This window comes from Mya arenaria, chromosome 1 (assembly GCF_026914265.1).
Source record: "Mya arenaria isolate MELC-2E11 chromosome 1, ASM2691426v1".
Classification (NCBI taxonomy): Eukaryota; Metazoa; Mollusca; class Bivalvia; order Myida; family Myidae; genus Mya; species Mya arenaria.
Window position 1 is genome coordinate 23,475,119 of NC_069122.1, and position 243,531 is coordinate 23,718,649.

The window sequence follows — 243,531 nt, forward strand, 5'->3', positions numbered from 1 at the left end:
AACAATTGTCGAAAACTGACATAAACTTGGTATTAATGTGTACAATGCATTGAATCTTACTAACTGAAGTACCACATAGTTTACAATTTATTTTAGCTAAGCAGTGATTTTGTATTTTTCCATTAAAAATATTACTGGGTATGTCTACGAAGGTATATAGCTTAAATATACCACCCGTTTGGAGTAAGCCTTCGTAGCACAGTGGATACCACACTGGACTTCTATTTTTTTACATTTTGGTCCTTTCTCTATAATTATGATTCAAAGCATAACACATTAAATAATTGTCCTGAGTTGCGTTACAGGAAAAAAAATTGGTGCCAATCTGGTGTACAGTCCCTTTAAAGTAACCCGAGAACAACAATGATGAATTGTTTTCCAAACATAGCAACATTTTATTGCAGAGGCCACAAAAATAAAAAAGTAAGTGAAAATGTCACAATCATGGTTAGCCAAACACAACATTTATAATTATTCTTAAAGCAGTACATTTTGTCCAATCTGAAAACATATGAAAGAGGGTCAAAAGGTCACAGTAAAGAAGATCTGAGGACAACATTGATAATTGTTTTGCAAAACTTACTGAACTTTCGTTGCAGTACCTTAGAATAGAAAAGATGGTCAAACGGTAATTATCAAGGTTATCCATGTACAATATTGATATTTGTTTTAAAAGTTATACACATGGTCTAAATTTCTTTGCTGTTGCTTCAAAAATAGAATGTATGTCAAAAAATCATATTCTATGTCATCAAAGCACAACATTGCTTTTTGTTTTGAAAACTATACTAAAAAACTTTCATTGAAGTAGCTTAAAAATAGGAAAGTTTGTCGAAAGGACAACGTTATCCAAGCACAATTTTGATTTTTGATTTCGAATAAATGGTCTTAATTTCATGGCTGAAGCTTCAAATTTAAATATGTGTCAAAGGCCACAATCTAGGTCATCAAAAGACAACATTAAATATTGTTTTCAAAACTGTCTAAAATGCTATAGCTCTAAAAAATAATTAGGTCAAAAAGGTCCCAGTCAGGGTCATCCGAGAACGACAGATATATATATGTTTGTTTTCAAAACAGTACAGATGTCGAGTTTTCATTGATGTAGCTTTAAAAAACATATTCAACAACTTCAGGAAATGTGTAAATAACTTAGCCTTTGCCGATCTTACTAACATATTTGTTTGACGAGTTGTATAATACAGTCTATTATGTGATGACGAGTCCAAGTATCTTTTTATCAAAATATTCTTTAATTAGAGACAGCAAAAACAACTAACCTGTTTTACTTCTCTATTAAACAAGAGCTGTCAACGAGACTGCGCGCTCGACTATTTTGCCGCTGTTCAGTGTAAGGATTAAAAAGTTTTGGCGAAACATGGATCACTGTAAAATTAGATTAGATTTCAATGCAATACATTATGTATTTGTTGCAAAATATAGTTATCTAACTTGGTTATTCAAGTAGGTTGGGTGGTTGAGTACCATTGTCTAAAGTCTCAATGCAATACATGAGTAATTGCTGAGATTTTAACCATGTGTGCTAACATGCAAAACCTTAACCAGTATTTCTAAGTTGCATAATAAAGGGGCAAAAATGATAAAATATCAAAGATTGAGTTATCTTTCCTGATTAATTAAGAAGGTTGAATAGTTGGGAGCCTGTGTATAAAGTTTGAATGCAATACATGATGTATTTGAATTTATATGTCAAATAATAAAGCAAAACCTTAACCAGAATGTTTAAGTCGAATAATAAAGGGTCATTATTTGCATTAAATGCAAACTAGAGTTATCTTACTTGGTTAATTAGGAAGGTTGGATGGTTGAGTACCATTGTATAAAATCTTAATGCAATACATCAAGTAGTTGCTGAGATATTAACCTATGTGTGCTTACATGCAAAACCTTGACCAGAATTTCTTAGTCAAATAATAAAGGCCCATTATTTGCATTAAATTCAAATAAGTGTTATCTAACTTCATTACTTTAGTAGGTTAGATAGTTGGGAATACATATCTAAAGTTTCAATGCAATACATGATGTATTTGCTGAGATATTGACTTAAAGGTGCTTACATGCAAAACCTTAACCAAGGTGTGACGTCTACGCCGACGCTTGGGTGAGTAATATAGCTCTCCATATTCTTCGAATGGTCGAGCTAAAAACAGGATACCATTAAAGCGATGCTATTCTCTGCACTACAAGCTTGCATTGCAAAAAAATGTATCAGAAAAATTTCAAACCAAAGAATCATGCGATAATTCTCACAATGTTTGTAAGAAGAATACATATAAAGGTGATATCAAGTACAGCAGAAAGGAATAACAACAAAAACCTAAACTCTTTTTAATTGTGACATCATAATGGTCACCAGTAAGATGAAGTCAAAGATTACTTTGTGTTCATGACGTCATTTCCTATTTAAACCAATATAGTACCCCATTCAGTACCCACCGTGATTGAAAGTTTTTATCAGGAGATAAGATAAATATCACATTTTCCTCTTAAGAATTGGTTGGAAATTTAATTTTACATTTTTTCATCACAATGAATACAAAATGACAAATTGTCATTTGAAATAACCATTCTTGTCTATAAATTTGTTTAAAAACATGTGGAAGGATACTATAAGTTCCATGGTCAGTAGGTAACCCGCGATATGGGATATTCAATGTACAGGAAACCATATTGCGGTGGAGTGAAGCTCGAACCTAAATATGGATTCTTGCCCCCAATGTTTCCAATACTATGTCACCTACTATAACCCTGTAATGTAAGTATAACGTTGACAACCTGTTACCCTGTTTAAATGTTTTATTTAGTCATTGAAATATTCATCGAATCCGAATAAAGACGCCATTTTGGTGTAATTTAAATTTGGAAAATGGATAAATGTGGTGTCACCGCGTGACCTGTCCTTGACCAACAGCGGTGTTTCAAAAATATTGGAGTCGTGGTATTTTTTTTTACCAATATAAATAGACCAATGTTATATTGATATCCCTATGTGTATTTAGGAGAGAAAAAATGTGTGATAGCTGTATTTAACTGGATATAAAGTATACAAGTAAATAAAAAAACATGAAAAAAAAATCTTTATGAAAAAACATTATTCATAATGGGTGGAGTGATTGATGATAATGAGCCCTTCTTAATCATTAAGCTAGTTACTTTAGGTCATTTAATTGACTTAGAATACAACCTCATTGTCTAATTCATTGTCGACGTAAAATCTTATGCAGGGATTGTGCATCAGGTGAGTGACAGTAGGCTGATGAAAAACCAAACTTGAAGAATGAAATTTTAATGATTAAGGATAGCACTTCATTTATGCCTATCTGAAATTTCATTTGCTTAATTGTAGGTTTATTCTATTTTTGTTGTTAAAGCTGCACTCACACAGATTGAAAGTATTGACCATTTTTGCGAAAATCCATGGAAAACAGTAATATAAGACTGCTGACAAAAAATCAGATTAAGTTCAAAAATTGATGTTTTATGCATTTTTTCTTAAACCGTTAGTATCAGTTTAAGCCATTAAGCATCAATTTTTGAACATAAATATGAAAATCTAAGATCTGGTATTTTGTCAGATATCTTATTATTGGTTTGCACATATTTACGCAATAATTTGCTCTTTCCAAAACAAAAAATAAAAGAAGCTGTTAAAATAGTCAATCTGTGGGAGTGCAGCTTTAAGGGCTCATTATTTCTTAAGTCTTAACAAGTTGATGTTCAAAATTAATTAAGAGTCTTCTTATCCATAAACATCTATTAAAACAAGTTTTTAAAAAAGAGGGTGTTTCGAAAATATCAAAATTGAATTAAGGAAAAGAATTTCATATTTGTCAGGTTTGAACTGACATTTCCAAATGCTTTACCCTTTGGAACAGGCCATGCGGTAACTAAGAAATATGTCAAGTCCAAGATATACGCATAAGCACAAAATTAACCAAGCACAATTTTGATCACAATTCACACACTGTGCAAGCATGTCAAAACATGGCCATGTTAAAATTGCAAAATTTCCTTCTGATTGAAAAAAAAATCACAGGCTGTCAGACTAAATTACTGACACTCCTTTTCTATAAAAGTTCATGCTGTCTTTAGAAATAAATTAAAATAACGAATAAGGGTAATGTAACATTCTGCCAAAGGGGGAAGTGCATTCATAGTATGTGGATGTAATGGATTAAATATATGCAAATTAACATACCAGGTCTCTGTTTGGAGGGAGAATATATTATGTATATAAAAGGGTTATGCATGATTTTCTCTGAAGGGATCTGTTGGCCTTGAACATTTCAGTAATATGGCTTGTTTTTATTGATCTTTTTTAGACATACATGTTTAATGCTTGATAGGCATACCAATGAGAACGATTTGCCCAAAATTGCAACAGGCAATTCAGGGGCGTAGCCAGCGTTACACACTTACGCACATGCGTAACATCAATTTGAAAAATGAAAAAAATGGCCAAACATGGCACCAAAGTCGAGGGTTACGCTATGTTTTGACATCAGAATAAAACCTTAAAGGGAAGATCAGCTATAGAAAGCATTGTTTCTCTGTGCTAGATAGCTAACACAGCCTTAAAAATCACTTGGTGACTACAGTCGTCGGCCTCGAACCTATAAATCCCGACAAATACAAATCAATGCTAAACATATTAGTTCCATTTTTCAGTGGGGAGCAGCCCCCCCCCTTAACCTCCTACGGTTACAGGGATTCCCCATCCCATAGCCTCTCACATTTAGTACAGCCTGGCTAAGCCCTTGAATTTAATTAATTGCCAAAAAATGTCAAAATCCTGTCTACATTCTAGTATTTTGATTATTTTTTTCATTGAGTAAGACCCTTTTGGGCTATTTAAACACTGTAAATATCCGTAAAGCTATATACATGTATACAATATTGATATCCCCAGCATGCACAATTAAGTTATGCATTATCTTTTACCATTGTTAATTTTAACATACAAGAAAATACTGTAATTTACACTTACCTGAAAAATGTGTAGTCAATGATAGAGAATAATAAGTGGCAGATTTCAAATCAAGGCATTTAAGGCTCACCAGGGGCTTAGCACCATCCAGTTAATACAGACAGGCTAGCTCTGTGTCCTAATGCCAGGATCATTTATAGTAACTTTATCTTGTTGAAAAGTTTAATACTTGACTAGTCCAAATAAACAGCAACTTCAGAGTCTTTGACAAGTTTTGTTTTGGTGAGTCTTCATGTCCACATCCAACTTTTTCTCCTAGCCAAGAGTGACATTTCAAGCACTAAGTTTATTTAGTTCAAATAATTGTACATCGAATGATTTTTTACCATTTTTGATATGGCACTAGTGAACACATCTATAATTTTCGACTTGATGTATATTGAGCTTCAAGATGACGCGCATAAGCTAGATAGTTCCAAAAAAAATGGCAATGCTATGTTGACAGAAGCTGATCGGAATTTAAGTGTTTAATGAAATACTTGTGTAATTATACACACTTGTGTGATTAAACAATGATATTGGCTCAAGATAAATTATGTGAAACTTTCGTGTTTCTATTTTGCAATGCAGTGTTATTGAAGTGTTGTTACAGTTGAAGAAAATATTTTACTATGGTATGAATCAAATCAACATGGCATAAAGGGAACCAAATTATGCACTGGTCAGTCAATTGTAGCCACGCCCACCCCCCCAGTACTTGGGAATAGCGGGGACTTGGACTTTCAGTACAGCCAACGCCAGCTAAATTCCATGCCATGCGGAGACGAACAGTTGGGAAAATCCCCACCAAAGTCCCTGCACCCCGGGGACTCTAGGTAAGGCCAATTACCCGCTATGTTTAAAACAGACAAAACCACCGCATTCACCCGGCAATGCAGTAGCTACAATAATGAGCAAACAAGGATACTTTTTTTTTTATTATTTTGACATTTCTTATGTATCCCTGTAACGCTACAACTCTCTACCATTTAACAAAGGGCGAAATGATATACTGAAATAATATGCATTGATGTTGAAAAATAATGACAAACTTGTTCAATTTTTATCCGACAGTGATCTGAACTGGATTAAATTTGTCATTAGAGTTGTTATTTTCACATAATATATTATGGGTCACAAATACCGTTATACATGTACACAACCAGTCAGATTTGTCCCAGATTTACCGATATCGGGATACTTGATAAACAATCGACACTTGTAAGTGTTTTATGATAACTTAACATGTTTTTTGGGCATACTGACATAACTTAATATGTGTTTAATAGTAGGCAATAATATTTTCGTAGAAATTTGAATTTATAACGGAGATAATTTCAAAATTGTGGCCGCGAGGATTCTCTGCGCAAGGACCGCTTGCTACTTTTTGCTGGGATGGTGGACGTCACGAGTCTGCCATATTAAAAAAATCGTCAAAAGACTCGTTGACGGCCATTTAGGTGGACTAGGCAATGCCGGGCCACCTGAAAAGCATAAACACGACCCATTTCACCGGCTATTCCCCGTATATCCCCCGACCTGGGGTGGCCATGGTTACAATTGACTGGTGCATTTATATCACAATTTTAAAGAAAATCTGAAATACCCTACTGTACTGTAATATATGTTTTATGCAGAAAGATGACAACTGTGATGCAGATGCAAGTTGTTTCGAGTTATTTTCATTATTTTTCACATCAATATTTGCAACAATTATTAACATCTACTAATGGCACGAAGCAAAACGACATCATTGTTTTTTGGATTTTCACTAAGTTTGTATTTCCGTGTTTTACTGCAACTTACTTTTAGTAGTGGGTGACCTTTCACCAGATGTATTTCAGTCATTAATTTTATTGCGTTAAACTCAGCCAATACCACAAGATGGTGATGTTATTCAATTAATTAATTTTAATTCTCCTTTTTAGCACTAACAATCCATTGTAAAACTCTAGTGTGATGCCTTAAATCCCATTTGACATCGGAAATTCGATTTGTTGATTCGTCCGCCATCTTGGATAAACCGGGTACTATACTAAACTGCTGACCGATTAGCTGACCATATAGAAATAAAAGAGAGTTGCTGACCAATTGCTGACCATACAGACAAAGAAGGAAAACACATGAAAAAACACGTTTTGATATTTAAGATTTTTCAAGACATATTATGTTAAATTTATTTTATATTCTCCTTATAGTGTAAGAATAAACGGATTTTTGGTGTGTTTTTTTGGTTGTTTTTTTGTTGGGGGGGGGGGGGGGGAATTGCATTTCAATGAAATGAATTGAGTTGTTTTTTACTGGTTTGTTGAAAATATGTGAAATATATCACGGTTTTAATTACGATGTACAGTACAATTATTTGAAAGCAATATTTTTAATTGTTAATGTAGCTTTAAATGTTAGCTTCATTACCTGTGAAAAACTATCTGCACTACATCAAAGAACGATCAAAAGAATGGTGTTTGCCAAATCGCCATCGGTCATTTTAATTAAGAAATTATTTCTCTTTAATCTGTTGTATGTTCTAAGTTATTTTGTGAATAATAAGTCAATCATAGGCAAACTGTTGCTAATGAATAAAGTTTGATAAGTATATATTTTATTTTCTTGATCAAGAACATCACTTTCATAGTCATTGCAAAATATACTCCGAAAGATTGCCGTATTTTTCATTATTTTTCTGTAATTAGTGTGATTCCATTTGTAAATTTAAAGGATTTTGTCTAGTGCAGTTTTGCGTTCTCATATAGTTTTATAAAGTGAAATATTGTTTTTAGCTGGACTTTGTGTTTTCTATTAGTTTCATTATGGCTTAATTGTTGGACATTCGCAGGCGAAATACTTAGGCAATTTAACCAAGTGTCCAGTGTTTTCATACTCTGGATTTAAAGCTCGTGATTTCCTGGATAAAAGTTTGGAATTTTATCCGTTGGTGCCAAATTAGTCGGTAAGTGAGAAAGAAGATTATATCATTTTACTCATATTATGCGTATAGGATAAATCGATATTGAAAAGTTACTGATCAATTTCTTAGCTGACCAATGTAACGTATAGGGAAACTCGATAATGCAAAGTTGTACTGTTTCTATATGGTCAGTCAACTTCACGGTTCACTGCATAGTGCTGACCAATGTAACGTATAGGAAAACTCGATATTGAAAAGTTACTGACCAAATTCTTAGCTGACCAATGTAACGTATAGGAAAACTCGATATTGGAAAGTTACTGACCAAATTCTTAGCTGACCCAACGTATAGGAAAACTCGATATTGAAAAGTTACTGAAAATGGACTATGATACATTTATCATGTATTATACACATATTAGGTGACTTTTATTCAGGCAATTGCGCTTGCACTTATTCACTAGCACACTCATTCAATCAATCACTCACTATCAATCACTCACTATCAATAACTCTTTCACTCACACAATCACTCAATCACTCAATCAATCACTACTCACTAGCTCATTCACTCAAAAAAATAGGCCATGGTAAGAGCGCCTCCACGTGGTGTGGCCTGGATGTAGACAGTTTTATTTCTATCTTTTACTGATAAAAAGACATCTACTGTATCTGCAACGAAACGCTCTTGGAATAACAAAAAAGAATATTCGTCAATTCAATTAATTATTTCATATGACATTATAACATTTAAAACACTGAAAACAAACATAACAAACAGAAAAAACTTAAAAAATAAAAATCATTCTTTGTTTATATTGTCAGCAATTCGTCAGCAAATCTCTTCTATTCCTATATGGTCAGCTAATCGGTCAGCAGTTTAGCACGACCCCCGGGTCATTTTGGGTCATGCCATTAACATATCATATTTTGATGGTTCTACTTAAAGAGTCTACAGTATGATATATATTTTAAAATATTTCGATAGTTCAAAGTATTGAATTAATTATGTTTAGCAACAATGTACTTCTGTATTCAGTTCGAAACATTTACGGATTTATTTTTATCGATACAGTAAAATGGCCGAGGAGTTCCGAATGCAGTTTTGTAGTAATGTAGTGGAACTATTTCCATGAAGTAGTCAATATTGGCGAAATGATTTATCAATATAAATATTTGATTTGAGTACCAATTGTCAATAAATTATACATGACCCACTTCTCACTATTCGCCCATATATTTTAGAAAAGAACTATGTAACAGCCACTTTAAATCAGCTGTGTATTCAAAACAATGATGGAACGAACCGACGAAACCGTCTCAGGAGGAGGTTTCGATAAGTTCAAAAACCAGTTTCGGTTTTTGTAAAACAAACGATAAATCTGGTTTTCATTTTATTTGAAAATGCACCAAGAAATACACAGTTCGTGGAACCGATGTTAAACCAAAATAGTTTATTACCAACCAACCCCTATATAAGTCAGAATTTTATCATAACCTTACTAAAACTAATAACCAATGATTTAACTGATCAGCCGTGTAAACTAACACACTGTATGAGTAGCCAGTTCATCACTTAAGTTAAAACAGGTAAACGAATCGTATAACGTTAACCAGTAAGTATATGTTACTTATTTAGTAGAATTCGCAAACCATAACTAGTTAACCTGTTAGTGTTGTACAGCTAAAAAGGTAATAGGTGGCAGTTCTGTGTACTTTCAAGTCTGTTTTTAGGTTTTAGATATTTATCTTACCAAACAAGTAACGAATATTAACTAGACAGCTAGATAATTGTCGCGAAAAAGAAATGGTTAACACGAAACAGTTCGCGAACGTTAACAGGTTATCTTACGGCAGTTATATGCCACCATATTTATAAAATAGTTTTGTTATAATCGCACTTATTTGGAAAATGGCGAACAAATTTACCAGTTGTTCGAGGTGGGTTTTTTGGTTCATGATAAATGTATTTATAGTTCCGTGAAACAAATCAAGTTCAGCAATAGGAGCAACTAAACATATCTTACTAAACGTTCTTTATTTCAGTTTCACGTTGACAGCTATAGAACACACTATTTTTTTTAATTCAAGGATGCTTGGATATAGAAGTGCGCGTCCGTTAGAAAATGCTGGCCGAAAAGTTAAAAAGCAATATGAACAATGAGAGAGATATGAACAAGGGTAGATAAATTTATTTTCATAAGTATAAAAGTGAATCATCACTTCGAGCATATTTACTAGTTATCGCCACAGATGATAATTGTATGTGATACATCATGCATTTTTCATTGTTTTTTTATAAAATAATTATGAGTAAATAAACAGTTCTGGCTACGATTTTATGAATATAGTCACACGATGCTATTATCCAGCTGTTTAGATTATTCCGATCGACTGTACGTATTGAATCATGAGAAGGCAAAAGTTTCAAAATGTCATCAGCATCAAGATTTGCGGTATGGATAACATTCCACCAGTTTCTAGACTCTAGGTGAAATAGCTTTCGGGTTTTAAAGCGACACAGAATCGTACAGAACCACACACTGCTGTACACACACATGCACAGTTGGACAAGGGCAAATTAATATGACAATTAACCATTTTTTGATTGCATAAAAATACATTATGATTGAAATTGATTAAACATTTTTTGTTTATTGTGTTAATGAAATACATATTGCTATTAAATCATTGAAGCGTAATAAATCTTCTGGGAGTGACATTCTGATAAATGAATATACTTTATAGAGACGTTCGATATTTTGCCTTTGCATGTATGTGATATTTTTAAGGGTATTTTAAACTCAAGATTTTTTCCCGATAAGTGGATGGAAGGTGTTATTATACCATTGCATAAAAAGGGAAATTTAGATGACGTTAATAATTATAGGGGAATTACACTCGTTAGTTGCCTGTCTAAGCTTTTTACAACTGTACTTAATAAACGCATCGATACATTTTGTAATGAACATAACCTAATTTCGGACGCTCAGTTCGGATTTCGGAAAGGGCGATCAACTGTAGATGCTATTTTTATTCTGACGTCATTAGTGCAAAAATATTTGAATGACAATAAAAGACTTTATGTTGTTTATGTTGATATGATGAAATGTTTGATTCTATTTATACAAATGCTTTATGGTTGAAACTGTACACATGCGGTATTCAAGGAAAACTACTTAGAATAGTACGAGATATGTATCAAAAAGTTAAATCTTGTGTTAAATCATGTTTTACATATTCTGATTACTTCGACTATGCTGTAGGCCTTCGTCAAGGGTAAGTTATGTCTCCTTTACTATTTTCTCTCTTTGTTGAAGACTTAGAATTATTTTTACAGAATGATGTAGATTCTGGACTTCTAATTGATGATATTGTCCTTATATTGTTGTTATTTGCAGATGACATGGCTATCGTTGGAAAATCACCTAAAGAAATACAACAACATTTGGATAGACTTTTAGAATACTGTAATAACTGGGGTTTATCTGTAAATATACTTAAAACAAAAATTATGTTTTTTCGTAAAAGGGGAGGGCTATTACCATCAGAACATAGGACCTACAATGGCCAGTCTATTAAAGTTGTGAATGATTTTAATTACTTAGGAACTGTTTTCAACTATACTGGTAATTATGCTTTAAACCAATAACATTTAACTGGTAAAGCTTTAAAAGCACTAAATGTATTATTATGTAAATGTGGGAATATGACCTGAAACCAAAGATTCTATGTCAACTATTTGATGCCTTTGTAGCCCCTGTTCTAAATTATGCTTAGGAAATATGGGGTTATACCAAGTCTAAAGAAATTGAAAGAATTCATTTAAAATTTTGTAAACGTCTATTAAATGTTAGAAAAAATACATGTACAGCAAGTGTTTACGGTGAGCTTGGCAAATATCCTCTTTATGTACATATTTTTGTTAGAATTATACAATATTGGCTTAAGGTTGTAAGAAGTGATAATATCATAATGCGCACTGTATATAGGTATGCATTATCAGACTGTGTAATAGGAAAGAATAATTGGGTATCAAATGTTAGAAAGCTTTTGAGCGAGTTTGGCTTTGGATATGTATTTGATAATGCCAGTGTACCAAATGAAAAGTATTTTTTGTGTGAGTTAAAAACTAGAATAATTGATTGTTTTAGGCAAGAGTGGTATCGCTCTCTTGATAGTCCAGTCTTGTTTTTGTATAAAGACTTTAAAACCACTTTTGGTTATGAACATTATTTAGACATTTTACCTAAAAGCTTACGCCTATTCTTTTGTAGACTTAGACTTTCTATTCACCCTTTAAGAATTCAAACGGGTAGATATAACCGTAATCGAATTCAACGTGATGAAAGATATTGTTTATGTTGTAATAGAAGAGATATAGAAGACGAGTTCCATTTTATTTTTATTTGTCCATGTTTTAATCTTATTAGAAAGAAATACATCAAACGTAATTATTATATACGTCCGTCTGTACTAAAATTTATTGAATTGTTAAATTCAACAAATAGACAAGAACTTATAAAACTATCTTTATTTGTCAAAGAAGCGTTATGTATAAGACGAACAACTCTTAATATTGAATTATAACAATGATTCATTTTTTGTTATATTTTTTGTTCATCCTCACCTCATTTGAATATGTCCATACATCTGTATTCTAATTTACTCATTATTGTATTACCTGTGTTCTCACCATGTGTTCAATTATTATATGTATATGGTTAAGAAGATGATGTACTTTGTACAAATCTTAATTAATTATCTGTTCTGTTCTGTTCTGTTAATTAACACTACATACATCATGTCACATTGTACCATTTTGATATTTTGCTCATTTTGGCATGTACATGGGTTTTGATTCGACAATAAACATGAAATTACAGTCTGATGTTCCCTGCTACAAATATTAAATTAAAATTACCATGAGAAAATAAGCATTTTTTTCACTGCACCTTGAATAAATGCCACACAAAAGAAATGTTATTACATCATTCAAAATAACACTTTTCTTTTCGTGATTTAAGCGCATTTCTGACTGCAGGTTTTCCCCATTCGCCACACAGTTTTTAGACTGTCGACTGCCGACAGTCTTTAGAGAGCGGTATTTCAGAAACGCGACTAGTCGCCTGACACGACATATTGAACATGAATATATTAATACACACCACCTGCGTAGCAACAGAACTACTTACGTAAATGCGGGCGTCAAGTACTTGCTGATGTGTATTTAACGCGTTATTGCATTTTTTCATGACAAAACATTGCGTGTTACTCTTTGTAAAGTTGTACTTGCAATTGTGTGCGTTTTATTCAACAAAGTAATGAAAATATAGCATTTACATACGAAGTCATTTTACCCTACAACCAATATAGTATAATAATAAGCTACGCCATATGTTTGCACCCCGTGTGACGTCACACATATCCCGGCATTCAAGACCGGCAAAGAACATAATTTATGAATGAAAGATTTTCTTTTTCTTTATTTCATCCAATTGCAAAGTTTTCATAAAAAATAATATTTTGTTTCCTTCAAGCAATTAAACCAATTTTAATGATTTGAAATGAGGTTCTTATCCCTATTCAAACATAATAAAAAGTTTGAAAAAAAAACACACAATCAATTATGTTTTAATTTTAAAAGCAAACTTCAAAAATAAAGTGAATAAACTATTTTTCACTTGACAAAATTCATAAACATAATAATTTATTGATTTAAACAATAAAATTTCAATGTCAATATTTTTGTTCTTATTCTATATTGTATGCATTTTTCAACATCCTTCTTTGTGTATGTTGTATGCAAATGTGAAAATCCTTCTGTTGTATGCATTTCATACCGACCCTGCCTAGATTGTTATTGGCGCCGCACTGAAGTGCGCGCCTATTATAGAATGGGAATTTATTTTAGTTACTGGTAGGAGCGGTTTTTAAGTTGGTTGACAGTTGGGTTTTACTGTAATTTTATAATGATTAAAAGTGCAAATTGGTGGCGATTGCATGGGTGTTAAAAATGCTTTTTTATGGTTGAATAGATAGTCTTCAATTCATCTTCAAAACATTATTTCGGAAGAACGACAAATAAGTTTAATAACTGTTCCCGATTCGTTTACGTTTTCCGATTGGTTACCTGAAATATCGAAATATCAAGTGCCGGAAATGTAAAATGTGTGGACCGGTAATTATGTGAATGGGAATAATTATGTTTTATGTTGTTATGTTTACTGCATTGATAAACCATGATTCTGTACTATAGGGTGTAGTTTTTAAAGTCATACAAAATGGCGGCGATTATGCGGAAATGAAATTGAATGTTACTTCGAACACGTTCCTCTACAAAATAACCGACCCGTATTTAGTGTTATTGCTTCAACATCGAAGCAAAAATGGCATCAATGTATGCGTCTGAAGATGTTCAATTTCGATGGAGACAATCCAGAAATGAGCTGCCAGGAAGTGATCGATTTCGGACACGAAGGTATCGATATATCTAGTTGATACCTCTTAGTCAAAATATGTGTACGTTGACGGACGTTTTTTATGATTAAAAAAATGATATGGCAAATCCTTCACTACAACGTCTTCATGATACTTTCAAGTCAGGGTTACTTTTTAACCTGAAATGTCTCAACCACCAAAAAAGAATATATCCCGGAACAACCTCTTTTCGACCACAACCTATTTGCGACCGCCCCCTAAAAATAGGAAAAACACTTCTATTTTGCATCACTTCTGGTAAAAATAAGCTCCAATTGTAAACCAAGACAGTAGAGCTGTCAGAAAACTTCATTTGAAAAAGATTGGAAATGCTAGTGTTAAAAAAACGTAAGTTTTACTTGAAACAACACCAATTAGTCATTTTTAATTAATGCCAAATTTAACCATTCATTTAGAATGATTTCACATGTAAATAAAAATTTTTTTAAATCGAGTTGTTTTTGTTTGTAAACCAGATTTAACAATTCAACCTGAGCCTAAAACCGATTTACGGAGCTTTCGGTAAATAACGAGTTCGGTAAATTGATTTTATCGTGTGAACGCAGCGGATGTTTCGGTAAAATGACAAAGAGTTGTGTTTAAACTAGTTAAAGCAATTACAATGTATCATAATTATATAGGATATATATTAATATGGAATTAAATACACTTTATATTTATAAGATTATTTCAATTTCAGTGTTGCTTACAGAAGCATCTTTTCATAACTAACTTTTGTTTAAATAATATACTTGAAACCAATCAAGAGAGATGAAACGAAGGTGTTAATATTTATCTTAATTGCAATCAAATATTAACATTAATTATCGATGCCCTTGTGTTTGTTCCTAGATTGGTAAGCTGAGGCCACTAATTAGTGACAACTTGTTCTGAAAGTGAACAGTGTCATTTAATTAATATGTATATAATGAATGGAAATGCTGTACTTCGTCAGTCAATTCAGACTACCATTTCACCATGGCAAATCAGTATCAACATCTGACATCCCTAAAACCTATAGTTTTCTAAGTATAGTGCACAACATCAAAAGCGCATCAAAATATGGTATATTGCTTATTCTAAATTCATGAAATTAAGCTAAAGGTAACTATATTGAATTAATATACTTGTTTTTATGACATTTTATAGTCGCAAGATGCCAGTCTGTACGAAAGTTTGTCGGACCTCGGCTCCCGCCGGTAATAAATGGCGAGGTCCGGCGATCGCATGTATATTGTAGGCCCACGTGTCCGGCAATAATTTTTGGCGAAAATTTGTTGTTTAATATTTCTGTGTCAAAAGTGTTTCTTGTTGATTTAATAAACTTAACTATATTTACTTGATCAAACCAACATAAATTTCAGGGCTTTCAATTGACCCCATTTTTGACGCACAGAAATCGTAAATGACCCGAAATTGACGCATCAATAATTTGGACTATGCGTCAGTTTTGACCCAGGAAATTGCAGTGCAAGAGGCGGTATCATTTGAAAGGAGCCGAAAGGAAAGCTCTAAATTTTTCAAAAAGTCAAAAGCAATTAACTGCCGAAGTAACAAGTGATTATCGATCTAGGATCTGACAGGTTACCAACTCAAACTCAATGACGTTATAACTCCGCCCATTAGGCAAATTAACAGATATCTTCAGCGTTTTTGCCAATACGATGGTTCAAAAACAATAAAGCTGAAATATATATATATATATATATATATATATATTCTGCATTATGCACCTGTCATTATTTTGCCCGCCCGGGGGGCGGCGGGCATACACGGGGCTTTAGACAGAACACCATTTCTGAAAGGCGGAAATTTTACAAAATTAATGAATCCAGGTCCCGGGAAATAGACTTTGGCCGGTTTTTACATCCGGGGAATCGGGAATTTCGCATTCGGAACTCCTCGGCCATTTTTTCAAAAACAACCTCGGATGTATATGGACGGTTTACATACTTAAAAAGTGATACGTTTAAGTCCGCTGCAAATAGATCGCGTAGTAATCTTATTTTGTAGTTAAAATTTATGACTTAACTCTTGGGAATCGTAATTATGTTTGCAATAATACACTTCACTGGCAATCAATTTAAACTGAGAGCAATGAATACAACTCTTAAACACTACATTTAATTAATGTTTTTATTCAAAAAAATACGGACTACTTCAACAGATGTACCGGCATACATCCGAGGTTGTTTTTGAAAAAATGACCGAGGAGCTCCGAATGGGAATTTCGACGCCACAAAATAAAAAAGGGGAGTAACCGCGAAAAATCGAAAGACGACGGCGATATTTTTATTCGTGTTTTTCTAGTAGCAGACAGCGCATGCATGATGGATGACCTATCGAATTTTTCTGTCGAGAAAATTGTGGGATTGGGCGAGAAGATTGCCCCAGAAATAGGAACAATATTCAAAGGTATACAGGGATTGTATTCTCCATTTATTTTCACCTATACCCAGACATAGTATGCATGGGGCCGAGCGTTTTTCATGTTTGTCATCTGTTTTCGCGAATTAGACCCATTTATTTTGCGAGTCTGAGAGGCGTCACATGAAACTCACGATGTGTCGTATTAATAATACTAAATCAAGCAGAAAACGTACATTATATAGTAAAAACGTACGGGGGGAATTTGGAGTGGCCCGTTAAGGCAGGTGGCCATTTAAAGCAGGTGACCGTTCAACCAGGTTTGACTGTACTTCGTATTCGTTTACTGACTTGGAAAGCAGATTATCTGAACGATTATTTTGTTTCTATCTCTAGTGTTGACGATCTCAATATTATTTTGCCGACGTTTAACCTAAAAACACGGAGCGAACTCAGTAATATATCTGTTACCGAAACCGAAATAAAAGATGTTATTGATAACCTCGATTCTAACAAAGCTAGTGGTCCAGACGAAATAAGCCACAAAATGCTAAAAGCAACCTCATCTTCAGTATGCACTCCTCTCTGTATTCTCTTCAATAGATCTCTAACTGAATGTTCTTACCACACAAAATGGAAACTCGCAAACGTTATGCCTCTATTCAAAAAAGGCGATAGTACCTGTTTATCCAATTATAGACCTATATCTCTGATTAGTTGCGTAGGAAAGATTTTGGAACGTATCGTTTTCAAACACGCATATAACTATATGCATCATAACAATCTTGTTTTCAAAAATAAGTCAGGATTTATACCTGGCCATTCTACAACATATCAGCTTATTGATATCTACAATCAAATAAGCAAGTCATTCGATGATAAACTAGCAACTACCGTAGTTTTCTGTGACATATCCAAGGCATTTGATAGAGTTTGGCACCGCAGACTAATTTTCAAACTTAAAGAGTATGGAATTACCGGTAATGTAATCAACTGGATATCCCATTACTTACAAAATCGAAGTCAACGAGTGTTCATTGGCACATCCTTTTCCCAGTTCAAACCCATTACAGCAGGTGTACCACAGGGCTCAGTATTGGGCCCTCTGCTCTTTCTCATATACGTAAATGACATAGCGGACGCACTACAAAGTACAACTAGACTTTTTGCAGATGATAGTTCCCTTGCTGTCTCGTCAGCTAGCACAGAATATATGGAGAACACTATAAATGCTGACATGCAAACCATTTCTGACTGGTCAAAACAATGGCTTGTTCAATTCAACCCATCAAAAACTCAAACAATGTTTTGCGCACTGTCAAATAAACCGCGCCCACATCTTTTATTTAATTCAACAACACTCACTTATTACGACACACACAAACACTTAGGGGTCACTCTAAGTTCTGACGGAACCTGGCATCAACATATTGAAAACATAATTGCTTCTGAAAAAAAGGTTCTTGGTTCAATGCAAGCTTGCAAATTTAAACTTCGTCAAAAATCTCTCAATCAAATTTATATTTCCTACTTAAGACCAATTCTTGAATATGCTTCAGTAGTATGGGATAATTGTACTGAATATGAAAAAGAAAAAGAAAAAGAAACACTCGAGAAACTTCAATATGAGGCAGCTAGAATTGTTACAGGTCTTACTCGGTCTGTGTCAATTGCAAACTTGATTAAATAAATTGGTTGGATTTCCTTATCGGATAGAAGAACAATGCAAAAACTCATCCTAGTCTATAAATATAAAAGTGGAAAACTACCATCTTATCTATCGCAGCTCTTCCCAATGACAGTAAACGACCCTAACCCTTATAATCTACGAAACAGTGAGAATTTAGTAACACTTAATAGGAGATTAGAAATCTACAGTTGTTCAACAATTCCTTCTGCCGTCTCATTGGGGAATAAACTCGATGTAGACACAAGACACTCGCCTTCACTCTCGTCTTTCAAGCGCAATTTACAACAAAGGTTTAAAGGGCCTGATGTTCCATCGTTATTTGTCTGTGGAGAACGCCGCTGGTCGCTTTATCATGCACGCATAAGAAATAACTGCAGTGATCTCAATTCAGACTTGTTTAATAATCACATTAGAGACTCTCCGTTATGTGGTCACTGTAATACTGAAGAAAATGCCGAACATTACTTCTTTAACTGCTCACTATTTATAGTCGAAAGGCAGAGACTTTTTCGTAGCACTAGACAATTTCATCCTCTGAGCACTAACAAACAAACTACTTCTCGGATCTTCTAACCTCTCTAATGATGATAATGTTGTAATATTTACGGAAGTGCACCACTATATAAAGTACAGTAATCGCTTCTTAGACACTCCACAGTAAGCACAAGGAGCACTCCACCTATCTCATCTTTCACTTTTTCTCTCTTGATATCTCTAGCTCTCTCTCTCTCTCTCTCTTCAATCTTATTTCTTACACTTAGCTAAATTTCTACTTTATCTGTTATCATTTATTGCATTATACGATTTATTAGTTAGAAATATTTTGTATCGTAGTTATTTGACACATTATTCTTATTTCTATGTATATGAACATTACATAAATGCATGAAATATTACATTTGGTTTCATAGTTTATGTGACAACGTAATCATTTTTGCTTTTCATGTGACATTTTGGGAAAGGGCCGTAACTCATGTTAGTAAAACTCGTGGCCCAATCCCTTTGCATGTCCTTTTTATATGAACGTAAGCTTTGTTACATTGCACTGTTTTTTGTTTTTTTGTTGTTGTTATCATCATCATATAATGTGTGAATGTATCGTCATGCAATAAAATATGTTTAAACTTAACTGGTGGCTACTGAAAGTCCTGTCAGTTACGCATACTCGGCATACTCTCAACAAAATACTTTCTGTTAAACAAAAGATATTGACAAAAATTCTCACATGGACACCTGAATCTGACAGATTATCAATTGCTGCGATACCATGTCATGTGGTCTCCATATCATGTGATTCCCCACCATGATTGCAAGATTAGTTTGATGGACTACTAGCAGATTTTTGAGAAAATAATGTGTTTTCAACAAAAAACAAAATTCAATACCATTTTTGTTCAAATAGAAATAAAAACAACCTATTGTTTTATTTATCAAAATATATGTTGGAACTCTTTGTTAAGTTGTGCTACCAAATTATTAATTATTAAACAATCCAGGCTCAAGCTCCTATCCAGGCTCAAGCTCCTATCCAGGCTCAAGGTCCTATCCAGGCTCCGGCTTCTATCCAGGCTCTTGAGGAGAGTGCACCAGATTGTGAGTTTTTTTTTGTAGCTTTGTGTTCATGGTGAGCTAAGATTGTCCAATATTCATGTAACTTGGTCAGAATGTATGGCGGAATTCTCGGCCAAGTTCAAAGCTGGGTCATGCGGGGTCAAGAACTATGTATCAAGGTCAAATGTTAGAAAAAGAATGTGAACACATTAGAGGCCACACTTTTGGCCAATTCTTCATGAAACGTAGTGTGAATGTTCATCTCTATGAAATCTAGATCATGTTCGAAATTGGGTCATGAGGGGTCAAAAGTCTCTAGGTCAAATCTTCGAACATTTTTGGTCCATTTTAAATGAAACTTAATCAAGTTTGAAACCTTAAAGATTATAAAATTCCCTCTATTGCAGGTATAAATGTGGAAGTGTCCAGGTTTAGCCGCAGGAGGAAGAATGTCATTTTTAGTGACTTTTTGTGTTAAATTTATTGTAAAAATAAAATAAGAAGTTTAAGTGTTGTAACTTTTTAGCTCACCTGAGCACGAAGCTATTGTGATCGGCCAATGTCTGTCTTCGCATGTCTGGTGTCTTCAACTTTTAGTGTTAGCACTCTAAGAGTCCACAGATATGGTTCAATCGTAATTAAACTTGGTCAGCATGCTTACCATCCTTATAGAAACTGGGTCATGTGGAGTCAGAAACTAGGTTACTGGGTTTATTTTGTAGCTAAACTATTCTAGGAAAATAAGAGCTTATACGATCAATTGTGCGTCCGTGTCCGCATTGGTGAAAGTTTTTTAAAAGTCTTATACATTCTATACTATCAAAGATATTCAACTGAAACTAGGTGCGGGTATTTAGTGGGACTACCAATACCATACTAAGAAGGCCCATAACCCTGGATGCATTTTTTCAGAATTATGCCCCCTATTTACTTGAAAATGCCCATTTTATAAGTCTAATTATTTGAATACTATCAAAGTTATTAAACTGAAATTGATACATATATATATATATATTCATTGGGACTATACCTACCTTACCTTACCTACCTTACTAGGCCCATTACTCTGGATTCATTATTTTCCTAATGATGTGCCTTTGTACTTATATTTTTTTCATTGTTTTTTCTGATAGCAGCTTTATTTATTGATTGATCTTTTAGATATTTACCCTCTCCCCTACCCCCGGGGCATTTGATGCACCAAGCAGGCTCAAGGGTGGGGATTTAGACAAAATTGGTTGTCTCTAGGGTGGGGATTTAGACTTCAAACATTTCAAGATGTCAAATTCCACTGGGTCAGTTTACTTCCGGAAAAAATGAAAAACTTCAAAGTGAAACTGAAAGTACAAGTGAGAAAAATGTCGTTGCAACTAAACAATCACTGGTGCATATAGGATTCTGAAAAAAATGCATAGGGTTACATAAGGCCTAAAAAAAAGTATGTCTGTTTCCTGTAACATGCTGAAAAAATGATGGGTCGGTAGGTAGGGATTTTTTTTTTGATTCTTGTTTTAAAATGTCAGAATGATCCAATTCAGGTCTCTTTCAGGTGAATTATTTTTTAATAAAAGAATTCAGTGTGATATATATAGTTTCAAACTTTCTGCCTTAAATAAGCTAAAACTGCTAGCTTGACAGCCATTGTACATGTATTTCAGTTGTAGAATGCATCCTTTTGAAGGGCAAGACCTGGGTTCGACTCCCAGCAGTGGCAACATTATGTGCAATTTTGAGCATTGTCAGTATGTTCACCAGGGAAGCAGTTCATCTTTACACTACCGGTATATTGCAACATTGTATTTTTCATTAATGGCATAACCATAACTGTTGTACAATACTGTTTTGTTATAGAACTGTTTGGTATTCCATTCATATAAAATGTTACCATGATTACTCAGAGCTGCTAATGATTTAGACTCCGCCTACTGTCTAATGTTATTCTTATTACTGCTGCAGGTTTTGTACATGGCAGAGGTGTGTTTACTATCATGAGATGTATATCGTTATTAAAGTATAAAACATTGAATTTTGTTTATATACACTGACCACCCAATTTCATAACAAGAACTTAACTGATACACTGACAACGATCTACGCAGTTCTCCTTTCACTTTCATTAAAATTGACAGGAAGTTAGCGTGCACCTGTTTCCCGCGCTTTTTAGACCATGTGCTACGAAAAAAGGTTATTTTTCTGTTAACTCATTAAAAACTTATAAGATTATTATTTTAATTAACCGGAGATTTAATAAAACAACTTAAAATAAATGAACAACATATATCTTAGCATTGTTGTTTTTCAATACCATCGCACTTAGCGAAAAAGTGGAAGGTATCTGTTAATTTGCATAATGGTCAGAGTTAATATTACGTCATTGAGTTTGAGTGCTGCTAATTGACACGGTTACCGATCAGATTCCAGATCGATAATTGGTCCGCGCCACAGCGCGGGCCATATTCATAAGGGTTTATTGGGAAGGCAATGGTGTCGGAAATGAGATTTGTATCCTTTCGAATTGAGTATGTTCAGTTTAAGTTTAAAAGACCGTAATGATGTTGAGATATTGGTTTATTTTAGGTAAATTTCACGTTCATTTGTACTTTGCGCATTAAATGAAGAAAAAATAATGTTTTCGGATATCAGTATACGTGCCTTTTGGACTACTAATTTATTACGCGCGTTGTTTTCTCACGTGATCTGAATTACCGAATCTGATTGGACGCCGCATTGTAGTTGACATAGATGAGGTTTCCGGTTGTTTTGTTTTGATTTCAACAGACGCAAATAGAATCAAAGCACTGAAAGTGCTGAGGGACGGTGCCTCTGGTGTATGTGCAGGAAAATATACAGGGAGAGCTGCCTGGTTTCAAAATCGTGTCGTTGTTATCAACTATTGACAGTTTGGTTATTTCAAGAGCCAACTTTCGTCATGCATGACTATTTTTTTATGAATGCATGTTAAGCAAGCGATCACTTCGTACGAATTTGCATACGAAGATTTCTGCGACAGTTTTATTAACGCTTTCGTACGTTATTACTCTTCAAAATGGGGAAGGATCGGACGAAAATGTAAACAAACCGTAGATGTGAGTATACTAAAAAAAATCGCAAATAGTGATTTGATCTGCTTCGCTTTTCGAATAATCAAAATAGACATTTACTATTTATTTTAATAAATATAGTGGGTGGTAACGTTTTGTCGACTACGGTTGCTACGGCATGGTTTGACCCGTTTAAACAGCTGTTTCCTGTGTCACATTGCAATGTTTTCAGGTTATGACACATTTCGATACCAACTATATTCATTTCTTATCGCTTGCATTGTGTATAATAATTGTTATGGCGTTAACATGTTAAATAATCACATCCCAAAAGGTAAATGTACTATTACGTTCGTTAATTCTTTGTTCTATTCGATTGAAAACTCCGGAAGTACAAATTTAAGAAAGAGTTTAGTTAGCGAATATTATTTGAACTGTTTCCTTAAGGTATGTAAGTTTACACACTCAAATATGTTTTAATATACAATTCTATATACTAACCAGTATACAAATGACATTTGTCATTACAAATAGGTAGACCTATTGTCAATTACAGTATCCTTTTTGTTTGTTATTGATATGATTTATTAAGTTTTTCATTGCAGGCAATCTTTTGAAAGAAAAGCTCAGTCATCTGAGATGCAGTGTTGCAGCACTGAAAAGCATTGGGTATGACTGTATATCTCAGTGTATGATTAAACCAACTATTGCAAAAACTATGCAAACAGTAATCGGGGAGTAACATTATTATTATATTTTTTAGTGTTATTAGACCCAGTCTTTCAAAAACAGATTTCGATTTCCGGTTTCATGGCGAAGTAGGGATATATTTTGTGTGGACAAAAGTTGATTAAACATGTAAATTAAAGTGAGAAAAGTGTTAAATGGTTCAAATTTGTATTTACGAATGGGATTACTATAAAAAAGGTGAATTGTAGAAACAATGTTATACTCTTTATACTGAACTTTATTATTGATTTGTTTCAATAACTCGCATTCACCTGTGCTGTTTACCTGCGTTTACCTGTGTCATGGTTCACTAGTTTCATTATACGGTCATTGTGGACAGTAAGCCACCCACGCTCAAATTTAGAACTAGTATACTCACAGGAAAAAATAGTACAGCAATGCGTACTGACAGTAAAACAAACCCATTGCAAATCCTTCGAAACCTAGTACTGGCAAGCGAGACCTTACATCACCTTTTGACCCTAACGATTCAAAGCGGGTCCGTGAACGCTCCGTCGACCTAGATTCGCCGCGCGAACTTACAGATATGTCGGTCTCCGGTGCCACCAGTAACTTCACAAGTGAGGACTTTTCTCAAATTAGTGCTCTTATCCAAAAGTCCTTTCAGGAGCAATTGCCCGTTATGGTAAAAACTATTGTAGATGGTGTACTACAAGGCATCAATGCTAAAGTGAGTGCACTAGAAAATGGAAATGCATCGCTTAAATCTAGGGTCTGTGAACTAGAAACCAAGCTTCGAAATGCTGATTCAAGGCAGGACCGCCTAGAGCAATACAGCCGACGAAACTGTCTGCGATTATCTGGGGTCACTGAGGCGGACGGTGAAAGTACCGACAAACTAGTAATGGAACTCGCTAGTGCTATTGGCTCTGGCCTGTCCTTAGACGATGTTGACCGCTGTCACAGGCTTGGAAAGCCTCCTCCTAAGGAAGTATCATTTAGCGATATTGTCTCTGGCATCACGGTCGCTGAAAATAGTGGGGCTAAATCTGTGCGCACTAAACCGCGCGATATCATCATTAAATTTGTCAGCTACAGGGCCCGCAACAAGATGTACTCATGCAAATCGAAACTCAAAAACACTGGTTATAAGGGTGTCTTTCTGAATGAGGACCTCACCAAATCTAGAAGTCAACTTTACTACCAGTCTAGAGTGCTAGCGCAAAGAAAGCTGATCAACAGCACTTGGACCTCAGACGGCACCATAATCATCAAAAGCCACGCCAACCGCTACTATCGAATTGAGTCTGAAAAGGACTTCACATCTTTCAAACAAGAAGAGGGAATCCGTGGCTAACTTTTGTTTGGCAGTGTAGTGTGCACTGGTAATCGAGTCATGTTTATACTGGTCTATCGAATCGGTCACCTTTACCTGTTCATATGACATTGTTACGCCGTATTGATTATTCTAGCTACGTTGTATAAACCCTATTTTCGTTTTAATTTATTCGCAACTTTCACAAATATATTTCCAAAGTTGTTTAGTATGTATGACGTACAATGCTTACTTGAATATTTTCATATATTGATAACTACGATACTTCAATTTGTCGTTTAATTCTAAATTTACATTAGATTAAGGTAAAGCCTGCATTATTATGAAACTATCTAATAATGTCATAAGGTTTTCAGATCGGCAATGTGGCCAATTGATATGCCTTTCAAGCGCGGTGCGCTCTTTCGTATGGGCGAATATGCATTATATTCAGTTTCATTACTCTGACCTAAGAAATAGGATAATGACACAAATACGTTATGTTACCTAACTATTATCATGTAGTTGATATGGCATTGTATTTTGTAAAGCCAATTTATACATGTAGTTTTACTCTATTAACATATGTTTGAGCTTTGTAAAATCACTAACATAATGTTTGTATCTTTGTATATTGTTCTACGTTTGTTTAGATTTACCATACACCACCAAGAATTTTAACGTTCCTGGTGTTTTTATATATTAGACTTATACTCACATTCAGTCTTACTTAAAGCGAGTATTTATCAACTAGTAATGATCGTAGGTCTATGCTCCTATATTAAGCTCTCTTTATGGTAATGTATACAATTTCTATTATATGATACACCAGAGCTTTCGATAATTAAAAACACCCCTTAAATTAAATATCTCACCTACCCTTTTGTAGAATGTGTCCACCAATATCAACCTTTTCGCATCATGCTATACTTCATAACTTGATAGCTTTCTATTTTAGAGCATTAATTCTCCATTTCATTTTCATGTGTTCCTTTGTCTCACTTCGATTATTATGCTCTTTTCTCCTCACTTCTATTTCATTCTCGCATTTTTGTTTCATAGGGTGGACTGAGTCAATCCATTTCTTTTTTGTCAATTTATCGATTCGCAAAGTTTCTAAGTTAAGCAGGTCAACTGAATACTGTTTCGTATTTTTTAACTCACGATTTCACGAAATTAAGTGTTGACCAAAAAGAGGTTGTCATGCCTCATTTCTGTATTTCTACTCGATTCCCTTTGTTATTAATGCTGTTCTTCGCATTACCAATACTTAATAACAACTGTAGTATACTTTCATTGAAATCAAACTTGCATAGTTCCTATAATGCCCATCTCCTCATCTCTTTTGGAACTTCGACGTATATTGTAGGCGAAACATATTGTAGAAACGCAAGATTTTCATATCAGTGTACCTGTAGCATACTTCTGTTTGTTGCACTTAGTTGGTTAGGATATCTTCTACTATTATCCGGTGACATTCACCCGAATCCTGGCCCAAGCTCAATAAACACCACTTCTTCTGACAGTTCGGTCGGGGACAACTCTTGTAACCTATCGAAGTTTTTAAGTAGTCCTAGCTATTTTTCTCTCTTGCATTACAATGTTCAAAGTCTAGTACCGAAATTGGACTTACTGTCCAGTGAACTTTGCTCTTTCGATATACTTACATTTTCTGAAACTTGGCTTTCTGACGTCATCTCTGATGATGACATCATCATAAATGGTTTTTCTAGACCAGTTCGTAGAGATCGGCATGGAGGTTCGTACGGTGGTATTGTCGCTTATATTAAAGATGGTATTAGTTATGTCCGAAGAAATGATCTTGAGTTAATTGATGTTGAATGTCTCTGGTTAGAAGTCAAGATCAGTAGAACAAAAAGTTTACTTGTTGGCGTTTTCTATCGCCCTCCCAATTCTAATAACAACTATTATAAACTCATTGAGGATTCAATCGGGCTTGCGAGAGAAAGCGGGATCGATGATATTATTATAACTGGCGACTTCAATCTCAACACACTTCATGATGTTTCTCGTCGTAAAATACAATCATTGTCTCAACAATTTGGACTTCAGCAAGTCATTTCGGAGCCAACGCATTTTAACGAACATTCATCGTCGATTATCGACCTTTTATTTGTATCCAATCAAAACTCTCTAGTTTATAGTGGTGTCAGTGATCCATTAATCGACCATAACATTCGTTTTCATTGTCCTATATTTGGAATATTCAGATATCATAAACCAGTTAAAAAAATAATTCGACGTCTTACATGGAAATACGACAATGGTGATTATGAATCATTACGACAGAAACTATCGGATGTTGATTGGTCAACTGTGAAGTGTAATAATGTTAATGACTTTACTTCAAAACTTACTAAAACCATCACTGATATTGCTATCTGTTGTATTCCAAGCAAGGTTGTTAATGTTAATCATAAAGATCCGCCATGGATGAATGCTGATATTAAATTAAAAATTCGAAAACGCAAAAGGGCGTTCAGAAAGGCTAGGTCCAGTAATAATCCAGTACACTGGTTAAAGTTCCGTGGTCTTAGAAATGAAGTTGTTGCTCTGATTCGTCGGTCCAAATCCTTGTATTTTGATAATCTTGCTTCCAAACTCAAATCCAGCGAAATTAGTTCGAAAGATTGGTGGAAAACTCTTAAATCCTTCATTAGTCCGGAAACATCCAAAGCTATTCCTCCACTCCTTAACCCAGCTGATGGAGAACTAAAGACAGACGAACAAGATAAGGCCGATATTCTGAACGATTTTTTTGTTCGTCAAACATACATTGACGACTCCAGTCAAACTTTGCCTCTGCTTGATTCAAATCCTACTCATGATATTCTTAATAACATCCACATTACGCCATCTGAAGTAAAAGATGCGATAAGTTGCCTGGTTGTGGCAGGGCTCGACATTAACCACTGCCCGATTGCCCGGGGCAAGTAATTTTTGCAGGCGGGCAGTAGTTTTTAGAATCTACCTGCCCGATCGGGCAGTAACAAAAAAACTCGTCATAGTGGCGACTTTTCTGGTAAAAAATAGTAGTCCGTAATCTCCTTCTTGGAGAGTATTTATCAAACCGAAACTAATGCACTCATTGGTTGTTGACTCGGAAAATCGGGTCAAACGGAGCTCCTCTGACATTTTCATTCGAAACTACGATGGCGAAGACTGCCGAATATTTTCCGATAGAGCTCGAGTAATTCCGTCTAGATCCGTTGGCCAATCGCGTGAGCTGCACCAAATCCATATAGCTAGCATTCCAGTTAATGCCCTCACAATGTACACAAATCGTCAAATGATGTTTTGACAGTCGACGCTGTCAAGTTTTTTTTAATGTTTCAAACGAAAAAAGGCTAAGTCATCCGAGAAAAAGACCAGCTATGAAAAGAAACGAAAACGACGCTGGGTCGAGTCTTGGGGAAACAATTTTCCTGGACTCAGACACAGCGAGAATGGTCATTTTGACTATTTTTCGGACTGCTCCAATTTTCGGATACTCGGTTTTTGGAACTTGAATGTATGTGCTATTAGTTACAAATTTCATGACAACTGATTTATTTCAAATACAGCAAGCCCTGATGTGCAGGTTGAATCTGGAAATGGGTTTTGATGTGAAGTATAACAACAAAATGAGCCCCAAAAAATTGGGCAAGTAAAAAATCCATTCGGGCAAGTGAAAATGGCTAGGTGGTTGCCCGAAGGGCAACCAAGTATTATAATAAGCGTCAAGCCCTGTGTGGGTAAAGCATCTGGTCCTGACGGAGTAAGCAATCGCATTCTTCTCGAAGCCTCTGCTCAACTCAGTCAGCCTTTGTGTGATCTGTTTAATGATTCATTAAATACTTCTATTATGCCGTCAAGTTGGAAGTGTTCAAATGTTTGTGCAATTTTCAAAAAGGGTGATCCTTCAGACCCATCAAATTATCGTCCAATATCACTCTTAAATACTATGGAAAAGGTCTTTGAACGGATTATATTTAAACATGTCTTTAACTTCCTCCGTGATACTCACTTCTTTACATGTTTTCAATCCGGTTTCATGCCCGGTGACTCTACCGTTAATCAACTAACATATATCTATAATAAGTTCTGCCATGCCCTAAACGAAGGTCTTGAAATAAGAGTTGTTTTCTTTGATATAAGTAAAGCTTTTGACAAGGTTTGGCACCGTGGCCTTTTGTACAAACTCGAACATGCAGGCATATGTGGTTCACTTCTTTCTTGGTTTTCAAATTACTTGGAATACCGTCGACAAAGAGTGGTTATTCCAGGAGCCTCTTCATCCTTTTCTGAGATTAAGGCTGGTGTACCCCAAGGCTCTATTTTAGGCCCCCTTTTGTTTCTTATATACATAAATGATATTGTAAATGATGTCAATTCTAACATCAATTTATTTGCTGATGATACTAGCCTATTTGTCTTAGTCGAAACACCCCAAGTTGCAGCTGAGCAACTACAGTCCGATATCAACAAGTTGTCTCATTGGGCTGACAAGTGGCTTGTGAAATTTAATCCATCTAAATCCGAATCTATGGTGCTAACCAAAAAAAGATTAAAGCCCCTTCATCCTCCTTTGCAAATGTTTGATACAGTGATACCCTCTGTTGAATCCCATAAACATCTCGGAATACATATATCTGAAGATTGTAGTTGGCATGTTCATATTGATTATATTAAAGATAAAGCTTGGGCTCGGATCAACGTGATGAAACGGCTAAGATTTCAATTAGACAGGCGATCTTTAGAAGTTATTTATTTATCTTTTGTCAGACCAATCCTTGAATATGCAGACGTTATTTGGAGTAATTGCACCCAACATGAAAAGAATGAATTAGATAAAATCCAGACCGAGTGTGCCAGAATTGTAACTGGTTGTACACGTTTGGTTTCCTTACGTCTTCTCGAACTTGAAACTGGCTGGGAAAGTCTACAAACTAGGCGCGAAAAGCACAAACTTCTCCTTTTCTTTAAAATGAAAAATGGGTTCACTCCTGATTATCTTTCAAACTTGGTCCCCCAACAGTAGGGCAAGTATCAACAAGATCTCTCAGAAATTCATCTAAAATTTCCATTCCTAGAACTCGCACATCATTGTATATGAACTCTTTCCTTCCTTCGGCTATCTCTTCCTGGAATAGTCTTCCAGCTGAGGCATCTTCTTTAGATACCGTGTCTGGTTTCAAAGAGTATCTCAAGTCAGTTAGTTCTAAATCTAGCAAGTTATTCTATTATGGGAAGCGTAAGCTTCAAGTCCTACATACTCGTTTACGAACGGAATGCAGCTCATTAAACCATCACCTTTATTCGAAAAACATCGTATCTTCTCCACTCTGTATTTGCGGACGCCAAGAAACAACATATCATTTTCTTCTTTTATGTCCACTCTACTCCGATCATAGACTTTCTCTGATCGACTCAGTGGAAGCACTGACTGAAGTAACTCTTCGTTCACTATTGTATGGTGCTGACACTCTGACTGAAGAACAGAATTTCAAACTGTTTGATGCAGTCCACCAATATATTCACTTAACACAAAGATTTGATTAATCGACTCCAGTTTAAATCCATCCTATGACTATTACTCTGCCTTTCTTCTTTCCTTCTCCTATCTCAACATAGCTTATCATTATCTTCTTTTGCTTTTTTTTCATTATCTGATATTAAATTCCTTTAAATTTGAAATTTTACCACTGTTCTATCTAAAATCATCTTACTACTCTGAGAGCTATCATATTAATCCTTTATTTAGTAAAACCTGTATTTAATACTATTGCAAATAACCATTCAAGGAAAGGAACTTTATTAGTTAATTCTACCGTTCCAATCCTTTATCTTATATGTTTGTAACAAATGCTGTATTTTTGTTTTTTGCATAATAAATATGTTTAAACTAAAAACAGATGCAATTGCATTATAATATAGTATGAAATAAGAAAATACTTGCTACTGCTTCTTGCAAACTACCGATTATTTACCAATATATGTAATCTTAATACAAGATATCACTGTCAAGGCATTTGAATATGAGATATGGCTTTTACAATACAAATTTGTACTGTAGTGTTTTTTTATCTGTATAAATGTGTACAAAAACATTTGAAAAAAAATGTTAGACCATTTTTTTATTTTTATTTTACTAACAACTTTCACGTTTTATGGATAAAAGTAAAGATTATGTATCTTCTATTTTACAGGTGCCCATCAAAGAGTGTTTCTCTTTGCCTGCAATCAGGATACATCAACTGACCTTTGAACTGTGTTTTCCAACTTGGGATTCAAACACATGCCCTCTTGGGTAGGAGAAAGTCAGACAAACACCTGTGGCTATATCACTATACTTCTTCAAGTCTTGCTCTATGAGTGATCATGATGTGAAATAAAACAAAATGCAGTCATCTTTTTGTTATATTAAATAAGTTATGAACAAATAAAATATTTCAAACATTTAATTAATTCGTTAATTTGAAAAACAGTATGAATAAACATACATGTATACCAATAGACAAACAAATAATTGGCAAAGAATGGGCACAAAAATATGAGAATATTGAAGTTGGAGATTTATTGTTAATATTGATTTTAATGTGACAGAAAATGCCCCAGTTTGCCAAAAAGCATTGAATATCAAATGACAATGCTTGGATTTACAAAATTCTGTCCAAATGAGTATAGATCTGTGAGTTGCTGTTTGGTTTGTGTCATGATATATAAATCAGTTTAAAAAAAAATGTTGCAAACATAAAACAGTGGAGGATCTGATGGTATGTTGAAATGATATACTTGTATAAGCTATTTAAACCGTATATGAGCAGATTCTGATGGAAATATGAGCTTTAAGTATTACTTTATTCCAAAATGGTGACCTTGAAGGTTTAGTTCCTTATATTGGTCAATGTTATATTGTTCACTTAACAGCTTGAGGTAAATGCAAGATATAATACAGTCAAGTTCAGAAACTGCCCAACAGTTATAATAATAAACCCTTCCTCTCAATATGGTGTACATTGGTGGGAAGTTCAAAGACATCAAATCCTTCAAGAGGTTAAAGAGACATGGACCAGACACAATTTGTTACAGACGGACAGACAGACAACTGGAGCTAAAAGAATTAGTCTATTTCAGGAGGAGACATACTTAGCCAAATGGTTCTTGACAAAAAGTCATTAAGAATAATTTATAAAAAGTACAATAAACAGGCAGTCATAAAAGTTAACATGAACACTAACTTAGGCTTAGATGGGCTGGATGAAAAATCTCTTAAACAAAATAATTGAGAAGTTGCCCGAAATGTTACAGCTACATGTAAGAAATGAGCCAAGTATCAACAAGAGATGTTTGTCAAACATTATGCCCCCACCTGAGCGCCATGTTGTCAGGATTATATGAACAATTGAATGAAATAAGCATGGACCGAAATGACAGCTGATTAGTCACTGACATTGGATGCCGTTGAGGCAGTTTTAAGATTATGACCATTCAAAGTGCGAGGATAGAGTGTGTTATGACCATGACCTTTGACTCTATGACCTCAAAATCCATATGAGTCATCAGCTGGTCTACAAAAATCTAAATGTCAACTTTTAGGGACATGGGTTCAGGCATTGACATGTTATCACACAGACAAGCTTTTTTCAATCAATGTCACTGTGACCTTGACGTTTGACCTGATGACCCCTAAAATGAAAGGGACTCATCTACAGGCCAGACACAACTCCAAGTCAGATTTGAGGGCCATGGGTACAGGCATTGTCAAGTTATCACTCGAAACATTTTCACATTCAACGTCACTGTGAACTTGACCTTTGACCCAATGACTCCTAAAATCAACTAGAGCTGTCACAGGAGTGACGAATACCCCCAAATGCCGCCTGGACACAGAAATGGCAAACCATTCCTTTGAAAAGAGGCCATAACTCCAAGGTTACTGCACACTGCATCTTCTTTAATCATGCATGTATTGTTTTATTTAAATCTGTTGGGTAATTTAGAAGTTACACTGCTGACAAGAAAAACTAGCCTTTCATGAGTTATCGTCCGGAAACCGTTTTTCTATTTTTAGTAGCAGTGACCTTGACCTTGGCCCCACCAGCCCCAATATCGAACTTGACCTGTATCTTCTGATGTTACACCTGTGTACCAAAAATTGTTCAAATCTGTCTAGCCTTTCATGAGTTATCGTCCGTAAACCGTTTTTCTATTTTAAGTAACAGTGACCTTGACCTTGGCCCCACCAGCCCCATATCGAACTTGCCCTGTATCTTCTGATGTTACACCTGTGTACCAAAATTGTTCAAATCTGTTAAGCCTTTCATGATTTATCGTCTGGAAACCGTTTTTCTATTTTTAGTAACAGTGACCTTGACTTTGGCCCCACCAGCCTCAATATCGAACTTGACCTGTATCTTCTGATGTTACACCAGTGTACCAAAAATTGTTCAAATCTGTTTAGCCTTTCATGAGTTATTGTCCGGAAACCGTTTTTCTATTTTTAGTAACAGTGACCTTGACCTTGGCCCCATCAGCCCCAAAATCGAACTTGACCTGTATCTTCTGATGTTACACCAGTGTACCAAAAATTGTTCAAATCTGTCAAGCTTTTCATGATTTATCGTCCGGAAACCGTTTTTCTATTATTAGTAACAGTGACATTGACCTTGGCCCCACCAGCCCCAATATCGAACTTGACCTATATCTTCTGATGTTACACCTGTGTACCAAACTGTATCTTCTGATGTTACACCTGTGTACCAAAAAGTGTTCAAATCTGTCTAGCCTTTCATAAGTTATCGTCCGGAAACTGTTTTTCTATTTTTAGTTACAGTGACCTTGACCCCACCAGCCCAAATATTGAACTTGACCTGTATCTTCTGATGTTACACCTGTGTACCAAAAATTGTTCAACCTGTCTAGCCTTTCATGAGTTATCGCCTGGAAACCGTTTTTCTATTATTAGTAACAGTGACCTTGACCTTGGCCCCACCAGTCCCAATATTGAACTTGACCTGTATCTTCTGATGTTACACCTGTGTACCAAAAATTGTCCAAATCTGTCAAGCCTTTCATGAGTTATCGTCCGGAAACCGTTTTTCTATTTTTAGTAACAGTGACTATGACCTTGGCCCCACCAGCCCCAATATCGAACTTGACCTGTATCTTCTGATGTTACACCTATGTACCAAAAATTGTTTTAATCTGTCAAGCCTTTCATGAGTTATCGTCCGGAAACCGTTTTTCTATTTTTAGTAACAGTGACCTTGACCCTGGCCCAACCAGCCCCAATATCGAACTTGACCTGTATCTTCTGATGTTACACCTGTGTACCAAATTTTTTTCAAATCTGTCTAGCCTTTCATGAGTTATCGTCCGGAAACCATGAAAACCGAAAGACCGAACGACCGACCGACAAGCTCACTCCTATATACCCCCTCAAACTTCGTTTGTGGTGGTATAATAAGCGTCATCGCCTTGTCAGGACCAACTTCTATGTCAAGTTTGATGATCATAGGTTCAGGCATGGTTGAGATATCCCTGAGAGAGGATTTGTTATTTTTTTTTGCATTAAAGGTTATTGTGACCTTGACCTTGGCTTGATGACCCTCAAAGTCAAGAGGGGTCATCTACTGGTCAGGCCCAACCTTTATGTCAAGTTTGATGACCATTCAGACTGAATGGCATGATCGGTCCAGAAATTGTCGAGTTTGCTTTCAAGATCACTTTGACCTTGACCTTTGACCCCTAAAATCAATAGGGGTCATCTACTGGTAAGGCCCAACCTCCGAGTCAAGTTTGAGGGCCAAGGGGGCAGGCATTGTTGATTTATCACTTGGACAACCTTTTACCATTCAAGGTCACTGTGACCTTGATCTTTGGCTCGATGATCCCCAAAACCAATAGGGGTCATCTACTGGTGAGGCCCAACTTCCATATCAAGTTTAATGACGAAAGGTCTAGGCATTGTTGAGTTATCACTCGGACAAGCTTTAAAATTAATTTACCATTCAAGGTCACTGTGACCTTGACCTTTGACCTGATGAGCCCTAAAATCATCTACTGGTCAGGCACAACCTTCATGTCAAGTTTGATGACCATACGTCCAGGAATTGTTGAGTTATCTCTTGGACAAGCTTTGGTCTACAGAAGGTAGACGGTACCGACCGACCGACCGACATGTGCAAAGCAATATACCCCTCTTCTTCGAAGGGGCGCATAATAAAAAAATGTCTTATTATGCACAGCAGTAATTACATTGACAGAGACATTTTTCCTTTGAAGTATTTATAAATTGAGTCAGTAGCTGAGTCCTTGGATGACATAACAGTGTAGTATGTTGGTTATAATATTTGTTTCCTTTTTTAAAGATATGCCAGCATGTATAAAGATGGTCTCTTCTTCCTGTATAGAGTCAACATCAAAGTCCACTGTAAATAGATTCATGTGAGTTGCACGAAGACAGAATTTTCAAGTTTAAACAATTTACAATGTTGAATTGATGTAAATAGTTGCTCAGATCACAGCAAGGGTAAACTGAATCAGAATGAATCCATTGAAGGTTTTGAAACAGTTTCTGTTTGAAGGCTGTTCAACTCAAGCACAATCCTTTGATATGAGATGGTGGCATAAACTGTTTTGTGAATTCTGTCCTTGAAAAGTCTTTGGTAGTCTCAAGTATCACCTTGAAAAACTGTTAAGATGAATTTTGTAGAGATTGGAAAGTCTATTGCTCTTTCGGTAATTTTCATTCTAGGTTCTGAAGTATTTGTGACATGGCGCTGAGTCTCTGAAACGAAAAACAAAAATTATTTCAGAGCAAAAAAAACAATGATAAAAAAAAATTGAGTACATATACAAAATATTTTAAATTTACACCATTTAACAGTCACAGAATATTTCAAAGAGCCACTTGTAAAATACGTATAATAAAACATCAGTTGTTTTCTCAGTTAAATAAAGGGCACAAGCCGGATTTATAGACCTAATAATTAGGACCTATACATCATATACAAATATAATACAATAACATTAGTGTATTGTCTCTGACACGACAGACGGCTATAATGATACCTTGAATTTGGTTCTTTGACAACAGACTTATCTGCTAGAAATCATTAAAAACCCTTATTATTTCATTTGTTTTCTTTAATGCCGCACTCTTACAGATTAACAGTTTTAATAATAGTTCATCTTTTGTCCAGGAATGAGCAAATTTTGTGTAAACATCTGAAAATCAGCGATACAAGAATGCTGACAAAAGATTTTATCGCAGTTTTTCATATTTCTGCCGCAAATTAATGTTTTTGAAAAATGCATAAAACATCAATTTTTGAAAATAAATATGAAAACTTGCAATATGATTTTTTCAGCAGTCTTATATCACTTGTTGCTATGCATTTTCACATGCAATGTTACATATATACAGTATCCAGTGATGTGGATCATTCCATATATATGCTGCACATCTTTAATATTATAATTATAGAATGTGCATCAAACTATATGCATGATAAGCTTAAAAGTTTGTATTAAATTGAGATTTGGTAAAAAAAAAAACTACAAACTGACTGCAAATACATACATAATGTATGATTTCCACTTGATTCGCTCTTGCGGTGTATTTACTTTTATCTTGCTTATAAATAACACAAGTAAACCGGAAATATGGGAATTTAGTTACCCATCCAGAAACCTGCAGTTCTGTGTAACAATCTGTCCCGACTAGTTACCAGCATCTTGGATCGATGTCAAGATCTGAAATAAAAAATGAATAATCTATTTATTTATAAACAGGCTGTTTTCTTTCTGAAGCTTAAAATATGGTTGACAATTTTCTTTAAATGCAAGGTGGTTTCTGTTTTAAGAAAGCCATTGCTTGAGCTCAAGTAGTCATCAGTCGTGGGGTTCAAGATCTGAACCTGTCCCACTTTTGCACCCAGGTTTACCGTACTAATATTATACCGTTCATGAGTTTGTCCTAGTCTAAAATATTAGACGTGTTATACGGGATTCTTCCAATCCCTAACGTCTAAACGGGAATGTGCAAAAAACGGGGGTGTTTTAAAAATATTGAAATTGTTTTAAGTGAAGTATTTTATGGTTGAAATTGATCATAAAGAGTTATATTCATATTTTACCATGTAAGTGAAATGCTATTTTGCACTAAACAAGCATTTAATGCATTAAAACAAGTTGTTTACCTTTCCAATAAAACGAAAGTTGACTGACACAGACAACAATTATGCGAAGGGGAACAACTCGATACAATCGTAATAACTCGGCCTCCTCCGACAAAGCTTCGAGATAGACCTCGTTATACAATCGTAACAACTCGGCCATGGCCGAAATGTTCCGAGCGATTTAAAACTGTGCCCTGAAGCCTTGCAGGTGCCCTTCATGTATATATCGTTATGTTTTGACATAATGAAATGAAGAAAAGCCGTCAAACTCGTAATTATAAGTTGGATATTTATTTTTTGTGTACGGAACTAATATAAAATAACATTATCTGGTAATATTTCTTGTTTTTATGATATTTTATAGACGCTATATGCTTTAACCGGGAATCCTGATCGGAACAACTACCCACTTTTGATACTAAACAATTTGTACGTGAAGAATTTGCCATATCAAAAATCTCAAAAAAATCCGTCAACGTACAATTATTTGGACTAGAGTTTGTCCAAGTACTAACCCACAAAGGTCAGATTGTTTGCAAATTAAGTTATCAGGAACAGTTTGTCGAGCTGGTTGAACAATTCAACTGCAAGCTTTAAGTTATTTTAAGTTCTAAGGGCCTGTGAGCCAAGTTGATAGAGCACAAACTTGCAAACAGGGAGTCCCCAGTCCCAAGTCCCATTACTAGCTGCAATGTTTTCAGAATCCCAAGAAAATTGAATAAAAAGTAGTTTGGGACAAACAAGTCTCCCAACTGTGACCAATAGAGCTTATGCTTACCTTCTGGCTGCTCTGGATATTTTAAAAAAATACTTTTTGACCCATCCCACTCCCGCATCCCCACCCCCAGGCAACTTTTAAATTTATAAGCTTCAATGTTGATTTAGAATTTCTGAACACTATTAGAGACATGATAATCTTGTAAATAAGTCAAAGCAAGTTATTGAAAAATGATAAAAACTTTGACAGATGAAATGACAAATCAGTGTAAACACCGTCATAAAATCAGTGGGTCACGGACACTACGGACCATGGACATTACGGACCAGACATTACGGACCAGATTTAGGGACACTACGGACCAGATGCAGGGACATTACGGATTAGATTTAGGGAAATTACGGACCAGATTGTTTCTTTCGTAATATACCGCCGATAATTACGGGTACAATTATAACTAATAAACACTAATTAAGGCAACAGAAATTGCCAGTTTTAAACATCAGTTTGCAAGAATTGCAACAAACACATATCGTTTATTTAATATAAAGTAAAAATTAAAGCAAGAGTTGCGGTTTACATCCTCACAATTTCCTCTGCCATAAAACTGAATAGATCTATAAGTATGCCGTGCGCTCGTTGTATCCCCAGTCCAGGCGCATGAAATACCGATTATGTGCAAGCTTGTTAAGGAAAGGAAGATGTGCCGCTACCAACGCAAGGCTTCAACCTTGACACAAGGCCGGCTCATGAAGCTTTTGGCGGAGTATTCTGCTTACGATTTGTCTACAAGCAGTCTGCTCAAAGCATGTGCGAGACTTTTTGGGCCTGTTTAAATATGAATGGTGGCTTTGGTGACATTCGCTGTATTGTTATTGTTGTATTGCATTCGCGATTCATGTATACACTGATATGTCCTTATATGTTCTCGAATTATTTTGGGAAATAAACTGTTTTGGAAAATATTTCTTCTGTTGCTTTTAATTGATTTAACTGCCAACCTTTCAAATTTCGTTGATTATTATTCACATAATTGTTATAAATACATAGGTCTTTAACACCTTTTAGAAATTCACAAGATTTTATATTGAATCATTGATCTATTCGAATACTCATATTCAAGTATTTATTAACAAATTAAAAACCTCGCGCAGGAAAAAATCAAGATAAAATAAATCATGCATTCTTAAGTAATGTATTTTAAACATATCCTTTGTGCTTTAGAATTATAGGTTTATTGCATAATTATTAATGTTCTTGTAAGCTGTTGAATATTACTGGTGTTTTAAGCATTGGTCGCACTCTTTCTTCGACCGAGGCAGGCGGTAAATCGGTTTGTAACTTTTCAGCCGATTGCCCCTACTATGAACAGATGAACGCTGCCCTGAGCGGGCACCGTCCAACCAGCATTGTGAGGTAAATATTGTTTATTGAATGTGTTTGTAACTAACGCATTGAATCTGATTTGTTGAGTGGCTATGATTGTGCTAAAGATGCATTTGTTGCGAAGCATGCTTTGCTTGATCACTCCATGGGAATGCATAATTCATTTCTGCAACAAGTAGAGGCTAGTATGCGAAGAATTCAACTTGCAGAGGCTGAGTTAAACCATGAGAGCCAAGATGATTGTGATGTAGACATTGATTTTAGACCATGTGATGTGCAGAGATATTTTGACCTGCATCAATACAGCTCTAATACTATTGACACTGAATCTACACATTACCACCAACTTTCAGCTTGTTCTATGAATGTGTCAACATTTGAGACATCTGTACAGACTCTTACTACATGCCAGAAGCGTGCAATTAACATTGTGCAACATCACTTCTCGCATAACATTCAAGAGCCGCTTCGGCTTTTTATAACAGGGGTAGCTACAATAATGAGCGATCAGGGATACTCTTTTTATTATTTAGACATTTCTTATGTATCCCTGTAACGCTACAACTCTCTACCATTTAACAACGGGCGAAATGATATACTGTAATAATATGCATTGATGTTGAATAATAATGACAAAGTTGTTCAATTTTTATCCGACAGTGATCTGAACTTGATTAAATTGGTCATTAGAGTTGTTATTTTTACATTACTATATTATGGGTCACGAATACCGTTATACATGTACCCAACCAGTCAGATTTGTCCCAGATTTACCGATATCGGGATACTTGATAAACAATCGACACTTGTACGTGTTTTATGATAACTTAACATGTTTTTTGGGCATACTGACATAACTTAATATGTGTTTAATAGTAGGCAATAATATTTTCGTAGAAATTTGAATTTATAACGGAGATAATTTAAAATTGTGGCCGCGAGGATTCTCTGCGCAAGGACCGCTTGCTACTTTTTGCTGGGATGGTAGACGTCACGAGTCTGCCATATTAAACAAATTGTCAAAAGACTCGTTGACGGCCATTTAGGTGGACTAATAACAGGGGGTGCTGGTGTTGGTAAATCATTCCTTTTGAAAATGATTGTTGCCTTCCTACAATTGTTTACTAGCCAACAGTGTGGACTGTCTCCTGTCAGGTGTTGTTCTCCCACAAGGACTGCAGCTAAACACATTTCTGGTCAAACTATTCATTCATTGTTTAACATTCCAGTTGACAAATACTTAAACTATGCATCTGTTAGTTGGAGACTTCTTTCAGATAAGACCCGTTTGTGGTTCATTTGTTTTCAAAAATAGAGTCCTTTGGGAGCTTTTCAAACCTGTCTTTCTGCGCACAAACGTTCGACAAAATAGTGATAGAGAGTTTGTTCAACTGTTGAATCGAGCTAGAGTAGGAATGTTGTCACAGTCAGATTTCACCCTTCTGAAATCCAGACTAACTGGACATGGAAAAAGCTTGCAAGGCTTATGTATTTTTCCAACACGTGCAGCAGTTTGTGAACATAACAATCAATGCCTTGATGAACAACAATCAAATGTTTACATTGTTCCTGCAGAACATGTATTTGGAGGTAATGATCAAGCTGCTGGTCAAAATTGTCCACCTAATTTCATTCCAACTGATGACCGCGATGCAGGGAACATGCCAAATGTACTCCGGTTCTCCATTGGTTCAAGGGTTATGTTATTGCGTAACCTTGATGTAACAGGTGGATTAGTTAATGGTGCAATTGGAACTGTTCATGCTGTAAGCTTGGATAATAGTGGGAATATATCAGGCATTTTTATACACTTTGATGATATACATTTATCTCAACATACACAAAATGAAAACCAAAATATTGTTGCTTTAAGTATGATAGAGCAACCATTCCCATTTGCTGGCAGGTCAAAAACAAGACGAACATTTCCATTAGCATTGTCTTGGGCTTGTACTATTCACAAAGTTCAGGGAATGACAATATCGGAATCATATGTTGACATTGGCTCATCAATTTTTCAACCTGGCATGGCATATGTTGCTTTGAGTAGAGTTACCACTTTACAAGGCTTACACCTTCTTCGACTTGATACAAAATCAATTTATGCTAATGATGAGGTTTTAGAAGAATATCAAAAACTTCGTGAGAATGCGGAATAACTGTAAATTTTGCTACATGGATTGGATGTTTATGCCTAGTATTTTGGTTTATACGTGGTTGCCATTCTTGTTCTAACATTACATGTTCATAAACTTTTTTTGTTATGAAATCCAGCAATATCAAATTTAACACACTTATTTTCAATACAACCATTTGTCAAATGACCAAGTTTCAAAAATATTTCGCATCAACTTCTTATGATCTTAACAACTTATTGCAACTTTTACATTGTCTATTAACTAATCTACTTTATTATTGACATACTCTCCATTGTTCATGATGAAACTTGTAGCAACATGAAATTTTTAACCATACGAATGCTTTCGCATCATTTGTTAAAATAATTATTATATGATAATATCATGCTGCATATATTTGTGCATAGGGGTTCAATGCATTACAATGCAGCTATGTTCAGCTACTCATTCATAAAACAAAAATAGAGTGAAATAGTACAAAAGCTCTATCATAAATTGTTTGCTACGTTTTATCCTAAGAGAACAGTAAATAAAAACAGTAGCCTACATTTAAGCACATGTTCATTGCCAAATTAGTTATTACTTCCATGGAACATTAAGCCAAAATTTACAAAATCACTCAGTTAAAATCTTCCAACATTACAAAATCAGTTTCTTCACATAAAATAAAACTTGGATAAAATCTTCAGCTGAAAGTTCATTTGTTTGACGATAAATACAATGCATTTCAGTTGATCACGTCACTGCTGTATAAATAGCTTTCAGTAAATCATGTCGCTGTTGTTGAAATAGCTTTCAGTTAATCATGTCGCTGTTGTTGAAATAGCTTTCAGTTAATCATGTCGCTGTTGTTGAAATAGCTTTCAGTAAATCATGTTGCTGTTGGTGAAATAGCTTTCAGTTAATCATGTCTATGTTGTTGAAATAGCTTTCAGTTTATCATGTCTATGTTGTTCCCGGCATCAGGTGTCAATGTTTCTTTGGCCGGATTAGTGGCAGATTTGTAACGCATAAGACTGTCGATCCAGAGGTTGTAGGTTCAAGCCCTGCCTCACTCTACCAAAATTATATTGTCTTTTGTTCCGTGTGCTGGTCTGAAAATCCTGGTGTAGACTCAGGATAGCTCCATAAGTGGGATATATCTGGCTGTGCACTATGCCTTGCAAAAATAACACAACTAACAGTCACACTCGAAAAATGGCCTACGTCAGAGTGCAAATGTAAATAAACATATCTACACTGTCAATAGTTCATACAGGCTAGGTGTCACCAAAAGTTGCTGAAAACTGTAGAAATAATAATTCATTTTAAAGCCAAATGCTACTACAACCTTAATATTATTTTCATTTCCATTTCAGGTGTCTCCTTTGAAGAGATTCCATGACAACACACTGAGTTCAAAGTTCCTGAGGCTGGTAGATGATACTCAACAACCCCCCTGTGAAAGTGGCCTTGTTTGGCAGAGAGGCTGAACAAGCATATTCTCCAGGAGATGTGATAAGGGTCACAGACACATACCCATACAAGAAAACAAATTCCTTATCAACGAAGAAATCAGCTAAAGTTGAGGTATGTTTTTATTTTGTAATATACACATAATTTCTGAACAATTCATAACATTAACCAAAAATATAATTATCTTCAGATTTTTGTTTGTCCTCATCAGGCTTAAATCAAATCTGCACTTTCCATACACCAAAATATCAACCTTAACATTTGAGGTTATGACCCAAAATGTAGTGATTTTTTAATGCCTGTTGAACCCATACTATTTTGGTATCATTTAAAAAAATATCATGAGTAAAGAAACAATTTTATAATAAATTATAACCAGAGTATTAAAATTATTTATTTTCAACTGCTATATTTTAGCTAAATAAAGAGCAAAACATTCAAACTGTTATAACTTTAATAACGAAAACTTGATTACACTACAAATTGTTATTCAGCAACAAAATTTAAAATTACGATTTATGAAAAAGTAAGCCTTCGGTGTCGGATACCTTTTAAAATAACAAATGATCTTGGCACAGGAAATTATTATTATTTGTCATGCTTATCATTTTACATAATGAAACTCTATTCATTTTACAGTTCCTCCCCCAGGAACATATCCCCATTGACGTGACAACAATCCCATCTACTGATGATGCTGACTTTAAAGCAGATGGCAGATGAAACAACCGTTGAGGCAATCACTGTCATTGCTGCCCAGAGTGCGTACTCATACCAGGCATGTGACAAGCCAAGTAAGTTCCATTTACAGAATTGAAACCATTTCCATATAAACTATCTTTGATTGATTTCCCTGAAATCAAATTCTTCCAGGCACTGGATTGCTGTAGCAAATAAAATGAAATAAAATTTCTTTGCACAATAAAAAAAATCAATAAGGTGCACAAACTTTAATATATTTGTTGCACGCACAACAAAATCTTTTAATTTGAAGCCAAAAAATGCTCCATCAAAGCTATTGAATACTTAATAGACAAAAATTTAAAAATAGTTTTAACACAGACTGTTGTCACTTTAAAAAAAATCATTCCACAATTTTACAAATAATGATGCCAAATTTACCTTCTTCTTGCCTGAAACTTGAAAGCAGCAAGAAAGGGAAGGTCCGCGCAAACACGAACGTGGTATTTAATAATGGAAGTCTGATGTGGGTTTGAGTGGTTTATTGCATGCACAGAACATAATGTTTATGTATGAACATACAAACACTAACAATAGTTTAAGTTTGACTCAATTTTCTTTATTATCCCTGGGATAATATCTGACACAAATACTTTCAGTAGTTTATTGTTAATCTTTCAAGAAAGTCATTGTCTCTCTGAACATGAACTGCTAAACTGTTTGATTTACTCCCTAATACTTGCAGTTATTTTGCAAGGCTCAGGTAAAGTACCTGCTCTAACAGAATATATATTTCTACATTACTGGAGGATAATTTCCTTGCATAATCTGATAAATCAACTTGTTTAAATAACTCAAATCATTGATGTCTGCCATTGCATTCTATCATGTAACCAAGACCATTGAACTATATAATGTATTAACCTGTATCAGCAATGTTTTGCCCCCAGCTAGTACACGTGGTCAGTTAATGATATGCAGAATCTATTTTTAGGTTATCTGAAATCCATCTAATAGTCGACGAACAATGCAAGAATTGCATACCATGCATGTCTGCATCACCACAAACGACGGTAGAACCGATCAAGCCAAGCCCATTACCAAAGAAACCGTGGGATGAAGTGTCAGTTGATTTTTGTGGGCCGTTTCCCACAGGAGAATATTTTATGGTAGTTATCTGTGACTACATTAGATACCCATTAGGCCACTACTTTTATATAAATTGGTTTACAAAACCGGCGAGTCTAATTTTCCGAAAAGTACAAATGAATTTCACTTTTTTTCAAAATTATTTTCCCGACCGTATTGATTTTGGTGCGAAACGAAAGAAAAACGAACAGATAAGAGTACGAATGCAGTAGATCTCGACTGGTTTGTTGTTTCGTAGCCGTATTCGCCAATTTATAGTGATAGCATGTGAGCCAGTCAACTGTTATGGCAGCGCCGTTGGCAATGGCGGAATTGACGATAGAAGTCATTCTGTGTTTGAAATAATTAATTAAAATATGCAGGAGTTGTTAAGATAACAATAGCAAAATACATTGGCAAATTTAACAGCCGACACAAACTGTCACGTGATTGTTGTTTTTCCGCGCCAGTTTAGGTCATGAAAATATTGTTATTTATAGATGAAAAATAGAAGTGTCTGCGGCTGCCATCGAATAAGAAGACACAAATATCTGTAATTATATTTGAGAAAAACATTTTATAACATTTTATGGTTAAATATCAAATAACAGTGCACTTAGTGTGAGTGGGGAAATCGAAAGTAAAATTTCTAAGTTGACACCGGTGACCTAGTTTCACAAGTTCGGTCGGTTGGGTTTATGGATTTTAAATCACAAAATGGTTTGGAAATACTTGTCATTGAGTCAATGTAAAGCTTGTGTTTATTCTAGATTACATGTTTATTCATGTTTGGGTTAATATTAGATGTAAAAACAATGAAAGAGTTGAACACATGTGTCAATGACATTTACTAATGCCAGGAGTTGTATGCTAAACATTTAGATACAACAACACGGAAAACTATTTTGAATAAGTCCATTTTAATTTGTAATGAACTTGATATTTCACTATAAATGAGATTTGCTGTTGTAACCAAGGAATACTCTTTAAAATTAAAAATAAACAGTCATTGAGTATAAATGCCCTGTGAACGCATGATACACAAAATGGCGGAGTTGGGAGAAGATGAAAATATCCGATAAATAATTATGGATTTCTCTGTTACTATCATTGGTACATAAAGTTAAGTCACATGCTAGATTTATTATTTTGCTATGTGCTTTTTATGTACTGATGTGGTAATTTGCTGCAATATTTGAATTTGAAATGGATTTGGTGAACATCCCATGGTAAATATCCTGGTCCGAAAATATCCGGACTTAGCATGGATTGGGTTACACACAACTAGGACCCCGCATGGTAAAGGTTATTAAAACTCAAATCTGGGTCTAGTTTGGTTTTTAGTTTTTCAGGAATTGTTTTCACAATATTAAAGCTCAAATGTCTTCATAAAATGTTACTTCCTTATTTACAAAATTGGAAATTATTTCACTTTATTGACATTTTCCAATATTGAAATAACTGAAATAATGTTTAGAAAATGTAATGTATTGTCTTAATACAGTACAATTTTTGTGTATTTTAAATAATGCATAAAATTCGCCTTCCCTTTTTTTTCAATTTAATATTTGTCAGTTTTTAAGTGTTCTGCATTCACTTTTGCTTTAGCATACCCTTAAAGCTAAACAAATGTCTTGCTGAGTAATATTCAATGTATCTTTAATAAAAAGTGTAGTTTATACATGTAAACATGTTTTATAGTCAATTTCATTAATGTTTTATATGCACAGTATGTAAGATATAACGGTGTGTTTAATTAGAACTTTGAAACTTTGAGTGTATTAAAACATGCATTAATAGCAGTTTAAAAATTTAAAATGTCAAGTAAATGATATAAATATTCAATGTTTTTATGTTGTTCTCTGATTTTCACCCTTTAAGAGTATGTTTTGTGACCCTTTTCCTTTTCTTTTTTTCGACCACCCGGTGGACATTTTTTCCAAAAATTCTTGTAAACCAAAAAATAAAAAAGGAGTGGCCTTAGTTGAAAAGTTAACAAGCCTGACTGCACAAAATGTCATATCGCACCTTGAAAGAATTTTTGGAATGTTCTCAATTCCAAGTGTGGTAAAATCCGACAACGGAGCCTCGTTCAATAGCCACGAATTTACGCAATTTGCTAACAGTATCGGGTTCAAACACCGGAAGGTAACCCCATTAGCCCCACAAGCCAACGGATTGGTAGAAGCATTTATGAAGCCACTAGTAATCAAAGTGCTGAAAGCACTGATGGACTAGGGCCTCATTCAGGGGAATGTTGACAACCATGTTCTAAGCATTGAAAAAATCGGCTCATATCACAAGGGGTCACTGTTTAATGGGCTAGCTTAAACTTAAGACTAAAACTGCTTGCAAGCTGCAAATGAAATTTGAAAGATCTAGTCAAGTGTGTGTAGAGTGAGGGGGGTGGGGGGCTAAAGCGTTAAATCAGATAAAGTCATAGTTCTTTTGAATTTCCCAAAGTCGTTAAATCAGACTTGTACAAATTAATTTACGTGGTTGGCACATATACTTCTTTAATTTGATCAATTCCTTTTAATCAAAGGACTGTTATTTGCAGTTTCAGAGAAGATTTTCAATGATGTAATTATATACTATATAGAAAACCTGTCGCCTCTTTTTCAGGGGAACTTTAAACCACAGAGCCATACTTTAAACAATCTTTGTAAAAGACATCTACATTGTACACCTATGTCATACTGCATACACACTGCTATTAGGAAGTAGTTTTTTATTTAAAAAGTGAATAATTATTTTCTCCCTCTTAGTTTGTGCTTGGTATTCAATTCATATAACATGTTACCATGATAACTTAGTTCTGTTGATAAATATTAGGCACTGCCTTCTGTCTAATGCTATTCATATAACTGCTGCAGACTTTTGTACATGGCAAAGCAAGTTGAGTAGACTAAGATGAGATGAATATCGTTTTTAAAGTATGAAATATTGAAATGTCTTTTAAATACTTTGACCATCAAATTTCATAACATGGCATCAGCAGTTCATCACACTGCTAGTGAGAATGGAATACCAAACATAATTTTATTCTTTATTTTATACCCATCATCAATCCATATGCAATACATATCACAAAATACTTTAACCCATATTCCGCTCCAGTGCAATACGGCCATATACCACTCTTATGACGTCGGTCCGCCGCTCTTCTATCTGCTGTTGTAGAACCGAGCGTTCACGACGTAAAGCATCCAGAGAGTCGTAAGAGGTCTCCTTCTTCGGAGTCAAATTCACAAGCTCCTCTTGTATTTCCTTGTTCTCCTCCACTAGAGACTCAATGGCCTCTTGAACTTTTCGCGAAGCCTTTGTCTTCGGTCGAGCGCCATTTTCTGATGCCGCAATTTGTTTAAGTCAAATACTGGACGGGACGAAATTAAACTGAACAATGACCAGATCGGATTAACACCTAAGCGACTATTGGTGACTGCGCATAAAAGTAGTTCCCATAATTATGACATTTTAGGCTAAAATGTGGTAACTGCGTTTTGATCCGGATATGGCGGAATGTCATATTTGATTCTGGTAGTTTTTTGTAGATTTTGATTTTACTCGGCTTGTGCCTTGTGGTTTCCGAATTTGCAAAAATCTACTTGAGTCGAATACAACCTACTGGATCAAAACGCAGTACTTATAACCCTATTATGTACAAAACCTGTTACCCCGTGGACAGAGCATCTTTAACCCACAGGGCCATTGTAACTTTGAACAATCATTGTAAAAGACAACTACATACATGTACAAGATGCTTAAGGAAGAAGTTTGGAAAAATTTAGAATTATTTTCTCCGTCTTAATTTGTATGCATTAGATAACTCAATAAATGCAGCAGTTGGCCATTCTTATATTGTCCTCTGTCACTGTCCTGATAGCTCCCTATCTCAATAGATGCAAAAGGTTGTAGGTTCATGATTCCCTGGTCCAATATGTCATACAGAAAGAAGATGTTGAATGTAGAATCAAGAAGCTTTCTTTTCAGACACTCCAAATTGAATAGTACTGTAACATAGTAATTTGTTGGATTCCTAGGCAACAGGTATCAGGTGTTGTAGTACATTTGGAAAATACTTTTCACCCGTCCTTGTAAATCTAAAATTGAATGATTAAGCTAGACTTACCTTTAAAGAAGGGAAGGCGAAGGTTGATCATAATTTCATCCAACACAAAAATCCCTCTGAGCTCACACAGATAACCGACGCAGCTTATCAGCACACCAAGGTGGTCATATTTTAGAGTATCTCTATGTTGCTTGCCAAAATTGCAAACATGTGGCTTTGTTGTTGAAACAAGTAAGCTGTCATCTTTCCTAAGATATTTCGTTCTGTCAATGTACTCATTCAAAGTCTTTACAATGCATATATTTTTTCTTCTGTCCTGTATAAATTTATCACAATTGGGTCCAAATGTATGCCTGGCCGACTCTGCTTGATCAGTTCCGAAACGTGTATAACAATGCCTTCGGCAGTTTGATGAACATCCGACAGTTTGATAACATGAAGTGTTTGACAACGTTGAGCTGTTATCAGAAGAAATAGCATGCACAGTTTGCAAGATAGGGACAATAATGACCCTGTATCTATTTGTTTCAAATATTGTAATACAGTCTTCACATCCCAAGTGGTTTTGTACTTTGGCAATGATGGTTTCTCATTGAATACTCCTTTCATAAACCTTCTTATCACTTCATCATCGTGAATATTTGTATTTCCAGTTAATCTAAGAAAACAACTTATAGCCGACCTTGCGGTATTTAATGTGGAGTAGCTTAATCCTTGTACAAACAAATGTGTAAGAAAGCTAACCACCACACTTATAGGTGCACTAAAGGGATTTGCCTTCCCTTCACAGAAACGTAACCATTTTGTAATATAAGTGTTATACTGGAGTTTTGTCCCTTGTCTCCAGGAGTTGAGAATGAGGTCTTGAGCTGTTCCCGAAATGCCTCGCCTTCCCAACGCTCGCCTGATATGCTGAAAACAGCTAAGCGCATCTTTTTTAATGGATGTTGTTTGTTTGGTTTGTGCACTAATTTCAAAACGTTCTGGGTGTTTGGTAACACTAATACATTGTTTTTTGTTAACTTCAAAAGATCTGGCCACCAACTTTGCGTTGGCCAAATTGGCGCGACAAGAATTGCCTGCGTTTTGTCTCCTTCCACCTTTTGAAGAATCCTCGCCAGTAGACTGAAAGGAGGGAACATATAAAATAAATGTCCTGACCATTGTAAAGTAAATGCGTCTACAGCAAATGATTTTGGTTCAGGATGTCTCGATACAAATTTCTTCAGTTTGGTGTTCAAACCTGAAGCAAATAAATCTATCTCCATCTGAGGGAAATGTAATTTCAATTTATTGAAGACCCCTTGGTCCAATGACCATTCAATATCATCATTAGTGGATCTACTGAGTTTGTCTGCTGTTTTATTTTCCTTGCCCGCTATGTGGGAAACTGATAATTGAATCTTTCTGTCAATGCACCAAAACCATATTCTTCTTGCAATACTATCTAATGATTCAAATTTCCCCCCATACTTTTTAATATACGCACAACTTGTTGTATTATCTGTATACAGGCGAATATGTTTATTTGTAACGGTTTTACATAATGTTATGAGTCCTATCTCGTAAGCTTTTAATTCCAAAACATTTATGTGAAATGTTTGATCAACTGGACTCCAATATCCACACGTTTTTGAACCAGTTGTTACATTGTATGCGCCATACATATCGTTGGATGCGTCTGTATAAATAACAATTTCTGGACTTTTTGATCCGATGTTTTTGTAACTGCTTTCAACATTATGTATCCACCACTGTAAAGAAACGTCTATGCTTCTCGGCACGTTCATAAAGCTATCAAAATTATCTCTATGCTTTTTCAATTGGATTTCTTTTATCTTTTCAAGAGGCCTAATGTATAAAGGAGCGTGTTGAACACCTGGTTCTGCCGCGATTAGTTTACCGATCAGTTTAGCGAAGTTTCTTATTGTTGCTCTACTGATAAAAATCATGTCTCTACATATTGCGATAATATCATGGCATTTCTCCTTCGTCAACCTTACTGTCATTGAGACTGAACACAATACAAAGCCTAAAAATATAATCTTTGTACATGGAATAAGAACGGACTTTTCTAAATTTACCGTTAAACCCAGGTTGTCCATTAATTTTACGGTATCAATTACATTCTGTGTACACGAATCGAAGTTATCCCCGGCCAAACAAGAATCATCGATAAAGTAAACACTACTGTGACCAATGGACCTGAGGTAAGCAAATACTGGTTGTCCAAATTCTAGGGCTGCATGAATATCCCATGACTAGCGCGGTAAACTGCCACTTTTGACCTTCGAAGATAAACCGGAAATATTTACGATCTTGTTCTCTGATTCGAATTGAATAGTAAGCGTCCGTTAAATCCACAGATGCAAGATAACAGTCTTTTCTGACCATGTTAATTGCCGCTCGTAAAGATTCCATCTTAAAATGTAATTTTTCAACATAATGTTCATTGAAGTACCTGAGGTTTAGTATTACGCGTACGCGTCCATCTTTTTTCGGTCTGATAAAAATGGTAGAAATAAATTCATTGTTTGTGGTTTCTGGTGCCTTTTCATTTATTTTACATTCCAAAAATCTATTTAGTTCATTGCGAATTTTAGTATTGTCATCGTCCGAAAATTTAATCGGTTTTGGAACATACTTTTGTTGCGGAATGTCGGGAAGCTCTATACTGCAACCTGTTATAGTATTAAGTACCCATTTGTCTCTAGTAATTGTTTCCCATACATTGATATTATCCCCAGTTTTTCCAGCTCGAAAATTTTCAGCTGTATTGCAAAAACGTACATTGATATCTTTACTTACAGATATTATTTTCGGTTTGTTTTTGTGTACTTTTGTTGTTGGCGTTTCCACGGACGTTGATGGTTCGTCTGTGCTTAATTGTTGCGAGGAGGGTAAGCAGTGAACTATCTGTTGTTGTATGGTCGGGGCCCCCCTCCTCTTTTCGATAAAAAAGGCTTGTGTTGTTGATCTGGTCTTAGTTTTGCCTTTGTTTCTTTCATTTTCTTAATATCTTCTTCCAGTTTGTCCCCAAATAGCATTGCTGCCGAGGGTGGGTTGTCACACAATTTTTTGTATGCCGGTAGTAAATTGTTTTAAATCTTTTGTCTCCGATTTTCGTTTGATGAGACAACTCCCTGCGCTAAGATTTTAAAAATGTCACCAACTAATTCTTTATTTTCCTTGTTACCGTCTGTTTTGATAGTTTGCATCAATTTCACAACTGGAACAAGAGCCTGACAAAGTACGGCTTGTTCATATAACTAAATTAAGGTTGCTAAATCAGAGTTTGAATAATTCTGAAAACTAGATGTGCCTTTAATTGCAGCAAATTGAACTCTAACTCATAATGTCAATTAAGCTGGTTATGCAATACTGCAGTTGCTTGGTGTTGGGATTGCTTTATTTACTTGAATAAACAAACAGTTCTTGTGTTGGAAAGTACAATGTATTAACATGCATTTTTCTTGCCCTGACTCCATCCAAGCCTTAAATCTTAGATCAACATGTACTTGGGGCTATGTGTAATATCAATGAGAACTATAAATTATGTTCAATTTAGTGCCACTTATGATATTTCATTCCACATACAAAAACACTAACATGTTCAAACCAATACCCTATGTTATGATAAAACCATTGCCAAGTTGGTAATTTGAAAAGACAAGAAATTATATCTGGTCAGGGTTTGACATAGTCTTTCTAGACAGCTGGACTTGTTTTGCAGTTACTTTGAAAATCTTCAAAAGTTAAACTGAACAAGACTTGAGCAAAAAACTCACAATACCAAAAGGGGTTTTAAAGATTTATGAGATCATTCTCACATCACCTATACCATTAGTTCTTATCTACAAACTTAAGTCAACATAATAATTGATGTTTTACATAAATATTGCAATGAATAAAACATATTGCAATAAGTGCCAATAACATAGCAATCAAGTATGATCACTATAGGCCTAAACATGAGATTTCAACATTTTCCTGATAAACAATAAATAATTTTACTAAACAATTTTCTCATTTTTTACACAAGCTGAAAAAATGGTCTCTTTTTGAATACTTCACATATTTCATGACTTTCATCATTCAAACTAACTTTTCGCTTGTTATTTCAACATTCATAAATGATGGTTAAAATTAACATTCATGCTAATCATTCCTACCAAAAGCACCTGACTGACCAATCAGTATCCAATTTTGGCAGGGCTTATTGGTGGTTCATTGAAATCAACCATGACCTCCCACAATCTGCACTGATCAACAGTAGTTAATGAATTGTTTCAATTGTTCTTATTTTCATAAACTTAGAAAACACAACTGCAGTGAATAAAATTTATTCCTCATCACTGAGAGAAAGTTAAGAAAAATGAACGAAGCCGAGATACATCTAGTAGGATATCAAATCCTACAAATGTATTCATCATTTTTTATAACCCTATTTAGTAAATGTTAAATTTTTGTATGTCTAAAAAGTTTCATTTTTTGATATATCAAAGAACATTTGTGTATATAAATTTGATGATATTTTGTGATTTATTTAATTTCATTCCTGTTTCATTTAGTGTTCAATCCCAAGCTTTCTTGTTCACATTTAAGTGCAAGAAAAGTCATTGATCTGAATAAATTCATTATAATGTAAGGTCACATAAAAGATATATTGTGCTTTTTAAAAATAACATTTTTTCTTCTGTTTAAAATTATGTCAACTGAAGTGCATTGACATTTTATTATGAGTTTAAAGCTGCACTCTCATTTTGACAACTTTTTAAATTTTTGTCTTGGAACGACAATACCTAGTAATCTATTTTAATGGAAAAAAACACGAAATAACTGCTATTAATAAATCATTTGTAAACTATGTGGATCATCAGTAGTAAGTTTCAATGCATTAATTGCACCCTCGAAACCTTCAAAGAAAAATGTGCAAGTCAAAGCTCGTGAAAATGACGCATATCAAAAAGCTAAAATGAAATCGTACGCGGACGCAAAACGGCATGCAAAGCCGGCAACATTTAACGTTGGCGACTCTGTACTTGTCAAACAACACAAAACAAACAAGTTCTCTACACCTTTCGACAGTCAGCCATATAAAATTACAAAGATAAACGGTTCGATGATAACAGCGAAAAGAGGAGACAAGTCAATCACCCGCAATTCGTCCTTTTTCAAGCTGATAAGGCTACAAGACTCCGACAGCGAGGACGACTTCGACGACTTCTACCGTCCTGGCACTGTACGTACGGACGAACAAGAGCCTTCACAACCGAGACGTTCATCGCGAAATCGAAACCCCCCAGAACGTTTCCAAGACTTTGTGCAAAAGTGAATTATTGTGAAAAGGGCATAATAATCCCTTTCTGGATTTAGATTAATTTACCAATATGTTTGCGCATTCTTTGTATGTTTAAGAAATGGAATATTTGTTTACTATGTTTATACTTGTGTACATATCATTTTAATTCAGGACATTTCGATGCTAGTACAAATTTCTTTATATGTGACCAGTCTAAATTTATTGAACAGACTCAACTTTCTATTGAAAACTGAGTTACCTGGAATTCTTTGGAATTTACAATCCTCCCAGAGACATGCTATTAATCTCAGAAAACGACCAGTGTAATAACAAACAGACAATTTGTTTTCAAAAACTTTGTGGTGAATCAAGCAATTAGTGCTCGCCGCTGCCATAAATCTGACACCGTTGGACATTAGCTCTATCTGACACTGGCCATAATGCCACAATTCGTAAACTGCCAGAACATTAACTACTCTCCTAATGAATTGACTATCATGTGGTTAAACAAATTTAATGATTGAAATTGTTTTAATATTAAACTAATCTTTGGCAGATGCTGAAAGTTTAAATCTGAGAAAAGATGGGATGTAATGTTGTGAGCATAGAAGCTCCGCCTCTATATGCAAATTAGTAACCGCCCTGCTAAGGCACCAAGGTGGAACCCCTAGAAGTATCAGAGAGGCAGTATGATTCAGACTTTTGATGTACTCACATGTTATATACTTGTAGAATAAATGTAGTAAATATTTAAGTGTCTTTATTACATACCTACATTAAAACACAACAATCGATACCAAGTTTATGTCAATTTTCTACAATTTTCTTTAAATTTTTGCTTTTTCATCATTAACTTAGTACAACCCCTTTAAACTGTACCTTATAATGTCTGCGACTTATCAAATATTTAATAGTAATGGTCTACAACCAAGATTTGTTTTAATTATTCAGGTTTCAAACTGCATTGTGTATGCGATTGGAAAGGTAATCTTGAAAGCTCACCTAGTATAATTTTTACAAATAACATTCATCCTGCAAGGTACTCATATTTGGATGATACAAAAAGATTTGCAGTCATTTATGTATATTTGCATGTATTGATAAAGGATACCTTTTTCAAATCTTTGAATTAGATTACAAAGTATAAGTTATATAAATAAATATTTATTCTTAACTTTATCTGAATACACAAGCTAATGCATCAGTCAATTGTAACCATCCCCCCCGCCCCCCGGTCCCGGTATAGCAGGGACTTTTACTTTCGGTCCAGCCAAACCCAGCTAAAGTCCCCGACCTGCGGAGATAATCTGATGGTAAAGTCCCCACCAAATGCCCCGCACCCAAGGGACATTAGGTTAAGCCCCATCCACACTGTATTTTCCGGGAAGACCTGGCACTGCGGGGCCACCCGAAAGGTAAAAACTTGGCCCATTTCGCCGGCTATCCCCGGTATACCCCCGGATGTGAGAGCCGTGGTTACAATTGACTGGTGGATAATGATACATAGTGATCCAAGCTCATGCCAAGATGATTTCTGGTCTGACATCGCGAGGTGAGATATTCCTAAGCATAAAAAAGCCTTGACAGCATTTGAGAAAGACTGTTGTGAGATTAAATCTTCATTACTTTACTATTCCACAACATATGGGATCTTTATTGAATATTTTGATTTTGTTTCCTAAACGCCACAAGTCAACTGATTAATTAATACAAATTGAATTATACCTCCATAATTTTCGACACTGCATTGTTAAATAAAACTCAAAAGTTACACTTGTAAATTATTTAACCAAATACCTTTCCCTCAAATACTTCACAAATTTATATTGATTTATCAACAACAATGCATCACCATACTGTATCTCTGACTGATTTTTGATTTTCATTCTTGGCTAGAAAACAAAAAGTGAGCACAAAGCGTCTTCAGGAAAAGAACTTGTAAAGTATGCACCAGACAATTGTAACCACGCCCCCCCCCCCGGATTTTCATCCAACCAATCCCCGGTAAAATCCCTGCCCTGCGAGAACGAACTGGTGGTAAAATCCCGTGAATAACCCCACACCCCGGGGATCTAAGGTAAGAGCAATTTCCTGATATATTTTGAGGGAAGACAAAACCACCGCAATCACCCAGCATTGCGAGGACACTAGTTCTGGCTTCCATAACTGTAATGTTGATATTTATATTTTTGATGTTTACAACACGTCCAGAAAGGTAATATATAATGTGTTCGCTGAAGTTCTTTAGCTACGAGGGCACCTGAAAGGTAAAAACACTGCCCTTTTCCCTGGTATATCCTCGAGGGGGCCGTGGTAACAATTGACTGGTGCATTATGTAAGAGAGGAAATCAAAATTGAGCATACAAGATTGTTTTATCAATGCCATGGCGATGGTTTATCACAATGTCATGTACTTACACTGAGAGTTGCTCCAAGATTTTTCTATGCACATAGGTAAACAATCATCTTATTCACAGATGCTGTGCACATATCCATATATTTGGCTTCATTTAGAATGAAACTTCATAAATAAGTATGCGCATATTTGATATTTTTTTATCTCCATTTTGCAAAATTGAAATCACATGAGTTTTTCAAACGAACTTGTATTGCTTGAAAATTAACGTGTCAAATTAAAAATGCTACCCTCGGTAAGATGAAAATAAATCCGTTTGATGGTGGTAAGCATTCAATGGCGGCTTTATTGATAAATTTCCTCAATAAAACACTATGAAATTCACATCATCAGCATCCGGAAGTAGTGATACAGGTACGCGGCATATGGTTTTTGGTTAACATTAATAGTATTTGAACAATTAATACCAAAAATCATGTTGTATTTAAAACATTGCTAAGTGCCATGCGATGATTAGTTAAAAAAACTTTGTATCGAAAAGAAAAAATCACGGAAACATGCAAATTATGTCGAAAAAAAGATCAGGGACCGACTTCGGAATACCAACATTGTATACAAAGGATAACACTACTTTTTTAAAACCAACTTTCCTGGTTGTTTTCTACTTAGACCGCACGCTTTATTCGCTTTTAATACGTATGAATTCACAAGACATTTCGAATGCGCGACGGGCACCACGGTTAGCTGATACTAATTTCTTTTCGGATAAAAGCGAAAGAGGGTACCAGTATATCAATACAGAGCATTGAACGGAAAAGCCTCGATGCGTACTTTTCCAATATGTTCATATTCTTATTGCATATAATCTGACCGTATGCAAGAACATTCATGTGGTTAACCCGATTAACTCACTCGCTACGTATGCATTTATTGTGCTTCATTAAAAGAACATACAGTAAGCTTGACTTGTTAGGAGAACTATTTTTATTGGATGTTGTGATTGTAATCAGTTCTGGTACTACTTTGATTATTCAAATTCGCTAACGGCAATCCAATCAAAATACAGCGTATGAATACATTACGTCAGTGAACCCTCAGATGCGGCTTGAAAATGCAGACATCGCGGTTATGGCTATGAACTAGGCCACAAGTGCCCTAGTCCAAAAACAATGAAAACTGCGACAGCGTCTGGAAAGAACTTTAAATCTGAACTTACTATTTTTCTTATGAATTACAGATCAACCCCACATCCAAGCACAGGACTTTCGCCATTTGAAATAATGTTCAATCGCAAAATGAAGACAAAGCTTCCAACATTTACCGTGCCGAGAAATGATATATATGTTCGCAAAAAGGACACTAAATCAAAGCAAAAGAACAAAAAGTACGCCGATGAGAAACGGAAGGCAAAACCGTGTACATTACAGCCAGGCGATCCGGTCCTTGTTAAACAACCCAAACAAAATAATTTAACAACGCCATTCAGTCATAAATGGGGATACGTCGTCAGACCAAAGGGATCCATGGTCACAGTACGCAATGATGGCCGTGAGATGACACGCGACGCCGCACACTTTAAGTTGGTACCTGTACCGCCCACACACAGCCAACAACATAAACAGCGTTCAGGACCGCGCGAGCAGCAAAACAACGAAAACGAACAACGGCGACCAGACAGACGTCGTCAGAAGCCGATACGTTATCGTGATTGAACGAGTGTTAATTGTATGTTGTGTTTTTATCCAGGCCATAATAATGCCTGCATAGTATAAATGAGTTTCTAGATAATAAAAGAGTGTTGATAAAAAAAAACTATTCCCATGCAAAATGCTAATAAACTTAATTCGTGAAGTGTGTTAACCAATTCCGTGGAGTAATAACAATTAACTTCAAAATTCTGGGAGCGTCCGATGGACCAGAACATTGCAGAGATCCGAAACTGATTTACAACCACTTCATGATAATTAAACAGACATTTGCTGGGAAATCGCTTTCCGGTCAAACCATTTACATAATATCATCTTAATGTTATAAAGACAAGCCAGATATCTAACATTCGAACTTAATGCTTGTTCTTAATGATCTATAATGTGTGTGCTATTAGACAGTTTATTACCTGACATTTTCTAAATTTGTGAGGAAAAAGGGTCAGAGGTTAATTTATAGACAGACAATAATCTTGTTTATTGAAATACATGGTTGCAAGTGATTTGATTATTGCAATGATATTTAAGAAAATGATGGTTTCTGTTAAAAAGAAATAATACAATGTTTTATGAATAATTCATGAAAATATGTCTATATGATTTATTAATCTTTTTTCATATAAGTAAAATCAAATCCATGTAAAAGAGGGATGTAGTGGCCAATCAGAGCCCAGTATTGATAAACCCGCCTCTGTGTATGATAAGCCCGCCTCTGGCTACAAGTTACATCTATGTTGATAGATCGTGTGCGTATGAGTATGAATGCAATAAAGCTATATTAAACCATCCCGTTTTGGGTCTGTTATATACATAACACTGACAACATTACAAGTGTTATCACTTTTCTCGCAATATAAATACGCCTACCCGGAGGCCACACATGTAAGCTTCTCTCAGTTTTTTAAACCCAACTTTCTAGAGGCATAAACAAAAAAATTATTAAATGTATAAGCTGAGCGATTAGTTTTTGACAAAATGAAAATAGAAAATTGCGTGACTTGAAACTGTTTTTTTTAGTCAAAGTGCACCTTTCTTGTACCTATTTTGGCTATTTTTCGTTAAATTTTTGCATATTCTTTATTTTCGACGGTAATTGCACTTGAAATGACGGCTTTTCTTCATTTCGTTCTGTCAAAACATAACGATATATACATGAAGGGCACCTGCAAGGCTTTAGGGCACAGTTTTAAATCGCTCGGAACATTCCGGCCATGGCCGAGTTGTTACGATTGTATAACGAGGTCTATCTCGAAGCTTTGTCGGAGGAGGCCGAGTTATTGCGATTGTATCGAGTTGTTCCCCTTCGCATAATTGTTGTCTGTGTCAGTCAACTTTCGTTTTATTGGAAAGGTAAACAACTTGTTTTAATGCATCAAATGCTTGTTCAGTGCAAAATAACATTTCACTTACATGGTAAAATATGAATATAACTCTTTATGATCAATTTCAACCATAAAATACTTCACTTAAAACAATTTCAATATTTTTAAAACACCCCCGTTTTTTGCACATTCCCGTTTAGACGTTAGGGATTGGAAGAATCCCGTATAACACGTCTATTATTTTAGACTAGTAAGTGGACTAACTTTTTGACCCCCCCCCCTCCCCCTCCCGCATCCCCACCCCCTGAGCGGGCACCGTCCAAAATTGCATAATAATTCCTCGCCCAACATAAAAGGTGTTTAAACATGGAACAATCGGCCGTATAGTGCCCATGCAAGTGCAATTACCGTCGAAAATAAAGAATATGCAAAAATTTAACGAAAAATAGCCAAAATAGGTACAAGAAAGGTGCACTTTGACTAAAAAAACAGTTTCAAGTCACGCAATTTTCTATTTTCATTTTGTCAAAAACTAATCGCTCAGCTTATACATTCAATAATTTTTTTGTTTATGCCTCTAGAAAGTTGGGTTTAAAAAACTGAGAGAAGCTTACATGTGTGGCCTCCGGGTAGGCGTATTTATATTGCGAGAAAAGTGATAACACTTGTAATGTTGTCAGTGTTATGTATATAACAGACCCAAAACGGGATGGTTTAATATAGCTTTATTGCATTCATACTCATACGCACACGATCTATCAACATAGATGTAACTGGTAGCCAGAGGCGGGCTTATCATACACAGAGGCGGGTTTATCAATACTGGGCTCTGATTGGCCACTACATCCCTCTTTTACATGGATTTGATTTTACTTATATGAAAAAAGATTAATAAATCATATAGACATATTTTCATGAATTATTCATAAAACATTGTATTATTTCTTTTTAACAGAAACCATCATTTACTTAAATATCATTGCAATAATCAAATCACTTGCAACCATGTATTTCAATAAACAAGATTATTGTCTGTCTATAAATTAACCTCTGACCCTTTTTCCTCACAAATTTAGAAAATGTCAGGCAATAAACTGTCTAATAGCACACACATTATAGATCATTAAGAACAAGCATTAAGTTCGAATGTTAGATATCTGGCTTGTCTTTATAACATTAAGATGATATCATGTAAATGGTTTGACCGGAAAGCGATTTCCCAGCAAATGTCTGTTTAATTATCATGAAGTGGTTGTAAATCAGTTTCGGATCTCTGCAATGTTCTGGTCCATCGGACGCTCCCAGAATTTTGAAGTTAATTGTTATTACTCCACGGAATTGGTTAACACACTTCACGAATTAAGTTTATTAGCATTTTGCATGGGAATAGTTTTTTTTTTATTAACACTCTTTTATTATCTAGAAACTCATTTATACTATGCAGGCATTATTATGGCCTGGATAAAAACACAACATACAATTAACACTCATTCAATCACGATAACGTATCGGCTTCTGACGACGTCTGTCTGGTCGCCGTTGTTCGTTTTCGTTGTTTTGCTGCTCGCGCGGTCCTGAACGCTGTTTATGTTGTTGGCTGTGTGTGGGCGGTACAGGTACCAACTTAAAGTGTGCGGCGTCGCGTGTCATCTCACGGCCATCATTGCGTACTGTGACCATGGATCCCTTTGGTCTGACGACGTATCCCCATTTATGACTGAATGGCGTTGTTAATTTATTTTGTTTGGGTTGTTTAACAAGGACCGGATCGCCTGGCTGTAATGTACACGGTTTTGCCTTCCGTTTCTCATCGGCGTACTTTTTGTTCTTTTGCTTTGATTTAGTGTCCCTTTTGCGTACATATATATCATTTCTCGGCACGGTAAATGTTGGAAGCTTTGTCTTCATTTTGCGATTGAACATTATTTCAAATGGCGAAAGTCCTGTGCTTTGATGTGGGGTTGATCTGTAATTCATAAGAAAAATAGTAAGTTCAGATTTAAAGTTCTTTCCAGACGCTGTCGCAGTTTTCATTGTTTTTGGACTAGGGCACTTGTGGCCTAGTTCATAGCCATAACCGCGATGTCTGCATTTTCAAGCCGCATCTGAGGGTTCACTGACGTAATGTATTCATACGCTGTATTTTGATTGGATTGCCGTTAGCGAATTTGAATAATCAAAGTAGTACCAGAACTGATTACAATCACAACATCCAATAAAAATAGTTCTCCTAACAAGTCAAGCTAACTGTATGTTCTTTTAATGAAGCACAATAAATGCATACGTAGCGAGTGAGTTAATCGGGTTAACCACATGAATGTTCTTGCATACGGTCAGATTATATGCAATAAGAATATGAACATATTGGAAAAGTACGCATCGAGGCTTTTCCGTTCAATGCTCTGTATTGATATACTGGTACCCTCTTTCGCTTTTATCCGAAAAGAAATTAGTATCAGCTAACCGTGGTGCCCGTCGCGCATTCGAAATGTCTTGTGAATTCATACGTATTAAAAGCGAATAAAGCGTGCGGTCTAAGTAGAAAACAACCAGGAAAGTTGGTTTTAAAAAAGTAGTGTTATCCTTTGTATACAATGTTGGTATTCCGAAGTCGGTCCCTGATCTTTTTTTCGACATAATTTGCATGTTTCCGTGATTTTTTCTTTTCGATACAAAGTTTTTTTAACTAATCATCGCATGGCATTTAGCAATTTTTTAAATACAACATGATGTTTGGTATTTATTGTTCAAATACTATTAATGTTAACCAAAAACCATATGCCGCGTACCTGTATCACTACTTCCGGATGCTGATGATGTGAATTTCATAGTGTTTTATTGAGGAAATTTATCAATAAAGCCGCCATTGAATGCTTACCACCATCAAACGGATTTATTTTCATCTTACCGAGGGTAGCATTTTTAATTTGACACGTTAATTTTCAAGCAATACAAGTTCGTTTGAAAAACTCATGTGATTTCAATTTTGCAAAATGGAGATAAAAAATATCAAATATGCGCATACTTATTTATGAAGTTTCATTCTAAATGAAGCCAAATATATGGATATGTGCACAGCATCTGTGAATAAGATGATTGTTTACCTATGTGCATAGAAAAATCTTGGAGCCACTCTCAGTGTAAGTACATGACATTGTGATAAACCATCGCCATGGCATTGATAAAACAATCTTGTATGCTCAATTTTGATTTCCTCTCTTACATAATGCACCAGTCAATTGTTACCACGGCCCCCTCGAGGATATACCAGGGAAAAGGGCAGTGTTTTTACGTTTCAGGTGCCCTCGTAGCTAAAGAACTTCAGCGAACACATTATATATTACCTTTTTGGACGTGTTGTAAACATCAAAAATATAAATATCAACATTACAGTTATGGAAGCCAGAACTAGTGTCCTCGCAATGCTGGGTGATTGCGGTGGTTTTGTCTTCCCTCAAAATATATCAGGAAATTGCTCTTACCTTAGATCCCCGGGGTGTGGGGTTATTCACGGGATTTTACCACCAGTTCGTTCTCGCAGGGCAGGGATTTTACCGGGGATTGGTTGGATGAAAATCCGGGGGGGGGCGTGGTTACAATTGGTGCATACTTTACAAGTTCTTTTCCTGAAGACGCTTTGTGCTCACTTTTTGTTTTCTAGCCAAGAATGAAAATCAAAAATCAGTCAGAGATACAGTATGGTGATGCATTGTTGTTGATAGATCAATATAAATTTGTGAAGTATTTGAGGGAAAGGTATTTGGTTAAATAATTTACAAGTGTAACTTTTGAGTTTTATTTAACAATGCAGTGTCGAAAATTATGGAGGTATAATTCAATTTGTATTAATTAATCAGTTGACTTGTGGCGTTTAGGAAACAAAATCAAAATATTCAATAAAGATCCCTTATGTTGTGGAATAGTAAAGTAATGAAGATTTAATCTCACAACAGTCTTTCTCAAATGCTGTCAAGGCTTTTTTTATGCTTAGGAATATCTAACCTCGCGATGTCAGACCAGAAATCATCTTGGCATGAGCTTGGATCACTATGTATCATTATCCACCAGTCAATTGTAACCACGGCTCTCACATCCGGGGGTATACCGGGGATAGCCGGCGAAATGGGCCAAGTTTTTACCTTTCGGGTGGCCCCGCAGTGCCAGGTCTTCCCGGAAAATACAGTGTGGATGGGGCTTAACCTAATGTCCCTTGGGTGCGGGGCATTTGGTGGGGACTTTACCATCAGATTATCTCCGCAGGTCGGGGACTTTAGCTGGGTTTGGCTGGACCGAAAGTAAAAGTCCCTGCTATACCGGGACCGGGGGGCGGGGGGGATGGTTACAATTGACTGATGCATTAGCTTGTGTATTCAGATAAAGTTAAGAATAAATATTTATTTATATAACTTATACTTTGTAATCTAATTCAAAGATTTGAAAAAGGTATCCTTTATCAATACATGCAAATATACATAAATGACTGCAAATCTTTTTGTATCATCCAAATATGAGTACCTTGCAGGGTGAATGTTATTTGTAAAAATTATACTAGGTGAGCTTTCAAGATTACCTTTCCAATCGCATACACAATGCAGTTTGAAACCTGAATAATTAAAACAAATCTTGGTTGCAGACCATTACTATTAAATATTTGATAAGTCGCAGACATTATAAGGTACAGTTTAAAGGGGTTGTACTAAGTTAATGATGAAAAAGCAAAAAATTAAAGAAAATTGTAGAAAATTGACATAAACTTGGTATCGATTGTTGTGTTTTAATGTAGGTATGTAATAAAGACACTTAAATATTTACTACATTTATTCTACAAGTATATAACATGTGAGTACATCAATAGTCTGAATCATACTGCCTCTCTGATACTTCTAGGGGTTCCACCTTGGTGCCTTAGCAGGGCGGTTACTAATTTGCAAATAGAGGCGGAGCTTCTATGCTCACAACATTACATCCCATCTTTTCTCAGATTTAAACTTTCAGCATCTGCTAAAGATTAGTTTAATATTAAAACAATTTCAATCATTAAATTTGTTTAACCACATGATAGTCAATTCATTAGGAGAGTAGTTAATGTTCTGGCAGTTTACGAATTGTGACATTATGGCCAGTGTCAGATAGAGCTAATGTCCAACGGTGTCAGATTTATGGCAGCGGCGAGCACTAATTGCTTGATTCACCACAAAGTTTTTGAAAACAAATTGTCTGTTTGTTATTACACTGGTCGTTTTCTGAGATTAATAGCATGTCTCTGGGAGGATTGTAAATTCCAAAGAATTCCAGGTAACTCAGTTTTCAATAGAAAGTTGAGTCTGTTCAATAAATTTAGACTGGTCACATATAAAGAAATTTGTACTAGCATCGAAATGTCCTGAATTAAAATGATATGTACACAAGTATAAACATAGTAAACAAATATTCCATTTCTTAAACATACAAAGAATGCGCAAACATATTGGTAAATTAATCTAAATCCAGAAAGGGATTATTATGCCCTTTTCACAATAATTCACTTTTGCACAAAGTCTTGGAAACGTTCTGGGGGGTTTCGATTTCGCGATGAACGTCTCGGTTGTGAAGGCTCTTGTTCGTCCGTACGTACAGTGCCAGGACGGTAGAAGTCGTCGAAGTCGTCCTCGCTGTCGGAGTCTTGTAGCCTTATCAGCTTGAAAAAGGACGAATTGCGGGTGATTGACTTGTCTCCTCTTTTCGCTGTTATCATCGAACCGTTTATCTTTGTAATTTTATATGGCTGACTGTCGAAAGGTGTAGAGAACTTGTTTGTTTTGTGTTGTTTGACAAGTACTGAGTCGCCAACGTTAAATGTTGCCGGCTTTGCATGCCGTTTTGCGTCCGCGTACGATTTCATTTTAGCTTTTTGATATGCGTCATTTTCACGAGCTTTGACTTGCACATTTTTCTTTGAAGGTTTCGATGGTGCAATTAATGCATTGAAACTTACTACTGATGATCCACATAGTTTACAAATGATTTATTAATAGTAGTTATTTCGTGTTTTTTCCATTAAAAAAGATTACTAGGTATTGTCGTTCCAAGACAAAAATTTAAAAAGTTGTCAAAATGAGAGTGCAGCTTTAAACTCATAATAAAATGTCAATGCACTCAGTTGACATAATTTTAAACAGAAGAAAAAATGTTATTTTTAAAAAGCACAATATATCTTTTATGTGACCTTACATTATAATGAATTTATTCAGATCAATGACTTTTCTTGCACTTAAATGTGAACAAGAAAGCTTGGGATTGAACACTAAATGAAACAGGAATGAAATTAAATAAATCACAAAATATCATCAAATTTATATACACAAATGTTCTTTGATATATCAAAAAATGAAACTTTTTAGACATTCAAAAATTTAACATTTACTAAATAGGGTTATAAAAAATGATGAATACATTTGTAGGATTTGATATCCTACTAGATGTATCTCGGCTTCGTTCATTTTTCTTAACTTTCTCTCAGTGATGAGGAATAAATTTTATTCACTGCAGTTGCGTTTTCTAAGTTTATGAAAATAAGAACAATTGAAACAATTCATTAACTACTGTTGATCAGTGCAGATTGTGGGAGGTCATGGTTGATTTTAATGAACCACCAATAAGCCCTGCCAAAATTGGATACTGATTGGTCAGTCAGGTGCTTTTGGTAGGAATGATTAGCATGAATGTTAATTTTAACCATCATTTATGAATGTTGAAATAACAAGCGAAAAGTTAGTTTGAATGATGAAAGTCATGAAATATGTGAAGTATTCAAAAAGAGACCATTTTTTCAGCTTGTGTAAAAAATGAGAAAATTGTTTAGTAAAATTATTTATTGTTTATCAGGAAAATGTTGAAATCTCATGTTTAGGCCTATAGTGATCATACTTGATTGCTATGTTATTGGCACTTATTGCAATATGTTTTATTCATTGCAATATTTATGTAAAACATCAATTATTATGTTGACTTAAGTTTGTAGATAAGAACTAATGGTATAGGTGATGTGAGAATGATCTCATAAATCTTTAAAACCCCTTTTGGTATTGTGAGTTTTTTGCTCAAGTCTTGTTCAGTTTAACTTTTGAAGATTTTCAAAGTAACTGCAAAACAAGTCCAGCTGTCTAGAAAGACTATGTCAAACCCTGACCAGATATAATTTCTTGTCTTTTCAAATTACCAACTTGGCAATGGTTTTATCATAACATAGGGTATTGGTTTGAACATGTTAGTGTTTTTGTATGTGGAATGAAATATCATAAGTGGCACTAAATTGAACATAATTTATAGTTCTCATTGATATTACACATAGCCCCAAGTACATGTTGATCTAAGATTTAAGGCTTGGATGGAGTCAGGGCAAGAAAAATGCATGTTAATACATTGTACTTTCCAACACAAGAACTGTTTGTTTATTCAAGTAAATAAAGCAATCCCAACACCAAGCAACTGCAGTATTGCATAACCAGCTTAATTGACATTATGAGTTAGAGTTCAATTTGCTGCAATTAAAGGCACATCAAGTTTTCTGAATTATTCAAACTCTGATTTAGCAACCTTAATTTAGTTATATGAACCAGCCGTACTTTGTCAGGCTCTTGTTCCAGTTGTGAAATTGATGCAAACTATCAAAACAGACGGTAACAAGGAAAATAAAGAATTAGTTGGTGACATTTTTAAAATCTTAGCGCAGGGAGTTGTCTCATCAAACGAAAATCGGAGACAAAAGATTAAAAACAATTTACTACCGGCATACAAAAAATTGTGTGACAACCCACCCTCGGCAGCAATGCTATTTGGGGACAAACTGGAAGAAGATATTAAGAAAATGAAAGAAACAAAGGCAAAACTAAGACCAGATCAACCACACAAGCCTTTTTTATCGAAAAGAGGAGGGGGGGCCCGACCATACAACAACAGAAAGTTCACTGCTTACCCTCCTCGCAACAATCAAGCACAGACGAACCATCAACGTCCGTGGAAACGCCAACAACAAAAGTACACAAAAACAAACCGAAAATAATATCTGTAAGTAAAGATATCAATGTACGTTTTTGCAATACAGCTGAAAATTTTCGAGCTGGAAAAACTGGGGATAATATCAATGTATGGGAAACAATTACTAGAGACAAATGGATACTTAATACTATAACAGGTTGCAGTATAGAGCTTCCTGACATTCCGCAACAAAAGTATGTTCCAAAACCGATTAAATTTTCGGACGATGACAATACTAAAATTCGCAATGAATTAAATAGATTTTTGGAATGTAAAATAATTGAAAAGGCACCAGAAACCACAAACAATGAATTTATTTCTACCATTTTTATCAGACCGAAAAAGATGGACGCGTACGCGTAATACTAAACCTCAGGTACTTCAATGAACATTATGTTGAAAAATTACATTTTAAGATGGAATCTTTACGAGCGGCAATTAACATGGTCAGAAAAGACTGTTATCTTGCATCTGTGGATTTAACGGACGCTTACTATTCAATTCGAATCAGAGAACAAGATCGTAAATATTTCCGGTTTATCTTCGAAGGTCAAAAGTGGCAGTTTACCGCGCTAGTCATGGGATATTCATGCAGCCCTAGAATTTGGACAAAATTGATGAAACCAGTATTTGCTTACCTCAGGTCCATTGGTCACAGTAGTGTTTACTTTATCGATGATTCTTGTTTGGCCGGGGATAACTTCGATTCGTGTACACAGAATGTAATTGATACCGTAAAATTAATGGACAACCTGGGTTTAACGGTAAATTTAGAAAAGTCCGTTCTTATTCCATGTACAAAGATTATATTTTTAGGCTTTGTATTGTGTTCAGTCTCAATGACAGTAAGGTTGACGAAGGAGAAATGCCATGATATTATCGCAATATGTAGAGACATGATTTTTATCAGTAGAACAACAATAAGAAACTTCGCTAAACTGATCGGTAAACTAATCGCGGCAGAACCAGGTGTTCAACACGCTCCTTTATACATTAGGCCTCTTGAAAAGATAAAAGAAATCCAATTGAAAAAGCATAGAGGTAATTTTGATAGCTTTATGAACGTGCCGAGAAGCATAGACGTTTCTTTACAGTGGTGGATACATAATGTTGAAAGCAGTTACAAAAACATCGGATCAAAAAGTCCAGAAATTGTTATTTATACAGACGCATCCAACGATATGTATGGCGCATACAATGAAACAACTGGTTCAAAAACGTGTGGATATTGGAGTCCAGTTGATCAAACATTTCACATAAATGTTTTGGAATTAAAAGCTTGCGAGATAGGACTCATAACATTATGTAAAACCGTTACAAATAAACATATTCGCCTGTATACAGATAATACAACAAGTTGTGCGTATATTAATAAGTATGGGGGGAAATTTGAATCATTAGATAGTATTGCAAGAAGAATATGGTTTTGGTGCATTGACAGAAAGATTCAATTATCAGTTTCCCACATAGCGGGCAAGGAAAATAAAACAGCAGACAAACTCAGTAGATCCACTAATGATGATATTGAATGGTCATTGGACCAAGGGGTCTTCAATAAATTGAAATTACATTTCCCTCAGATGGAGATAGATTTATTTGCTTCAGGTTTGAACACCAAACTGAAGAAATTTGTATCGAGACATCCTGAACCAAAATCATTTGCTGTAGACGCATTTACTTTACAATGGTCAGGACATTTATTTTATATGTTCCCTCCTTTCAGTCTACTGGCGAGGATTCTTCAAAAGGTGGAAGGAGACAAAACGCAGGCAATTCTTGTCGCGCCAATTTGGCCAATGCAAAGTTGGTGGCCAGATCTTTTGAAGTTAACAAAAAACAATGTATTAGTGTTACCAAACACCCAGAACGTTTTGAAATTAGTGCACAAACCAAACAAACAACATCCATTAAAAAAGATGCGCTTAGCTGTTTTCAGCATATCAGGCGAGCGTTGGGAAGGCGAGGCATTTCGGGAACAGCTCAAGACCTCATTCTCAACTCCTGGAGACAAGGGACAAAACTCCAGTATAACACTTATATTACAAAATGGTTACGTTTCTGTGAAGGGAAGGCAAATCCCTTTAGTGCACCTATAAGTGTGGTGGTTAGCTTTCTTACACATTTGTTTGTACAAGGATTAAGCTACTCCACATTAAATACCGCAAGGTCGGCTATAAGTTGTTTTCTTAGATTAACTGGAAATACAAATATTCACGATGATGAAGTGATAAGAAGGTTTATGAAAGGAGTATTCAATGAGAAACCATCATTGCCAAAGTACAAAACCACTTGGGATGTGAAGACTGTATTACAATATTTGAAACAAATAGATACAGGGTCATTATTGTCCCTATCTTGCAAACTTTGCATGCTATTTCTTCTGATAACAGCTCAACGTTGTCAAACACTTCATGTTATCAAACTGTCGGATGTTCATCAAACTGCCGAAGGCATTGTTATACACGTTTCGGAACTGATCAAGCAGAGTCGGCCAGGCATACATTTGGACCAAATTGTGATAAATTCATACAGGACAGAAGAAAAAATATATGCATTGTAAAGACTTTGAATGAGTACATTGACAGAACGAAATATCTTAGGAAAGATGACAGCTTACTTGTTTCAACAACAAAGCCACATGCCAAAGTATCCAAACAAACTATTACACGTTGGATAAAACTTATCTTATTGAAAGCGGGTGTTTCAACAAAATATAAGGCACATAGCACAAGAGCGGCAGCCACATCATTTGCATTTGAAAAAGGGGTTCCACTAACTGACATTATTAAAACAGCTGGTTGGAATAATGAAAAAACTTTTGCTAAATATTATAAAAAAACCAGTCATTTCAACAAAAACATTATTACAGAATGTGATACTTGACTGACTAATTATGCTATCATCATGTACTTTGACGGTAAACATATATACAAATATAATACAAAATAAAGATCTGTAAAGATTTTGGTATTTTGTTGGATACAATATTTTTCAGAAATTATCTCTGAATTATCTGTGGGGCTCAGAAGGGATTTTATGTGTTGGATGAAATTGAATGATTAAGCTAGACTTACCTTTAAAGAAGGGAAGGCGAAGGTTGATCATAATTTCATCCAACACAAAAATCCCTCTGAGCTCACACGCCCGCCTAAATTACCCAACCCCAAATTTGAATTTCTTTTAAAATATTGCAATTTTGGCAAGCAACATAGAGATACTCTAAAATATGACCACCTTGGTGTGCTGATAAGCTGCGTCGGTTATTTGTGTGAGCTCAGAGGGATTTTTGTGTTGGATGAAATTATGATCAACCTTCGCCTTCCCTTCTTTAAAGGTAAGTCTAGCTTAATCATTCAATTTTAGATTTACAAGGACGGGTGAAAAGTATTTTCCAAATGTACTGCAACACCTGATACCTGTTGCCTAGGAATCCAACAAATTACTATGTTACAGTACTATTCAATTTGGAGTGCCTGAAAAGAAAGCTTCTTGATTCTACATTCAACATCTTCTTTCTGTATGACATATTGGACCAGGGAATCATGAACCTACAACCTTTTGCATCTATTGAGATAGGGAGCTATCAGGAGAGTGACAGAGGACAATATAAGAATGGCCAACTGCTGCATTTATTGAGTTATCTAATGCATACAAATTAAGACGGAGAAAATAATTCTAAATTTTTCCAAACTTCTTCCTTAAGCATCTTGTACATGTATGTAGTTGTCTTTTACAATGATTGTTCAAAGTTACAATGGCCCTGTGGGTTAAAGATGCTCTGTCCGCGGGGTAACAGGTTTTGTACATAATAGGGTTATAAGTACTGCGTTTTGATCCAGTAGGTTGTATTCGACTCAAGTAGATTTTTGAAAATTCGGAAACCACAAGGCACAAGCCGAGTAAAATCAAAATCTACAAAAAACTACCAGAATCAAATATGACATTCCGCCATATCCGGATCAAAACGCAGTTACCACATTTTAGCCTAAAATGTCATAATTATGGGAACTACTTTTATGCGCAGTCACCAATAGTCGCTTAGGTGTTAATCCGATCTGGTCATTGTTCAGTTTAATTTCGTCCCGTCCAGTATTTGACTTAAACAAATTGCGGCATCAGAAAATGGCGCTCGACCGAAGACAAAGGCTTCGCGAAAAGTTCAAGAGGCCATTGAGTCTCTAGTGGAGGAGAACAAGGAAATACAAGAGGAGCTTGTGAATTTGACTCCGAAGAAGGAGACCTCTTACGACTCTCTGGATGCTTTACGTCGTGAACGCTCGGTTCTACAACAGCAGATAGAAGAGCGGCGTACCGACGTCACAAGAGTGGTATATGGCCGTATTGCACTGGAGCGGAATATGGGTTAAAGTATTTTGTGATATGTATTGCATGTGGATTGATGATGGGTATAAAATAAAGAATAAAATTATGTTTGATATTCCATTCTCACTAGCAGTGTGATGAACTGCTGATGCCATGTTATGAAATTTGATGGTCAAAGTATTTAAAAGACATTTCAATATTTCATACTTTAAAAACGATATTCATCTCATCTTAGTCTACTCAACTTGCTTTGCCATGTACAAAAGTCTGCAGCAGTTATATGAATAGCATTAGACAGAAGGCAGTGCCTAATATTTATCAACAGAACTAAGTTATCATGGTAACATGTTATATGAATTGAATACCAAGCACAAACTAAGAGGGAGAAAATAATTATTCACTTTTTAAATAAAAAACTACTTCCTAATAGCAGTGTGTATGCAGTATGAAATAGGTGTACAATGTAGATGTCTTTTACAAAGATTGTTTAAAGTATGGCTCTGTGGTTTAAAGTTCCCCTGAAAAAGAGGCGACAGGTTTTCTATATAGTATATAATTACATCATTGAAAATCTTCTCTGAAACTGCAAATAACAGTCCTTTGATTAAAAGGAATTGATCAAATTAAAGAAGTATATGTGCCAACCAGGTAAATTAATTTGTACAAGTCTGATTTAACGACTTTGGGAAATTCAAAAGAACTATGACTTTATCTGATTTAACGCTTTAGCCCCCCACCCCCCTCACTTTACACACACTTAACTAGATTTTTCAAATTTCATTTGCAGCTTGCAAGCAGTTTTAGTCTTAAGTTTAAGCTAGCCCATTAAACAGTGACCCCTTGTGATATGAGCCGATTTTTTCAATGCTTAGAACATGGTTGTCAACATTCCCCTGAATGAGGCCCTAGTCCATCAGTGCTTTCAGCACTTTGATTACTAGTGGCTTCATAAATGCTTCTACCAATCCAAACCAAATTCTTTCAAGGTGCGATATGACATTTTTTGCAGTCAGGCTTGTTAACTTTTCAACTAAGGCCACTCCTTTTTTATTTTTTGGTTTACAAGAATTTTTGGAAAAAATGTCCACCGGGTGGTCTAAAAAAGAAAAGGAAAAGGGTCACAAAACATACTCTTAAAGGGTGAAAAATCAGAGAACAACATAAAAACATTGAATATTTATATCATTTACTTGACATTTTAAATTTTTAAACTGCTATTAATGCATGTTTTAATACACTCAAAGTTTCAAAGTTCTAATTAAACACACCGTTATATCTTACATACTGTGCATATAAAACATTAATGAAATTGACTATAAAACATGTTTACATGTATAAACTACACTTTTTATTAAAGATACATTGAATATTACTCAGCAAGACATTTGTTTAGCTTTAAGGGTATGCTAAAGCAAAAGTGAATGCAGAACACTTAAAAACTGACAAATATTAAATTGAAAAAAAAGGGAAGGCGAATTTTATGCATTATTTAAAATACACAAAAATTGTACTGTATTAAGACAATACATTACATTTTCTAAACATTATTTCAGTTATTTCAATATTGGAAAATGTCAATAAAGTGAAATAATTTCCAATTTTGTAAATAAGGAAGTAACATTTTATGAAGACATTTGAGCTTTAATATTGTGAAAACAATTCCTGAAAAACTAAAAACCAAACTAGACCCAGATTTGAGTTTTAATAACCTTTACCATGCGGGGTCCTAGTTGTGTGTAACCCAATCCATGCTAAGTCCGGATATTTTCGGACCAGGATATTTACCATGGGATGTTCACCAAATCCATTTCAAATTCAAATATTGCAGCAAATTACCACATCAGTACATAAAAAGCACATAGCAAAATAATAAATCTAGCATGTGACTTAACTTTATGTACCAATGATAGTAACAGAGAAATCCATAATTATTTATCGGATATTTTCATCTTCTCCCAACTCCGCCATTTTGTGTATCATGCGTTCACAGGGCATTTATACTCAATGACTGTTTATTTTTGATTTTAAAGAGTATTCCTTGGTTACAACAGCAAATCTCATTTATAGTGAAATATCAAGTTCATTACAAATTAAAATGGACTTATTCAAAATAGTTTTCCGTGTTGTTGTATCTAAATGTTTAGCATACAACTCCTGGCATTAGTAAATGTCATTGACACATGTGTTCAACTCTTTCATTGTTTTTACATCTAATATTAACCCAAACATGAATAAACATGTAATCTAGAATAAACACAAGCTTTACATTGACTCAATGACAAGTATTTCCAAACCATTTTGTGATTTAAAATCCATAAACCCAACCGACCGAACTTGTGAAACTAGGTCACCGGTGTCTTTACTTTCGATTTCCCCACTCACACTAAGTGCACTGTTATTTGATATTTAACCATAAAATGTTATAAAATGTTTTTCTCAAATATAATTACAGATATTTGTGTCTTCTTATTCGATGGCAGCCGCAGACACTTCTATTTTTCATCTATAAATAACAATATTTTCATGACCTAAACTGGCGGGGAAAAACAACAATCACGTGACAGTTTGTGTCGGCTGTTAAATTTGCCAATGTATTTTGCTATTGTTATCTTAACAACTCCTGCATATTTTAATTAATTATTTCAAACACAGAATGACTTCTATCGTCAATTCCGCCATTGCCAACGGCACTGCCATAACAGTTGACTGGCTCACATGCTATCACTATAAATTGGCGAATACGGCTACGAAACAACAAACCAGTCGAGATCTACTGCATTCGTACTCTTATCTGTTCGTTTTTCTTTCGTTCCGCACCAAAATCAATACGGTCGGGAAAATAATTTTGAAAAAAAGTGAAATTCATTTGTACTTTTCGGAAAATTAGACCCGCCGGTTTTGTAAACCAATTTATATAAAAGTAGTGGCCTAATGGGTATCTAATGTAGTCACAGATAACTACCATAAAATATTCTCCTGTGGGAAACGGCCCACAAAAATCAACTGACACTTCATCCCACGGTTTCTTTGGTAATGGGCTTGGCTTGATCGGTTCTACCGTCGTTTGTGGTGATGCAGACATGCATGGTATGCAATTCTTGCATTGTTCGTCGACTATTAGATGGATTTCAGATAACCTAAAAATAGATTCTGCATATCATTAACTGACCACGTGTACTAGCTGGGGGCAAAACATTGCTGATACAGGTTAATACATTATATAGTTCAATGGTCTTGGTTACATGATAGAATGCAATGGCAGACATCAATGATTTGAGTTATTTAAACAAGTTGATTTATCAGATTATGCAAGGAAATTATCCTCCAGTAATGTAGAAATATATATTCTGTTAGAGCAGGTACTTTACCTGAGCCTTGCAAAATAACTGCAAGTATTAGGGAGTAAATCAAACAGTTTAGCAGTTCATGTTCAGAGAGACAATGACTTTCTTGAAAGATTAACAATAAACTACTGAAAGTATTTGTGTCAGATATTATCCCAGGGATAATAAAGAAAATTGAGTCAAACTTAAACTATTGTTAGTGTTTGTATGTTCATACAGTATATAAACAGAAAAGAGTGAAAATAAAAAATCGTAATTTTGGCAGTTTATAGCGATAAACATAAAATAAACCATTAAGACCACAAATATTTGCTTTGCGTTTCTTGTTAGATGTAAACACCTAGTTATATATAATGATTGAAGGCATCAAATTTTCATTCAATAAAGTAAGTTGATTAACAGGAATCCTTGAGTCCAGAATAAGAAACTCGAGCACATTCTCCCTATGACACGCTCAACACGTATTCTCACATGTGACAATTTTCTGGACGGTTCATTGTCAGAACCATCAAACGGATTTATTTTCATCTTACCGAGGGTAGCATTTTTAATTTGACACGTTAATTTTCAAGCAATACAAGTTCGTTTGAAAAACTCATGTGATTTCAATTTTGCAAAATGGAGATAAAAAAATATCAAATATGCGCATACTTATTTATGAAGTTTCATTCTAAATGAAGCCAAATATATGGATATGTGCACAGCATCTGTGAATAAGATGATTGTTTACCTATGTGCATAGAAAAATCTTGGAGCCACTCTCAGTGTAAGTACATGACATTGTGATAAACCATCGCCATGGCATTGATAAAACAATCTTGTATGCTCAATTTTGATTTCCTCTCTTACATAATGCACCAGTCAATTGTTACCACGGCCCCCTCGAGGATATACCAGGGAAAAGGGCAGTGTTTTTACGTTTTAGGTGCCCTCGTAGCTAAAGAACTTCAGCGAACACATTATATATTACCTTTTTGGACGTGTTGTAAACATCAAAAATATAAATATCAACATTACAGTTATGGAAGCCAGAACTAGTGTCCTCGCAATGCTGGGTGATTGCGGTGGTTTTGTCTTCCCTCAAAATATATCAGGAAATTGCTCTTACCTTAGATCCCCGGGGTGTGGGGTTATTCACGGGATTTTACCACCAGTTCGTTCTCGCAGGGCAGGGATTTTACCGGGGATTGGTTGGATGAAAATCCGGGGGGGGGGGGGCGTGGTTACAATTGTCTGGTGCATACTTTACAAGTTCTTTTCCTGAAGACGCTTTGTGCTCACTTTTTGTTTTCTAGCCAAGAATGAAAATCAAAAATCAGTCAGAGATACAGTATGGTGATGCATTGTTGTTGATAGATCAATATAAATTTGTGAAGTATTTGAGGGAAAGGTATTTGGTTAAATAATTTACAAGTGTAACTTTTGAGTTTTATTTAACAATGCAGTGTCGAAAATTATGGAGGTATAATTCAATTTGTATTAATTAATCAGTTGACTTGTGGCGTTTAGGAAACAAAATCAAAATATTCAATAAAGATCCCTTATGTTGTGGAATAGTAAAGTAATGAAGATTTAATCTCACAACAGTCTTTCTCAAATGCTGTCAAGGCTTTTTTTATGCTTAGGAATATCTAACCTCGCGATGTCAGACCAGAAATCATCTTGGCATGAGCTTGGATCACTATGTATCATTATCCACCAGTCAATTGTAACCACGGCTCTCACATCCGGGGGTATACCGGGGATAGCCGGCGAAATGGGCCAAGTTTTTACCTTTCGGGTGGCCCCGCAGTGCCAGGTCTTCCCGGAAAATACAGTGTGGATGGGGCTTAACCTAATGTCCCTTGGGTGCGGGGCATTTGGTGGGGACTTTACCATCAGATTATCTCCGCAGGTCGGGGACTTTAGCTGGGTTTGGCTGGACCGAAAGTAAAAGTCCCTGCTATACCGGGACCGGGGGGCGGGGGGGATGGTTACAATTGACTGATGCATTAGCTTGTGTATTTAGATAAAGTTAAGAATAAATATTTATTTATATAACTTATACTTTGTAATCTAATTCAAAGATTTGAAAAAGGTATCCTTTATCAATACATGCAAATATACATAAATGACTGCAAATCTTTTTGTATCATCCAAATATGAGTACCTTGCAGGGTGAATGTTATTTGTAAAAATTATACTAGGTGAGCTTTCAAGATTACCTTTCCAATCGCATACACAATGCAGTTTGAAACCTGAATAATTAAAACAAATCTTGGTTGCAGACCATTACTATTAAATATTTGATAAGTCGCAGACATTATAAGGTACAGTTTAAAGGGGTTGTACTAAGTTAATGATGAAAAAGCAAAAAATTAAAGAAAATTGTAGAAAATTGACATAAACTTGGTATCGATTGTTGTGTTTTAATGTAGGTATGTAATAAAGACACTTAAATATTTACTGCATTTATTCTACAAGTATATAACATGTGAGTACATCAATAGTCTGAATCATACTGCCTCTCTGATACTTCTAGGGGTTCCACCTTGGTGCCTTAGCAGGGCGGTTACTAATTTGCAAATAGAGGCGGAGCTTCTATGCTCACAACATTACATCCCATATTTTCTCAGATTTAAACTTTCAGCATCTGCTAAAGATTAGTTTAATATTAAAACAATTTCAATCATTAAATTTGTTTAACCACATGATAGTCAATTCATTAGGAGAGTAGTAAATGTTCTGGCAGTTTACGAATTGTGGCATTATGGCCAGTGTCAGATAGAGCTAATGTCCAACGGTGTCAGATTTATGGCAGCGGCGAGCACTAATTGCTTGATTCACCACAAAGTTTTTGAAAACAAATTGTCTGTTTGTTATTACACTGGTCGTTTTCTGAGATTAATAGCATGTCTCTGGGAGGATTGTAAATTCCAAAGAATTCCAGGTAACTCAGTTTTCAATAGAAAGTTGAGTCTGTTCAATAAATTTAGACTGGTCACATATAAAGAAATTTGTACTAGCATCGAAATGTCCTGAATTAAAATGATATGTACACAAGTGTAAACATAGTAAACAAATATTCCATTTCTTAAACATACAAAGAATGCGCAAACATATTGGTAAATTAATCTAAATCCATAAAGGGATTATTATGCCCTTTTCACAATAATTCACTTTTGCACAAAGTCTTGGAAACGTTCTGGGGGGTTTCGATTTCGCGATGAACGTCTCGGTTGTGAAGGCTCTTGTTCGTCCGTACGTACAGTGCCAGGACGGTAGAAGTCGTCGAAGTCGTCCTCGCTGTCGGAGTCTTGTAGCCTTATCAGCTTGAAAAAGGACGAATTGCGGGTGATTGACTTGTCTCCTCTTTTCGCTGTTATCATCGAACCGTTTATCTTTGTAATTTTATATGGCTGACTGTCGAAAGGTGTAGAGAACTTGTTTGTTTTGTGTTGTTTGACAAGTACAGAGTCGCCAACGTTAAATGTTGCCGGCTTTGCATGCCGTTTTGCGTCCGTGTACGATTTCATTTTAGCTTTTTGATATGCGTCATTTTCACGAGCTTTGACTTGCACATTTTTCTTTGAAGGTTTCGATGGTGCAATTAATGCATTGAAACTTACTACTGATGATCCACATAGTTTACAAATGATTTATTAATAGTAGTTATTTCGTGTTTTTTCCATTAAAAAAGATTACTAGGTATTGTCGTTCCAAGACAAAAATTTAAAAAGTTGTCAAAATGAGAGTGCAGCTTTAAAGCAGTCTCAATGACAGTAAGGTTGACGAAGGAGAAATGCCATGATATTATCGCAATATGTAGAGACATGATTTTTATCAGTAGAACAACAATAAGAAACTTCGCTAAACTGATCGGTAAACTAATCGCGGCAGAACCAGGTGTTCAACACGCTCCTTTATACATTAGGCCTCTTGAAAAGATAAAAGAAATCCAATTGAAAAAGCATAGAGGTAATTTTGATAGCTTTATGAACGTGCCGAGAAGCATAGACGTTTCTTTACAGTGGTGGATACATAATGTTGAAAGCAGTTACAAAAACATCGGATCAAAAAGTCCAGAAATTGTTATTTATACAGACGCATCCAACGATATGTATGGCGCATACAATGAAACAACTGGTTCAAAAACGTGTGGATATTGGAGTCCAGTTGATCAAACATTTCACATAAATGTTTTGGAATTAAAAGCTTGCGAGATAGGACTCATAACATTATGTAAAACCGTTACAAATAAACATATTCGCCTGTATACAGATAATACAACAAGTTGTGCGTATATTAATAAGTATGGGGGGAAATTTGAATCATTAGATAGTATTGCAAGAAGAATATGGTTTTGGTGCATTGACAGAAAGATTCAATTATCAGTTTCCCACATAGCGGGCAAGGAAAATAAAACAGCAGACAAACTCAGTAGATCCACTAATGATGATATTGAATGGTCATTGGACCAAGGGGTCTTCAATAAATTGAAATTACATTTCCCTCAGATGGAGATAGATTTATTTGCTTCAGGTTTGAACACCAAACTGAAGAAATTTGTATCGAGACATCCTGAACCAAAATCATTTGCTGTAGACGCATTTACTTTACAATGGTCAGGACATTTATTTTATATGTTCCCTCCTTTCAGTCTACTGGCGAGGATTCTTCAAAAGGTGGAAGGAGACAAAACGCAGGCAATTCTTGTCGCGCCAATTTGGCCAACGCAAAGTTGGTGGCCAGATCTTTTGAAGTTAACAAAAAACAATGTATTAGTGTTACCAAACACCCAGAACGTTTTGAAATTAGTGCACAAACCAAACAAACAACATCCATTAAAAAAGATGCGCTTAGCTGTTTTCAGCATATCAGGCGAGCGTTGGGAAGGCGAGGCATTTCGGGAACAGCTCAAGACCTCATTCTCAACTCCTGGAGACAAGGGACAAAACTCCAGTATAACACTTATATTACAAAATGGTTACGTTTCTGTGAAGGGAAGGCAAATCCCTTTAGTGCACCTATAAGTGTGGTGGTTAGCTTTCTTACACATTTGTTTGTACAAGGATTAAGCTACTCCACATTAAATACCGCAAGGTCGGCTATAAGTTGTTTTCTTAGATTAACTGGAAATACAAATATTCACGATGATGAAGTGATAAGAAGGTTTATGAAAGGAGTATTCAATGAGAAACCATCATTGCCAAAGTACAAAACCACTTGGGATGTGAAGACTGTATTACAATATTTGAAACAAATAGATACAGGGTCATTATTGTCCCTATCTTGCAAACTTTGCATGCTATTTCTTCTGATAACAGCTCAACGTTGTCAAACACTTCATGTTATCAAACTGTCGGATGTTCATCAAACTGCCGAAGGCATTGTTATACACGTTTCGGAACTGATCAAGCAGAGTCGGCCAGGCATACATTTGGACCAAATTGTGATAAATTCATACAGGACAGAAGAAAAAATATATGCATTGTAAAGACTTTGAATGAGTACATTGACAGAACGAAATATCTTAGGAAAGATGACAGCTTACTTGTTTCAACAACAAAGCCACATGCCAAAGTATCCAAACAAACTATTACACGTTGGATAAAACTTATCTTATTGAAAGCGGGTGTTTCAACAAAATATAAGGCACATAGCACAAGAGCGGCAGCCACATCATTTGCATTTGAAAAAGGGGTTCCACTAACTGACATTATTAAAACAGCTGGTTGGAATAATGAAAAAACTTTTGCTAAATATAATAAAAAACCAGTCATTTCAACAAAAACATTATTACAGAATGTGATACTTGACTGACTAATTATGCTATCATCATGTACTTTGACGGTAAACATATATACAAATATAATACAAAATAAAGATCTGTAAAGATTTTGGTATTTTGTTGGATACAATATTTTTCAGAAATTATCTCTGAATTATCTGTGGGGCTCAGAAGGGATTTTATGTGTTGGATGAAATTGAATGATTAAGCTAGACTTACCTTTAAAGAAGGGAAGGCGAAGGTTGATCATAATTTCATCCAACACAAAAATCCCTCTGAGCTCACACGCCCGCCTAAATTACCCAACCCCAAATTTGAATTTCTTTTAAAATATTGCAATTTTGGCAAGCAACATAGAGATACTCTAAAATATGACCACCTTGGTGTGCTGATAAGCTGCGTCGGTTATCTGTGTGAGCTCAGAGGGATTTTTGTGTTGGATGAAATTATGATCAACCTTCGCCTTCCCTTCTTTAAAGGTAAGTCTAGCTTAATCATTCAATTTTAGATTTACAAGGACGGGTGAAAAGTATTTTCCAAATGTACTGCAACACCTGATACCTGTTGCCTAGGAATCCAACAAATTACTATGTTACAGTACTATTCAATTTGGAGTGCCTGAAAAGAAAGCTTCTTGATTCTACATTCAACATCTTCTTTCTGTATGACATATTGGACCAGGGAATCATGAACCTACAACCTTTTGCATCTATTGAGATAGGGAGCTATCAGGAGAGTGACAGAGGACAATATAAGAATGGCCAACTGCTGCATTTATTGAGTTATCTAATGCATACAAATTAAGGCGGAGAAAATAATTCTAAATTTTTCCAAACTTCTTCCTTAAGCATCTTGTACATGTATGTAGTTGTCTTTTACAATGATTGTTCAAAGTTACAATGGCCCTGTGGGTTAAAGATGCTCTGTCCACGGGGTAACAGGTTTTGTACATAATAGGGTTATAAGTACTGCGTTTTGATCCAGTAGGTTGTATTCGACTCAAGTAGATTTTTGCAAATTCGGAAACCACAAGGCACAAGCCGAGTAAAATCAAAATCTACAAAAAACAACCAGAATCAAATATGACATTCCGCCATATCCGGATCAAAACGCAGTTACCACATTTTAGCCTAAAATGTCATAATTATGGGAACTACTTTTATGCGCAGTCACCAATAGTCGCTTAGGTGTTAATCCGATCTGGTCATTGTTCAGTTTAATTTCGTCCCGTCCAGTATTTGACTTAAACAAATTGCGGCATCAGAAAATGGCGCTCGACCGAAGACAAAGGCTTCGCGAAAAGTTCAAGAGGCCATTGAGTCTCTAGTGGAGGAGAACAAGGAAATACAAGAGGAGCTTGTGAATTTGACTCCGAAGAAGGAGACCTCTTACGACTCTCTGGATGCTTTACGTCGTGAACGCTCGGTTCTACAACAGCAGATAGAAGAGCGGCGTACCGACGTCACAAGAGTGGTATATGGCCGTATTGCACTGGAGCGGAATATGGGTTAAAGTATTTTGTGATATGTATTGCATGTGGATTGATGATGGGTATAAAATAAAGAATAAAATTATGTTTGATATTCCATTCTCACTAGCAGTGTGATGAACTGCTGATGCCATGTTATGAAATTTGATGGTCAAAGTATTTAAAAGACATTTCAATATTTCATACTTTAAAAACGATATTCATCTCATCTTAGTCTACTCAACTTGCTTTGCCATGTACAAAAGTCTGCAGCAGTTATATGAATAGCATTAGACAGAAGGCAGTGCCTAATATTTATCAACAGAACTAAGTTATCATGGTAACATGTTATATGAATTGAATACCAAGCACAAACTAAGAGGGAGAAAATAATTATTCACTTTTTAAATAAAAAACTACTTCCTAATAACAGTGTGTATGCAGTATGACATAGGTGTACAATGTAGATGTCTTTTACAAAGATTGTTTAAAGTATGGCTCTGTGGTTTAAAGTTCCCCTGAAAAAGAGGCGACAGGTTTTCTATATAGTATATAATTACATCATTGAAAATCTTCTCTGAAACTGCAAATAACAGTCCTTTGATTAAAAGGAATTGATCAAATTAAAGAAGTATATGTGCCAACCAGGTAAATTAATTTGTACAAGTCTGATTTAACGACTTTGGGAAATTCAAAAGAACTATGACTTTATCTGATTTAACGCTTTAGCCCCCCACCCCCCTCACTTTACACACACTTAACTAGATTTTTCAAATTTCATTTGCAGCTTGCAAGCAGTTTTAGTCTTAAGTTTAAGCTAGCCCATTAAACAGTGACCCCTTGTGATATGAGCCGATTTTTTCAATGCTTAGAACATGGTTGTCAACATTCCCCTGAATGAGGCCCTAGTCCATCAGTGCTTTCAGCACTTTGATTACTAGTGGCTTCATAAATGCTTCTACCAATCCAAACCAAATTCTTTCAAGGTGCGATATGACATTTTTTGCAGTCAGGCTTGTTAACTTTTCAACTAAGGCCACTCCTTTTTTATTTTTTGGTTTACAAGAATTTTTGGAAAAAATGTCCACCGGGTGGTCTAAAAAAGAAAAGGAAAAGGGTCACAAAACATACTCTTAAAGGGTGAAAAATCAGAGAACAACATAAAAACATTGAATATTTATATCATTTACTTGACATTTTAAATTTTTAAACTGCTATTAATGCATGTTTTAATACACTCAAAGTTTCAAAGTTCTAATTAAACACACCGTTATATCTTACATACTGTGCATATAAAACATTAATGAAATTGACTATAAAACATGTTTACATGTATAAACTACACTTTTTATTAAAGATACATTGAATATTACTCAGCAAGACATTTGTTTAGCTTTAAGGGTATGCTAAAGCAAAAGTGAATGCAGAACACTTAAAAACTGACAAATATTAAATTGAAAAAAAAGGGAAGGCGAATTTTATGCATTATTTAAAATACACAAAAATTGTACTGTATTAAGACAATACATTACATTTTCTAAACATTATTTCAGTTATTTCAATATTGGAAAATGTCAATAAAGTGAAATAATTTCCAATTTTGTAAATAAGGAAGTAACATTTTATGAAGACATTTGAGCTTTAATATTGTGAAAACAATTCCTGAAAAACTAAAAACCAAACTAGACCCAGATTTGAGTTTTAATAACCTTTACCATGCGGGGTCCTAGTTGTGTGTAACCCAATCCATGCTAAGTCCGGATATTTTCGGACCAAGATATTTACCATGGGATGTTCACCAAATCCATTTCAAATTCAAATATTGCAGCAAATTACCACATCAGTACATAAAAAGCACATAGCAAAATAATAAATCTAGCATGTGACTTAACTTTATGTACCAATGATAGTAACAGAGAAATCCATAATTATTTATCGGATATTTTCATCTTCTCCCAACTCCGCCATTTTGTGTATCATGCGTTCACAGGGCATTTATACTCAATGACTGTTTATTTTTGATTTTAAAGAGTATTCCTTGGTTACAACAGCAAATCTCATTTATAGTGAAATATCAAGTTCATTACAAATTAAAATGGACTTATTCAAAATAGTTTTCCGTGTTGTTGTATCTAAATGTTTAGCATACAACTCCTGGCATTAGTAAATGTCATTGACACATGTGTTCAACTCTTTCATTGTTTTTACATCTAATATTAACCCAAACATGAATAAACATGTAATCTAGAATAAACACAAGCTTTACATTGACTCAATGACAAGTATTTCCAAACCATTTTGTGATTTAAAATCCATAAACCCAACCGACCGAACTTGTGAAACTAGGTCACCGGTGTCTTTACTTTCGATTTCCCCACTCACACTAAGTGCACTGTTATTTGATATTTAACCATAAAATGTTATAAAATGTTTTTCTCAAATATAATTACAGATATTTGTGTCTTCTTATTCGATGGCAGCCGCAGACACTTCTATTTTTCATCTATAAATAACAATATTTTCATGACCTAAACTGGCGGGGAAAAACAACAATCACGTGACAGTTTGTGTCGGCTGTTAAATTTGCCAATGTATTTTGCTATTGTTATCTTAACAACTCCTGCATATTTTAATTAATTATTTCAAACACAGAATGACTTCTATCGTCAATTCCGCCATTGCCAACGGCACTGCCATAACAGTTGACTGGCTCACATGCTATCACTATAAATTGGCGAATACGGCTACGAAACAACAAACCAGTCGAGATCTACTGCATTCGTACTCTTATCTGTTCGTTTTTCTTTCGTTCCGCACCAAAATCAATACGGTCGGGAAAATAATTTTGAATTTTTTTTGTACTTTTCGGAAAATTAGACCCGCGGTTTTGTAAACCAATTTATATAAAAGTAGTGGCCTAATGGGTATCTAATGTAGTCACAGATAACTACCATAAAATATTCTCCTGTGGGAAACGGCCCACAAAAATCAACTGACACTTCATCCCACGGTTTCTTTGGTAATGGGCTTGGCTTGATCGGTTCTACCGTCGTTTGTGGTGATGCAGACATGCATGGTATGCAATTCTTGCATTGTTCGTCGACTATTAGATGGATTTCAGATAACCTAAAAATAGATTCTGCATATCATTAACTGACCACGTGTACTAGCTGGGGGCAAAACATTGCTGATACAGGTTAATACATTATATAGTTCAATGGTCTTGGTTACATGATAGAATGCAATGGCAGACATCAATGATTTGAGTTATTTAAACAAGTTGATTTATCAGATTATGCAAGGAAATTATCCTCCAGTAATGTAGAAATATATATTCTGTTAGAGCAGGTACTTTACCTGAGCCTTGCAAAATAACTGCAAGTATTAGGGAGTAAATCAAACAGTTTAGCAGTTCATGTTCAGAGAGACAATGACTTTCTTGAAAGATTAACAATAAACTACTGAAAGTATTTGTGTCAGATATTATCCCAGGGATAATAAAGAAAATTGAGTCAAACTTAAACTATTGTTAGTGTTTGTATGTTCATACAGTATATAAACAGAAAAGAGTGAAAATAAAAAATCGTAATTTTGGCAGTTTATAGCGATAAACATAAAATAAACCATTAAGACCACAAATATTTGCTTTGCGTTTCTTGTTAGATGTAAACACCTAGTTATATATAATGATTGAAGGCATCAAATTTTCATTCAATAAAGTAAGTTGATTAACAGGAATCCTTGAGTCCAGAATAAGAAACTCGAGCACATTCTCCCTATGACACGCTCAACACGTATTCTCACATGTGACAATTTTCTGGACGGTTCATTGTCAGAACCATCAAACGGATTTATTTTCATCTTACCGAGGGTAGCATTTTTAATTTGACACGTTAATTTTCAAGCAATACAAGTTCGTTTGAAAAACTCATGTGATTTCAATTTTGCAAAATGGAGATAAAAAAATATCAAATATGCGCATACTTATTTATGAAGTTTCATTCTAAATGAAGCCAAATATATGGATATGTGCACAGCATCTGTGAATAAGATGATTGTTTACCTATGTGCATAAAAAAATCTTGGAGCCACTCTCAGTGTAAGTACATGACATTGTGATAAACCATCGCCATGGCATTGATAAAACAATCTTGTATGCTCAATTTTGATTTCCTCTCTTACATAATGCACCAGTCAATTGTTACCACGGCCCCCTCGAGGATATACCAGGGAAAAGGGCAGTGTTTTTACGTTTCAGGTGCCCTCGTAGCTAAAGAACTTCAGCGAACACATTATATATTACCTTTTTGGACGTGTTGTAAACATCAAAAATATAAATATCAACATTACAGTTATGGAAGCCAGAACTAGTGTCCTCGCAATGCTGGGTGATTGCGGTGGTTTTGTCTTCCCTCAAAATATATCAGGAAATTGCTCTTACCTTAGATCCCCGGGGTGTGGGGTTATTCACGGGATTTTACCACCAGTTCGTTCTCGCAGGGCAGGGATTTTACCGGGGATTGGTTGGATGAAAATCCGGGGGGGGGGGGGGCGTGGTTACAATTGTCTGGTGCATACTTTACAAGTTCTTTTCCTGAAGACGCTTTGTGCTCACTTTTTGTTTTCTAGCCAAGAATGAAAATCAAAAATCAGTCAGAGATACAGTATGGTGATGCATTGTTGTTGATAGATCAATATAAATTTGTGAAGTATTTGAGGGAAAGGTATTTGGTTAAATAATTTACAAGTGTAACTTTTGAGTTTTATTTAACAATTCAGTGTCGAAAATTATGGAGGTATAATTCAATTTGTATTAATTAATCAGTTGACTTGTGGCGTTTAGGAAACAAAATCAAAATATTCAATAAAGATCCCTTATGTTGTGGAATAGTAAAGTAATGAAGATTTAATCTCACAACAGTCTTTCTCAAATGCTGTCAAGGCTTTTTTTATGCTTAGGAATATCTAACCTCGCGATGTCAGACCAGAAATCATCTTGGCATGAGCTTGGATCACTATGTATCATTATCCACCAGTCAATTGTAACCACGGCTCTCACATCCGGGGGTATACCGGGGATAGCCGGCGAAATGGGCCAAGTTTTTACCTTTCGGGTGGCCCCGCAGTGCCAGGTCTTCCCGGAAAATACAGTGTGGATGGGGCTTAACCTAATGTCCCTTGGGTGCGGGGCATTTGGTGGGGACTTTACCATCAGATTATCTCCGCAGGTCGGGGACTTTAGCTGGGTTTGGCTGGACCGAAAGTAAAAGTCCCTGCTATACCGGGACCGGGGGGCGGGGGGGATGGTTACAATTGACTGATGCATTAGCTTGTGTATTTAGATAAAGTTAAGAATAAATATTTATTTATATAACTTATACTTTGTAATCTAATTCAAAGATTTGAAAAAGGTATCCTTTATCAATACATGCAAATATACATAAATGACTGCAAATCTTTTTGTATCATCCAAATATGAGTACCTTGCAGGGTGAATGTTATTTGTAAAAATTATACTAGGTGAGCTTTCAAGATTACCTTTCCAATCGCATACACAATGCAGTTTGAAACCTGAATAATTAAAACAAATCTTGGTTGCAGACCATTACTATTAAATATTTGATAAGTCGCAGACATGATAAGGTACAGTTTAAAGGGGTTGTACTAAGTTAATGATGAAAAAGCAAAAAATTAAAGAAAATTGTAGAAAATTGACATAAACTTGGTATCGATTGTTGTGTTTTAATGTAGGTATGTAATAAAGACACTTAAATATTTACTACATTTATTCTACAAGTATATAACATGTGAGTACATCAATAGTCTGAATCATACTGCCTCTCTGATACTTCTAGGGGTTCCACCTTGGTGCCTTAGCAGGGCGGTTACTAATTTGCAAATAGAGGCGGAGCTTCTATGCTCACAACATTACATCCCATCTTTTCTCAGATTTAAACTTTCAGCATCTGCTAAAGATTAGTTTAATATTAAAACAATTTCAATCATTAAATTTAACCACATGATAGTCAATTCATTAGGAGAGTAGTTAATGTTCTGGCAGTTTACGAATTGTGGCATTATGGCCAGTGTCAGATAGAGCTAATGTCCAACGGTGTCAGATTTATGGCAGCGGCGAGCACTAATTGCTTGATTCACCACAAAGTTTTTGAAAACAAATTGTCTGTTTGTTATTACACTGGTCGTTTTCTGAGATTAATAGCATGTCTCTGGGAGGATTGTAAATTCCAAAGAATTCCAGGTAACTCAGTTTTCAATAGAAAGTTGAGTCTGTTCAATAAATTTAGACTGGTCACATATAAAGAAATTTGTACTAGCATCGAAATGTCCTGAATTAAAATGATATGTACACAAGTATAAACATAGTAAACAAATATTCCATTTCTTAAACATACAAAGAATGCGCAAACATATTGGTAAATTAATCTAAATCCATAAAGGGATTATTATGCCCTTTTCACAATAATTCACTTTTGCACAAAGTCTTGGAAACGTTCTGGGGGGTTTCGATTTCGCGATGAACGTCTCGGTTGTGAAGGCTCTTGTTCGTCCGTACGTACAGTGCCAGGACGGTAGAAGTCGTCGAAGTCGTCCTCGCTGTCGGAGTCTTGTAGCCTTATCAGCTTGAAAAAGGACGAATTGCGGGTGATTGACTTGTCTCCTCTTTTCGCTGTTATCATCGAACCGTTTATCTTTGTAATTTTATATGGCTGACTGTCGAAAGGTGTAGAGAACTTGTTTGTTTTGTGTTGTTTGACAAGTACAGAGTCGCCAACGTTAAATGTTGCCGGCTTTGAATGCCGTTTTGCGTCCGCGTACGATTTCATTTTAGCTTTTTGATATGCGTCATTTTCACGAGCTTTGACTTGCACATTTTTCTTTGAAGGTTTCGATGGTGCAATTAATGCATTGAAACTTACTACTGATGATCCACATAGTTTACAAATGATTTATTAATAGTAGTTATTTCGTGTTTTTTTCCATTAAAAAAGATTACTAGGTATTGTCGTTCCAAGACAAAAATTTAAAAAGTTGTCAAAATGAGAGTGCAGCTTTAAACTCATAATAAAATGTCAATGCACTTCAGTTGACATAATTTTAAACAGAAGAAAAAATGTTATTTTTAAAAAGCACAATATATCTTTTATGTGACCTTACATTATAATGAATTTATTCAGATCAATGACTTTTCTTGCACTTAAATGTGAACAAGAAAGCTTGGGATTGAACACTAAATGAAACAGGAATGAAATTAAATAAATCACAAAATATCATCAAATTTATATACACAAATGTTATTTGATATATCAAAAAATGAAACTTTTTAGACATTCAAAAATTTAACATTTACTAAATAGGGTTATAAAAAATGATGAATACATTTGTAGGATTTGATATCCTACTAGATGTATCTCGGCTTCGTTCATTTTTCTTAACTTTCTCTCAGTGATGAGGAATAAATTTTATTCACTGCAGTTGTGTTTTCTAAGTTTATGAAAATAAGAACAATTGAAACAATTCATTAACTACTGTTGATCAGTGCAGATTGTGGGAGGTCATGGTTGATTTCAATGAACCACCAATAAGCCCTGCCAAAATTGGATACTGATTGGTCAGTCAGGTGCTTTTGGTAGGAATGATTAGCATGAATGTTAATTTTAACCATCATTTATGAATGTTGAAATAACAAGCGAAAAGTTAGTTTGAATGATGAAAGTCATGAAATATGTGAAGTATTCAAAAAGAGACCATTTTTTCAGCTTGTGTAAAAAATGAGAAAATTGTTTAGTAAAATTATTTATTGTTTATCAGGAAAATGTTGAAATCTCATGTTTAGGCCTATAGTGATCATACTTGATTGCTATGTTATTGGCACTTATTGCAATATGTTTTATTCATTGCAATATTTATGTAAAACATCAATTATTATGTTGACTTAAGTTTGTAGATAAGAACTAATGGTATAGGTGATGTGAGAATGATCTCATAAATCTTTAAAACCCCTTTTGGTATTGTGAGTTTTTTGCTCAAGTCTTGTTCAGTTTAACTTTTGAAGATTTTCAAAGTAACTGCAAAACAAGTCCAGCTGTCTAGAAAGACTATGTCAAACCCTGACCAGATATAATTTCTTGTCTTTTCAAATTACCAACTTGGCAATGGTTTTATCATAACATAGGGTATTGGTTTGAACATGTTAGTGTTTTTGTATGTGGAATGAAATATAATAAGTGGCACTAAATTGAACATAATTTATAGTTCTCATTGATATTACACATAGCCCCAAGTACATGTTGATCTAAGATTTAAGGCTTGGATGGAGTCAGGGCAAGAAAAATGCATGTTAATACATTGTACTTTCCAACACAAGAACTGTTTGTTTATTCAAGTAAATAAAGCAATCCCAACACCAAGCAACTGCAGTATTGCATAACCAGCTTAATTGACATTATGAGTTAGAGTTCAATTTGCTGCAATTAAAGGCACATCTAGTTTTCAGAATTATTCAAACTCTGATTTAGCAACCTTAATTTAGTTATATGAACAAGCCGTACTTTGTCAGGCTCTTGTTCCAGTTGTGAAATTGATGCAAACTATCAAAACAGACGGTAACAAGGAAAATAAAGAATTAGTTGGTGACATTTTTAAAATCTTAGCGCAGGGAGTTGTCTCATCAAACGAAAATCGGAGACAAAAGATTAAAAACAATTTACTACCGGCATACAAAAATTGTGTGACAACCCACCCTCGGCAGCAATGCTATTTGGGGACAAACTGGAAGAAGATATTAAGAAAATGAAAGAAACAAAGGCAAAACTAAGACCAGATCAACCACACAAGCCTTTTTTATCGAAAAGAGGAGGGGGGGGGGGGGCCCGACCATACAACAACAGAAAGTTCACTGCTTACCCTCCTCGCAACAATCAAGCACAGACGAACCATCAACGTCCGTGGAAACGCCAACAACAAAAGTACACAAAAACAAACCGAAAATAATATCTGTAAGTAAAGATATCAATGTACGTTTTTGCAATACAGCTGAAAATTTTCGAGCTGGAAAAACTGGGGATAATATCAATGTATGGGAAACAATTACTAGAGACAAATGGATACTTAATACTATAACAGGTTGCAGTATAGAGCTTCCTGACATTCCGCAACAAAAGTATGTTCCAAAACCGATTAAATTTTCGGACGATGACAATACTAAAATTCGCAATGAATTAAATAGATTTTTGGAATGTAAAATAATTGAAAAGGCACCAGAAACCACAAACAATGAATTTATTTCTACCATTTTTATCAGACCGAAAAAAGATGGACGCGTACGCGTAATACTAAACCTCAGGTACTTTAATGAACATTATGTTGAAAAATTACATTTTAAGATGGAATCTTTACGAGCGGCAATTAACATGGTCAGAAAAGACTGTTATCTTGCATCTGTGGATTTAACGGACGCTTACTATTCAATTCGAATCAGAGAACAAGATCGTAAATATTTCCGGTTTATCTTCGAAGGTCAAAAGTGGCAGTTTACCGCGCTAGTCATGGGATATTCATGCAGCCCTAAAATTTGGACAAAATTGATGAAACCAGTATTTGCTTACCTCAGGTCCATTGGTCACAGTAGTGTTTACTTTATCGATGATTCTTGTTTGGCCGGGGATAACTTCGATTCGTGTACACAGAATGTAATTGATACCGTAAAATTAATGGACAACCTGGGTTTAACGGTAAATTTAGAAAAGTCCGTTCTTATTCCATCTACAAAGATTATATTTTTAGGCTTTGTATTGTGTTCAGTCTCAATGACAGTAAGGTTGACGAAGGAGATGATATTATCGCAATATGTAGAGACATGATTTTTATCAGTAGAACAACAATAAGAAACTTCGCTAAACTGATCGGTAAACTAATCGCGGCAGAACCAGGTGTTCAACACGCTCCTTTATACATTAGGCCTCTTGAAAAGATAAAAGAAATCCAATTGAAAAAGCATAGAGGTAATTTTGATAGCTTTATGAACGTGCCGAGAAGCATAGACGTTTCTTTACAGTGGTGGATACATAATGTTGAAAGCAGTTACAAAAACATCGGATCAAAAAGTCCAGAAATTGTTATTTATACAGACGCATCCAACGATATGTATGGCGCATACAATGTAACAACTGGTTCAAAAACGTGTGGATATTGGAGTCCAGTTGATCAAACATTTCACATAAATGTTTTGGAATTAAAAGCTTGCGAGATAGGACTCATAACATTATGTAAAACCGTTACAAATAAACATATTCGCCTGTATACAGATAATACAACAAGTTGTGCGTATATTAATAAGTATGGGGGGAAATTTGAATCATTAGATAGTATTGCAAGAAGAATATGGTTTTGGTGCATTGACAGAAAGATTCAATTATCAGTTTCCCACATAGCGGGCAAGGAAAATAAAACAGCAGACAAACTCAGTAGATCCACTAATGATGATATTGAATGGTCATTGGACCAAGGGGTCTTCAATAAATTGAAATTACATTTCCCTCAGATGGATATAGATTTATTTGCTTCAGGTTTGAACACCAAACTGAAGAAATTTGTATCGAGACATCCTGAACCAAAATCATTTGCTGTAGACGCATTTACTTTACAATGGTCAGGACATTTATTTTATATGTTCCCTCCTTTCAGTCTACTGGCGAGGATTCTTCAAAAGGTGGAAGGAGACAAAACGCAGGCAATTCTTGTCGCGCCAATTTGGCCAACGCAAAGTTGGTGGCCAGATCTTTTGAAGTTAACAAAAAACAATGTATTAGTGTTACCAAACACCCAGAACGTTTTGAAATTAGTGCACAAACCAAACAAACAACATCCATTAAAAAAGATGCGCTTAGCTGTTTTCAGCATATCAGGCGAGCGTTGGGAAGGCGAGGCATTTCGGGAACAGCTCAAGACCTCTTTCTCAACTCCTGGAGACAAGGGACAAAACTCCAGTATAACACTTATATTACAAAATGGTGTTAAAGAAGGGAAGGCGAAGGTTGATCATAATTTCATCCAACACAAAAATCCCTCTGAGCTCACACGCCCGCCCAAATTACCCAACCCTTTTAAAATATTGCAATTTTGGCAAGCAACATAGAGATACTCTAAAATATGACCACCTTGGTGTGCTGATAAGCTGCGTCGGTTATCTGTGTGAGCTCAGAGGGATTTTTGTGTTGATGAAATTATGATCAACCTTCGCCTTCCCTTCTTTAAAGGTAAGTCTAGCTTAATCATTCAATTTTAGATTTACAAGGACGGGTGAAAAGTATTTTCCAAATGTACTGCAACACCTGATACCTGTTGCCTAGGAATCCAACAATGTACTATATTACAGTACTATTCAATTTGGAGTGCCTGAAAAGAAAGCTTCTTGATTCTACATTCAACATCTTCTTTCTGTATGACATATTGGACCAGGGAATCATGAACCTACAACCTATTGCATCTATTGAGATAGGGAGCTATCAGGACAGTGACAGAGGACAATATAAGAATGGCCAACTGCTGCATTTATTGAGTTATCTAATGCATACAAATTAAGACGAAGAAAATAATTCTAAATTTTTCCAAACTTCTTCCTTAAGCATCTTGTACATGTATGTAGTTGTCTTTTAAAATGATTGTTCAAAGTTACAATGGCCCTGTGGGTTAAAGATGCTCTGTCCGCGGGGTAACAGGTTTTGTACATAATAGGGTTATAAGTACTGCGTTTTGATCCAGTAGGTTGTATTCGACTCAAGTAGATTTTTGCAAATTCGGAAACCACAAGGCACAAGCCGAGTAAAATCAAAATCTACAAAAAACTACCAGAATCAAATATGACATTCCGCTATATCCGGATCAAAACGCAGTTACCACATTTTAGCCTAAAATGTCATAATTATGGGAACTACTTTTATGCGCAGTCACCAATAGTCGCTTAGGTGTTAATCCGATCTGGTCATTGTTCAGTTTAATTTCGTCCCGTCCAGTATTTGACTTAAACAAATTGCGGCATCAGAAAATGGCGCTCGACCGAAGACAAAGGCTTCGCGAAAAGTTCAAGAGGCCATTGAGTCTCTAGTGGAGGAGAACAAGGAAATACAAGAGGAGCTTGTGAATTTGACTCCGAAGAAGGAGACCTCTTACGACTCTCTGGATGCTTTACGTCGTGAACGCTCGGTTCTACAACAGCAGATAGAAGAGCGGCGTACCGACGTCACAAGAGTGGTATATGGCCGTATTGCACTGGAGCGGAATATGGGTTAAAGTATTTTGTGATATGTATTGCATGTGGATTGATGATGGGTATAAAATAAAGAATAAAATTATGTTTGATATTCCATTCTCACTAGCAGTGTGATGAACTGCTGATGCCATGTTATGAAATTTGATGGTCAAAGTATTTAAAAGACATTTCAATATTTCATACTTTAAAAACGATATTCATCTCATCTTAGTCTACTCAACTTGCTTTGCCATGTACAAATGTCTGCAGCAGTTATATGAATAGCATTAGACAGAAGGCAGTGCCTAATATTTATCAACAGAACTAAGTTATCATGGTAACATGTTATATGAATTGAATACCAAGCACAAACTAAGAGGGAGAAAATAATTATTCACTTTTTAAATAAAAAACTACTTCCTAATAGCAGTGTGTATGCAGTATGACATAGGTGTACAATGTAGATGTCTTTTACAAAGATTGTTTAAAGTATGGCTCTGTGGTTTAAAGTTCCCCTGAAAAAGAGGCGACAGGTTTTCTATATAGTATATAATTACATCATTGAAAATCTTCTCTGAAACTGCAAATAACAGTCCTTTGATTAAAAGGAATTGATCAAATTAAAGAAGTATATGTGCCAACCACGTAAATTAATTTGTACAAGTCTGATTTAACGACTTTGGGAAATTCAAAAGAACTATGACTTTATCTGATTTAACGCTTTAGCCCCCCACCCCCCTCACTCTACACACACTTAACTAGATTTTTCAAATTTCATTTGCAGCTTGCAAGCAGTTTTAGTCTTAAGTTTAAGCTAGCCCATTAAACAGTGACCCCTTGTGATATGAGCCGATTTTTTCAATGCTTAGAACATGGTTGTCAACATTCCCCTGAATGAGGCCCTAGTCCATCAGTGCTTTCAGCACTTTGATTACTAGTGGCTTCATAAATGCTTCTACCAATCCGTTGGCTTGTGGGGCTAATGGGGTTACCTTCCGGTGTTTGAACCCGATACTGTTAGCAAATTGCGTAAATTCGTGGCTATTGAACGAGGCTCCGTTGTCGGATTTTACCACACTTGGAATTGAGAACATTCCAAAAATTCTTTCAAGGTGCGATATGACATTTTGTGCAGTCAGGCTTGTTAACTTTTCAACTAAGGCCACTCCTTTTTTATTTTTTGGTTTACAAGAATTTTTGGAAAAAATGTCCACCGGGTGGTCGAAAAAAAGAAAAGGAAAAGGGTCACAAAACATACTCTTAAAGGGTGAAAATCAGAGAACAACATAAAAACATTGAATATTTATATCATTTACTTGACATTTTAAATTTTTAAACTGCTATTAATGCATGTTTTAATACACTCAAAGTTTCAAAGTTCTAATTAAACACACCGTTATATCTTACATACTGTGCATATAAAACATTAATGAAATTGACTATAAAACATGTTTACATGTATAAACTACACTTTTTATTAAAGATACATTGAATATTACTCAGCAAGACATTTGTTTAGCTTTAATGGTATGCTAAAGCAAAAGTGAATGCAGAACACTTAAAAACTGACAAATATTAAATTGAAAAAAAATGGGAAGGCGAATTTTATGCATTATTTAAAATACACAAAAATTGTACTGTATTAAGACAATACATTACATTTTCTAAACATTATTTCAGTTATTTCAATATTGGAAAATGTCAATAAAGTGAAATAATTTCCAATTTTGTAAATAAGGAAGTAACATTTTATGAAGAAATTTGAGCTTTAATATTGTGAAAACAATTCCTGAAAAACTAAAAACCAAACTAGACCCAGATTTGAGTTTTAATAACCTTTACCATGCGGGGTCCTAGTTGTGTGTAACCCAATCCATGCTAAGTCCGGATATTTTCGGACCAGGATATTTACCATGGGATGTTCACCAAATCCATTTCAAATTCAAATATTGCAGCAAATTACCACATCAGTACATAAAAAGCACATAGCAAAATAATAAATCTAGCATGTGACTTAACTTTATGTACCAATGATAGTAACAGAGAAATCCATAATTATTTATCGGATATTTTCATCTTCTCCCAACTCCGCCATTTTGTGTATCATGCGTTCATAGGGCATTTATACTCAATGACTGTTTATTTTTGATTTTAAAGAGTATTCCTTGGTTACAACAGCAAATCTCATTTATAGTGAAATATCAAGTTCATTACAAATTAAAATGGACTTATTCAAAATAGTTTTCCGTGTTGTTGTATCTAAATGTTTAGCATACAACTCCTGGCATTAGTAAATGTCATTGACACATGTGTTCAACTCTTTCATTGTTTTTACATCTAATATTAACCCAAACATGAATAAACATGTAATCTAGAATAAACACAAGCTTTACATTGACTCAATGACAAGTATTTCCAAACCATTTTGTGATTTAAAATCCATAAACCCAACCGACCGAACTTGTGAAACTAGGTCACCGGTGTCAACTTAGAAATTTTACTTTCGATTTCCCCACTCACACTAAGTGCACTGTTATTTGATATTTAACCATAAAATGTTATAAAATGTTTTTCTCAAATATAATTACAGATATTTGTGTCTTCTTATTCGATGGCAGCCGCAGACACTTCTATTTTTCATCTATAAATAACAATATTTTCATGACCTAAACTGGCGGGGAAAAACAACAATCACGTGACAGTTTGTGTCGGCTGTTAAATTTGCCAATGTATTTTGCTATTGTTATCTTAACAACTCCTGCATATTTTAATTAATTATTTCAAACACAGAATGACTTCTACCGTCAATTCCGCCATTGCCAACGGCGCTGCCATAACAGTTGACTGGCTCACATTCTATCACTATAAATTGGCGAATACGGCTACGAAACAACAAACCAGTCGAGATCTACTGCATTCGTACTCTTATCTGTTCGTTTTTCTTTCGTTTCGCACCAAAATCAATACGGTCGGGAAAATAATTTTGAAAAAAAGTGAAATTCATTTGTACTTTTCGGAAAATTAGACCCGCCGGTTTTGTAAACCAATTTATATAAAAGTAGTGGCCTAATGGGTATCTAATGTAGTCACAGATAACTACCATAAAATATTCTCCTGTGGGAAACGGCCCACAAAAATCAACTGACATTTCATCCAACGGTTTCTTTGGTAATGGGCTTGGCTTGATCGGTTCTACCGTCGTTTGTGGTGATGCAGACATGCATGGTATGCAATTCTTGCATTGTTCGTCGACTATTAGATGGATTTCAGATAACCTAAAAATAGATTCTGCATATCATTAACTGACCACGTGTACTAGCTGGGGGCAAAACATTGCTGATACAGGTTAATACATTATATAGTTCAATGGTCTTGGTTACATGATAGAATGCAATGGCAGACATCAATGATTTGAGTTATTTAAACAAGTTGATTTATCAGATTATGCAAGGAAATTATCCTCCAGTAATGTAGAAATATATATTCTGTTAGAGCAGGTACTTTACCTGAGCCTTGCAAAATAACTGCAAGTATTAGGGAGTAAATCAAACAGTTTAGCAGTTCATGTTCAGAGAGACAATGACTTCCTTGAAAGATTAACAATAAACTACTGAAAGTATTTGTGTCAGATATTATCCCAGGGATAATAAAGAAAATTGAGTCAAACTTAAACTATTGTTAGTGTTTGTATGTTCATACAGTATATAAACAGAAAAGAGAGAAAATAAAAAATCGTAATTTTGGCAGTTTATAGCGATAAACATAAAATAAACCATTAAGACCACAAATATTTGCTTTGCGTTTCTTGTTAGATGTAAACACCTAGTTATATATAATGATTGAAGGCATCAAATTTTCATTCAATAAAGTAAGTTGATTAACAGGAATCCTTGAGTCCAGAATAAGAAACTCGAGCACATTCTCCCTATGACACGCTCAACACGTATTCTCACATGTGACAATTTTCTGGACGGTTCATTGTCAGAAAGTTTTTTGCCCGGTGAATAAATGAATCATAAGTACAGTGCCGGAGGCTGCCATTTCCTCGGCAACAAGGACCCCACTATCTGTCAACTGTTCACCACCGGGCAAAAGGATGGACATATATCCTGATTCCAAAGTTATTTGCTTGTCCGACACACGTCCACCCAATCCATCAGTAATCAAATTTACTGCCGGTGTAACGTTGTAAAGTGACCCCCATAGAATAATGACCCCCCGGTCATTATTTTATATAAAATAATGACCCCCGGTCATTATTTTATATAAAATATTGACCGGGGGGTCATTATATTATGACTGGGGGGTCATTATATTATGACTCCTCACACGTAGAAAAATGACCCCTCACGTAGAAATGTGACCCCCTATAGAATAAGGACCCCCCCCCCCAATCCAAACCTTGACCTAACCTATCTAAGGTACACTTGCACAACATAATTATCTTCATCCATAGACATCGGAGGAGAGATGGCACCCGTCCGTGCATGCGTCCATACTGCACGTTTTTTTTTGACCGCAGTTAGATGGAATTGATCCAAGCTTCAGGGATTACCACTACCGATGCCTATTTGTGTGGAAAGAAAAAATGGTTAAAGTCTCCGACCGAGAATCACTTGCCCCTCACCGTTGTGAGTTCGACGCCTACCAGGGTCGTGTATGGGTGACAGGCATACAAACTGTGCGCTGCTCAGTTTATCATTTAAAACATAGGCGATGGACTGCATAGGAACGTTCCATCAACAAAATACGCAACTACTTGTTGTAATTTACGGCCTGTTTGAATATCAACAATCAAAAATATTTATAATCACAGAACTAGCTAGTTTTCAGGGGGCGAGGGTGGCTGGATTTCAATCTAGTATCGTTGGACTTCTTACCAGAACTCGTCTAATCCTGATCTGATGTAACATACTTCGATAGCTTCCTCGCCTAAGAATCGAATCTGTGCAACTGGATTAGGAGTCAACTATATAAACCTCTCTGCGATTGAAATTAAATAATTATTAATTATACAAGCAGAATCACTGTAAGTGCACTGTAAGTGACAAGTGTTTGTTAGTGATTTGAATCATTTTCGTAGTCATCAAAGTTGTATAGTGATTAAACGTCCCACACAGATTAATGGAACTAGCAATGATGAATGACTTAAAAATATTATCCCTTTTTTCTTTTCATGACCATTCGAAAAGTGGTTTTAGAAATCATTTAGCACAAAAAGGATAAGCAATTCATGCAAAAGATCTGAGTTACAGGTTAATTACAGCAACCTCTTATTATCATAAATGTTCTTTCTTCCCCAGGACTGTGTACCATTGGAACAACCTACCACTTACTGTTGCCCTCCTCCCTACCCCTGAGCAGTTCAGTGCAGCTATATTTAAGAAATGAACGCCTTCTCGCGTCGGTTCACGATTATATGAATACAACAAGTCTCGTGCATAGTTCGTAAACCCCGAAGGGGTTTACGTTAACTATGCACGCTACTTGTTGTATTCATATACCCGTTGAACTATAGCGAGAAGGCGTTCATTTCTTATATTTATATTATCATTTATATTATTTCTACTTATATCAAAAGAATAATAGTCGATTTATTGGATTATCTTCTAAGAAAATCGATTGCATCTTATTAACACGACGATCGCGTCCGTTATTCGGAAGAGCGGTGGCCAGCCCATATGACGTCACGGAGACTTGTTTATTTCGTATGTGCCAATCAGATTGCGTGACGAAATATCTCGCTCATTTTTTGAAGGAATTTAACATTAACTTGAGATATATTTTAACCTTAATTAGAAGACGTGTCGCGCACACCACCCAGATCCGCTCGTCAAAGGTCAAGGTCACACTTGGAGTCGGCGCAAAATCCGTGTCCGGAGCATAACTTCTATATGGATGGAGGGATTTTAATATAATTTGGCATAAATGTTCTCCATGGCAAGGCGGTGTGTCGCGCGAAAAAATTATGTCTCTGTGGCAAAGGTCAAGGTCACACTTAGAGGTCAAATGTCAAATAACAAGTTCAAGGTTACATAGACCTTAAAACTGAAAACGGTTTCCGCTCAATAACTTAATTATTGTTCAACCTTCAGCTGCCAAACCTGATAGGATGATCACCCATATTGAGTAAATGACCCCTATTGTTTTTGGGGTCACAATATCAAAGGTCAAGGTCATTATCATTCTTTCATCTTCACAAATGTCCATTATGAATCTTTCTGTGAAAATTTAAACCTACAAAGCGGGCTCGACATCTGCCCGTGGGCATGCAGAATGTATTTCTAGTTAACCCTTTTAAACATTCTTTTAAATCTTTTTAAACTACTCTTTAAACCTTCTTGCGATTTTGACGCGCAACCATGTCTACGTCCCCGGGGGTGTTTGACATTACCGGAAGACAGACAGACAGACGGACGGACGGACAAACGGACAGACGGACGGACATACTTCTAATTTTGACCTAATATGACTCAGTTTTAAACTCACTCGAATTAACTAGCATTCTGACCAAATTTTATAAAGATTCATATAAAAATGTGGCCTCTAGAGTGTTTTTACTTTTGTGTGAATATAGATACGGGTCTTGGTAGCATTATCGTTGAATTTGCTAGATCTGATTTTATCACATGACATCGCTTGTTTTTCATGTAATATAATCATTACGAATTTCTTTATATTTAACACGTGTAATATAACTTTGACGTGACTCATTTCCGCCAATACATTCCATATAGAAAAAAGGCGTGAAAAGCGTGCGTACTCATAGCGTTAAAAAGGGTTTATTTTATATGTTTTATTTTTATGTTTTAAGTCATGTGATAAAACGAATCTCACATTCGTTGTCAAAAAATATAATATTTTATTAAACTCGTTCAAGAAAATGTTATAAAGCTCGCCCGAGGCTCGCTATGTAACATTTTCTTGAGCTCGTTTAATAAAATCTTATATCATATGACAACTCATGTGAGATCCTATATATCCGTGGTTCGGGAGTGTTGTTCGGTATATAATAAGGACAATTTCATAAACGAAAGGACTTTTTATTTAAAACTGTATGGAATATAGAGGCGAATCCAACAAAACGTCCCAGGGTGTTGACCTGTGCTTTGGTAAAACTACATGTCACATATGTTTATATCTTAAGCTATTATTTTAGTTAGTAAATCACACAAGGTATATTTAGCACGCATTGTTATGCTCATCAGATGCAATATGTTAAACCAAATTTAGCATAAATTGTATCGTTCTCCACTGAGTTGTTGATTTATTCTTGCACGTGTCACTTATCAATTAAGTATGTTTTCGACATCGCTCCAGTCACATACTATATTGAAAATATTTGCATCCACCTCGTCAGATAACCCACGCAGCCCTTCTACATTGTAAGGCGTGTTAGTAAAAGCCTTCACATATACAGTCTTTACACTTTTGTCAAGTTTTAATAGCAAGGCTTCGTCTGCGTAACAATTCACTAAAGCAGCATCTAATATGTCATCACTTATAAGGGCGTGGTATCTTTCTGGAATGTGGTTCCGAATTCGTTTGTATGGCTTTCTTGAGAACTCTTCGCCATCTACCTCTAGCACCGGGACAAAATGGTCGCTGGAATTCTGAATGTACACTGCTCGACCCCTTAAATTACCACCAATGAGGCCTAACGGTTTGTATTCTAACCAACGCCACTGTTCCTTACTGCCATACTGTGAATAAACATACACAACGCTTCTGGTGAGAGTTGCAAAAGCAAATATCTCCACTTCTGTTCCCCAAGTGTTTTCGGAGGCCATCATTGACGTGTCTAGATATCTGGAAACCGAATCACGTGTAATGCCTTTCATTAGAGTTTCGTTTTCTTTCATGAAGTCAACAATCGCTTGCCTTATCAAGCTATGGTGTGTTTGTACGCCAAAAACTAAATAACTGAATGTTCTAAACAAACAATTGCCATCCCCACGCATGTTTACAGTTTTAGTAGGTTTGGCGTCTCGTCGTATATATTTGTCTGGACCGGATGCATACGTGTTTTTGACTGCCGACTTAAATACACTCGAGATTTGTTCCTGCCATTCTTGATTAGATGGTCTGAATTGAAATGGTTGGGGTTCTTGATTAGTAGATTCTGTAGAATTGGTAGGTTGTGTTGCAACATCTTCTCGCGATACTCTTCTCTTTTTTGGAGGGAGATTGCAGTCGTCAGATTTATCGTTTCTTTTTGCAGGTCTTTCAAACGCTTTCTCGTTTGCTTGGGTTCCTGTTTCTTTGTTTATTAGACTGTGGTCATCTTTTGGACCTTCAGTTGGTCGCTTTTCTGTGTTATCTGTAGCAGCATCGTCATTACTCTGCCTATAGCGATTCAGTCTGTTCCCACTTACACTTGTTTTCATTCCTTCTAGGAAATAAGTGCCTTTTCCAGTTACTTTTGTTATTTTGAATGGTCCTTTCCATTTTAGACCCAATTTCCCTCCTTTTCTCGTCAATTTTCTGGTGTTATGAAGAAGGACTTGGTCGCCGACTTCAAAACCTGCTGTATCGTCTTTAGGTAGTGAAGAATCGTAATATTTCTTCTGCTTCGATTGTGCCGTTTTAATATTGGACGATGCTTCTTTTCTGTTGCACGACAGTTTAATGAACGAGTCTATTCTTTCCTTTAGTGACAATTCAGAGTCTTGGTTATCATCCGATTGCATTGCTAAGTCTAGTTCTATTGGTAAGCGTGCGTGCCTTCCAAACACAAGATAGAATGGTGTTTGTTTCGTCGACTCATGTTTAGACGTTCTATAGGCAAACAGTACGTATGGTAACTTAATGTCCCAATTTTTCTGCGACAAATCTACACTGTGCACAAGCATATCGCACAAAGTCCTGTTAAATCTTTCAGTATGTCCTCCTGTTTGTGGGTGATATGCTGATGCAATTCTATGTTCTATCCCAAACTGCTTGCAAAACTTTTCATTCAAGTCGTTGCAGAATTCTCTCCCCTGATCCGTTATTAATACGCTGGGGCAACCATGTGTCGTGACAAACTTTGTGAATACTGATAGTACAGTTTCAGATGACTTGTCTGGAATCCCTTCTGCCTCTACCCATTTTGTCAAATATTCTGTTATAACGACAATGTACTTGTTTCCTGAAATGTATAAATGTAAGCATTTTACAATACTTATTTTAATCAACGATGCATTGTCAAAGACAATACTAGTATATCCCCAGCCGATAGATGTTTCTTTTCAAGTTTGAGTTTGCATAGAAACTAGAATTTCATTCTGCATGTCTACGGGCCAGCATCGCAGTTTTAAGATGTTGCATAAAAATTCCCTCATGCATATAGGATATCCTCTAGAAAAGCACTTCTAATGACCTCTGTTATCTTTACCTTTAACTGGAGACCTGGTTGATGCGTGCGACACTAGATCTCATGGTAGTTAACATTTGTGTGAAGTTATAGTAAAAAAAATCTCTTCATGCAGTTACCAGATATGCCCTGCACAAGCATTTATCAGTGATCTCTAAGAAGACCTTTACCTTTGACCCATAAACCCAGTTCATGCGCGCAGAACTAGAACTCATGGAGGTGATCACTTGTGTGAAGTTTTTACAGAAATTCCTCCATTTTCATTCAAATTGGAGTTATGGTCCGTAAAAATCAGGACGGACACATGCACGCACATATAGCGAACATCAAAACCTGGCGACTAAGGGTCGAGTTCACCGAAGGTGGGCTCGACAAAAATGGAAGGAAAATAAAAAAGCACTACTCTGTTTCTTAATAATATCTTTCTCAAGTTTACAGTTGATATGTTCTATACAAACTACTTTAAGAAAAAAATCCCCCATTCATTTCGCTTGAAAATTGCAAATTGCTAGTCAAATGCTATAACTCTTAAAAAAAATAATTGAAATCTGGCCAATAGTCTTCAAGAAATAGCCCGGAAACAAAATTTGGACGGACGGACAGACGGGACAGACGGACGGAGGGCAATCCTATCTCGGTTACACCGGTAGGGGAGTTCCATAAAAAAATTCAATGTACTTTTGGAGATATAGTGGAATCCAGTTAGGTTAAAGATGTGTTGAATGTTTTTTAAAGCAGACAGACAGACGGACGCAAAAACGAAAAAAATAAATAAATAAAAAGACGTGCATAATCTCCATATTGCCCTTTATCACTATTCCAAGTTTCATGAATTTTTTTTAAGTATTTTGAAGATATCGCGGGATCCAGATTTTCGGACGGACGGACGGACAGACGGACGGACGGACAGACTGACGGAGGGCATTCCTATAGTCCTCGTAGGGGACTAATAAGCCTGATCATATTTGACTGACAGGTCATAAACAGCTGGTACATTGACATATCAGCTGGCAACCGTCGACGGCGTTTAAGTTACAGAACTATCAAAATTTAATTTAATAAACTATGGTTTTCCCGTAAAAATACAGAACTATCAAAATTTAATTTAATAAACTATGGTTTTCCCGTAAAAATACGACATATATTTACAGTGCTTAAAAAGAAATGCAGTTGCTTTCGCACATGGCCCTGTTTCACATGGGCGGTCGCTTTGCTTGTAACTAATCGTAAACTGCGTAAAATCTATTTCAGTTTACCACCACTCAACAGGTGCATTACCGATACGTCTCTACCGCTCCAGTAACTAAAAATCTCAAGTTAAACTGACTACAATGTATTACAACGTTTCAAATGAGTACGGTGGTACAGAGGTGAAATACCCAGTAGGTTGTTTTCCACCATCATTTAGCATTAACTTCACCGTCAAACCACGTGAAGACTGGACATGGTGATTTTATCAATATAAGTATATTGTAACTTAGCAAACTGATCCTTATAGAAATATGAGTCGCATCATTACTTTTATGCATAATAGTGACTAAAAATGAGCAGTGCAACCGTTGGTACTATGTGAAGGGCGTTTTCTATGTGTAGGGGAGATGTAAAATTATGACCCCCAGTCACAGTTTATGACCGGGGGCACAATATTATGACTCTGCCTCACACAGAAAATAACCCTCATATAGTGGTTTGTGTGAGACTCATTTTCCTATGTGTGGAGGAGTCGTAATATTATGACCCCCGGTCACAGTATTATGACCCCCCGGTCATAGTATTATGACCCCCGGTCACAGTATTATGACCCCCGGTCATAGTATTATGACCCCCGGTCATAGTATTATGACCCCCAGTCATAGTATTATTACGGGGGTCATAACATTATTATGCCCTGTGGTGCCGCATAGCGGTGTTGCCGCATAAAGGTGGTCGGACTCGTTTATGCGGTGATTTTCAACGCATATAGAGGGTGACCACCTTTATGCGGCGACATGCCACGCATAAAACAACTAGATATGTGTCCATAGGACACTGGTGCACCCCTACATGATGCTTAGTAACATGTTATATCATTTGATCTTTAGCGCATATTAAGTTTGTCTTAAAAAGGTTGTTGTGCTCAAGCATGAAGAAAACTAATAAATAAATAGCAAAGTTTTAGTCACTTTTGGGAAATTTCAAACTTTAAAGTCCCATAAGGCTTTTATTTTTATGTTAAAAATGGGTTTAACATTTGTCTAAATAGGGAATGTCAACAATAAAACGTAAAGAAACACTCACTTTTAATTATCCTACATGTAAACATATAGTAAAAAGAATTAAGGGAGGTAATAAAATATTTTGTTTTCCTTATAATGCTTATTGGATATACAAATCTGTTAAAAAGCTTTAAGAAAACAGTTATTTCTTATATAATTTAACTTGAAAAATATATAATTTCTTTAGTATACTTTAGTCACAAAAATAGTGGCAGCCACTCCAAACACAAAGGCCTTATGAGGCTTTAAATTTGAAGGTCAAGGTCATTCAGAGGCCAAGGTTATCTTCATATTAATTTTTTGAAGGTCCAGTTCAAAGCTTTGTTGTGTTCAAATATGAAATTAATAAGTATATTAATACCAAAATTATTACTTCACAAATATTTCCTTATATAATGTATAGTGAATAAAACAACAAAGGGCCATAATTCTGCTAAGACTAAACGCAGCAAAAATTCCTGTCTGTACGATCATCAACATATTAAGGTTGATCATCTGTGAAAGTTTGAACAAAATCCCCCAAGCGGTGTAGGAGGAGTTGCGTTCACAATTTTTTTTCCATATATAATGTATAGTGAATAAAACATCAAAAGGCCATAATTTTGCTAAAACCAATCACAGCCAAAATTCCTGTCTTTACGATCATCTACACATTAAGGTTGATCATCTGTGAAAGTTTGAACAAAATCCACCAAGCGGTGTAGGAGAAGTTGCGTTCACAATTTTTTTCCCTATATAATGTATAGTGAATAAAATATGCCCCCACTTAAGATGGAATGACCTTCGGAACTTAAGACTTTTTCAGAGGAAGAGAGAGTGAGTACATAAAACTAGATCCTGGTCTGGTTGAAACTTCATAGAAGTAACTAGTAATTATCGTTTATGTTTTAATGGGTTTCTTTATGCGGCGAAAGGGGGCCTTTCTGCCGCCTAAACATGCCCTCTGCATGCGTTGAAAATCGCCGCATAATTTTGTTTGACCATCTTTATGCAGCAACACCGCTATGCGGCACCACAATGCCCCGACATATATTGTCTACGAGTCAAAGTCACCAGGGTCTACCAAAGCAGCCCAACAAACCGACAGACAAAACTTACCCTGATAAGAGGTTTCTAGAGGACCTATAAGGTCCATGCCCACTTGCTTGAAAGCCTCGGCGGGAACTGTGATAGGTCGCAGTGGCTTCTTTGCTTTCTTCAGGTTCACCTTTCTTTGACAGTTGTCGCAGTTCTGTATAAACGTGTGTACATCTTCGAAACATCCTTTCCAGTAAAACCTAGTCGAAATCTTTTCCCATCTGAAACAAAGCAAACATAACTATTAGTCCAGATAAGTTACCAAAATACAGTCAACCTTGCCTTAGCGACTCACTGATTTAGACAACTTCCTGCCGTATACGACCCTGTTTACGACCGCCTGACGTAAAAAAATCTATATAAAGTCACTGACTGAATTAAAAGACTCCCTGTCTGACGCCACAAACGACCGTAATGTTTGCACCCCGTGATGATAATATGGCTTAATTAAACGAATTTCATGCATTTTTCAGTCATTAACATATAGCGCTTCGGATCTTGGATTTCTTACCAGCGTGTTAACTTTACTGTGTGCTATGGCAAAAATGTTTATTTTTCTCTTTTATTATCTGAGTTAAGTCAATTTAACCATAACTTCTAATATGTCCAAAATTGGACGATCTGTGGATGCACGAGTTCATTTTATATAATCCGTACGAACAACTTTTCTTGTGAGAAAATCGAATTGGAGCTACCAACCTAATTAAAATTTCGAAATTTCAAAATCCCTGCTCCTTTTAGTATTACCAAACAATAATAAAATATGATGGAAATATAATCTCATATAAACCTATCCATTACCCGATGAATAAACGCGGGATTTGAAAACTCAACCGATGTGCAGTAATATGATATCACGGCAGACAAAATGGCTTGCAAAACAAGTAAAAAGGAATTAGACAAATAATAATGCAAATACGTATACATATTCTAAATAGGGAATATCTTATATCAATTTAAATACCATAATCCAAGAAAAAGACAGGCATCAGGATTTACAAGAACAAATAATAAATTGAAACACTTGACGTTAGTGGACCTGAATTAAAAGACTCCCAGTCATACGTGACCTTTTTGTTAAGGTCTCACGGAAAGTCACCTATTACAAGTTTCACTGTAGTATCATTACTAAAAATAAAGCTAGCCATGGATGCACCTGAGACAAGTTGAAATCCAATACATGTTGTTCTAAATGTTCTAAATGACGATAGAATTATTAGAATTAGTTTTGAGTTTACATAAGCAACTTTCAATGACTGTGGCGTAGTGGTATAATGGAAGAATGCGGAACACTACACATGTTATGATCATGGGTTCGATCCTCATAAGTGCACAGATACAACCTTTTCCTTTTCGGCGGAATTCAAATACTTTCCTGGCATTCTTATAGTTTACTTGGAGGATACTGTCTACTTATTATGTGTACTCGGACCTTATTTGAATTATACATGCAAAATCGAGATAAGTGAGGTTCTCGTGATTTAGATTTTTACATAACATTACTAAATACAAACTATGTAATTCTTTCCAAAAATGAAATAACAAGAGCTGTCACTGTAAGAGACAAATGCCCCCCTAGCACATTGACCTTAATTTGACCTTTGACCTTGAAGGATGACCTTGACCTTGAAATGTTTGAACTCAAAATTTGCAATTCTGTGAAGTTTGATTCAAATCCATTCAATAGTAAAGAAGTTATGGCTGAGACACGAAAAAATTGAACTTTGACCTTTAAGTGTGACCTTGACCTTGGACCTGGGGGACCCGAGAGTTGGATGCGACACACCGTCTCATGGTGCTTTACAATTCTGTGAAGTTTGATTCAAATCCATTCAATAGTAAAGAAGTTATGGCCAAGACACGAAAGATTTGAACTTTGACCTTTAAGTGTGACCTTGACCTTGGACCTGGGGAACTGAGAGTTGGACGCGACACACCTTCTCATGGTGCTTTACAATTCTGTGAAGTTTGATTCGAATCCATTCAACAGTTAAGAAGTTATGACGAAGACACGAAACGGGACGGACGGACGGACGGACGAACGAACGAACGGACGAACGGACAGACAGTGCAATCACTATATGCCTCCCACTTTGTGGGGGGGGGGGGCATAAAAAAAACTTCCTCACTTGAGGTTCGAACCCACAACCGCTATCGTCATAGATCTGAACGATACCACTGGGCCAGCGACTCTATATGAGAAATTAATATCTGTAATTTCATTAAGTACAGAGCATTTTAGAGGACAATTAAATTAAAGTGAATATGCTAATGCATCAAGTAAATAAAATACTTATCAAAACAATAACATTTACCTGGAGTCATCCGATCATTACACCCCTATTTATTGACAATAAACTCGTATCTCATAATCAGCTTTTTTAAACGGACTATACTTTAATATTGCACACTGCATATCAAAATAAACCAGTATCATTTACTATTGGCATGAAAAGCGGACAATATATAGACAAAACACTTTATTTCAGTTTTATCTAATAATGGAATGATCCAAAGACCTGTTCACCTATATTATAAACTTTAAAATCAAGTACCGTTATATATTCTTTACCTTTTTCAGTATAATGGTTTTGTCAGCGAAAACCAAAATATTGCGTTCGGACTGTTCTCACAATATATTTACAGTTATTATAATCGAAAATTAATCATAACTGATACAAAGATCTAGAGCTTAATGTTAGTTTGTAAAACGACTCATCTGATACGCCTTATTTATACATACATGACTGTTTTAAAGCATGAAATAACTTTGAGAGTATCCCCTGCCTGTCGGTTGTTCGCTCTCAGTGTCCGTGTCCGTCATAATCCGTACAAGTCTAATAACAAGATAGTTGTCTCGTTATAACGAGATACTTAGTCGTTTTTACGAGATATTTATCTCGTTATTACGAGTTCAGTCACGTTTTGACGCTTTTGTTATTCAGCTTTCGTACTAATTTAAATAATCTTAAATGTCATATCTAACACAGGCTCACAGGAATCACAAGTTCCTTTTTGGTCATGATAATGAAATCATTATATCAAACTTACGTTTTTGAAACTCCCAAATGTCCTCCGTGATCTGATGCATGCATGCTCTGAATGATGTCATCTGTCTTCCCTTTCTTAACAACTTGCAAACGTTTTGATGAGCTGGTTTTCTTATAATACAACCCGTCATCAAAAATAAAAGGTTTGCACTTTCTACGAAAATTCCTCTTTTTGTTCTTGTCTTTTACAGAAACGGGATACTTCCCATTTTTTACAAACTCTACAACATCTGTGTAATCTTTCTCGTCCATGCTGCAAGGTTGGACTGACTGCTTACCACAGACCTTTATATATACACGCGTTTACGTAGAACTGCTTTCGGTGTCGCTGTCGTTTTCTTTGATGTTGAACGAGCGGCTTTTCTGAGGTAAATCAAAGGAACTATTTTTAGAAATGATGCAGTCTGCATAAAACATAAAAAACACCGCTCAGTGACATCATGGACTTTGATGTAAGTCATGGCACGAACAGTGACTGCTTAAATAGCTCCTCAAAGCCTTGCATTTTTAACACATTCGTTTTAAGCAATGCCTCCACGGTATGAACAAAGGCTATCTAACGTCAGATGAAGTAGAACAATGTTGTCTTTGAAGTTGAATCATATACAGCTACGTTAAAGCGACTTATGTATATTGTATTACATTGATGATAATTTAAATGAAATTCAAATGGAAGCAATTTTATATTTCATTTCAATAGATGTAGACACAGCAGCTTCTGCAGCAGTAACATGCAGCGGCTCCAGAAGCAAAAACAACAACAACAAATATAAAAGCCATAGAAACACGACAGTGACTTGAATTGATATAGATATGTTAGTAACAGGCTAAGTGGGGGGGGGGGGGTCAATATTTTACAGATAAAATCGGGGGGTCATTATTTTATAAGGGGAGTCAGTATTTTATAGAAAATGGTCATTATTTTATATAAAATAATGACCGGGGGGTCATTATTCTATGGGGGTCACTTTACAACGTTACACCGGCGAATTAGATACCAAATATTTTATTGAATTGTTATGTTTGTAGTTGCTCCATGTGTGTGCTCTTGTTTTAAGATTATGCGGGCTTTCAATAAAAAATACAAAATAATAGATTATTGAAATCACTTTGTTATCACCAAGTTCAAATGCTTCATGTATATTTGATCGTGCCACCTCCCTCTCTGGCCAAACAATTAATTGTTTCAAACATTTAGCTAAAATTGGTACCCATGTGTTCCAAATTCGAGGAACTGTTGCCCCCAAAAGTGTTAAGCTATATGATATGTCTTTGTTTGAAAGACCTAATCCAATTTTCATCAAGAACAATCAAGAGGTGGTCTTTAAGTGAAAGTCTTGCCAGTCTTTTTTTAAAGTGACACTCTGATTCAAAATCAATACATGCACATGTATAACAAACATACATTTTGAGTGATTAACCTTTAACTTCTTACTAAATGATGCATTTATGAAAATATTCATAACTGATAACAAGATTGTAACTGTGTATTTAATATCTGAAAACGCAAAAATAATAAATGATTGGTGAGTGCTAAAAGATTCACTGCGATCTTCTTTTGTCCTATTAGGTAGAAATCACGTGTTTTCTGCACCTTTCTTTCAAACTCAAATCGGTATCCTTCATAAAAATCATTGTTTTTGACATGTATTTATCTTTTTTTGGTATATCAAAACATTTATATTAATTGTGGTAAATCTGAATTGGGAGAGAGAGAGTGCTACTTTAAGTACATAGGGATCCATCTGAGTATATATCCACAAAAATAAATCGGGGGATACACCTGTAAAAAATATCACCTTGGTGTTGTCTATATTGTCATATGTTACTTCGGAATCTTTTTTTTCTGTATTGCCTGTTACAGCCTACACATGTATTCAATGTGTCTACCCAATGGGTATTTAGAAAATCTGTGCAAAGATATTCCCTTTTCTTTGTTTCTTTTCTTTATAAACCATTTCATCAATTTAACTTACAGAAAACATGTATAAACTGACCATACAAACACCAATGTATTGAATTTACAACTGTGGGCTTATCAGCAGCAGAGCATTCTTGCCCCCACTAAATAATTCATGAGCTGTTCAGTCAGCCATGGTCTTAGTGAAATCTATCTAATAGATAGGGGAACCAGCAGGTTTCTCGTAAGAGCGCTTTTGTTCTGTTTCTCCCTTGGTGATCTTCGTGTGCTAGGTTAATTACTTTTGATTGCAGGCTGTTTTGGATGCACAGCCTGATTCCTCGTAGGAGAACGTTTCCATGCTCTGATGACAGTTATAGCTGACATCACCGGCGCATGTTTGCTTAGTTCACGTGTTGTTTTGAAGCGCGGACATTATGCATGTCAACACACAATCTTGGGCTGTGGCACTTGCCACGTCTTGGAGATTTAATGACTTGGGCACTGCGGCATTGGCAATAAAATTCACATATTCCTCAGCTATGTTTTCGTGTGAGTTATTATTTATTGGATGTCGGGAACAGTAATCTGCTATCATTTTATTTCCATGCATGTGCTTGACTGTAAAATTTTAGGTGATAAGTCTCAATCGCCATCGTTCAAGTCTAGCTGACTGTATTTGTTTAGAGTTTGTGCATATTGAGAGCAGGGGTGTGCAGTCGGTTACTAGCTGGAATGCCTTTCCATACAAGAAAATGTGAAAATGTTTGCAGCCCCAAACACATGCAAGCATTTCTCGTTCTGTTTGTCTGTAACGCTTTTCCACTGGCGTCAATGACCGGCTTCCATATACGATCACTTTGTTTTCTTGTATAAATATCCCTGATATTCCATCGGGGCTTGCATCTACCCAGAGTTCTGTGTGTTTTTTCGGGTCAAAGTAGCTCATCACTGTATCGCTGCAAAGCGCTTGTTTCAGCTGGTCGAAAGCAGTCTGCTGCTGATTCATCCATTTAAAATCGCTCCTCTCTTTCAACAAATCGCGCAGGGGTGCCGTAATTGTAGAGTACTTGTCAATTAACTTTGAGAGGTAATTGGTCATACCTAAGAATGACCTTAATTGACCTGTAGTCTTCGGCTCGGCTATATTTTGAACTGCTGTGATTTTGGTCGGATCGGGACTTATGCCTTTGTCCGAAAAAACAAAGCCATAGAATTTGACAGAAGTTTTACCAAATTCGCACTTCTGCTTGTTGAGTGTCAGATTTTTGTCTTGCATTCGTTGCAGTGGTACGGCTTCGAGTCTCCGATCATGTTCGTCACGGTTTGGTGCGTGTATTATAATGTCATCCGATATGTTCAATGTTCCCTCGAGACCTGTTAGCACTTGTCGTATTTCATTCTGGAATATTTCTGGCGCTACGCTTACACCGAAATTCAGTCGTTTGTATCTGTATAATCCCACATGTGATGCAAACACTGTCATGTTGCGTGACTCCTCGGACAGCTCAAGCTGGTGAAATCCTTTATTAAAATAACACCTTTGATCCGTTTAAATTATGTCATCAGTTGTAGGCACTACATGACGCTCGCGTTTCAATGCTTGATTTTCTTTTCACATATCTACACAAAGCCTTATTTGGTCTGGAGCGTTTGGCTTTGGTGCTACAACAATGTTCGAAACCCAAGGTGTCGGCCCGTTCATCTTTTCAATGACATATTGCTGTTCTAGTCGTTTTATTTCCTGTTCCACTTTTTCTCGCACGTGGAATGGTATTCTTCTAGCTGGTTGTGCTATAGGCACGACGTTTTCGTCAACATTAAACTTGATTTGTTTGTCTTTTAATTTGCCTAGTCCAGTGAACACGGACTGATATTTGTCACATAATGAACCTGAGCCTTACGCGTTTGTTTTCTGCATACGCCAATAAAGTGGTTTGGTTTACGACAATAATTACATGTCGCTCCGTAGGCTGGGCACTTGGTCTTGTGTGGATATATTCCGCCACAGTTTCTGCACGTTTGTCTTGATTGTGACTGTTGTTGACGTTTTCTTTGTGCTGATGGTGGATAGCTATAATTTGCATGTTGCGATTTTGTGTGGCGCGGCGTGGCTTTAATTTTGTTTACGTCGCTGTGTTGCGGTTCCATTGCTTTGGCTTGTCTGTCCGCAATTTCCATTGTTTTTCCCATTGTTAAAATATCTTTAAGCGGCTTGTCTTCTTCCAGACATTTTAGTCGTAGTTTCTTTGACACGCAGCCTTGGCTGATTTGGCTCTTTATTTCACCGTCTTTGTCCGAGAATTCACAATTGTCTGCCTTTTGGCGGAGGCGAGTTGCAAATTGGTCTATTGTTTCGGCGTGATTCTGTTTTAGGTTCCTTAATTCGAACCGTTCGAACTCTGTTTTTTCTTCGGTTGGAAATAGCCTGTTAACCCTTGCTTGACGTCATCGTAGTTTGAATCGCTGTCTCCAATATTCAATGTTTCGTATTTTTCGAATACTTCATCTCCGGCATAGTGAAGTAATAGCGCTTTCCTCCGTTTATTGGAGTCAATGCTATGTCCTGTGAACAAATTTTCCAACTTTGTCACGTATTTAGTCCAACGTGTGCCAAGGGACGTTTTCTCCCCGTACACATCAAATTTCGGGAACGGCGCTAATCCAGTCATTGTGCGTTAATCCTGACACTGACGTATTTCATATGTTAATCTACTAGCACTTTAATCCTCAATCCTCGTCCCCAATGTAATGTTATCAGTGTTATGTATATAACAGACCCAAAACGGGATGGTTTAATATAGCTTTATTACATTCATACTCATACGCACACGATTATGAATCTAATCAATTACTGAACTATCAACATACATGCAACTGTTAGCCAGAGGCGGGCTTATCATACACAGAGGCGGGTTTATCAATACTGGGCTCTGATTGGCCACTACAACACTTACTTACCAGGTGAAAATATCCTCCCTAAACACCAAAATATCTTCGAACACGCCATTTTATTCCGCTTCACACAATTCTCTCACTTAAAATTCGGCAAACACAAAACACGTTGGACCCCTGTGGTATTAACGGCTTTTAAACATGTACTACAATGTACTTTAGTTTTTCAAATTGAAGGATGTTCACAGCTATTTTTACAGTTATGTATATGATTTAATGAAATCTTATACCAACTGCATTGTCTGCGGGTGGAACCTCTGTACTGTAAAACTGCCAAGAGGTTGTTAGTGTTTACTGAAAAGGGTTTGGTTATAAGATTTATTTTTAAATCCGTAAATTTACCATGTATGCTATGCAATCTAAGAAGTCATATTGATTTACAATTGTGTGATAGGATAAGAGCTTGAGCGTGAAGTAAAAGACAGAATTAATGAAAAATCGCGAATTTTTAATTAAATATCATTACATTTAAATAAATTTCAGAACATGAAATTAGGGTCTCGATTAAAAGATTAAAACGTAGAAAAGCACCCGATCCAGACTAGTTGTTAAATGAACACGTTGTATTCGTTTGGCAACCAGTTAGTATGGCCCTGAAGGTTCTGTTTAATAATATAGTACGCTGTGAAGATTACCCAGCGTCATGGAAACTTAGCTACACCATTCCTATTTACAAAGCAAATGGCAAACCACGGTCAAGTCCTAGTAGTTACAGGCCGATTTTACTTATTTCTACGTTTTGTAAAATATTCGAGTGTGTCATCGTAAATAGATTTGATATGAAGGACTGAGTTGTATAAATGCGATCTTTAATCTTCAGGAAGTAATGGTGATGTGGTCTGGTTCAACTTCCGACTCTATAATTGTAGATCTGTCATCTAAGGGGGCATATTATCAGGTTTTATTATTAAGTGCATATATACCTTACACTCGTTGCTTTGACGCCCTCTGTTCTTCAACATATGCCTGATATCGTTCAGGACTACGCAGTCCTTCCCAGATTTGAAATAAATATCTCAAAATCTTGTTGCTTGTCGTTATCCACAAAACGCTAGTCAGCACCATTATTAGTAACATTTGCCGGACAAATGCTTACATATGTCGACTCTTTCACTCATTTAGGGGTATTTGTTAACTCTAAATGTGTGATGCGGGCTACTACAACACGGTCGAACGGTGCAAAGCGGGCAAAAACTCATGCCATGCTATGAAAAGTTATGGACTACATGGCGTGGGTCTTAGTCTACTAACTTCCATAAGCACATATCGAAAAATCATTATTCTAACTATTTTGAATGGAAACCAATTGTGGAATAACCTCAAGGCATCGGATATTGTTATCATCAATATTACTCAACATAATGTTGTTTAAATGATCCAAGGCTTTAATAAACACTCTCGTTCCGGCATGTGCGGAGCTTAGTCGAGATCCGCAAACTATCTTTTCTGCAAAATCTTTTTTGCTTAATCGTCAAACAAAAATTCAAATGCTTTGCTTTATAGCTGGCATATGCACTTTGGTAAACAAATGCCACTTGCAAGACAGCCTAAACTATTTCATATTCAGGATTTGACTTTAGAGCGGGCGTAAATTAGGGGCGTAATCTTTTGACTTGCGGGGGAGGGGGTTAGTGGTTCTCACCCACAAACATTTCAACACTTTCTAGTCCTAAATGGTGCATTGTGGGCGTGTGTTTAATTTGTAAACGAGTTTTCTCAAAGTTATCTTTGTTTAAAGACTTCAATCGAAGAACAGTGTTGCCTTCCAACGTAATATTTATGACGTTATTTATCACACACTGATTACCATACATATATCATTTTGGAATATCCTATTTCATATTGAAAATCAATAAGACCAAGTAGTGTCTGTTCTTTGCTCTACTAACATATCAAAAACAATAGGGTAGGCATGGAGGTATAAGTTTTTTCTGTACCAAACCGAACTATATCAGGGTATATGACTATTGTAGAAAGTTTTAAATTTACACGCACTACGGCTGCAGAGTGATGCACTCTTATAAACATTGGATTTGAGACATGAATTTGTTTGCAAACTGTTAGAAAAAAAAGAAAATCGTATATAATGTAGCATTCAGATTTAACATAGTAGCCTCGATTTTGACCAGTTTCACATAGTAACCTAGATTTTGACCAGTTTCAAACAAACAAAAAAGGTATCACCAATACCAGATTAGAACAGAAATATTGCAAAAATGTAGCCTCTAGAATGCTTCCAGGGGTTTTCCAAAATTTGACATAGTGACCTATTTCTTTTACCTCAAATTACATAGTTTTAAACTAAGCCAATATTTCATCGAGGCAAATTCTGATTAAGTGTCATGAAGAATGGAGTGTCCTGTATGTTCACAAGTTTTCTTGAAGAGTTAACCTAATGACCTATTTTTTACCCCAAGTCTACCTTCAAAAAAGAGAACATTCTGAACGCAGTTTGGACAAAGTTTGATCAATCAATATCAATACATGAATTTGATTTCAGAAATGTTTTTTTAAATATTTCACCTAGTGACCTTAGTTCTGACCTCATGTCACCAAGTTTGAAACCTAAAGTCATTGGTTTTATCAAGGGAAACGTTCTGATTAAGTTTGATAAATATAAGACCAAACATATTGCCACTAGTATGTTCCTTACATTTTTTTTCTACGATTTGACCTTGTGACCTTGTTATTGACACCAGATGACTTAGTTTCAAATTAATCCTAGAGTTGATCAAGCAAAAGTCTAAAAATTTCATGAATATAAGACCAAACACAATGTCTCTAGTGTGCTCCAAACATAAAAATAACACCTTGATTATTTTTCCAAGATTTGACCTAGTTTTTGACATCACATGACCTAGTTTCAAATTAAAAGAGTTGATGAAGGAAAACGTTTTGATAAAGATATTGTGCCCATAAATTTTGTCACCAAGTTTAATGTTGATTGAATAAATATTTAAATTATTGCCAGCACCAGAGTTTTAGGCAACACAAAAATAGCACCCAATAAATAAAAAAATAACTTTGTGCACATAATTTAATCATAAGAAATGGACATGATATAATATAAAAGCAATTTTGTAATGTAACTTGCATACATGTACGAGTAGTTAAGCATTCAAACAAAACTTAACGTGCAGCATTTAATTAATATAACTTGGGCCACACCAAATGATGTTTCGTTTCGCGGATTTACTGCACCATTCTTTTTTAAATGGAAAAATAAAATAAAAAAAAGATTGAGCGACCGTACCTAAATTTTAATGGTCAACCAGATTTGTTTGTGGTAATAAAAAAATAAAACTGAAAAAAACAACAACAATCAATGATTATTTTTTTTACAATATATGTGTTTTGACCTTGCTCGAAGTGATTGTTCATCATTCCAGTCACTAAATAATCATTAATTGAATCATGAATTATTCAGTATAACATGTGTATCTGATACTGGTTGCTATAATATTGCATAATTAGTTATTCTTTTTGGATGAAAATCGGAATGATGAAAAATGACTCAATTAAGTATTATTTGATTCAAGTCATAATACACGTGACCAGAATTTGACCTTATGACGTCAATGCTGAAGGTACATGCTTAACTTAACAGGAACTTGTTTCATTGTTTGGTCCAAATTGATGTTTCAAAGTCATTTTTGAGCAAATTCTGACAAATACAACAGTTTCGAACAAATATCTTTACACAAATAGCGATATTAACACCGGATAGACCAAAAATAGGTACGCCCAACCTAAGTTTATTATCTTCATTTCTGGTTTCTTTTACAGCATAATCCACAGGGGTTTCTCTCGATTTTTTTCCACCCTACTGAGTGAGTACCTAAATCGGAACACTTTCATCACTATTTTTTTATTTATTTGTAGTTAGACTTGCACCACAACTACAAAATTTTCGATCAGCTTACTAATATTCAAGACCAATTGGTTGATATAAATGGTATTTTTCAAGATACTACCAATCTGCATGAAAAGTACTTTATTAACCGCACAGTCAAGGACTGCCATGTTTGTCCTCGGAGTACCTAAATATGGAACAGTTTTAACTCGCTATTTATTTTTAGGTATCATTTTAAAATTATTTCAAAATATTTTGTTTTAGTAAATTAATAATTTAGTTCATTTCCAGCTTGTCAAACATAAACAACTTTGAATGATAACAGCATTTGAAATACCGGAGTATTATGTTCTTTTACCTAAGGCAAGCGTCTTTATTGATTAAAATCGTATATAAACCAATCTTGATCGGAAAAACGCTTTTATAACGGGTGTCCCATATTTATGTACTGTTCCGATTTAGGTACTCTCCCAGTATATGTTATAATCTATTGACAATCGATTACATGTATATACTGTATAGGGTAAATAAATGAAGAGAAACCCCTGTGACATAATTTGGGATTATAAAAACAACTCCCTGACCATAAAAGTACTCTGAACATACCCGTGTACCTTTCATTTCGATAAACACATTGTCATTTCATTAACTGTGATATTCAAAACGAAATTAAGTCAAGAATTTAAAATGTATATGGAGTCTGATGTTTGATGCTGCCTGTGAAAAACATCCGAAATCAATGTCTTAATACAGTTATAAATGATGTTAAAGTGATTCAGGTAGATTTTTATTAGTAGATTCAAACTTTTTCCTAAAAGCAGGGTTATTTTATTATAAATAATTGTCAAACTCACAATATGTTTTAATCATGTTATGTTAGATTTGGATTATCCATATAATGTGTTTACTAAACACGAATGAATAAAAAGTGTGTATTCAAACATTTTCCCATTGCCTGTAGAGATTCAGTTCAAGATTGCATTCAAATGAGTGAAAGGGCAATTATATTGAACAATCTTTCTTATTGATATTGAATATAATAAAAAAAAATATTTTCGCTCTTTACCGATTCGGATTTTATTACTCTCACAGATTGAACGTTTTGACAACTTTTTTTTTTTTTTGTCTTGGAATGGAAATATGAAAATCTGCGATCTGATCTTTTGTCAACAATAAATTATCATTGGTTTGCAGATACTAACGCAAAACTTTGCTTTTTCCAAGACAACAAATAAAAAAGTTGTAAAAATCTGTGAGAGTGCAGCTTTGAAACTGACCACATTGAATTATTATTTTTTGCTTGCTCCCTCCATTTTTTTGGCAAAAATCCGAGGAACAAAACAGTAATTTGGTGTGGCCTAAAAAAAAATTTCTAAACAACAAAAGTCTAGATGTTTATGAAGAGCTAAATGAGCGATGTCCAGATGTTTATGAAGAGCAAGTGTGTGATGTCCAGTTGTTTCTGTACAGCTAATTGAGTGATGTCCAGTTGTTTATGCAGAGCTAAATAAGTGATGTCCTGTTGTTTATGCAGAGCTAAACCAGTGATGTCCAGTTGTTTATGCAGAGCCAATTGAGCGATGTTCAGTTGTTTATGCAAAGCTAATTGAATGATTTCCCTTTTTTGATGCAGAGTAAATAGAGTGATGTCCCTTTGTTTATGCAGAGCCAATTGAGTGATGTCCCTTTGCTTATGCAGAGCCAATTGAGTGATGTTTCTTTGTTTATGCAGAGTCAATTTAGTGATGTCCCTTTGCTTATGCAGAGCCAATATTGAGTGTTGTTCCTTTGTTTATGAAGAGCCAATTGAATGATGTCCAGTTGTTTATGCAGAGCCAATTGAGTGATGTCAATTTGTTGTTGCAGAGCTAATTGAATGACGTCCGTTTGTTTATGCAGAGCCAATTGAGTGATGTCCAGTTGTTTATGCAGAGCTAATTGAATGATGTCTCTTTGTTTATGCTATGCCAATTGAGTGGTGTCCCTTGGTTTATGCAGAGCCAATTGAGTGATGTCCCTTTGTTTATGCAGGGCCAATTGAGTAATGTCCAGTTGTTTATGCAGAGCTAATTGATTGATGTCAAGTTGTTTATGCAGAGCCAATTAAGTGATGTCAAGTTGTTTATGCAGAGCTGAGTCAGTGATTTCCAGTTGTTTATATAGAGCTATGTCAGTGATGTCCAGTTATTTGGTCAGAGTTAAATAAGTGATGTCCAGTAGTTTATGCTGAGCTAATTGAATGTTGTCCAGTTGTTTATAGAGAGCTAAGGCTGTGACGTCCATTTGTTAAGGCAGAGCTAATTGAGCTATGTCCAGTTGTTTCTGCAGAGCTAAATCAGTGATGTCCAGTTATGCACAGCTGAATGAGTGATGTCCAGTTTTTTTTATGCAGAGATAATTGAGTGATTTCCAGTTGTTTATGCAGAGCTTAATCAAAGAAGTAGAGTTATACAGCTAAATGAGTGCTGTCCAGTTATGCAGAGCTAAATGAGTGATGTCCGGTTGTTTCAGCTGAGCTAAATCAGTTATGTCCAGTTGCTTATGCAGAGTTAAATCAGTTATGTCCAGTTATGTATGCAAAGCTTATTGATTGATGTTCAGTTGTTCATGCAGAGCTAAATCAGGTATGTCCAGTTGTGTCTGCAAAGCTTATTGATTGATGTCCAGTTGTTTATGCAGAGCTAATAGAGTGAAGTCCAATTATGCAGCTATATCAGTGAAGTCCAGTTATGCAGAGCTAATTGAGTTATGTCAAGTTGTTTGTGCAGATGTCCAGTTGTTAATGCAGAGCTCTTTGGGTGATGTCCAGTTTTTTATCCAAAACTAAGTCAGTGATGTCCAGTTGTTTATGCAGAGCTAATTGAGTGGTGTCCAGTTGTTTATGCAGAGCTAAATGAGTAATGTCCAGTTGTTTATGCAGAGCTAATTGAGTGATGTCCAGTTGTTTATGCAGAGCTAAATGAGTGATGTCCAGTTGTTTATGCAGAGCTAAATGAGTGATGTCCAGTTGTTTATGCAGAGCTAATTGAGTAATGTCCAGTTGTTTATGCAGAGCTAAATCAGTGATGTCCAGTTGTTTGTGCAGAGCAAATTGAGTGATGTCCAGTTGTTTATGCAGAGCTAAATCAGTGATGTCCAGTTGTTTATGCAAAGCTAAATGAGTGTTGTCCAGGTGTTACTGCACAGTGGTGTCCACTTATGCGGCTAAATCAGTGATCTTCAGCTGATTATGCAGAGCTAAATCAGTGATGTCAAGCTATAGGGCTAAATCAGTGATGTCCAGCTATGGGGCTAAATCAGTGATGTCCAGTTGTTTCTGCACAACTAATTGAGTGATGTCCAGATGTTTATGCAGACCTAATTGAGTGATGTCCAGTTGTTTACGAAGAGCTAAACGAGTGATGTTCAGTTGTTTATGCAGAGCTAAATGAGTGATGTCTAGCTGTTTATGCAGAGCTAAATGAGTGATGTCCCTTTGTTTATGCAGAGCTAAACCAGTGATGTCCAGTTATGTAGCTCAACCAGTGATGTCAAGCTGTTTATGCAAAGCTAATTGAATGATGTCCAGTTGTTTATGCAAAGGTAAATCAGTGATGTCCAGTTGTTTAAGCAAATGGAATTGAATGATGTCCAGTTCTTTAAGCAGAGCCAAATCAATGATTTCCAGTTGTTTATGCAGAGCTAAATGAGTGATGTCCAGTTGTTTATGCAGAGCTTATTGAGTGATGACCAGTTGTTTATACAGAGCTAAATGAGTGATGCCCAGTGGATTATGCAGAGCTAATTGAGTGATGTCCAGTTGATTATGCAGAGCTAATTGAGTGATGCCCAGTGGATTATGCAGAGCTAATTGAGTGATGTCCAGTTGTTTCTGCAAAGCTAATTGAGTGATGTCCAGTTCGTTATGCAGAGCTTATTGAGTGATGACCAGTTGTTTATGCAGAGCTAAATGAGTGATGCCCAGTTGATTATGCAGAGCTTAATCAGTGATGTCCAGCTGTTTATGAAGAGCTAAATCAGTGATGTTCAGTTATAAGCTAAATCAGTGATGTCCAGTTGTGTCTGCAAAGCTACTTGATTGATTTTTAGTTGTATATGCAGAGCTTAATCAGTGATGTCCAGTTGTTTATGCAAACCTTAATGAGTGATGTCCAGATGTTTATGCACAGTTGAATCGGTGGCATTCACTTATGCAGCTAAATCAGTGATGGCCAACTGTTTATGCAGAGCTAAATCAGTGATGTCCAGTTGTTTATGCAAAGCTAATTCAAAGATGTCCAGTTGTTTATGCAGAGCTAATTTAGTGATGTCCAGTTGTTTATGCAGAGTTAAATGAGTGATGTCCAGTTGTTTATGCAGAGTTAAATGAGTGATGTCCAGTTGTTTATGCAGAGCTAATTGAGTGATATCCATTTTTTATGCAAAGCTAAATCAGTGATATCCAGCTGTTTAAGCAAAGGTAATTAAATGATGTCCAATTGTTTATGCAGAGCTAATTGAGTGATGTCCAGTTGTTTATGCAGAGTTAAATGAGTGATGTCCAGTTGTTTATGCAGAGCTAAATCAGTGATGTCCAGTTGTTTATGCAGAGTTAAATGAGTGATGTCCAGTTGTTTATGCAGAGCTAATTGAGTGATATCCATTTTTTATGCAAAGCTAAATCAGTGATATCCAGCTGTTTAAGCAAAGGTAATTAAATGATGTCCAATTGTTTATGCAGAGCTAATTGAGTGATGTCCAGTTGTTTATGCAGAGTTAAATGAGTGATGTCCAGTTGTTTATGCAGAGCTAAATCAGTGATGTCCAGTTGTTTATGCAGAGTTAAATGAGTGATGTCCAGTTGTTTATGCAGAGCTAAATCAGTGATATCCAGCTGTTTAAGCAAAGGTAATTAAATGATGTCCAGTTGTTTATGCAGAGCTAATTGAGTGATGTCCAGTTGTTTATGCAGAGTTAAATGAGTGATGTCCAGTTGTTTATGCAGAGATAATTGAGTGATGTCCAGTTGTTTATGAAGAGCTAAATCAGTGATGTCCAGTTTTTTATGCAGAGTTAAATGAGTGATGTCCAGTTGTTTATGCAGAGCTAATTGAGTGATGTCCAGTTCTTTATGCACAGTTTAATGAGTGATGTCCCGTTGTTTATGCAGAGCTATTTGAGTGATGTCCAGTTTTTTATGCAGAGCTAAATCAGTGATGTCCAGTTTTTTTATGCAGAGTTAAATCAGTGATGTCCAGTTGTTTATACAGAGCTAATTGAGTGATGTCCAGTTGTTTATGCACAGTTGAATCGGAAGCATTCACTTATGCAGCTAAATCAGTGATGGCCAGCTGTTTATGCAGAGCTAAATCAGTGATGTCCAGTTGTTTATGCAAAGCTAATTTAAAGATGTCCAGTTGTTTATGCAGAGCTAATTTAGTGATGTCCAGTTGTTTATGCAGAACTAATTGAGTGATGTCCACTTGTTTATGCAGAGCTAAATCAGTGATGTCCAGTTTTTTATGCAGAGTTAAATGAGTGATGTCCAGTTGTTTATGCAGAGCTTATTTAAAGATGTCTAGTTGTTTATGCAGAGCTAATTGAGTGATGTCCAGTTGTTTATGCAGAGCTAATTGAGTGATGTCCAGTTTTTTTATGCAGAGCTAAATCAGTGATGTCCAGTTGTTTATGCAGAGTTAAATTAGTTATGTCCAGTTCTTTATGCAGAGCTAATTGAGCGATGTCCAGTTGTTTATGCAGAGCTATATCATTGATGTCCAGTTGTTTTTGCAGAACTAATTGAGTGATGTCCAGTTGTTTACGCAAAGCTAAATGAGTGATGTCCAGTTAATTAGGCAGAGCTAAACCAATGATGTCCAGATATGTGGCTAAATCAGTGATGTCCAGTTGTTTCTGCAAAGCTAATTAAATAATTTCTAGTTGTTTATGCAAAGCTAATCCAGTGATGTCCAGTTATGTAGCTAAATCAGTGATGTCAATCTGTTTCTGCAAAGCTAATTGAGTGATGTCCAGTTGTTTATGCAAAGCTAAATCAGTGATATCCAGCTGTTTAAGCAAATGTAATTAAATGATGTCCAGTTGTTAATGCAGAGCTAAATCAGTGATGTCCAGTTGTTTATGCAGAGTTAAATGAGTGATGTCCAGTTGTTTATGCAGAACTAATTGAGTGATGTCCAGTTGTTTATGCAGAGCTAAATCAGTGATGTCCAGATGTTTATGCGGAGCTAATTGAGTGATGTCCAGTTATGCCGCTAAATCAGTGATGTCCGGTTGTTTATGCAGAGCTAATTGAGTGATGTCCAGTTATGCCGCTATATCATTGATGTCCAGTTGTTTTTGCAGAACTAATTGAGTGATGTCCAGTTGTTTATGCAAAGCTAAATCATTGATGTCCAGTTGTTTATGCAGAGTTGATTGAGTGATGTCCAGTTCTGCCGCTGAATCAGTGATGTCCAGTTGTTTATGCAGAGCTATAACTGTAACCTTACAAAAGCAGCATTAAAACAACCACACACTAACAGACCAAACAGCATAATAGTCCTATAATTATATACAACATATAAGTAAAGGTCATTAGTTCAATAATTTTAAAACATGATATGTCATAAACTAATATCAGCTTTCTCATAGCCTTTCAAAATGGACACCAGTACTGGTTTCTACCCAGGAAACAGACTTAAACATGATTCTATAAGCACATGGCCAGTGACGTTATAATTTGTATGGTATTTACCCTCCAAGAATTGATTGGTAGATAGCACAATAAAATTAAGCCACTGATCAATACACAACATAATACATGTAAACACAAACATTATACATGCATATAAGCAATTAGCTTTTGTCACAATTGAGCTAAAAAAAATAATAATGTAAAACACTATGTATATCTGAAGAGCATATAAGGAACATGAACTGTTTCAGGTGGCAATACATGTTTTGCTGACAATGTCTAGGGTGAGATGCTTCAGCACTAAGCAATGGTACATAGGCAAAGAGTACAACCTAGGTCTATCTATCTATTTTGCTTCAGGTTGTTGCTTAGATGAAGAGAGCCCCTCATGGCTATGTGGTACTCTGCTTACACATCTTGCCCGTGGCAGATTCCATCAACTATCACTCTCCGAGTCACTGCGTACATCCTTCAACTGAAATACCAGTTTCCTCTTTTTACCAACCAATGGTTGTAAAATATAGCGGGACATTCAAACGTAATGCATGTGATTTATGTTCCATAGCAATTAAATGGCATGATTCAGATATTTTTAAATAAAGTTTGGCTATATGGATATAGATATGAAGGGATTTGCCATTTCAGAGTATCAAGGACAAATGGGCAGGATACGCTTTATCCAGGAACAAAGCCAGCAATTTAATTAGTAAATAAGATTTTGTCTTTTTAAAACACTTACAAGTTTTGCAACTTTAAGTGCCAAAATATATGTTTCACGAAATATGGTAAGTGTTTACCTCTCTTTTGGAAATTGTGAGGAAGGCGATGCGGGCAATCATGTACGTCCAGATGATGTGCATAACCTGCAGCACTATGAGCAGCACATTGAAGAAGTAGTATGATGGAAAAGGTTCCACTCCTGCGTAGATCTCCACCAATGAACAGTACAGCACACTGTCAACAGGCAAATATCATCACATACTGTTACACTAAGTAACAGTACAGCACACTGTCAACAGGCAATTCACATCACACACTGTCACACTAACTAACAGTACAGCATACTGTCAACAGGCAAATCTCATCACATACTGTTACACTAACTAACAGTACAGCACACTGTCAACAGGCAAATCTCATCACATACTGTTACACTAACTAACAGTACAGCACACTGTCAACAGGCAAATCTCATCACATACTGTTACACTAACTAACAGTACAGCACACTGTCAACAGGCAAATCTCATCACATACTGTTATACTAACTAACAGTACAGCACACTGTCAACAGGCAAATCTCATCACATACTGTTACACTAACTAACAGTACAGCACACTGTCAACAGGCAAATCTCATCACATATTGTTACACTAACTAACAGTACAGCACACTGTCAACAGGCAAATCTCATCACATATTGTTACACTAACTAACAGTACAGCACACTGTCAACAGGCAAATCTCATCACATATTGTTACACTAACTAACAGTACAGCACACTGTCAACAGGCAAATCTCATCACATACTGTTACACTAACTAACAGTACAGCACACTGTCAACAGGCAAATCTCATCACATACTGTTACACTAACTAACAGTACAGCACACTGTCAACAGGCAAATCTCATCACATATTGTTACACTAACTAACAGTACAGCACACTGTCAACAGGCAAATCTCATCACATATTGTTACACTAACTAACAGTACAGCACACTGTCAACAGGCAAATCTCATCACATATTGTTACACTAACTAACAGTACAGCACACTGTCAACAGGCAAATCTCATCACATACTGTTACACTAACTAACAGTACAGCACACTGTCAACAGGCAAATCTCATCACATACTGTTACACTAACTAACAGTACAGCACACTGTCAACAGGCAAATCTCATCACATATTGTTACACTAACTAACAGTACAGCACACTGTCAACAGGCAATTCACATTACACACTGTCACACTAACTAACAGTACAGCACACTGTCAACAGGCAAATCTCATCACATACTGTTACACTAACTAACAGTACAGCACACTGTCAACAGGCAAATCTCATCACATATTGTTACACTACCTAACAGTACAGCACACTGTCAACAGGCAATTCACATCACACACTGTCACACTAACTAACAGTACAGCACACGGTCAACAGGCAAATCTTATCACATACTGTTACACTGACTAACAGTACAGCACACTGTCAACAGGCAAATCTCATCACATACTGTTACACTAAGTAACAGTACAGCACACTGTCAACAGGCAAATCTCATCACATACTGTTACACTAACTAACAATACAGCACACTGTCAACAGGCAAATCTCATCACATACTGTTACACTAACTAACAGTACAGCACACTGTCTGTCACACTAACTAACAGTACAGCACACGGTCAACAGGCAAATCTCATCACATACTGTTACACTGACTAACAGTACAGCACACTGTCAACAGGCAAATCTCATCACATACTGTTACACTAACTTACAGTACAGCACACTGTCAACAGGCAAATCTCATCACATACTGTTACACTAACTAACAGTACAGCACACTGTCAACAGGCAATTCACATAACACACTGTTATACTAACTAACAGTACAGCACACTGTCTGTCACACTAACTAACAGTACAGCACACTGTCAACAGGCAAATCTCATCACATACTTTTACACTGACTAACAGTACAGCACACTGTCAACAGGCAAATCTCATCACATACTGTTACACTAACTAACAGTACAGCACACTGTCAACAGGCAAATCACATCACACACTGTTACACTAACTAACAGTACAGCACACTGTGAACAAGTAGGAGATCATATCGCACACTGTAGCATTCCCTAACAGTACATCACACTGTGAACAAGTAGGAGATCTTATATCAAACTGTTACACTGACTAACAGTACAGCACACTATAAACAATCAGATCATATCTTTAACTATTTGCTAACAGTACAGCCCACTATGAACAAGCAGGAGATCATAAGTCAAACTGTTACACTCTCTACCAGTATAGCTCACTGTGAAAAATCAGATCATATCTCAAACTGTTTCACTCACTAACAGTCCATCATACTGTGAACAAGCAGGATATCATATATCAAACTGTTTCACTCAGTAACTGTATACACACTGTGAACAAGCAGGAGATCATATCAAACTATTACTCTCACTAACAGTTAAGCACACTGTGAACAAGCAGGAGATCATATCACATACTGTAACACTCGCTAACAGTACAGCACAATGTGAACAATCAGATAATACCACATACTGTAACACTCACTAACAGTTAAGCACACTGTGAACAAGCAGGATATCATATCACATACTGTAACACTCGCTTATAGTCCAGCTATTTGTGAACAAACAGAACATACCTCAAGCTGTAACTCTTGCTTACAGTACACCACACTGTGAACAAGTAGAGGATCAAATCACATACTGTAACACTCATTTACACTCACACTATAACACATTGCAACAATCAGATCATATCACATACTGTAATACTAACTTACAGTTCAGCACACAGTGAACAAGCAGGAGATTATATCACATTCTGTAACACTCAGTAAAAAGTACAGCAAACCGTGAACAGGCAGGAAATTATGAATCACATACTGTCACACTCTGTACTTGTATAGCACAGTGTGAATAATCAGATCCTACACATACTGTTACACTAAAAAACTTACAGTTCAGCACACTGTGAACAAGCATGAAATTATATCACATACTGTAACACTCCGTACTTGTATAGCACAGTGTGAACAATCAGATCTTATACATACTGTTACCCTAAACAACTTACAGTTCAGCACACTGTGAACAAGCATGAAAGTATATCACATACTGTATAACTTCATACTTGTATAGCACACTGTGAACAATCAGAACATATCACATACTGTTATACTCACTTAAAAAACAACACACTATGAACAAGCAGGATATCATATCCCATATTGTAACACCCACTTACAGTTCAGAATACTGTTAACAAGCAGTAAATAATAACATATACTGTAACACTGACTAATAGTACAGTACACTGTGAACAAGCATGAGATTATATCACAAACTGTTACACTAGTACAATACACTGTGAACAAGCAGGAGATTATATCACAAACTGTAACACTGACTAATAGTACAGAACACTGTGAACAAGCAGGAGATTATATCACAAACTGTAACACTGACTAAAAGTACAGTACACTGTGAACAAGCAGGAGATTATATCACAAACTGTAACACTGACTAATAGTACAGTACACTGTGAACAAGCAGGAGATTATATCACAAACTGTAACACTGACTAAAAGTACAGTACACTGTGAACAATCAGGAGATTATATCACATATTGTAACACTGACTAATAGAACAGTTTACTGTGAAAAAGCAGGAGATTATATCACAAACTGTAACACTGACTAATAGTACAATACACTGTGAACAAGCAGAAGATTATATCACAAACTGTAACACTGACTAATAGTACAGTACACTGTGAACAAGCAGGAGATTATATCACATACTGTTACACTGACTAATAGTACAGCACACCGTGAACAAGCAAGAGATTATATCACAAACTGTTACACTGACTAATATAACAGTTTACTGTGAACAAGCAGGAGATTATATCACATAATGTAACACTGACTAATAGTACAGTACACTGTGAACAAGCAGGAGATTATATCACATACTGTTACACTGACTAATAGTACAGCACACCGTGAACAAGCAAGAGATTATATCACAAACTGTTACACTGACTAATATAACAGTTTACTGTGAACAAGCAGGAGATTATATCACATACTGTAACACTGACTAATAGTACAGAACACTGTGAACAAAGAAGAGATTATCATTATATCACATAATGTAACACTGACTTATAGCACAGTACACTGTGAACAAGCAAGAGATTATCATCATATCACATAATGTAACACTGACTTATAGTACAGTTCACTGTGAACAAGCAGGAGATTATATCACATAATGTAACATTGACTAATAGTACAGTACACTGTGAACAAGCAAGAGATTATATCACATACTGTAACACTGACAAATAGTACAGAACACTGTGAACAAACAAGAGATTATCATTATATCACATAATGTAACACTGACTAATAGCACAGTACACTGTGAACAAGCAAGAGATTATCATTATATCACATAATGTAACACTGACTAATAGTACAGTTCACTGTGAACAAGCAGGAGATTATATCACATAATGTAACACTGACTAATAGTACAGTACACTGTGAACAAGCAGGAGATTATATCACATAATGTAACACTGACTAATAGTACAGTACACTGTGAACAAGCAGGAGATTATATCACATAATGTAACACTGACTGATAGTACAGTTCACTGTGAACAAGCATGAGATTATATCACATAATGTAACACTGACTAATAGTACAGTACACTGTGAACAAGCAGGAGATTATATCACATACTGTAACACTGACTAATAGAACAGAACACTGTGAACAAACAAGAGATTATCATTATATCACATAATGTAACACTGACTAATAGCACAGTACACTGTGAACAAGCAAGAGATTATCATTATATCACATAATGTAACACTGACTAATAGTACAGTTCACTGTGAACAAGCAGGAGATTATATCACATAATGGAACCCTGACTAATAGTACAGTACACTGTGAACAAGCAGGAGATCATATCACATACTGTAACACTGACTAATAGTACAGAACACTGTGAACAAAGAAGAGATTATCATTATATCACATACTGTAACACTGACTAATAGTACAGTACACTGTGAACAAGCAAGAGATTATCATTATATCACATAATGTAACACTGACTAATAGCACAGTACACTGTGAACAAGCAAGATATTATATCACATAATGTAACACTGACTAATAGAACAGAACACTGTGAACAAGCAGGAGATTGTATCACATACTGTAACACTGACTAATAGTACAGTACACTGTGAACAAGCAGGAGATAACATCACTTAATGTAACAATGACTAATAGTACAGAACACTGTGAACAAGCAAGAGATTATCATTATATCACATAATGTAACAATGACTAATAGACCAGTTCACTATGAACAAGCAGGAGATTATCATTATATCACATAATGTAACACTGACTAATAGTACAGTTCACTGTGAACAAGCAGAAGATTATATCACATAATGTAACACTGATTAATAGTACAGTACACTGTGAACAAGCAGGAGATTATATTACATACTGTAACACTGATTAATAGTACAGAACACTGTGAACAAACAAGAGATTATCATTATATCACATACTGTAACACTGATTAATAGTACAGTACACTGTGAACAAGCAGGAGATTATATCACATAATGTAACACTGATTAATAGTACAGTACACTGTGAACAAGCAGGAGATTATATTACATACTGTAACACTGACTAATAGTACAGAACACTGTGAACAAACAAGAGATTATCATTATATCACATACTGTAACACTGACTAATAGTACAGTACACTGTGAACAAGCAAGAGATTATCATTATATCACATAATGTAACACTGACTAATAGCACAGTACACTGTGAACAAGAAGATATTATATCACATAATGTAACACTGACTAATAGAACAGAACTTTGTGAAAAAGCAGGAGATTATATCACATAATGTAACAATGACTAATAGTACAAAACACTGTGAACAAGCAAGAGATTGTATCACATACTGTAACACTGACTAATAGTACAGTACACTGTGAACAAGCAGGAGATAATATCACTTAATGTAACAATGACTAATAGTACAGAACACTGTGAACAAACAAGAGATTATATCACATAATGTAACACTGACTAATAGAACAGAACACTGTGAAAAAGCAGGAGATTATATCACATAATGTAACGATGACTAATAGTACAAAACACTGTGAACAAGCAAGAGATTGTATCACATACTGTAACACTGACTAATAGTACAGTACACTGTGAACAAGCAGGAGATAATATCACTTAATGTAACAATGACTAATAGTACAGAACACTGTGAACAAGCAAGAGATTATATCACATAATGTAACACTGACTAATAGACCAGTTCACCATGAACAAGCAGGAGATTGTATCACATACTGTATCACTGACTAATAGTACAGTACAATGTGAACAAGCAGACCGTTTCACATACTGTATTACTCGCTAAGAATTGTTCAATGGGCATTCATATTGACTTTTAACAATTGTTAGTTCATTTACAGGACCAATGGCTTAATATGTTTTCTTTTAAGCAAATTACAAGTCCAAGAAACAATAATAATCTGACCATATGATTATATTCATAAGATATAGGCATGACTATATTCAGGAATGGGTGTTTCCACATTAAGGTAAATAAGTCATAGCTAAAATAATCACTACATGTACACTTCTTTTTTTGTTTAAATCAATGAACTATGCACTCACAAGACAGGATAGTAGATGAGGCGTGAAAGTATCCACACAATGATGAACACCCCTAACAGGATCTCTCCCATTGTCTTGTGCCCGCTGTACTTCATCATCTTGCCTGCCTGTAAACATTAACACTCACAGTAACTCACTGATTCACTTAATATTAAAAAATTCTGAAAAAAAAAACTGTATTCAATCTTTGTTGGCCTTTGCTGAGACAAAAATGTTCATAATTAACCTTTTGAGATCTTAATTTGAAATTTGGCATTAAAAAGTTGTTGATATTTGTTGATGTTATTATACATATGTGCAAACATATAGAGGATAATTGTTTGTTTCAGTGTAAGATCATATTATATTTCACTGAGTGCCCACCAAAATTTATATTCACTTTTGGTGTTCACAAGGTGATATATATTGCTATCTTACACTGAAACAAAAAAAAATCTTTTTTATTATATGCTAAAATGTGAATTTAAAGTTATTTAATTGCATTTTTTTCAGAAAAACACTCAATGTATGCACACATAGCTACATGTTGAAATTGTGTCACAGCCCTGTGCACGCTGACACTTGATTTGGAACCAATTGAGCAGGCCTTAATTTCAAAAAAGTGAAAAATATCAAATTGATATTTTCATTGTTAAAAATGTAAATTTATCAATTTTATTTCATTGTTTAATCTTATAAACCACCAGAAACATATAATAAAACATCATATTTTATGAAGAAGCCAAATAAACAAGAGCTCAATAATGTGATGCTTTGCCTATGAGATAAAACTGAATAGCATGCATAATTGACGATTATGTGCATGTCAAAAACATGAGCTATAACTTGTAGTGAGGATCATATCATGGAGATAACTAAAGTAATTATTTTGTGGCCTTAACATAATATATTTCTGAGATATGATCAAAAGCCCTAACATGCAGAAAAACTTTAACCCAACTTTCAAAGTTATAATTTATATATACAAGAGCCGTCATAAGACAGCGCGCTCGACTACGCCGCTTTGGCTTAGAAGTGAATACAATAATGATGTAATATTACAAAGTTTGGTCTCTTTATGTCAAACCTAACTAAAATTATTCGATACATATGAGGTGACTTTGATGCTGCCCTCCCACCAGCCCGCCCGAACAATGATGCATGTCATTCAAACAACTTGATTTCCCATTATGAAAATGTGGTTAAGAATATACAAATATGCTTTTCAAAAGAAAAAAAAACAGTTTAAGGGCCATAATTTGTATTTAGGGTTAATATGGAGTTATGTTTCTTGTTGTAAGATGGTCGTAAATAATTTTGAATTTTATTAAGTGCATTAAATGAACGATATAGAAGTTTTTTTATTAAAATCCCAACTTGCCCATAACTTTTACCTGCCTAAAACTTTAACCTAAGTCAGTCAGGGGCCATAACTTGTATTAAGGATATGGAGTTATGTAACCTCATTGGGTAATGGTCCCGAACAATTGTGTGAAGTATTAAGTCAATTGAATGAAGGGTATAGAAGTAATAAATAAATATCCCAACCTGCCCTAAAACTTTAACCTAAGTTCCATAGTCAATCAGGGGCCACAATTTGTATAAAAGATAATATGGAGTTATCTAACCTCATTATGTGATGGCTCTGAACAACTGTGTGAAGTATTAAGTCAATTGAATGATTGGTATTGGAGTTTTAAGTGAAAATCCCAACTTGCCCTAAAACTTTAACCTGCCCTAAAACTTTAACCTAAGTCAATCAGGGGCCATAACTTGTATTAAGGATAATATGGGGTTATGTAACCTCATTGTGTGATGGTCCTGAACAACTGTGTGAAGTATTAAGTCAATTGAACAAAGAGTATAGAAGTTATTAATAAATATCCCAACCTGCCCTAAAACTTTAACCTAAGTTCCATAGTCAATCATGGGCCATAATCTGTGTAAAGAATAATATGGAGTTATCTAACCTCATCATGTGATGGCCCTGAACAACTTTGTGAAGTATTAAGTCCATTGAATGAAGGGTATTGGACTTATAAGTGAAAATCCCAACTTGCCCTAAAACTTTAACCGGACACCAACGCCGGGGCGAGTAGTATAGCCCACCTATTCTTCGAATAGTCGAGCTTAAAATCATATAGGGTTGCCTTACTGAATTGTCTGATGACCCTGTTTGAACTATCTAGTCAATTGAAGGAATGGTGTTTGATATATGATCAAAAGTCTCAATGTAACCTACTAACAAGAGGCCCTAAAGGGCCTATGCTCTACTGGCATGGCTTTTGTGGTCATATCAATCTACAGCATGTATGTATGGGTAAAAGGCAACAGACATATAGTTTATGTTTTGTGTTTGGGTTACCTGAAAACGTAGCACGTTCAACATCTGAGCCCAGAAAGTATTGTAAGCAGATTAGTTACATGAACTATTTTAATATGTGCCAAGTAAAAGTCATCTGACAAAAAAAAATGCTTTCAAAACTGTACTCATAGTAAAAATTTCTGTAGTTTTAAAAGTTAAAAAAAGTTGGTCAAAAGGTCAAAGTCAAGGGCCTAGGACAACATTGATCAATTTGAACAAACATTCACAATCAATTGTGCTGAGATGGATGCACGAACACACAAAAAGATTTTCAAACCTTTCCAGATTTGAGTTTACCAAACCTGTGAACCCTGGGTGTGGCCAGTAATGACACCAGGTGCATAACTTAAACATTCACAACCAATTTTGTTAAGATGAATGCGCAAACTACAGAACTTGAAGCTAAAAAATGGCCTTTGGGCTTTCAACAAGAACAAGGCAGAGTAATTCACAAAATCAACTGCAGAAGCAAAAAGCAAATTGTCTCTCAAAATCCTAGACTTGCAAATTGTCACCCTTAACTCTAGACTTGAATTTACATGTACATGTAACCTTGGCTAAAATAGAATTCGCTCATGCAGACCTGGCTAAAAATAGAAAGCATTTCTTTAAAACTTTAATGGCCCATAATCTAGGCATTTATGGGCGGATCTGGCTGGTTTTCGAAAGGAACCAAGCTCTAATGGATATCTAGATACTGTACAAGTTTCATCGAGATACAATCAAAACTATAGACTGTATCGTGTTCACAACCAATTGTTTACAGACGCATGAACGCACGACCGCACGGACGCACGGATGCACATACTACGTACACATTACCATCGCATAAGCTCTTCTGGCCTTTGGCCAGTAGAGCTAAAAACTGTACCCCAGTTCTTAGTCAATCAGGGGTCATACTTTGTATTTAGGACCATATAGAGTCATCTAACATAATAGTTTGATTGTCATTTACAACCATTTGAAGTAACATTGAGATATTAGAAAAAAAGTCCAACTTCCCCTTCCCTATTCTCCCTATAAGTTTAGCCAAACTTCCTTAGGCAATCAAGGGCGAATATTGTCCAAACTTGCCCTTAAACTTTAACAAATGGGAATATAAGAGCTATGAAAGTCTCTTTTCTTATGTACATCAGCAGATTCCAGCGCTGAAATTCATGTACATACATTGAACTATGGCTAAAATACAAACAATTCCATAAGCTGATGATTAAGGTAAAAATGCTGAACTTTGTGACTAAAACACCTTGAAATATTTTTTGTTAACCTTTCCCAATATATTCCTGTTCACAACACCAATTGTTTTTACACATGTAGAAAACACCAAATGTTAAATAACACATGTGGTACCCACCAAATGTTTTACACGTGTAGAACACTCCTTATTGTTTTACAAATGAAGTACACACCAAATGTTTTACACATGAAAACACACCAAATGTTTTACACATGAAGTACACACCAAATGTTTTACAAATGAAGTACACACCAAATGTTTTACATAATAAGTGCACACCAATTTTTTACATAATAAGTTCACACCAAATATTTATATTTGTATTACACAACAAATGTTTACACATGAAGTACACATCAAATGTTTAAAACATGTAGTACACACTGACACATTTTGTACTTATTGAATGTATTACACAATTTGTACTAACTGAATCTGTGACACGTGTAATTCTCATTGAATGTGTTACACATTAGTACACTATAAATGTTTTGAAACTACTTACTGCCATAGGGAAGTCTGCTGCATCATGAGTAATGAGGACAAGGGTTCCAACACGGACAAAGTTCAGTGACCAGGAGAAGTATACCAGCAATATAGTGACCACATGATGAACAATCATCTGCACAAAATCCTGAATAAGTAATTACCGGTAAGTCATATCCTTGAACAGCTCATAAATAGCATGCTGTTATTAGCATATGATTGAAATAACATTTCTTTCTTTGACATTCAAATTAGGATGATAAATTGCGTAATAATTTATTTCATAAAATAAGGTCTGTGAAAAACAACACATGATTATCATTCCATTTTGTTCCTTATTTACTGGTATGCTTATAAGTGGACTAAGAATTGGACATTTATCAATTCATTTACAATTTACATTTTTTTTGTTTAATTCAACTGACCCAAGAAACCAGTAGGCAAGAGATGTTTTCTGAATTTTGAAGACATTTAATTACAACTTTCTTTATAATAAACTATACCTCATCTTTTGTTCAAATAATACCAAATTAACTTGAGTTAAATATCTCCATTTTTTTTTAAATCTTTCAGAATTATGTTCCAAAAGTGGTCAAATTGTATTTCGCCAAAAGTAGATCTCTAAAATTGATATGTGTAAAAGTAGAGCATACAAAAAAATGTATACATGTCATTACACTTCTGACATACTTTGTAAAATTGTCTGATAAGTATAATTAGCAAGAGCAGTAACATCTGCATATGCTAAAAAAAACTGTCACAGAGACGTGACAAATACCCCTGAATGGCCTCATTGGACAGATAGTATTTGGGCCTGTAAAGATCATTTGAAACATATTTTTATGATAACCTACCCTACCTCCCCATAAAGTTCGTAAATAATGATCTGAAACTCTTTTAGATATTGTCACTGCAAGAAGGAGTGGATGTCAACTCGTCCTCGGGCCTAAACATTCTTCAGTTTTTGATTAAAAAATGAACTTTCAGATAGAGGTTACCATGATCTTGACCTTTGACCCACTGACCTCCAAATCAATATTGTTCAGGTGCTGGTCATTACCACCCACCTAACAAGTATGAGATCTTTTGGCCTAAGGGCTCATCAGTTATTGATCAGAAACAGATTTTCAGCTGGAGGTCACCATGACCTTGACCTTTGACCCTCTGAACTCACAATTAAGAGGGTTCATCAACTGGTCATGACCAACCTGCCTCACAAGTTGGAGGTCTCTTTGCTCCAGCTTTCTTCAGTTATTGATTGATAAAGGATTTTCAGCTGTTTTGGCAATGTTGGAGTTAAGTGACTGTATATATATACACCGTAAATTATTGTAAAACTGTTATTATGCATGAAAGTTTTGGATAAACATGTTTATGTAAACAATGCCTTTATCACTTTGTTTATCTAAATTGTGTACAAACCTTCTGTAAATGAAGTGGTATTATGTTTTATAGAAATATAGCTGCTATTAGGAGTCAGGGAACACAAAATAACCCCTAAGGCCATCTAGAGCATGCATCTTTAATGATTTATACAGTATAACAGTTTTTTGTGTTTTCACTAAAAATGAGTTCAAGATTTATCAACAATCATACATGTATAACTCCTTAAATACCATTGTGAAAATGAAAGGACTTGTTAAACATGTGAGTACTGTTTTAACATTAGGGGTAGAACTATGATCAAGTATTGTGGAAAATGGGACATTTAACTATCTAACAGCAAAATGGTATAAGATATACCAATGGCATACATTAATATAAGTAGAATGGACATGGTTGACTTTTGTACCCAAAACTTGGAAATGAAAAGCTAATTCACTGTCTGACGACTGTCATAAGCAAAGGTTGCCACTTGTTCCTCATCTTACAAAAGTCATTTTTTATGATTCATTTATATCAGTCAGTAAAAATTATTATAACTATTCTCACAATGATATTTAAGTTCTATATATTGTTCAGTTTGATTACAATGTCGCTTATTTGTCAAAACGACTTCTCTGATTATTGCTAAAAATCAACTAGAACTCCGCAAGTCGGATGTGTCGCCTGACGAATCATTAACTGTCGACATTATAGCTGTTAGATTGGCATTTTATTTATTTATAGACAATGATGTTGCCATTTAACTTTCAAGTGTAGGTGGCATTTGAACTGAAGGTAACAACATTACGCCAGGAGCAAGCAATTGGTTATATAAGCAAAAGTGAGCACAATAAATTCTGAGCAAAACAGGAAGTTGGCCATTTTGTTGTTGTTGTTGATTAATCGTGACCCCTTGTTGTATTTTTGTAGAGGGTCACCCAAGGAAGCTTCCTGTAAAGTTTCATTGAATTTGGAGTGGTAGTTTCAGAGGAGATGTTTTTTTTTAAGCAAAACAGGAAGTCAGCCATTTTGTTGTTGTTGCTGTTGTTGTTGATCAATTATGACCCCTTGTTGTATTTTTGTAGAGGGTCACCCAAGGAAGCTTCCTGTTAAGTTTCATTGAATTTGGACTTATAGTCTCAGAGAAGATGTTTTTTAAAGCAAAACAGGAAGTCGGCCATTTTGTTGTTGTTGTTGTTAATCAATCGTAACCCCTTGTTGTACTTTTGTAGAGGGACACCCAAGAAAGCTTCCTGTCAAGTTTCATTGAATTTGGCCAGGTAGTTTCAGAGGAGATGTTCTTAAAGCAATTGTTGACGGACAGACGACGAACAAAGACCGATCACAACAAGTGTGCAAGGTAAAGTTAAACATGAAAATTAACAAAGGGCAATAACTCTAATATGGAAGCAAGAGATACAGTTTTTGTGCACTGCGATCCCCTTCAATAAGATCTATCTATCTATAAAGTTTCAAGCTGATAACTCTTATAGTTTTCGAGAAATGCCCCGGACAAAATTTAAGCTTGAAAATTAACAAAGGGCAATAACTCTAAACATATAGATGCAAGAGTTACGGTTTTTGTGCACTGCACTTTTCCTCAACCAGATATACCTACGGAATAAGTTTCAGGTTGATACCTCCTATAGTTTACGAGATATGCCACGGACAAAACCTAAGCATGAAAATTAACAAAGGGCAATAACTCTAAAAATATGGCAGCAAGAGTTACGGTTTTTGTGCACTGCACTTGCCCTCAATGAGATCTATCTAGCTATGAAGTTTCAAGTTGATACCTATTATATTCTTCAAGATATGCCCCGGACAAAACTTTAGGCATGAAAATTAACAAAGGGCAATAACTCTAAACATATAGATGCAAGAGTTACGGTTTTTATGCACTGAACTTTCCCTGAATCAGATATACTTAGAGAATAAGTTTCAGGTTGATACCTCCTATAGTTTACGAGATATGCCATGGACAAAACCTAAGCAAGAAAATAAACAAAGGGCAATAACTCTAAAAAATATGGCAGCAAGAGTAACGGTTCTTGTGCACTGCACTTGCCCTCAATGAGATCTATCTAGCTATGAAGTTTCAAGTTGATACCTCTTGTATTCTTCAAGATATGCCCCGGACAAAACTTTAGGCATGAAACTTAACAAAGGGCAATAACTTTAAAACTAAGAAAGCAAGAGTTACTGTTATTGTGCACTGCACTTGCCCTCCATGAGATCTATCTACATATGAAGTTTCAAGTTGATAACTCTTATATTCTACAAGATATGCCCCGGACAAAACTTTGAGCATGAAAAATAACAAAGGGCAATAACTCTAAAAATATGGAAGCAAGAGTAACAGTTCTTGTGCACTGCACTTGCCCTCAATAAGATCTATCTACATATGAAATTTCAAGCTGATACCACTAATAGTTTAGGAGATATACCCCGGACAAGCGTAAATGGGACGCGGACGCCGCCGACGCCGCCACCGACGCCGCCACCAACAAAAGTAACCCCTATATGTCCTCTTTTCAGGCGACACAAAAATGGCTTTTGACCAATTTCCAACTTAACACCAACTTTCAGGTTAATATCTATAACATCTTTGCAGGCACTATCCAAAAAATTAAGGATGTTACAACACTTGAACGTTTTTGGATTTATATGTAAAACGTTTTTCTCATGAGGCAGAGTTCAAAAGAAAGTGAAGCTAACACTTTTTCAATGCAAGGAAACACATTTGATGATTGACTGATTTATCATAGCTCGAATTTAATAAAACTTATTCATTTATGTACATATCAATTGATGAATCAAAGTATTGAATCCCATACTGTTACTAGCTGATCCAGTTTTACCGTGAACTGGTTCCTACACAATATACCTTTCTTCTGTGTTCCGTTACCACGGAGAAAACAAGGCACCAGTAAAATGACAGCTCAATCAGATAATACCAGTACACATCATTGTCTATATGCTGAAAAATGAAAATTGATTAAAAAAATCAAGTAAATTCATTTACTTTGAAACTATTTAATAGAATACAAAACATCAACTGCACTTTTTATTCATCTAAAGCTATAATGTTTTCAAGCTTATAATTAATATGCAGATCTCTGTCATCCAAATATCTAACATGGAACAGAACTTTACACTGCTGAACAGTGTAGTCTTTGTGCAGTGTCAGAGGTCTTTAATGATTCTGTAATTGATTCTGTAGGCTCATTCAAGTATCTAAATGACAGTTGTCTTTTAGTGATTATGTCATTGCCTTCTATAACCATTTTCTTAGTAAATGAGAAAAACAACACACTCTATAGTACCTGATTTGGCCAGTCCAGCCAACAATTTACTGTGGTCCAAAACCATGATTTCTGGAAACAACAAAATTGAATTATAAATACTGGTTTCAAAACAGTTCTTACGAACTTTTTTCTATTGTCATAGAAAAAAAGGCCCTGACCCTGCCGGCCATGTTTTAGGATGGCTCAGGTTTATTTTAGTTACATTAATCACTTCTACTTAGTTGTTTTAAACTTCAGTTTAGGAGGAGATGATTTGTTGATTTTGTTACTTTGCAATGCCATAGCAACCAGAGATTTGTATGGAATAACCAAGGATGATTCCTGAGAAGTTTCATCAAAATTGTCAAAGCGTTTTCTGCGCAATTGTTTTAGGGCAGGCAACATATGAAGAATGATCGCAATAGCTTACCTTCAGTTTCATTGATTTTATTAAGTTATGCAGTTATTTTTAAAGCATACCTGCCACAGCATAACAAGACCTCCAAAAAAGCTGCAACTGTAGAATGTGAAATGCCACCTGAAGTATAAATACGTTTTTCTTGTCTTTTTAACAATAAGATTTTTCTCATTCAGCCATTCTCACTCTACCCATACATGATCAGAATGACCTCTGCAAGTGACATTAGCAAGTCAGCTATGGACCATGGAATTCTAGAAGACATTTTCTCGCCATGTTATCAATTTTAAGGCCAATTTACTTTCAAAAAGACAAAGTTACAATGTAGATTTTTTACACCCCACTTAGATTTTGTTTGAATGTTTAGTGTGATCTTGACCTTTCAACAAGATCAATTCTTGTCCTCATCTCCACGTGGCAAAGAGTCACAGCCCAGACTATTTTGTGTATGCATACCTTTAAATGTGACCTTGATAGGAATTGTGTGACACATGGTCACACTGTGGTGAAATTTTTACTTAGTAATTAAAAAATCCTTTAGAGCAATTCAAAATTACATGAAAGTGTGACGCAAATGAAACTACACCCCATGCAAATGCCAATTTATTTTTATCGTCATATGACTGCCATGTTGAAGGGACTCACTCATAAATTGTATGTTTGTAACAAGTTTTTTAAGTATTGTTAAAATTGATTTTTTTCTTACTTTAATGAACAAACACCAACAAACAGATACCCAATTTATGAACAGAAGTTTGTATCTAAAATTAATCACATCCCAACATGTACTTAAATGATATGGTACATAATGCATAAAACACGAACTCTTTCACTTTTCCTAATGTTATTACAAAAAGTAAATCATTGTATAATATTGTGCTTAAATTGAGAAAAACAAACCCGCATTCAACAAATCTTTTTATATCACTAGGTTTAGCCAATGATTGTCGATCTCTTAACCAGCGTTCCACATCTCTCACTGGCACATCAGTCTGTTTAGAGATTTCCTGCAATATTTAAGAATTGGTCAATTGTAACCACGGCCCACCAGGTCTGGGGAATAACGGAGACTTTGACTTTAGGTTCAGCCAAGCCCGGGTAAGATGCCTAGCCTGCGGGGACAAACTGCTGGTAAAATCCCCACCAAATGCCCTCACACCCCAGGGACCCTAGGTAAGGCCCATTCCCCGCTATTTTTGGCGCAAAGACAAAACCAGCACATTCACTCGGCAATGCTGGGCCACCTGGAAGGTAAAAACACGGCCCATTTCCCCGGCTATCCCCAGTATATCCCCAGACCTAGGGGGGACCCTGGTTACAATTGACTGGTGCATTAATGCAAAATCATGCACAGGTAAAGTTTCACAATAATGAACATTGTTGTTAATAAGTTTCTATATAATGTTTAAATACACTGAGCAGCAGACAGTTGAAATTGTAATGCAACAAGTGTAAAATAATGGAATAGGATCTCAGGATTAGGATGGGCAATGAAGTAATTTTGGTGTAATAATATAAAGCACTTTGAAGTTTCATAGCAAAAGGCTCTGTAATTTCAATAGAGTAGTTCGGACAAATTTTGTGACACAAATTTATCAAAACTTGCCAAAATGTCTAATCTCAGATACCTTAAATGAGATGACATCAGCAATATTAATTTATGTCAGATTTTTTTAAAGTAAAACAATAATGATGAAACTGATGAAACAAAAACATTAAAGTAATGATGGCAGTGTTGTTTTCTCTCACCATTTTGGGAATGGGGCTGGGGCCTTTCATATTGGTAAAAATGTGTCTTACAGTTTATGTTTCAGACTGGGAAAAATGTGTCTTACAGTATATGTTTCAGAAAGGGTAAAATGTGTCTTACAGTTTGTGTTTCAGACTGGGAAAAATGTGTCTTACAGTATATGTTTCAGATTCCAGGAAAATGTGTCTTACAGTTTGTGTTTCAGATTGGGAAAATGTGCCTTACAGTATATATTTCAGATTGGGAAAGTTTGTCTTACAGTTTATGTTTCAGATTCCAGGAAAATGTGTCTTACAGTTTGTGTTTCAGATTGGGAAAATGTGCCTTACAGTTTATATTTCAGATTGGGAAAGTTTGTCTTACAGTTTGTGTTTCAGATTCCAGGAAAATGTGTCTTACAGTTTGTGTTTCAGATTCCAGGAAAATGTGTCTTACAGTTTGTGTTTCAGATTGGGAAAATGTGCCTTACAGTATATATTTCAGATTGGGAAAGTTTGTCTTACAGTTTGTGTTTCAGATTCCAGGAAAATGTGTCTTACAGTTTGTGTTTCAGATTGGGAAAATGTGCCTTACAGTATATATTTCAGATTGGGAAAGTTTGTCTTACAGTTTGTGTTTCAGATTCCAGGAAAATGTGTCTTGCAGTATATGTTTCAGATTGGGAAAATGTGTCTTACAGTAAATATTTCAGATTGGGAAAAAATGTGTCTTACAGTTTGTGTTTCTGATTGGGAAAAATGTGTCTTGCAGTTTGTGTTTCTGATTGGAAAAAATGTGTCTTGCAGTACATGTTTCAGATTGGATGTGTCTTGCAGTATACATATGTTTCATATGGAAAAATGTGGCTTAAAGTATATGTTTCAGATTAGTAAAAATGTGGCTTACAGTGTATGCTTCAAATTGGGTAAAATTTGTCTTACAGTACATGTTACTGATGGAAAAAAATGTCTTACAGTTTGTGTTTCAGACTGGGTAAAATGTGTTTTAAAGTTTGTGTTTCAGATTGGGGAAAAATGTGACTTGCAGTATATGTTTCAGATTGGGAAAAATTGTCTTACAGTATATGTTACATATGGGGGAAATGTGTCTTACAGTTTGTGTTTCAGATTGGGAAAAAATGTGACTTGCAGTATATGTTTCAGATTGGTAAAAATGTGTCTTACAGTATATGTTACATATGGGGGAAATGAGTCTAACAGTATATGTTACATCTGGGGGAAATGAGTCTTACAGTATATGTTTCAGATTGGGAATGCGGCTGAATTTCAGTCCAAAAATGGTCACAAAAATACAGTATACTGAATGATAATTGTAATTTTAAACAAAAATATTCTTCAAGCATATGAATCTTACCCTTGTGTCTAGTTTATAGACACTGCCATTCTGTTTGATGTATTCTTCAAGAGTAGGATTCAATCGGGGAAATTTCTTTTTTTTCACACCAAGCCAATAGCCGAGCGGTGTCATCAAAAACCTGAAAGAAAAAGTATTTATAATCATCATAAACAACATTATTATATTAAACAGGCCTTCAAAGTATAGTAATTGAGTAGTCTGATGGAGTGTTTTTTTCACTATTTTGGGAATTTGGCCAGGAACTTTCTGATTGCAATGCATTATTTTGACTAAAATTAGGAATTCCAAATAAGCATAGAAAAGATAAAAGAATGATAAAGTTTGTTTCTATAAGAATACATGTACATCAATTCTTCTATACAAACCTGATTTAAGGGTCCATATTTAATGTAAAAAATAAATGCTTTTACTTTTTTCAAACATGGGAATGGGGCAGAAATTGGTCATAAAAACAATATGGCTGCAGTAATTAAGCACTTCTTCATAAGGCCTCACCAAATTGTTTTATTGAACAAGAGGCCCAAAAGGGCCTATTCTCTACTGGCATGGCTCTTGTGGTCATTTTCAATCCAGAGCATGCATGTTTGAGTAATAGGCAACAAACATATAGTTCACTTTCAGTGTTTGGGTTAGCTGAAAACGCTGCACATTCAACATCTGAGGACAGGAAGTGTTGTAAGCAGATTAGTTGCATGAACTATTTTAATATGTGCCAAGTAAAGGTAATCTGAGGGTAAAAAATATTTTCTTTTAAAACTGTACTCATCGTCAAAATTTCATTTCTGTAGTTTTAAAAATAAAAAGTCGGTCAAAGGTCAAAGTCATACTCGTCGTCAAAATTTCATTTCTGTAGCTTTAAAAATAAAAAGTCGGTCAAAGGTCAAAGTCAAGGACATCAGAGGACAACAATAATGCTTGTTTGCAAAACTGTTCACATGGTCAAAATTTCATTACTGTAGCTTTAAAAATTAATAAGTAAGTCAAAAGGGGTGGGGCCAGCTTTTGCCCAAGGGGCAATATTTCAAATGTTTTCAATTGCATCACAATTGCTCCACAACAAATATCAAAGGTATGGGCCTTGTGGTTTGAAACAAGAAGATTTTGAAAATATTTCTTAAATAAGTCTCTAGGAAAATTGTGACACCCAGGGCAGTGCCAGTTTTGACACAAGGGGCATAATTTGAACAACCATGGTAGTGGAACACTAAATAAAGCCTTGTTCAAAATAGCAAGGATTTGCATAGTGGTTTCAGACAAAAAGGTTTTTAACATTTCCCAAATTAAGGGGGGGGGGTTCTGTCCCTTCTTTTCTGAACTCTGGTCCCTTGCAGGACAATATCCGTGGGGGGGGGGGGGCAGTAATGACCCCAGGGGCATAATTTGAACAAACCTTCACAAGCAATTGTTGTGACTTTACATGTAAACTTGGCTAAAAATAGACTTCGCTCATGTAGTCTTGGCTAAAAATAGCAAGCAATTGTTTACAGACGAACGAACGCACGCATGCACATACTACATACACATTACCATCGCATAAGCCTTTGGCCAGTAGAGCTAAAAATCAAATGGAGCAAGTGGGCAACATAACTTATTTTTTTATTTCAATAGCATATTAACAAACATCAAACAGCTACTGGCAAATACTCATTTAAACAGCATTTAATGTCACAATGTTCAGTAAATGTTCAAAATAGAGCTCTTACTTGAACTTGTGTTGATGTTTTAGAATCATTACAAGCCCTTTCACACATTTAATGTCTGACTCTATAAAATATGATCCTGTCATTTTAAAACAGGAGCAAAACAAAAGCAAACATTTTTAGCACCTAATAATTTATGCTTTAAATGGAAATGTTGAACAATTCTCCCCTCCGGGACAAATTTCAAACTCAAGCAATACTGTTAACTGTTACAATACCCTCATAAAGTAGTAGTCCTTAAATGTTTCGGCATGATAAGATATGCGCACCTGACTACAATGTTTTGCAGAAAAGCATAATTTGGCAGTTAGGTATGTCAAAAGATGCATGTCTATCATTAATCATTTGAACCAATATTCATGGTTGACAATTTCCGAATAATAGGTGCAGTAAATCAGGCAAATTTCATTTGAAGTAAATGATAGAATAACAATATGATAACTGTCATCGTCTCCAAAGCCTCTTATTACAAATGTCAAATTGTAGAGCAGTCTCAGCTGAGGTGCATATTTACAATATATGTAGGACCTGGTGCACTACATGTATGTGCAAAACACAAATATGTATTTAAATTGCTTTACCAACTGTAAAACATGGAACTTTGAGCTATTTACTATACAGTGCAGATAAAATGTCTGTTACATTGACATACCATTTTATAATGCTAAGATTTTGCACGTTTCTTCATTGACACATGTCTCATCCAATTATACAATGTTCAGCTGATCAGTTTATGTTAGAAATCACACAAATTATGATTTTTCAGTAAATTCTGATGCAAATTAACTCATTAATAATTATCAAAATATTGTGAAATGGAAGTTTGTGTTAAAAGTCCTTATCTCATATAAATCCAACATGAATTCTAATAAATACTTTTCAAGAACACAATATCTTGTTCGGAATAAATATTATTGCAACACATAATCATTTTTATGACACAGGATAAATTGTAACGAACATTTCAACTTAGAGTACACATAAGAATTATATACATATATACATACACACAAGTATATATATCTTATTGAACATGGAATTGTGTGGGGCATATGAGTAATGTAAGTTTATATTAATTATACAAGTGTTTCTAGCACAGGGCTTTTTCTGCCCATAATGGGAAAAAGAGTCATTTTGAAAAAAAAATGCATGGCAAATAGGCCATTTTGAGGAAAAATCATCCCTTTACATAAACAAGAGGGCCATATTGGCCCTAAATCGCTCACCTGAATAAAAGAATTTAACCTTTGTAATCAATATAGCTTGATATTTGTTCTCAAAGAATATTGAAAAAGATACTGTTCAAACATGTTGCCTGGATAATCAATGACAGGACTTCTCACAGTTGCTTGCACACTGACAGGACTTGTCACAGTTTCCTGCACACTAACAGGACTTGGTGATTGACTTCACACTGACAGGATTTCGTTCAGTTGCCTGCACACTGACAGGACTTGATGATTGACTGCACACTGACAGAATTTGATTCTCATATCTGCACACTGACAGGATTTTGTTCAGTTGCCTGCACACTGACAGGACTTGATAATTGACTGCACACTGATAGCACTTGGTACAGATACCTGCACACTGACAGGACTTTTTTAAGTTGCCTTCACACTGACAGGACTTTGTTCATTTGCCTGCACACACACAGGACTTCTTCAATTGCCTGCACACTGACAAAACTATGTTAAATTGCTTGCACACTGAAAGAGTTTTTAGTATCTAGATACACAAACAACAAACAGTGCACCATCCAATAAAATTAATAAACTGCCTTAAGCTCTAATAATCAAATATCAGAACACATTCTGCACCTTCCACTAATATCATCGCTTCTTCCATCTATGTCAACATCACCTTCCTTCACATATTCGAAATCAAATTTTCTTTAAATCCATAAAGGCTTATTCACTATCCACAAAAAAGATAAGATTGTAGCTTAGAATAATCTACATGAAGTTCAATGGAAAAGGCTGATTATTAAATTTATTATGAAGTAAAAATGAAATTCCTTCTAAAGAATAAAGTGTATAATAATTATTTGAATTTATGAACCTAAAAATGAACAATAATTCCTTTCAAGTGACTATGTTGAAGACTTAATAAAATTTAAAATCTATTCCCTTGTTACTAAAATAGAAAGTAGTGGAATCTCCAACAAAAAAGGAGACCATATAACAAGACTTGCTGCCCTTGCTTCAAGAGTAAACTTTAGGCCAAATAAAAAAATAGGTCTGTTTCAGGTTACCCGACCGACCCTATTTTTTCCCGCCTACCCTAACCTATTTTCCCTGAAAAAAATGTGATTTGGGTACAAAAAGCATTTGTTACGAAATGTATGTACGTAAAGTTGACAATATTAGAGTTGGATTTCTGAATGTATTTACCTTACTTCACCTTAAGAGTTCGGACACCTTAAAATAATTATTTTTTCGCTCTCCGAATTCATAGAAAATAACCATTTTTACATTTTATCTACATGTATGGTAAACCTGCCTTTTTTCTTCATGTCTGCATTTTACCACTTATTAATTTATCCGTAGTTATCAATGGTTATTACGCCTATAAGTGTAACTCTTTCATCAAGTTAATTAAAATCCCATTCAACACCATTTTATACATGCATTGAAATGAATAAACACCTTTTATCGGCTTCAGATCAAACAGTCACATTGTGTGACCTCACACGATGATCTCATGGAGAGCATGGATATTGCTATGCAGGATTAATGTGTCTGGGTGGTGTTTGTATCTTAAGTATTGCATTTCTAACTTTAATTCATCACATTAAATAGTTACCTGTATCATTGAATGTGTTGACTTTTATTGTTCTTTTGATGTTTCAATGAGTATTACTGTACGATTATTGCTTCATAAAGTCTATATTAAAAGTGTGGTACAAGTTTCAAAGTTTATTGGCGGATCGTTTTACAAGCATATCATGTCTGTGTTTTCTTAATCTCTTGAATGTCCTTGTTGTTTCTTTAATCCTCCATTAAATATATCACACATCCTTTTCAACAGGCAATAAATCGTTTAGGATGGGTAGTAACTAACTAACTTATCACAGTGATGTATACGGTTAGGTAATCTAGGTATACGGTTAGGTAATCTAGCCAGGCATTGTAACGATAAAGATAAATAATTTTTGTCTGTGAGACTTAGTAACTGTAAAAGTTACAATCGATGTCCTTTGGGTGTCCGAAAATTAGGTACCTAAAATAAATTATTTTTGAAAATAATAATGGATGTCCAAAGTTTTTAGATTGTCCGAACTCAAAGGTGAATTACGGGTAGTTTGTGCTTGTGTGGCAGGTATATATTTCAATTCTTGAACTATATTTTCTTGTCATATACAAATGTGTCAGATACTGACTTTCGGATTGATATGTCAGACTTAAGTGTGCAATTTTGGCAATAAAACCTGCATGTTACTTGTTCTTCAAACCTGAACCCTCAGGTCCTCTTGACAGCATTGAGGTTTCCTTGGCTGATAGCTTATATTGTAAATTTGCTGTCCCACTCTTCATGTAATTATGTTACAGGGAGGTTAGCATTCTACAGAGGGTGATTAAAAGCAAAAGGGCGCATAAAGAAAAGTAAAACCGTTCCTGGAAAGTCTTAAATAATAGCAGAGTCAGTGGTGTACCATAACATAGTTGAAATCCAACCATCATTGTCAAAGTATTTAACCAGACAAATAAAGAATGTTTCCTTTGAAGCATGGAACATGTTTAAAAACTACTGATAAACCTGAAAATTGATGACTTTTATTTTTGTTACTTTCTGAGTCAACAGTTACTGAAATCTAAAAATATATAAAAAAATAAAAATAAAAAAAATAAAAAAAAATATTCTGACCTACCTACCCTATTTTTTTGGCAGCGTTACCTGAAACGCACCTATTTTTTATTTGGCCTTACATACATTTTTGTAACAAACAATTTCAACATTTTGTTGTTGTTGCTGATCAATCATGACCTTTGGTGTATTTTTGTAGAGGGTCCCTTAATGAAGCTTTCTGTAAAGTTTAATTAAATTTGGACTGGTTGTTTTAGAGGAGATGTTTTTTTAAAGCAAATAGGAAGTTGGCCATGTTGTTGTTACTGAAGGGCGCCGACTATATTTGATATTACTTTAGGAATATTCCAACTTAGGGACTAGTTCATAAATTGCAAAACAATGCTTTCTGAAATTCAATAGTTTCCACGTTGCATGATAAAATATGAAGTTTAGTTTGTTTTATAAAACTTGACACTTTAATTGATAATGAAACCTTAAATTATAATAGCCCTGCTTATCATTATGAAAATTTTGATTTTAAATACCAACTCAATCATAACAACTCCGCCATCTCCGAGATAGATACAGTGTAACTGTCGGTGTAAAATTTTAGTAATATTTTCCTACTAAGTTGTTTGTGTAGTTCTTAGTCAACAATTGTTAAGTTTTAGCTAGTTCCTTTCCGTTTTGATTATTGCGACACTAGTATTTGTACATGGTTTAGTCCGCGATTTAGTCAGAACCTGCTACTTTTGTTGCGCATGCGCACTTTGTATTTTCACTTTCTAGTCGAACGAAGAACAAACGAACGTCAATAAAACTTCAACAAATAACGAATTTTTCAACTTAACGATACATATTTAGCAGCTTGGTCAGAGCAGCAAGGTAATTAAACATTTTGTAACGTACTTGTCACAGTTTAAGTGAAAACGATTTGATATCTAGAAAGTAAACATGCATTTTCTGTGAGCATGCTCTGCGAACGGCTCCGTGAAATGACATGGTCTGAGACCGCATGGGGCTATAAATAGCACTCGGTATTGATCAAAGATTAATACCTTTAGATGGATCTATAGTTTGCATTGATAGCATAATTTATGCATTGAGGGTATATTTTATTTGCATTATTAAATGATTCCGGCAATGCCAGTCATTTTTGGTATTCCGCAAATTGCATCTCGAAAGAGTAGTCGTTCATAATTTACAGTGTGGGTCAGACATGAGTTGTCTCTCTTTGCCCATTAACAACACCTGTTTGCAAATCTAGTCATTCAATTGATATGCTGTTTGGTTTAATTGCTATATATGTTTAATATTCTAGGGTCCAGGGTATGATAAATACTCTGTACTTTGTAAAACCATGTAATAGAAATATGCTAGATCTATACTTTGTGAATTATGGTTTTTCTGTTGACAAATTCACCATCTGCTACAATCAAGATTGTGTGATTGTGTGAACAGTTAAATATTACTTGGCTGTAGTGTTCTAGAGTTTGTTTGTTATACACTGCACCCAATCTCAACGATCACAATGTAGATCTGGACATGCTTCTATTACAGTTAATTTGTTAAAGGTCATATGCAGTCATATAGTCATACTTGAAATAATAGTCATGTGTAATACTAGTCTCAGTCGTGAAAGGTTTGTTATTGTCATAACTTTAATGATTAGGAGTCATTTTATTATAATTTCAGTTTTTACAGTTTACGGTACACATCTACGGTTTATGGAGATGAAACGAAACAAACAAATAAACTATAGAAAATCGAAACCCGTTGTTGAACACTAATTTGACCAATCCAGCTACAGTAAAAACTTGACGCCACAGATGCAGCCATGGAGAATGCCAGCCTTGAAGGAGCAGAAACTGTGGCTGATGTGGTTACAGAGCCGGGTGAACAGAATCCAAACGAAGCCGAAGAAGATCAACAAGCGCCTCGTAGATCATCACGTGAATCAAGACCAACTGAAAGAATGGCATTATATATGCAGACTGAGTTTGAGAAAGGAGAAAAGAAATTGAGTTCTGTTTACAACGACTGGCAGTTTAATGTAAAGAAATTGAGGAACTTTTTAAGAACAGATTCTGATCACACAGACATTGCAGAAACGTCAGACACTGTAAAGGTTTTAGAAAACACTGTTTTAAGACACTTTGAAGAATTACGAACAAAGGGCACAATAGCCCCCATTATTGATGAAAAGAATTGATGCTTTAGTTAGCATAACACGAGACATTAACCAAATAGTGAACGAAAGACTCAGTGAGATTGAAGAGTTTAAACCACAGCGAGAACTTTCAAGATTGAAGTCACTAAGAAACAAAGATTACGCTCAGTCGGTATTCAGCCTATGGGAGTCAGAATCGAATAACTCGAACAAATCGGTACTGTCCAAAAAGGTGGCAGATGCAGCAGCTGCCTTAGCAGAAAAAAAAGCAAAATATGAAGTTCTGCAAGAGGAAGAGGAACAGCTGTCTAAACTTGCAGATAAAGAGATTGAACAAAAAAGGGCTCTGGAAGTGCACAAGAAAGAAATGAAGAAGCTTGAAGCAAGAAGAGAAATAAAGGTTGCTCAAGCCAGATTAAATGCATATGCGCAAGTGTATAACAGTGATGAGACCGTGCCAAACATAATCATTCCTCCAGGTGATATAAAAACAGAGAAGCAAACGGAAGAAGTCGAGACTTTGGTGAAGCGTGCAAGTACAAAAAACGACACGTCTGTTAAAGCACCTGAAACACAATGACAGAATGAAAGCAACCTAGAAAACCAAGACTTTGTCAATTCTGATGAAAGGGCCGCTTTTGCCAAAGTCTTAGCTGACTCTGTTAACCTTAACCGTTTACCAGTTCCTGAACCAAATTATTTGCTGGTGACCCCCTTCAATTCATAGAGGCGAAAACATCTTTCCAAACGCTAATCGAACGCAAGGGTATTCCTCCCGAAGAGAAAATTTTCTACTTGAAGAAATACACTGGTGGCCCAGCACGTAAAGCATTAGAAGGCTTCTTTTACAGCGGCAGCAAGACAGCCTTTGAAAGTACACAAAGGGTATTACATGAAAGATATGGCCATCCATTTGTAGTGCAGAAGGCCTTTCGGGATAAGTTAGACAAATGGCCCAAGATAGCAGCTAAAGATCCCATTGGTTTAAGGGACTTTGCCGACTTCCTGCAAGGATGCAAGGATGCATTGCCTCATATTCCAAGTCTCCGCATTCTAGACGACTGCACCGAAAACCAAAAGCTCCTGAATAAGCTCCCAGACTACGCAACTATTGGATGGAATCGGGAAGTAATTCAAAGTATGGAATCAAATGGTAGCTATCCAAGCTTTAGCCAATTTGTAAGTTTCCTAGCCAAAGAGGCAAAAATAGCATGCAATCCTATCTCATCTCTGTATGCCTTAAACAACAATGAAGATAAGAAGTCAAAGGAGCTTAGGTACAGCGGCAACAAAGCAAAGGTACTGGCAACAACTACGCACAACTCCAAGAAGCCTTCAGGTGAATACTACATCGAAGCCTGTCTTTTTTTGCAACAAGAAGGGTCATTATATTTTCAAATGCAATGGAATTCTCTCACTTACCATTGATAAGAAGAGAGACTTCATCCGAAACAACAGTTTATGTTACGGTTGCCTTCGCAAGGGTCATTTAAACAAAGACTGCAGAAGGAAACACACATGTAATGTGTGCAAGGGACAGCACCCATCATGCCTACATGAAGATAGACAGTATACTGTCAACAATGCACCTACATCTGCAAGCTTATTCAGAGTTAGCAGAAATACAGAACAGAGTACCTCAATGATCGTACCTGTGTGGGTGTCTACAAAGGAAAATCCATCGCAATAAATCCTCACATATGCACTACTTGACACACAAAGTGACACAACATTCATATTGGAAGACACAGCATCATCGTTGCAGATTTCCGGCCAACCCATAAAACTAAGTTTGTCAACGATGACCTCACAGCACACTGTAATAGAAAGCTCCAGAGTCTGCGGTTTAAAAGTAAGAGGTTTCAACTCCCCCGATTATGCTTCAATTAATCAGGCACACTCCAGAGACTTCATACCAGTGGATCGCTCACACATACCTAATGTCGACACTGTGAAAACCTGGCCTCATCTTGCACCAATTGCAGATGAAATTCCACCACTCCAGTCCTGTGATGTAGGCCTACTCATAGGCTACAACTGTCCGCAAGCCCTAGCTCCAAGAAACATGCTTATAGGGAAAGACGAAGAACTCTATGCTGTGCAAACGCTACTTGGTTGGAGTGTGATCGGCTATGTTAACCCCTCTCTTGAAGCCGTTTCCATGCCAGGTGTCTGTCATAGAACGCTAGTGCAGATAAAAGAATTACCTCCTTGCCAGCCGAGAGATGTAATAAAGGTACTAGAAAGGGATTTTGATCAAGATGGGGACAAAGACAAGAAAGTCTCACAGGAAGATATCCATTTTCTTAACCTCCTAGGCAGCACAATCCACCAGAGAGATGACAAGCACCTGGAGATGCCACTTCCATTTAAAGAAAGACCTGTCATGCCAAACAACAAGCATCTTGCTGTACTACGGTTGAACAATTTAAAACGAAAGTTACAGAATGACCAGAAGTACTATGGTCACTATAGGCAGTTCATGAAAGAGATTATAGAGCGTGAAGATGCAGAACTGGTGGATAACATTGGTGAAAACGGAAACGTATGGTACATTCCACATCATGGAGTTTACCACTCCAAAAAGCAAGACAAACTACGTGTGGTATTTGACTGTTCGGCAAAGTATGGCAAAACCTCACTCAATCAGCATCTGTTGACCGGTCCAGACCTAACAAATGGACTTGTTGGTGTACTTTGTAGATTTAGAATACACCCCGTTGCCATCATGTGTGACATTGAGAAGATGTTTCATCAGTTTTTGGTACAAGAGCCAGATAGAGACTTTTTGCGATTCTTATGGTGGGAGGATGGAGATATGGACAAGAAGCCCCTGGAGTAAAGAATGCGAGTACATTTGTTTGGAGCAGCCTCGTCTCCTGGATGTGCTAACTACGGGCTCAAGTATCTAGCAAAGATTTGCCAGAGTGACCTGCCCAAGGCTTCTTTCTTTGTGCAGAACGACTTCTATGTTGAGGATGGCCTATCTAGCACGGAAACAGAAGAAGAGGCCATTCAGTTGATCAAGGATGCTCAAGAGCTATATGCTAACGGTGGTATGCACCTACACAAGTTTATTTCTAACCGTTAACGGGTTATTGATTCAATCCCTGTGTCAGAAAGAGCTGCAGATGTAAAGGACCTTGATTTAGAGTTGGAACAGTTACCGGTGGAAAGAGCCCTTGGTGTAAGATGGTGCGTAGAAAACGACAACTTCAAATTCGAAATAACGATCAAGAACGCTATGGCTACTAGACGAAATATGCTGTCAATAGTGGCATCGATATTTGATCCTTTAGGATTTCTCACCCCTTGCACTCTTAAAGGGAAGAGAATTCTTCAGGAAATGTGCCAGAGAGGTGTCGACTGGGATGATACTCTTCCCGAAAGTATACGGCCTGAATAGGAGAAATGGATTGAAGACATTCACAACCTAAAGTATGTGACAATTCAAAGACCTTTGAAGCCACAAGAATTTGGAAAACCACTTAGTATAGAGCTGCATCATTTTTCTGACGCTAGTACTACTGGTTATGGCCAATGTTCATACATCAGATTTATCAATGAAAATGCTGTTCACTGTTCCCTGGTAATGGCAAAAGCAAGAGTAGCTCCACACAAGATGATCAGCATACCAAGACTAGAACTGACGGCTGCAGTATTATCAGCAAAAATCAGTGGATTCCTCAAAGAAGAACTGAACCTGGTCATAGATCAAGAGTATTTCTGGACAGACTCGCGTGTAGTTTTAGGGTACATCAACAACGAAGCACGCAGGTTCCATGTGTTTGTCGCCAACCGCGTCCAGATGATCAGAAACGTTACCGATCCAAGTCAGTGGTTCTATGTCAGTACCGAGAAAAACCCTGCTGACCATGCTTCAAGAGGTCTCTCAGCCTCTGAAATTACTAGCTCAACATGGCTCAGTGGCCCCTAATTCCTCTGGCAAAGAGAGATTGAAACCAATGAAATTGAAACAGATTTACAGTTAGGTGATCCAGAAGTTTGAACTGTAAGATCAATGTGCACAAAGGCGTCGGGTATTCCTGATGTGTTAGAATGCCTTGACAGATTCTCAAGCTTTTCAAAATTATTGTCTGTCATGGCTAGACTACAGAGACTGTCCAATGGGGTCAAAGGAACGCATGCCCCAACGGTAGAAGAAAGACGAATGGCAGAAATAACCAACCTTGTTCAAGAATGTGCATTTCAGAACTCTATAAGTTCATTAAATAAGACTGAAAAACTTCCCCAGACGAACCCTCTCTACCCACTGGATCCACTTCTTCATGATGGGCTTATGTGTGTTGGTGGCCGACTACGAAAGGCAGATCTCCCATCCCATTGTAGACATCCAGTTATCCTGCCAAAGGAGAGCCACATCACCAGATTGATCCTTGCACATGTTCACCAGCAAGTTGAACATCAAGGTAGAGGAATGACGATGAACAAACTCCGATCCAGTGGCTACTGGATAATAGGTGGAAGCAAGGTTGTTGCAAACTTCATTCGTCAGTGTGTGATATGCAGAAAGCTTAGACGACCTACAGAATGCCAACGAATGGCAGACTTACCTACAGAACGTGTTGTGCCTTCCCCACCTTTCACATACTGTGGTATGGACTGTTTTGGACCATTCTTAGTCAAGCAAGGACGTAAAGAATGTAAAACGATATGGACTACTGTTTACATGTATGTGTTGTCGCGCAATCCACATTGAAATGTTAGATGACATGTCCACAGATGCATTCATCAATGGACTTCGCTGTTTTATCGCAATTCGTGGAGCAGTTAGACAAATCCGGTCAGACCAAGGCACGAACTTCATAGGTGCTAAGAACGAATTCGAAACGGAAACGAACATGAATAAAGTCACTTCCTTTCTTACCAAACGACAGTGCGAATTCGTGACAAACGCGCCAGACGCAAGCCACACTGGTGGCGAGTGGGAAAGACAGATAAAAACTGTTCGAAGTGTCCTAGATGCCTTTCTGCTTCAATGCCCAGGTCGCCTAGACGATTCATCGCTTAGGAACCCATTCTATGAAGTCTCCTCTATAGTGAATAGTCGACCACTCGCGATTAGTGAAATAGACGATCCTGACGCACTCGAGCCACTAAAGCCAAATCACATCCTCACAGCAAAATTAGAAATTCCTCAACCGCCTCCAGGCAAATTTGTTAAGGAAAACCTTCTTCTCCGGAAACGTTGGAGGAGAGTGCAGTTTCTCCTTGAACATTTCTGGGCAAGATGGAAAAAGGAATATGTTTCGCAAATTGCGCTCAGACAAAAGTGGCACGAACGTTGTCAGAATGTGCACGTTGGTGATGTTGTGCTTGTAAAAGATGTCGATTCACCGCGTATTGAGTGGCCTCTGGCTAGAGTTACTGAAGTTCGCATAGATGACGACAGACTTGTGCGGAGAGTGATCGTCAAATTAGCCAGAAAGGACACAACGAGCACATCCATTCTAGAGCGGAGTGTGCACAAACTAGTTTTGCTTATTGAGCAATAAGTGAATAACGCCTGTACTCAGTATTAGTATTTGCAGTTATCTGCATAATGTGTCTGAACATCTAGAAAGGATTACCCTTTCAATTGTGATTGTGTGATAAATTGCTATATCACATAATTCAACTTTTGTATAATAATGCTTTATCTCACACACGTTCAAATATGTGCTGTAATCATGATTATTAATTGTGTCAAAATGGTCTGACTTATAGGTCAGTTCTACTTTGCTAGATCTTACTTCTCTGTTCAAACCATTCGAGTTAGTGTTGATCTGTCTTAGCTTCGTTTAAATATATTTTAACAGTTTTACAGACAGATAAAGGTAAAGAAAATCAGTTGATTTTGGTGGGAGTGTAACTGTCGATGTAAAATTTTAGTAATATTTTCCTACTAAGTTGTTTGTGTAGTTCTTAGTCAACAATTGTTAAGTTTTAGCTAGTTCCTTTCCGTTTTGATTATTGCGACGCTAGTATTTGTACATGGTTTAGTCCGCGATTTAGTCAGAACCTGCTACTTTTGTTGCGCATGCGCACTTTGTATTTTCACTTTCTAGTCGAACGAAGAACAAACGAACGTCAATAAAACTTCAACAAATAACGAAGTTTTCAACTTAACGATACATATTTAGCAGCTTGGTCGGAGCAGCAAGGTAATTAAACATTTTGTAACGTACTTGTCACAGTTTAAGTGAAAACGATTTGATATCTTGAACGTAAACATGCATTTTCTGTGAGCATGCTCTGCGAACGGCTCCTTGAAATGACATGGTCTGAGACCGCATGGGGTTATAAATAGCACTCGGTATTGATCAAAGATTAATACCTTTAGATGGATCTATAGTTTGCATTGATAGCATAATTTATGCATTGAGGGTATATTTTATTTGCATTATTAAATGATTCCCGCAATGCCAGAGTCATTTTTGGTATTCCGCAAATTGCGTCTAGAAAGAGTTGTCGTTCGTAATTTACAGTGCGGGTCAGACATGAGTTGTCTCTCTTTGCCCATTAACAACACGTGTTTGCAAATCTAGTCATTCAATTGATATGCTGTTTGGTTTAATTGCTATATATGTTTAATATTCTAGGGTCCAGGGTATGATAAATACTCTGTACTTTGTAAAACCATGTAATAGAAATATGGTTTTTCTGTTGACAAATTCACCATCTGCTACAATCAAGATTGTGTGATTGTGTGAACAGTTAAATATTACTTGGCTGTAGTGTTCTAGAGTTTGTTTGTTATACACTGCACCCAATCTCAACGATCACAATGTAGATCTGGACATGCTTCTATTACAGTTAATTTGTTAAAGGTCATATGCAGTCATATATAGTCATACTTGAAATAATAGTCATGTGTAATACTAGTCTCAGTCGTGAAAGGTTTGTTATTGTCATAACTTTAATGATTAGGAGTCATTTTATTATAATTTCAGTTTTTACAGTTTACGGTACACATCTACGGTTTATGGAGATGAAACGAAACGAACAAATAAACTATAGAAAATCGAAACCCGTTGTTGAACACTAATTTGACCAAGCCAGCTTCATACAGTCCGAGGTGTTCCGATTGATATCAAATAGATGAAGGTTACACGGTACTATTAAAATATCCTTTATGTTTATAAACCTCCTACGCAGTAATCTCCCTTGGTGACAGCAAAAATGCCGAGTTTTGAAAAAATAACCTTGAGCTTAATTGTTTGTTTTGAAAATGTCATTCGAAAGAATGAACTCCAGATAATTCCCCCTTGATGTATATTATTTTTATCCCCGTTCTATTTACGCATACTGGTTGAGTTCGTAAATCCGAACAGTTTTGACAGTTTTTTTAACAATATCTTAGCGAGTTTTGGTTCTAGTAACTACAAACTTGTGCAAGACGTTCATTTCAAGCACAGTAAATCACCATTCAATCGGTAAAATGGAGTATGTAAATCCCGATCGCTTTTAAAATTATATTTTATCTAAAAATAGATTGCTATTTTGTCATAGTTTGTTTTCATTTCTAATCAAACACACAATGGGAATGGAAATCAACTCGAACAGAATCTAATCTTAAAAAAATTGAGTTGTGTCCCTTGCTTCAAAAATCTAAGAACATTCCTTACCCATGATATTGATTATGTACAGTGCGATTTAAAATCTTTGACGTCATTCCCCGCGTGCTGCGTATTTACATTTCACCTGATTAGGAGATTGACAGGGATTTGTAAGAAAAATACTAACCTAAACTTGACGAAAATTTGCCTTCGTTGCTAAGGCAAGCGTTTGTAGCGATCTAGATCATCGAATTATTGATAAAGGTAAACAAACGCGTGATTTAACAGGTGTTCGGTGTTTATAGACTGTTCGAATTTACAAACTCAACTAGTATGAGTGAAATGTGTTACAAAAACTTATACAAAATATAAAGCAAGGAATTCACATAACATGTCGGTACAAATAAAAGGTGAATTTCATGCTATTGAATTCTATGTATTAGACAATTGACTCTATTTCATTCGAAGAAACGAATGTATATTTTTGTTATATTTTAGTTTAAACTGGAGGATTACCTTGGGGAAAAAAAACAGAATATCTATAATTCTGGGCTTAAACTATTGTAACAATATTATCAACCATAATGTCCTTCGAGCATATATGTACACCCAACATAAAACAAAATATTATCATTGAAATAATAACCATTTTTGGTTATCTGCATGCACGTTTTTCTTCTAATTTCATTGCGCCAACTTGATGCTATGCATCAACTTTTTTCTTGTTGTTGTTGTTGTTGATCAATCGTGACCCCTTGTTGTATTTTTGTAGAGGGTCACCCAAGGAAGCTTCCTGTAAAATTTCATTGAATTTGGAGCGGTATTCAGAGGATATGTTTTTTAAAGCAAAACAGGAAGTCAGCCATTCTGTTGTTGTTGCTGTTGTTGTTAATCAATCGTGACTTCTTGTTGTATTTTTGTAGAGGGTCACCCAAGGAAGCTTCCTGTAAAGTTTCATTGAATTTGGAGTGGTAGTTTCAGAGGAGATGATTTTTAAGCAAAACAGGAAGTCAGCCATTTTTTTGTTGTTGTTGATCAATCGTGATCCCTTGTTGTATTTTTGTAGATGGTCACCTAAGGAAGCTTCCTGTGAAGTTTCATTGAATTTGGCCTGGTAGCTTCCGATGAGAAGTTTTTTAAGCAATTGTTGACAGACAGACTGACTGTCTGACTGACTGACTGACTGACTGACTGACGGACGCCAGAGAAAGACCGATCACAATAGCTCACCTTGAGCACTTCGTGCTCTGGTGAGCTAAAATTGGGGAACATTTTCAGTTAAAAGAACAAGCTTTTCTGACTCCTGCGTATGAGGAAATTATTAGTATCTTTTCCCTTCTAAAAGACTTAGCTTAAATATAAATCCTTGGGGTGTAAATATCGATTGCAATAAATCATGACAGTTAATATTCCACTTCACATCACATCAACCATTACAGTACAGGTAAAAATAATTTCATATTTCTTTTTATGTTTTCTTTTTTTTTAATTTGATTGGGATTTTTTTTTCTCCAGATCTGATCTGGAAAAAAATATATTTTGCTAGGGGAATGGACCCATAGGTCCTATAGAAAAAGGCCTGCACACACATGTCAATAATTACAAAAAACCAATGTATCTACACAGTTTTAATATTCTTGAAACGTACTTAGTACATTTTAAATTAGTGAACAGAACGACATGGTTATTAGGCAATCCAACCTCGCATCAACATTACAGGGACAACCAACAAAGCCTTAAACTGTAAAAGATTATAACAACAATTAACCTCTCCAAGATTTGAAATGTATTTTACCAACTCATTTGATTATATTAATTACAGTATTATTTGTGTGATTGGATTAATAATTTATTATAATGTAAACAGTCTATTTTCTGAAGTCGGAATATGACATTAAATATCGAACGTGCAGTTTCACTAACATTTTCTTCGTTCGGCCAATGTATAAAGTCATAAAATCTAAGATAAGAAGGTATTTTTCAGTATACAGATATGAAGTTGAAAATTGAAAATACCCTTGGTTCATACATTTGTGGTCTTGTTTTATCGAGTACCTGTACAAACTCACCTTTGCCATGCATGCATGGCTAAGCCTCCTTTGTTGACAATATACTTTTCATTACTAATACATGAACAAACCCACCTTTGCCATGCATGCATGGCTAAGCCTCCTTTGCCATGCATGCATGGCTAAGCCTCCTTTGTTGACAATATACTTTTCATTACTAATACATGAACAAATCCACCTTTGCCATGCATGCATGGCTAAGCCTCCTTTGCCATGCATGCATGGCTAAGCCTCCGTTGTTGACAATATACTTTTCATTACTAATACATGAACAAACCCCTTTGCCATAGTGCATGCATGGCTAAGCTTCTTTTGTTGACAATATACTTTTCATTACTTATATAAGAACAAACCCACCTTTGCCATGCATGCATGGACAAACCCCCTTTGCCAGTAATTATTACTTTATTATTACTATACTTTTCATTACTTATAATTACTTATACTTAGACCTTGTAAATACAATAGTATCAACTCGGCCATCTCTGTGGTGTTCCGAATGTTATAAATTTATATTTACACCTCAACTTCCATTCCTTAAATGAACTGCCGTTTGGCAATTGCGTTCATCAATCGATGAACGCAACATCTTCGGATATGTTCGGATCATAATTCATTGCATAGCAATATACATGAAAGCTATTGATCTTGTTATTGGTTGTATTGTGTCTGCAGGTCCCGTAAAATATTAGTCAACATTTTTAAAAGTGTTAGTTTATTATATTTTAAATATATTGGTACAAGAAGTGTTTCAAATTAACGTTTTAAAGTGATTTCAAGTGGTTGATCTTTTCCCGCGTTATTGTGACGTCATTTGAAAAATAATGTTCCCAGTTATAGTCGGGTCGTTCTATTTACAGAATGGGTAAGAACGGATTACTGAAAGGTTTTCTTAAATGAAATGAAGTATTTTTTTAACAATTCTTGAATGAAATAATGAACATTGGTGTAAATATAAGGAATGAATTGCGGGGTTGATGTCATTATCGGGGATATGAACCCAATTGGGTTGGTCAAAGTACGCGTGGAGTCCTTCGGACTCCACACACATTGACCAACCCAATTGCGTTCATACCCCGATAATGACATCAACCCCGCAATTCATTCCTTAAGTGAACCGCAACCTAGCAGGTGCCCCTCATGTATATATATCGTTATGTTTTGACCGTAGGTATTGAAAAAAAGACATCAAACTCTTAATTCTTTGTTGGATATTTATTTTTTTGTGTAAGGAACTAATAAAAAATAGCATTATCTGGTAATATTTCTTGCTTTAACCCGGAATCTTGATCAGAATAACTACCAACTTTTGGTGCAAAACAATTTGTAGGTGAAGGATTTGCCATACTGGTTGACGGTACATTTCCGAACAGGGCACAAATCCCGAACACCGGCTAAAACACACATTTGTTTACCGTGATCCATTATTCAATGATCTAGATCAATACAGAGGCTTGCCTTGGTCACACTTGCCAAGTTTCATCTTGTTTTGTTCAGTATTTTTCTAAAAAAATGCCATTCAATGTTTATACCTTAAAGATCAAAATGTAGCACATGGGGGAATGATGTCAGAGGGCGCACTCTCATCTTTAGGTTTTGCAGTTATGTTGACCTACATTCAAGGTATTTATAAATAGAAATCACGCTTTACATTTGAATTGCATGTTTAGAAAAACATCGGTAACAATAAATAACTTTGCAGCTAAGTGTTTATTTAATATAGCATACTTATTAATTATAATTGTATGACCATGTATTTTCGCTTTGCAAGTGTTCGGTATTTGTGCCCTCCATAGCATAAATTTAAGGGTGATTTACTGTCCATAAAATGAACGATTTTCGATATAAAATTGATGAGATCGTGAATCTGTACTTTGACAGATGTTGTCACATTAAGTTAATGATTAACCAAAGATGTTTCATATGCAATTTTAACTAACTACAACAAAAACTCTCCAAGATAATTGTGAAAAACCTCAAAAAGTGTTCGGATTTGTACCGTCAACCAGTATCAAAAATTGTAATTAAAAGATCCGTCAACGTACAATTATTTGGACTACTAGTTCATCCACAAGTCTAATTTTGATGACTGTTACAATGCGTCACTGTACTAGTATAGTGCATTGACCTTCTCAAGAACATTGACAGCTTAGACTCAAATGCTTTTGAGTGTTATGCGATCAAAATGCTTGAAACAATGCAAGTAAACCCCGCGATGTTGACTAGTCTTGTAAATGATATTTATCATGACATGAGATAACTTGCCTTTCGAAAATGCATCTGAACGCGAAGAGCAGAAGTCCTAGCGGAATGGACCAGGCCATATCTGATGTCTGTGGAAGGTAAATACTTCCAGGTTTGTTTGCTAAAATATCCCATGATTTCCCTTCTGGTAACCAGAATTTTTCGTTCCAAAGAATTTTCAAAATGAATTCCATTTTTTCTATCACATAGAAGCTTGTCTACAATAGCGTCCTTAGTGATGGTACCCGTCTTCACTGCAGGAAAGAAAATAGGACACATACGACTATTTTTACCAAAACCCTGCGACAGAGATGTATCAATTGCCAAATTAGATGCGAGTGTCAATGTAGCGGATCTGTGGTCTGTTGGTAGCACACTTGACGGTCAACACAGGGGTCGCAGGTTCGATTCCCCACCGCAACGATACAAAACTTCTAATCGACTTAACACTGTTTCTCATTAATTAGTGATACTGGTTGAGTACCTAAATCGGAACAGTACCTAAATATGGAACACCCATCATAGAAGTGTTTTTCTGATTGAGATCAGTTTATTACGATTTTAATCAATAAAGATGTTTGTCTTAGATTTGAAGTTTTTCATGTTCAAATGTCAATACATGGCACACGGGGGAAATACTTCATGCTTGCCACAATCACAGCATACTGGTACAGCCTGTATTTTACTGAAATCATCAAATTTTACTGACAAAAATGACAAAAAAAACAAGCTGGAAATAACAAATATTATTAATTTACTTAAACAAATCATGGAGCAATAATTTTAAAAGAATACATAAAAATAAATAACGAAAAATAACTGTTTCATATTTAGGTACTCCGAGGACGAAAATGGCAGTCCTTAATTGTGCGGTTAATAAAGTACTTTTCATGGTAGTATCTTGAAAAATGCCATTTATATCAATCAATTGGTCTTGAATCCTAGTATGATGATGGAAATTTTTGTAGTTGTGGTGCAAGTCTTATTAAAATTATTTTAAAAAAAGTGCCGAAAGTGTTCCGATTTAGGTACTCACCCAGTACAGTACTGGAGTGCTATACACGGAACCTGGTCAAATAGCCCCCAAGTCAAATAGCCCCCACACTTTTGGACAAATAGCCCCCACTTAGAAAATATTGGTCAAAACGCCCCCAATTAGGTCAAAACGCCTCCATTTTGGTCAAATAGCCCCCACTCCCTTTTTTATTTGAAATTATATTTGAAGGCAAGTTGGTATATTTTTAAGATATTTGAATGCAAGTTGTAATATTTTTAAGATATTTGAATGTATATTTCAAGGTAAGTTGTAATATTTTTAAGATATTTGTTTTTATATTTGAAGGTAATAAAAATGTTTTAAAAGCTGCACTTTCACAGATATACCTTTTTTATAACTGTTTTATTTTTTGTCTTGGAAAGAGCCAATTTTTGCCTAAATATCTGCAAGCCAATGTTATAAGATTGCTTACAAAAAATCAGATCGAACATTTCCCTTCGAAAATTAATGTTTTATGATTTTTAACCGTTACTAACGGTTTAAGAAAAATGCATAAAATATCAATTTTTTAACTTAACATTCGCAAAAAAATGGCTCGTTCCAAGACAAAAAATTAAAAAAGTCAAAATGTTTAATCTGTGAGAGTGCAGCTTAAAATATAAAAAAAAATGTTTTTACACATATTAAAGACTAATTAATTAGAGAAGAAAGGGCATCTAAATTATCACATTGTGCAATAATCCTTTGAAGAAAGATGAAAGTGGGTTCACACTTAGCTTAATAAATGACTTTAAATAATTGAGTTTGCCCAAGATTAAAGCCAGTTCACACCGGCCTGCTAATAAAGATTTCGTCTATAACGTGCACACCGTCCCACACACAAATGAAACAGAAGATTGGTGACAGCTGCATAAGAACTTCATTATTATTTATTTAAATATAATATACACTCATCATCTATGTTAATGTAAAGTGTATTGTGCAATGAGAATACATTTTACCATACATTGTAAATGTGAATTTAAAAGATGTGAATAATTAAAAATTAAATTATTTTAAAATTAAAAAAAGTTAAACTATATATTCTTGTTGTTACTTAATTTTGATGCGTAATCAATATCAAAATAAAGAAAAACACAAAAAAAACTTACGGCTTAGAAATATTCAAAATGTAGATTTGATGTAATAATATATTATTTATATCAAGTAATGTTCTTAAACGTTTGATATTCTTATTTGGTAAAACTGTCAGATTTATTAATATACAAATAATGTTAATTGCACTTCATTTTGTAAAAATAAAGGTTTAAAAATGTTTTTGAATAACATAAGTATGCATTTATACATATTTGACCAATTTTAAAATGTGAGTGGGGGCTATTTGACCAAAATGGGGGCTTTTTGACTTGGGGGCTATTTGTCTTGGGGGCTATTTGACTAGGACGCGCTATACACTGGTACATGTTAAAGAACTGCTGTATTATATATACAATACTCAAACACTTGTACAATAGACAAAATTGCATTACTTCCCTTTGCATGTATTGTTTGTTATAAAGTGGTGTTGTCCACTTTCATAGCACTTGATGATCGGACTTCACACAGTAATGTTACCACACCCATCCCAAGGACCAAGGTATACAACATGGTGTCTGAAGCGGTTGAAATCTACAGTTGACACATGGATATATATATATTTTTTCAATAGTGACAATTTATAAGATTTAAACTGGATTAATTTGACATTGTAAACAGATGGAAAAATCCAAGGACAACACTTAACCGCTAATGAACTGGGAGGGAAGAGATCTAGCACTTGACTTAAAAAAATCAAGGTACACTGTGACTTTATGTTCAATTGACCACTCCATGACAAGGAGGAGCAGATCAATTGTAACTAAACTTGGACATTAACAGATGATGAGCGAAAGTTAATCCAAAAATACTACCAAAAGTTTGAAGCATATTGCAAACCAAAGTCAAACACAATATACAACCGATATCTTTTCAAGTCACGCATTCAAAACCCAGATGAGAGTTTTGAACATTTTGTTGCTGATCTCAAACTTCTGATCAAGGATTGTGCATACAGTGAAGCAGTCGTCGCCAAAATGGTGTGAGACCATATTGTTTTCGGAGTAAAGACATCCAAAATCCGAGAAAAAACTTATTAATGAAGGTACATGACTAATTCTAGAGAAGGCAATGGACATGGGTAGAACCTATGAACTTAGCCAATCAGAAATGAAACATATGGGAAAAGGCGACAAACGTCAAATTGTAAATTACATTGGTACAAAGGGCCTCAAACAATATCAACAACAGTCACGTGTTAAACCCATCTAACGGCGAAGCATAGTCACACAATGATGGACGATAAGTTAGTTCCTTATTCCTTATTCCCTTTTCGAATAAGGAATAGGGAACTGGTTCCTTATTCCTTATTCAAAATAAATAATTGTAGATATGCATAAAATCACTTCTTTGTGATATTTTCATCACAATTAAACAACTTTGTGAATAAAATAATACACGATAATAGAAAAAATCGAATAAGGAATAAGGAACTAGTTCCCTATTCCTTATTCAAACTCGAATAAGGAATACAAACTTTTTAAGTAATACATTTTTTTCAATAACTATGCAGAAGTGGTCTACATAAAAAGTTTGCAGAAATGCATTGTCTATTCAAGAATGTTTCAGTGCTTCAAATGCTTTAAAAACGTTCCAAAAACCGAATAAGTAACAGAATTTACGAAAAAACCTCAATTTCAAAGTGCTTAATTTGCTAATTTTTTGAAGAAATATCAAAAATTAATCTTTTTAAACAACTTGAATAAATGCATTTACTTATTTAAAGGGATGGAGAGTTTCAATTTCTTTATAACGCACACTAAGTCGAATAAGGAATAAGGAACTAGTTCCCTATTCCTTATTCAAACTCGAATAAGGAACAGAAACGGTGAATTTTCAACATTTTAATTAAGACATATTTTGATCAAATAACTATGCAGAAGTGGACTACATAAAAAGTTTACAGAAATGCATTGTCTATTCAAGAGAGTTTTAGTGCTTAAAGTGCTTTAAAAACGTACCAAACTCCGAATAAGGAACAGAAATCTTGAAAACGTCAAAAAATTAACTTACTCGTTTTATCACTTTTCGACAAAATAACTATGCAGAAGTTGTCTATATAAAAAGTTTAAAGAAATGCATTGTCTATTCAAGAGAGTTTTAGTGCTTAAAGTGCTTTAAAAACGCTCCAAAATCCGAATAAGGAACAGAATTTACGAAAAAATACTGAATTTCAATGTGCTTCATATGCTATGTTTTTGACGAAATATCAATTGCACATTGATCTTATCAAATAGTTTGAATAAATGCGTTGTCTTATTGAGCAGGATGGAGTGTTCCAAGTACTTTATAACGCACACTAAGTCGAATAAGGAATAAGGAACTAGTTCCCTATTCCTTATTCAAACTCGAATAAGGCACAGAAACGGTGAATTTTCAACTTTTTAATTAAGACATATTTTGATCAAATAACTATGCAGAAGTGGACTACATAAAAAGTTTACAGAAATGCATTGTCTATTTAAGAGAGTTTTAGTACTTAAAGTGCTTTAAAAACGTACCAAACTCCGAATAAGGAACAGAAATCTGGAAAACTTCAAAAAATTAACTTACTCGTTTTATCACTTTTTGACAAAATAACTATGCAGAAGTTGTCTAAATAAAAAGTTTAAAGAAATGCATTGTTTATTCAAGAGAGTTTTAGTGCTTAAAGTGCTTTAAAAACGTACCAAACTCCGAATAAGGAACAGAAATCTTGAAAACGTTAAAAAATTAACTTACTCGTTTTATCACTTTCCGACAAAATAACTATGTAGAAGTTGTCTATATAAAAAGTTTAAAGAAATGCATTATTGTCTATTCAAGAGAGTTTTAGTGCTTAAAGTGCTTTAAAAACGTACCACACTCCGAATAAGGAACAGAAATCTTGAAAACGTCAAAAAATTAACTTACTCGTTTTATCACTTTTCGACAAAATAACTATGCAGAAGTTGTCTATATAAAAAGTTTAAAGAAATGCATTGTCTATTCAAGAGAGTTAGTGCTTAAAGTGCTTTAAAAACGTTCCAAAATCCGAATAAGGAACAGAATTTACGAAAAAATACTGAATTTCAATGTGCTCCATATGCTATGTTTTTGACGAAATATCAATTGCACATTGATCTTATCAAATAGTTTGAATAAATGCGTTGTCTTATTGAGCAGGATGGAGTGTTCCAAGTACTTTATAACGCACACTAAGTCGAATAAGGAATAAGGAACTAGTTCCCTATTCCTTATTCAAACTCGAATAAGGAACAGAAACGGTGAATTTTCAACTTTTTAATTAAGACATATTTTGATCAAATAACTATGCAGAAGTGGACTACATAAAAAGTTTACAGAAATGCATTGTCTATTTAAGAGAGTTTTAGTGCTTAAAGTGCTTTAAAAACGTACCAAACTCCGAATAAGGAACAGAAATCTGGAAAACGTCAAAAAATTAACTTACTCGTTTTATCACTTTTTGACAAAGTAACTATGCAGAAGTTGTCTATCTAAAAAGTTTAAAGAAATGCATTGTCTATTCAAGAGAGTTTTAGTGCTTAAAGCGTTTAAAAACGCTCCAAAATCCGAATAAGGAACAAAATTTACGAAAAAATACTGAATTTCAAAGTGCTTCATATATGCTATTTTTTCACGAAATATCAATTGCACATTGATCTTCTCAAATAGTTTGAATAAATGCGTTGTCTTATTGAGCAGGATGGAGTGTTCCAAGTACTGTAAACTTTTTATGTAGTCCACTTCTGCATAGTTATTTGATCAAAATATGTCTTAATTAAAATGTTGAAAATTCACCGTTTCTGTTCCTTATTCGAGTTTGAATAAGGAATAGGGAACTAGTTCCTTATTCCTTATTCGACTTAGTGTGCGTTATAAAGAAATTGAAACTCTCCATCCCTTTAAATAAGTAAATGCATTTATTCAAGTTGTTTAAAAAGATTAATTTTTGATATTTCTTCAAAAAATTAGCAAATTAAGCACTTTGAAATTGAGGTTTTTTCGTAAATTCTGTTACTTATTCGTTTTTTGGAACGTTTTTAAAGCATTTGAAGCACTGAAACCTTCTTGAATAGACAATGCATTTCTGCAAACTTTTTATGTAGACCACTTCTGCATAGTTATTGAAAAAAATGTATTCCTTATTCGAGTTTGTATTCCTTATTCGAGTTTGAATAAGGAATAGGGAACTAGTTCCTTATTCCTTATTCGATTTTTTCTATTATCGTGTATTATTTTATTCACAAAGTTGGGATGAAAATATCACAAAGAAGTGATTTTATGCATATCTACAATTATTTAATTTGAATAAGGAATAAGGAACCAGTTCCCTATTCCTTATTCGAAAAAGGAATAAGGAATAAGGAACTAACTTATCGTCCATCACACAATGACCCCCGACAAACAGAATTCTACAAGGAGATGTCCAAACTGCGGCAATCAACATGGATACCAAGCAACCTGTCCAGCAAAGGGGAAACGTGCCTTTACTGCAAAAAACTAAACCACGTCAGTGCGGTATGCATAGCAAAGAAACGTGGACAAAAAGCTCACCAGGTAAATGTTTTGTTTCTTGACCAATATTACAGTGACAGCAATTCATGCGACTGTTGCTGTTGGACCGAAAGAAGTTCCAGTTAATTTCAGACTTGATTCGGGAGCCCAAGTCAATGTCACAGCAAATGACATATTCAAGACACAAGGGGTCAAAGGTCCACTTCTAAAAAGTAACAAACCACTCATTACCTACAATGGGTTGGTAAGATTGACCTTTTACGTTTTTACTTTATTCAGGATTGTTGGGTTACAAGTGAGGTTTGTGCACGTAAACTGGTTTAAACCCCAGTATATTTACATTTTACTGACCGTTCCAAGGCGGTACTTACCAATCCTTGATAAACATAACTAGTGTTTGTGTATAGTATATATGCACTGTGTCGTTTGTGGAGTTTTGTGCTGTTGTTCCATGTTTCTTGTTTGTGATATTTTTATTTTTGTGTTCTATGTCTTTGGCGTTTACCCTGTGCCATTAAACGGAGTTTATGCTTTTTATTAGGAAACTCTATGATCACACAGTTTTAAACCTTTTAATTTATAAGGCAGACTGTGTGTGATGCTCATAGTTTCAAACAATGACTGCATCGTATCTTTGAAAAGTTTTTGCAATAGGTGCTCTGAATTGTATTCCTCCATCTGCATATAGAGTTGGGATCTCTAATCATAGAAGTACTTGGGGTTTACCTATAAGTTTATTATTATTTGTTTTATTGTTAAGTTTCCTCAAATTAATGCATACTTTGATAAGATTTAACTTTTGCGTTTTTTCTTTATTTCGGATTGTTGGGATAAGAGTGAGGTTTGTGCACTTTAACTGGTTTAAACCCCCAGTTAATTCACATTTTACTGACCGTTCCAAGGCGGTACCTAACAATCCTTGATAAGCATACCTAGTTTTTTTAATATGTACATTGTAGTATGTAAACAATGTGCTGTTTGTGGAGTTTTGTGCTGTTCTTCCATGTTTCTTGTTAGTGATATTTTGTTAACCTGGGTTTATGTTTAATCTTTTTGCTACTGAGCTTGTTTCTGTAGTTTTTCGCATAAATATTTATTTTTAAACTTTTGGCTACTGAGCTTGTTTCTGTAGTTTTTCACATAAATACTAAGCTCATGCGAATCACACATAACAGTTGAGCACATCATGCTAATTTTTACATTGTTGAAACAAGATCAAACCCCATATTTGGTCTCAATACATGTCTTTAACTGAACATGTTAAAGTGTGTGCATTAGTGCAACCAAACCCTAAACCCTACACAAAAGAACAAGTATTGTCAAAATACAAAGACGTATTTACTGGGTAAGGTAAGGTACCAGGTGAATTTGAAATTTATCTGAAACCCGACGCTAAACCTGTCATACATCCTGTGCAGCGTGTTTCGTTTGCTATTCAAGGCAAACTAAAAAAGGAACTCGACAGAATGGTCAAAGATGAGGTCATTGCAAAGTTTACAAATCCTTCTTAGTGAGTGAACAGCATAGTCACTGTTCAGAAACCCAATGGAACACTGAGAATATGTCTAGATCCAGAAGACATTAACAATGCGATTCTAAGACCGCACTATCCCTCAAGGTCACTAGACGACATACTACCAGATCTTACACACGCGACTGTATTCTTAAAACTGTATGCCCGAAACGGGTAATGGTCAGTTAAACTGAGTGAAAAGACCTCTTACTTGACGGTATTTAACACTCCATGTTTCAGTATCGTTTCCTACGCTTACCATACGGATTTAATAATGCAAATGATGTTTTTGTACAGAAAATGGACGAATGTTAAGAAGGTCTTACAGGGTTCAATGTCATTGTTGATGACATTGTATGTTTTGTAAAAGACAGAGCCGAACATGACGCAAACCTCGACATGCTATTGCAAATGTGTCGAGACAAGTGTATCAAATTAAATGCTGACAAAACAGAAATCGGAAAGCCTGATATTTCATTCTTTGGGCATTTACTGACGCCACTTGGACTTAAAATTGACCCAAACACGACAAAAGCAAAAAATGAAATGCTATCACCGATTAGAAAATCAGAACTAGAGACGGTTATTGGCATGATAAACAGTCTGCAACGATTCTCGCCAAATCTAGCAGAGATGACAAGTCCATTGAGAAATTTGCTAAAGAAAGACATCTTATTACGCTGGGATGCGGAACATGCCGGAAATGCCTTGCAAAAGATTAAAACTGTTATCACACAACAGCCTGGTCAAGTATTAGCATACTTTGATCCGAATGTAGATGTAACACTACAGGTTGACTCAAGCCAAAATGGTCTTGGCTGTGTGCTGTTACAAAATGACAAACCTGTAGGTTTTGCATCGAAATCACTGATCAATGCAGAGAGAAATTATGCACGGATATCAAAATAACTTAACGCTATCTTATTTGGCCTAAACAAGTTTCACCAAATGACATATGGACAACACGTGACAGTTCAGAGTGACCACAAGCCACTGGTCAGTATTTCACGTAAATGCATGCACGCAGCAAGTCCTTATCTACAAAGAATACTACTTTATTTACAAATATATGACTACGAAATTGTCCATGTATCTGGAAAATCTATTCCAATAGCCGACACGCTTAGCCGCAATTTCTTGACTGACAAATACCCAGAATTATGCGAAGGGTTAGACGTAGATGTAAATACAGTCAATGGCAGTGATAAAAAATGAACATGATCAAATCAGCAGCCGAATCAGACACAGATATGCAAACCCTGAGGAGCAGAATTATATTTGGTTGGCCTGAAAAACGTGATGATTGTCCCTAAAACATACCTCCTTACTGGAATATCCGGGATGAGACTACGGTCATTAATGACGTACTGCTCAAAAGCAACGAAGTCATTACACCTCAAACATGTAGACAGATTTGGTTGTAGAAAAATACACTCAACGAGCCCGTGAAATAATGTTTTGGCCTTAAATGGCAAACTACATTAAGAACAATGTTCTTATGGTTGCCCAATATGTCTTGAGAACAGAAATGCTGATTATGCAAGACCATACACTAGCGAAGAGTTTGAACAATTTGCAAAAATGTGGGATTTTGAGCACATCACATAAACGCATTTTCACAAAAGCAAAAATGCAGAAAAAAGATCCATACATAGCCATACTTGAATATTACAGCCCTACCGAACTACTGATGTCTCGTCAACTAAGATCAATATTAACATCGACATCTGATCACCTACAGCACAAAACTCATTACAAAAACAAATTCAAAGAAAAAATGCAGAAAACTCAGCACATGTGAAAATCGTATTATGATAGGTCAACAAAACCTCTTAAAATATTATCCAAATGTGAAGCTATTACGCCTTAGACAAGGGAATAAATGGGTACCAGCTATTGTAAGGAAAATGGTTGATGGTAGGTCGTACATTGTTGAGACTGCCGATGGAGGTTCGTATCGAATGAAAAGTCATTTCCGATAATAGACTTCAATGCACACACATCACAATCACATGATCACAGTGGTCCAGTTGGAAAATTTCTGAACAGGAATTACCTGATCAAATACCATCACATAATAGTACATCATCGCAAACACCAGAAATAATTACACAAACTTTCCCAACAGCAACAACAGCAAATGCAACGGGTTGATGATGATGATGATGATGATGATGATGATGATGATGATGATGATGATAATGATGATGATGATGATGATGATAATAATAATGATAAATCAAAGCACTGAAAGTCCTGAGGGACGGTACTGCTGTACGCTGGCAGCAGTAATGTAACAACTGGTGGTGTAAATGTAAGTGCTAGAACGATAGTGATTTGAAACATACAATATTACTAGTCTCTTTGTTTTGTAGAATCAATCAGACTTGTATGGCAACGTTAAAAATAATGGAACGACAACTTATACACAAAGACTAAAACAACAACTTAAATGTTTTTCTTTGATAAGAATATAACAATAAAAAACATGAAAGGCAGCAGTGCATACACAATAAATTTATTTGAAAAAGTTGTAAATGTTTTCCAGTAAAATTCAACGGACAAAGTCAAATCTACCTACATAACAGGCAAACACTTCGGCCACTTTGATAATCCCATTCCTCAGCAACCACAGACCAGTTCAGTTTGTTAAACAACTTTCTCTAAATTAACACACATAGACCATAGTGATAGATCTATGCCTCAACGACCACTTGTTAAATAACATTGACAAATTAACATAACGCTTATGTATATGCATGGACAGAAATGACCGCTAATTTGCCATTGATATAAGATGCCTTTATGGCAGTTTTAAGATTATGACCATGGAAAGTGTGAGGATAGTGGGTACAGTTTTTAAACATGTTCAGATGCTGACTGATATTTGCAGATAAACATGTATTCTCTTAGCAGTTGGGAATAAGTAAATTGTACGTAACTTTAATGACTAATATGAGTTGTGACCTTGACCTTTGACCTCAAAATCCATAGGGGTCAACTACTGGTCACCCAAATATAAATGTCAAGATTGAAGACAATGGGTGCAGGCATTGTCAAATTATCACACAGACAAGCTTTTTGCGTTCAAGGTCACTGTGACTTTGACCTTTAATTCGATACCCCAAAAATCGATAGGGATCATTCACTGATCATGCCCAACCTCCAAGTCAAGTTTGAGGGCAATGTGTGCAGGAATTGTTACCACTCGGACAACTTTTTTGCATTTAAGGTCACTGTGACCTTGACCTTTGGACGATGGCCCCTAAAATCAATAGGGGCTTTCTACTTGGGTGAGGCCCATCCTCCATGTTAGGTTAAATGAATATAGGTTTGTTGAGTTATCACTCGGAGAAGCTTTGTCAAACTTCTCACGTTAAAGGTCAATGTGACCTTGACCTTTGACATGAAAACCCCTAAATTCAATAGAGGTCATCTAATGGTTAGGCCCAACCTTCATGTCAAGTTTGATGACCATAGATCCAGGAATGTCAAGTTTGCATTCAAGGTCACTATGAACTGAAATTCAAGGCATACATGGAGGCTGTTTTTCAGACTTCATTCTTTAAAAAAAAATGGTCATAAAGTATATGCACACAATTAAAAAATTCAAAATGTCAACAGGCTTACTTCAATTATGTTAAGAACTAAATTGATCACTAACTAATGTCCAAGCACACATTAAATATGGGTTAATAAAGAAATTTGATCTCATTCAAAGCTGTTTAGTTCTATTTTGACAAAGCTGCTGATATCAGAACTGCTTTGTTTAAGATGAGAATGTACACTTCCTTCTGCTGTCAGTTGACCAACATTTGCCAAGGTAGGATAAGGAAGCAAAATCATTTCCATGGAAACAGACAGCCTCGTGTTATTAGCCAACTGAAACTCCAGCATGCCATCCTCCTATCGGATGACGTCAATAACCTCCATGCTCTCTGTCTCTTTTGCTAGGGGAGCTCAGATGTTCTGCAAATGTTAACAAAAACTATTATTAAATGTTAACTTAGAACCTTCTGTGTATATAGTTATTTTGATAGTTGATATGGAAATTGGTAAATAGATATAAAAACATATTTTTATTGGTTTACCGTAATTCATATTCTTCATAGGTATTTTAAAGGTAAACTACCTTTTGGGAACTAATGAAATATTCTATACCTGGAAGATTTGTCTGATACTGACACCTTTGTTTTCTGTGGTGACTGGAGAGCCATCTATTAGACACAGTGGCAACCCCTCAAGGTGAATAGCTGCTTGCTCGAGGAGCCTTTGCAATTCAAGCCCACTCAAAAAGCTGTTACCAATGTTTGTTGATGGTACAGAACATCCAACTTTAGACTTGCTGAATTTGATCTCACCATAGATCTTTGGCAAGATGATATTATTGCTATCACTAAATGCCATCTGGGCTCCTGTGGTATACCGCATTTTCACAGGCAACATCTTTTAACTATGGCCCACGTGATTTGTTCAAATGCCTCTTTGATGAAGGTCATCTGCAAAATTCTTAGCTAAACTAATCCGCTCAACTGTTGTTTTCATATTTTTTTTGTATTCCTCGGGGGTTTTTTTTACTAAAAAATATACATGTTAGCGAGTAATAATGTTTATATTGACACCGGTGACATACCCAGTGAAATGTGTAAAACACAGCCTCTCTATAAAAAGCGGGGCGTACGTGAATCATGTGATAATAAAAAATAATAAAGTACAATAAAGTAATATATCTAACACTCATTCATTAAGATAGACTATCAATTAGGCTAACATAACTATATTCAATTATATTACGGCCACAATATCTTGAGCTTCTCCTTCAAGCCTGCTGGCGTCACTTGCACATGTGCACATGTGCATCAACAGTTTTTGCTTAAAGAGCAATGAGATCGCCAAACTTAGAGGAGGCATGAGGAGTTAGCGGTTAGAAATGTTGAACTTCTTAGACGGAATTATTTGTTTTCCATGTAAACTTCGACTTAAATTGTCATTCTTGTTTTCTGATACTCAATTGCAATGTCAGGATGACAACCATGTGACTTTAATGAGGTTCGCACATGAGTCATCAAGGGTCAAAACCGATGAAAAAACAAGAACATGACGTTAATTTATTAATTACTTTTTTGACAAAAAAGATATAAAAATGTTTTTAAGTCTTTAAATGACTATGCTATTATCTGCTTCTACACGTGTGAAATATTTTACATGTAATTTAAAGATGCAAATCTTGGCCAAAATTCAGTTTTGTATAATGATGCAACGCTGTGTACACTAAGGCCAATTGTGTTATTGATTGCAAGATGAATGTCCATTGTATTTCACAACTTATGCAAATTTATTATGGGAGGAGTTGAAGAGAGCCATGAACTTAATCGGATGATGCAGCAAGCAATTTTTCCCGACACGCCTTTTAGCGATCAGCCAACCATTACAGTAGCAGCTAAGCACCCAGTTATATGGCTGACACGCCTTTTTGCAATCAGTCAATTGTTATGAAAGCCTAAGCTAAGTATTGTCAATATTGATAACTGTTTTGATAAGGGTCGTCGCTGTGGGGATTTAGGCATTTCCGTGCAATAAACGTGTGTCATTAATTAGTCTCGCTGTGTGGAGGCAAGTCCTTAAACAAGAGCTGTCACAGAGACAGCGCGCTCGACTATTCCGCCGCTTTTCAGTGTAAGGATTGAAAAGTTTTGGCAAAACATGCATGGATCACTGTTAGATTAGATTTCAATGCAATACATGATGTGCTGAGATATTAACATAAATGTGGTAACATGCAAAATTTCAAACAGAATTTTTCAGTCTAATAATAAAGGGCCATTATTTGCAAAATACAGTAATCTAACTTGGTTACTCAATTAGGCTGGGTGGTTGAATACCATTGTATAAAGTCTCACAGGTTCGGATCATGATGGTGAACAAGTGTGCAAAGTTTGAAAGGCATATGTCAATGGACTTTAAAAATATCTGAGGTAGTACGCAAACTTTTACTTAAGTTCTAAGTAAAACAGGGGCATACTATTGTAAAAAAGCTTGATACAGTGACCTCCTCCTGTACACATATGTTGAGATCATGATGGTGAACAAGTGTGCAAAGATTCAAAGCCATATATCGATGGACTTTGAAATTATCTTAGGTGGTACGCAAACTTTAACATAAATTCTAAGTCGAAAAAGGGGCATAATTCTGTCAAAAGGCTTGATAGAGTTACCTCCTCCTGTGTATATATTGGGGTCATGATGGTGAACAAGTGAGCAATGTTTCAAAGCCAGATGTCAGTGGACTTTGAAAATATTTGAGGTGGTACGCAAACTTTAACATAAATTCTAAGTAGAAAAAGGGGCATAATTTTGTCAAAATGCTTGATAGAGTTACCTCCTCCTGTGTACAGGTTGGGGGCATGATGGTGAACAAGTGTGCAATGGACTTTGAAAATATTTGAGGTTACACAAACTCTTACAAAAACTTAAACATACGTGGTTACGCCGACGCCGACGCCGACGTTCGGGTGACTAGGATAGCTCTCCTTATTTTTCGAATAGTCGAGCTAAAAAGTAAGAATTTTCAAGCTGGCAAAAATTTAAAAGAAGTTGATTTAAAATAAAAGTGTAATGGTTGCTTCAAAAGCGTTACTTTACATTTATTTATGTTGAGACAAGCACTTTATCTTATCACTGACACTGGATCAAAATAATAAAAACTCAATTTTGCACACAACCGTTTTGACTCTGGTGAATATATATGCTAGGTCTACTATTCACAAGTCATGCAAGGACAGTGAGCATTCAACTTTATGATAAGGAACAAAGAGCAGTTCAATAATATTGGGATAACATTGTTACGCATTTATACAGACTACTTACAGGGTTTGACTGTATTATGTAAACTTCATGCAAGTGTGTTAGTCGTCTTCACATTGCCTTCTTGGCGAGGGTTTCTTTCAATGATTCGTAGCAAAATTTGTACAAATTCTGTCAATTATACTTAAATTTAGTCAACTTAAAGGGCAAGGAACAATGTTGTGATCATAGTATGGTTCTTAAGTGCCGTAAGATTGTAAACAGGTAGAATCCCAAGTTTGTTTAGAAATGTCTAAGTATGAGCCATACTCAGTTGTAATTGAATTTATAGACTGGTGTAAGAGAAAATTACTGCTGACCACGTTTAAAATTGAAGCGCTTTCATTATGATTGTTATTGAAATCTCTCGACAAAGCAATCTTGACCTGTTCAGTAATGGCTTTTTCAGTTCTTGGAAAAAAATGAAAAGTTTGTAGTTGTTGCTACTTTAGGTAAACATTTGTTATTCACCGTATACTTCCTTTGTTATCGCAGCAAGTTAATAAACTGCGAACATATCTAACGAATGTTATACCGTCCGACTGCAGTGAAAATATTCACCTGTTCGCTACATATATTTTACCAAAACTAATTATTTCATAAAGAACTACTTCATATAAACATTGGAGTCTATACAGCCTCAAGTTGGAAAAAACAATGGAATCTATACATCCTCAACCTTAGACAAACATTGGAATCTATACAGCATCAAGTAGGAAAAGATATTAGAATATATACAGCCTCAACTTTAGACAAACATTGGACTCTATACAGCTTCAAGTTAGGGAAAACATTGGAGAATATACACCTTCCACTAGGGACAGACATAAGAATCTATATACAGCCTCGAGTTGGGGCAAACATTAGAATCTATACAGCCTCAAGTTGGGGAAAACATTGGAGAATAAACAGCTTCTACTAGGGACAGACATTAGAATCTTTTCAGCCTCAAGTTGGGGGCAAACATTGGAGAATATACAGCTTCCACTAGGGACAGACATTATAATTTATACAGCCTCAAGTTGGGGAAAACATTAGAATCTATACAGCCTCAAGTTGGTTAAACATTGGAGAATATACAACTTCCACTAGGGACAGACATTAGAATCTATACAGCCTCAAGTTGGGTGCAAACATTGGAGAATATACAGCTTCCACTAGGGACAGACATTAGAATCTATACAGCCTCAAGTTGAGGAAACATTGAAGAATATACAGCTTCCACTAGGGACAGACATTAGAATCTATACAGCCTCAAGTTGGGGAGAACATTGGAGAATATACAGCTTCCACTAGGGACAGACATTAGAATCTATACAGCCTCAAGTTGGGGAAAATATTGGAGTCTATTTACAGCCTCAACTTAAGACAAACATTGGAATCTATACAGCTTAAAGTTGAGACAAACATTAAACTCCAAACAGCCTAAACTTTAGACAAACATTGGAATCTATACAACCTCAACTTTAAACAAACGTAGGAATCCACACAGCTTCATGTTGGGACAAACATTGGGTTCTATACACCCTCAACTTTGGACAAACATTGGAATCTATACAGCCTCAACTTTGGACTAACATCGGAATCTATACAGTCCCATCTTTAAACAAACATGGGAATCCATACAGCTCCGAGTTGGGACAAACATTGGATTCTATACACCCTCAACTTTGGACAAACAGTGGAATCTATACAGCCTCAACCTTAAGACAAACATTGGAATCTGTACAGCTTCAAGTTGGGACAAAAATTGGAATCTATACAGCGTCAACTTTGGCCAGCATTGGAGTATGTACAGCTTTAATGTTGAAAATAATTGGAAGCTATACAGCTTTGACAAACATTGGAATCTTTACAGCCACAATTTTGGACAAATATTGGACTCTATACAGCTTCAAGTTGGGACAAACAGACTCTTTATAGGTTCAATTTTGGACATACATTGGAGTCTTTACAGCTAAAATGTTGAACTATCATTGAAATCTATACTGATTCAAAATTGAACAAACATTGGACTCTACAGTTACAACTTTAGACATACGTTGAAGTCTATACAGCTACAAATTGGGACATACATTGGTCTTTTATTGTATGGATTACAAAACCAATTAGACAAATATTAGTCTCTTTACAGTCAAACATGGACAGATATTGGACTCTAAAACAGTAATAAGTTAAGACGTTTTTAAGACCATTTACAGTCAAGAATTAGACCTTTGATCAAAGGCCCATATGACAGGCAGTGATTAAGTCATGCATTGGACTGTAATTTCTACTCCAGAAAAGAAATATAACTGAATTAATTTGTTTTGAATAACAATCTTTCTTATTTATAATGATTATAAGAAAAAAAATATTTCGCTCTTCGCTCGCTCTGATTTTATGAAAACTGACAAAATTGTCACCCCAACCCCCCTCCACCGACTCCACTTCCCCTCTCAAACTACAACCAACTACGGCATACAAGCGATGACACAATGAAGTAATTAATCCCGGCGTACAAACCGCCTCGCATACTCTATTGTATTTACTTATGAACATAAAAAGGGTGCCGGGTTTTACCCCCCCCCCCCCCACATACGACTACGTGTGGCATACAAGCGGCGATGAACACAATGAATTAAACCATCCCGGCATACGAACCAAGTCGCATACTCTATTGTTGGTACTTTTGAAAATGAACCACCTCATTTGACTCCCATGCACTGCCCTCTCCAACCACGAACAACTATGGCATACAAGCCATAAACACAATACAGTTTTGAAGCAATGGCGTAAGAACCTCCTCGCATACTCTTCTTTTGTATGAACTTATGTAAATGAAAGGGGGTCCCGGGTTTTAGTCACCACGACCCCCACCCCTACCCCTCCTCCGACTTCTCCACCCCTGTCCAACCTCCAACAATTACGGCATACAACATTCGAACACCATTAAGTATTAAATCCGGGCGTATAAAAGAAAACGATATATACCTATGAAAATGAAAGGGGAGTTCGGTATTTACCAGGATTTCGGGATTTCGGTAATTCCACCGATGTTTCATTGCATAATTATTCATTCAATTAATGATCATTTAGTGCATGAAACGATGAAAATGACTTTCAGTGTGGTCAAAACACCTTTATTGTAAAAAATAAGATTAAATATCCAACTAAATTCGAGCCACAGTGTTTATACCGGAAGTCGCCATTTTGATTGAATTTATTGAAACCAATTAATGCTAAACCGATCGATATACAGTATAAAACACCACGCGTCGGTTACCCACCATTACAAAAACACTTAAACTAGCGTAGAAAAATTATAATTGATTCTTTTTTCAGCCTTTAAAAAAAATATTACGACAAAAAATCCGGTTGGCGATAAAATATAGGAGCGGGCGCACAAACAAAACCACAATGCTATCTTAGGCACTTTAAGAATCTTAAATATTTATTTATTTTATGTATTCATGTTCCATTGTTTGGCATACTATAATTTGTGTAATATTCTCACGTTGATGATTAGAATCTGAGGGTGTGGAGGAAATAATATTTTGTTGACAGATATAATAAAATAATTGTTATTTATTTTGTGAGTGATTTGGCTTAATGGAATTGAATACTATAGCTTGTAACATAATTTTTAAAGAAATTGGGGCCATTTGTCAATAGACTAACTTTTTTCTATTACACCAAAGAGTAAATTTAATTAGTGGAAGAAAATATCTGTTGAAGAATAGAAAATTATAAAAGCTATAGCTCTTCATATGATTAGAATCTGAGGGTGTGAAGGAAAAATATTTTGTTGACAGATATACACATCGAACAAAGATGTAGACGACTTAGGCTAAATCATGTACACAAATTATTTTATGACAAATGTCCAAGTTATATGAAGGATAATGTTGCCAAATGTAACGAAGTTCACTCATATGGCAGTAGATCCAACTTAAAATTTTATGTCCCACATAATGGTGGTTTTACAGCAGCTTCTTTTTATTATAATGGTATACGGGATGGAACATGCTTCCAAATGACATCAGAGACACAGAATCAAAGTATGTTTTTAAGAAATTAGTCAAAACTCACCTCTTAAAGGAGATGGGGAAGTTCGAAAAGTCTGTCTTTTTGTATTCATATATTTTATGTATTAGATAAATATAAGTGCGCTTTCTAAGAATACGCACAATTTTTATATAGTTGCTCTGGTAATTTTTAAATATTCCTTAACTATTTGTATAATTGTCTGGTATATTATATAATTATGTGATACTGATAGTAGTTTATTTGTGATGAATGTCATATATTAATTTAATTCGTCTGAGTATATGATATAATATTATATAATACTGTTCACTAAATCATTTAATGCCAACTTTAATACCTTAGACATGGACCCCGTTTGAAATAAGCTTTTGTACTTGTGCAAATCTTTACGGGTTTTCCTGTGCAATGTCATTTATTATGTTTAAGCTTTATTTGGTAAAACTTTATTTGGTAATAAATTAGATAGCTTTATCATTAACACCAGAAGTAATACTTGTTTTAGTAGATCTAGTAGTATGTATTTCATGTTAAGCTTTCTGTGATATAACTTATTGTGACTCTAAATATCATGCAAATACAATATGTGATATATCTTATATTGATGTAAAATGTACTGTTATTGACATAATGCACGAATAAAACTACTACTACTACTACTATATGTATTGTTAAGCAAATGTAATGAGTTAAAGAGAATGTCAATATTTCCATCTCCTTTGATGAATAGTAACTTTGTATTTATAATATACAAGAAACAAATACAACATACACATGCTATTATCGTTCTACAATGCTGCTAGCAAATCCTTATTCGCCATCTACCGAACACCATTTGGCCACGAGTACATACTGCAATTAAAGCATAATATTGCTGTAAGGTTGTGTATAACGCATTTTAAAGAAAATTCTAAAAAAACACATTATTTTATTGATCACCTCAAAAAAATCGAAGTCTCAAAAGTGCAAAAATTAAATTTCAGCTCAAACTATTTTTGATTGGATAGTTTTTACTATCAAATTAGAAAGAGTTTGAGCTGAAATTGGCTGATGTGGACTTTTTGTTGACAAAAATAACTGTGTTATATCAGTCCCAGACTTATTTCTGATTTTTTCTGTCTTTTTCAGATATATAGCTAAGCATCTTTTTTGGATCAAGGTATTTGTTATCAGGAAAGCATGAAATAAACACTGGTGTTGGCGTATGATTTGGCCTATCTTGTTTGGAACCTTGTCTTATAAATGTGACACCATTTTTTTTAAACCTTCAGGTTTCTTTCACCAATCCTCAAAGACTGTAGATCACTGCAGCGTCTGAATGACGTAACAGCTATCAAATAAACAAGTCTTGCACGTCAGGTGCTTCAGGGACGCTTTTCTCAGGGGTTCAAATGGAACCTTTTCAGCGTACCTAAAACAAGAGGAAGATCCCAGTCAGGCACAAGTTTTTTAACTGGTGGCCTTTCATTGAAAACACCTCTAAGTAACCTTATAACATATGGATGTTGGCCTACAGGAATTTTATCAACATGAGGTAACACAGATGACATCATGGATCTTTATCCAGCTATAGTTGTATATGCAATTCCCTGATGAAATTTGTATGTAAGAAAATTCACACAATCTTTTAAAGATATTGCATACAGATCAATCTAATGTTCACTACACCAAGTACAGAACAATCTGAATTTAGATCTATAATCTTTCTGTGTTCCTTTCCGCCATGATGCTGTGAGCAAATTTAGAGTCTCTCTGAAAATCCCTCTGCTGCGAGCCGTTTATTGATATGAGCCATGCAGTCAAATCTAGACTCTGAGGATCTAGGTGTAATAGCTTGCCCTTTGCTTGGGACACAATATTTGACTGCAGTGGTAGTTTTAACGGACTGGCTATCAACATCTGCAGCAGGAGGGGGAACCAGTGCTGTCTCGGCCAATTCGGGGCTATCAGTATCAGAGTACAATTAACTGTTTCGTGTGAAACAGGGCCCTTGGAACTAATTTTATTGGTTGGAACGCATACGCAAACATGTTCTGCCATACAATTGGGCATCCATAGCATAAGCCTGCGGATGTGGGATCCATGTACAGAGCAGTTGTGTCTTTTTGTTTTCCATAGTGGCAAATAGATCCATCAGTGGATGACCCCAAAGTTGAAATATTTTCCACACAACTATTCTGTTCAGAGACCATTCCGTCTCCCTGACAGAATATATGGAATTTGATGTGTAAGTGACATTCTCCCGGGACTCCAGTTTTCCAGCAAATTGAGCTGTATTGGCCGCATAAACAACCCCAAAAGTACTAGGTAATCTCTTGCTATATTCTGACCCCGTAGTATGTTCAATACAGTCAATTTCAGACCAACAACTCGGTCTGATGTTGGATATACTATTCCTTCGTTTAGACAAAATAGGCCCCCTATGTAGGTCACAGTTTGCATTGGTTCTAGGTTTGATTACTTTTTGTTCACAACAAAACCTAGTTTGAAAAGAAGATTTAGGAGTATCCTTCGATCCTGTAGAAGGTGTTACTTCATTTTGTTCAGAGTTAATCAATTGTCTAGGTAAGTAGCAAGTCGAATACTTTGTTTTCGGAGATACGATGCTACTACTGCTGTGCCTTGGTGAAAACCCGAGGAGTTACTGATGGGCCAAAACATAGAGCTCTGAATTAGTATACTACTGACTTGTAGCAGAAACGGAGATACTGACGATGTGTTTTGTGAATTTCTATGTAGAAATAGGCATATTTAACATTGAGGTTTATACCCCAATCACCCTTTTGAACTAGATTGAACACTTTTTTCATTGTGTCCATTTTGAAATGATTTTTTCTGGAGATACTTGTTGAGGGGGTTCAGATCGATGACCGGTCTAATTTCCCCATTTTTCTTTGGAGCCAGAAATAGTGTACTGTAGAAACCTGTCTGAATTTGCTGTTTTAGAACAATTTCTATTGCATTTTTGTTTAAAAGTTCTTGAATTTCTGTATCTATTACTCTGACCCGTGTTTTTTTTTATGCCCGAAAATGGAGGTTTCTGAAAGAATTCCAGTTTGTATCCCCCTCTTATTATGTTCAGTTGTAATTTGTTCCCATTTTGGTAAAAAAATGTCTCAATCTCCCCTAACAGGTATCTGCGGCCATTTTGCAATGAAGCTTGCCTTTTTTTCTCTGATCTGGCATGTCCTCTGCCAACTGGACGCTTGAATGTCTCTGCACGACTGGATTTGAAGCCTGGCCTTATGTCGTACTGCGTGCTAGTCTTGTTGTACCTATCCCCTGACCTTGGTATTTTGGGAAAACGAACAGTACCAACACCTGATGTTGATGTTGATGCTGATGCCGAGGGTTTATCATAACATGGCCTTTTGTTAGAGGGAAATGACAAGGTATATGCTTTGCGCTTCAAACTGTCATTTTTTAGTCAGGAACTAAATCGTCTATTTGTTTCTTATGTTTTTTTCTGGTTTTTAAAAGATTTTCAAGTTCCGAGCCAAACAAACCATCACTTGTCAAAGGTAAATTATGTAACTTACTAGCATCATTCAGTTCATACAGAGCAGTATCTGTCAATGCCAAAGCACGCCTCACTATGTGGTGAAAAGCACCTGCCCTGCCAATTTGGTCTAGACCCTAAGTAACCATGGAAAATATATCTTTCACTTGCTTTCAGCATTGTTTTTGTCAAAACAGTCTGATTGTATAGTCTGTAACAAATTCCCCAAGCTTTGTTGATTATACAGCTAAATGATTATGCCTAACCGAACTGCATGAGACCCTTTGTAAGAAATTATGGCTACCATTGTGCTGGGCTGTGAATATAAACCTTTGCCCCTAGCTTTTGTATTTGAAAAAAGCTGCTTTCAGTCATACCATGACGCTATGAAATTTCTCCGTATCCTGATCAACTGGAAACATATCAGCTACATTTTCACTAAATGCGCTCAAAAAAGACGGAGTAGCAGTTCTGTAACCATTTTCAAGCACATGTTTTTGTGAGCTGTCAAGGGATATGCCAACTTGTTTCTTCTCATACTTTACCGTGGCATCTTCGCCAAAAATGTCTATCAAACATTTCCTTGTAGACTCACTTAATTTTTCACTTGAATCCGAGTCAGATTCACAGTCAGAAAAAAAACCCTGTCATTCTTATCCTGAATGGATAAAATGTCATCGTAACCGAATGCGTTTCGTGCCCACAATGTTCGTCCCTATGAGACACGTGGGGAGAAGTACTATTTGAACTGAACAATGTAAACAAACGGTCCAGTTTTGAATCTACAGATTCGAAGTTTTTATTGAATTTTTCATCAAGTTCATCTTATCTAGAACGGCGTTTCTTATGGGGCGTTTTCGCCTGAAACGAGCATTCTGAAATTTCAGAGTCGCCATTTTGTGACAAATTATCTGGCGACGATTCTCCCCGTCTGATATTTTATATCACTATTAACCAAAATACAATTGCAATGCTTGATCTACCTTAAAAAACATATATGGATGTGCCACCTTCATTCACACTTTCAGGGATCAAATACCTTAACATGAAATCAAAGATGTCTAAACAAGAGTAATTAAAAGAAAAAATCTAAATCAATCTGCCAATAATTATTCTTAAGTTTCAAAACAAAATGTAAGAAAATAATGTTACTGATTACATAAGACTCATACAAAATTCACAAATTTGAAAATTGCTGAACATAACTAGAAAACAATGTAATCTTACAGTTGGTCAACAATTGTTGTTACAAACATGACAAATTAACACATCTTCAATTATGAAGTTTCACTGATACACTGTCTTAAATGTCTAAACAGTTTATACGGTTACTGAACTGTTTCTAATCAGTTTATCACTTTCAACGAGCAATACAAGTTCACTTATTGGCCTTGTTCAAACAGTCAATTTTCCTTCGTTGTACATTCTCACACACAACTTTCGAACCTTTCCATCATCATTGGGAAACACCTTCTCAACTAGATACCGTATGGCCATCTTTTTCTCGGGACATTGCAGTCTTTCACTAAAACGATATCATCTGGTTTAATGTTACAATGTTCGCGTTGCCACTTAGATCTCGTTTGGAGTGTTTGGAGATATTCAGACCTCCAGCGTTGCCAAAACTGGTTTGCGAGCACCTGGACACGTCTCCATTCGGATTTGTATATGTCCTTCAAAGTTAAATGCTCAAACTCTTTGGTCACGAAATCCACCTTCTGAGTCAGAATTGAGGATGGACTCAGTATTTCAGGAACACCACTGTCTGTAGCCACTGGAACTATGTGTCTAGCGTTGACTATAGAACACACTTCTGCCATTAAAGTAACGAGTACATCGTGAGTGAGGTCTCCAATAGACGTTTCACAAAGCATTGAATTAAGTATGCGCTTCACTGTCCCAATCATGCGCTCCCAGATACACCCATATGAGGTGCATGGGGCGGGTTGAATACCCACACAACACCATTATTTTTCAGCAGTCTATGAACTTCACCGTCCTCAACATTCACAGCATCAATACCTAACTCATTCACTGGACCTACAAAGTTTGTTCCTCTATCAGACCGGAACAACTTCACATTTCCATATCGAGCTATGAATCTTCGCAATGCGTTAGTGAAGGCTGAAGATGACATTTCTGGCACAACTTCAATATGGATACCACGGATGGTGAGTGAAGTAAATAAAATTGCCCACCGCTTACTACTAGCTTGACCACCACGAGTCTTGCGGGTCACCACGTTCCATGGGCCGAAAGTATCAACGCCAACATATGTGAATGGTGGAGCTGGTTCAACACGATCCTTGGGCAGGTCAGCCATGATCTGCTCTGCATGCCGTCCTCGAAGCTTTCTACACTGGACACAGTTGTGAGTCACAGATGAGATGAGTCGTTTCGCCCCAACGATCCAGTACCCCTGAGCTCGAATAGCACCTTCTGTGAAGTGCCTGCCTTGATGCTGGACATTCTTATGGTAATGGCGTATAAGTAGAGATGCTACATGACATTTTCTTGAAATGATAGCGGGGTGCATCTCACGATTAGTCAGTATAGATTTCTGTAGCCTGCCCCCAACCCGTAGAATGCCATCATGATCTACAAAAGGGTTCAAACTTGCTATAGGGCTACCTTTGGACACAGGTTTCCCATTGCACAAAGACATGTACTCATCTGCATAAGCTTCTTTCCGGACAGTTTTCAAAATGAATGCTTCAGCTTTCTGGTAATCAGTCTCAAAGCAAATATGCCAGCCATTACATTCACTTGGTGTGGTAAGATTCCGCAATGTGTTGTAAACAAGCAATCGCACGTTTTAGCCGTAACCAATCTGAGAACCTGCTAAAGCGTTTAGAATCAAAAGATTTTTTCGCTTCGATGTTGGTGGCTAAGGTTTGCACTCTGATTTCTGGATCCTGGTCTGGATCAAGCAACTCAAAGCTTGAGTGTTGCTTACAGTGTCCCCTCCGAGACGGTTGGCCCTTTCAGCCTGGCGCTTTTTGCTAGGTCTGTTGCTGAAACTCCTCTGGTGCCAATGTCTGCAGGATTGAGGTGTGTTGATACGTAGTATGACTGCTCTGGCGATGAGTGAGACAGAATCTTCTGTACGCGGTTAGAAACATACGTCTTGTTTTGTTGCCTATATAGCCTAGCACAACCTTGCTGTCCGAATAATATTTGATTTGAGTGAAATCTATGGCAATGTTTGTCAGTACTGTGCAAGCAACTTCGATACCTAACACAGCGGCACATAATTCTAATCTAGGAATGGTGTGACCACTGCGGGGTGCCACCTTTGTCTTGCCCAAAACAAAACTGGTCTGGTGCTGGAAACTATTGTGGGATGAGATAATGTAAGCTACCGCGGCTATCACCCTTTCTGACGCATCGTTGTACACATGTAGCTCCTTGGTAGCCTCACTTGACGACTGTATGCAGTGACGAGGGATTCCTAACATATTCAAACTACTAAGAGAGGAGCACCAGTCTTGCCATACAGTGATGTTATCTTCTGGTAGTGAATCATCCCATTCCTGGTTTACAGACACTAAATCTTGCAAGAGTAACTTCCCTGTAATCACAACAGGCGCCACAAAACCCACAGGGTCGTAAACACTATTGATTGTAGACAAAATGCCACGGCGTGTGAACGGTTTCACATCTTTGGATACTTGAAACGTGAAAGTGTCATTCTTTATATTCCAGCAGAGTCCTAGGCTGTGTTGTAATGGAATCTCACTGCAGGAAAGGTCTATATCTGTTAGATTTCTGGCTAAATCTTCACGGGGTAAAGCATTCAACACATTCATACTGTTCGAGGCAATCTTGTGAAGGCGCAAATTACCACTTTTCATCAAAGCTGACTGTGTGCCAACTATCAAGGTGACTGCCTGTTCTTCTGAAGGAACAGATGTGAGGCCATCATCTACGTAGAAATTGTTCATGATGAAGTCTGTCACGTCCAAGCCGAGCTCGCCAGAACTAGTCAAAGCTGCCTTGCGCAAACCATATGCTGCAACCGCGGGTGAAGGACGGTTTCCGAAGACATGTACTTTCATCCTATACTCGATCAATTTCTTGTTTGTATCATTGTCCTGATACCATAGGAATCTGAGGAAGTTTCTATGTTCTTCATTCACATGAAAACAGTAGAACATCTGTTGGATATCAGCTGTCACTGCTATTGGTTCCTTCCGGAATCGTAACAACACACCAAAAAGGTTGTTTGTGAGATCTGGTCCAGACATAAGGACATCATTCAATGACAAATCTTGAAAGTTTGCCGAGGAGTCAAACACGACGCGGATCTGGTCAACTTTTTTCGGATGATACACACCGAATATAGGTAAAAACCAACATTCTTCGTTGGGTTTCAGTTCTGGTGCTACTTCGGCATGTCCATTTTCAAGGATTTTGCTCATAAATTCAACGAAATGTTGTTTCTTTGTTGGGTTCTTTTTCAGGCTCACATGCAATAATTTGGCGCGCCGTTCTGCCAAAACCTTGTTGTTGGGTAAACGCGGCCTATAAGACTTGAATGGTAACGGAGCTGTCCAGTTGCCAGCTGGACCACGAACGAAGTTTTCATTCATCAAGCTCATGAATTCTCTATCTTCCACTGAGAGACCTGGCTTATCATCGTCTTTTGTTTTCCTGAAGATTTCACAATCCTGGCTAAGTGGATTATATTCTTCTTTACAAAGGAAACTGTTTGTACAGGGAGATAACACAGTGTTTCTACCTTCACTAGAGATGCACGTTTTGTTCACAGTTAATTTGAGATTGTCTACCTGAATGTTTCTACTTCCTAAGCACGCTTCACACACAATTACCCAGCCTAGTGCTAATTTCTGAGCGTAAGGTGTGTCTTTAGGTCCTTTTCTCTGGTCATGAACTACATGAGCTTCTATCAAGTCCCTACCAATTAAGATCTGAATGTCAATATCATTGTTGACCTGCGATATTTCGCGTTCAATGTTATTCAAATGATCATAGCACGCGGCTATTTCTGGCGTAGGGATTTCGTTTCTGTTGTTTGGTATATTCTTACATTCTAACACTGACGGGAGTTCAAATTCTTTGTCGCCAAGAAGGTTTGATATCATAAGGCTAGAAACTTTTCGACCACATGTCACTTTGGTGCCACTACAAGAATTCACAGAATACTCAATTATTTCACAATCTTCTAGATTCAAAGTGTCTAATAAGCTTGGACTAACTAATGTACGATTGGACTGGTCGTCTATTATTGCGTAAGTATTTACTTTGTTTCCTTTATCATAAATGAAAACTGGCACAATTTTAGCGCACGACTTTCCAGGAAATTTCGTAGATCCACATACATGAGTGCATGAGTTGTTCACTGTTTCAGTTGGCACCGTATTCTCCCCGCCATGACGGCTGTCGATGTGCATGGTGGTATTATGTGACTTTCCACATTCTTCACACTAAATGTTCTCTTTACAATCTTTTGACTGATGGCTATTCCCAAAACACTTAAAACAATGGCCTCCTTTCTTCAGTAGCGTTCGTTTGTCTGTGAACGATTTTGCCTTAAATTGTCTACATTGGCCGAGCGAATGTGACTTTCCCGGATGGAGGGCACAATTTGCATTTTCTGAAGACTTTTCAACATCTGTTTTTCTAGCTTGAGCTACAGATCTTATTGGTTCCATTTTTCCACTTATTTTTGTCACAAATTGTTTTGATTCAGCTGGGAGCTGGAAACTTCATCATTTCGAATCCTTGACTGTTTCTGAATCAATTCAACCAACAACGAGAATGGTGGATGAGCAAGACCATGTGATTCCTTGTAGTTGCTTGTAATATTCACCCACTTTTCTAGCATGAAATTTGGCATTTTGCCCAATATTGGTGTGATTCCATCACTTGAATCAAAGTACGAAAGGGCGACTTCATATGCTTCATTTCCCTTGAGTGTTTGTATTTCCATCAAAATGTCACCGAGTTCATATAGCTTACTATAGTCTCTTTGTGTAATTTTCGGGAATGCTTGTAATTTTGCTGTTAGAGCCGAGAATACGCTTTCTACTGTTCCGTATCTTTCGTCTAGACGTTGCCATAATAGTTTAACGGCTTTTGCTGCATTGTCCACACATGATGATTTAAGACTAATGGCATGTTTCCTAGATTCAGTGCCAAGCCATTTAATAAGCAAGTCTAATGTTTCTGAAGCAGACAAGTCCATTTCTTTCACTACATTAGTAAAAGTACCCTTCCACGCTTGGTAATTTTCTGATTTGTCACTAAACTGAATTAATCTTGATAATGTCAAGTCCTTCTTTAACAAAAACTTTGTGATGTCCTGCATTTGGTTCACATTGTCACTAATTGTTGGTTTTGCATGTTGGGTGTGATCGTTATGCTTCTCCGCAGACATGTTCACAAATTCAAACACTCTTTGGGCTTTTTGTTCAACTGGCACATGTAATGACTGTGAATTTCTTTCATCATCACTGTTTTCTAAGGCATCCACCTCTGCCTGTAACTCTGCAGCAATTTGTCCCTCTTTCAAAAGGTTCAATTGAATTTCAATGTCTTTCTTCTCTCTTGCAGCAGCGGCTTCTGCGACAAGTCTTTTTTCTTCTAATATTGAATGTTCTTTCATGAGCTCCGCTTCCTTTACCGCATACTGTAAGCGAGCTTTAGCAGCGGCCGCTTTAGCCCTGCTAGATGTACTGGTGCGACTTTTACGTGAGTGACACTGTAGCGGTGAAAATACTCCACTGGTTGATTGGATTTTCTTTATGAGTGAGTCTCTGAATGTTTGTATTTCAGTCTCTCTTGATTTACTGATTGATTTTTCCTCTTCAAGTTTCTGAATGGAAAGGTCACTTCTTGTTTCTCTCAAAAAGTCCAAATACTTCTGAAGTACAAGGCGATATGAAATAACTTTCGAATTAAGTACTGTTTCAATAGCTAGAAGTGATTCATACGAACATTCCTCAATACTTGCACTAATAGTGTCCTTCACTGCTTCCCACTAAGTTTTCAATGAAGATGTGTATTTCTGATTCACTTGCTCGAATTCCTCCATTGCTTTGAAGGTAAGTGATCGGATCTTCAGTTGAGTCTTGTCTGAATGGTCCATGTTAGTCAAGTCTTCTTACTATAACTGTCTCAATGTTGTCTAATAAACAAATAACAGCCATGTAAACCATATCATCTTTATTGGTGTCAAATCGGTAAGAAGCTAAAAACAGACAATAGTTCTCATATACATAGTGTTCCTAACAATATGTACTTGAATATTTTTAACAAAATCTAAGTTAACATAAAGAATTGCCATAAAAACACATTTGGTACGAACAGGTCATAGTCCGAAAGCGTACAAAAATTATCGAGGAATTTTCATATAAAAACGAATTATTACAAACTGACACTTTGCTGAATTGTAAACTATACATTTATCTATCAAAATACACCAAAAATATGATAAAACTTACACTGTGCGGACTCTAAATGGACATTCAACATAAAAATCTTCTTTAACATGTGCGAAAACGTTTTACTTACGAATGAAAAATGAAACCAAAGATAAGACAACTACCACAAAGTGAAATTACCGGCAAGACAAAACAGGTTGCATAAAATGCGAATATACAGTTCCATGACAATACCAGACCTTTTTTCATTAATACTTAATCTATTTCGAATAATTAGCCTTTAGATCACTCTTCACACAATGACTCTTAAATGTCCAACTCCATAAAATGCAAACAAGAATAATTACAATTTTGATCAACATGTCCCTTAATTTTATTGTTAATATTAGTCAAGCAATAACAGAGCCATCTGTATGCAATCCAATGCAAAATTAATGATAATTTAGTTTTTGCTCCAATTTTAACTTTCATATGATTTCTGTGCCAAGCCCTTTTAAGTGCATTGAGTATTTTGGGAGACTTCACAATCTTTCTGACATTTAATCCCCATATGTATATATATATATATATGGCTTTAAGTGGCCATACAAATTTAAGTCTTCATTATAAAAGATACTGTAAGTCTCAGTCTTAACCATATAAACACACAATGAGAGGACTAAAGCATTACCATGTGTCAGAGGTATAGATATTTCTATGCATTTTATTTGTCTAAATATATTACCGGTCTCTTTAGCAATACCCTTGTGCCTCTTCGAGTACTTGGCTTGACGGTTTGGTTTTTAATACATTGTTTTGGATGTTTTATTTGCACACAACAATGATGATAATGATGACACTATGCTATGCCAAAGCCTCAATACATTTTTTTTCAAACAAAAAAAGGACATTCAGAATAACTTTTATTACATTATTTGAGAAAATAAACTCATACAATCAACAAAATATACATGCATCTGTAAAATCACAAGCCGTGTTCGTTAAAATTCAACTTAATAAAAAAAAAATATTAGTTGCGGTAAGCAATGCTCATCAATTCTAATAAACCTTCCAACAGACTGAAAACAAATCAACACAAACGGAAAAACTGTTTGCAATTCAGCTAGTATCTTATTTTATGCATAATCAGATTGCTATGCAAGCTGAAAGCTTACAGAAGCACTCTTAAGTCTGTTGCCAAAGTAGAAACAAGTACGGACATCCTTTTCCTGAGGTCATGAGAAAGTATCTTGGAGGGGCTTGAACCCACAACCTTGGATTTGAGGCTTATCCTCTAGACCACTTCCACCTTTTCACATTTTAAAGAGCCCAGTTTTCAATATGGCATTTGCAAGGATGTGCCCTATTAAAAGCTTTTCTAAAGTCTTAAAAATTTAACTGAACAAAATAGTTCTCCTTTAATTGGTCTGCCAAAGCCATCTGTTTCTGTTTTTGTAGTTATCTTCCCTCCTTAACATAGGAAAACCACTTTAAGCGTAGATAAATCCTTTACCATATAACCCTTTTAAAATATGTGTCTGGGTGTATCTAATAATTACAGGCCAACAGATGACTTTTATCTGCAACTTCACATCAGTATTGAGTCATCAAATATTTGAGATGACAAGATGTTTCACTGAACACTTTGTTTCCATCTTGCACTCATTTCCCCAAGGTAGGCGTTGCAGTTGTGTTAAATGATTTCCATGTATAGCAGGTCAATCCTCATACAATGGCATTTTTGATTGCATTCTGATTCCAGTGCCTGAAATAGAAAACATAAAATACAACAGAAATAATAGGAATTATATTTTCAGATCAATTATTTTAAAACCCTGTACAACAACAGAAAAGTATTCACAAAATATTAAGTGCAATACCAATTTAAAGCTGCATCCTCACAGTTGTACTGTTCTGCCACCTTTTTATTTTCCTTTTAACGAGTCAATTGGCAATTATTGCACAAATGTATGGAAACCAGTGATATTAGACTGCTGACATAATATCAGATCACAGTCTTTCATATTCAAGATTGAAAATTTGGTATAAATGCCTTCTACTTAGTCATATAAGGCGACACATAATAGAACAGATTTCAATTGTTTGGAAAATAATTTGTTGCTATTGCTTTAAGCCATATATTTGTTTACATTTAATTTTATTACTCCTTTGATATCAATTGAGGGCTTTTGAAGAATGACCAAGAAGAACTGTCAATCTGTGAGAGAGCAGCTTTTAGCTCTGGACTACTGGTAATTTTAAGAATATGAAATGAAATTGTTATCATGTTTAAATTCCACTACAATGTTGATATTTTAATCATAATACTCTCAATCCTTGTTGATTAATTGTACAAACATGCAGGTACATTTGGGCTTAAACCAATAGGATACTTGATTGGTAAATCATTGTTCCAATTTCGAAAATAGCACAACCATTACCTCATCCGCCTTTTTTCATAAGCCAGGAATTCAGAGTCGGCTGCACCACTGGTACCATACTGCTCTCTGAAAATGACATTAAGATTAAAATTTAAATGTCTGCATTTCATTGGCACAGTAAAAATGTAAGCATTTTTCAATGTTTCTGCATCACCACCACCGGTGGATATCATAGAATTTTACCATGAAGTTGAAACTGGAACCAATAAAAGTAATCTTACTCCCAGCTTGAAAAACATGTGTGCTGGTTTAAGCGTTCAAATTCATTTTGCTAAACCACTTGAATGAAGATCTAATTTATTTAGAGAGCTATAGTGAACAGGCATCAATTGTGCCATTACATTAAGCTGTTCAATACCATCACTAACAGACATATAAACCATACATCCTTGGTAAAAAAATTGTAAATTTTAATTATATAAAAAATCAAGTTAATGAAATGTATATCTTAGAATCTGTCAAATGGAAGAAGACTTTACCCCACCCACTAAGAATTAATAACATTTTCATTCAGTTTCTCATTAGGGCTCTTTTAAAACCATTTTTATATTTTAATAAAAAACAATAAGTATAAAAATAACACAAATAAGTGGTAAAAGTTACGCTCCTCAATCTGTCTTTGGTCTAACATATCTCTTGGTTGTTTGAACATCTTCTTGGTCGGCCATGATGGACTATTTTCTTACGACCCGTATTATATCCGAGGCCATATCTTGATACTAGCAGAGGAGTTCCGATTGGCAGGGTGGGTATTTTACCCAGGCTTGGCTGAGCTGATAGTCAAAGTCCCCGCTATTTCCCGGACCTTAGGGGGGAGGGGGCCTTAAGTTACAATTGACTGTTGATTAATAGTGACTTCAACTTTGAAGTAGGTTGATGTGACTTACACATGACAAAGTGCCTTTATGAACCAAACAAAATAACATTCAAATATTGGTCTGCATGACCATTAGGCATCTCAGAGAATGAGGGATAACGTCAAAGTAAAATATAAAGCATGTATCTTTTAGTTTTACTGTAAATCCTTTCGTACATGGAACAGTCGTAATGTAAACTGTCGTGGTGACGGAGCACTTTCAAAGCTGACTGTAGGCTGTCCACCCAGGTTGTCATATTGGACGTCCAAGTTAAAATCCCTTAAAATAGTTCTAATACTTAAAAGTGGAAATTTGAAGTGTGTTCCGGAAACAGAAATAGTTGAAATGGTCGCAGTCAACAGTTTCATGAATGGTAATTAAAGATGTTCGGTATAATATAAGAAATATTTACACACCACTTCTGGCCATATGGCATTATAAGGACCGGCCAAGTCAGCCCCCGAAGATGAATGGACTTCGCCTAGCGCCTCGGTCGGTGGCTGACTGGCCGGTCCTTATAATGTCATATGACTCTCAGTGATGTGCAATAGTTCTTCCATATAACATGTATAAACGCCCATTGTAACTGTACGTAATGGTATATTTGAAATTAACTTATATCGTTAATATCAACTAATCGTTATTGTTTTTAATCTACATTGGAAAACAGCTTATTTTTGGAGAGATTGTGTATATCTGCTGTTTTAGTTATTTTTAAACTTACAATTGCCCAGCAAACATGACCATATCGGACCGATGTCGGCTGAATATCGGCATATCGGCCAGTGTTTGCCGATATCGGCCCGACATCGGCCCGATATGGGCATATTGACCGAAACATTGTATTTGTAATAATACTATATGATTTTAATTCGAATGTTTAAACATTATAACATAAACAATAGCTTTTGTTTTTTTATGGACAAAAAAACATTTTATAACTATCGCGATATCGGTCCGATATTGGCCCGATGTATACTCTGTATTGCTTCAAGGGAGAGCAATGCATATGCTGCAACTTTCACTAGCAGTTCATTCCCCTGGCAATTAATAAATATTTAAATTCATTATCATTAAATAATAAAAACAATTTAAGTTTATATGGTTATTTTTAATTAATTCTGTAATTAATAGATTCAGTTCATGTTTATTTGATTTTTATCTACGAAATTATTTTGTTTTATATTCACTGCGGTATTTGTGCCATTTCAAAAAGATGATGCAAGTAAAATCATACTTTTGGTATTAATCAATGGTAAGTAATCTTTGAATCGTTGTTGAACGTATGAATATAAGGAATTATTATAGTACTATTCTGTTTATCTATTGTTTTATTCTCAAAAGTGATATAAATACTTTTATTTCGAGTAAATATGTTGAAAGGAATTCGTGTAACATATTTTCGTGACTAGTTCTCTTTGTAAGTTTGTTGTTTTATGAGTTTGATTAAAATCTACATTTAGGTAGCATGTGCACACGAAAGCAAAGTATTACATTGATGATTTGGTTGGGTTTGAACGATTAATTTATCTGCTTCCATTGTAGACAAATTTAAAAAGAACATTTTGTTATCAATTATGAATCATAATTGAGACATTGTAATTTACAGTATCGTATATTTTGGAAAGATCGATCAAAGTTGCAGAGAGCGGACAACTGCAAATCGAGACACTGAAATAGAGGAATAAAGGCAATCATAGGGGAGGTATGTCTTTACGTCCCAATTGTAATGCACCGGTCAATTGTAACCACGCCCCCCACCCCCCAGGTCTAGGGAATAGCCGGGACTTTGACTTTCGGTCCAGCCAACCCCGGGTAAAATCCCCGCCCTGCTGTGACGAACTGATTGATAAACCCCGGTCAAATGCCCCCACACCCCAGAGACTCTATATAAAGCCCAATCCCCGCTAAATTTGGCGCTAAAATTGGCGCTATGACAAAACCACCGCAGTCACCCGGCCCTTTTCCCCGGCTATCTCCGGTATACCCTCGGATCTGGGGGGCCGTGGATACGATTGACTAGTGCATTACCATTTATATTAAACGTGTTCATATTCATAATATGTTAGTTACAATCAGTCTGTCAGGATGCATATGTATATTTTTTGTAAAGCAAGTTAATTTATGATACATCTGTTAATGAATTAAGATCGAAAGTACTGATAAAAGGCAGGTGATTTAGGGTATTTGACTATTTCACACTTAAGAAAGGCAGGTTGACTATACCAACCTTTAAGTTTACCTAAAGGGGAGAATGATCAGGATAACCGACTAATGTATTTGTAACTGTAACAAAATGTGATGCATTTCAGAGGAAGCGAGTTTAATCAGATGAGGATGAATAAATGTCAGTGACAACACCACCAAGGCATTCGAAGGTGACAGTGGCTATGGCAGGACTGTTCTGCAGGCATCACAACAGTTACTATAAGATCCCTAAACAGTTGCACCATCTCTACAGGTATATACCGCTATTAACCTTTGTTTCAAACACAGTTCAATATATAATCCCTCCAGAAATATGCGAAGGGATGTAGGCAAATTTTATACAAACACACAAAAAAAAAAAACATTTCACATTTAGCAAAAACCCAATTAAAATTAAGAATACCAACTTCCTTGAAAATTCATTATGTAAATACTCATATCCTGGAAAAGACCTATCTCGCCTATGTATTAACAGTACATGCAATTATTCCAGAGGGTGTTGCGAAATTCCGTCGTTTCTCACAACAGAGGTGCGAGCGAAAAATGCCGCCTGGTTGAAGACAGCATCGGAAAGAGATGGTGGGAGGGAAATGAGGCAAACGCAAATATCTGAGTGCATCCTTGGAACACCGGGATGAAAAAACAAAACAATATTATGTTAAAAACGCTTAATGTTTAATGCAATAGCGTTACCTTAAGTATTGTTCAATGAAATAACTTTTATTTCAAGTCTTATTTTGTTTGTTTGTTTGTTTATTTATACAGTAACAGCCTGTGTGTATTATGGCATGTTTTTGTATTTTAACTTGATTTTGATAAACTGTTCAGGGGTATTATCCACATTCTGTGATAATTCAATTGTTTAAATATTTATAGCAATGATAATAATAATAAAAATTTAAAAGATGAAATAGCTTATTTTATTATGTAGTAATTTGTGAGTATATAATATGCATGTAGGTTTACGGTTGATTTTCTCTGCATTATTATTTTTTCTCTCAGAAGATAAACCAGGACAAAATCTGTATAAGAATAGGGACGAAATAGAAAGGTTATCGGCATCATGCTGGCTAAATGTCGGCTATTAAAAATATGCCGACATCGGGTCGATGTCGAGCCGTGTTGCACATCCGACATCGGCCCGATGTAAATGCCGATGTCGGGCCGATGGAGTGTTCCATATCGGCCCGACGTCGGGCCGATATGAAATGTTTGCTGGGTGGCTATATATGTGAAAAATAAGACCTACTGGAATTGTGCACTTTTTGCAAGAAACATCAAACTTGGCATAGTTGTAATAAAAACCATCCTCTTACATTGTAGTACATGTGTCTCTCACAATTGAGGCCTTAACAAGGTACCTCAAATTAACTCCAAAACGAGATAAATTAAATCATTGTTGAAAATTACTTACAACATTATAATTCTGGAACTCAAACTATTTCCCAACGAAAACCAAGGAAATATAAATGATGATCCAATGCCAACTGAGTACCATATAGGAGGGCAATGTGAAATAACAGCATCTTAGTTGAAAGTATTAATTAAGGGTTCTGGAAAATTAGTATTTTTACTTTCAGAGAAACTCTTATTAACCCTGGTTATAAACGTTTAATTTTCATAAAACAATGTATGGCATGAGTGTATGGCATCATAGCCAAAATGCAAAAGCTAAATTATAAAAAACGGTTAAAATACAGTGCACATGATCTTTAATAAATCTAGTAACAAGTTTACAAATGGTTTAAACAACTATATATATATATATATATCGCTTCGTCGGGTCCCTAGACTTACCGAAATACGATTATTTACCGAAAGACGGATAAAATTACCGAAATTCGTCCATACAAGTTCGCCTTAGACTGGTTTTCGTTCTACCTAACCTTGGTCAATATATATATATTTTAGTGTTATAAACTAATATAAATATACATGTAGTTTTTCCAAGAGAGCATATCTGGGTGGATAAAACCGGCCAATTAAAGTGTTATAAACTAATATATATATATATACACACGTAGTTTTTACATAAAGGAAATAAAAGGCATGAATTGTTAAAAGCAGTAAAGATATTACAAAGGTATCGACTATAGAAATCATTAACAGGAAAACAAATGTAAATAATATGAAATAAGAATATGCTATAATAAAGCCACATAGGAGGAGAAGGGGAAAAGGAGGTAATCAAAAATTTATTAAGTTTGGCGATTGCCTCAATCGCCCACGCAAAAACATATCTAAGAAAGGCCAAGAACAATGTCATTGGCTTAGACGTGTCACGTGATGAAATCTAGTCAAATGATTGGTTAAAAATAATAAACAATGCTGATGAAAATACCCTAACGGTTTAAAAGGTGACACCCAACTAATAGTTTACTTGTTCAAGTTTATAAATGATTTTATGTTTTTCCATAAAATTTCATTTATATATTGACCAAGGTTAGGTAGAACGAAAACCAGTCTAAGGCGAACTTGTATGGACGAAGGGAAAAACAGACGTGTTGATTGAATGTAGTTTTTCCAAGAGATCATATCTGGGTGGATAAAACCGCCAACATGAAAATCCTACGCCACCCAGAGAGACTAGACTGAGGTTGGGTCAACCTAATGTTCTTAACTTGGCCAAAGAGAGAGAAATCAGCAGAAAATTAAAGTGAAAGATGGTTGAAACCCTAATACTGAAAAATAAAATACAACAATTATTACAACAGAACAGGTCGCCGCGGCCTTAAACCGTCGACTTAAAATGGGGAACATGAACATGTAGAGCATAATAAATATATACAATGTGAACTGGTATAAAAAAAACATGGTAAGACATTGAAAAAAACAAAAACAACAACAAACATTTACAGAATATTCAGCATATATATGGTGACCTGCAGCCTTAAACTGTCAGATCCATGCAGGTAATATATAAGGGGACATCTGCAGCCTTAAACTGTAAGATAATTTCACTCACAAAACAGGTAATGGAAGGACTGTAGCCTTAAACTGTCAGACCCAGGACTGCAGCCTTAAACTGTCAGACCCCAGCAGTGAATAAAAATCTCGAGATCTGCAGCCTTAAACTGTCAGGTCGAGGCGTTAAACTGTCATTACACTGTCACGGCACATAATGCATACAGGTAACTAGTTCTGCAGCCTTAAACTGTCAGAACTAGGCTTGCGAACGGAAAATAATAGATCTGCAGCCTTAAACTGTCAAATCAGTGCAATAGGTAATTGAATGAATGGGTGTTTAAGGATGAGAAGGGGGAGAATTAAAACTAGATGTTGGCTGAATGTATACTGAATCCTGGCTACTGGGAGGCCAAGGGAAGAGCGGGAGTGCGGATGTATTTCTTATAAGCGGAGGATTTCCAACGGCCTAATTTTTGGATGTCATAGGCATTATTGGAAGCAAGAGTAGGTCCGCCGATGCGAAAAGAATGTGCTGTGTACGTTTTGGGATCTAAATGGCAAGCTAGCACACACGCTAGGAGTATCGATCGAAAATAAGTGGTGGTGATTGGTAGGCCGGAGTGGAGCACAAAAAGGGGGCCAGAAGTGTGGGATGTTAGCGATAAATAGCGTAAAAGAGAGTGGACGGGACATAAATGGCGGGTGGGTTGAAGGAAAAAGGGACAGCGGAAGGCCGTCCTTGGGAGTGTTTATATTGTTTCAGAATAATAGAAATCGAGGAAACCATAGAGTGGCAGCATTAAAAAGAAACATCCTCAGGTTTGACTAGGTTTTGGGATCCTTTCGGGGAATATGCGATTTCTCCAACACGAAATAGTCCGAAAAAGGCCAGGAGGAACATTGCACGCAAAATTGTACGCGTGCAATGGTCCGACACGACATGTTTAAGGACAGTTAACAGGGCGCTGAGCTGTGCTAGAGTGAAAGGTTGTCGAATGTCTGAACATTTATTACGACGTAGACTGTGCAGTAATTTCTTGACGAGAAATGAGTCAGTGGGAACAGCCATATTGTGTAGTTTGTAGACGTAGCTTATTGCGGAAATGTAAGAAGTTATGGTGGAGGCTTGAAGACCGCGGCTGTGACAAACAGCAATAAATTGAGCAAGGCGGTCAGCGGAAACCGGAAGTAACGGTGTTTGTGAGTAAAAAGTGTGGTGGAAAACGTGGTAGTGCTTAAGAGCATTCTGATAGCTGGATTTTGTGGAAGGTGCCAGGGAAGATTCAAGAAGGGCGTACACCGCTTGGTTCAATGGAGCAAGTGACCTGGAACTGTGGTAGGGTGCCTGTCCATGTGTGGAGACAGCATGCGAAATTTCTCGATCTGCAAACGAGAAAGGAGATCAGTTAATGATTGTATTTGCCCGCTATGTGTTCCGATCGTATTGAATTTCATGCTGGCCAAGACCAAACGACGGACGAGTGATATAACTGGAGCAGCTTTGCATGTTTGTTTATTAATAATGTGAACAACAGCTGCATTATCAGTATGAAGGGTAATGCATTGGTTGATGAGCTGTGTGCCCCAGATTTCAAGGGATAAACATATGGGCAGTAGTTCTTTGAAAGTATTGTCGTTGGGCTGCCAAAGAGAAGGCCAAGTGCCGTAAAACCAATGAGATTTGAAAATCAGATGCATCTGTATGCAAATGTAAGGAAACAGATGTAACCCATCGTTGATGTAGGAGCAAATTGCGGCCGTTAAAATGATCAACGAATAAATGCCAAGCTTGGAGATCTTTTCGGCTCTCTCGGGATAGAGTGATCCGGTGGTGTGGTTTGGAGACATTCCTGGTGAGATCAGTCAAACGGCGTAAGAAACAACGACCTGGTAAAACGACCTAGCAACAGAAATTTAGCAAGCCGATAAAGACTGCAGGTCTCTTAAAGTGATTTTCCGGGATTTAGAAGCAGAGGCAAGAAGAGAACGTAGCTTAATCAATTTGTCATGAGGCAATCGAGCTTCCATGAGCAAAGAGTCCAGTTCTAAACCCATAAAAGTAATGACAGGGGTGGCATTTTCAGTTTTTTTCGTGTCTTATTGGAACCCGTATAAGGGCACAAAACTGTAGGAAATTGTCTAAATCAGTCTGGCATGTGGAAGAGTTGGATGGGCCCATTATCAAGAAATCATCAAGAATATGAACCATCAGATGAATATGAAGGACATTATTGGCAATGTGGTGGAGCGCAGAACTGAAACGTTCGAAAATGACGCAAGAAGATGAAGAACCCATTGGGAGGCATGTATAGAAGTAGTATTTGTCATCAAATTTGAAACCCAGGAGGTGGTGATCAGTGTTATGAATAGGGATGAGGCGGAAAGCGGAATCAATGTCGGTCTTACTAAAAAGTGTACCTTGGCCAAGTTCTAGTAGGTGTGCAACAGCATCATCGAAAGCACTGTAATTGACCGTAGACAAATCTGCGTCAATAAAATCGTTAACGGAATTGCCCTTCGGGTAGCTAAGATGATGAATCATCCTGAATTGACCTACGGCTTTTTTGAACCAAACTAATGCGTAAATTTTTAAAAGGAGGGGAATGAAAAGGTCCCTGAACACGACCAGTGTCTAATTCCTTCTGTATCTTAATGCGGACCATGTCAGGATGGTCAAAGCAAGATTTGAGGTTGGAAGATGTGGCAAGGCGCGGGCCGTGGTAACCCAGTTTAAAACCATGTAGGAAACCTTGGATCAAGTAATCCGCAAAAGAATAACCCAACAGAAATTGAGCAAAGATTTGTATCTTGATAGGGGTGACAGGGGAGCTAAGTTGTTTTCCTATTGGGGGAGGGGGTTTGGTTGCCATAGCTTTGTCGGCCTCGTCTTTGCTGGAGAATTTGCAGTTAAACGCTGTATGCTGGCCTTTCCAGAAACCACAGAGGTGGGGGAAGTTGCAGTGGGAGTTGCGGGACTGAGAATGCTTGTTGTAGTTCCAACAGATGTGGGGATGGAAAGGACGAGATTGGGTTTGGGGGCTAGATCGGAAGGATCGGAGAGGTTGACGGGGGGCTCGAAAGGACTGGGGAGTAGCCTGTTGAAAAGAAGTGCAGGCCATTAACCAGAACTCCGTGTGGAGTCGATCCCACGGAAGGAGGACAGATTGTCGAAGCATGCGAAACTGAGAATCGTAATTCAAGGAAGCCAGACCTGGGCGCCGGGATGCAATGTCACACACGATTTCAGCATATTTCATGAACTGGGCAGTTTCGAATGGGAATTTAGCTAAGTAAACGGCAGCGAAACGGATGAAAGCTGTTGTCCAAGTGTCAATAGAGGTTATTTTTCGTGATCGTGAGGTTGGTTGAAAGGAGATGTTGGAGTTGTTGTCTCATTGTAAAGTAGGGGTGGAAGGCAAGAGAGATGCGAAATCAATGAAACGGTTAGCCCAAATGTCTTTACGTGTTAATTTAGGGATTTTGTTAAGGATAGGAGTACTAATAGGCTCTGTAGATTTAACACCGTTACCTGGCAACAAATTGCGGAATGGGCCTGAAGAAAGTGTGGCATGTCCTGTCGGTTATCGTCATTGTCGGAATCTGATGAAACGTTCATAGGGTTGTGAAGGCCCTGGTTTGGCATGGAAGATTGTCCTGGCATGGCAAAGGTGTCCAACAATGATCGCTGTGTAACACCCGCGGTCTGAAGATGAGGTTGTTGGAGCCGAAGTTCAGAGTCGTAGTCCACTGGAGGAGTTGTAGCAGTAAACGGTAAGTCAATTGGATCGTCAACAGTGTCCGATTGGGGGGTGAGTGGGATATTGTGTCCATTAGCGTCAGACTTCGGAAGAGGAGGAGTTGAAACAGCAGTTCCTTTCCTTGATTTTCCCTGTTTGGGATGGTCAGATGAGCCCAAGAGAGGCGAAGCGACAACTCAAACGTGCAACTATAAATGGTGTGTACTAGCAAGTCCTCTCTGTAAATGCACTAGCATCAATTGAAACTTGCAATAAAATGCATTGTAAGTGACGTTATTCCACAATTGTAAAGCTCAAGAGTTCTTTAAATGGCGTGCAAGGTATTTGTTATACAATTGTGTGAATAGTTACAGCACCCACACTCCGAGTTACTGGGAGTATACACGAGCGCTTTGGCTTTAATGTGGATTGAACCAATACTATCGAGACCATATTTTTGATGCGTTGAGTTTAATTACCACCAAACGTATCAGGCAGGATTTTGGACTCGTCCTTACAGTGATGTTCGCGTACTGGTTACGTGGTTCGTGACATATGCTTCCAAAATGGATCCTTCAGTTCAAACGGATCCTTCAGTTCTCCCCCATTGATAACGTGATTCTTGAAATAAAAAGTATATACATTTTTGAATTTGATGAGCAATAAGTAATAGTTCTTACGCAACCCGCTTTATTAAACCATTGAATGCTAAATGGAAATTTGTCGGTCGTTCCCGTCGGTAGCTGAAACTAGCATTCAGAATCCGCCCAGCGTTCAATTGGAGGAGAGATTAGCGTAAATATTTAAAAAATCTTACACCACTAGCGGATCAAGACCCCCCCCCCAAAAAAAAAAAAAAAAAAAAAAAACATAATAAAAACAAGAGGGCTCTGAAGGCCCTGTATCGCTCGCCTGATCCAATTCGAGTGTGAAATAAGTGTTTTCAGGGCGGGGGCAATTGTGACAGGGGGAGGGAATAAGTGTTTATCAGGGCCATGGGAAGTGCAACGAGAGGGAACTTAATTAAAACAAATTTAGGACTAGTTTCAAATGCTACATGTTAAATATTATAGTTGAGGGTATTATAGTTTTAAAGAATTTTAAATGTCAGTCTGGTGGTCTGCTACCTTAGAAATGATGCATACTTATCTTTGTTTGTACATTTTTTTCTGTTCTTGTTATGGTTGGAGTATAAACATGAAAATTGTTTCATTTAATTCAAAATGTCCTTTAGCAGTGAGTGTGATTAAAACACTTGTTCTACATGAAAATGCACGAAACATTGAAAACTTATTATACATACTTTTGACTACATCATGGAAGGACTTTTTTTTTTATTAAATTACAGAGTTCATTTTCAATAAATCTGCATAGTATCAATATGTACAATTTTTGTAATTTTGTTTAATTTCTTATAGAGGATTATCTTATTTTCATTATATGGCACACAACTATTCAAGGGGAATTAGGCGAATGGAGGTTTCAATAGGTAGACTTAGAAATTATTAATATAAACATTCTGTCCAACTTTCATGAAGATACAGTTATAAATGTGACCTCTAGAGTGTTAACAAGCTTTTCCTTAAATTTGACCTGGTGACCTAGTTTTTGACCACACATGACTAATATTCGAACTTGGCCTAGAGCTAATCATTATATACATTCTGACTAAGTTTCATGAACATACAGTCATAAATGTGACCTCTAGAGTGCTAACAAGATTTTCTTTTGATTTGACCTGGTAACCCAGTTTTTGACCGCACATGACCCAGATTTAAACTTGACTTAACGACGTTATATATATATATATATATATATATATATATATATATATATATATATATATATATATATATATTCCCTAAGTACAATATTTTCAATGTTGTTCCTTTCAGATGCCATGGCAACCAGAGTTTTACATAGAACTTTTATTGAAGGAATCTGGAAGAGAAACTCCCAAGGAACATTTCTGTGAAGGTGAAATTGTCCCAGTGGTATAGGAGAAGAAGTTGTTTGAAAGGAAATGTTGATCACGGACGACGACGGGCCATCACCATATCACACAATAACAGCTCACGCTAAGCACTTTTCGCACAGGTGAGATAAAAATTGGAGACTTTTTCACCGACACAAACTAGGAAAACAGGGAAATGGAAATAAGGGATACAATATACAAAAAAGGGCATTTATCAGTGAGTAGTCACTTCTGAATTAGTTTAATTTGCCCTTTAGCCCTGTAGCCCATTATGCCAACAACTTTAAAGAGTCATTTTGCAAACAACTTTTAAACACAACTGCATCTTTCACATGCTCATTGTAAACTCTCAAATTGTTTTCGCAAGCTTCATTAACATTTACAAGCCATATACACAAGCGTAATCATAGTTATAACCACTTCATGATTGTCGATATTTTGTCGCACCGTACAAGCTCCACTTGGCAAAAGCAGCGGAGTCAGATTTTGTCTGGCTCCCTGCCTACTGATATTCCATACAGTTAGACAATGTAGGGGAAGGAACTCCAGCTTAAGACGAATTTAACTATAAGGCGATGCCGCCTGTACACATGAATGGTAGCATGTTGAGTTGTTACATTAACAAGTGAAATGAGAAAGAAATGGCAACAGCCCATGCTTACCAACATTCCTATGAAGTTTCATAAGTGCAAGTGCTACATTTCAGGCCCATTTTTACTAATGCAAGGGCCATGACTCTTGTTAAACCAAGATAAATGTGAAATCAATGGCAGACTCACGAAAAAAACATATATATATATATATGTATCTTGGGTATAATAACATGTTAACTGTTTAATGGTTTTGCTTGAAAAACACACACACTGAATCCAATTCTTATGCCCTATTCGAAAAAAATAGGGCATAAAGGTTTGATAATGGTTTGTCTGTCTGTCGTTTTGATAGACAATATTTTGAATGCACAATAACTTGAAATTAGGACTAAGGAAAACTGCACCAGGTTGCCTTTGGCAATTTAATTACCTATACTGTTTTGGGGTCAAGGTCACAGATGACATTTTGTTTTGATTGTTGTACGCCCAGTGACCCGAGAAGGGTTTGGTTGTATAAAGTACCAGGAAACCGCATCAGTAAGTTGTTTTTTCCCAATATATGATTCCTATCGTTTTAAGGGTCTGTAGGTCAAAGTCTTTCTGTTGTTGTGTTGTGGAAAACTTGGAACGGTTTAATGTAGGACCGTGGAACCTCCACCAGTATGCTGCCTTTGAAAAGTAGTGAAAGCTTTTGTTATAGGTTTGTTATAGGATTGAGTATGTCGAGGTCATGGCCTCAGTCAACGTTTGGACCTCCAAAAACCCACCAATAGGTTTCACTTGACTAGGTGATGACCCTCATTTAGTCTAGGGTCAGCAGGTCAAGGTCACAGTCATGTTTCCCGGGAAACTTTGTCCATACAACTTGAGAATGAGTTGACGTAGGACCATGCCACTCCACCGGTAGTTTTCCCATGACCAGTTAATGACCCCTTTTCTTTTGACGAGTCAGCCCATAGGTCAAGCTCACCTTCTCATTGCTAAAACATTTGTTCTTAATGTCTACCTAGATTACATCAAAAGGGAACATCCTTATAACAGTTTGAACAAAATTTGGCCAATCATTACCACTATTTGGTTTCAGACATTATTTTTGAAAGATTTGACCTGATGACTTAGTATATGACCTCATGCGACCAAGTTTTAAACCAGTAATTCATTTTATTAAAGAAAACATTCTAATTAAAACAGTAATTTATTTTATTATAGAAAAAAATCTAATTAAGTTTCATAATATAGGATCAGTCTTGTTGCTTTAAGTATGTTCCTAACATTTTTTTTCTAAGATTTGACCTAGTGACCTTGATTTGCCTCCAGATGACCTAGTTTCAAACTAATCCTAGAGTTGATCAAGGAAAACAGTCTGATGAAGTTTCATGAATATTGGACCGAATACCTAGTTTTTGACACCACATGACAAAGTTTTGTACCCCATGTCACCCACATATCAAGTGTTCTAGATTTCATGAAGATGCCAAAACAATATACCACTCCCTTGGTGGGGGGTGAAAATATGCCAGACACATTGAAACTAACCATCAGAGTGATACCTCTTATACAAACTGTTGTCAAGAGACTGCTCCAATATACCCCCACCTCCCTACAAAGTTTTTTGTGTTGTGAGTACAATATGTTTAACCTATGGCAAAACAAAACATTCTCCTAGGTTATACATGAACAAGGGATGGGTATCAAAGCCCGGATTTTCTTTTCATTTTATCTTTATAAAAGGTCACTGCTGGACCAATTGGACAGACATACATAAAAGTTTTTCAATTTTATTGTTGACATTTTATCATATACTCAACAAATAATAACTAATAAAGAAATCTGTAATCAATATGTTACATTTTCCAGTTTATCATTCATGTCAATATTGGCTTGGTGTAACTAAGGTACTTAAACAGAAATGACAAAATGTTGATGTACATTTATGACGGATGTACACTTCAAACTAACACCTAATGGGGGTTAAGAAAATACATATTCCATGTTGTGCTGGACAAAAGAAAAACAATCAATCATCAAATCAGAAATAATCGAAAGTGTATTTCCACAATAAATAATTGCTATTGAAATAACATTTATGTTTAATAGTTCAACAATGTTTATGTAGATTTCTTAACTTTATCCAACATATTGTATGACACAAGAATATATATTTAAAAAAAAACATTTATTCCTTTGTACAATCATAATGCCAATTTGGACGTAAAATGTTATGACTCAACAAATGGTATTATACATGTGTTTTTCAAGCTTTTAAGTAAAATAATATAGATTGATTAAAATCAATTATGGATGATCATAAATGATGATCACCATTGTGGTGCAACCAGAAACAATTATTTGATTATATTCCATCACTAGGTCAAAGTCTATAGAAACAGAAAAAAATAAAAAAAATATGCTTACAATACAAGGTTATTCTAAATAATCAATATGATGGCATTCATTTGTATAAATACGTTTCTTGTTTCCAATGCTTAAATAACAAACAAGAGCTGCCCATAAGATGGTCAACTTGACTATTGAAATCATATTTGTAACTAAAATGCAAACTTTGATGGAAACTGATGATCAATCAATGGAAACAAGAGGGCCACGGTGGCTCTAAAATGCTCACCTGTATTTCAGTTTATTACTTTCACAACAATTTTGACAGAGGTCAATGTCATGAACCTTCATGGAAAGTTTTTGAGTTTAAATATGACGTACTGATCTTGTTTGTGTACTAATCAAGATTTGGTTAACATTGTGAGTAAAAGTATGTCAGCAAACTTCCTACTATGTTTCATCAAAATTTACTATACGGTTCCAGAGATGCAGTTTACAGGTTTTTCTTAAATTTGAACAAGAGCCATAATTTGCCAAAAATCTGCCAAGTACACTGTCATTGCTAAATTTAGTAGTTCTGTTGACTGTGAGGCATTATTTTAAGTTTCAATCAAACATGTTGAGTGGTTGTTTAGATATGGACTTAATAACACCTGAATGCCAAACTATACCCAGAATTTCTAAGACAAAAAAGGACATATTATCCATTATATTGTCACCCTAGTGCAATAACTAAAATACTGCATATCATATGAATAGAAGCAGACATTAGGTTCTTGCACTTACGGGTAGGTGAAGATATGCAAGGTACAATTATCTTAACTGAATTGTTTTAGTTTGTCTGTGCTCAGAGGCCTTGTATAAATTATCAATCAAATAATATTTGGTTACTGAGTTATGCACTTAATAGTACATGCACGCATAACTTGAACTACAATTTCTAAAACAAACAGGGATGATAGGTCTTCAAATATTCATGATAAAACTGGGAATTTAAAATATATTTCATCGAGTATGAATCAAGTAAAGAAATCTGGAAGAAAATAAACCAACATATAAACCAGTGTGAGAGCTTGCTCCTGTAAACTACCAAGAATGACAACGCTGTTTGTTTCTTTTGAAAGAAGTCATAAAAGAACACCAGTTTTCATGATTATATGTTTGTTCATGATTTTTGAAGTACAAAGGACTTTTATTATCTGTGCAATGACCAGATAATTACATCCACCAATGAACCTTAAAACTAAAATGTTCAATTATATATTTTCTGACATAATCTGGTTACACTACCTCAAAGACAATTTATTTAGTTTATTAAAACAAGCTCTGTTAACAGCAACAACATCAATGACATTACTGGCTCATTTGACAAACATGCATTTTACTGCATAATGCCATAATTGACTAATCAGGAATAATCACTAATAAACTTCAGGATTATCTATTTATAAATCTTGTTTAAAAATTACTTGGTTATTTTGTTTCATTACTCTGAGCCGTTACTCATGGACAGATTCCAACCTATCGAGAAAAACATTTTTTTCCTATAGAGCCAGATTGGAACATACATAGCACAGCTTGTTCAATAAATGCAAATCATGAAATATACAAATAAATACTTTTTAAAGATAAGACTTTGAAAGATTAATATTAAGACATTCCTATTATATTTTACAGTAAACAACTTGACAGCCCATATAGTGATGAGATTGTAGTGTATGGATGATTCATTGTTTCTATGAGGACATTGCGGGTGATGGGGAGTGGGACTTGCGTACATCGCTGCTGCTCCTCTGTTCTGTCTCACGCAGATGCTTTTGGACCTGAATATAGACAAAACAATAGACTGAATAAAGCCCATGACAAGTTAACATACCAATGAAATAAGTTTAGGTGAAATAAATACAGAAAGAATAACAAGAATTCTGTCAAACTGGATGTTGCTTGTTAGAAGCCCTAAACATTTTCAAGCCAATTATATTACTAATTTAATAAAAAAGGAACAAAACTGTGTTTACAATTTAAATCTTCTGATTGTTATACCTATAACAAGAAATCAGCTAAATACATTTCAATGTTACCTCATCAAAGGTGTTAATGAGCAATTCATTTGTCGAATGACTTTACCTGGACATTGCAAGCACAAACACTGCAATTAAGTTTTGAATGTTAAAACTTAAGTTTACATGAAGTATATTCAAACTGTCATTCAGCAAATTATGCTTCCAGTGCCCACTTTTTGGAATGAAATAATTATGTGCTTTCACAGGGTTGTGGCAAAATGCCCCTGGAAAGACCTCCTTAGACAGATAGCCGATAGTATTTGGACCTATATTAACAGATAGCCTTTAAGATCAAACATATTTTTATGATGACCTTCCCATGCAGTTGGGAAAAATCGATAGCCTACATTTTCAAAGAGCATTTAGGTATGAACATTAAGATGATAGGTCACTGCAAGATTGTGGATATGTTAATTTGTGTCTGTCATTTTTTTTAAATGAGTTTGTTGGTCATTATTGATGTACATGTATGTATGTAAACACTTGACATAATGTTAGAGATATTTATACCAGGATGCCTGGTTTATAATGAATATAAATAATGGTTTGAAACAGTAGGCTTTTATGTTAAAGAAAATGAAGAAACACCACATCAACTACTACTGAATAACATTTAAGAAAACTAGAATTCCGCAAGTCGGATGTGTCGCCTGATGAATTATTTACTGTCAACATTATAGCTGTAAGATTGGCATTTTATACATTTATGGACATTGATGTTGCCATTTAACTTTCAAGTGTAGGTGGCATTTGAACTGAAGGTTACAGCGTTAAGCCAGACAAAAATTAACAACGAAAATTTACAATGGACAATAACTCTAAAAATATGGAAGCAAGAGTAACGGTTCTTGTGCACTGTACTTGCTCTCAATGAGATCTATCTACCTATCAAGTTTCAGGTTGATACCTCTTATAGTTTACATTATATGCCCATGACAAAATTTAAGCTTGAAAATTAACAAAGGGCAATACCTCTAAACATATAGATGCAAGAGTTATGGTTCTTGTGCACTGCACTTGCCCTCAATGAGATCTACCTAGCTATGAAGTTTCAAGTTGATACCTCTGATATTCTTCAAGATATGCCCCGAACAAAACTTTAAGCATGAAAATTAACAAAGGGCAATTACTCTAAAACTAAATAAGAAAGAGTTACTGTTAGTGCACTGCACTTGCCCTCTATGAGATCTATTTACATATGAAATTTGAAGTTGATACCACTAATCGTTTACAAGATATTCCCCGAACAAGCGAAAACGGGACACGACCGCCGCACACAAAAGTCACCCCTATTTGTCGCCTTTTCAGATGACACAATGATACAGATAAATGACTTCATCATGTTTACCATCAGGGTTCGATCTGAACTTTGGGGAGCACTCGCAAAATTTTGCGAGTGCTTTTTGAGGCAACTCGCAAAATGAAAAATCAACTTGCAATTTTATTATATGCTTTATCCCCTTATAATATTGTCTAATTAAAAGTAGAAATTTACACCTAAGACATATTATGAATATTAAAAAGTATCAATCTTGAGGGACTCGACTACTAGAACTTGTTGATGGCTTATTCTTTTTAGGGGGTACAAAAAGACTCATCAGATGCTGGCCGCTTTTTGATAACAAAGCTGTCCAATAATTTGACTTTGTATATTTACCCTTGCCATCGGGTAATACCAATTCGGCAAGCACGCTACAGATTTCATTAAGTCTATTAGTATAAAAAAACCAATAACATTATCAATTTAAAAATAAATGACAGCAACAGTAAATGTAGAGTGGATGCTTTGGACCATGAAATATATCGAAGTCTATTCACTTTGACAGTTGGGCGGAAATATTTTTAAAGGTTGATTTGGTTTACATATTGTGCGCGAAAGCGCTAAATTTAGCCAATGATTGAGCTAGGTGATTACGTCATTTGTATTCACTTTGTATTATGCACGCCTTGGAGCATCCCGGAAAGATTTGAGATAAAACTAGCCCTTTTCCGTATTTGTTCTATTTTTGAAAACTTAACTAGAGCGTGACTCTGTACTGTCTTCTTTATACTGGTACTGTAAACATGCCACTTATAGGCTGTTTACACTTGACTACGTAGCGCAGTTAAGTTCATGTTTATTCTACTTTCTTTTTAACATTTTGTGGTCTACAGAAAGCCACTCGCAGAATTTTGCGAGCTTAAATAAAAGTCACTCACAATTTGCAAATGTCGCTTGCATTTTGCGAGTATGCGAGTCTAAATTTGAACCCTGACCATATAATCCTGGTAGCCATTATCATAAGGGGTCATCTGCTTCTAGTGTTCAAACTGCCTAGCTTGTATAAAGCTTCCAAGGCCCAAGTGTTCAACAGGTATTTACTTTAACCTTTTGACCTTATAATAAATAGGGGTCATTTTTGAGGTCTAATGGCCCCAACATCCTTCAGTTATTGATTTGGAACAGATATTCAGCTCAAGGTAGCAATGGCCTTGTCCTTTGACCTTCTGGCCCTAAGATTGTTAAGATTCATCTGCCTGCCTATCATGACCAACCTGCATAACTTTTCAGCTCAATGTCACCATAACACTGACCTTTGACCTTGTGACCTTTGAATTAATAAGATTCATCTACTGGACATGACCAACCTGCCTAACAAGCTTGGGGTCCGTCGGTCCCAGCTGTCTTCAGTTATTGATTGGATTTTCAGCTGATGGTCCCACTTTGACCCACTGTCCTCGAAATCAATAGAGTGCATCTACTGGTCATGACCACTGGACATGACCAATCTGAGGTGTTGGAAATGACCAAACTGAGGTCCCTGGACATGACCAACCTGAGGTCCAAGGACATCACCAACCTGAGGTCCCTGAACATGACCAAACAGAGATCCCTGTGCATGGCAAACCTGAGGTCTCTGGACATGACCAACCTGAGGTCCCAGGACATGACCAACCTGTGGTCCCTGGACATGACCAACCTGAGATCGTTGGAAATGACCAACCTGAGGTCGTTGGACATGACCAACTTGAGGTCCTTTGACATGACCAACCTGAGGTCCCATGACATGACCAAACTGAGGTTCCATGACATGACCAACCTGAGGTCCCATGACATGACCAAACTGAGGTTCCATGACATGACCAACCTGAGGTCCCTGGACATGACTAAACTGAGGTCCCATGACATGACCAACCTGAGGTCCCAGGACATGACTAAACTGAGGTCCCATGACATGACCAAACTGAGGTCCCATGACATGACCAACCTGAGGTCCCATGACATGACCAACCTGGGGTCCCTGGACATGACCAACCTGGGGTCCCTGGACATGACCAACCTGAGGTCCCAGGACATGACCAACCTGAGGTCCCTGGACATGACCAACCTGAGGTCCCTGGACATGACCAACCTGGGGTCCCTGGACATGACCAACCTGGGGTCCCTGGACATGACCAACCTGGGGTTCCTGGACATGACCAACCTGAGGTCCCTGGACATGACCAACCTGAGGTCCCTGGACATGACCAACCTAAGGTCCCAGGATATGGCCAACCTGAGGTCCCTGGACATGACCAACCTGAGGTCCAAGGACATGACCAACCTGAGGTCCCTGGGCATGGCAAACCGAAAGTCGTGGAAATTACCAACCTGAGTTCCGTGGACATGACCAACCTGATGTCCCTGGGCATGGCAAACCCAAGGTCTTGGAAATGACAAACCTGAGGTCCCTGGACATGACCAACCTGAGGTCCCTGAACATGACCAACCTAAGGTACCTGGGCATGGCAAACCTGAGGTCCCTGGACATGACCAACTTGAGGTCCCAGGACATGACCAACCTGAGATCCCTGTGCATGGCAAACTTAAGGTCCCTGGACATGACCAACCTGAGGTCCTTGTGCATTGCAAACCTGAGGTCTTGGAAATGACCAACCTGAAGTTCCTGGACATATCCAACTTGAGGTCCCAGGACATGACCAACCTGAGATTCCTGTGCATGGCAAACCTGAGGTCCCTGGACATGACCAACCTGAGGTCGTTGGAAATGACCAACCTAAGGTCGTTGGAAATGACCAACCTGAGGTCCCAGGCCATGACCAACCTGGGGTTCATGAACATGACCTAACTGAGGTCCCTAGGCATGACTTACCTGAAGTCCCTGAACATGACTTAGCTCAAGTCCCCGGACATGACCAACCTGGGGTCCCTGGACATGACCAACCTGGGGTCCCTGGACATGACCAACCTGAAGTCCCTGGACATGACCAACCTGAGGTCCCTGGACATGACCAACCTGAGGACTCTGGACATGACCAACTTGAGGTCCCAGGACATGACCAACCTGAGGTCCCTGGACATGACCAACCTGAGGTCCCAGGACATGACCAACCTGAGGTCCAATGACATGACCAACCTGAGGTCCCTGGACATGACCAACCTGAGGTCCCATGACATGACCAACCTGAGGTCCCTGGACATGACCAACCTGAGGTCCCTGGACATGACCAACCTGAGGTCCCATGACATGACCAACCTAAGGTCCCAGGATATGGCCAACATGAGGTCCCAGGACATGACCAACCTGAGGTCCCAGGATATGGCCAACATGAGGTCCCTGGACATGACAAACCTGATGTCCCTGGACATGACCAACCTGAGGTCCCTGTGCATGGCAAACCTGAGGTCTTGGAAATGACCAACCTGAGGTCCCAGGACATGACCAACTTGAGGTCCCATGACACGACCAACCTGAGGTCCCATGACATGACCAACCTGAGGTCCCTGGACATGACCAGCATGAGGTCCCAGGACATGACCAACCTGAGGTTCCTGGACATGACCAACCTGAGGTCTCTTGACATGACCAACCTGAGGTCCCTGCACATGACCAAATTGAGGTCCCAGGACATGACCAACCTGAGGTCCCAGACCATGACCAACCTGAGGTCCCAGGACATGACCAACCTGAGGTCCCTATGCATGGCAAACCTGAGGTCCTTGTGCATGGCAAACCTGAGGTTGTTGGAAGTGACCAATCTGAGGTCCCTATGCATTGCCAACCTGAGGTCCCCTGGCACGAGCAACCTGATGTTCTCTGGCATGACAAACTTGAAATCCCTTAGCATGACCAACCTGAGGTTCCTGGGTTTATGTGTTTGGAACTTATTGATGGGAAGCCATTGAAACGGACACATGGTCAGATTACTGTATTATGATGCTTTTCGGTGGCATTAAATGATTAAACAACAAGAGATCAGAGCCTTCTCCAGGCCATTTTCGTGGTCATGCATAGGGGCATCTATATTGCCAGATCAGGATCCCAGGTCACTTGTATTTTCTTATGTGGAGAATTGCAAGAATAGTTCTGCTATGATCGGGATCCCAGGGTACTTGTATTTTGAAGATCATTTTCGTGTGCTTAAGTATAACGTTATTGTCAATGACAGGGTTTTGTTACAACAGCTTATTGAAACAGGTTAATGTCTTTCTTTGTGCCTAAAGCTAATTGGTAATTGATTTTATTAATGATGATTATGTCTACTTGTCTTTGTTCAAGAATTTTTCCCTTAGAATGGACCAAAATGTGCCATTTGGTAATGCAAATGTAAAACAAGAGCTGTCACAGTATGTGACGAATGCCCCCGAATGTGACATTGACCTACGAACAAGGTTAGTACATGAAAAGTTTATCTTGCCTTTACGTGTCAAATACAAGTTATTTTAAATTGCCTCTGAACATAAAAAAATACCACCCATACTTGACAACATACACTGTTATGTCCTTATATTCAGAATTCCCTTGTGAATAAACACTTAGTGTATCTTTCACCTTAGAGGTAGGGACATGGGTCTTGCACGCGACACGTCTTCTTTGTATGTGGAACACATGTGTCAAGTTTTTTTAAAATTTGTCCATACAAGGGAAAGTTACAGCCCGGACACGACAACCTATACTCTATGTCCTTATATGCAGCACTCCATTGTGAATAAACACTATGTGTGACCTTGACCTTTGAGGCAGGAACACGGGTCTTGCACACGACACATCGTCTTGGTATGTGGAACACATGTGGCAAGTTATTTTAAAATCTGTCCATACAAGGGAAAGTTACAGCCCGGACACGACAACCTATACTCTATGTCCTTATATGCAGCACTCCATTGTGAATAAACACTATGTGTGACCTTGACCTTTGAGGCAGGGACACGGGTCTTGCACACGACACGTCGTCTTGGTATGTGGAACACATGTGGCAAGTTATTTTAAAATCTGTCCATACAAGAGAAAGTTACAGCCCGGACACAACAACCTATACTCTATGTCCTTATATGCAGCACTCCATTGTGAATAAACACTAAGTGTGACCTTGACCTTTGAGGTAGGGACACGGGTCTTGCAGGCGACACGTCGTCTTGGTATGTGGAACACATGTGGCAAGTTATTTTAAAATCTGTCCATACAAGAGAAAGTTACAGCCCGGACACGACAACCTATACTCTATGTCCTTATATGCAGCACTCCATTGTGAATAAACACTAAGTGTGACCTTGACCTTTGAGGTAGGGACACGGGTCTTGCAGGCGACACGTCGTCTTGGTATGTGGAACACATGTGGCAAGTTATTTTAAAATCTGTCCATACAAGGGAAAGTAACACAGCCCGGACACGACAACCTATACTCTATGTCGTTATATGCAGCACTCCATTGTAAATAAACTCTAAGTGTGACCTTGACCTTTGAGGTAGGGACACGGGTTTTGCACGCGACACGTCGTCTTGGTATGTGGTACACATTTGGCAAGTTATTTTAAAATCTGTCCATACAAGGGAAAGTTACAGAGCCGGACGGACGGACGGGCGGTGCAATTTTAATATGCCCACCTTCGGGGGCATAAAAAATCTAAATGAAATTTCGCCTGAAATATTTTTCTTTGGACTGAAATAAATAAATGCCCCTGTGTCTGTGGGTTACATTTAAAATAATGCCCAACACCCCTTCCAAGTAGAAGAATAGCAGGTATAATTATTTAAACAGTTCTAAATGTTGGTTCAGGAGTTCATGAGTTAGTTACCAGTATAGCATGTACCCTGGCATGCTATGTTTTTCAGTCTCATTTTTTAATCGTTTCAGAAAATACACTGCTAATGACATTTCTCGTGAGATTATTTTCAAGACATGTCCTGCTCACGTGTAAAGATAAGTGTATTGATGAACTAGTTTTTGAGAAAAAAAAGGAACTTTAAACTTTAGGTCAAACACATCAGTTTTGTTTATCTTTTTTATCCATAAAGCTGGTAATCTACCTTTATTATGGATGGCAACAATTAGTAAAATAGAAATTCCAGTAATCTTTCTTGGAAAAACTTGAATTGGTTTGTAAGTTGGTCATTGTAATATTGGCCATTTCCATCTATGTTTTCTAGTGTTGACTAATTTACTTGATCAGGAATATTAATAACAAGAGCACCGCGAAACGGAGCATTATACGCCCGAAGAAGATTCGGCTTGAGGTCTTTAATAAACATTTAGGTTATGCTACTATACTGCTTACTAAGTTTAAAAGTAGCAGGACTTGGAAAGTGCTCAGAACACATCCTTTTAATGTAGCAATAATTTGTATAAAGTGATCTAAAAATTGCTTTATTGGTTACAAATTTGTGGCTAGGACACGTTTTCTAAAAATTCCTTTATTAGTAGTAACACAAAGTTGTGGCCTGGACACGGAATTGCTAACGCCCCCCAGTGAAATTAGCCTTTGAGGTACGGACCTGGAAAGCATGCTTGACAAATCCTTTTAATGTAGTGATGATTTGTATAAAGTTATTTGAAAATTGCTTTAGTAGTAACCCAGTTATGGCCTGGACATGGAATTGCTAACGTCCCCCCCCCCCCCATTGTGATTCTAGTGTTTGAGGTATGGACCTCGAAATTGCGCGCGACACATCCTTTTAATGTAATGATGCTTTGTATAAAGTTATTTGAAAATGACTTTATTAGTGACCAAGTTGTGGCCCGGACACGGATTTGCTAACGCACCCCCATGGTGATTCTAGTCTTTGAGGTATGGACCTGGAAATTGCGCACGACAAATCCTTTTAATGTAGTGATGATTTGTAAAAAGTTATTTGAAAATCGCTTTATTAGTTACCAAGTTATGGCCCGGACACGGAATTGCTAACGCCCCCCAGTGAAATTAGCCTTTGAGGTACGGACCGGGAAAGCATGCTTGACAAATCCTTTTAATGTAGAGATGATTTGTATAAAGTTATTTGAAAATTGCTTTAGTAGTAACCCAGTTATGGCCTGGACATGGAATTGCTAACGTCCCCCCCCCCATGGTGATTCTAGTGTTTGAGGTATGGACCTGGAAATTGTGTGCGACACATCCTTTTAATGTAATGATGCTTTGTATAAAGTTATTTGAAAATGACTTTATTAGTGACCAAGTTGTGGCCCGGACACGGATTTGCTAACGCACCCCCATGGTGATTCTAGTCTTTGAGGTATGGACCTGGAAATTGCGCGCGACACATCCTTTTAATGTAGTGATGATTTGTATAAAGTTATTTGAAAATCGCTTTATTAGTTACCAAGTTATGGCCCGGACACGGAATTGCTAACGGACGGACAGACGATGGAGGCCATAACATAATACGACCCTTCGGGCGTATAAAAAGGAAAAACAATGTTAAAGATAAAAGTGTGATATGTCTGTTGATCTAAATTGTTTCAGAATTTATGCCTTTATACATTGGATAACAAATGCTCAAGTTAGAGAGCGATAAACGTAAATTTGGTCAACAAGATCTCTATATATCGGTCATGCTATGGTCAACAAAATCTCTGTATATTGGTCATGCTATAGTCAACAAGATCTCTATATATTGGTCAAGCTATGGTCAACAAGATCTCTATATGTCGGTCATGCTATGCAGGCATCATTAAACAAATGCCTATAATTCTAGCTGAAATAGACCCAGCACAAACTCTTTGATTCATCACTGTCGGCATATGATGCTTGATCATCAGTGAAAATTTGAACAAATCCCTCAAAGATGTAAGAAGAGTTCAAAACACCACTTGGTTTTGGGACAAAAACAATACTGAACAATAAACACTTAGATAAAGCTAGCGCCATCACAGGATGAGGATGGGCCCTAATTGATAACAAAAAAAATATATTTGACAGGACGAGCCATTTGAAGGCATGTTAAAAGTCAAATGGTGGTATCTATGCAAATATGGACCATGCAGTTAAAATGTTGCTTTAGACTATAAATGTTTTCTATGATAAATTAAAATTTGCCTTATATTATATATGCAGTTTAATTTACAATACCCTAAGTACAGTCTAAACTCGTTATGTCGACTTTTCTGGGACCTAGTGAAAAAAGTCGAGATAATGAAAATTCGACTCATCCGAATTACAAAAAATATCACCATCGTCGTGAAAACAGCAAACTTATTATTGAAAAAATAAAGTGAAACAAAAGAAGAATTATTTGTGTCAAATTTATTTCTTTTACATTTATGGATCACACAAAACACATATAAAACCACAATCGCATACACTTGTACACTGTAAGAAAACGGTATAGCACATATGACAACAACTTTTATAAAATAGCACATTCATGTTTCGTTTATACACAGCAATATAGCACATTCTCATTCATGCACTGTAATTTATTGGTCGACCAGAGCAGTGGACAAACAGATTGACAGATGGAAAGACAGTAGAGATATTACTAGAGTGTTCCCACAACATTTTTGCGTGACCTATTGAAAGAGAAAAACCTGCCTTTTACTCCAGGCTACACAATTTCACATGCAACCTCACCTGATCCTATATGATGTTAACAATAGCTCTTGTTTGTAGGATTTTCCAGTATATAAATGAGGGAAATAAGTGTACGTACAATTTTCTTGACATGGTCTAGCACTTTGCTGCCGTCCTTGCCGCGACAGGCTTCAAGCGTGTAGGGGGGCTCTATTGTCACCTCCTCCATCACTACGATGTTTTCCCCAACCCATCGGCAGTCTGTTATTCTGCACCATAATAAACATCTTTCAGCAAACATCTAATTTGAACTATACCTGTCACAAGGGTGACCAATACTACAACATGCAGCCTGGACACAGGTCCTGAGGAATGGTAAACAATTTCTTTGAAAAGGGGTCATAACTCCATCAAATATTTGGTGGATTGTAACAAAAGTCAAACGTTGCCTTATGTAGTATAAAACATGTGTAACAAATATTATTCAAATTCATTGTATCTGTCATAAGTAATCTTCTGGACACCAAGTTCTAAGTTGAAAAGGGGCAGTAACTCAATCATAAAATAGTGTTCTGATATCAAAGTCAAACTTATTTATTTTATGCTGTTAAACATGTGTTCCAAAAATGCTTAAAGTCTGTTAACCCTTTCAGGAGTTATCGTACAGACAAAACCAACTGACCGAAAGACAAACAAGCTCACTCCTATATAGTAATACCCACCCCAAACATTGTTTTTTGGGGGAAGAATTATATTTTCTGAACTAATTTCAAAGATCAATGGCAACAGACTACAAGATCTGAAAATAATATTTTGTTCTTAAACACAACTGGTCTTGGTTAAAGATCTATAGCTGTCAAACAGTCATGTTTAAAAACCAAGCAGATAAGATACATAACAAGAGATGTTTGTCAAACATTATGCCCCCCCCCCTTTGCCTTTGCCTTTGAGGCAGTTTTAAGATTCAAATGCCCATTTAAAGTGTAGGTAAAGTTTTTTATCATGCCCAGCTGATGACTGATATTTGCAGATAAAATGTGTCCTTTAATAGTGAATAAGTGAATATGACGAAAATTTTAAAGATGAATATGAGTTATGACCTTGACTTTTGACCTTAAAATTCATAGTGGTCATCAACCGGTCACCACAAACCTTTATGACAAGTTTGTGACCATGACATTTGACCCAATGACCCCTAAAATCAAAAGGGATCATCTACTGGTCAGGCCCAACCCACAAGTCAAGTTTGAGGGCATGGGTGCAGGCATTGTCGAGTTATCACTCAAACAATCTTTACACATTCAAGAGCAGTGTGATCTTGACCTTTGACCCAATGACTCCTATAATCAATAGGGGTCATTAACCATGTCCATGTCAAGTATGATGATTATAGGTCAAAGCATTATTGAGATAACCCTCAGAGAAGCTTTGTCAACCATTTTGCGTTAAAGGTGACTGTGACCTTGACCTGTGGTCCTATGACCCGTAAAATCAATAGGGGTCATCTACTGGTCAGGCCCAACCTCCAAGTTTGAGGGCCATGGGTGCAGGAATTGTCGATTTATCACACAGGAAAACCTATTAGCCATTTAAGGTCACTTTGACCTTAGACCTTTGACCCAATGACCCTTAAAATCAATAGGGGTTATCTACTGGTCAGGCCCAACCTCCAAGTCAAGTCTGAGGGCCATGTTGCAGGCATTGTTGAGTTATCACTCGGACAACTTTTAGCATTTAAGGTCACTGTCCCCTTGACCTTTGATCTGATGACCTCTAATATTGGGGTCATCTGCTGGTAAGGACCAGCCTCCATGTCAATTTCGATGACCATAGGTCCAGCCATTGTTTAGTTATCACTCGAACAAGCTTTGTCAATCTTTTCCCATTAAAGGTCACTGTGACCTTGGCCTTTGACCTGATGACCTCTTAAATCAATTGGGGTCATCTACTGGTCAGACCCAACCTTTATGTCAGGTGTGATGACCATATGTCCAGGAATTGTCGAGCTGTCACTCTGACAAGCTTTGGTCTACCGACGGATTGATATACCGACTGACGGACAATACAATATACTCCCTCTTCTTTGTAGGGGGGTGGGGGTGGGGGGTGGGGGGGGGGGGGCATAATAACAGTCAACAGCAAAACTCAGTTTTGCTGTTGACTGTTATTATGCCCCCCCCCCAGGCACTCAGTTTTTTTTATATATTTGTACCAATACAAAGCACAATCATTTTAAGAAGAACAAAATACATAAATATATATGCTTCAAGTGAGATATTCTTGAAATTTTGTTGCAAGTGAAGAGAGGTGCATGTTCCCTTCAGATTTTGAACATATAACAATAGCAAAAGGTGTACGAAAAATTTATTTGAATAAATTTTCCAGATGTGACCAAGATTCAAGTTTTTGTATACAACCCACGATGACAATACTTGTCTTCAATTTTTGTTTTATTTCCAAAAACAGGTGAGATCAATATAAAAAACATGACCTGTATGACAGTTTGACAATGGGGCCCTAATTTCTCACATAACAGGATCAACATTGTTTTGGTTTAAAATCTGTATTTTTTTCTTTTACAAGACTTTTGAGACTTATAATGGATTTTTTTTCAAATGATATACTTGACGATGATAAACTAAATTTTGGTCAGTAAAATCAAATTAAAGCAAGTAATTTCACAAAATAAAATATTATGATACTTGTATGCTCAAGATATTTCGAGAAATTGGGGATCAGTTCTAAGACAGCCTAAAAGTAACAATAAATGTTTGTAAAACATGTTTACCTCCCTAATGGCAGCTAATAAGTCATTTTGCATTAAATATCTATTGGGTGATTTAAGGTTATAACCAACATCCTTTCCAAGTTTGAGGATAGTAGGTATACATGTTGGTATTGACCAGTTCTAAATGCTAAATAGGTGTAATGCAAGTCATTCAGGCAGCTGCTTAAAGGTCAGTTGAAGTGGTAAACAATGTTTTCTTATACAATGTAAGAGTTTAAGTCGCAATTTCTTGAAAAACAATTCGTTATAAATCATTGCATATTTTTAAATTTTGACAATGACTGTGGTCAATATGGTGACCTTGACTGTTGACCTCCCTACCAACTTTGAGGACCATAGGCCCAAGTATACTTTAGTTATTAAGCTGACAAGCTTAAGTGAACTTGGTCACCACAACCATGACCTACTGAAGTTTAAATCATTGGAGGTCATCTGCTGGTAATGACCAACCTCCGAACCAAGTTTAAAGACCTTCGGCCATTCTCTACTACCAGCCAATATGTTCAATGCAATACAAACCCACTTGTTTGAAGGGAGGCATAATAAAATATAATTCTAAGTCTTACAAAAACTTTTAAAACTTACGTTTTTACAATGGCATTAAACACTTTCTGACCCTCAGGTGTAACACCAACTCCTATATAATTTACTTGTCTCTTCTTTTCTGCAATATTGTTCCGTAACCTTGCGTTGATCTGAAAGTACAATGTAAACAAGCATTTTCAGTGAAAAGATATCCCCCGCCAACAATGGCTTGTTTGTGCTTGATGGCTTGTTTGTGCTTGAAGGTTAAAAAAAATCTCAGAAAGAATAAGATAAGCACATTGGTTTATCCCTTTCCGAGCCAAATTATAAAATATCGACCGGGACTTCTTTATGATAAAAAAAATTAACGAAATAAATCAGAGGGATGATTAAATAAAACTGTCTTTTCCGAAACTGCTTACTCGGAAACATCAATCATTGCAAAATAGTACTCAATAGTTGAGATAAAAATGTAGCCTTAGAAATTCACCGAAGAAGTTCATTGCAAGATGTTGGTTCAAATAACATTCAAGTTTCATTAAATTCTAGCAGCTAGTTACTGAGAAACGGCTGCAAACAATGATTTTTTAATAAATCAAGGGCAATAACTCTAAGGAAAATTGACCAATCCAAAAGAAAAATAGACAGGCATCATCACAGTATGTTGGTTCTTATTTATTCCAAGTGTCATGAAATTCTACCAGCTAGTTGCATAGAAAAGGCTGCAAACATGGATCTTTTAATAAATCAAGGGCAAATAACTCATATAGAAATTACACAATCCAAAATATAAATAAACAGGCATCATCGCAGTATGTTGGTTCATATTTATTTCAAGTTTCAAGAATTTCTACCAACTAGTTACTGAGAAATGGCTGTAAATGAGAGTTTTTCAAAAAATCAAGGGCAATAACTCCAAGTACAATTGACCAATCCAAAAAAAATAATGAACAGGCATCATCCCAGTATAGTAATTCATATTTATTTTAAGTTTCATGAAATTCTGCCAGCTAGTGACTGAGAAATGGCTGTGAATGTGCATTTTTCAAAAAATCAAGGGCAATAACTCCAAGGACAATTGACCAATCAATTTTTTTTTTGGACGGGCATCATTCCAGTATAGTGGTTCATATTTATTTTAAGTTTCATGAAATTCTACCAGCTAGTTACTGAGAAAACGCAGGTGACGGACGGACGGACGGACGGAAGGAAGGACGGACGGACAAAGCCATTTCAATATCCCCCTCCCTATTTCATAGGCGGGGGATAACAAGAAACACCGGAATGCGACGAAACCAGGTTTTCAATGATTGACAGAAGAACTTCAGCCGGTGTTGTGAGAATTATAATTAAGTTGATTACATAGAAAACATGTTTCTATTTTATGAACAGTTATATACATTGTACAAAGTTCAGTTTCAATTGTTTTTCTATTTTTAGTAACAGTGACCTTGACCCTAGAGGTCCCAAATGTAATCCCATGAAAGGTATCCATAAACTCTTCCTAAATATCAAGTTTGGTTAAGATATGTCAACCCTACCTTAAGTTATTCAGTACCAGCCATTTTTCTCTTTTTAGTAACAGTGACCTTGACCCTAGAAGCCATATATGCAATCCCATGAAAGGTCTCCATAAACTCTTCCTATATACCAAGTTGGGTCAAGATATGTCAACCCTAACTAAAGTTATTCAGTTTCCATCCCTTTTCTATTTTTAGTAACAGTGACCTTGACCTTGACTCTAGGGATCCAAACGCAATCCCATGAAACGTATCCATAAACTTTTCCTATAGACCAAGTTTGGTCAAGATATGTCAACCCTTACTGAAATTATTCAGTTTTATAGGTGAGTTTGATGCCGCCCGGCCGCCCGCCCGAACAACGACGTTTGTCATTCACACACACAGTCACCATTCAAATTACCTTTGCAACGTTTAGATTAGAAAGGGGTGGAGGGGAGACATCCCGGTCAGATTCTTTCACAACTGTGACATCACTGACGTATGACAGGTTGAGGAGCTTGACATCATGAACACTGTGTTTGCCGCTGGCTGGAGCACATTCTGATAATGGTTAAGAAACTTCAGAACAGTACACGTTTCCATTGCAAAAATGATAAAATTTGCAAAAGCCCTAGGGGAAGCTTTTGAAAACCAATCCAGAGCTACAGATAAGTGTAGTAATGGACGTAAATACACTTTAAAAATCGCCCATTATGACATAAAATCAAACAGCTGTTTGTAACATTCTTCCGAGTATTTTCGACCGTTTTTACACTAACCGTTTTGACTATGTATTTTTGACAGTTTTTAAGCTAGCTGTTTTGACTAAATATTAAACCGGTTTGTTAAAAGTGATTCACTATCCTATGCAATGTGTGTAACTATCTACTAAAGGCACGTAACCACTGCGTAACGTTTGTTACTCGATTCTATTCTGTGTAAATCAACTTACACACAATTGAAATGTTGCTCACTGAATAAATCAGGACTAGTAATTTGCTGAGCAACATTTCAATTTTGTGTTAAGTTCTTATATATGTGCTATAAAAGTTCATTAAATAAAATAGGTCATTCATATTTGTAATTTAATGTACCAGCACTCTTTAGAAATCACCATTACACTTTAATGAATGACCAAAGGGTGTACCATAGACTTTACTTGATTGCATAAGGGTTTAAAAAAGTTATCTGTAGCTCTGCCAATCTCCATTTATTCTTAACATCCCTCTTAACATCCCTTTCTACCACTTTCGTGTTTAGTTCATTTATCAAGAAGCTTTGTCTTTTGTTTTTGTAAACGTTTTTTTGCTATAAAGATTTCATTTGATGACGTAAAAATCAACTCTTTATGAACTGAAATTTGTTTTGCACAACTAGTACATCACAGCTACTTTGAAGGAATTTTTCCATTGTCAATCAGAGACGCTCAGCTATTATCCAAAGAACAGCCCAAACACGACCACATTTAATCTATGCGCATATATAGATCATTCCATATTGATTTAAGTGTTCAAGGTAGTTATGGGAGCAAATATTTTCAAAATAACTTCTAACAAGGACCAAAATTTACCGAAAGACGGATAAAATTACCGAAATACGCATGAAAGTTACCGAAAGACACCTTCGAATGTATTTAATTTTTAATGATTCTATATATATGATGATTATACGCATTGTAGCCAAAAATTATAAACAAATATTTAGAAATAATGAGTTTATTGACAAAAGAATTTCCCGTTTTTTAGTCAAATAGAGTTATCTCCCTTCGTTAACCGAAATACGATTTATGGATATGGTTAAATTGGAGTAAATATGCAAGAAAGTTACAGAAAGATGCCTTCTTATGTATTTATTTTTTTTATAATCCTATATATATATATTTTTTTTATATGATGATTTTACGCGTTGTAGCCAAAAATTATAAAAAAATATATATTTAGAAATAATGGGTTTATTGACAAAAAGAATTTCCTTTATTTAGCCAATAAGAGTATTCTCCCATCATCAACCGAAATATGATTTATAGATATGTTTAAGGTGAAGTAAAAACAAGACAAATCAATTCTTCACATACATGACATATACATTTGAAAAACATCAAATATGGAAGGCTGCATGAAACATAAGTCATAACAATAATTAAATAACATAAAATATTGAACGCTGCAAATACAAAATAGAATGGTTAACTTACAATATGTATTAATATCATCGACAAAGACATAAACATGTGAATGACATAAGCTATGTAAAATTCACATTGCAAACAGCAATGCTAATGAAATGAAAATTCACCAAGAAGTGTGTTACAAATAAATGTTTCACACTATACAAAACAATAAAATTGACATTGAGTTTTAAGAAAATATATAAGTTCATATCGGCAAAAATGTTGACATTGCCTTGAATCGAATTATGTTTAATTATTATGTACAATTTGTAACTACTTTATTTTATATGTTTTTTTTAGTATGGTGCATTAGAAATAATAGTCTGCATTTCCAGTGTCTGCAATGGGGTGGGATTAGTCTGAGTCTTCTGATGTACTTTGGCGCTTAATGCTGGTTGTGCGGACATTAACCGAGCGTTTGCGTTGTCTCGGTTTTCGGCCGTTGGTCCTTGGTAAAACCACAGAGGACCAACTGTCAGTGGATGTAACTACGGACCAATCGCGGAGGTTATGCCTACGGCACTTTTTGTATTGAATGTCGCGCTGGACAAATTTGAGGTTTTTGGCACTCCACGAGTTAAGGTCTTGCTCAGACAATTCGGAACATTTAAGCATGTACCCAATTTCTAAAATTAGAACAATGTATGCATTGATCAATACTACAGTCAACAGCACATATAACACAAGAAAACTTTCCCATCTTTTGGGATTTCAGAGTGAAAAGTTCTTTAATACCATGAGCAATACATGAAACTTACATTTTTACTCGCGATTGTTATGTATGAATCTTCAAATGAAGCCGTCCATTTGTGTGAAATTCACCCGCAATTATAAATGTACACATACTGTGTTCCTTTAATGCGTAATTATTATGGTACATTTGTATTTACTCAACACGTGTCACAGAGCCGAAAAAGGTTTACCCAAATTAACACACGTTCAACTATACCAAACTGTCCCCCAAGAACGTGCCGCTACTTTGTGGGGTGTCATATACCGGGTGAAAATTATGTTGTTTTAAACATCACATGATTTTGTGTATTTGATGTGGAATATTGTCCATAAGTAAGCAAATTTATTTGACGATGAGAAATTCGCTGTTAAAAAACTTCTTTTCCATTTTTCATATATTACTATACTATATTATACTTTAAGACCCCTAAACTAAAGATCTAAGTAAGTTTAAAAGAATATGGTTTTAACGACACTTTCGGCCTTTTTCAAAGGCAATGTTTCAAATATATTCCTAAATATTTTCAATTGCTGTTTATTGATCTAACATTTCCATAAGAATATAAATGCTATTATTTGAATCATAGTTCATAATCATTTTCATAATCAAACAAATAATAAGTTAATTTTAACTGACGCATTAAATTGTCTTTCAGTTGGCAAAGGGTGACAACTATTTCACTGACATATTGTCTTTATTCAAATTGACCGATAAGTAAATATTTTCATTAACATTTTCATTTTTATTTGTGTGTTTTAGTCATATGAATTTCATGTGCTCATCATTAATTGGAATAATTGTGTATTTTGGAAGCTTTTATCTGTCTATCAGTTGGCGAGTCGGCACGCTGAATTTGATCCCGAAAACTGAAATTGCCTATAACATCATTATATTTCAATCTTTTTCTCTAAAATCTGGTTTGGTAATGTATTTGTATAATATTAATATAAAAACAAAAAGAAAATTCATTAGAAGGCGTCTTTCGGTAACTTTCATGCATATTTCGGTAATTTTATCCGTCTTTTGGTAAATAATTGTATTTCGGTAAGTCCAGTATCTGTATACTTTTATTTCCAGGTCACAAGCTTTTTGTTATTTTTATTTGAGATGTTATGTGTGTTTGTTAATTATGTCGGAAAATAGCTCATTGAGCTAATGTTTCTTGTTAACACATGCCCGACTTAACGTTCATTCTACTTTAAGTGTGCATATTTTTTGGAAGAAAAGGTTTCAAAATAACTACGCAAAATCCATTTGTAACCACTTTTATTTTGACGAACAATGTTATCTTGGTAAAATTCAGAAGTCAGTGCGTCAAACAGGTCCTATATTTTTTAACTTAATCCTGAAATGGGAACTACTATAAACAGGTGGTCAGATACGTTATGTTTATAGAATTAGGCTAAATTAGCGTAAGTGTACACATAAGAAGATTTTTATAATCGTATTCTAATGAACTGATGTATGCATTCATAAACTTAAACAATAAATACAAAGAAATGTAAAAAATAAATGGTTTTCTTTATGTTTTCAATGCCAGTCTTATAAAAAATTTAAGTTGCAACATTGTGTGTCCTAAAGTTGTTTTGAAAAATATTATGGTTATGTTGGAAGTAAATATACTTAACCCTTTTGGCGCCAAAGTCGCATAATTGCGACAACTAGGCTGACCGCCAAAGTCGCATATTTGCGACAAAACGATAGGGTAGTGTTTTCGCTACTTTTACGCTCATATATTATTACAGAGCTGAGTGATTTCTACTTTCGATTCAGAACGAGGCTTTTTCATGTTACTTCCGCATTCTCAAATAATTTTTCATGTAAAATTAAATTAATTAGTCTTCTAAAGTGAATTAAAATCGCAGAGCGATCTGGACAATTCAAGATGGCTTCCAGGAAAAGGAAGCGGGCTTATACTTGCAAGGAAGTGCTAAATACGATCTTAAATGACAGTAATAGTAATATTACGGACATCGAAATTGGATTCGGATATGTCAAATGAAAGTTTGGATGACGATATTAGTGAGAAAACTGTTTCAAATCAGTCATCCAGACCACAATCACCTTCAGGTTAGTTAGAATAATCCTTTTTTTCTGTTATTATTGATGTTTTATCCCCATGAAAATGTCAAATATACCATAAATAAAGTAATAAGCACTTGGCACCTAAGTAATTCAATATAATATAAATAAAAGAAGACTAAATTAAAAAAAAATATATGGATGAAACTTTGCCCAGTAGGTTGAGAGATTGGGTGGCGGTCATTTTTTTATGATATCTTCAAATTCGTCTCTTTTGGTTTTGTGGCTGCTTATTTTGATCAAATTCTCATTTTATAATGCAGTTTGATAATTAAATATATGCCTATATTGATTTATAATTGTTATAGAATTATTTATTATTTATTTTAGACCACGGACAAGAGGTTGAGGGGACAAGGTAGAGTGATCGGGAGAGGAGAATATTCAAAGAGAAGACGCACCGGCCAGATTGTGCAGTGCGAAGTGACAGACAAACTCCTGGATGGAGTATAAAACAAACATCTTTTAAATGCAAACAGTGCAACGTTCCTATGTGGGCAGCCCCGTGTCATTCACACACACAAGAATATTCAACAAAAAGCTGGACGCGTGGTCCATAATGTTGATGCATAACAATCTAGATGTGTTGTTTGTACACATGTAGATTTGTTTATAAGCAAAAATGTTTTCATTTTTACTTGGCACTGAGAGGAACTTTTGACTATTTATTTGGCGCCGAAAGGGTTAAACTGGATGAAAATATTACAACTTTACAGAAATGTGATAGCGTGCCTTTGTTAGGAAAGCTATTGAGTAATTCGTTCGGTACTTTTAAAGAACACCATCCGAAACGTAACATATCTGAATCATTGTAACATTATGTAATAATGTTGATTTACAAGTTTATATCAAACAATGCTTAAACTAGAGCTGTCACAGGAGTGACGAATACCCCCAAATGCCGCCTGGACACAGGAATGGCAAACCATTCTTTTGAAAAGAGGCTAATTAAAAAAAAATAAATCTGTCTAGCCTTTCATGAGTTATCGTCCGGAAACCATGAAAACCGACCGACCGACCGACCCACAAGCTCACTAACTTGATCTGTATCTTCTGATGTTACACCTGTGTACCAAAAATTGTTCAAATCCATCTAGTCTTTCATGAGTTATCGTCCGGAAACGGTTTTTCTTTTTTTAGTAACAGTGACCTTGACCTTGGCCCCACCAGCCCCAATATCGTACTTGACCTGTATCATCTTGTACCAAAACATTTTCAAATCTGTCTAGCCTTTCATGAGTTATCGACCGGAAACCATGAAAACCACCGGCAGACCGACCAACCGACCGACAAGCTCACTGCCATATACCCGCTCAAACTTCGTTTGTGGGGGTATAATAAACCTAGTTTATATCGAAAGCTGTTATTTACGCGTTATTATGTGTTTTCTTGCACAGAACAATTCACCTTTAAACTATTCATCTACAATATGACCTCAAAATCATTGACACAATGCCATTTTCATAGCACACCCATATAAAAGAACATAAAATATACATTATCATATAACAATACATCTAATATGCTTTTATTTTAACAAACCTATGAAAATAACAATGATTGGGATGTCCGAACTAACCATATTCTGTTTTTGTGAGCTTAAAATAACAAAATAACGTATCTGACGAATATTTGAATGAATAGACTGCATCCATATTGCATCAAGTAGTGGCTCTTATGTTACATTTAAAACGAATCAAATGCATTATCAATGTGCACGTGTATGTTGATATCGTTTATATGACCATGAAACTACAAACACGCGTTCATCAGTTTGTGGTAAATATGCTTTTGGGTAACAACATATGACATGAATCAGTAAATTTAGCTAACGAGGTACAATAGTTCAAGTTTAAACAAGAGGGCCATGATGGCCCTAAATCGCTCACCTGAGTAAAAGAGTTTAACCTTTGTAATCAATATAGCTTGATATTTGTTCTCAAAGAATATTGGCTGGTCACTTTTCATTAAGTTAAATGGATGTTGCACTAATTAGTACGCCATTCAATATCTCTGTACGGTTCCCTCAATATGCAAATATGAAAATAAAAGAGACCAAACAAAATTATTTTAATACATTTGAGAGAAGTCTATGCAAGGGTGCTTCAGACCAAATTTGGTAAATATCCATCAAGAGGTTCACAAGAATAATCGTTTTTTACTCTATTTTTAGCTAAAAGGGGCCAAACAAAATTATGTGAACAAATTTAAGAGAGGTCCATGCAAGGACACTTCAAACCAAATTTGCTGAAGATCTATCAAGGGGTTCATGCGAAGAAAATGTTAAGTTTTTTTTACTAATTTTAGCTCTGGTGGCCCTTAAAAGGGGCCAAACAAAATTATTTGAAAAGACCTGACAGAGGCCCATGCTAGGATGCTTCAGACTTGAAGATCCATCAAGCAGTTAATAAGATCAAGTTGTTTAAAGGTTTTTCTATTTTTTGCTCTGGTGACCCCTAAAAGGGGCCAAACAAAACCATTTGAACAAAGTTGAGAGAGGACCATGTAAGGATGCTACATATCAAGAATGGAGTCATTCTGTCCTTTACTTTCAGAGGAAAAGATGTTTAAGTGACAAGACAATGTAAAAACAAATGACCCCTGAGCAAGGCCAATTTGACCCCGGGACAATAATTTGAATACCTTTGGTGTAGGTCCACTAGGTAACACTTTATACCAAATATGAAAGCTCTAGGTCTTATATTTTGGAGAAGAGGATTTTTAAAGTTTTATTATATAAGACTATATAAAAATATTGAAAACCTAAGCCTATGAACAAGGGGCGTGGCCAATTTTGACCCCAGGGCTAAAGTTTGAACAATCTTAATAGTGGTCCGATAAACAATGCTTGATACCAAATATCTAAGGCCTTCGCCTTTTGGTTTCGGAGAAGAAGATTTTATAAGTTTTCATCATATACATATATAAGGAAACCCATGACCGCCCGGGTGGGGCCATTTTTTGACCCCAGGGCCAAAGATTGAACAATATTGGTACAAGTCAACTAGATGATATATCATGCCAAATATCTAAGCTCTTGTCACTACTTGATTTTACGTGTGTATCTATATATGTATATTTGTTATTAATTGTTGTATGTGGCCCATATTGAAAATTGGTATGTGTACTAAATATGTTATCCAGTTTAAATTAAGATGTTACTTGTCTTTGTGAGTTCGGAGAAGATTTTTTAAGTGTTCACTATAACACATATAGAGAAAACCCATCAGCCCCGGGGTGTGGCCAATTTTGACCCCAGGGCCATAATTTGAACAAACTTTGTAGAGGTCCACTAGACGATGAATCATGCCAAATATCTAAGCTCTAAGCCACGTAAGTTCAGAGGAGATGATTTTTGAAGTTTTCACTATACACATATAGAGAAAACCCATGACCCCCAAAGGGGGTGGGGCCAATTTTGACCCCAAGGCCATAATTTGAACAATCTTTGTAGAGGTCCACTAGACGATGAATCATGCCAAATATCTAAGCTCTAGTCCAAGTAAGTTCAGAGGAGAAGATTTTTGAAGTTTTAACTATAAACATATAGAGAATACCCTAACCCCCCGGGGCGGGGCCAGTTTTGACCCCAAGGCCATAATTTGAACAATCTTTGTAGAGGTCCACTAGACGATGAATCAAGCCAAATATCTAAGCTCTAAGCAACGTAAGTTCAGAGGAGATTTTTGATTTTTTTTAATATAAACATATAGAGAAAACCCATGACCACCTAGGGGCGGGGCCAATTTTGACCACAGGGCCATAATTTGAACAATCTTTGTAGAGGTCCACTAGACGATGAATCATGCCAAATATCTAAGCTCTAGTCCAAGTAAGTTAAGAGGAGAAGATTTTTGAAGTTTTAACTATAAACATATCAAGTATACCCATGACCCCCCGGGGCGGGCCAATTTTGACCCCAAGGCCATAATTTGAACAATCTTTGTAGAGGTCCACTTGACGATGAATCATGCCAAATATCTAAGCTCTAGTCCAAGTAAGTTCAAAGGAGAAGATTTTTGAAGTTTTCACTATAAACATATAGAGAATACCCTAACCCCCCGGGGCGGGGCCAATTTTGACCCCAAGGCCATAATTTGAACAATCTTTGTAGAGGTCCACTAGACGATGAATCATGCCAAATATCTAAGCTCTAGTCCAAGTAAGTTAAGAGGAGAAGATTTTTGAAGTTTTAACTATAAACATATCAAGTATACCCATGACCCCCCGGGGCGGGGCCAATTTTGACCCCAAGGCCATAATTTGAAAAATCTTTGTAGAGGTCCACTAGACGATGAATCATGCCAAATATCTAAGCTCTAGTCCAAGTAAGTTCAAAGGAGAAGATTTTTGAAGTTTTCACTACAAACATATAGAGAAAACCCATGACCCCCCGGGGCGGAGCCAATTTTGACTCCAAGGCCATAATTTGAACAATCTTTGTAAAGGTCCACTAGACGATGAATCATGCCAAATATCTAAGCTCTAGTCCAAGTAAGTTCAGAGGAGAAGATTTTTGAAGTTTTAACTATAAACATATAGAGCATACCCATGACCCCCCGGGGCGGGGCCAATTTTGACCCCAGGGCCATAATTTGAACAAACTTTGTAGAGGTCCACTAGACGATGAATCATGACAAATATCTAAGCTCTAGGTCAAGTAAGTTCAGAGGAGAAGATTTTTTAAGTTTTCACTATAAACATATAGAGAAAACCCATGACCCCCCGGGGCAGTGCCAATTTTGACCCAAGGGCCATAATTTGAACAATCTTGGTAGAGGACCATTTGGTGATCCTACCTACCATATATCAACGGCCAAAGCCTTGTGGTTTGGGAGAAGAAGATTTTTAAAGTTTTTCCTTTCCATTGCCATGGCAACCAGAGTTCTGCATGGAATTCAATTCTTTGAAAACAATTTTCAAAGGGGACCACCCAAGGAACATTCCTGTGAAGTTTGGATGAAATTGGCTAAGCGGTTTATGAGGAGATGTCGTTTAAAGTAAAAGTTTACGGACGGACGGACGACGGACAAATTGTGATCACATAAGCTCACCTTGTCACTATGTGACAGGTGAGCTAAAAACAGTTTGTCATTGAACAGAAATGCAACATAACAACAAGAAACACACAAACACCATGTTTAACTGACTTGATATGAGTACAGTGTGGTACCTTACGTGTCTTATGCATATTAATTTTCTTTTTAAAGTTTAATTTTGTCAACATCAGCCTCACTGATTTTGAACAGTCTTTGGGATCTTCCAGTTCAAACTGGCTCATCAATGCAACAAATTATTTCATCTACATCAAGTTCCAAAACATCTTCTTACTTTGGCCATCTGTATGTGGTAACTCCCTGGTTGTCGCTTTCTTTCATAAATGTAACACGAACAGTCTTATTTCTACTATTGATGTCAAGTATCTTCCCTATATACCAATCTTCCTTGTACATTGAGGCTACGAACTGTTGACTTTGCAAATTTTCTACAGTTATTTGCTTATTTTCTGTAACCATTTGTTCGGTTTCGGTTTCCATGGGTTCATCATCTGTTTCCTTTGGTGCATGTTCTTTGTTAGATTCTTCATTTGCTTTAAATGACAGTTTTTGTAATGTCCATGTTTTACATATATTTGCGTCAACTCCCTGTAGGCACATGGTACAATAGCAGGACACCTCGTCTGTGTAGAGCGACTCTCTGATAGGGTATACAGCATAAAGTTTCATGGTACCATGTATTGCTTTTGTTGTTTTTTCTGACACTTCCTCGGCTGTCTTGTTGTACTCGTCCTGGGTATAAAAGCAATACATTATCGTTTTTTGATTTGTGTTGCCCAACTATAAAAATCTGTTGCGTCTTGAATGTTGGCCTTGCCCTGTTTGACGGCCTCCGCTGCTTGTCTCTTTGCTGTTCCCCCTATGCGGTCACAAGGGCCCTTCCCATGGCCCGATTCAAAATAATTCCAACAGGCTTTCAGTCCACACATATATGCATGTCTAAACACGGTGTCAATAATGTACCTATTTCTGTACTGCGAAGATGGACTATCAGTCCAGTAGTGGACGGTGTCAGCATTTGGAAACATGTGTTTGATGTCGCCCATGAGTTTGTCTATGATTGTCAAAACTGCCGTAGCATTGTAATTGTTAACATCAGAGACGAAAACGAAGTTCTTATGCTGTACTGTGCCCAGTTCATTCTTAAAATATAGTACAACTGGGTGTAAAGTAACATTCGTCGCGTTCCAGTACGCGCTCTGAAGATGAAGTATGCTTTGCTCTTCATGTTCTTTTGGTATTTCTACATCGTTGGATTGTGCTGAGCATTTCTTTTCAAGTCTTTGGCAACGTTTCTTCCACTTTGCTTCATTCTTCTTCAACTCTTGTATTGATTTTTTCAAGTTATCAATACTTTTTTAGCTCGTCATAAAAGCTTATTTCTACATCTGTTTGGGAAGTTAATTTTTACAAGTAATGGTACGTTAGTTTTTCTTGTACATCTTTGCTCTGATATTATTTCGCTGATAGAACTCCCTGGTTCTTCAACAGACATACGGACTGAGACATTTTTCTTGAGCTTTTGCTTGTCTCTATATTTTTGGGAATACACCTTATTCTTCTCTCTTCGAGTTTTCGGATCTTTTAGTGACAAATTAGATACAGGTTTACGATACTGCTTTGCCCGTTCCTTTTCTTTTTTGTTACGTTCTGAGTCAACAGTTACTGAAATCAATATATCAAAAAAAAAATATAAAAAAAATAAAAAAATATTCCGACCTACCTACCCTATTTTTTTGGCAGCGTTACCTGAAACGCACCTATTTTTTTATTTGGCCTAAGGCATTACAAAAATTGAAGTTTTATTTGGTTTTACGTGTATGAAAATATATGCAATTTAGTTCATGCATTGCTGAAAGTTTTTTGTCAACATAGGTTCCATACGCTACAGTTGTTTGGTTTTATTCATAGTACAATCATGCCTATATATACATCTTTCGAATGAACCATATTCTCCTTATAACTTGTTTGAATTTTGTAGTTGAGATTCTCGTGAAGTTTACACAAACAGGTGTCTCGATCTTTTTTTGTTGCTTTCACTATCCAGAACGGCCTCAACTTGCAGAACATGCTGTACGAGATCTTGTTCCCCTCGCTCTCATACTTCTTGTAAAGATTTATAAGGTCTCCATTTAACAACTGTTTCTGCATTTTAACCCCATTTCTTGTGATGGTGGCTTGTTTGTCCGATGTTATCTTTGAATTGTCGTCCCTTTCAAAAAACGCTTTCACTTTCATTTTCATTCGACTTTTCACGCCGGCTGGACGGACCCTTCTACCTTTCCTATACATGTAGCACCTTGATATACCCAAAACACTTCTAGCATAAGCTCCTATGCATGCCATACTTTTTCAGAACTCTTTTTCCTACTAGTACATTTGATATCATTCGTCTTTCTAGGCAGCTGTTGATTCTGCTGTACCACTTTCTGACATTCATGACCAGTGTTTGATATAGGCGGTATGCCATAGGTTCAATCTCCTGTTCGTCTTCACTGGTCTCACTTGCATGATCTTTACGTTTGATTCGGTAGAGTCTCTTTTTGTATCTTTCAGTAAGTCTTAGCTGGCATTTAAGTTTGACTTCCAATTTTTTCATTTAACCTGTAACATGCAGATTTTTCTTTGGTCTTCCTTCTTTTGTGCGATTTGATCATTGATAGTTGCCGGGGCACTTGTACTGGTGGGTCTTGCAATTCTTGTGGTGATGTTGGTGGTGTTAATCTAGATGTCAGTGCTGTTTCATACATCTTCTTTCTATCTCTATGTATCTGGCTGTTTTTCTTCCAATTACGCTGACATTTACGCTGTTTTCTATTGTCATATCATGTACCATTTACACAACACCTCTTTCTTTTTGTCTTTATATCTTTCCCTGTCTGTAGCCTGTATGCTTTTCATATTTCTGTACATTTTCTTTTATTTTGCGATGCTATTCTTGCACTCGTTCCTTTGCAGATTTCGCCATTCTTTTAACAGTTTCTTGAGAAGTTCTATGCTATCTCTTGAATTAGCTATTTGGTCTGCACAGTCACAGACCCCACATGCCCATTCTGGCACTTGTAGGTGGCGAGGGATACTTAATAAAGTTATAAGACCTCTTAACCAGTAGTATAATTTTAATAAAAAGAAGAAAAAACCATTGATTATAGTCATATTTCATGGTTTAGATCAAATAAAGAATTATAAAAAAATATCGTCATTTCCGTTACGAAATATCATCATATTTCTGTTTTGGAAATGATCGTAACAGAAATGACAATCTGAAATAATTTTAACTCTGGTTACATAATGTGTTCTATACTGTGTTTACACAGTGATCCAGCATACAGATGCACTTACCCTTAACATATATGTATTGTGATTTTTTTTTACATTTTATTAACATTGCAACAGAACAGGCCTGAACGGTAATGATGCGAGAAAAGTATACGTAAGAGAAGTCAGCAACTTACCCCCAATTTTCACGTTCAACAACGTTTTGCTATTTCGGCGGCCATGTTTTCAAAATTTTCTCGCCTTAACACTTTAAGATGATGTCAGTGTTTATTGTGTTCTCAGCGTAGGTAATGACGAATATTGTCATCTATTGTGTTGTAACAGAAGTGACTGGAAAACGCGGGACAAGTAAAACATCGGCGATTTAAAAGTAAATGTAGTAAATAGTTTTGAATAAAGTTTGTTTTCTATTGAAGTGATATAACTTCACTTAATAAAAACAATTGTTATTATAAATATGACGGAACTCTCGAATTATTCAACATAAAAATAGACTACCCTGCAATAGGGACACATACTTTTTATCAAATTTAGGGTATATGATCACATAAACTAAGATTACATAAACAAATATTCTTAAATGAGCGATTGTACGACCTCGAGGCGAGTCGAGTCTTATTATTGTATAAAAGCATTTAACTAAGAGGGTTTTTTTATTTACAGGTGGGAGAAATATACAGGGACACAGGATGTACGTTAATTTTAAAATCACAGGCCTATCAATATCGGGTAAAAAATGCTGACCCTGGTGCAACCCATGCTTTGCTTTTATTCAACATCACTATGGTAAAATTACCTATCTAAGACAAATGTAAGCTTGGGGCAGGTTAAAATCAAATAATGCACACGTAACGTAGAATGAACGTTTAAATAAAGATTTTGTAACTATTTAAAAATCAATGAACAGTAATTAGTTAATAACTGAACATTAAAAGCTAATTTTCTGTTAAAAAGATACTGATGGCTAGCATTTTTGTTCCCAGATCGAATGCTAAGACTTCTCCGATGATTTTCTGTTGATAGCAAGTCGTACAGGTTATCATACTACCAACGCTAAAGTATTCATTTTCAGCCATTATCTTCATTTTTCACAACACATACATTGGTGAGTGAAACGAAAATAACCGAGAGTTCCGAAAATATTGAAATGCAGCAAATAATTTGGGTGCTGCTAAAACCCGGTACACCGGTAGCGTTATTCACGAAAAACCCGGTATCAACATAATCCAGTAACATAAATTGTGATTGTAACGAATAACTGATTAAATGATAAACACATAGCAGGTGCGATTTTTTTTTATCGAAGCAGTTTATGAACTTTAGGAATTCCGCCTAGAGTATGGACGGAATAATCATTCCGCCCGATATCAATTCATTTTTCTTGTAGATTCTCGGCGTAAAATTATTGAAAGTTCCAGGCGTAAACAAATTACGGGCGTATTTATATACTTTAACATTTGTGTGACACGGAATTTCGAACTTCGGGTTTTCAATGCAACCTTTGGGGCGGAATATCCTA

At 36.0% G+C, this 243,531-nt stretch overlaps 4 protein-coding genes and 2 long non-coding RNA genes across 7 annotated transcripts; 1 reads left to right on the forward strand and 5 right to left on the reverse strand.

Moving 5' to 3' along the window:
* Positions 1-35,752: 35,752 nt before the first annotated feature.
* LOC128242182 (uncharacterized) lies at positions 35,753-37,249 on the reverse strand. Its single transcript, XR_008262558.1, has 3 exons — positions 37,236-37,249; positions 36,716-36,789; positions 35,753-35,821 (listed from the first exon to the last, which is right to left on the reverse strand). It is a non-coding gene; the product is annotated as an uncharacterized LOC128242182 (long non-coding RNA).
* Positions 37,250-118,288: 81,039 nt separating this feature from the next.
* On the reverse strand, positions 118,289-165,314 carry LOC128233338 (ceramide synthase 2-like). Of its 2 annotated transcripts, none has more exons than XM_052947006.1 (10): positions 165,120-165,314; positions 145,565-145,685; positions 143,362-143,468; positions 142,524-142,581; positions 142,083-142,133; positions 141,644-141,736; positions 137,411-137,539; positions 133,325-133,431; positions 126,584-126,740; positions 118,289-126,261 (listed from the first exon to the last, which is right to left on the reverse strand). In XM_052947006.1, the coding sequence occupies exons 1-10, from the start codon at positions 165,290-165,292 to the stop codon at positions 126,223-126,225; spliced, it is 1,035 nt and encodes a 344-aa protein (XP_052802966.1). In that variant the 5' UTR covers positions 165,293-165,314; the 3' UTR covers positions 118,289-126,222. The 2 variants fall into 2 exon arrangements, with proteins under 2 accessions (XP_052802966.1, XP_052802967.1); XM_052947007.1 differs by lacking the exon at positions 165,120-165,314 and adding an exon at positions 147,486-147,509.
* A 24,196-nt stretch (positions 165,315-189,510) lies between these two features.
* LOC128225621 (uncharacterized) lies at positions 189,511-190,272 on the reverse strand. The gene has a single exon (XM_052935517.1). The coding sequence runs from the start codon at positions 190,270-190,272 to the stop codon at positions 189,511-189,513; it is 762 nt and encodes a 253-aa protein (XP_052791477.1).
* A 337-nt stretch (positions 190,273-190,609) lies between these two features.
* On the reverse strand, positions 190,610-192,712 carry LOC128225631 (uncharacterized). Its single transcript, XM_052935530.1, has one exon. It carries the CDS (start codon positions 192,710-192,712, stop codon positions 190,610-190,612), a length of 2,103 nt encoding a protein of 700 aa, XP_052791490.1.
* Positions 192,713-199,483: 6,771 nt separating this feature from the next.
* Positions 199,484-201,398, forward strand: LOC128211370 (uncharacterized). Its single transcript, XR_008257304.1, has 4 exons — positions 199,484-199,545; positions 199,900-199,995; positions 200,603-200,751; positions 200,992-201,398. It is a non-coding gene; the product is annotated as an uncharacterized LOC128211370 (long non-coding RNA).
* Positions 201,399-211,474: 10,076 nt separating this feature from the next.
* LOC128230165 (protein LSM12-like) lies at positions 211,475-243,143 on the reverse strand. Its single transcript, XM_052942220.1, has 5 exons — positions 242,971-243,143; positions 229,113-229,252; positions 227,250-227,359; positions 224,016-224,145; positions 211,475-213,870 (listed from the first exon to the last, which is right to left on the reverse strand). The coding sequence occupies exons 1-5, from the start codon at positions 243,095-243,097 to the stop codon at positions 213,784-213,786; spliced, it is 594 nt and encodes a 197-aa protein (XP_052798180.1). The 5' UTR covers positions 243,098-243,143; the 3' UTR covers positions 211,475-213,783.
* Between the last annotated feature and the right edge of the window lie 388 nt (positions 243,144-243,531).

What these genes read in the sequence shown, in the direction of transcription:
- LOC128225631 (XM_052935530.1), bottom strand. Translation starts at nt 192,712, where the DNA reads ATGATATCAAACCTTCTTGGCGACAAAGAATTTGAACTCCCGTCAGTG.
- LOC128225621 (XM_052935517.1), bottom strand. Translation starts at nt 190,272, where the DNA reads ATGTCTTTGTGCAATGGGAAACCTGTGTCCAAAGGTAGCCCTATAGCA.
- LOC128230165 (XM_052942220.1), bottom strand. Translation starts at nt 243,097, where the DNA reads ATGAAGATAATGGCTGAAAATGAATACTTTAGCGTTGGTAGTATGATA. An exon ending in TTTAATGCCATTGTAAAAAC is followed by an intron (nt 224,146 to 227,249) that starts GTAAGTTTTAAA and finishes ATTATGGTGCAG; the next exon opens with AATAACAGACTGCCGATGGG. An exon ending in TAGACCATGTCAAGAAAATT is followed by an intron (nt 213,871 to 224,015) that starts GTACGTACACTT and finishes GTCTATATTCAG; the next exon opens with GTCCAAAAGCATCTGCGTGA.
- LOC128233338 (XM_052947006.1), bottom strand. Translation starts at nt 165,292, where the DNA reads ATGGAATTCATTTTGAAAATTCTTTGGAACGAAAAATTCTGGTTACCA. An exon ending in TCTATAAACTAGACACAAGG is followed by an intron (nt 143,469 to 145,564) that starts GTAAGATTCATA and finishes TAAATATTGCAG; the next exon opens with GAAATCTCTAAACAGACTGA. An exon ending in TCACAATTTCCAAAAGAGAG is followed by an intron (nt 126,262 to 126,583) that starts GTAAACACTTAC and finishes CTGGTATTTCAG; the next exon opens with TTGAAGGATGTACGCAGTGA.